General features: G+C 40.4%; 1 protein-coding gene across 1 annotated transcript; it reads right to left on the bottom strand.

Moving 5' to 3' along the window:
• Nucleotides 1–32,295: 32,295 nt before the first annotated feature.
• On the bottom strand, nt 32,296–243,235 carry opcml (opioid binding protein/cell adhesion molecule-like). The gene is made up of 7 exons (XM_069665916.1): nt 242,919–243,235; nt 137,852–138,087; nt 95,070–95,195; nt 40,100–40,237; nt 39,667–39,787; nt 38,143–38,294; nt 32,296–37,055 (listed from the first exon to the last, which is right to left on the bottom strand). The coding sequence occupies exons 1-7, from the start codon at nt 243,074–243,076 to the stop codon at nt 36,955–36,957; spliced, it is 1,032 nt and encodes a 343-aa protein (XP_069522017.1). The 5' UTR covers nt 243,077–243,235; the 3' UTR covers nt 32,296–36,954.
• Between the last annotated feature and the right edge of the window lie 28,409 nt (nt 243,236–271,644).

Raw genomic sequence — 271,644 nt, 5'->3', positions numbered from 1 at the left:
TGGAGTTGTCACTGGCAGTAATGCTTTTGATGGAGCGACTCTTTGCTGTGTTCATACTTGTAGTGTTACACAAATACTGTATTCTACTTCATGTGTGCTGCTTTTATTGCCTTTACTCTTAACGGTGACCAAAAATGTGTTTCCAGTTGGTACCTCACTGCTCTACTTCAGCCTCAACAAATATTTAATTCATGCAAACATCTGCTCCCTGCAGCTGAGACCTGCTCCATACACTACAGACTGACTGCAGTGACACTGTTGGAAAGATAAGTGGCACTTAAATTAAAGGTAACACAGAAGTGCACAAGTTCCTGCCAATACAGGCTGTTGTCACTGTACAATACATACTTTTTTAGCTCTATCACCTGTGTTTGTCACTTAAGATCAATGAAAACTGTTGAAGCACTGAAGGGAAATGAGTGAGCACAAAAAAGAAACAGCATCACAATCTCCATAAAATTTGCAGAGAGTGTTAACAACAAATCCTGCAGCCTAAGACCTGCTTAGTAAAAAGCTAAGTAGTAGAGTAGTGTCACTATAAACTGCAATAAAGAATACACACTCAAGTAAAGTACAAGAGCCCCGGTTTTGTACTTAAATACAGTATTTGAGAAAATGTACTATGACCTGTTGCACTAAGAATTTAAAATTGTATTATTGTATAAAAGTGTATTTATTTGAAACTAGGATGAATTCTAGCACAGCTTTTTCTTTGATAAATACTAACTTCTTTCTTCTACATGAGTGTGGGCAGAGCCTTTGCAGGGGGGATGCGAGGCCCTGTGCCAAGTGTTGACAAGTCTATCCTCGCAGTGACTCATGAAGTTCTTCCTTTTTAAAAATTATTTTCCTTTTCTCAGCACCTGTGTTTACAAAATCTGTCGCACTCTCGTGCGGCCCACTAATCCTAACCCCCTTCTCCTTCCTCCTTGCAGTGAGCAGCGAGTTGGAGCACGCACTGCGTAGCAACGCTATATTAACAATGAAAAGAACGGATTCATTTGTTAGGTTAGATTTTTAAATGTGCATAATGAACTTGACAAACAGGAATTTCATTTCAGAATCATGGTGGGTCAACAACAGTCTTGAAAATATTATATATAGTAAAAAAAAAAAAGGATGTGGAGCCAGGGTTGCCAGGTCCGCTGTTTTCCTGCGGAATTGGGCTACTTTTGAAGTGCTGCCCTGTGCGAGGCCCTTCAGAGGCACAAGGCCCTGTGCGGTTGCACACTTCGCACAGCACATGCGACGGTTCTGAGTGTGGATATTTTGTACTCCACAGTCACCTCTGATCACCAGGAAATCAGTCAAACGTGAGTACACTGGTACACTTGTCCACGTCACCAACTACTCAGCCTTGTTTGTGGTTTGGGGGAATTCTATAGTTCCCATATAAAAGGGGGCTGCAGGAATGGTGTACCAGCAGGTTATGTTAGACAGATTTTGGGGGTTGGGATAGTCTTTTTCTTGGCTGTGACTCATGTAATGATAATACATGAAAGGCAAATGGGATACCCATGTTCTTCATATCTGAAGCCAGTGAGCTCTGCAGGGTTCTAACGACCCAGTTGTCCTTCAGTAAAGAAGCAAGACGTCCGAGCCAGTAAGTCTGTTTTATACCTGCAACCTGCTCAAATGTTACTCAGTTCTGTTTCCTGCAGGCCCCTCAATCATTCATTTGGATGTTGACCCATGGCCACTCTAGTTGTTGAGTGTGAGCACAAGTAAAGGGATCATCTTACCACCTTGAACGGTTCACGGTGAAGTGTGTGTAGCCCAAATTGGAGAGAGCATCCCTATATACCCTCCACTCAGCACTGATGATAAGTGTCCCAGGGTGTGCATGCTTCACCGCACATGGGATCAGATGGTTGCTTGACCTCCTCTTCACCAGCATCAGTGCAGGTCGTCAATGTTTTCCTTCCACTCCAAGTGTAAATACACCATGTCCCATTAACATTTCCCCATTTATAACAGTCTTTATCTGTGCTACAGCTTCATTCTACAAGCTCAGTTTTTCTACCATCTTCAGTGTATCTCACAAATTATGGATTTACTTGTAACAGGGGTAAATGGCCAGGTGCAATAATTCTGGGGTAATTACTTAAATGTAATCAGTCAAAACAAGCAATATAACTCTTTGAAGTTTATTACACTGCATTTAAATGTTGAGTTTAACATACCTTTTAGGGCCCTTTTAAAATACATTTAATTAAAAAATAAAAAGTCAAGTTTTCCATTTAATTCCTATGATTTTTTTGTTTTTGTGTCTCCATTTTAGCACATTTTTGGGAATGAAACTTGATGAAAATTACATTGATGGAAATGGGACATACATTGTCACACTTGCTTTGATCAGTCTGCAGCTGGCAAACCCAGACAATGTAGACATAATTCATTCCCTTATGAGGAAGCTTTCTTTACACAATGACAACAAACTTCCTTTCATCTCCCAGGTGTTCTTCACTCTCTCTTTTGTGTCATTTTACTGCAGACTTTTTCTGCACAGGCTGCAATTTCTGAGAGTGTTTTTGAGCTTTTCTCTGCTCCATCTATCTTTATATTAACCTGCCTCTGTGGCAAGACTTGTGAAAACCTGACAAGGAGGAAAAGAACCTGTTTTTGAATGCTTCCTGCAATCACAGCATCGCCATTACAGAGTTAAGTAAAAAGCAATTTGTTCTGATTTTCAAGTATTGCAAACAATGAATAGAGTTCCAGTGTCCACCTTGTTGCAATAACACCTCAGAACAATAAAGTGAAGTGCTGTTATAACATAAAATGGTATCACTGATCTGAATGAATAATCTGGAGTACCTGTAGAAACATTTCATCCATGAAAACAAACCTTTTCTTTAGTTCCCAGAAACATACAAGTCTGACTGTTTTAACTGTGACCAAAGCAATGTATGTCTATCTCTAAAGACAGTAAGCCCCTCAAAACAAAAGAGCTGTTCAGCAAATACTGTGTATTGATTGAGTATAATGCATATCCAATAACCGTTCATTGAGTTGTATAATTTAGCTCTTTGCATCTTCTTTGCATCATGCCTTATTGCTTTGATTACATTACATTTTTTAATCATGAAAACATATTTAATTCCCCTTAAATTAAAGGTATCGTTAACTTAGTGTTCTTGTCTTCCCAGTGTTGTTTCCTATGAAGGTTCCTGGGTTTTCATGGACCTTTTGTTGCTTTAGATTATTTCTGCTCCCTTTTGGACTTCATCATTAAAAATTGACCTCATGTTGATGCTTTTTTTGCAATAACTGGAGTGACGCCTGCGAGCTACTGCAGGCAGGCAACTCGAGCTGCACTGATTTCACACTTGACATGCGTCATTCTTCACAATCACCTGACAAACACTTCCTTGCAATGTGGCAGTTTATTTAAGCTGCAAGATTTCCGGTCTCTCCCTCTGCTTAGTGATTGCCACCGCTGCCCTGCACCAGTGCTGTGTTCTTACTTTCAGCCACCAATCCAGCATCCACCCGCAGGCTGGATGGGGTTAAGATATTATACATACATGTAAAATAAATAAAGAGTGATGAGGTCGGAGCCACCAGTGTTCTGCTGCTACAATAAATATTTCAAACTATTACAAATGTGAATTTTCTATGAAATTGTAATTTGCACCAGGTTTGGGCCTTCTCAAGGTGTTACTTAATGTGTTTGCAAGTTTGATAATGCATTAAAGCTGCAGGAGGTAAGATGGAGAAGATAGTGGACTTCGCTCCAAATTTGAAAGATTACAACCTCCAGGTCCCTCCTCCTCTCTCTCCTGCGCTCAGTCCTGCCTCCAAAGCCCTCCCCGCAGAGGAGGCTGTCATGCGGGCTCAGACGATAAACCACAGCAACTGAAGGAGCCAGATATACACTATGTAAAAACATGAAATGACAACAACCGCAGCCGTTGTTTTACACCACCAAAACTATCGAAGCAGATACACATCAAACCAGCGGAAATCAGTGTTTTTGCTGTTAATGGTAATCTACAGCTAATTCTATATGGCAAAACCACCAGCATTTAGTCTGCTAACAGAGACTGTGGAAAAAACGGAGCCAACTAAGCAGAAACACACTGAGGTGAACATTTAGCCGTGAGAGCACAGGCACACAGAACTATCAGGAGAAAGTCTGAAACAGGAACACATGGGCACTTCACAAAGATATTTTCAGCCACTCCGCAATGAAACAACGACGAACAGTAGCCACATTGAGAACAAGCTAATGCTAGCCCAACTGCAACACCAGCAAATCACAGCGTCACAGTAACTGCAGACATCTTAGCAATGTGAAACAAACACAGCAGAAATGAAGCTGGGGTAATTAGCAGAACTGTCTAACTCAGCATCACTTTTTAATCCTTTCAGGTCCCGCAGCTCTCGCCACCTCAGAAATGCTGCTCAGATATTTACTCTTGTTTCATTTCTGTCTCGGTCAAACTCTTTCTTTTTAGCTTGCTTTTCCTCATTTCTCTTCTTCGGTTTAACAGTCCTGTAGTAAAAGCCGTAGATGGTAATAGAGGGATGGGCAGTTTTTTCATTCCTGGTGGTTATTTTTAAGCCTTTGTGGACACAAACCAACTGACACTGCACACACTGAAGAAATTGAGCTTGACCGTGTGAGCATGCACACAGAGGAGTGGTGCTGCGCAGCGTGTGATTGACAGCAGCCAGAGAGACTGCTCGGCTCTGATTGGTTGTTTTTACTAATGCCATTAGGAACAGTAGGAGGAGCCAGAGGATCATGCTTTTTCTCTCTCATGTACTACTGCATGTTTAAAGTGACAGTTTGAGCAAATATGACAAAAAAGGTTGTTTTAATAATGTTACCTACTGCAGCTTTCATAAATGTGCCAATACTAATTGCTAATACTTTTTGCTTTTGAAAAGAAACACCACACAAACTTCGGATACAGGAAGTTGATACTATTTCATACCACTGGTAATGTATCATGTTTTGTATATATAGAACATATTTGGTTAGTTGAAGAACAACAAAGTGTGACATCTTTTTACTGTCTTGCTAAATTCTATTCAAAAACCATAGGTCTAACCCTGCGCTCAGTTTCTAAGAGTAGGCACCTTACTTAGTTTGACATGCTGAGATATCTTTTTTAAAACCCACCTGTGAACTTTTCCATCTTATTCTCAGCCTCCAAACGCTGGTTATTTAGTGCTGCAGTTAAAATGAAGTGTGTGAAAGGCTCTGCTGGCTGGTCTTAGGTGGCCTGAGCTTCAAATCTATTTTTCCACCCATGTTTATATTGACTTGTGTTTTTAACTTCACTCCTGATGTTTGGAGTTATGAATGTTTTACAAACCCATAGGACTTTTAAACGCCTCCATACCCCTGCGGCCCAACAGAGAACACACCTGTATTGCATGTGTCTTTGGGAATATAATAACAAATCATAAAGAAATGGAAATCAATACTCGAAACTCATAAAAGTGGCCAAAACATTTTTTCAGAGACCCTACGAAATGTTTATGGTCAATTGCCAGTCTAGTTAATCCACTCATGAATATTTTATTACCTTTACTGAACTCTGTCGTCCCCAGCTGAAGGAGGACTGACCTAATTGATTGGTCTCTGCTCTGTTGGTGGTTGTCCGGACCAAAGCCTGAGGTTGCGGTTCTGAAGTCGAGGCATTCTTTTGAGACATGGAGAAATATGTTTCTGGGCCTCCTCTGTGATAAATATTTCTCTGTGTTTACTTGACTTTGCTGCTGACATAAACATCAAGCTACTATCAAGTTTGCAGATATAAAAGCCGGAATCCTCCCTGCTTTTAAAAACGACGGCAGTGGAACATGTGACAACATATCATCAGCATTTAACCATCCATACGTACACAGGAAGCTCTTAGAGATTTCAAAAAGCCAAAATACCTACCAATATGTTTCCCCACCAGTTTTAGTTTTTAGTAGTTTCAGGCAGCACATCAAGTATTTTGATCAAAACTTTTTATTTCTTAGTTGAAAAGATTGCTCTGAAATTAGTTCAGACATTCGCGCACCCAGGGGACTTTTCATTTACCGTCAGAATCAGGTAAAAACTTCAATTTTATTCCAGGCTTTGATTTTTAACTACGTACCTGCAAATCTAATGACATCAGTTCATCAGCCCCAGCTGTTCTCTGGCTTTAGGGCTGATTGAAAAGTGAATGCATGGTAACAAGCTTAACTAACATAAAGACCCGTCTTAACAAGATGTGCTTAACATGATGGTTAGATTGTCATTATGAATTCAGCATTGTTCAGCATGCAGATATTACCTGCCTCACAGAGCTGCTAGACGGTCACTGTTACTTTTTTCAAGAACAGGATATAATATTCTACGACATCCTAAAGATACTTTCGGTCAAAGAGATGTTTTGCGATAACATCATGGCACTTAGATTTGAATATCTCTTTGCTACAAGTTTGGCTTGCTGGAAATGCTTAAAAATAGGGTTATCTGTCGAGGCCATTCCAATCAGGAGAGACAAGTGAATGAAATAAGGAAGAATATTTATTTTACACTGATGATGTGGTAATGAATCATGGTCAGAAGTCTTTGGTGCTTGGACTCTATGGGGAGATATGGTGACCGAAGGGTGTCGGCCCTGAGCAGCAGCAGGATATATCCCCCCATGGGGGCCAGACACTGGTGGTGGAGGTGTTGGCTGATTAGATGATGAAGCTGTTGATGAAGACTGGGCGCTGATGGGGAGGTGGAGAGTTGCGCACAAGGACGGCATGAATGAAATGCAGAGAAAAGCCATATTTAAAAAGACAGCAACAATATGATCGGTTAACGATGAGGGTGTGCTGCCATGCTATTGGACAGATGTGACCAGGTGATGAGAACAGCTGATGGGTGCAGGACAATGAGAGAGCTGGTTATTTAGGGGAGTGCGAGCAGAGCGCTATGAGATAAGAACGATAGAACCAGCATGCACAATATAGTCTTCCTGACTGATGCTAGAGCTTCATTTATGTACTTGAAGAAGTTCACAGCAGTCATGGCAACCCTGTCACCCAACCTGTATACAACCTGCAGTCTAAGAAATGAAAAGGTGAGTTTCGGGATTTTTTTGAGACTAAATATTGAGGCAAATCTCCAATCTTCTTAATAAATTTGTTTGGTTAGAAGATCATGGCTAGCTATTAAAAAGGCTCGAACAAAAGAGGATGTGTTTTTTTTTTTATCAGTTTTATACTAAAAGCACCAATTCCCTCACCAAGCGATGCCTAAACCTAAAACTGACCTCAGGCATGATGAAGACTGAACAATACTATGACCTCTCATGCAAAAGAAAAGCCTTGGTGAAATAAACACATCCACATTGGAGTGTGTTTAGTTGGGTATGGATGTTCATTAGCGTGCTATGATGCCTGCAGTAAAAGAACAACCAGGCTCACCTTCTCAGCAGATGAACTGGAAATGCTAATTGTCAGACAGTATTTACAGTATTTGTGTTGCAAAGCGCCCACTTATAGGCCCATGACGGACGTCTAAGCACTGGAGAAAAGTCTTGCAGTGTGCAGTCCAACTCCCAGTAGGAGCCATCACGTCTCTCATGCTCTCCGAGCTATATTTCAACTTAATTAATGTCAAAATTGAGTAAAAACAATTAAGGATCCATCTGCAAAAGTTTTTGAGTTCTTTTTCGTTCTCCTCATTTCGTCTCGCATCAAGGCGAGCAGAAACTCTTAATGGCTGGTAAACATCTTTGATTGTCTGATTGTCTCACAGGACTGTGAGTGTACTGTTGCTGAGGCGAGAGCAGGAAAACTGAGGAGGAATAGAGCGGCGCTAAGCAAAACCAAAGAGAATAACATCTGTGCTGAAAGGAAACAGACTGCCGCTTCCTCCATGCAACTTCAGATGAAACACTGTTTCCACATTCCCAATTAGATGTTGTTACATTTCCACTTTTCACGAACTGAGACTGGAGCAGGCAATCCTCATAATTCTGAAAAAACAAACGAGGTAAAAGACTGCATGACTGCCACGCAGACTTCAAAAATATGATCTTTACGTTAGCTGTTTTAGAGAGCTAATTTGCCGTTTTGACTGCACAGCTCAGTAGACTGTACTCACTTTGATATCTAATATTAAAAACCCCAATTTCATTCATTTTTTAATTAAAAGAGTATTTAGCCTGTGCTTTTGCTGTCTGAGGGAATATTAACGACTCGTCTCCTTTGGTCTTTCTTCGGGGGCTGTTCTTTTTGTAAAATCCTCTGCATCTCCACATCTGTGGAAGTTTGATAGTTCTAGTTTCCAACAGAAACTGTGGGCTGCTAATTAAAAAGGCTTAATTAAGTCCCTGATTAGGCTAAACGACACCTCTACAGAAATTGAAATAGCGAGTAAGTGAGATTGGTAGCAGTGTGAAACAAGTTTTTCAGTGGGAACAAGAAGTCATAATGAGGTAACATGATCGTAAGAGAATAACTGCTGCCTGTGAACACTTTCAGCAACAGTAAGATGTATTAAAAGGAAAAATCACATTCTTGCAGAAGCTGTTCAAAACTCTAGTACAAACATGTTCCTCATTAGGGCCAAAGCACTAAAGTGGCTCAAAAGTGGCCTATTCTCTTAGTAGAAATTAAAATCACAATTGTTTCTCTGATACGCAATGACAGAACACATGTTTGAGAACTAAAGGATGTACAAAAACTATGCAACCTTGTACCCTGGTTAAAACAGGTAAGTGCTCGTTTAATATAGCAACTTCTATAGCATGTTTTTGGTGCTGGGGGTGCTTAAAGTCATCAGAAGTGGTAACTCAGTGTCTGATTATGTGTCTTGGGCTCGACTCTGGTAAAGTAGCACTATAGCACCCCATAGAAATATTTTAAAGTATAAGTGTGACTTGATTGTATGAGTTTGGTAAGCAAATGTAACAAATGTAGACGTTTGGAGCCATTCCTCAAGTTCACCAGGAAGTCAAACATCCTACAGTTACTGTGCAGTTTTTTGGTACTTTCATAAACTCCTGTTACAAAATAAACAGAGTTTCCCCAAAGACCTCTAAAGACCTTTGCTATGATGAATTCTGAAGCTTTTCAGTCTTTGGCCAACAGCTTTTCCGTGATGTGCTGGTCAATTTAGCTGAAAACATGGAATGATGAAAATTGTTCTAACTCTAAATCTAACTTATGTTTGACTTTGTGCCTATTTGTGTTTCTCTTATTATTGTCCCTTATTGAAAATACTACTGTAAATCCACAGAGCTTTCCTGACACTGAAATATTGACGACGTGATGACTGATGAGGTGATGGAGTTATCGTATTTTTAAGTTTCAATATAGCCAAACCTCGTAGGGCTGTTCGATATTGAAAAAAAAGTAATGCGATAACTTTTTGTTAACGTATTTTGCCTTTAACAAAACAAAACCTAAAACCCCCTCTTACTTTTATCACTCTTGGGTCAGAGACTCTGACAGCCTTATGAAAGACCAGAGAGAGTTCAGGTTGAGCAACACGTTTCTTTATAAAATAAGTACAAACAGACTTGTGGGCAGTGGACAGTTGGTTATATGTTGTGTCATCTACCATTTCTAACAACAAATGTATGTTTTAGCAGCGTGATCATCTCAGTGACAGTAACTTCTGGAAACGAAAACTCACTGTATCCCACTTCCTGTTGGCCCACACAACCTTACGCCGTGTGTGCGCTGCAGGTGTCACTGCTAAAAGGAAACACACCCAACACGTCCGCTCCGTTACCAGCCCGTATGTAGCCACGAGCACCAGGACGAGGCGACTCTGATAACGGCAATACACACACTGAATAGCCGCCATGCAGTGCAGCCCTTTATGAGATGATCGAGGCAGACGTCATGTGATGTCAGACAAACTTTTGTTGTAGATTAGTTATGGAAAATGAGAAAATGGCGAGTACTCATTTTGCACCAAGCAACAATAAAGTAGCAGCTTGAGGTGTTGCAGTCAGTTTGCCTCACAATCGCACATCCTGCGATGTGACAATTGCACATGCACACAATCGCAACGATTTACCAGCAGCACTAAAACATGGCAAGAAGGTTTCTTGCTAAAGGATCCAACTTCATACTTACATGAAAACCAAAACATTAAAGACTTGACTTATTTAGCAACTTAATTATGCTCATTATTTGCTGAATATAAATATAAATAAATAAAATTAAGAATGAGCATTTTTTTTCTCAAGCAAGATGAACAGTACTTTTCTTTATTTATGTTGTCTTACAAATGACTCCCACTGTCCTTGCTGCACACACAAACATACAACTCATTCTCTCTGTAGCTTTGGTTCGTTCGGTCACAATCGGAAAATGATGCTTAAAACCAAGCATAAACACAGAACTCCAGAACAGCTCCGCCAGTCGACTGTTTCAGTAAAGATTTATTCAAACAAGATGGCTCAAAAAATGTTCATAATTCATGAAATTCATGAAAGATGGCATTTCTTTGTGCAAGTCTACTTCGAATGTGAAGCAAGACAGAAAGAAAAATATGGATGAATATGGATCAGCAGATGGGTGAAAACATTTAGCCATAAAATGTAAAATATTGCTCCAATAATATTAAAACAAGCTTGCTACAGTTTATGGCAGATCCTTTGACAGCAGCCATGTGGAAAATCATATTTCTGAACTGCTCCAACATCCTGACAGGCATCTTGACATCTGAAATAAGTCTCTACAATAAGATTTGTGAGAAAGGGTGTCCAAATATCAGTCAGCACAATATTTCAGTTGCTTAGTCGACCTTTTATGCTTGGAAGTAAAAACCGTCCTACTGTGCCTGAGAAGGGAACAATCTCTCCTCTTTCTTACAAACATTTGAGTTTAGTAAAATAACAGGATGCACATTATTTCACTCAGAAGGTTGTTTAATTGAATTGGTCATGGCATATTTCTGTATTAAGACACAGTTTCTTTCTTCAACACACATATGCAGGAGGGGCTATAACCTGCAATCATAAACTTCTCAGCAGTGAGCTTAGGTATATTTAGTTACCAAGCAGCTAAGCCAAGGTTAGAACATAGTGGATACATGTGACACATCTAAACCTAAAGCTGCAAAATACGTTTAATTACCTTGTAAAATCCCCCCAAGACATCTCCTCCTTCTCCCTCATTAAAAATTCCCCATTCTGTATAGGCCCCGCCCACTATGCAGATTTCCAACCTCCCCCTCCATCAGCTCACCTTCGACTCTGCCCATCAAACTCAGAAAGCTGAATGCTTGTTTTGATTTTTTCTATTTTGCTATGTTAGCTTCTGTATGCTACACAATGGAAAACTGTAATATAGGAGTAATTCAGCCATACATGTTCGAACCGGAAAGCGATTCAGAAGAAGAATAACAACAAATTGGGTCACATACAAGTGGACGTATCAGAATGGTAATGTACTTTATGTACCGCTCTCTAACTTTACAACACTACCGTTAGAAACGCAACAACGAGACTACATTATCAGTCAGCAATGATATGCATAGCGCCACCCTGTCCATTAACAGGATTGGCTCCTTAGGTTTGTGACGTCACAAACCTGCCAGTCTGAAAATGTGTTGTTCAGCCTGTCCTTGGTACACTGCAGTTTAAAAGCAGACAGGCCCAGCCATGGAGATGACTGCTCATGTTGTCCCTGATATGTCTTGTAGCACATGAAGAACACCACATGGAGATGTTTACAAGGTTAAACACTTGATTTTCACTGAAGGGGGGCTTTAAACTGCAGACCTTTGTCCAGCTATTACTCAGCCCAAGTCCAACGAAGGCGCTTCAGATTCCAAAACTGCCACAATCCTACTCCGACTTTCAACACACATATAAAAAAAAATCAATTAGATGTTGTGGTTTGACAAGCAATGAGCCAAAAGTTTAAAGGTAAACATCGATGCTAGCTAATCTGCATATGAACGGATAATCTGTTGGCGAGAGACAACATTTTAGGTGTTGGAGGCGTTCTGCTATCGTTTGGGGTCTGAGTAGCTTTGTTCAGTCGCATTTCAGCGGGCTTTGGATGATTTAGCATCTATTTTCTTTATAAACATAAATGTGAATTAGTGTGCAGATAACAATCCGGCTGTAGCCATTTTCTCCAACTCCATGCTTGCTTCATAAGTTGCTAGTTGGACTGTAAATGAGCAGCAAATTGAAAGGGAAGTCTTGGCCTGGATATATTTCAACGCTAATCCACATAACTGCCTGCAACACTGGAGACCTGAAATTTGGCCATTGCCCCCAGAGGCCATTTCATCGTCAGACAACAGCCAATGGTTACAGATATTGACCTAGCCCGAGTGACTGCACATACTGTAGTCCTGCAGAGGTCCTGACCTGATGAGTGGGAGTCACACATCCTCCAGCAAAACCACGATTCCTAAATGCAGGCTTGTAGAAGATACAACACGAAAAAGGCATAATAGTGGGCTAAAGCCTGAGCATACCAGTTAAATCGATGGAATCGCATTGATCGGGATTCTCTTGGGGTTGAGGTCGTCAGGTTATCATTTCTGAATGTCAAATTGTTACTTCAATATCCCTTTATATAACTCTAATGTAATTACAGTAATTACTCTATGAAAGTAGTCATACAATTGTAAGGTGTTAATCCGTAATGTTCAACACTATACAAACAGTGTAATATGCAAGGGTAGAAATCAATTTTAAACAGCTTTAGCCATAGTTTGGGGGCCAAATAATCCCCCGCCAGCTGAGCAACAGACACACAAAGGAGGCACTTTCATAGTCTCTTTTTTTACCTTGCTTGCCAGAAACCGTGAAGCATCTTCCAGGAGGACTCTCCCCCTGAAAATATGATTAATGAGCTGACAGCCATCAACCTTCACAGTCCGCACTGCTTTCATCCAAGGCCAATAGATGAGCAATGGAGTACGAAGTCTTAGAAACGGTGACACACATCCAAATAGCTGTCTTTTGTGTGCGTGTGTGTTTGTACAATATGAAAGGGAACTACCCTCTGGGCTATAAGCCGGGCACATGTATACAGGAATACACAAATACATATAAAGCTGGTTGTAATTGTATAGGGATGTTTTGACTAGTTGAGAAATATGTATGGCATGAGGCAGAATTATGTAAAGAATGCATGAAGCTGAGATCCCGAGCTGCTTCATAGGTGATTTATTATTCACAGAGCTGTTAAAGACTATTGGATTTTATTTAATCCACTAGAGTTTCGCTTTTAACTATTACTCTCGGAGCTTAGCTGAATCCTGTCCAACTCTTTTAAGTTGTAAAGCAGCGGCTAAATGCTTTAAATGAAGTTCTTTAAATGGTGTGGACCCTGAAGAAATCAGAACAGAAGAAAGTGTTCATTTGACGGACTGACATGGAGTGGCAGAGAACTTTCAGTTTCCCTGCTGATACATATGCAGATTAAGTTCACAACCACACAGGGTGTCTTTTATCTGTCCATAATTTAACACATATCCAGAGAGTAGAGCGTAAACCCAGTCATCTGTGTCATGGCTGACACACACCTGAAAGAAACGCTGTTCTGTGGTGAAGCCACACTGAAATCTCACCAGGACCAAATGTATGCTTCAGAATCCTTATTTCTCACATTTAACACAGTGAGCTGTAGTGCACATAGATACTGTCACAGGCCTGCAATGAATGTGTGTTTCAGATGTGAATTCATAAGTGCATACCTCCATGCTTCTGTTGCACAATATGACATCTAATCAATGTTGCGTAGGAGTAGACAGAGGAGGTGTCATCACCACAGGAATGGAACATGGGGAACACAACACCTCTGCACGGGGAGCATGTTAGCTTCAGCAAACAGGCTGCAGACCTGTGAAAGATCGCAGTATGAATCTATCAAACCCTGTATCACAACCTTCTGCTCAACCTACACACAAACACAGGTTAGGATACTAAAAAACACCTCTGAAGGGATTTCTTAATTAAAGTAAGTTTAAGAGAAATAAAAAATGGTGGGAAAAATGAGAGTATAAATACTTTATTTTACAAGGTTAAAATGTTGTCATTTCTAAATGGCTGAGTGCCATTGAGCCATTTTTTGGTGTTATCTAGCAATGCAGATATTATTGGATTATATTTGTCTAGGTTTTGAGAAGTCTTTCTTCCATCCACTACCCGATACTGCCCATTCTGTCCCCACCCCATAAAGTGGTAATGAGAAGTCATTTGTTTTTCGTGTTTTTAACCATGTTGTTGATGGTGTTGACATTTCCTTAAAGGGTCAGTTTGCAGATTTTCAACCTCAGTCCTATCATGCTATTATGGGCAGGAAAGAAATGCAATTTCACTCTGTGCCTTTGGAGGACACTATCCGCTTCTCCAATGGGGCCGGGGAGCTCGCTAAACTACACTTCCTCAATCTAGGACGTCCGCCTTCGATGTCATGTCTCATTCAAAATCGTCAGGTTTGAAATGTAGAATGAAGTCCCAAAGTTTTTTTGGACGATCCACCGGCATATTCTTGTCATATATTGGGAGCACTCTGACCCATTGCCTGCAACGGAAACGGTAGTATTTCACTCTGTGCCTTCGGTATGCCAGCCGGTATATTCCCAGTATATTCATCATATTTCGGATTCTGTACCGCTCTGAACCATTTCCTGCAATGGAAACAGTAGTATTTCTCTCCAGCGTCTTTTGCTGGGCCATTCCTTTCAGAGGCAGGTGTGCAATGCACGCTGGGTGTTGTAGGAATGTAGAATGGGTGAAACCACAAGCTGTTTTTACAACTTTCTACACAACAATGGCGTCAATTTCAAATATCATTACTTTACTACTATCGATTACAGAGAACACCAGCTTTGACTGACGGTGGCTTTTTCCAGGGTCGAACTGCTCCTTTAACTTCTCACTGTTGTATATTGTGACGGGCCCTGCTTAGGCTAACAGTACTCTTGGTTAAGATATACAGTAGGTACTAATGTGCATATATCTTCTTTGGGGTGTGAGAGGAGCTGATTGGTGTGTCCTCCCCAATCTAGGCACCTGGGCTCATTGCTCCACAGGATATAAAAGCTGTCCTGTTAGACATCTCTCTCGCTCTCTCAACCTGACCAGCGTCTGCACCCGTTTACTTTGATTTGGTCTTTAGTGTTAGTTTACTCCTCAACACCCTCCAGTACATTACTTACACACATGCACACTACTGATAACACTGACTTGACACAATCTCACAATCATTGTTATTGTTCATTTTATTTACTTTAAGATTGTAATAAATTACTTACTTATTACTTATTCTTTTGGCAATCCAAGTCCCCCCCACCGGCTTTGCCTCTGGGCCGAGTTATGACAATATATTTCTACAACAATCATTTTGTTCCACTTTAATGCATGAATTATTAACCACATTTTTTTCATGTTTTTTTTTTTACTTTGCTTTTCTCCTGGAAAAGGGTGGATTGCTCCTTTTGGGTGGGGAGAGAGATACTGCCCCAAGCAAAGGAGTTCAAGTATCCCTCACCTATGGTCATGAGGTATGAGGTCTGGGTATTGACTGAAAGAATGAGATCGCGGACACAAGCGGCCAAAATGAGTTTGCTCCACAGGGTGTCTGGGCTCAGCCATAGAGACAGGGTAAGGAGCTCAGACATCTGGAGGGAGCTCGGAGTACAGACGCTACTCCTTCGCATCAAAAGGAGCCGGTTGAGGTGGTTCGGGCATCTGATTAGGATGCCGCCTGGTGGAGATTTTCCGGGCTGTTCAACTGGGAGAACCACCCCAGGGAAGAGCCAGAGCTCGCCGGAAGGATTATGTATCCCACTTGGCCTAGGATCACCTCTGGATTTCCAAGGAGGAGCTGGAAAATGTTGCTGGGATGTGCTGGGAGCCTGCTGCCACCAGGACCCAACCCCAAAAGATCAGAAGAAAATGGATGGTTGGATGAAATAAGTGGAAAAATCAAGCCAATAAGTTTTTCCACTAAATGGCATTTTTAGTGGGGACTGAATCTGTCCTCTGCAATCCTAATAAAGATAGACTGTAAGCACTCAGATAAATGATGAAATCTGAAGACTAGTAAATATTGCTGTTTAATAAATTTTACCCTTAATGTCCTCATGAGTGGACAGACGTATTTTCAGTAGAAAGTATTTATTCCACAAAAAATAACCTTTCGGCTTTTCTGAGAACTCAAGGATTATTCCTGAGGTACGTCGTGCATCTTCTCTCTGTCTGCCAATTTGAATTTGGGATGTAATCACTCAAAGCAACAAGGAAATACAAAGATAACAAACCAATGGAATTGTGGACAACAATATGCGGGTCCGCTAGCTGCGGGTTGGGACATGGTACCACAACTTAAACGGCCCAAAATGGCTTTCAAATGTCTGTCCACTATTGTGGACAGATGTATGAAATGGTTGAATCAAATATTAGCTTAATAAAAACTCACCTGCTGGAACTGGCTGCATGTAATTTCTCAAAACAACATAGCAACACAAAGATCAAATTCAAAAGAATAATTGACCTTTAATGCTGCACATATGTTGGAATGAGCTGCATACTATTTATTTATTTATTGTATTTTATTTAAAAGGGACCATGTACAGTTTAAAACATAAATGTCACCATTTGATGCACCGTTATAGCTTTAAGCTAATTGGCATCTATAGTCCCTTGCTGCATACTATTTGAAAGCTTTTCAACCTGTCAGTGTCCTCCTCTCTAATATCCATTCCCATTTGACCTCCTGCAGTATGTAATCTGCGCCTCCTGCCTCCTGAATGTGGACTAATTCTATGATATAATTCTCTTGTCTTTCTGACTGCTGTAAAACCATCCTGCCATCAGTGCCCGCTGCCAGGACGACTCCGGCTCCTCAGCAGATCTCTGCTCCAGAGAGAGTCTATTCGCCATAATCTCTCACACCAAGCCTGCATGTCAGCTACCAGCTTGGCTCTTACCCACCCGTCTCCCTCTGCCACACACAGTTCTCCCCTCCTCCTACCCCTTCAGCAGCATACATGAAGGCTCTCCTATGCCTTTATGGCTCTCTCACACCTCCTCCCCTGTCTGTTCTTCACAGCCTGTTTATTCAAGCAGCTCCTTGGCAACACATTAACATCTTCACAGAAGCCTCTCTTCCCAGCCTTCTCTCTTGGACGAGCAGTCCATCCCCGCTGCCCACCTCTGCATGAGACAAGTTTGTTATGCACACAGACTCACCACTTTAACCTCCCATCACTTTCTTTTGCCCCTTTCAGCACCAATCCTTGGCACTTGTCCTTCTGTTTACTACTCATTCAATTTCTATATACTGGCAAACATTATTTACATCTGAATAAAGCTTCAAATGTGGAGTGTAATTGATAAAAGAAGAGAAAACCAGCTGATTCCTCACTTTCATCCTGTAACCAAAGGAGGATCAGATAATGCTGCTTATGAAAATATTTAGGGTATTCAGGACGTGGAGTTGCATTTGCTGCAGGAAGCAACTGCTTCAGCCTGCAGAGAAGCAAATGTCTCAGTGGGCAATTTAACTTTAAAATAATAATTTCAGTTTGAGCTCCTTATGTATGTTTCACATTTTGTATAACAATTTGTTCCTTAGCCGGTATAACTGGACTTCTTACCTCCCGCTGTCTTCAAAGAGAGCCAGGTTACGCAGGCTTGAATCTTCTAGCTGCTCTGGTGTCAAGGTTAATAAATAAAGGTGATTGTATTTTTGCTATACTGGGTCCTATGCAAAGTTAAAAGCTATTCAACTTACCAGGTCGGTTGACAGTGTGTCTGTAATTTTCTAAGCAGTTCCCCAAAGATAAACAGGAGCATTGTGTTCAGAGTAGAGACTCAGTACTTCAGGTCGTAGCAGGTAAGCCTAACTTAACAGATATAATTGAATTTATGTCAAACTTACATTTTGTGGTCTACACATGATGCCATGCAAAACAGGAAATTGAAATAACTCACAATGTTTCAGCCGTACATATTCAAACTTTATATAGTCGTTGAAGGACCCCTCCTGGTTACACCTGAGTGACATTCCTGAGTCATAGTCATAGCGCGACCTACTGGCAACAGGAAGTAAGCCACATGTGACAATCTTTCTCTCTCTATGTACATTGAAGAATTGGCACACAGCGGTGTCCATCTTCTTCAGTGCCACAAAGTGGTCACAGGAAGTGACATATAACTTCTCCATCCAGAGTCTGATATTCAATGAAGATTCAAAGCAGCCAGCCTCCAATACCACCATGGCTGTCTTTAACTCCGGCCCTGTGGAGGATTCCAAGGAGCTGTTCAACACTACTTGCAGCTTGAATTTTCTTTAAGTCTTTTATGACTTAAAAAAAAAAATTTATCAGTAATTAATTATTTAAGATATTCTCTAGTCTTTATCTCCCGTACATTTCTTTTCTATGAACCAGAGCAAACTCTTTATACTATTCCAACTCAAGCCAACGTAGAGACACTAGTTCACGCTTTTGTTACCTGTAGAATTGACTACTTGAACATATCTCAGAACAGCTCCAAAACTCTCCTGCAGAAAGAGAGCACACATCACGCCTGTTTTAAAGTCTCTGCATTGGCTACCTGTATGTTTTAGAATTGATTTTAAGATTCTTTTACTGGTTACAAAGCTCTTAATGGACTTGCTCCTGTTTATCTCATTTGCTTTTATCGTATGAGTCTTCTAGAACCCTCAGGGCTTCAGTTGGTACCCAAAGTGGGAACAAAACCCACAATGAGGCATCCTCTCATTAATATGGCCCACGTCTGTTGAACAGTCTACCTGCAGACCTGAGGGCAGCACAGAATGTCAATATTTTTAAAAGCAAACTCAAGACGTACCTTTTTAGCCTAGTTTTTGATTAAATAAAATTTTTATTTTCGTATTTTATTGATTTTTATATATTTTTTTATTCTATTGTTCTTGTTTATCTGGTGTTTTAATCAAGACCTACCTTTGTAGCCTGGTTTTTAATCAGATTTTATTTTTATCTCATGTAATTTTATTTATTGCCTTATTTATTTTACAGTTAAACAATAACAGTAACTTTATTGATCCCCAAAGGGAAATTCACTTGTCTGGCATCTCATGTACCATTAACTGAAGAATTATAAAGTCTGAAAAGATCTTCTACATCTCTCCGTCCTGCAGCGAAAAGAGAGGAGCCGTCCACCAACGTTGTTTCTGTGGTCCATTAAGTTGATGATCTTTAGGCTGTTTTATCGATTTCTTTATATTGTTTTATTTTATTAATCCTGATTATCTTTTAGTGTTTTATAAGATCATTTCTTCTTTTTAATTAAAGGTATAATAAGTATGATTTTCCTAGAAAAATAAAATATAGACTTTGACAAATATAATATAATATAATATAAATCGTCACTTATGGGCCTCTGTACATGTATGTTGGTGAGTGTGTGTGCAGACCCTTGTGAGACCCTTCCTTCTGCATCTATTCTGTTGTTTTGCTTTGCACAGGACGTTTTCAGGAGGGGCACTGTTGTGATTCCCTGAGCCAATCACAGCGTATAGGTGAGTGTGGGAGTGGTTCAAATTAGCAACTGGACCCCATTAAGACCGGCGAACATGGTGAAAGAGCGATGCAGAGTTGGCCTTCTTTCTGTTGGACAGGTAGGTGCCTCAAGCCTTGAGCCTTAACCGTCAGTTAGCATGCTAGCGCAAAGGTAAGTGGCGGTTAGCATGCTAGCACAACAGTAACCGGCAATTAGTATGGTAGCGCTCGTGCAAAGATAACTGTGATGCTGTCGGTGTTAGCTCGGCAGGTGGGCGTGTTCTCGCACGAGAGAGTGAGAGTGAGCTTCTGGTGACGAAGAGCCCAGGAGGAGGGGCCCAGTTTGAATGTGTTGTTGACAAAATGCAAGAAAAAGCCTACTTATTATACCTTTCATTTAATTTTCTTATTTTGCTTTCTAGACTTTAACACTTATATTCCACCTCCTGTGCTTCCTCATTACAAATACACGATGCATTTCCTCGGTTTGTCAGTTTCCTGTTTTATCGAGTCCATTATTTATTACATTCTTTTTGTGGGGTGGGGGTTATTGATTTTCTGTTTTTGTGAAGCACTTTGTGTCACATTACTGTTATATGAAAAGAAATAAAGTAATAAAGTAAAAAATAAAGTCTGATTGATTGATTGAATTAACAGAGTTACATAATTTTGCAGAATAGCACTGGACATTTATTTCTACCAGTCTGCTATTAAACTGCATAAGGTTTTCAGAGTGTACTAATAGATACTCATGACATATAGAAATATATATAATGACAAGAAAAACACAGACGCTTTATAAAAGAACAAATTGATACATAAATGGAATGGTTAATGGACTGCTTTTCTATTCTTCCAACCACTCAAAGCACTTTAAACTACATGTTGATTTACCCTTTCACACACACATTAATACACTAATCAAGTGTCATTCAAGGCCACTAATCGGCTAATTGTTCACACACACATTTATACACTGATGGTTTGGCCTTTGGGAGCATTTGGGGTTCAGTATCTTGCCCAAGGGAACTTACACATCTAAAGACCGGAGAAGGAAGAGATGGAATTGCAAATACCGATTGAGGCTTGACCAGCTGGCCCAATGATGGAATAAGGCACCTGTGAGCTATGACAAAATATATATATATATGGGGTCTGTGGGCACCCCAGTAAGGGTTTAATTTAAACACACATAAAATATTACCTCAATACAACATAATACACACAATGTGGTTTCTCGACAACTGAAATAAGACAGTATCAAATGTAGCCATTGAGGATGGTGGTGATCTTTGAAGGAAGAAGCTAAGTTATTGACACATTTACAACACATTGACCTGCCCAAAGATCACAAGTCTATGCTTTTGTTTCACTTTTCTTTTTTTGAAGCAACCTGGGTATGCTGCATTTGAGCGACTGATTCTTTTTTAACTTTGGGCACAAATACTCAAATGTGGAAATCCAGCGACATTCATGTTTTCAGCAGGCTTTGCTGTTTTAGTCTCAATTCAAAAAAGAAAATACTTTTTTTTGTCAGGGATCCATAGTTCACATTCTTTTCCCAGAGTTTAATTAAAAATGAAAAGCTCAAAGTGCTCGAGTCATTCAGCCACTCTTCAGTCACACTGCTAATTCTTTTGAGTGTCCTTGAGATAGCTGACTGACTGTATACGTTTCCTTCTTATTCATGTCCTGTCATTTGGATGTGGGAGATTGTGGAGACACTCGCACACATCTGGTTGTGACTGTAAAACAGAGGGCTGACCCTGAGCCAAATTAAAACTGGGAAGACAATCATGTGGAGGTCTTTGGGAGGCCTTGCTCTAAACCCAGACTTCCTCTGGAGAGTTTGCAAAATGAGTCCAACTCGATGGAGCTTAAAACAATCTGTGAGGGGAGAATGGGTGGAAATCCCAAAGCAGGACGTGCCATGTTGTTGCACACGTTTCCAAGAAGCCTTGAAGCTGAACTAGCTGTCAAAGATGAAGGGGAGTCAGAAAAGAGAGATGAATTTTGATTTCAATAAATTAAAAACCTGAAAAAAGAAACATATTCCACTTTAGTATTACCAGAGGGCTGAAACTATGTGAAGGTGCTGTAAATGAACTCTCTGCAGGCGGTGGATACCCACAACTCCATTGGGACAGAGCAACACGGATCCGCCATGACACACAAAGCACGGCGGCATAAATCAATGATCAATCAACAGCAGAGAACAGTGTGACATTGTGGTGTTATTAGTGAATATGCTGGAGGATATTCTGCTTATTGAAAGCATGTTTTCTTTTATTATACAGGAGAAGTGTAGATTTCCATTTCCGAAGATGACGCATCCTGTCAGTACCACAGTCTAAATTTGTATCAATAAATCAGACTTCATATTTATAGGCATTTACTACAGGTTAGTGAAGTTCTAAGCAGTTTGTTTTCTTTCACAGGGGCTCCATCCAGAGTCAGTTAATGAGATGGTCGTTTGTAGACCAATATTGTGTTACGTCAGGTGTTAAATCAACCTTATATCCATAGGATGTGATTGTCCATCCATTTCATCCATCCATTATCTTCCGCTTATCCAGGGCCGGGTCGCGGTGGTAGCTGGCTCAGCAAGGTGACCCAGGCGTCCCTCTCCCCAGCAACATTTTCTAGTTCCTCCTGGGGGACTCCGAGGCGTTCCCAGGCCAGACGGGATATATAATCCCTCCAGCAAACTCTGGGTCTGCCCCGCGGTCTTCTCCCAGTTGGACGTGCCCGGAAAACCTCCAAAGGGAGGCACCCAGGAGGCATCCATGATCTTATTAATATGCTGCAAATTTAAGTGGTTTTTTGTATTTCTCTAATTTTGTACTGTATTTTTTGAGCTATCTGCCACTGTAATAATTTCCTTGGGGATTAATAAAGATCGATCTTATCTTAAATATAAATATATATATATATATACACATTATTTGATTTACTCACGGAAATAGAAAAACCAACATCTGGTACGTGATTATCCATCCAACACATTTAATATTTTATGCAGTTAATCAGAAATCCTTTCAACTGTGATAATGGTAAAATTTAAATGATAAGAAACTGCCTGACTCACTGACAAGACTCAAAAAAGGACCCAAGAGCACGACTCAAAATTCAGAAAATCAAAAAGGTTTATTTTAACAAGGAAGTCCACGAAAATTCAAAAGAAACACAAAGTACAACATAAAATTGCTGCTAAGCAGAAAAACTAAGATTAGGTTTGGAAAAACAAAAAATCACAGCAATGCTGGAAAAAAGGCTTGACCAAAGTACAAACAAAAAATCACAGCTAAGCTGGAACTAAAGACAAGAGCACAGACCACACTAAGACAAATGAAGCTTACTTGGACGAGAGGGATCAGGACGAGACTAGAGACAAGGCGATCTGACACAGGACACAGGTAGACACTGACTAAAAATACATGAGGAAATGGGAAACAGGTGGACACAATCAGGGGTGGAGCAGACAATCACACTGACGAGGAAACACCAGGGCAGGAAGTAAAGTTTCTGAAACGAGAGAGGACAGTTACTACAAAATAAAAGCGGACATGACAAACATGGAGGACAGGACTAAAAACATAAAACTTAACATAACCGACGAGACATGACACTCACACAGTGGACTGATGAAAAGTTAACATGATTGTGCGGAGGTTAGGCTCCATTTCTCACTTGGAGTTGTTCCCGTAGTTTGCTTCAATAGGAGCACTAACTTCTGATGAAGAGGAGAAGCCTCTTGTTATATCTCGTCCTGCTCCTTTGGTCATATGTTGCATTTATATATCATTGTTTTCTGTTTAATTTTGTATTACTCACTTCTCCTCTCATTTCTAACACTCACTTCCTGCCCTTTTGTGTTTTCGCCTGTGTGATTATCTGCCCCGCCTTGATTGGTGTCTCCTGTGCCTGACCTTTGCAGTGTGTTTGGTTTGTGTGTTTCTGTCTCCCTGCGCAAGATTGTCTTTGAACCTTGTGCCAAGTTTTCCAGCCATCCCCAATGTTCAACCCAAGTATTTGTGGATTTTCTGAATGCACCTTGGATTTTTTTTTCCTGCATTAGACTGATTTTCTGGTTCCTACCCTTGAGGGAAGCTCTGCAGTCCAGTCTGCTTTACGGTTCTCTCCTCTGAGTTTCTGTTTCCATGTTTGCACAGTGCATCACAACCAAGCGGCAACCTCCGGTGTTGAAAAATGAAGCCAATGCGGAAGGGCAAAAAACTGCAGTTCCTCGAGTGTCCACTTGAGGCTCCAGAAAACAAGAAATAACACTACAGCGGATTGGAAAATGCTAATTTTTACAGCTGAAATAAACATGTTTACAGCCTGGTACAAAAAAAACGTTTTGTTATAAATAGCTAATTTTATTGTTCAAAATAACTGTACGGGGGTGAATTTTATTATAACACAGCCGTTTTAATTATATTAAGCCTTAAATCATAGGGGCCGGATCATTTGATTGACAGGTGGATCCTGCTGGCTGTCTGCTAGACGTCAATACAGACACACAGTCACTGAACTTAACTTCACCTGTTTGTGTTGTTGGAGACTTTTGGGGATTTTTTCATTCAAAATTTGGACAAATAATCTCTCTGTGGGATTTATGGAACTTTATGGCCGTGCAAGAAGTCTGAGCTCCAGCTTTTTAGTGAGTTAAATGTTAGTGTTACTGTATTGAAATATTTTTAGCACTAAGTAGCAGGTATACTGTGCTCGCTTTAGCTGCTTGTTAGCCTGTGCAGTGTTTATCAAACATTTATTTAATCGTCGGCCAGTAAAAAGAAGACAGGAGTTGTTGGCTTTTCCCCGGAGAGATTACAGCAGACCGTAGTGATGAAGAGACCGGTTATTTTACATTTCCCGTTACGTGTTGGCTCCCCGCGATCTCACCAGGTGAGCGAGCAGCGAGACTGCTACTACTTTACTCTGAAAACTAAACACCTGCAGTCAGTCACCGTCACAAACAGAATCTCCTCTGTGGGAAACAAGAAGTTAAACAAGCTTATTCATTATTTATACAGTCTATAGCTAATGACCGCTAGCTACGCTGACGAGCATATAGCCTAGCTTCATAGCCATAGCTGGCTGATTCGTACGGTCCGTCCATAGTCCTCAGGCATTGGCTTCAGCTCGTTCACGCTCCGCCTCTTTGCCTGCCTCTGGATTAGTGAGCTCTGGAATTTCCAATATGGCGACTGCCAGCGCCAGCACAATTCGGGCTTCAAAACACTTCTTCAGATACCAATGGGTGACGTCTCTGAGACTACGTCCATTATTTGTACAGTCTATGATCACAACACTTAGAAAAAACATTTACACCATCAGATATGAAAGCCAACCGTTTATTTTACTTTTGTTTCTCCAAAATGATTTAGTATTTAAAAACTTAACCTATCATTTTATATTAGTGCACAATGATCAAATGTTATTCAAGCTGAAGCTTCATCATGCAGCTAACCATGGGATATCCTATCCTCTTTTTCTTAGCTATGTTATCCACCTCAGTTAGCAGTGAACATGTAATGAAATTCTATAGACCGGTTTGTGATTTATTAAAATCTAGCATAAAATTATATATAATATATAATTATATAAAGTTATATAAGGGAGAAGTCCCAGTTGTCTCATGTAATGGATAATGTTGTTAGCATTACGTTGCGTATCTTCACAGTATTTTAATGGGTTTTAAAAACAATAGGAGCTTATGACTCCGAGGGGCTCAGGAGAGGACTCTGCATGTGGTTCAGGGAGTTAGATGTCTTCATGGCAATACAGGGAGAAAGTACGCTCCTACTATCTTTTAAGGCAGGATGAGGGAGGTTTAACTGACTGACATCTCGAAGCTGGTCAAATCCTCATATCAGCCACAGCGACATCTGGTTTTATTGAAAAGCTGGTGTGAAAAGAACAGCACATATTGTGTGGGAACCAGTCAAAGCACTTCCTGTTCTGAACGTTTTTGTCCTCAGGCGTGAATTTTGGATGCTATGGTCTGTTGCTCATTCTGGCCTGCGTGACTTCAGCTATAGTCCTGCTCATATGAGTGGAAAGAAATGGCAAAGATCAGAAGCTTGCATAGGTGATGAACAGGATGTATGGTGCTGCAGCTGCGTGTACACTCTCCCTGATAGTGATATTTTGGTTTGTGGAGGCAGGGATTAGCTGCAAGGTTGACTGGGGACCTCAGCTGTTGTTCAGGCCTCTGATTCATCCTCTTCCCTGCAGCTATGGCCTTGACCTGTCTTTGTCTTCACTAGGTTGCGCCAACAAACTCGCTCAATTATGCCTGTAAGTACTTCAGACAGGATCATATTGTTTTGTTCACGAATAAACTCCTACAGTTATTGCCTCGAATTCGGCACACATGGATTCAAAAATGACAAAAATGCATTTATTAGGTTTTACAGGGGTCATTGTCACATACATCAATGCATGTTTTTTTCCCCTTGGAGTAAAGGCCAATGACTGTGCAGTGTTGTATCCAGGTGAGTCTGGCTTAAATGACTATGGGTGCTTTCACACCTAAAGTCAATTTGTTTGGTCCGAAGCAGAGACCAAATTGTTACAATGTTGCGTTTTGCCCAAAGTTTTTCCACTTTAATGTTACAATTTCATTTAGCAGGCCCTTTTGTCCAAAGCGATGTACATCTGAGAGTTAATACAACACAATAAATGATCAAGACAGGAGGGAACGAAGTCAGTAAGTGCCAACAAACAGCTTCAAGTGCGATCGGACACTGGTGCTGACAGAAAGTGTATAGGGCATTTTTTTCTAAAATAATAATAATCATCATCATCAACAAGATCAGTATAGTCATCATCATCATGAAAATCCTAGTCAGCATAAACTTCATCCTCAATGTCATCATCAATAGCATCACCATCATTAAGGTCAGAGGTAGTCATAAAGAGCTGGGTCTTTAGCTTCTTCTTAAAGGTGAAAGGGGCTCTGTGGACCGAGTGGAGTTTGGTAGCTCGTTCCACCACCTAGGGACTACAGAGGAGAAGAGTCTAGTTAGCGACCTAGGGCCCTGTTGTGATGGGAGTAACAGGCGCCTATCATCGGCAGAGCGTAGTGGGCGGGATGGAGTGTAGACCTGGATGAGGGCGTTCAGGTAGGCAGGAGGCTTTTTTGTTGCTGTTTTATAAGCGAGCAACAGGGTTTTAAATTTGATGCGAGCGGCGACTGGGAGCCAGTGGAAGGATATGAGCAGTGGAGTGACATGTTGTTTTGGGTTGATTGAAGACCAGTCGAGCTGCTGCTTTATGGATCATCTGCAGAGGTTTGAATGTGCATGCAGGAAGGCCTGCCAGTAGGGAGTTGCAGTAGTCAATGTGTGATATCACGAGAGCCTGTACCAGCAGTTGTGTTGCATGCTCTGACAGGTAGGGTCTGATCTTCCTGATGTTGTACGGGCCAAATAGACATGACCGAGCAATCGATTGATTCCCATTTTTTTTTAAACAGTTTGAATACCTCCATGTTCTGTGAAACTCTTTGCTTAGCCCATATTTCTATTTCCTCGTCGCTCCCCCATGTCTGTCCTTTACTCATCTTGCTGGCTGCTTGACGTCTCTGCCAGTGTCAGCACCCGTTATCAACCCACAATGCACAGGTTTTTTGGTTTGCTTCCTGTATTTGTCTTACTTTTAGTCCGTTTATGTTCACTCTTGAATCGGTAGATTGGTCCGCACCAGAGTTTGAATGCGTGTTCACACCTGTCCAAAGGACCAGACTTTCAGAGTAAAATCACTATTTTGTTATCCTTAAAGTTCCCATGAAATCAAAATACATTCAAGTACTTGCCAGTACTTGTCCAACAATGATGGCATAAAGTAATCTCAATGATACACAGTCTTTTAAATGAAACATGTACATTTTAGAATCAAACAGCACTTCAGTATCCATTAATGGTTCATGGATTTTGGAGAGAAGAAGAGGAAATGTTAGAGAAGATACTGAGGCTGACTCACTAAAACATGTAGAAAAGCTCAAGGACAAAGGAAGGCAGGGAGGCTGTCAACCAAAACTGCTATTAACAAAAAGAGACGTGGGGCACAATTCAAAGAACAAGATCACTAAAAGATGCTTTGATTTTGTCGGCTCTGACAGAAAGTCAGAAGTCATCAGAGATGGATTTTGTCTTTTGAGAATCTGCCGAGAGAAACAGAATGAAGGCGGATTTCTGAGGTTATTCAATCTAAAACTATTTTGAATCAAGTGTTCGCTCAGTGCTGTGCATTACAGTATGTACAGTACAGTTTAGCTGATATTATGCTTTCATGCTTTTCACTGTAGTGGGAGAACATTGAGTGTTCATATGTGGCAGTTTGTGAAATAATCATCTTATTACAATGTTGTACCCGGACATGATTTTCCCTTTTACCTTATTGTGACTTAACTTCTGTTTTAGTTTAGTTTCCTTAATGACCTGTATTTTGTCTGAACCCACAATATTTTTTTCTAAACATAAACAAGTAGTATTTGTGACAAAAGCAAAAACTGATTGAATAGCTTGAGGAAAAGACGCATGGGATTAGATATTCAATGTTGGCTTCTGGTTTCATAAGGGACACTGTCTTTCTGGCAGAAAGCTCTAAAGGCTGCTGGGGACACAATTCACCAAAGGGTTTCAGCTTTGACTCTTGCTTTCGTCGAGGACTCAAACTTTGGTCCTGTAAGTCCTGTGTTGGGTTTTCCATCCATCACCTTCAACCGCCACATCAGAGGTTTTTCTGGAAATATATCCTACATCAGCTACCTTCCAAAATACTTTCATGTAAGAGACGCAAAATAATCCACTTGAGATACATACTATAAAATTTTGAGGTGACCAATGAAACTGTGAATATGTGTCAATGTACTATTCTATGTCTTCATCATGTATTGTACAGTTGTAGTGAGGCCGGGGATATACTTGCTGCTTGGCCTTGCATTCGCGTACACAACCGGCTGCGTTGTGACCATAATCGTTCACATACTTGTCTCTGCACTATGCGTGTTACTGGAGGATACCACTAGGGGGCACACCTTAGAGCTCAGGCCGTATGCAAATACCTTATGTGTGGTATGTAAACAACAGATATGGCAATACTCGAGGAGATTACTCAAGGTAATTCTGAGATCACAGCAGAAAAAGCAAAAGCTTTTGTGTCACCCCCACTCCATTTCTCCAACATGTTCTTCCGTGCACGGACGCAATGGTCCCGGACTTGTTTATATTTAGTTTTGCAGGTTTCCACGTCAACTTATAAAATGGAACTTATCTGTCTCCAGGCATGTTTGTCGCTGGGCAGTGGCACTGACACATCGTACAGATGTGGATAATTGCAGACTTGATCTATCTGCTCTTCTTCAAAACTTTTCATGCCATTGTTGGTCCTGCTGCTGTGTTGACCCTGTCACATCCCTTCTGCCTCTACACTGCCACAACCAGTCATGTGCATGCTGCATCACACGTACGTGTAGCGTTAATTTTTGAAGATGTGGGGTCCGTTTCACAAAGCAGGTTCAACAAACTCTGAGTCTAACCCTGAACTCTGACTTGATCTACTCTGAGATAGGAAACTCTGAGTTTTCGGTTCCAGAACAGCTGATCAGAGTTAGTTCAATCAACTCTGAGTAGGTTCAGCCAGAGTTAAGTGCGTGCATGCTGACTATAAAAAGCCAGCATTAATGGAGCCCCGACACCACGATTCACCATGGCAACGGTACACAAAAAGAGGTCCTCCTACGTCACACCAGTGGAGCTCGAAACCCTCACGCGAATACGAGCATGTTTTTAGAAAAATAAAGTAACACGGCTGCAGCTGCAAAAGAGAGAGAAGCGGCGTGGGAACAAACTGCTGCTCGAGTAAATGTGCAAGTTTGAACTGGTCTATTTATTTAATACTTAATCACGACAGGAAGCTAAAATTTATATTAATTTAGGAGTAATGCAGCGGGAGAAAAAAACTTACATGGAAGCGCTTCATTCATATTTTAAATATTAAACTAATGAAATATCATTCAGTGGCTGTTTTAATGTGCATTAGCTTTATCCCTAACATGATGCTGACTTCACATACATTATAATTCATGTTGATTAAACTGAATGTGTTAGTTTAAAAAATAATCTTCTTCTTTTAATTCGGTAACCGCTCAAACACACGCGTGAGACGGGCTGAATGAATGAGGAAGTCGAATGAGGGTTTTTTGTATTTTAGAGGGAGGAGACGGAGCGAAACTCTGAGTTTCCTGAAGAAAACCTGCTCGCGACCAGGTTAGGTTCATAGAGTCTGTTACTACGGTAACTGACCGAGAGCTTAAATTACCTCTCTCTGTGAAACAGGCTAGAGTTACCCCTCTTTCTCTGGTTTGAGTTACCTCCCTTTGTGAAACGGAAAACTCAGAGTTTCCCTCATTTCAGGGTTAACAGACTCAGAGTTTTCACTAAACCTGCTTTGTGAAACGGACCCCTGCACAACCAACGGGCCAAACAGACGCAGGGAACGTGTGGCAGCCATCATGCGTACGCATTGTTAAAAGCAAGTATCTCCAGCTTTACAAGGATGCTAATGGATATTGTTTTCACAGTTGTGAGCCCTGAATGCAGATCCACTGTGTTCTCATACTTAACTCTGAAGACTGAAACAAATAGATGTCTTTAGATTGATGCTCTGATAACACTATTTGGTAATTTTGAAATTGATTTGTGAAGCTGTTAATCCAAAACAACTTAAATAGGATTTAGCTTTGTGTACACAGTAGTGAAAAAATGTGACTTTCCTCTGCAAAACATGTCAAAAGAAAGTGATCCATCAGTGTGTGTAGAAGAAGTTCCTGTCTGCAGAGACCAGCGCATATTGACTTTGTTACAGCTGATAGATGTCCACATCTTTGTTCTACAGTCGTCTTGGTGACAAAGCAGAATGGAGATTGTGAGACATGAAACAGCAGCATAATCCAGTAATTTTTAAACTTTTATGAATAAAGTTATGTATTATTGCATGCTGCCAGAAACTAGAGGCCCAATCCTCATGAGAACAAGACTTAGATTGAATACAAAGTCCACTAAAATGAATATTTGTTTTGGTATTCATCCAGTTGTGCTGTATCGATAAAAGCAAAATCACTTTTGATCCTTTGTTCCTTCTGACTTTGTTCTGAGCAAGACACAAGGAAGGACTTTAATTATCTCTTCAGTGAAGAAATAGAGTTACATCCTGTAAAAGGAGTATTGTTGGTGTTCACATCATGCTGTGAGATGAGGTTATCACTCCAGGCTCAACGTGCTGTCATACAATTTATAAAAGCTATCCTGCAAAACACTTTTGTTGAACCTCACCTGGATGGAATGATCAAAAATAGAACAAAATCTCCTCAGTACCTCGGAATCAGCAGTGATGTAGTCACACGAGTGGCTTTCTTTGTGGAAGTGGAACATATTTAAACACCCAAAAGCTTGAGGCAAAAATTTGCATTAATATCTCACAGACCTGACACTGGAGTGCATCTGCCGCCATTCATTTAGAAAACACAAAGAGGTAACAGGCAGCTTGACTGACACCACAGTCACCAGACCTGCCCTGATTTTTTGCTCCTTTCAAAGCTCTGCTCTGATAACAAGGTTACTCTGGCAGGAGCCCGGGATCTAACACATACAGATATTGATGTCATTGTGCTGAGGCTGTATCAGTCCCTATCAGATCTGACAGCAGTGGCTCTGCATATTCCAGTTTATTAAGAAGGGGGCAAAAATAGTTTCCTGTATTTCTACATCTTCTTTTGGTCTGGTTAGGCTAAGGCAGACTGATACAGCTATAAAACACTGCTAATGATTGTAAGTTAATTATTCACACCCATATATGATATGTGTCGATCCTTTAGGGAAGGACCTTTTCTTTAAACTTGCCAAATGATGGGTTTTGGATCTTGTTCAACTTCCTGGCAGCAACATTTCCACTCCCAACCTGTTAAATACAACAGCTTGGTCCGTGGCCCAATGCTTCAAAATACAACGCTGTATCAGTCTGGCATCATTTATGGACGCTGTCCTCAACAGTGTGTTCAACTGTTTTCCAATGAAATTAGCTAGCTCTAGGTCCAAAAGTCGCTAGAAGTCGCCAGATGACGTCCTACGCGAATTTGCATATTGGTCATCACGTACTCATTTGCATAACGTAAAGCATGTCTCTGGACTGTGAGAGGAAGCCAGAGTACTCAGAGAGAACCCATGCATGCTCCACATAGAGAGGCCCCCTACATCCAAACCGTGATTCTGACCAGAAACTTTCTAGCTGTAAGGCAACAGTGCTAACCACTGTGCAGCCATGTCCATATATATGAAATGATTATTTTTTATTAAAATGTCACAGGCTAATAAACTGTAGTTTGCACCTACCTTTTCTGCATTAGGTCAATAGCAAAATGCACGATTCTCGCTCATTTGGAGTCGTGTTCCTGGCCCCGTGAAAAATGAAAGTCCAAAACTCATTCACTTGCAACTTTTGGTCTCCACCAATTTATAAATACATATAAGGCTGTTAGATATTTGCCTTGTGCGTGGACTGGGTTTATCATAGGCTTTCTGATACCAAAGCAGTAAAGTCAGCTGTAAAATCAAAACCAAGCACGGACAGAGTGACAATAACATCACGTCAAAGTCAGAACAAATGATTGGCAACGTGATTTCACACTTAACCAGTTTATGGACATTTTTGCAATCTCTCAATCAAATGATACCGTGACTATATACCACAATAGTATCTACCATATGCTGAACCTCCAGTAAGGTCAAAAAATAGGTCACACAAGCAGCCATCAATCAATACATTGTAAAATCATCCGTTTGAAAAAAAAGACAAGTGAATTGTGAATACATCAGACTTTAAAATGCCCAGAGTTATGCATTAAGGAGGATTTGTAGATATTGTTTAATGCATAAATCTAAAATCCTTAAACCATATAAAATAAAACAAACTAACAAAATAAAAGCCAAAAACAAATGATAGCTTACACTGTTGTTCATGATCATATGCACAAATCAACTTGTTCCTGTTGATGGGGGTTTTAAACAAATTGGTTAAAAATTCTTGACATCAATACTTTTAATGTTCGTTCGTTTGGGATGGAAAGGGTTACAATAACCCCTCACTTTATAGTTTAACAGGCATCTGTATCTCACCTGTTTTGTGTTTTTTACAAACCCCGAAAAAAAGTCACATACTGTGACAGTCTGCAGCCGACTGGTTCACCATCATTACAGCACAAAACTTTACATGTGAGTACATCAAAAGCATTCCCACGTACATCAATCTCATCCCTGTGGTTTTGTCTTCATCACACTTCTTCATAGGTATGCACAGAAGTGACCTGGACAATAGCAGAACATCACATTATCAATCACTTGTGCTTTATATTCTTGTCACTGGAAATTTCTGTACGAGGCAGACTAAAAAAAGATCCTTTGAAAATGCATCCAATGACCACAGAACACAACAATCAGTTCTGCAGTCGTCAGAGCAGTGTCTGCCAGTTATCTTGGGGCAAAGTAGGTTAAAAGCACACATTCAGAACACCTGAAAAAAGCTTCATAGCAGCTGCACGGACCGTTTATTAAGGTGGGCTTTTTTTTATCTTCTGTTGTTCATGAAATATGTCATTTGTGGATTGGATATGGACTGGAGCAGTGTACATGCTTTGAAGTTTAAAATGTCAAAAGAATGCCTGGTGTATTTTTGGTTTGAATCAAGGATCTTAATTCTTCACTATTTCATTTAAAACACTCAGGTACAACCAATAATGGACTGAAGGAGTATGTTTGCATATAACCTTGATCATAAGGTTAATATATATATATATATTAAATGTAAAGAAGTTAAAGGACTGTACCACTGTTTGTAAAAACTATCTGTCATATGAATTTATCCATCTCAAAGATCACTTTGTCTGTATTAACTGTGCATCAGTCTTCAATTTACCACTTTACAAAAGCATAACTTCAACACTTATTTTGAGTGGTTGCATTGTGCGAGAATGGTTAAACTTCACAACAAGATTCAAGTTTACTGTCATGTATTCCCCATACACTTGTCATCTTAAAGCCTAGAGAATGAAATTATCCACGGTTGCTGAGAGTGCATGTGCGCACTGCGTAATTAGAATTATTGTCAGGAGAAGGAGCAGAAGTGTTTTCTGAAGAAAGTCAAAATTGTCACACAGTAATGTTCTGCATAGTGCATATCAAATCTAATGAAACCTAATAGGCTCATTGTCATGCCCTTAATGGCATACTCATTATAGTACCATAGCAAATTTTAATGGAGAAAAAAAAGGGAAAATTCAAATATGGTCAAAAATGTCCCTACTAATTTGAAAGGAAAAATCAAGTCAATTATGACAAGGATCTAACCATGCGCACAACGTAGGTTATTCAGATAAGTAACACTAATGCAGAGGCTTTGTCAAGGCCCCCTTTGGATTCTTTTACAAATGCATGAGTAAGAATCTGTTATGTTTTAAGGTACCCTTCAGCATCTGCTTCCTGGTCCCCTAAATTGCTTTTAAGTTTAAGGTTTCTGCAAAAAAAATCTACTTAATTAAGTGTTACACACACATCAGGTTGTGAGTTAAAATAATTACGCCTTTTTTCATCATGCAAGAACGTCATGGGTGAAAGTCCAACGTTGTGTGACCCATTCATAGCCACTGACCACCAACCCAAGTGGAGTTTTATCAGTCTACTTGTTCACCTGAATCTACACTATCCAGTTGCTCTGAGTGTCTAATATTGGTGAGGAAAGGTTTACATTGGAGTTACCGATACTTTAAAGCCTTTATAGGATCTCGTGCAGACGCAGAAGGAATCCTTCAGCATCTGCATGAGAGCACGAGGGGTGTTAGGATTATCTGGGTTATATACAAATTCTAGTACATTACTTTAGTAGGTATTAACCGATGAATGAGAATGGCATGAACACACAGGCCAATGTGGTAGGCAGTGACTTTAATTAAGGACAGACTTATCACCCTTCGTCAGGTAAGCAAATTCATCTGAGTGATGATGGAACACGGCAGAATAAATAAAACCTGAGCGAAGAAGGCATCCATGTCATAGTTGAGCTTGCCTCTCACTTCAGCCTATAGCTTTCGTCATTGTTTTGACACAAAACAAATTGCCCGCAAAATGCCCAGCTGTTCACCAATCTGTAGAGTATTCTGCTAATTCAGATTCTGAAGCCACCTGTCCATTCAGCATTTTCTGATTCTCTTTCAAGGGATGAGTGTATCTGGAAGTCCTCCATGGGTTTCTCAGGATCCCTTTGATCCGTCTTTTGTCTCTCACCTTCCCCTTTACGTTTCCATCTGCTCTGCTTCTTGTTTCCATCCACATGTGCATTTAATCATTTTCATTCTTTCCTATGGACTATCTGGCTTGTCTTGACTTGTGTCTTGATTTGCTTCACTTTCTTGGCAAGACGACTACAAATAGGATGGCGATGGACACTCAAACTATCTTTCCATTGGTCCATTCTGGCCCCACTTCCAAGTTTTTAAATTTTAGTAATGAACATGCTGAAATAATTAATTGTCAAAAACACAGTTTCAGCAACCAGGCTATATGTCATGACATCACAGGTGATAAAAGTTTATAGGAAACATCAAAACAACAAAATTTGGTGTATAAGATGCACTTTTAATACATTTGTTTTCATCTAAAAATCACCTACGTATATACCGGTGCGACCAATATACTAGTATAAAATGCAGAGAGAGGTACGTTATTGTGTTATGGTATTTTACCCAGACAATGGCGCTGTCTGGTTGTTAGGTGGTGACGTCACACCTCTGCATTAAACTGTTTCTGGGTCCAAGTCGCTACATCTCCTATTTACAACATGCCGCAGTGCTCTTTTGTGTTTTCCTTGCTGTTTTAAGTGAGGAAAACACTTGATTGTTGCTAAAGCTTCGTCACGGACATGCACCATCATGATCGCCATTGCAGCCACCACCCTAACAACAATCAACGTGACCGTAGGCTGAGCTCAGCTATCACACCGCTAGATAGCAGGACAGTCGACATGGCGAAAACAGATGCTAGGCTGTAATTTGTGTGTTTTGAATGTGTTTTAAATGAAAAGAGATTGAAATAGTGTTGAAATAACTTGTATACACGTAACCTTTTTCCCTCTTTGATACCCCCCAAAACAGACTGTGTCTTATATTCCGGTGCGACTTATAGTCCAGATTTTACGGTAAGTGTTTACAGCAAAACTAAATAACTCTTATTGGTGGTGTTTTTAGTGACTGTATGCATTTTCAGAGATAGGTTGCACAAGAAATATATTCAGAGGATTACCATTTATTATTAAAAGCCAGAGCATCTTTTTTCCAATTGAAGATCAAAGGACAAAATAAACCCACAAATTGAAGTTGTTATAAGCTGCAACCTGTGGAAACACCCTAACTGCTTAAATGTTTACTGGTCAACCAAAGAAAATAGCTGCCTGTGAAACTTAGTCTTTTTATAATGGTTAAATTTAATTTTGGGGACAAAATCTCAGCATCAGAGTAAGTCATTTACTAAGTTCCAACACTAAAACATGACTTTAAAAGCTAAAATCTTGACTTTCTGGTTAGTTCACTAGCATGTTGCTAATACGACCAAGGACTAACCTAGCGTTTAAATGAGAGGTACGTTTGTTGGCTAACACTGCAGTTAAATGGGTGAAGATGTTAAACAATCCGTTCAAATTGCCACTGTACAGTATTGAATATGCCGTGAAGCTGCTATGACACTGTGATTGGGTGTTTGAAAATGCAATTGGACAAGAGTATGCATTTTGAAAAACAGTGCAGGAGTTTTTTTGTACACATTTGTTCATTTTCTACACACACTACTTTGGAAATAAAAATTTGGATGCACTATGCTGTAGGACTTTGCCTGAGAAATCATGGTGTACTATCTATTATTCTGATCTGTTTGTGATGAAGGCTCTGTTACTCTGTTTTGCATACAACTGTAAAAATACAGTAAAATTCAACAATCACATTGCATTTTTTGCCTTTTTTGTCATTTACTTAAAAAAGCTTAATGGTATTGTACAGATATTGAACAGGACATGACACAATAATAATCTGAATTTACACTTCAATATTGGGCAATAAACAGTCAACTATCAACAGTTACATGTATTTTTTTTCTTTTTCCCTTTCCACATACAAAAAAAAAAGGTTTGGGGATACGCAAACTCAGTAGTTCTACCGTCATCCAATTAGTGCATGATTCAAATTTTCCCCTTGCTCCAATCGACGCCTCTCACTCTTGGTGAACCGACAGAGAGCAGACTCCGATGCAAAACCAGAAAGAGAAAATAAAGAAAACTAAGAGTGAACCAGGGGGCGCTTTTGGGTTTCCATTCTTCTTATAGGACTAATAGTCTGTTCTTCCTGTTCAATGCTGAGAGGAGCTTGAAGGTTGTTACATTTCACATCAGAACTTCACCAGGTAGAGTAAGGTTACAGTCAGCACAAGACATACGGAGGAACGGTGCAACACGGCTGCCCCGTTCACATCATGCATTGCGCCAGGACCTGCAGGGGAATAAGACAAAGTGCGCCCAATCATCAAGGCGAGCATGTTGAAACACCAGTACTAACAAGTCACTAACTATTGGATTGGACTATTTTTTCTAAATGTGCATATATTTTAATATAACATGGTCAAAACACAACAGCTCTGAGTTGAATTGCCATAACATTCACATCAGCGGCATCTGTTATGTTATTGGCCATCATTAACGAAAAACTTAATTTATGATATAAAACCTAGATTTAGCTTTAAGCTTAAACCGAGGAGGAAATGAAATTGCCCGCCAAAACAAACCAAAGCTTTGTTTAAGGGGAACTACTCCCACTGTGACTTTAACATATTAGTTACTTTCGTTATAATTTTACATCATTTTCTTACTTACCTAAACAAATCAAATATCGCTTTCTGAATCAGTTTGTTTTCAGTGTACCATTTAGTTACTATCAGATCTGAATATTGAATGAATATTGGCATGTATGCCTTTCATTCCTGCCCATAAAGATTTTGAATGTCCATTGAAGTACATATTATTGATATGTTTATAGGTAATTATTTCCTAAAATCTAATTCATCGTTTTTTGATTATTTTACAAAAAGACTAAATCTAATTTGATCTCATAATTTGATGTCTTTGGTTGTTTAGCAAAAAATGTATTTCCACATTCATAGGAATATACATTTTGTGTCCTGATGTTTACACAGATGTTTATTATTACTCATTATTTGGCTATTGTATTACATATCTTTTTATAATTGTAATCCTTTCATTATTGGAATAATATGCAAATAACGTGAAAACAGTCAGATTTACTGCTATTGTAGTGGTTATGTAGTTTAAGCATTTAAAGGGAATCATGTGGTTCACTCGAATTCAATATGGCTTAGCTCCTCAGCTAATTAAGAGCTTTACATATGTGCAGCAATTACCATGGAAACTAATGAAAAGGTTAAGCAATGAATAACCTACAGCTGGTGGCCTTCATATAAGAATTGATTTTTGTGTGTTTTGTATGAATGTGCACAGCAAACGAAAATAACACCTTCATTAACATCAGTATGCTTTTTTCTACTCAGCACTTATGTTCTTACCGTAAAGGATTATGCTGGCGTTAGTTATTCCCATGGTGTTCATGGCAACACAAGTGTAGTTTCCATAGTCTTCTTCCGATACGTTGAAAAAGACGAGCATCGACTGTTTGCCTTGATTCTCTATCTTAACCCCATTTAGTCCGTTGAAGAGCCTGTAAGAGAGAAGGGAGCAGCTTTTCAACACTTCTGCTGCTGAGCAGTCAAGAAAAAAATCTGTTCCTATACTTCATCCTGTGCTGACATTGTGTGTCATCTCTTAGCTCTTAGCTCCATAGGCTATATGAAATAGACATAGCCTTTTGACTTCAAAAGTGAAGCTCCTGTGAACAGTGAAGTTCCTCATATCTGACCTAACTTCTCACTTGCTTTATTACCTCAGAAAACATTTCCCTTATGAATGGTCTCAGTCGCTAGATTCAAGTCTCTCAAATCTCATTCAATACAGCATGATGTTTATGTCGTAAATATGGTCCAATTTAGAGTCACACAGATGAAGGTATGATATAGGGCTTGGTTACCATGTGAGACACTCTCAGTAGTCAACTGTTCATACCATGCTAATTAATTATATATATATATATATAGATATGTATATCTATATATATATATATATATATATATAGATATATATATAGATATGTATATGTATATTTAAAATTGTCCCAACACCTCACTTAACAAGCTAGCATTAGCTGATTTAGTGTTTGCTAATCCCTTGCTCCTCTCCATCTCCACCTCCTCAACCAAATAAGGTCACTCCTGGCTGCAAAAAAACCAACAAGGCAGCGGCCCAAATGCACAGCTTGAGGCTTCAAAACCGTATTCGCCTAACCAATTGGCAGCATCACGACTTTGTTTACTTCTTATAGTACAGACACATTAAGTTTATACCCACATGAAATTCTAATTTATTTCACACGTGTGGGCTTTGATAAGGAAACGTTGTTCATATAACAGCCAAAACATGTTTCAGTGCTCAGCAGCCCTTCTTTTTCACTCATTGCATTTCCTTTTCCTCTGCTACCGCTGTAACAGTGCAAAATGGACCCAGCTTATATCAGCTCTGGGGCTGCTCCTAAACATTTTCCATTCTTCTGCGTTGAGTTGGAAGAACATTTACCATGATATCCTCTAAATCTCAGAGACCCCACCCCACTGACATAAACCAATTACAGTGTAAAAATAGGAATAGCTGCCTTTGGTGTCGTTGCCCCTTTAGCAGATGATTTGACTTTTTCATAAAAAAACTATGCTTATTCATAATGGGATTAAAACCTAATACTTTGCTCATGGAGTGAAGGACATTACATCAAAAGCAAAATATTATTTTAAACAAGGCTATGTGTGCTTTCACACATTTCACTTATCAACAGATATGATGCAGTCTGACTTATTTCAAATAAACCACAATTCTGCTGTAAGTTCACACCCTACAGCAGAATTGTGGGTCTTTGTGCGTTTGTAATGCTGACTTCAAACAATTACATGCCTGTAGATATCACAGAGTTCAGATAAGAAACTTGCCTGCGGTCTTCTTTGTACCACTCAAAATCTGCCCTCGGGACAGCAGAGGCTTCACACTGCAGGACTCCTCTCTGCCCAACTGGAGTTCCCGTGCTCCCCGCCTTAGATATGAAGGGAGGATCTATACAACATAATAAGAAAAGAGTTTTAGAATGGCGTCACACTGTATAGAGGATATAACCAAATTGCCTGGTGTGTCATACTTTCTTTAACTGTACATTTTGAGGAATAACAGTAACATTTTCTTTCTTTGTTTTTTTTGTTGAATCTTCACCCAACCTTGAAAAGCTTTACATCTTCTGAATACAAAAGCTTATCAGAAAAATAAAACAGAAGAAAGTAGTGTAAAATCAGATTCTATTTGATGTTACATGTAAGAAACACTTGTAGGCTTTGTTATGTCCCTGTTAAGTGTGCTTTGTTTTTCCCTTACAGTTGACGGTGATTTGCACTGTCCTGACATCAGGGTTTGAGATGTCATTAGAAGCAATGCATTCATACGATCCCGACTGCTCTTTGGTGATGCCTCTCAGCTCCAGATGTTCCCCCTCCGTCATGAATTTATGAGTGCCTGTAGAGCAGAAAAGCAGCACAGAGGAAGAAGTACATCAGTCAATTAGTCCTATTGGTAAATACATTGCCCTCACGCTGAAGTGGTTATTTTAACCTACAGTATGTATGCTTACATAAATCTGAGGACTGTGCCAGAAGTCTTTCACTCCTGCTCGAAATATGGCTCTACTGTTGTTGATGGATGTACTTGAAATTATTGAATGGGTTGCCATGAAAATGTGTCTATATACAGTGGCTGTCCACAAAGGAGGAAGTCTACTGTCTTTCATAACCCTGTGATTTTTCAACTAGCAGGACAAGCAGGTTTCTCTCCCAGTTATTTGGTTTATGACTAAATACCTGTAAAACTCATGACATTTCCATCAGCCTCTGCTATACTTTGTCTTTAACCCTTATCATACCAACATACTGTGGCTCAGTGGTAGAGTTGGTTGTCTTTCAATGGAAAGGTTGGTGGTTCGATCCCCAGCTCCTTGGGCAAGACACTGCACCCCAAATTTCTCTACGCCATCAGTGTGTGAAAGTGATGACTGATAGACAGTTGGGCACTTTACATAGCAGCCTCTGCCATCAGTGTGTGAATGGGTGAATGTGACATGTAGTGTAAAAGCAGCTTTGATTGGTCCAAAGACTACAAAAGCACTTTATAAGTAGAGTCCATTTACCATTTTTCCGTACAACATATACGGCCCTAAAATAAACCTCTAAATAATAATAATAATAATGGACTCATTTCTTCTCAAAAGATTATTAGTTACAGATTTCATGTCATCTGAAGCAAGAAAAAAACCCTGTATTTTTGTAAAGTTACTGCTTATTTACATATTGTGTAAAATGTGATATTGTATAAAAGCCTAACCCTGATTGTGAGTTTTATGTTATGTGAGAAACAATGTTAAAACATGAAAATAAAAGGCACATACATAATTGTATGCTTTTGAGTGGGGTCCCTTAAGACCCAAGTACACAAAAAAAAAAAAAAGTATTAATAAAGAAGACCAAAAACAAAAATATGTAGTCATTGGGAACAAATTAATTAGAAGTGTGTGAGATATGAAAAAGTATACCTCTGGGGTCTGCAGGGACCTACATTGGCAGGATTAGGGTTGATGGTTATTAGCAAAATAAGATTCATAAGAATATAAATACTGCCTGTAAATCCTTTATCTGTAAAGCATTCCAACTTCTTCATTGTGAGCATTTAGTTTGAAATGTAGAGGACACTGGTTGATCAAATCTACCATTATGATTACACTACTAGTTACATACAAGTTGTTAGATATGATGATGCGTAGACTCTAAAATTAGGAAAACCTCAGAATTATCTCTGTCAAATATTTTAATGTGTGAAGAGTTAAGAAGAAATTCAAACTACAATAGCAGTCTGTCCCCAAAATGTCCGCTCTCTACAGATGTCTTTATAAGGCAATGCCTGCTCAGGGCATGCACTCATTACACAAAGAAAATACACTAATTGCAGCAAAACAAGCCCACTTAAGTCACACCACAAATTACCCCTGACACCAGCAATGTTAAAAGCATGTTCTGGTGACAGAGAGAACTTAAGCTTTGCTGCGTGGGTGGGAAAATGGATCGGAGCACTAATCCCAATCAGTAGAAAAGTCAATCCAGCAACATCTACATCAGCATAATATCATCATGTTTTCTAAATCCTCAGCTGCAGACACTGTTACAGATGGTTGTGGATTCACTGAAAAGGTTGTTGGCTAAGGATAATCAGCTTTTTGCATGTAACCAGGGAACTGCTACTGTAGGTAATAGAACACGTTCATCATAAATAACTTAGTAAGGCTGACAACGGGTGACAAAATCCTGTTGCTCTGGTTCATTGATAACAAAGGGCGGAAGGAAGTTTACTATCAAATTATAACCCAATTACCTCATTGGCTGTGTTATATACTGGATTATTTCTTTCTTGCATATTTGTTAGTATACGATGCCTAGAAACCAAACAATTGAAAGACAAATTCTTCATCCTCTGTAAAAAGTGAAAGGTATACTAACCAATAAATGTCTTTCCAACAGGGATCTGACTTAATTCTTTGTTGATGATAACTGATACAAACTTGGTACTGGGTTTAGTCTGACAATTTTTATTCACACTTTCTCAGTTTAGTGCAGCCCCTTATCCCTCCCAAACTTTCAAATATAGCAGCTTGGACAGTGGCCCAATTCTTTACAATTTTACAATTTCATGGATGTACATCTGAGAGTTAATACCACACAAGCAACAATCAAGACAGGAGGAAACAAAGTCACTAAGTGCCAAAAAACAGCTTCTCCAAGGCATTTTATTTTAATATCATCATCAACAAGGTCAATATAGTCATCATCATCATCATCATCATCATCATCATCATGAGAATCCTAATCAACATCAACAACATCCTCAATGTCATCATTATCAATAACATCAATATCATTAAGTGCAGAGGTGTTCATGAAAGAGGTGATTTGTTACCTTCCTTAAAGGTGGAAAGAAACTCTGCGGATCGAATCGAATGGAGTTTTGTAACTCATTCCACCTCTGGGGGACTACAGAGGAGAAGAGTGTAGTTAGTGACTCAGGGCCCTGGTGTGATGGGAGTACCAGGCGCCTATCATTGCCAGAGCTTAGTGGGCGGGAGGGAGTGTAGACCTGGATGAGGGCGTTCGGGTAGGCAGGAGCCTTTTGTTGCTGTTTTGTAAGCGAGCAACAGGGTTTTGAATATGATGAGAGAGGCAGCTGGGAGCCAGTGGAGGGATATGAACAGTGGAGTGACATGCTGTTTTAGGTTGATTGAAGACCAGTTATGCTGCTGCATTCTGGATCATCTGCAGAGGTTTGAATGTGCATGCAGGTTGGTGAGAATGACAGGAAGAGCTGGGTATCGTCCTCATAGCAATGGTATGAGAAACCATGGGAGCGAATGATTGCACCATGGTATATATTGAAAAGAGAAGGGGACCGAGCACTGATCCTTGAGGCACCCCTGTAGATAAGCTGTGGGGTTGGGACACTTCTCCCTTTCAAGATACTCTAAAAGATCTCCCTGAGAGGTAGGACATGAACCAGTGGAGGGCAGATCCTTAGATACCAAGCTCAGAGAGAGTGGATAGGAGGGTTTGGTGGTTCACTGTGTCAAAGGCATCTGACAGATCTAGCAACAATACAGCTGAGGACTTTCCAGCTGCTCTAGCCCAATTACTGTATATATAGATGGACAACGCGTCTCCATCTGCTCCCATTGTACGTAATTGATGCCAAAATAGCCCCTGCGATAGGCACTGCCATCTTGTGATGGTGACGTCATACGGAGCCAGAGTCTGCGCAGTAGAGATCAACGAGTGAAGCGGCGGTAGCCACTTCCGCTAACCCAAACACACACTTAACTTACCTAAAAAACAGCAAGTATCCCGCATGGCGCTAAGTGATTTAGGGTGTGTTTGACGCACTTTTGCTAGTTAGATGGTGCACAATCTGGGCGCAAACCGAGGCACAAGGCGCAAAGAGGTTGGTTTAAGTCCCTGGATTATTCATCAGAGTGTTTTCGGCATAACCTGAATCAAACCAATCAGTGTCTCAGCTGTCCTTCCCTTTAAGAGCCCGGTGCGCCTGCAGTCAGGCGTGTTACTAATTACACGGCGGATTTCAGTTATTCTTCTTAGATAAACCGGACCCCGACCGGCATATTCAACTTATTTCTTTTCATTGTGTCCTTGAACATGCAGAAAAAACACAGGTTCCTGTACGAACAGAAACGAAAATGAAAAGAGTCTGTGCTGTGTACATTCATGCAAGAGGCACAGCATTAATGATTTAAATCTCCAGGCGGACAGGATCTTATGTTTATTAAAGTTCTGTTTGCTGACCATCAAAGAAAGGTTGGCTTTAAATGTTTATTTACTTATTGTTGCTGCTGGATCACATGGCTGTATTCTTGTGCGTAATGGAGACTGGACAGTGTATTAATATCAGAGGGCACGATTATCGGTGCCACAGGTAGTTATGTTTGAGTATGGTAATTAATTTACCTTTTAGTTGCGTGTGCGAATGTGTCTCAGTTTCTGCTGTATTATAGAGAGCATACATCTGAATGAGCAAGCATTATGGAGAGCTTTGTCAGTCTCAGTAGATTTTGGCCCGTGCGTGGCTCGAGCAGGAATCTCCCTAAGGTGAAGCAGGTGTGTGTGGAGGCAGCAGTGATCTTGTCCACGTCTTCCTGCACTTCTCAGCAGATAGGTGACAAACCAAAAGCAGTATCATGACTTAAGGAGTCGAGGGAAACCAAAGCTTGCAGTCTGTCCCTTAAACAACGTTTTTTCACTGTATCTGCAAACACTGCTTTTTCCTTAGGAGTAGAAGCGCTGCTGTGCGTCCTCGTGTGTGTCAAGCAGACTCGTGTTGTAAACTCGCCGATGTATGTCCATAATGCGCCCTCTAAATAGCAAACACAGATTGTGCCATAGACTTTAGACTGTAGACCAGGTTTTTGTTGGTCTAAGGCGCGGTCGCTTTCTGCGTCCTCAAGATACCAACGCGCCACTTGTTTGCCTGACCACACCTCATATCAAAACTAACACGCCCACGTACGCTAATGGTGGCGCAAGATGACTCGCAATTTACACAACGTGGGCGCTGGGCGTGAAAATGATGACTACGCCAGGTGGAAGATAGCACTGACACTTGCGCTGCTCACTGTGCGCTTTGCGCCGGGTTGATGATAGGGCCCAGACTGATTTGGATCCAACAGATTGTTTTTGGACAGGAAGTCTTCAAAATATGATGCTGAAGGTGACCATCCTTTGTAGACCTTGTCCTCTAGCTTACTCTGGTGATGTGACTTTGAAGTCAGGTGACGTGGTATGAACTGGTGAAAGTCCACTTGGGGTAGCAGTTGTTTTTGGCCTTGAATGGGTCATACAAACTGACATTTATCTGTTCATTGTTGATTTAATTAAGGAGGTTTTCTTTTTCATAAGCTAGGTAAATTAGTTAGTCATGTACACATTTACGTTTTGTAAGTTAATTCATTAAGAGGATTGGCTAAGAAGGGATTGTGAGCGCTGACAGCACCATAAAGTGTGCACAATTTGCCCCAGCTATCTGCTCTGTCTGAAGATCTTATTCATAAAGCATATTGTACTAATGATATTCAAGAGCAGACAAGCCTGTCTGTACCTTCACTCTCTGCTCTCATGCATTTACTGAGCTGCACACTGACACTGAGTTCAACTCCATCCACAGATCGAGGATGAACAGGGAAAGGAGGGGGCAGCTCTTTTAACAGTTTATTGTAGAATCCAGACTCAACAGGTGTTTTAGTTTCACTTTCTGTAAAGCAGCTTCCTTTCTTGAACCAGCCCACAGTAACAGCTCATCTAGATATAATAATCCTTGCCCTGCCCTTGGACAAAGTGTGCCCATGTGTACCAGTGATAATCCTCGTGCATGCCTCGAACCGATTGATCTCCTGAATTATAAAAGTAATTATAATATATTACTTCCAGACAATTACATTTTTTGGTCTAACAAGGTGTAATTGTTTTCTTGACCACTGGAAACTCACAGCCCTTATAATACTGTGTTGCAGTTACCACCAGCTCTGTTGTTTGTGAATTAGGCAGTTTTTGCCATGAGGCTCATTTGCATAGAAAGATGCCAATTCACCCATTTAACCTTTTGCATGTGCTTTGAGAATTAGAGTGATTTGCACAGGTTTAGAGGATGCAAAAGCCGTGCAATCCTTAAATAAGGCCCCTAGTGTTTTAAGTGCCCAAACATAACCAAACAACAGTTACACAAAGTTTACCAGAGGTTTATTTGTCTTACATTTTGAAAACTCATAAAATGTTAAATGTTTCTTTGCAACCTTTTTTACAGTCTTACCAGACTTGGCTTATTTATTATTAATAACCAGACCACTTTATTATGAAAGTCGAACCTGATGTTGCTTATTTAAAATTGATAACCACAGTTATGTACGTGACCAATGCTTGGGTAGCACCTCTCCATTCTCTTCTTTCATGTTATCATACAAAGAGTAATAGACCTGTATGTAAATTGTTCAGAGAAAGCTGTAATTTGATGCAATGTAAATCAAAATTGATAATATTGAAGTGTAGGGCCGCTGTCGGAGCTGCTGTTTTTGATGACTTGGGTTTGAGAGATTTTGGTTGTGAAATCTCGTCCAGTCAAAAACCAACAGATGCATCAAAAAGGATCACGATGACAGGTAATTAAAATGTTAAAAATGTTTTCCTGCCCTTTCAAGATTCAAATGACTGTTTATATTATTAAATAATTGTCTCTTATTTCTTGTTCAGAACTCATTAAGACGGTGCTGACAGCCTAAAGCATTGTTTTTTTCCCTCTCAGAACAAAAGAAGGCATGTGCTGTTATGTGGGTTTTTCTCAACTCTGCTGATTTCCACTCAGCCGACTGCTGGGACTAGGTGTGTACTAAATGTGTAACAATAACATGTCAGGATTCATACAATAGCACAAGAGAGTAGAATACAATCAATATATTATTAACTCATGTTGAGAAACTTGATCATTACACAACCTGTACAGAATACACAGCAGAACAGACAAAATGTGGTTTACAACGATTATAAAATAACAAGCAGACACAGCTACAATCTAAGTGTTATAAGTGTCAATCTAAATTACCCAGATGAATGAAAAAGTCATCATCATATATTACTGTGGATGAATGAATATAAAAACAATCACCATCATCATCAACTCCCACATCAGTGGTCTGCAGCACTGGCCATAATTCCAGCACATCAGTGTCAGTATAGCATGGATGACTAATAGGAGAGCCATTAAAGTACCGGGTGGCAGACGGCACAAATGAGCGTCTAAAAGCACTCAGCGGATCACCTCAGCACCAGCCATTAGCTGAAGGAGCTCTGCTGCAGACACAACTCTGTGCAGCCTTTGTGGAAAGATTACTGCTGTCCAATTACAAGCATTACAATATTACTTTACTTTATTTCAGTTTTATTTATAGGCTATAAAGTGTCACACTTCCATAAAAATTAGGCTTTCTGTTGCCTCTTTTAAATAGCTGCTCAAGAACCTGAACACACACATTCTTTCCTACATGGCCAACAGGGGACAATCAGACTGCACTAACCAAGTGAGGACCTTTTCTTTCTGGTGATTTTGAAGAAAAAAATAGACTGGAAATGATATTTCCCCACTACATTAATGCTAACGTGGTGTCTTGTGTAATGTTTATTGTATTGCCAAGAGAAGACTTGTACTTTTTTGGTACCCATTTTCACCCAATGAGTGTTTGTTTACCACAAAGACTTCCTTTGTTTCTTTATACAAGGGATGTTTAAACTTATAATGTATATGACAATACACAATTTTATAAAATCGGGGCCATAGTAAGATCATGAATGGATCAAATAAAGCATAACCATGGTGTTCACCTGTTGGTGAATGTGTTACACCAACAAGGTCTACTGTTGGATTGGTATGCAATTGTCTATGAAGCACACACTCTTCAACACTAACACACACGCGCAGTATTAAATTGTTTTGTGCTTAGACTTGTCTCCACACCTGTCTTCTACTCCTTAACAATACAGTGCAAGCACACATTTGCAACACAGACAATGACTGTTATGTTAAATTATATGAAATCTACACATCTACAGAGATACTTTATGAATACAAAGACCAACATTTCTTTCCAAAGGGAGTTTTATCCTTAATTAGAAATATTTAATAATTAATAATATATATTAAAAATAAGTTTTCGAGCAATCATTACAGCTAAACTATTAGAACCAGTTAGGTCTCTCACCTCAATACCTACCATTGGGAATGTATTTGTTGTTATAATGGTGGACTATCTTGCATTGTTGATATGTTTAGATACGAACATTAAATTGAGTCTCATCTCATCAACCACTTTAAACCTTATATAAGAGATTTATAAGTTTATAAGAGAAATCACTCTTCCATTAGTGTATTAAAGTTATACAAGGGCTGCTGGACACAATAGTCTCAGCACGTTTTCTGTTTTGTTTTTCTGAGTTTTCTGCATATTCTTAATCAAGAATATTCTGGAATTACTGTCAATAACATCTCAAACTTTCAACATATTATTTTATCTCCAATAAATGCATGTACAATAAAAAGAGATATCTTTGCTTAAATGAAACAAATTGTACCTTCAACATGCCATGTCTGTTTGATAGACAAATCACATGTTTTGGAGGCAGAATGCTTCAAATCTGAAAAACAGCAGCAGAAGCCTTGGTAAATGTTGCCTTGAGCTTTCTGCACAGCTCAGGGCAGTTCAGTAGGCACATTTTGCTGGTACAAGCAGGAAAGAAACAGACCCCAATGGAGAGAAACTGCCTCTGATCTGGGACTGGCATTATATATAATCTTATCTGTCTGTACACTAACCAATTAAACCCATCAAGTGTACATTTACATGTGGGCAAATGCTATCAACTCTATGTAAACTGACCTTCTTCAGTGGGCAATGAACTGGCTGCTGGAGATCATTGTTTGCAGAACCAGGACAGCTGAAGCATTTGTTACTTTTGCTAAATAAAGCTTCCGTCTGAAGTGTGACAAGTTTGTCAGTTTGTTGTTGACATCATTACATAATGTTACATTTATTATAAAGATAGGTAAAAGCAACAGACAAAAGGGGGCAGCTACAGTCTTGCATCAGGAGATTGTTTTTCGCTTAATGCTGTAAAAATCTACCAGAAACAAAAACCATAACAGCTACAGCATAACTTCAGTAACTTGAATAACATTTAAAGAAATAAAAAGGATTTTCCTTGAAATAAATGTCTGTGAAGTCACTTTCTATCCCCAAATGAGGTAACACAATAGTGACTGAGACTATAGCCCACTGATGAAAGCCCTTGCATTTGCAGTATTACAGACTGGGTGTCTGGTGCGACTTTTGCAGAAACGTCAGAACGAACGAAACTGAGATCTTCGAGATTACCTCTTTAAGTTACTTAAATTTGAGGTATATTAAGCATTTACAAACACAAACATGACAGATTTGTGTATTTAATTTATAAAAGAATTGTAAAATGTTATCAATTATTTGATTGAATTATCAATTATTAGCAACATGTTATTAAAACTTTTACATATTCTAGAAATACAATGCATTTAAGTAGTACTCTACATTCAAGAAATGACTTCACAATAAGCAAAGTACCAATGTAGTCACTGACCAACCCCTTGCTATTTCAGAGTTCTAACTTCTGTAAGACATAAGACTGGCTGCTATTTTCAAGTGTGTTAGTGTCTTAAGTTTTAGGGAGATGCACTCAAAGGTGTGCCAATATTGGCTAAATGCAATCCTACGAGTCTGGTTTAAAACTGTTAACCCCCCATAAAACTTTAAGCATCATTCATTTTTCACTGCGAGGTAAATATTCATTTAATGACATATAATAACCTGCCAAAGCTTTAAACGCCATGTGGACTGAATGAGTCACTGCCTAATGTATAGTATGAATGTGAATGAGTCACTCTTAAGTCCATATTATTATCCTAAAGCTTCCATTTATTGTTAATGATGGGGAGGAAGGTAAGCCTGTTTTACTGGTAAAGAAAACGACACCTTCCTGTAGTCCATTTATCACACTATGTAGTTTGGAGCCTCAATATAGATCAACAGCATCATCAAATACAGGAACAGGCAGATTAATCTAACATGCCATTTATACTTTTATATTTTTGTCTTCCTATTTCAGTACAGGAAACAGCATGTAGAATGTTTGGTAGCAGAGCAGGATGGTCTTTTTCAGAGAACAGGACAGGAAGTCACTTGCCCGTATAAAAAAAAGACACTGGAGGACACTTGATGGAAAGCAGTGTGTCTGCAGTGACAGCAGCCAGTAGGTAATTCTAGAGTGTCATGGTTTGTAACCATTTCAGTGCCCTGTGGTCATTCTCTAAGCTGAATCCTGCACACAGCAGACGGTACTTGAAACAGTCTATGGTCCATTTGATGCCTTGACACTCCAGCTGCCCCGTTGAGCACCGTGTCTCTCTCAGGACTGGTTTCCTGCTGACATCGGCTAGTGGCCTTTTCTCTTCTCCCTCACCTTGCTGTCACGTTCCACCAATAACTCTGCCCGAGGCGTCAGTCTGGGTGTTGAAGGGCACACTAAAGTTTAGTTGCATCTGCCATCGTCTTTATCTTTTTTTGATGACCTTCTTGGACCACCTTCACTCTCCTTTCACGGCTTCCCCTGGGAGAGAGAACAGTGCTACAATGCAGGAAACAGTGTGGCCATATCCTCTGGCACAGTCTCAAAGGAGGCGGCGGAGTACAGCCAATCCTCTTACAGCCTCTTTCCTCCTGCACTGGAAGCTCTTGTCCCAGATTACACACTAGTTATATTTTTTTCCTTTCTTGGCAGTGTAAGGAGTATTTCTCAAACCAAGTATAGAGATAAAGCATAAGAATAATACAGTCAAAGATGTGACAGACAGGAAAAAAAGCTTTTCAGAGCTCAAATGTACTTACAAATAAAGAAGTTTCCGGCGCTGAAACTGGAAACTGTTCAAACACGGTCTTTAAAAACAAGTCAAAGACTTTCATTTATGTTATTTTTATCTCAGAGGAGATAAACACCCCTTTTCTTGTTCACTGACAAAGCCACATAAGTGGCAGCATTGATGTACAACAGCAACTTGTGCTGAGGCGGTGGATGTGATCAGTCCAGGAGATGGCCCTGATTTAAAAGGCAAGATTGCTTTAACTGGATGGTTGCTTGAAGCTGCTATGAAGCCTGTATGTTAGCTGGAAGCCCTGTGTTCTCTTGTTTCTGGGTCTCTCCTCTCTCTTTTTCTCCTTTTCTGCATGTAGCCCTGTAACATGACAAATATAGTACTTGGACAACAGGACCACAATATCCCTGCTCATGTCCCTTGAGGCTCTAACATTACCACACTGCTGCAGCGCTGCGGTGATAGCACTCCCCCCATGGGGTTGACTGTTTAACTGCTCCAGCCAGTTTTCTGCTTTTATTTATTTTTTTATGCCAGTATAGCAGGTAAAAAAAATCAATGTCACAAAAGTAAAACTACTTTTCGTGCTGTAATGCTTTACCTGCAGTTTAAGGCTAAAGCTTTTTAAATCTGGGCCCTATTCTGACATATCTGAGGTGTAAATGACCACCGGGAACAAGAAGTTTGGGTTTGCTTCAGTAGATTGAGGAAGCCGAGAGACAGGTTGTAATGTCTGCAACATAATCTTTTCTGCTTGTTTCTACCACTGACAGACAAAGTCCTTTTTTTTAAAAACCAGAAGCAGATGTTACATCGATCTCTTCAAAGCCACCAGACTCCATTAACTGTATAGGACATGGAAGTTGCTGGTCTACCTCTGACTTCACAGGCTTGTTTGTTTGTTTGTGTTGTTGTGTGACTTTGGTAATATAAAGTGTTCACTCGAATCCAACAAAAAACACAATATTAAAACAAAGCAATCGTTCCAGGCAGAAGTGTATCAGTAAATCCAGTGGTCTGACAGCCAAAACGTTTGGTGTTTAGTGTGTGTGTATGTGTGTTTGTGCGCGTGTGTACGCTTGGTTACCTATCTAAATGTGGACTTTGGCGATGTTATACACTCACCAACAGGGGACTTTTTTGAGGTCCCCTCTTAGTCATGCTTTAAATTAAGCTAAAATCATGTCAAAACCACTCTGGTGATTTTTGTGTGTGTGTTATAAGATTTAATATCACTCCTTGGAGTGTTATGACTGAAAAATAAACAACAAACATGGCCTAGAGCTTCAGCTGTACTAAAATAACACACACATATACTGTATATACACAGATATATTATATATCTGTATATATTTGTGTATGTGTATTTGTGTGTGTGTGTGTGTGTGTGTGTGTGTGTGTGTGTGTGTGCACAGTGTTAACTGTCTCCATCCTCTCTCAACTCCAACTATAAAATAACCCGTAAAATGTCACATTAAATTGCAAGTTCTCCATCTCTGCTTATCATGCCACTGCACCCCCATGAAGCACACAGCCATGGTACTGTTGGCAGAATGAGGAAACGTTTCTTGTAATAACCCAGTGAGTTTGGATGTTGTAATTATGTACAAAAAAACGACATCTAAGTATTAATGTATAGTGAGCAGAATGTTATAGCAGGTCTTGTCTCACACTGAAGGGGTTCCTCTATGTACTACCCCAAAAATTACACGGTTGTTTATTTACAAAATCAATAACTTGACACAATATATTGATTTGGAAATGATTTTTACTAATTCAAAAATGACTGTCCTTTTAAAAATAGTTACACTCACAGTGGTGTTAACTCTGTAGCCTTCTTAAACTGAGCTTACCTAGCTGTTATTACTCACAATAAAATGAGTTAACCGAACCGTTTTTATCAACTCTATGAATAATGGATGTAGTCACAGTGATGTCACCCATTGGTTTCTGAAGAAGCGTTTTGAAGCCTGAATTGCGCCGGCGCTGGCGGTTGCCATATCGTAAATGCCAGGGCCGGCCAATCCAGAGACGGGCAAAGAGGCAGAGCACGACCCAACTGAAGCCTACGGCTGAGGACTATGGGCGGGCCGCATGAATCAGCCAGCTATGGCTAAGAAGCTAGGCTATATGCTCCTCAGCGTAGCTAGCAGTTATTAGCCATAGACTGTATAAATAATGAATGTACTAGTTTAACTTTGTGTTTCCCACAGAGGAGATTCTGTTTGTGACGGTGACTGATTGCAGGTGTTTAGTTATCAGAGTAAGTAAAGTGAAGCGGACTCGCCGCTCGCTCGCCCGGTAAGAGAGCGGCGAGTCGACACGTAATGGGAAACTTAAAAAATAACCGATCTTCTCATCACTACGGTCCGCTGTAATCTCTCCAAAGCCAACAACTTCTTACTCCTATTTACTGGCCAACCATTAAATAAATAAATGTTTGATAAACACTGAACAGGCTAACACGAGCACAGTATACCTGCTACTTTGTGCTAAAAATATATCAATACAATAACACTTGCATTTAGCGAAAAGCTGGAGATCAGACTTCTTGAGAGACAGATTATTTGTCCAAACTTTGAATGAAAAAATCCCCAAAAGTCTCCAACAACACAAACAGGTGAAGTTAAGCTCAGTGTCTGTCTGTGTTTGTGTTGACGTCAAGTGATCCGACCCCTATCATTTAAGGCTTAATATAATTATCGGGTGTGTTATACAAAAATTCATCCCCCGTACAGCTATCTCGAACAATAACATTTTGTACCGGGCTGTAAACATGTTTATTTCTGCTGTAAAAATTGGCATTTTCCCACCTGCTGTAATGATATTTCTTGTTTTCTGGAGCCTCAAGTGGCCACTCGAGGAACTGCAGTTTTTTGCACTTCCGCATTGGCTTCACTTTTCAACACCAGAGGTTGCCGCTTTTTACTCAGATTGAAATGGAAACATTTCCTCTGATGATGAAGCAAGACACAGTGAACGGGACCACATGAATCAGTGAAACACCTGATTTAGGTTTTCTGCCTCTTCACTGTCAGAGTCTGTTGACATGTTATTGTCCATTCACGGTCTTCAAACACCGCCGCATCGGGTTCTGCGTTTTGTTTAATGTTTACTTCATGTGCCGTCTTCAGTTTTGTAGATCTCTCTGTCGTAGCCTTCAGTTTTTGCATCGTTTAGCCTCTATTGCTGTCTCCTCACTGTTTTGTCTCTTTTCTTTTTTTCCCTCTTTAACAGACCGACGTCCACTTCTTTTCCGGGATTGATACGATTACAGTCCTCCGGATTGTGTGATTTGAGCCGCATCCATAGCAACTTTCTGTTCTTCACGGTCTGTTATCGATAAATAGCAGACCTTGAAATGCCATAATTAACCAATCAGAATCAAGTATTTATTTAATAGTGGCTGAACAACCGTTTTCTAAAATGTTGTTGGTAGCATTGGGTAATCTTTCAAAAAGAGTTTACAAAAGAAATTGCAATAAATTTTATTATGACGAACATACATAGTTCTTGAGGCAAGAACACTTTAACACAATTAACCTACCCTACCCTACTCTGTTCTCTTAACCCAGCAACCTGGCATTTCAAAACATAACCACAGATGTTTCTGCAGTTAAATGTCTCAGCATGAAGTATGGTTAAATATATAATAGTTATAAAAGCTTTCTAGTTGTCTTAGAAACCAGGAGCAAAAAATGTCCCTTGGACAGGAGGAACACAGTATAATAACAGCTGTCAGACCTTCACAGTGTAATGTTCTCTCATATCACATATACAGGTAGGCAGTTAAACACAGCTGGGATTGTTACACAAGTGGAGCAAATAGTTTTGTTTTGAGGGCAAGGGAGAACAGTTTTGGAACTATGAACTGTGAATACAAAGGTAATACGACAACATTGCACTGTTTATGTCTTTATAGTACATCCTGTGATTTGTGAAAATTAGCTTTTTCCAGTGCTGATGCTTCTTGATAAAATGAAAGATTTTAAAAACATGCCGCTGTTTCAATAAAGTTGTCTGATACGTATGAGCAGATGAGGATTTGTGTTTTATAAAGATTTTATGCTGATTCTTAACAGTCACTTTTGTAACCAAATGTAGTAAGTCATTATATGTCTTAAAAAATAGAAAAAAATTTACAATATTAATTTGTATAAGGAGGATTAGAAGGGGCATCGACGACTGAGAAAGAAGACCGGATGCTGTGAAGGAATCAATTCACCCATTAGACAGTGCTGCTTCCAGTCACATCAGAGTGTATAAGAGAGTTTAACTCTTCAAGGCAAAGGAAATTCTTTATAAATATTCAGTTCATATATACCAATACCAGTGCAGAAATACATCCAGCATAGAGCCCATTTGCCAATAATGTATTTGTCCTGTAGAAAAACATGGAGTTGATCTTTTCTGCTCAACAGTTTTTTCCTATGACAATAAAAATCCTCTAATGAATAAAAATAATGTGCTGTGCTTGTTAATCCACAAAGGAGGACACCAGCCGCTGAAACACGTGCAAACCCGAAAATAAGTTTATCTTGTCCTTGGGGAAAAGTTACATTGAAGACAAGGACAAACGCTTTATAAAACATTCTTATACGGTATTACTGATGTGTGTTTCATGCCCTGACTTCTAGCAGTATGAGCACAATTCTGTTATTTTATACTTTCGATGTATGTCATTTGACTTTTAAAGTCCTGAAGTACGCAACAGCTGTTGTGTGGGTTTATCAAAGTAGGGCAGATATCACAGAAAGTAGTGCAGCGTTTAAGTTTGCTCTTATGTCCTTAATAAATCCTCTACATTACTGAGAACGACCAATAGCAGTGAAACTATTTTATCGAAATAATTGTTGACCTGTCTTTATCAAAACCCTGAAATAAAGCAGCTTTATTGAATTTTAAACCCCAAATCTATTGTTCATTAAGAAAAAAACATTCAACACAAATTTTACAATGTCAAAGTTTCCATATTCAGTATAGAAAGACTGCTATATATCTCTGGATTTATTTTTTATAACAACACTAAGACAGAATTATGTTTTATTAGACAAATTTGCTGTAGCTATGAAGCTCAGCAAAAGTGATTGTTGCTGCTGTAAAAGTGTCCTGCAGTAGAATTAAGGAGGGTTATACTCATGAGCAAAACACACAGAAATATACTTTTCAAAAACATTGTGAGAATAAACAAAAGGACCCACTGACTATATTGTGTTTAACCTCGTCTAAAAAACAACCTTTTATTATGATGTGCTACATTTAACAGCTGCTCTTTTGTTTAGCTGTCTCATAACTGCAGCCATTTCCCATTTCCCATGCCAGCCTTCAATTTACTCTACCAAACCATCTGGGCCAAAGTAAGTGCAAAGAAGGTTCTTATATGGTGAAATAAGACAACAAATCCTCCCTATTTAATCTGCCAATCCAATAGTAACTCAACCGAATCTTCGTGCAGGTACAGTGACGGGTATTTATGAAGCAAGTACCACTAATACAGAAAAGACGACCAAATATCGGCAACCTCCTCAAGGCTATTGGATGCTCCCAAGGAATTGCTCCAACCATGCTTATCGAAATACTACCAGGAGCATTAAACAAACCTGACAGACCTAAGAGGTACCACAGCTATGAATACAAGGAGATTGCGTTACTACTCAAACATCTACGCACCAGCTGACACATATCTGAACTCACCAGAGTCTTGCACAATGGGCTCACTAAGGTGCCAGAGCCTGTTTCAGAAAGCAGCTGTAACAAACTGGGACTTTCCTTTCTCAGGTTAAATCAACCTAATTAAATGTTCAAGTCAGAAGAGCTGATCAGACTGAGTCCAATCAGCTGCATGGTGACTGAAAAAAGCCATCATCAATCAAGCTCTAATATGAACAAGGCATTAACACTAAGGTCATGAACAATGGCAAGGGTTAAATAAAGAGCACAGTCTCCATTTTAACTTACTACTAATGTGTTCTGCTGAAGACCATATATTTGGCTTTAAAAACACAGCAGCTGCAGTGAGAGAGCCTGTATTTGAAGTAAGAAATGGGTCAAGGCGATACATTTAATTTATAGGATATATTTATCATTTACCAGCCTAATGGATGATTAAGTGCTGGCATCTTTCTGTATGTTACATTCAATTATTAAATATATATATTCTGCTGTGACAGGGACAAAGAGCAGGTGGCAGCAAATGAATATAAAAATACTGATCAATCAGAAAAGACTGATGGAGAATGTTTCTAAATAATTTTTAATAATTCTCTATATTTAACATGATTAACATGATCAACATACCTAATATTGTCCTCTGGAAACATCAGCATGAGTTTCATTTGGTCTATTTGATTCTGCAGAGTCTTTGCTTTCACATCTTTTGCTCTGTCATATCCTGAACTCTACATAATATTACTCACTACTATCAGAATATCCCCATCACATTTCACATGTCGCATTTAGTTGGCAGCAGCATAATGTGTGCAAGCTTTATACATATCCAACACGTGTCATTTTAAACAATGTAATCCCTCATGAGATCCATCATAATTACTGAATGGAAATGTGTAACAGCAGGCATTAACTACACTCTGTACCAGCTTGAGAAGCTCCCACTGGGCAAACTAAGAGTCAGTGAGGTTGTCACCTCTCCGTCAGAACAATGTGCATGTAATATATTATGCAAAGGCTGTTTTGTCAGCTAAAAGGTAAGGAAGACATTGGCCTTCTGTTGCCGCTAGCCATTTAATCCCTGTATGACTGGTGCCATATGCCCTTTACAGCTCCAGTGGTTGTTTAGCATGCACCCCAAATATTAACCACTGCGGCTTCACACAATAACCATCTGTCTGTTCAGAGACGGACCAGCTCAGTTTCACCTGACTTTGGAAACAAAAAACTTATGTGATGGATAGCAGAGTGTGCTATTCAAACACCTTTCAATGTCTACAATGTAGATATGGAACCTTTAATGTATGCAATTTTTGACAGAGGGATTACAAGCGTGTATAGGTGTAAATTAGTTCAGGAAAAAAGTAAACTCTATTTTGTTTCCTTTTTCTTTAAAGCAAGCTACTGATTTTTACGTAGTTAATCAAAAATGGAGATACATGCAGAGAAACACTAATGAGCAATAATTACAACACTGAATTCAATAAAAAAATCAAAATGTAATTTATTAATAATTATTCACTATTAGTGGCTTAAAGTAATTGCAAGATTAACATCAGAGTCTGTCTCCCTTTTCTTCCTACCATTTATGACATCGATTGTCATAAGTTTCTTTTCTTGGCGTGGCCACCTTCATTGTATAAATCTATCTAAAAAGGCTAATAGCACTGAACTCCTCACTTTAGCTCACCTAGCAACAGCATAACTGACCCGACCTGTTGATGCAATATTGCTGTGATTGGTTAGGTTCAGACGTTGACAAACTTGCCAGGAGCAACACGGTTTTTTGACAGCTGATAGGCCTATCCTATTATTTTGGATTGGACAGGGCAGGCCACCTGTGTATTTGACTGAATTGAAGGGGGAAGAGGCTTTCAAGGTGCATTTATTGTTGTCGGACCCCTGCCCTAGACCAAGTCTTGAAATTGACTTTCTCTTGAAAAAAGGCACCAACCCATCCATCCATCCATCCATCCATCCATCCATTCATCCAAACCTTACTGTTCTCCGCTGCAGACACAGAAAAAGTTGATTTAAATGCTTCATCAAAACTGATTTTATGCATTTGTTAATTTCCAAAAAATTCAGTTGCAGATATGACTTAAATAAATTCTTGCTACTAAATGAAAATTACATTAATAAGGGTTCATGTTTTCAACTCTTTGGTGTTGATTTAACCTTTATCCATTCAAAAACAGAAATGGCTCCAGTGATAAAGAGCTAGTAGAAGTGCTGACTCTGATTTAAAAGAGCACACAGATACAACTGTGAAGGTATGTAAGAATGATGATTCAACACCATACCTGAGCTGTTGTTGCAGTGCTTTGATGGATTTATATTCCACCGACCCCAACTGGTGGTTAGTTTTAGTCTTTGAACATGCCTCTGGCTGCACTCAGCGAGTAAACTATAGAGGTGAATGTGGCGGCAAATCCAAGGCCCCTGACCACAGGGTGCCCCTCACTCTGAGCTGCTCAGTCAGGTGTGTTTCAGTCTCTCTCCCTCCTGTGTCTCCACCGACTGTGTCCTCCCACTGCAGAGTAAGGTCAGCAAACATATCACTACTTTTCCACTCCAAATGTTCTCCTTTCGCTGTGTAGTCATATTTCCCTGGCTTTTTCCAACCAGTCAAACATACACACATTCAATAAGTAGCATTTACATAACATAACTAATCACTAGAGTAAAGAAATGTTCTCAGTTAATACTATTCAATGTGCAAAACTGATCGTTATTCTACTTGTTTTTATGCTGAGTTGCATGCTGGATTTTAAGTATTCTTGTCAGGTAACGTAAGCATGAGCATTTTCAGAGGGAAGCCAGTGAGCACACGTCAGCCCTCTTGATTTTGTCCCATAACAATCCTAAAATTGTCGGTCTTTAAGGCGGGTGCACTGAGGACAGTTTTGTACTTCCTGTGAGGATGGCTTTAGTGTAATTAACAAGAAAAACAACAAAAACTAGCATGTCTGGGCCTGAATGTGACATCCATCATCACTGTCTCTGCTCTGTTTTTCTCAGACAGCGAGGGTTTTGTCTGTATCCTCTCTCACACACAGCCACAGAGTTTGTTAATTAACGCTGACATGCTACAGGGTAACATTTGAGTAATTATTTAATTCCCAGGTGCAAATGATTTCATGATAAACCACTGACTGCTAACACCCCATAATAGCTTCCCTGGATGAGATGCCCAGAATACACTTTCCTGAGACAAATGACTCCACTGTAAGCAGTCTAATTAAGAGACTGCTGACATTTGATATGAGACTGGCTTTGGTGAAAATAATGGGCGTGTGAGGGCCCTTATGAGCAGCAGCGGAAGTAATCACCTGCATTGGATAAAAGTTAGATTGCAATAATAGTTGTAATAATCCTTGAATTGTGCGAACATCCTCTTCTACAATCTCATCAAGACATGATTAGATAGCATTCAGGATGTAAATATGAAGTGTTTAATTAACACACGTCTATCATTAATAGAGCAGATTAAAGACATGGATAGATTAATCGTTACTACCAAAGATCGTGTGACAAGTGGAGTAAGATTTATTGTAAAGGTAGTCTCCAAAAAATATCATGTTATTTAAGTTGTGAAAGTTCCCTCCGGGTACTCCGGCTTCCTCCCACAGTCCAAAGACATGTTCATTAGGTTCATTGGTGACTCTAAAATTGCCTGTAGGTGTGAGTGTGAGCGTTAAAGGTTGTCTGTCTCTTTTACCACTGGGTGGAATTTGTAGCTGAGATTACAAGTAGTCGCAGAAGTTACCGACAGAGCATAGCACTGGGCCGGAAAGGGGTAGGAAAATAGCATGTCGACCGAGGTTTCGTGTTCCTATCAATGCCAATCGGCGATAATTACCCAGGTCTACTGCAGAGTGATTTGACCCACGTCTGAATGCCTATTGGAACCTTTCCCACTAAGCAATAAAGCCGAACAGTGGTAAAGGGGCTTATGTGTCAGCCCTGTGATTGACTGGCAACTAGTCCAACCATAATCCAGCCTCTCGCCCAGTGGGGATAGGCTCCAGCTCCCCCCCCCCCCCCCCCCCCCCCCCCCCCGTGACCATGAACAGGATTCGTGGTGTAGATAATGAATGAATGCATGGATTTTAATCCAGCACTAGTTCTGAAATAATGCAGGTACTCCTCCCCACAAGCCAACCCCAATCCCTCAATTTTTGTTATTAGATTTCATTATTTTGATTTCACTTGTATAAAATGTACAAAAATGTGCAATGGATTGGAATTAGTACGTAATTAATTATAAGATAAACAGAGAACACTGTAACTGACTGTTAAATATGCATTATTCAAACATTAACATTTTTGCTCTCCAGTAACATAACTACTGTTCCTGCTATATCCATACTTTAAAAAGTTACAATGTATAAATAGGTGATAATGATATCCTTCCACTTTTCCTGTACCTATACACAGTAACCTAGATGTATGTATCAACTGAGAAGTTATCATTTCTTAAACTAAGTTACCATCTTAAAAGAACAATACATATGAGTAATATTGAGTAATTGTAGATGTGACTGTGCGTGTAAAAACACTAACACAGACAAAAAGATCTTTACCGACAAAAAGAGCAATTTGTTCATCGTTATTTGAGAGCATGAGAACATTAGCAGCCCAGCACCAGAAGCACTACACATCAAATGGGACGAGCAATTGATTTTCTTAACAACCAGGGGGCAAGATTCATTACAAGTGCCATCAGTAACATCTCTAAAGAGACTGACTTCATCTGGCCCGTTCAAGCCAGCAGCACAGCCCCGAAAGCCTGTGAGCGGTGATCATGGGACATGCATGTGTGCAGGGCAAACGCTGGTACAGGTTCTGTGTAATCCCATCTGTGGCACTGACAGTATATATCTGTGTGTGTGTTTGTGTGTTTAGTTTTTAGTTTAATGTACATGTTTTCATATTTTTAAGTACATCATTTACACTGTGTTATGTTGTTAATTATACTATTATTATACACTTAATTACAGTGTATACCCTGAGTTGAATTGAAGTATATTCTACACAATTTTAGACGTTAAATATAGCATTTACACTGTGTTAAATTGTAGTATATTGTATATACACACTAACATGGTGTTATATATTATAGTATAATGTACACATTTTTACGTACAGCAAATTCACTCTTATATATTTAAGTATAACTTACACATTGTAACATTTTATTTTTTGTATTTATTATTTGTACTACTATTTTCTATACAAGCTGTCGTTATATATATTGAAGTATAATGCATGTTGTTCGCCTGCCAGAGATCCATAAACTATTTTTGATTCTAAATTAGCACAGATTACAGCAAATAAATTCATAGACACTGCTAACATGTCATGTTAATTTTACCGCTACACAGTATGCAATCAATTGTATTATCATCTCCATCTGAGAAGCATCAATACTGAACAGAAAACCAAGGCGCCATGCAAACAGCAAACTTAACAGATCTCACAAAGCCATTAACACATCTCTCCGTGTTTACTGAGAAGATAACAATATTTCCCATGTTTGTCATTCTAGGAACACACAAGCATTGGAAATTCTCAGTAAACAAGGCTCATATGGGGTCAACCGATTGTGAAGTATAGGACGTGTGGAATTCAATATTATATATGTCTCATTCTGATGATTCAGATTTATTGACCAAGCTTCCCTCATCAGCACTGTCACGCTGCTGTCACTGGTTTAGTTTCCACCAGTTGAGCAGTGTTGTGCGAGTGTCATTGCTATCTTCCACCCGGTGCAGTCCTCATTTTCATGCCCAGCGCCCATGTGTAAAAAGCAAGTGATCTTGCGCCATCATTAGCGCCCATGGGCGTGCTGGTTTTGATATGAGGTGTGGTCAGGCAAACGGGTGGCACGTTGCTATCTAGAGGACGCGGAAAGCGACTGCGCCTTAGACCAACAAAAACCTGGTCTAAAGTCTATGGCGCAATCTGTGTTTGGTATTTAGAGGGCACATTATGGACATACATCGGAGGGTTCACAACACGAGTCTGTGCTTGTCACTCACACAGGGATGCACGCTTCTACTCATAAGGAAAAAGCAGTGTGTTTGCAAATACAGTGAAAAAACATTCTTTAAGGGACAGACTGCAAGCTTTGGTGTTCCTCATCTCCTTAAATCAAGATACTGCTTTCTGTTTGTTACTGATCTGCCGAGAAGTGCAGGAAGACGTGGACACCGCTGCCTCCACACACACCTGCTTCACCTCAGGGAGCCAAAAACTACAGAGACGACACAAAGCTCTCCATACTTCACGCTCATTCAGACGCACACTCTCTATAATACAGCAGAAACTGAGACACACACACGCAACTAGGAGGTAAATTAATTACCATACTCAAACATAACTCCCTGTGGCACCGACAATCGTGCCCACTGATATTAATACACTGTCCAGTTTACTGTCCCATTTAAGTGGAGTGTCCATTAGGCACGGACAGAATACAGCCATGTGATCCAGCAGCAACAATAAATAAATAAACATTTAAAGCCTACCTTTCTTTGTCAGCACACAGAACTTTAATAAACGTAAGACCCTGTCCTTCTCGAGATATAAATCAATAATGCTGTGCCCCCTGCATAAATGTACACAGCGTTCCTCTTTTCATTTTCGTTTCTGTTGGGCATAGGGATCGCTTCAGTGGCTTTAACATCAATCCGTGCTTCGACATGTATCGTACAGTAGCCTGTGTGTGTTCTGCATGTGCAGGGGCACATTGGAAAGAAACAAGTTAAATATGCCGGTCGGGGTCCGGTTTATATAGGAAGAAAGACTCCGCCGTGTAAATAGCAACACACCTGCCTACAGGCCCACCAGGCTCTTAAAGGGAATGAGAGCTGCCACTCTGATTGGTTTGATTCATGTTATGCCGATAACACGCCCATGAATACACGCAGCCATGATGGTGTTCTGGTCTGAGACCATATTGAGAGTAACGAGTACGACTGATGAGGCTTCTGTTGGGTAAAAAACATCAGGTAGCTGGGGGCTTTGATGTTGCGTGTTGCCATAGCGAGGAGTTTGACTGACAGCCAGCCATCCAATCTTGACAATCACATACCAGGGAGCTTTTTGAGTTGTCCAATCATGATTCCCAGTTTGCACTTATAGTTAGACAGAAATTTCTATTGAACAGCTAACATTCAAACTTATGAACACACTCAAAGTCATCCGAGTCATCATGCCTCAAGTCAAGTCAAGTCTCAAGTCATTAACTTGCAAGTCCAAGTTGAGTCTCAAGTCATTTATGTTTTGTCAACTCAAGTCCAAGTCACCAAGTCTCAAGTCCACATCTCTGCAAATAAGGATAACAATAACTTCACAGATATGGGTCAAAGGCATGTACAATAAGTGGTAAAATATCAAATTCAGCACAAACATTCATTCATGTTTTAATTTAAAAATGTTTTTGCATGAGTGGCTGCTCCCAGTTTTTTATCAGCTTTTTATATTTGTGCTCCCTTTTCACTTTCTAATCATAAATTAATAGAAATCAAGGTTAATAATAAATATGTGTCAGCGAGAGGAGAGGAACCACGGCTCTGTTTTTCAACAACAATCGACCTTAGAAGTTGAGCATTTTTACAAACTGTCTACACACATTTCCCAAAGCTGCTCTTAACACTGTGTGTGGGCACATGCTGTTATGAGCCTCCTAATACCTGCTGTCCATGGTGCTGAAGATGATGCTAAATAGTCTTTAAGCTCTAAGCTCTCTAAGCTGTGCTGTTTAATCAATATACATACATCACAAAGCCTAAGGGTTGTAAAAGACACAAAGACATGTCGAAACTGATGTAGGATGACTTTAAGTGAAATGAAGCAGTGGCAGTTCATATGAGTTTGATTAATTTACAGGACATCTATTGTCATTTTTCCGTCATCATTTTTAGTATAAGATCAACTGTATAATGTGGCAAACCATCTGCACATCATAACAAAAAAAAAGAGAAGATACAAAACCTATGCCTTATACCCTCAGTAGAGCAGCATTTCAGCCAGAAGAGATTCAAAAATAAGGTAAAAAGATGGATATTAGTTTTATGTTCTTATTTTCTTACTCAACATTATGTATAAGTCCTATAACCTCAGCCAAACATCAGCCTTCATGATGGAAGTATAAGACTTAAAAAGGAACCTTACTGTGTTCGCAGACTTGGCAGGCCAATACTGATTTGGCTTCTTCACTTAGATTTGTTTCTGCCTTCTGCACCTACTTTGGAGGCTGTCAATAATTTGTGTCTATCAAACCTAAGAGCAAACTCTGTTTGGGAAATATCTTTTAATCTTCCAGTTGTATGACCATACTGGCATAAGGATGCTTTTGGAAACAGGGACCTTGACATTCAACATATAGAATATGTATATATAAAAAGCTGTTAAAAACATTCTCTTCTTTTACTGTATTTTTTTATCCTTTGAAAATCTTTATTTTACCCTTCGTTTAACTTTACTTTAACTTAAGTGTTATTCTACTTCAGTTTTTCATACAGCGGGAGATATCCTGTTATAAGTGATCTAAAATTAACCTCATTCTTTTACAGCTGGAAGCTAGGGTCTCATTCTTTTGTATCAGCATTTTGTATCCATTGATGACGTCACTACAGTCAGTTGAGTATCATAATAATAAGCAAAGATAGCAATATAGGCATGTATTTCGATTGCAATGGATGGATCTATTAACCCTATGTCAGCTTTCCTCATAAAAATGATCACATCTCAAAAACTAAAAGACATGTATATTGTTTAAATAACTTGTATATCATTAAGACATCTAATGTTATATGCATATAAACTGATGAAATAGAAATAAATAAATAAAATACATCTAATGTTCATGTTTTTGATTAATTTGTTTTGTGTGTTTATTTAGCAAAATCTGATGAAAAAAACAACATGTTTTTGTATTTTTATAATGACAGAATTTTAATAAGATAAGATAGACTTTATTGATCCCTATTTGGAAATTCACGTTATAACAGCTCAAAGTAAAGGATGAGGGTAAAACAAGCAACCGATTAAAAAGATAATAACATACAATAATAATAATAATAGTAATAATAATAATAATAATAATAATACATATATACACTATGTACACCTTTCACTTACTGTGGATGGTTACGTTTTTGTACAAAAAGATACAAAGTTAATATGATGTTGATATGGTTGTGGATTAGTACAGTGAAATATTACATAATAAATAACACTTGCACATGCAAGTAATTGCACAGAAATAATTTCATGGTGTGGATGAGGTAATAAACATTTAGAAATATATGTAGCAAAGTATGATATTACTACTTGATACTTGAATACTGATCAATTACTGTGCTTTAAATATATTACATTTTTAAGCTTAGGTTGTTGTGACTCTTGGGAATAAAAACATTTCATCGTCGAAAAAAAGACACAATAAACAGCAATACGAATGTAGCAGTGGTGGACCATTTTCTTTGCAGAGTTACTTTTTTACCTTATTCTGCTCGCTGTGCAACATAGGCCAGACTTAGTGAGTACAAAACACACTTTGAAAAGAGAGTAATTGTCTTGTCAAGGAAAAAGTCTCTTTCCCATTTTAGCTCTTGAAAGCCATGATTCCATGGAAACTGTGAAGTCACTGTGCACTGTAACTGACAAATAACAACTGCAGAGAATGTGAGTACAGGACAAGTCTGCCTCAAGTATTCAACAGTAAACCTGTGTTGCATCCACTGAATGACAGAATCCGAAGAAACTCTGCCAACAAAATTACAAATATTTCTTGAGTGCAGAGCTGACCTGCTATATTTAAATTGGTACCATGTTATTTTGTGACAGAGCTACCGTCTTGGAGCGTCACTCTGTCAAAAATCTGCCCGCCCTTATCACCAGCTCGCACAGAGCGCTAAAAATCTCCAGAAATTAAGTGTGACAGTGGAGTGTGAAATTCCCAAGCCTGTGTTGCATCAGCCTGATAATTCTACCTGATGATAATTAATAACGATCCACCAGCGAGGCATTCATGCACACCATCTCAGTTGCACCCCTGTGGCATTTGACAAAGCCAGCGTGGAGACAGTGGTTACACATGTGAGATGAAAGGAAACATGATGTGAACTGGGAATATGCGTTGCATTCAAGCTTCATCAGGTGTGCGACTGGCTTTATAATACGTAAAAAAAAAAAAGACTGACTGTGCTCAAAAGACTCGATAATGATCTGATGCACAAGCTTTAGTTGAACAGATTTTAGGAAGCTCTGGGGAGATATCACAAGCCATTAGCCGTTGCTTTAGGGACCAAAGAGGCTGAGTCTATTGAACAGTTCATTAATGTTTTTGCTCCTTTGAAACCTACAGGAAGAGTAGCGGAAACATGCCCAGAGGCATTACTATGCAGGTGGGTTGGATTAGAACAAAGGAAATTTAGGGTAAAATCAAGCGAGACGAGTGAAAAAGCAGCAGGATGTAAAGCAAACACACATTACTTTAGATATCTATGTATTTATGCAAGCAGCTGAAGATTGGATGATGAATTGCTCTCAGGACACGACACCATTATGTTCACTCCCAGGCGAAGATTAACCTCTTTGTGGAGGCATTGATGTCACATGGCTTTAATGATGATAGGCAACTCTTGGCTTCACTCGCCACTATTTCAATTATGCTAGGCTGGACATATGTGACAAGCATTATGGCTTCATCAAACATAGCTTCATCAAACAAAAATCTTTAGGATAAAAAGTCAGGCTGATGCTAAGAGGAAGCAGATTGTACTCTGAAGGCCTGTGGAGGAACACTTTAAAGTACAGTGAGGAGTTTTAAACTTGTTATTATACAGTCTCAGTTCAATACTGATGCCTCTATATGACCTACAAAAGCAAACCAGACTGTCAGTGAGAAGATGGACTATTTCTATTTGGTCCAGCCTTTATGCTGTAAACGCTGGTGGCTATGAATTCTGCAAACAGCCAATAAAGAGGGATTATTAAAGCAATTATTTATCTTCCTTTTCCTCACTTCCTAAAAAATGCACATGCAGATCAAGGTCTTTACGACACCGGGAGTTAGCTTTGTTTTCACAGGGCCAGCCAAAATCCACACAAAATTAGATTTCCTCTCAGCTGCTTTAATCACAGTTTAGCCTCAAAGCTGAGCAGAATTAGCCATTTTTTTCATGAAGTGGAGAACCCACTGACCGAGCTCCTGCAAATGATGAGTTTAAAAGGCAAGCAAAGGCCCCTCTGTGGCTGCTAATGGCTCTTAAGACACAATTTATTCATCAAATCAGCCAAATTCTATCACGACGAGTACATTTTCAGTTGCAAAAAAAGTCACAGGCTCTTAATTAATTCATGCACTCCCATCCGACCTCTGAGTCATCAGTGTTGATGTTTTGTAAAGATGTTAAAGTGATATTGGTTTATAACATATAGTAATATCTACAATATGTGTGTAAGCCTGTGACAGAGAACTTGTTTTTATGTTATGAATCTCTTTCAACTGTGAGTTCTGCTTTTCACGCACACTGAAGTCTTACGGAGATGGAAAGCAAAACAGAAAATAACTTTACAAAAAGTGCGGCCTCAAGATCTTTTACAGTGCATGGGACAACATCTGTATTATTTATTATGTTGGTCATATTTTGCAAGTACTTTCCCTTTCACCAAGTAATATGGGTTCCTGAACCATAAACATGTTTATCATGACTGAGTTGCTATGGGTGAATATATATATATCCTCATATATCTTGTATATCCCCTATCATAAATAACACATTAGAACTTGACAGATATGTTCATTACACCCCAGAACTCTGGAATAGAAATACACTACTTGTATTTGCATGATGAAACTACAGTATCTATATTTGTAAAATATAAGTATGTTTTGTAAGTTATGTGCGAACTATTATCTTATGTATTTTTGCGTCTTTTCCCTACATTATAACACTGCACATAACAGAATGTAATTTACTGGTGTTGTCAGGTATCATACATTGCTATGACATGAGAGAGTCTTAACTTTCTGCTGCAAATTGTAAGATCAAGACATTATGGTTTTAAATCAAATCAATTATAAAATGATTACACAAACAACAATGTCCTGCGATCTGCCATTGGAGGTCCATTTTCAAACGCTTAAAAGGGGGGTATTATGCTTATTTCTTCATATTTCACTCTGTGATACCTGTGGAGTAGCTTAGCACAATTTACAGTTACAAAAAACATTGTTCTCACACTGGTGCTCTGTGCAGGCCCTCATACAGCCTCTGCCTGAAACAACTCAGTCAGCTCTGTCCCTTTAAGAAACCCTGCCCCTACAAGCCCACTTCCTTCTGATTGGCCTGCTCTCTGAAGCCTGCATTTACAGCAGACTGAGCTGAGAAGCCTGGGGATTACTCCAACATACTTGTACCGACAGATTTGAAACTTCACCCACGTTTAGTCTGGACATCCAACATTGTTACATTAAATGTATGTCTTAAAATGTGCAGCATAATATCCCCTCGTTAATATCTGCATAGTAAAGATATTACAGAGAGGTCAACAAGCTTAGCCATAATTCCATTGTCATTTATCAAGTGGAATAATTAAAGCATCAGCTTTAATGTGATTCTAATTGAACCCTAATTAATAACAACAATAGATGTGTGTGGTGTGTCTTTCTGCTTTGATTGTCACTTCTTTGAAAACCCTGTTCATACTGTTCTCACAGTTTCCCTCTGAGTTTACACCATGTAAGAGGAGACTAATCAGCTTCATCACAGTGACATTGATCTCCATCACGTGCCTGATGTGGATCTGACATACAGACTTACTCCTCAGGCAGACTGTCGCATTGTTGTTGCTGAGAGACAGATCAACATCCATGTTTCATCACTCTGTATACTATAATTATTGACTGCTAAGAATTCCTCCGACATGTATTAAAGGGGACATATTTTAGCTATGCAATCAATTTTCTATTATTCTAACGTGTTTTTGAGTGACGTTGGTAAAGTTTGTTTCATTTTAAAAACTACATATTTTAATTCAATTATTTCTCGGAGCCTCTCCTTCCTCCTGAAACAAACAAGCCGTTTTGCCATTCAAAGGTCAGACCTTAGCCACGATTGGCTGAGTATTTGGAGTGACCACATAGCCCCTCCGTCACGTGTGCGATCCTACGTGGGGGAGCAGCTGCACTGCAAAGTTATAGAAAACATGGCTGCTCCAGGATCGGTTATTCGGCCTTATATGTACTAGAATTTCCAGGAGGTATCGGAATGGTAAGTTGAAATCTTGACGACGACTTGACTACAAGCTAGTGCAAGAAAGCAGCCTGTGAATGGCGGTGAATGACGATTGGTCGACTTCAGAGAGGGAAAGGTTCTACATAGAAACCTGCAGCTGTTCTGAACGGCCCATTTTAGAGGCAACCTTTTTAAACATGTCATTCTGGAAAAAACACGGAATTATGCAGTTTTCACTTTTTCACTGTGAACAAAAAACACCCAAAAATGTGAAACCCATGCACAATATGAGAATATCCATTCAAAAGATACAGCCCCTTTAAAGAGGGATGGCTTTACTCTACAGTTGGTGTCCTTCAAGGATAGCGTGGCAGCCATTTTTCTAGGAGATTCGTATTGCATATACAGTATACAGGCATCACTCATCAGAGGGCAAAAAACACCAATTAGCTGATTTGATTGTAATGTGTCCAAAAGCCCAACAACAGAACAAATGAGGGGGATTAAACACAGAGTCTCGTATCACCTCGATGCCTGTGATTTAAAGCCATGTGTTTGGGCTCTCACTTGCTGGTGACCCACATTCTCCCCGAGCAAAAGAAAAGAGAAAAAAAAAATCCATTCACAGCCAAGAAAGAACTTCCTCTGTCTTGGCTCAGTTTCTCACATCTTGACAGAATGGGGACAGGCTAATTTGATATATGGCGATAAAAATTTTTGCTTTCTCAGCAGAGCATAACAAATTATATATTGAAAAATGGTTACACTTTGTTTCACAATGCCCTAATTATGGCAAGATGATGGCTTAATTATGAAAAAAATGGCCTCCCTTTGCCAGTATGTAGGCTGTTTAAACATTTGACAAATTATGAACGGATAAAGTTAAGGGGAAGCCGAGACAAAAACACTCCGTAAACACACTTCAAACTAGCAGAGCAACGTGAATAAACTCAGCTATTATTTACCTCCTGGCAGCGCTGAGTGTGGCTCGCTTCTATATTATTGAACACAGGGAAAAATGTACTGCACTCAGCAACCCGCTGTTTGACTGTATAAAATACACAAACAAAAAATAGTTCCCATAGCTTGTATATTAATCTCGACAACAGTGTCAGAAGTTATCATGTTTAGTTTTGTAGTCTTGTCTTTGTGTTGTTTTCATGGTGTTTCATTGTTTAGATCGTTTCCTGTTTTACTTTGTCAAGTTGTCTCCCGTGATCTTCCACTTCCTGCCTTTGTGTGTTTCCCGCTTGTTTGATCATGTGCCCTACCCTTATTGTTTTCACATGCCCCTTGATTGTCTCACCTGTATCTGATTAGCCTCATCTTCCAGGTTTATTCAGTCTTTGTGTTCCCCTGTCTCAGTTGGTCGTGTGTGTTTTGTCCTTGCTCCTAGTGGATCTCTTTGCTCGTGTTGTAAAGTTGTGTTTTTGCTCAGTGGTTCATGAACAACAGAGACGCTCCGCTCTAGCAGCGGCTAACATTACAAGGTCCGATTATTGATAGATTCACTGCCTCGTCTCCCTCTCTCTCTCCCGTCAATAATAGACCTGTTACACTGAGCGCCCCCTACAGGCCTGGAGCACTTCTGTTGTGTTGACTGGATTTGCAACGTTTTTCTTTTGCATGTGTTTTCTCTGTGTTTGTGTGTTTTTGACTCTCAGCGTTTTTGTATTTGCAGCGCATTTGATGTTAATGCATTCGTTTTTGATCTTGCAGCCCGTTTTCTTTTCACCTTTCTAACCGCAGCCTGTTTCTTCAAAAATAAATGGCTTGGGCCGTTGCAGCACGATTGCCCTTGTGGGCCAACGTACAAACGAAATCAGCATACATACAGGTAGTTTTACTAATAGAATAAATTTGTCAAAAAGAAAAAAACAAAACAATGAAATCCATTCTCAATTTCACCCACCACGCACTCTGTCTTCCTCTGGAGTGGCATTACACTTTGACCTTATTTAATAAATACGTGACTGTGTAGAATATGTGGATGTATTAAAAAGCCAGAGCTCTGTCAGATAACAAAGACTGGTTGAGTTTTGAGGCTGATTTACCTGTAAATCAATCTGTGACTGGCATGAGGTATCATTACCATATTTATAGAATGACCACAGCATGTTTCCATATAAAAGACTACGCCATGTTTCCAAAGAGCAGCCATAAAATAAATACCATCATCTGCCTGTTTGTCATTTGAAAGACATGTTGCCGTGCTGTCTCTGGTGTGTAACAACGTAATATCCTTTCAAGGCTATCCATCCAGATTTGACTTTCCTGACACTATCAATAGGTTGCTTGAAACATTAAAAGTCCTCAAGTGTTGATGGAAGCACTAATTACAAATTCTGATATGTAGTGAGGCCTCAGTTGGGCCTCTTTGCGCACCTTTGTGTGAAGGCTTTGTTTGTTCTGTGTGCCCCATGTGTGTGTGCATGCTTTTTTCTATCTATGTTATTAAGCGAGACACAACAGCAGCCCAGACTGATGACGCCCTCCCTCCCCTTGCTCCCACTCCTCTGACAGCAGTCTTTGATGATGGGTCACATTAACTCCCCTGAATGTGCTGTTTATTCCACCTGAAGCCTCCACGGCCCCGCCTCCCGCCGCATCATAATTTAATTGCTGCGCATTCTCCCATTTCCCCCCTCGTTCGCCTCATTCATTTCAAATGCATGACCTTTCCTGAGAACAATGATCAATCAATAGGTGTTTTCCCTCATCAGGCCCTTTCAAATTAAAACCACTGAGTGAATTAAAAAGCCTTTCGGAGCTGAAGTTATGAAGCGGGCGCTGTAAGTCAGACAGGGAAAAGGCCAATCATCAGAGGCCTTCATGGGAGATTATGTGTGCCGAGCATTCAAAGGCTTCTAATAATTCATTAGCACTGATTGCACATTCTGGGTCATAGGTGAGCTGTCGTATGACGTACAAACAACCGCTGGAATTGTTGTGTAGAAGAATATTTCAAAAGAAAGATGTTCAAAGAGTCTATAAGCGTGTTGAAGTACTTTCCATCATTCCCCACAAACTTACACTTACTAGTAACCACGGAGAGACGTCTTCCAGCTGGGCTCAGAGAGGATCCTCGGAGGAGCTGCTGCATTATTGATGAGATCTGTTAAAAACACCTGCTTTCTGCATCTGGGACCAGTTAAAGTTCCTACAAGGTGTGGCTGAAGTCTAAAACTGTTCAACCCTACCTTCTGCAGCCAGGTACGCAAGCTGTTGTCCATTACTGAAACAATATGTGCAAACATGTGTCCTGCCAAATAATCAAGTTTCACAACTTTAAAACTCTTTACTTTCTTTACTGTATATTGTCTTATTCTACATTTAATAACTCTTACTATGCAGAGTCTGCACATGTGTAGGGTTCTTTTGTTGTCAAATGCACGATTAACAATTACAGTGAAGCAGTCATTGGCAGCGAAATTCTTAATTCTGGAGTTTCCTTATACAATGCTGAAACAATAAGAATAGAATCAGCCTGTACTAATATTCTGTTGGTGCTCATACCTACAAAAAGCATGGCGCTTTAATTCATAACCCACATACTCATGAGCAAATCTGCAGGTCTTTTGGAAGTCTTAAGCGCCTGCGTGAGATCCAGGCTCCACACATGAAGCCATCTGCAGCAATATTAGGTGCTAATATTAATTTTAGAGAGTGCTGTAGTAAAATACATACTTTTTCATTTTGATAAACTGCGCACACAATTCAGAGGAACTCAGAAACATTAGAGTTTTTTAATGATGATGTTTCAAGGTGTTTTGATCACCTTCCACCCTGCAACAGTGCATTGTCTCATTTGAAGGTTGAAAACTGTCTGATTCAAAGATTTATGAATGACTTATATCTTGTCACTTCAACAATTTCAAGTTCAAGGTTAAAAGCTGAGTGTCAATCATATTAGCTGATGAAACAATAGGAATCTATCTACTCTAAGAATAATGCTTCTATTCTCTTGCCTGGCGGTTTTCATGTAAACATGAAGGGCCCTATTTACACACCGCACATGTACACAGTCTAAAGCACATGGCGCTAAGTGATTTAGGGCGTGTCTGATGCACTTTTGCCACACAATCTAGGCGCAAACCCAGGCGCAAGGTGCAAAGAGGTTGGCTTAAGTCCCTGGATTATTCATAGGCGTGTTTTCAGCATAACATGAATCAAACCAATAAGAGTGTCAGCTGTCATTCCCTTTAAGAGCCCAGTGTGCATGCAGGCAGGCCTGTTGCTATTTACAGGGAGGATTTCAGTCATTCTTCTTACATAAACCGGACCCCGACCGGCATATTTAACTTGTTTCTTTCCAATGTGCCCCTGCACATGCAGAACACACACAGGCTACTGTACCAAACATGTCGAATCATGGATTGATGTTAAAGCCACTGAAGCGATCCCACTGCCCAACAGAAACGAAAATGAAAAGAGGAACGCTGTGTACATTTACGCACGAGGCACAGCATTAATGATTTTAGTCTCCAGACGGACAGGATCTTATGTGTATTAAAGTTCTGTGTGCTGACCATCAAAGAAAGGTAGGCTTTAAATGTTTATTTATTTATTGTTGCTGCTGGATCACATGGCTGTGTTGTCTCCTGAACGCATAATGGAGACTGGACTGTGTTTTAATATCTGTGGGCACGATTGTCGGTGCCACAGGTAGCTATGTTTGAGGATGGTAATAAATTTACCTTGTAGTTGTGTGTGTGTGTGTGTGTGAATGTGTCTGTTTTTGCATGTATTAGAGAGAGCGTGCATCAGAATGAGAGTGCGAGATAGAGAGCTTGGTGGTTTTTGGCCTGTGCGTGGCTCGACCAGGAATCTCCCTGAGATGAAGCAGGTGTGTGTGGAGGCAGCGGTGAGCTCGTCCACGTCTTCCGGAACGTCTCACTAAAACGCACCAAACCAAAAGCAGTATCATGATTTCAGGAGACGAGGGAAAACAGAAGCTTTCCGTCTCACAGTCCCATAAACGTTATTTCACTGTATCTGCAAACAAAGTGCTTTTTCCTTAGGAGTAGAAGCGCTGCTGTGCTCCCTTCTATCTGTATGTTTACAGATTGTTTTACACTGCATGCGAAACATTACATAACTTAACATAGTCTAGTGTAACATAATAACATTAAGAACAAATTAATAGTTGTTATTTAAGACCTCCTGATCTCCTGTGATGACGGGTATGCTTGCTTGTCGTCACCCTGTGTTAAGCTGCACATTACGAAATATAGTTTTTATTTGAGATCAATATAAACAGGATAATGCAAAAAAAACAGAGGTAAAGTAAAGTAAGGATCAATAGGCAAACTGCAAAGCTGCGTCCCCCGCCTCTGGATGAAACCCCTCTATGATGTAAGTATTTCAACTCATTATTTAGCAATTAATTAGGAACATCATTCCTGACTGTCCCTCATTCACAAGATGAGACAGAGCAAACCCTCCCCTCTGCCACTCTAGAAGAGAGAAACAGGTGTGAGTGCAAATGTCCTCTTACAACGAGGTTATTAATGATTGAGTTTCGAGGGGGGACTACTCACTCTGGTGATTAATGATGGAGGACAGGAGAGCAGGAGCCATTCACTCGGAACAGTCTGCACCTGTCGGAGGATTTCTGATGGCTTCTACCTGCAAAATGCTCCATATTAGTCATCGCTAAGAGCAAATTGGGAGCTCCTTGGTTGCACTAATCTTTTCTTTAGCCCCCTGTGTCCCTCTGCTGCTCCTCTGCAACCTATCGCTGTCTCACTCACAGGCGCGCTGCAGTCAGACCCTCTCTCTTTTTACGAACCTCCTCTCTCCTCTCTCTTTACACTTCTTTCTCACAACCTTTTACGCCTAGTGTGGGTGGTGGGGTGAAACAGAAAGTTTGAGTGAGCCCTCCAGGTGCCCTGCAAAGCACGCACACACTCACTCTTACATCAGCTTGCTGTACTCACACAGCATTCTACTTTTGCCACCTCTAACAGCCAAACGACACCCCACACTCCCACGCTGTGATTTTAGAAGTGCATTTGGCCAATAAATTTGAAAAGAAAGCTTGCTTGGAGACTTCCCAATAGTACACAGGCCACAGAGCAGGTTATTGGGAAATGCTTCCCTCTAATGTTATATGCTTTATTTCCACCAGCCAGCCCTGTGCTTGGGCCTGGCTGGCTAACAATCAGCATCTCAGACGTATTCCCAAAGCTACAGCCTGTCTGATTTATAGTAATTGGCTTACAGTACCAAAGTGATCCCTCTACAGGCGTGACATCCTTCTGTGTCTGCTGATTGCTTATGTTGGTTTAACGGCGGAGACTGAAAATGACTAACAATCAGTTTATAACGTTACCGCCAATTGTTGTAAAATAGGTTTCTAGGGGAAATTCACTTCCACAAGGCAGAAGCTTTGTTTTTTCACTCCTCTTGGCCCGTAAGACATGCTGTACATATTAATGCCTGTGTTTCTGTCTGCCACAGAGCGTCTGCTGTCTAAACTAAAGGCTGAATTTGAAAAAAACCCCAAAAAGAGCGTTCCCTCAGCACTTAAAATGGGTCACAAAGTGGATTGTATTTCTCCTTGGTTTTGAGCATTTAATCCCTGGTGCTGAAAGACGGTTACACACACTGTGATCTCACACAAATAAAAGATTCCACTCTGACCACAAACTTTCTCTCAGGATTAAAGTGTCCATCAAATGTGTTATACATTATGTATTTTCCTCTTTTGCATTTTTTGGTGCTGTTGAGGGAGAGAGAAAAGTATATTTCTTCCTGTTCTTCAAAACCTGTTCCTAATCCTCCTGTTCCAGCTTCACAGAGATACTGCACTGTAGCTGCTGATCCTACGACGTGACCTCAGTGAAGAGTTGCCAAGCAATTGAGAAATTAAATGTTTTTTGGAAGAAGTTGCAGTTTTATTCTACCCGGTGTCTCACAATGGTCTAGCTGAACAGAGGAAAAAGACAGATGCCTCTGCAGAAACTTGAACTGCTCCTCTAATTCTGCAGCTGAGCTCATTATACTTGGAGAATAAATAAATGATCTGATCGGTTTGCACTTTTTGCTTATGCTAATCGCTGACATCGGCAACACAATCGTGTATCCTCGTTTTGCATTTAAGCTTAAACTGAAATTTTATCTGCAACTCAAAGAAAATCTTCCGTTTTACAGTTTTCTCTAACCAAACCACTTCCATAATAACCTATTTGTGTATATGTAATCCAGCAACACCCCACATTTCAAGTTAAGACAAACGCCGTCTGCTCTTCTAACACCAGACAACACAAGGCCTAGAACACCCTCTGTGTAACTCTTTAGGAAGTGCTTTAAACCTGCATTCTTTCTGATATCCAGCAGGGGGCGACTCCCTGTTTTTAAGTTTATGAAAAAAAAATGAGCCTTCTTGATTTACAACCTCAGTAACCGTTTTCCTAATGGACTAAATGCTCTAAATATTGATCACATTCAGCGTTAAATTGAAGATAAAGCTTGATATTGGCTACCTGAGATGGACAGTTTGCTGACGTATTCACCTTTCAGCCTGGATAGAGGTATGGCAATGCATATCTAGAACAATGACTGTATATATAGATGGACGACGCGTTTCCATCTGCTCTCATTGTACTAAATTAATGCCAAAATAGCCCGCGTGATAGGCGCTGCCATCTTGCTAGGTGATGTCATTTGGAGCCAGAGCTGCGTAGTAGAGATCGGCGGTTGACGCCACCGTAGCCACTTCCACTAACCAAAACCGTAAAAAAACCAGCAGAGATCCTGCACATCGGCATATTTAACAGCAGAACAGCTTCTTGCGTTGGTCTGAGGTCAACGTTCACATGTATGGGAACTTTAATGACTGTAGTGATTGTTTTAGTTACGATTCCTCTCGCTGTTCCTCCTCTACTCTGCTAATCCAGAACAGATCGGCTGCAGCAGCCGTATTTGTCAACCGAGGTGTCAATCATTCTTTTGACTGCATCAAATAAGTAATTAGAAATAAACTTAAATAAATAAAACTTCTCAGAAAAATGAACACTTGGATGTAAATCAGCATGATTAGAACTAACTGTAATGACAGAAACCATGTTTAAGAAAATGTATTTGACGTGTATTTAGATTTTATAGTTTGACTCATGTCCCATCTGTTAACATGGAGGAGGCGGGCTTTATGACCTATACTGCAGCCAGTCAGCAGGGGGCGATAGAGAGGGTTTGGCTGCACTTTTAAGAAGCTGTCATGTCGTCTGTCTTTTTATACAGTCTAAGGCTGTGTTCGAAATGCTGTACAATATACTACATACTGAATACTGCGTTTGGCGGTAGTATGTAGCATGGCGGAGCTTTTCAAATTCATTTTGCAGTATGCTAGGCGGAAGTAAACAATAACCGCCGCTTATTTAGCTATAACACCCCCTTCTGCTGGAATGCTGCTGCTGTCTGTCATTTCAACTGCCGCTGTGACATTCCAGCGCCTTGCATTGTGGGATACAGTAGGTAAGCTAGACTGGTCCGATGCATACTGGAGATTTATTTTGAATCAGAACGACATCTGGGCATTTTTGTCATACTGCACATTTTGCTTCTTTTGTTTGCATACTACATACTACACTTTGGCCAAATCAGGATGTACTGCTAGTATAGTATGGCATTTTGAACACAGCATATGATATAGACTCCAAATGTGGTCACTTCTGGTTTCAAACATATCAAGATGGTGATGACTAAAATGCCTAACTTTCGGCTTCAAAATGACAGACTATAAAACTAATTGGTAACATCACAGTGCCTTTATCCTTCTTGTTTCCAATGTACGTTTGAGACATGTATGGGTATTTGAATAGACAGCAGAGAGTTTGGAAAAGCTTAAATAGATTTTTTCCCTTTATTTTCTCGGCTTCAAAAACTGTTTATCAATGGAATCCATGGCAACCAACAAATGGGAGCTGACCACTGCTGTTTAGGTCCATTAAGGACACAGCAGCTATAAAGCCGCTTTTCCAGCCTAACGTGGGAAGTGTTTGATACTATACACACTCAGTTATGAGTGATTTATTCCTTTGAGAAAATCAACCATGTAAGCTAAACCAAGGCCTTAAAGTAATTTGAAACTGTGAGAAGAACCTCAGAGTTTTATTGTGAAGGTCACTTCATTCTGGGGACCGTCCCACATCACATTCTCGATGTCTGAAACACAACATACATGTAGCTTTTAATATATACTGCACACTTTTCTTTCAACTTGCAAGGGAAAAAAACTTTTCAGTTTCAATTTTAAACCTCTTTTCTGTTATTATCATCTTCTCTTTTTCATCTAACAGCACAAAGAATGGTGTCTGTTACATTTATGTGATGTGCAATAAGATGAAAGTTACTTGGAGTGTTCTTGATATCACCTTGTTATCAACATTGCACTTTTAAAATGCTAGGTCTCTTCTTTTAAAGTAAAAAAGGGGTCATGAATATGCATGAGGCGGAGAAATGTTTTAATCATTACAAGATTGATACGGCTCTGTTGTGTGAAGCACAAGTGAGTCCCTGTGCCAGTGAATTCTTTATCGAGCGGCATCAGACAGCAATTAGTTTGACCCAGTTTTATATGAGAGAAGCGAGAGGAGCAGCCTTCTTCACACTTATTTTATTTCACCTCTTTTTTTATTACAGCAACGCATGGTGGTACAAAATGTCACACCGTTAGGAGAGACATGCGAATGTCTTTTCGCCTTTATCTGTGGTGTTATTAAGTCCAACACATTTGTCAAAATTTAGTAGAAATTCACAGAGCTGTAACATAAGTGAAGGAATCCACAAATTCAAACCATATCAGCCAACTAAAGGGAGACAAAGACCTGTCTCTGTCTCAAGCACGGAATGGCCATGAGTCTTCTCACAACCACACACCAGGAAGTGGTGATCTTATTGTGAAGGCCACTAAAACTCAAAAAACATACTGTGCCATTCACAGATTGTTTTTCTTGCATTTCCATTGCTTCCTTGTCTTTCAGTAAGTGCTTTGTTGTTGAGAAACTTGAATTGACTGTAACCCACATACATCGCCACTGCTGGTAATTCAGTTGCCCCCCCCTGTCCACTAAAAAGCTAGACCAAAACCTTCGCCTTGGTACAACCTAGAAACCTGGTCTCTTAAACAAAAATGTGGAACACATATGAACACAAATGGAGAACAACCAAGCATGAATCCTTTCGGCTTGAGTGGTCTAATAGCATGTGTGATTATAAATGTGCTCTTCTTGCTGCTAGAACGGCCCATTTCTCTGGCCTGATCAGAATAATGAAAATAACTCCACATTTATTTTTAATTCACTATCTATTGCCAGATGAGGTAGCACAATGGTGATCGAGCCTATGGCCCACTGATGAAAGCCTTTGCATTTGCAGTATTACAGACTGGCTGTCTGTGACGACTTTTGGTGAAAAAATCCCAACGCAGCGCCCAGTTAGTGACGCGTTTTCCATCAGCCAGCAGTGGTTGGTCTGCCAGAGAGGGTAGGCGGAGCTTTTCCGGTCTCTGTAAGTGTTGCAAGTAAACAGTTATCTAGTATGGCTGAGCAAACAAAGAAAAGATGGATGACTACAGATACAACTTCAAAAAGAAGTGAAAATCCAAAGGAAAAGAAACAAACTCGACGCTCAGATGAAGCAAACAGTCTGAAAAGGAAAGCGACCGTCAGCCAGGAAAATCAAGGGTTACACCCAGAGCCAACCGTGGACGTCTGGTTATCTGGGACGTATGCACCCGCAATTGCCTTTTATCGCCATTAGGTGCCGCCAAATAGAACAAAACTGATAAATTTGAAATGACATCTTTCACACAGAGGTCGTGGTCATTCCACACATTTCTGTGAGATGAGGTTAAATAATGGGTAGAAGGTGTTTTCAGATTCACACAGAATCCCACACAACACCTTCAGGTGGATCTAATCCAGAAACTAACCAATTCTAATGTATAGGATCATCCACTCTCCTCCAGGTTCTATTATCCTGGCAACATAATGTCTCAGTCTGATTGACTCTGTCCACAGCTAGTCTTACTCTTACACTAGAGTGTAAGGTGTGTATATTTTTATACTTTGTTCTCTCCACTTGCATCTCTTAACACTAAAAAACATCTTTAGAGTTCCTGAACAAGTCTTTGGGAAGTGAGGCATCACATGATTTAAAGTGTTCACTCCACATGGAACACACACATGAGGGTTTTACTCCAGCACTCAGGCTGGCATGCCTTAATTTCTGTCCTTTCATCTCTGTTCCCTTATTTTATGATCGCCCTGAAAGGGTACATCAAGTTTTCACAGGCTCTTCTGGATGATGATGATGAGAACTCAAACTCTATTGATTGAGGGACTGCTGCAGCCAAGGAACTCTCTCTGATCATTGATGACATTTCATATGATAGCTAGCATTTGATCGTTGTAGCTGCTGACATCTCCGTAGCTGCATAAGTGCAAGGCAACATACTTAGCTCTTTCCCACAACCACCGAAGCTGTTTCTGTTTCACAACCACTTTGCCCCCTATGAAACCAAAATATAATGACGTTATTTTAGACCCAACCATGTTTCCCCCTAAAGCTGGCCAAGAATTTTGGTACCTAAACATACTTTGATGTCTCCAGCACATTGTGAAATACCAATAGACTGCATTAAAGATGGCCCTACATCTAGGTCTGAAAAGTGAAGCCAATGCTTTCTGATAGCCGAAGGGGGACACTCCAGGGATTGCAAAAACAAGCCTGCTCGTATGTAAGAAGATAAGAAAATGAGCCTACTTCTTAGTTGATTTATTACCTCAGTAAACAGTTTCCTAATGAGCTTATGGTCTTAATAGCTAGTTCAGTCCTCTCCCATACAGCATGATGTTCGTTTTGTAAACAATGGTCCCATTAAGAGTAAAATGATGATAAGGCATGGTTTTCCCAGGGCGTGGCTATATGTTGTAATTGTCAAATGACTACCACTGCAGCCTGCACAATGTCTACAAGTGCAATTTATTTCAAAGCCAGTTTGATGTCTGAATTAGTATCTCAATTAATATCATGGTCACCTTGAGTTACTGTCACATCTGGATCTCCAGTTTAGCTCTGTTGTTAAATTGCGCATCCCATGTACAGGGAATCAGTCCTCAACGCTGTGGCCCTTTGCTGCCTGTCATCCCCACTCTCTCATCCCATATTTCCGACTCTATCCACTGTCAGAAAAGGCCAAAAACATATTCTTAAATAAAGAACAGTCACTTCTTCCGCCATATTCTTTCCTGTTCATGATTTCCTTGGCATACTGAGCACTGTGCAGCCTACACCCGTGTTATCCAACTCTCTACTTCTATGTGATTGGGTCTTGTCGTTGTAATGAACTGTTCAGCGGGTAAACCAAGCAGAGAGATGAGTCTATTTTCTCCCAAAAAACAGCTTCTGCCAGCGCCACTTCTCTTATTAGAAGCTTGTGTTTATGCACTGACATTGGGATATTGAAGCTGTCAGTTTGAAAGAAGAGAAATAACTTCTCCTTCTATTCTGATGAAACTGGAACTCTCAATCAAACAGCCCTATGTCTACTATTCCCCATCTGAAGAGTCAAAAAAATAAGGCTTTCATTCCAGTGTGGGAGGCACCTTGTGAAGTGTCATGAATGCAATTTTTCTTGGGATCATATCTCCTCCATTCTTTTGTGAGCAGCACCTGCACACCTGCTCTTCCTCCTCCAGGTGATAACTGCTTCAGGATTGTCAGCAAGCGATGCCAGAGTATTGTTCTTTTTGGAAGGATGGAGCAGTGTTCACTTCTGCTGTGTGATTCTGTGAATGGCACTCATCAGGAGAGTAATCACAAGTTGACAACGTCTGTCTGTGCTGCGGTGGTTCTGTCAATCAGGCTCAACACTGACAACTTTCCCAACGATTGGCCTTCACATGTCATGTAAGCTTTTTTCCTCACAATTTACTTGTCAGAATTTGAAGTCTGAAACTCTGAAAAAAAAAGTTTCTGTAGAAGAAAGCACTAAGACCATGTATTAAGGTTATTTTAGATTTATAAAAATCCCTCGATCCTACAGGATCCGTGTCCGGCGTGTTGCGTCTGTGTCGCGGTTCTGGTCCATCAGACGGTGTGAGCCCTCGCCCACAGGAAGCGTGTCTGATCCGCAGCGCAACTGGATTCGCAAGATCACAAGATCACGGGAGAACTACATCATTGCGTGAGAATTGCAAAATCACGCGATAACATCAATGTTAGCAGAGCAACACACAAACTACAGTTCAGTTTGCACCTCCGAGGTTGATTATCTGCTCATTTGGATATTATTCAGTGATGTTTTTAGCGTCTACCATGGCTGAGTACACTACTTAATTAAAGTGTTCTTTTTTCAAGATTTCAGTGTGTATTGTTGTTATGAAAACGGAAAAAAAGCGGGAGTCTGTACCGGTCTGTAAATGGTGTTTTACTTTGAGATAACCGGATGCTGTATGCTGTTTTCGTCTGTGACTTCCTGTTTGGAACAATCTGCTCTGTTCAGCCTGACATGGCTTGAAGCGGCCTCCTTCAAAAATAGACCCGGCACCAATCTTTAGCGGAGCAGAGTGGAGACACGCTTCTGGGACGCGCCTGAGACGGACCGCAGCGCGTGCTGTGGAATCACGAGCATTTGAATGGCCGCGATCGTCTCAGGATCCTGAGCCAGAGGCGGATCCTGTGGTATTTGAGGGTAAGTTAGAGTAAGGACATTCTGGGATCTCAGAAATGCTGTGTATTGTATATTACTCCTTTATTTGCTGTCAGTATAAATACACGTATACTCATCATAGACAGTCTACATTTGTGAAACGTGTTTTGTCTGGTTGATACATTAGACATTCAAAGCCGAGTAAATACTGTTAGTTACCTGTTTTTCAATACATAGGTAATGTGATGTCAATCTGACTTGTGTATTGTGCTTTTTTTCAGCAACAGAGGATGACACACTTATTTAGATTTAACAAGCTCAAAAGAACGTAGAAATAAGGAAAGAAGCAGATAAGCAGAATATCATGTGTTACCAGTATTTAGGTTCTTTTGGTGGTTTGCGTCACCTTTAAATGTCTTTTGGGTGTGGTCTTTATATAAGCCATTTACAGGATTCTACCACACACACACGTGCTTTTATGTGTTCTTTATGTACACACACACTTTTACATGAGACTCTAAAAGGAAATAAAAAAAACTATCCCATCAGATTTTTCTGTCCTCTCCAGAACTCATCTCTGGCCTGTGGCCTGAGGAGAGGGACAAGATAACCTGCAGCCTGCAACTCAGCTGACCCCCGAACCTAGAAGCTTTTAAGAGACGCCGGCTTGACACTTGTGTTCCTACACACAAAGTTAGTTCTGTAGATTCTTTAAAACCTCCATCTATCTGAGGACTCCATGAATGTGGTCTATTAATGCAGAAGTCAAGACTGTGACAACTTGTCGCTGCTAATGCTGCCACTTCATCTGTACACCACAGTGTGTATGTTAGTGTGTGATGAGACTCAGATGAGGAGATGTTTGTGTGATCTGTTATTTGAGCTTAGCTTTGGATTATAACTTCAGGAGATCGCTCTTGCAATGGTCCTTTAATTCATTCAGTCATCTTCCAGTCCCTCCAGGATTTCGCGAGCATTTCCTGTGATTGTCGTGGCCAAATATGCCTGATTTCGGGGCTTCTTTTAAAAAAAACATTGCTTATTTTCTGTTAAACACATTCCACACATAACGCATACATCCACTGTGAGTGACTGGGACAAACACTCCAATAAAGCCATCCTCTGGCTGAGCGAGCTGTTTGTCTTCTAACATCACTTCTGGTTGATTTCCATGTCAGCACTCCAAATAAAATGTGTAAAAACTGAATGACACTAAAGTCAATAACCATGAAATGCTCATTTCTCGCTGCACATGCACATCCAATGCTATCCATATGTGCAAAGAACCTACACTTAAGTATATTTACGCTGTTCTAGTCGTTATTTCTGGTGCTTTGGGACATTAATGTCTCACTGTACAATGACTATTTGAAATTGTGGGAAACTGTTTGAAACTTCATAATCAACTTCACCAGTGGTGGATTTAGCAGATTTTTCAATCCTTATATATCAAAGAAAGTCTCCCCCAGGAAATTATTTTCTTTATTCTGGTTTGTTTTTATTCCCCAGTTTATGATGGAAGTGTCTTTTTGTAAATGAAAACAAATTTGTTCAAATAATAAATGTCTGGTACTTCACATGGCATACAAGAGCCATAATTCACATGGCAGTATAATGTTGTCCATGCAGAAAGAGAGTGAGAGCTTTACTTCTTCACTGAGGCTGCGCTCTCTGCCTCATGGCCGAATTATAATGAGTTATAAAGTTGTAACCATAATAGGAATATTCACTTTATATTTAATTTTAGCCATATTTTATCTTATATTTTGCAAGAAAGCAGTTGCAGTTCGACTTTTTGAGTTTTAAAACAGACAATGACTATGATATAAATAATATTTAAAGGCAATGTACATGGAGAGAGAGAGAGAGAGAGAGAGAGAGAGAGAGACACATACAAAAGAACAGAAGTGCGGACAGTGGAAGCAAGTGGAAAACTGGTAATTTGATGATGAAGCTGATGTAGGTCTGTGTAACTCTCAGGTTTACATATAAACATATATGAGTCTGTCCAGTCTTGATTAAAAGCTCTGTTTTCTCTGTCCACTCATTTTAGAGCACGCCGTGTCTACTTTTCCCTTACTCGCTTATTTTCTCCCTCTGTGTCTCTGTAACTCTACTGTTGGCTGGCTTCACCGTGTGCATCTGTATTCTCACACACCCTCTCCAGCTGTGATGTTCATTTGAGTAACAGAATTGATTGGCTGAGTGATGAGTGACGTGTGATGATTTACAACGAATGCATTGGCCACAGGAAAATAGGATGACATCAAATATGCGGAAGAGTTGCGGCAGTTGGCCAAAATTGCAAGAAAAAGTCGAGAAAAAGTTGTGTTAATTGGCGGGAAAATCGCTGATATATCATGACACATTTATTCAGGCATCTATTGATTCATTCTTCCATGTTTGTTTATATCTGCCTTTATTAATCCTCTTATGGTGTTTAGTTAGTAGTTGTATGTCTGCTGCTTATTGGTTGTGTGTGTTTTAAATAAATACTTTAATTTTTCAGAACCTTGTGTCATGGCTATGACAAATGTAATAGTCACATTACACTGAGCTCTGAACTTAATGGGAATTTGTGATGGAGACTTAATTAAATAATTGGCTATCATTTTCCCCTTTGTTAATGGGAGGTGGTGCCCTGAGGTTTATGTAATACAAGCTGAGTTCTGTGCTTTCTTTTCTGATAGCTGGAAGTGCCAGTTAATTTGCTCCTTCCTTTTAAGAAAATAAAGGTATAACTTTATAATTATCTTTAACTTTCATGCCATAAGTGCTGCTACAAGGCTGTCACATAAAAAAGTCTAATGTGACCCGACTTTTAAAAGGAACCAGCTTGGCGACTTTACTGCAGCTGACTGTCAAAATCACAGAGATGTGAGCTGTCACAACACTTTTAAAAGGACAGCACCCATAACAGCCAGCCTTTCATCTGCAGTAGTGTAAAGGGAGAGACATCTGAAAGAGTGTACATTAACAACCTGACCACTGCGGGTCGAAGCGATCCATACTGTATTGTCCACTGAACAAACTGTTTTCCCTCGACAATATATCTTGTAATCCTTTTAGTGGCAGGGAGCCAGAGATCCAGTGGACACTGCTGCATAATTAATGTGGAGTTGAAATAAAGACTGAGTCTGGCAGTAAAGAAAGGGTGAAACTTAAACTGGCTAATGACCAAAGAGGCAATACTTAATGTCATGCATTTATGGGCTCCACACAGCTCTTACTTATGTCAACAGTATTGGCAGCACATTCTCACTCCCAACTCATCAAATACAGCAACTTGGTCAGTTGCCCAGCGCTTCAAAACATGATGCTGGAGGTTCTCTCCAGCTTCATTTATGAACAGCATCCAAAAGTGATACTAGAGGAAAACCTGCAGGTTGATGTGGTAATGATAATGAGGTGACATAGTACAAAGAGGACGGAAGACAGGGGGGCAGTGGGATGTGATGGATGGGTAAATCCAACAAGGAGAGCAGGGATCAATTCAAGTGCCAAACAAATGGTCAAATAGTAGGCTGCAAATGTTTATTTACTTATTGTTGCTGCTGGATCACATGGCTGTATTCTCAAGTGTGTGCGTAATGGACACCGGACAGTGTTTTAATATCTGTAGGCATGATTGTCGGTGCCATAGGTAGATGTTTGAGGATTATAATAAATGTACCTCTTAGTTGTGTGTGTGTGTGTGTGTGTGTGTGTGTGTGTGTGTGAGTCTGTTTCTGCGTGTATTAGAGAGAGCGTGCATCAGAATGAGCATGTGAGATGGAGAGATGGTGGAGTTTTTGGCCCGTGTGTGTCTCAAACAGGAATCTCCCTGAGGTGAAGCAGGTGTGTGTGGAGGCAGCGATGATCTTGTCCACGAATTTCAGCGTCACCAGATCGGCACCAGACCGGAAGCAGTATCATGATTTGAGGAGATGAGGGAAACAAAAGCTTGCTAAGAATAACATTATTTCACTGTAGCTGCAAACACACTGCTTTTTCCTTATGAGTAGAAGCGCTGCTGCGCGTCCCCGTGTGAGTGACAAGTAGAGACTCCTATTGTGAACCCTCTGATGTATGTCCATAATGCGCCCTCTAAATTGCAGAGACAGACTGCGCCATAGACTTTAGATCAGGTTTTTGTTGGTCTATGGCGCAGTCACTTTCTGCTTCCACGAGATTGTAACGCACCACCCGTTTGCCTGACCACACCTCATTTCAAAACCAACATGCCCACGGGCACAAACGTGGACGCAGGATCTCTTGCTATTTATACAACTTGGGCACTGGGCGTAAAAATAACGACTGCATCGGGTGGAAGTTAGACGGGTGTACGATAGGGCCCAAAATGTGAATTTTATTAACCTTTTTAAAAAAATCTTACCGGATCTTTGATTGCTTGTTTGATCACTGATTTTAATCTAACTTAATGTTGTTTGTAAAGTTGACAGAAGAGCTCCTAAAGTGCAAAACTGATGCTAAAGGGGAACCTTATATGTCTTATATTTGACAAGCTGGGAGAGAGAAAGTGTTGGTTTTGGAGGATTCAATGACATGTTGAGCCATCAGCTCCCACTTCATGCAGCAGTACAATGGGAAAATAATTTATATGAAAGAGTGACAGGGAATCTGACAGTAGCTGACAGCAGTGGTTCTCAACTGGTCTAGCCTCAGGACCCACCACCTCCTCCTTAATGACTAATCACAACCCAAATTTCTGAAATGTTTCAACCACTTAAATTTATTTAATGAAAAATGGTGCAGTTTAATATAGTAGAATAAACAGTACAGTAGTATAAACAGTATAATTGTCAAGCAAAATGACCAGCAGTGCATAAGGAAATTATTCCCTCTACAGTGTGTAATAAATGCAACTACTGTCGAGCTCATCAAGTTTAAAGAATGTAAACGTAACTGTAGCTGGGATTACACAATCAGTGGATACATGGAGTGTGAATAAACTACACTACTACTGCACATCATAGGAAACCCATGTCCTATAAAATAAAAGTGCAGCATCGACATTTGGCTACAACTTTTCTTTTTTTTGAGTGCACTTCCGCGACCCATCGAAAACAGCTCCGCGACGCACTTTTGGGTCCCGACCCACCAGTGGAGAACCACTGGCTCATAGTATATGGAGGTATATAAAATATGATATAATTCTATATCAGCATTTATTCAGACTGCAGGCTGATGTTAGGCAGTGCTCCTCTAACTGTGTTTCAGTATTTCGTCCATTTTCAGCAGAGCTACTTTTCTCTTTTCACTTGTCATTTTATTCGCAAAATGTGTGCCGTCTTTCTGCATCATCAGCTGCTACAGTACATTTGCTCGTGTTCCCGACACCATGTGAGTGTGAAGATTTTAAATGATATGCCATGAAAACAACAACTCAAGGTGGCCACATTGCAGATTTGAGACTTTCTAGAAATGTGGTTTAACTGAGGGAGAGGACCGCTGAACTAACAGACACACGCACACCGTCCTTTGAGGGAACAGTCCATTATCGCTGGTGACAAACATGAAAAGCAAACGGTGAGGAGCTGGTCGCAAAAAATACCACACTGCAGGAAAAACATTTAAGATTCTGACTGCCTGCAAGAATTTCTTCAGAGTCTCCCCACAGTCTCTCTTTTCATTAGAGCAACTCCGAGAAATGTCAAGTAAGATAACCCATTATCTTCCCTGTTGACAATAACATACTCACACATGCAAACACACACACACACACACACACACAAACACAGAGCATACCAGGATCCCTGGCTACAGATGCCTGTATATTGCTTTTTCAAGTGTGATTCTATTGCTTCATTTGCCACTCATCCTGCTGCTGTGCATCAGCTCACACTTGGTAGTGACAAGTGACTTCCTGTTCTACTGGTGGGGACATTTCAAACAACACGGTAACCACTGACAGTGTTTCTATGATTTTCATCCTGTGAAAAAAATACAATAAAAGCATTCAGTGTGTACGTGTCTTTTATTTCTAAACTGTCAATCTTCTGGTTTCTGTACTTCTTTTCTTACTGTGTGACTCTGTGAAGAAATGCAGGAGCTTGCGTTGAACAGGAGGAAATAAACATTGAAAGGATATGACAGCTTGCAATCTATTGGCTCTAGTAATCATTACTAAATTGGAACTGTGAATCACATTTTAGGAAAACATAATGTCTAAAGAAATACATTTTCTCTTACCGTGGTGAAGAAATGTATTCAATAACGTACCCGGCAAGTCGCAAAAACGTTGATATCGAATGTATCAGTTAAATTGACTGACAGCGAATTCAATTTATTTTCCAACAATGACAATCTTGCAGTGACTTGAAATATTAGAATTTTTATCAACATCTAACTGAAACCACAATGTGTCTCTCACCTTAACCAAAGTTCGTTGGTTGATTTAACCTACAGACAGAGTGTGGATGAGAACCTGAGACTCTGGTGAGACTGTCCTGCACTTTGTCAGCCGCTGTCCACCCTCACCACCTCGTCGTGAATCCAGCACAGTACATAGATGTCGTGTTTCATTCAGTTTACCAAACGTTATCTCTGAAACTGATCCAGGCTGAGATTACTTGGTAAACACAACCTAATAAGTAATTTAGAATTGTGCAATTGACCCTTTGCTAAGTCTCCCCCCCCCTATTGGTTTCTGTTGCTACGCCTCTCAAGCTTTCGCACCGGCATGTAAATATAACAGTGAGAGATGTTCGGAGGGAAATAATGGCAAATTTCTGGAAAAATAGTTTCCAAATATCAGAGAGAAGTCGACAGAAAGGACAACTTGTATTTGAAAGCTACATTAATTATATTGTTTGTCAGCGGAGTGTTGAGAATGAAGAGGACGTAAACATTGAGGCAAAAGCTCACCGATCCCAATGAAGCGTCAGGGACCCAGCGACAATTCATGTTAAGGACAATCATATATACAGGAACAACAATGTTCCTGCACAGTAGGGTGAGTCAATATATTGTTTTATTTTAGGCTAATGTTTAGTTATGACTCCCTATCACTTTCATTATCTAATATGGCCCATTGCTAACAAAACTAAACTATCTTACTACTAACTTTACTAACTTTTTTTTGTTTAAAGCGCGTCAGGATGTTGCTCGCATATCGTGGGCTTGATCCAAACACTGGATGTTGATTCACTTATAATTAATATTCAACCGTCTTTCTTTGCTAACATGCTAACCCAGCCAAGTTGGTTAGCGTCTTACCTTAGAGCATAAACAAAGGAGTGTTTGTTGATCTAAGCTGCGAGTGAGGTCCTACACAATTTTTAATCCATGTCCAGCATCTCTCCTCTCGAGTTTTTAAACTTTGAGGATAACTGCTGTCGGACTTGCACATTCCATATGCACACTGTTTTCGGCATTTCTCCTTGTTCTGAAGGCTTGACAGGCTTCCCGCCCCTATCTACGGTTATGTACGCTACGCTAACGTAGAACTGGACAGTGGCCGTTCAAGGGAGGGGCTTAGCAAAGGGTCAATTGTAATTTAGGGCAGAGAGGGTTGATGGCAACATACCAACTACAACACTGACAGGTCTCTGACACAACGCGCAGTATCTTGTATTGGACAGAAATATAACACTATTATATTGAGTAATATTAGCTCTACAGTAGTAAACACGTGCCAAGTCCTTTGTACAGTACATCAACTATTAAATTGAACTCAGACCCCAGAGGAAAGATATACAAATAGTGTAAACAGCATCATCTGTCTGGTGGTTTTGTGTCAGTCACAAGTTGTTCCTTTGAATTTGATTGCTATTCACATTCCAAACAAATGGTCATGATATTCAGATTATATGTGTAAATGTGTAAATGAAGGGATGAAATGTTGTGTATGGTTGAGGTGTTGCAGGGCTGCCGGGCTGTGAGAACCAGATTCTGCTGGCTCTACATAATGTGCAGGCAGAGAGGAACAGCTGGGCTGCAAGCATTCATGTCATGTTAGAGGCTGAACATCTGATCCTATAGAGAGGCAACGCATGACTCACACTGCTGAATGCTCAGTGGGAAGTGTGACGCAGACACAATTAGAGCACAGAACACACATGCAGAGCTTGGTTCCTCTCCTCCAGGCTGCGAGGTGCTGTAGGAGTGACCTAAACAGCTGTGGCCTCCAGCCAAATAAGGCTTGATCGGGGTTGGGTCCAGTCAGGCCACAGGTTAGCAGCTTCAACCTCCCCAGTCCATCAAGTTAAAAAGAAAACAAGGCCTTAGTCAATAGTTTAAGGCCTGGCATTTACCATAAATCCTCTTGTGAATATGTTAACAGAAAAGCAACAGATTCATGTCCCACTGGAGGTAAACGGCCTACATGCAGCATAATAATTTGAAGCAAGCGTTGGAGCTGTGTGCTTATGTGGGAAGGTCGACATCAGGCCATGTGCGTGGGAGGGGAGCATCACCTGTACACTGAGGTAATGCTGTTGGAGCTTTCCCTGACACGTTTGTTTAGAGACATTTCTGTATTACATGTGACAGTTCGAGAAGAAACTTTCTCAAAAATCCACAATACAGAGCTGAGGAACAGATTTTATTGATGGATGACATAATAACCCCAAAAGACAATATTAAATCTTCTAAATCTGTGTCTGATTTTGCACATTACCTACTACTCACACACTTCACGTGTCAATTTAGTACATGTTCAGGTCCAAATAGTAACCTAACATTGTTTGCAATGCCCAGTAATCCTGTTTCCTGTGACTCCAGCTTATGCTAATTACCTGCTTGTACAAAACAAAGCACCTCCAGCCAGATGCATAAAACTCTGTGTAGATTCACGTCTAAAACTGTTTGCTGGCACAAGAGAGAAATGTGGGTTTACTGTTTTTTTTTTAGAACTGTAGAGACGAGTGTTGCTTGTTTCTGTTTTTCAACCATCGTGGAGATCGGTGCACATGTATGAGCGTCGTTTTCACTCCCACAGTCCGCCATAAACAGACATAGAAATGTGCTCTTATGTCCTTTTGCATATCTGTAGTTGTTTCCGTTTCACTACCATCACTACCATTCATTACACCTGGGGATGAAAAGAGCTGCAAAGAGGAGGTTTAATTTTACCAATTGTGTAGCACTGGCAAGGCTTGTCCAACATCTGTCATTTCATGCACCTGTTACGCACGGCTGTGGCTATTTATTGAAACAATTCAAATATTTCATCACATCTACCGTTACACCATCATAGCATTGAATTATAAATCACTGCTTTACAATTTAGGATGAAATGAGACAATTATTAACAGGAAATAGTGGTTTGAATGTCAATACAAGGCGTGATAAAATTCTCTACCTCTCTAAACTCCTACCTTAAATTAATTTTGTAAATGGCCTTTGATTGATATTTCACAGCCAGGTGTAAATAAAAAAATACAAACGGTGAAATTAGGAAATAACAGAGTGTTTTCTATCAGCTCATGTCTCGAATCATCTGTCCTGTCCACTTATCACATCACCTGCAGATATCTCAGCTAAAACTGTCTGCACGCCTGGTCTGAAGTATGGTCTCATAGAGCATGATATTGATGTTGGTGATGCTTATTTCTTCAGCCATTCAATCTCGACATTCACCATATAACAGGTTCTGCAAATGTCGTGGCTGATGCTCTGTCACGTGCACTGCCTCCTTAAACGTCTGCAGTACATCATAACTGCTCATCGCTTTCTCTGCCTCCTCTTCCTTTGCTTCTTCTAGGCACCAAAGTTGCTGAGTTGGAGTCGATTGAGTGAGTCGTTGAAGGGACAAAGGGGTTTGTTATTTTAACAGCCTGAGGTTATTGAAATGTTCCTTGTATGGTTTGTGTGGTGTACTTGGCGTGTTTGAGGCCCTCTGGGCTCTCAACTTTATGGGAGGGGTGTGACGGCCTTTCTAATATCATGTCCTGTTTTCCTCCAGCTCACTGCCTTCCTAGAGTGCCAGCAGAGATGGGCCGTCCAAGCTGCTTGGCCTGAAGGTGTGGCTTATAAAAGGGCTGCTGTGCAGGTGTGCTCTCTCTCTCTTTGCCTGTGACTAAGCAGCATGCCTACCACATGGCCTACACCAGGGGTACTCAATTAAACTTGAAAGAGGTCCAGTTAGAGATTTTTTTTCTCAAGCAAAGGTCCTGACCATCATAATGTCTGACCTGTGTTATGATTGAGTACCATACATTTATACATTTTGAACGTCTGTCAAATCAAATAAAGAAAATACAATTAGACTAAATAGTTTTTACAACAATGCTTATAACTTTTACACAGAGCTCTCATAATTTAACAATAATAATAATGAATACTTCAATAATGGTAAGGAAATATAGTGTGTGTTTGTATGTTGGGGGGTCTGGGGGTTCTCCCGCTGGAAATTTTGAGTGTCAAAACCTTCATTTCCTGTGTTTTTGCTTTTTTATTTTATGTCCCAGTTTGTGATGGAAGTGTCTTTATTTGAAAATGAAAACAAATAATATAATGTCTGGTACTACTGGTAGTATAATGTTGTCCATGCAGAAATCAAATGAAAGAGAGAGACAGCTTTACCTCTTCACTTAAGCTGCTATCTCTCTGCCTCCTGACAGAATTATCAAGGTTTGACCATAACAGGGGGATTCACTTTATATTTTATTTCATGTTTGCCAAATTTGATTTTATGTTTTGCCAAAATGCAGTTGCTTCAGACTTTTTCTCATGGTGAGTCATAGTGAGTTTTAAAACAGGCAATGACTATGAAATAAATAACATTTAAACACACTTTACACTGACGGACTGCTGGAGAGAGCGAGAGCCAGGGGGAGAGAGAGAGGGCACATACCGGTACATATACCGGTGTAGCTCTGTGTAACTCTCAGGTTTATCAATAAAGTGTGTGAACTAAACTGCAGCCTGGAGTCTCTGTTAACAGAGACAAGCGGAGTGACAGTGTCAGACGATGTCCGCGTTCAATAATCGCCACAGTCACGGAACATACGAGTCTGTCCAGTCTTAAAAGCTCGGTTTTCTCTACTGCTCTCATTTTAGAACACGCCATGTCTACTTTTCCCTAACTCACTTATTTTCTCCCACTGTGTCTCTGTAACTCTCTTGTCGGCTGGCTCTTCAGTCTGTATCTGTATTCTCACACACCCACTGGGTCAGTCGCAATGTTAATCTGAGTGACATGATGATTTGATTGGCTGAGTAGCGTCACGTGTGATGATTTACACCGAATGCATTGCTCTGCAAGTTTCTTGGACCCCCAAATCACTACCGCAAAGACAAAAAAGCTGCACAGGTTAAAATAGATGCGCTTGTCAAAACTGTAAATAGGTCGGGGTCCGGAGACGACGGCAGTTGGGTCCGGATCTGGACCGCGGTCTGCCGTTTGGGGGCCGCTGGCCAACACCCTGAATTTATTGGTTTTGTATTGATTTTTCTTTTTTGACACACACACACACACACACACACACACACACACACACACACACACACACACACGCCTCACTCACCCACACACTCATACATTACTGATACTCACCATGATTAAACTTCATTATATATATTATATTTATTATCCTTGCAGAAATGTGTGAACTCTCTTTTTGGTTACAATCTTTGAGCCAGGTTTGTAACACTTCCTTTATAAAGAACAGTGTATGTGTAAGAAAAAGGCATACAATGTCTTATTTTGTGTGCACCTGTCAGGCTCCAGTCCTTCCCCTCCACTGAAGACTAAAAAAAGAATAGACAATAAAAAGAAAGTTACCTCTTGGTGAGTGATGCTTCCATATGATGTTGGCCTCAGGTCGACCGACTGCCAGGCACATGAGACTGGCGCTGCTTCCCTCATTCACTGTGATGTCTCTGGATATGTTAGTGATTCTGGCGGGTACTGCGGGGAGAAAGACAATCATGATTGATGTTTTGAGCTTAATTAATGACTCATAAGAAAAGGGCTCGCTATTCCACATGATCAGAGCAGTGATGAGGTTAAAAATAATAACTCAATTAGCATGAAATTAGCTGACAAATCTGACAATTCTCTGGCTTGCTGCGGCGCTATACATGATTGATTTTATTCATCTTTGCCATACTTCTCATTAGACAAGCATCAGACTGATTTGGAGTAAGAATAATTTCATCTCTCTTACTAGACCAGCTTGATCAGTGTGTGTGTGTGTGTGCGTGTGTGAGTGTGTGTGTGTGAGATGACAAATTGTACCCTGTGAGACTGTAGCCTCATATCAAAGGCCGGTAGTGATCCCTTGTGTTACAGAGTGTTACATTTGTAATGTTGCTTTGGGTATTTATCGCTGCATGATAACAAATTAATCATTTACAAGGCCAGCTCAGTGCACAAACATCCTTCCATAATAAAATTACAAATCCTGAAATTGAGCTTAACTTAAATCATCTTTGGGACTTGATTTATTTCTATGAACATTTCAGGGCAGTTGTCAAGGTTCTCTGCAAGACTAAAAAGCGACTCCTCTCTTACTGTCGATTGGTCCCATAGCTATGCAATTAGAGGTTTTGGCTGTTTGTCTGTTTGTTGTCAGGATGGTCTGATTCTCATGAAACTTGGTAGGATGATGTAAAATGGGACAAAAAGAACCCATCAAAACTTGGACAGAGAAGAATTTTCTGGCTGTATCAGAATCCTACTCGCTAACAAGCAATAATATTGACAAAAGAGTTGCAAAGGTTTCTAACTGACAGCTGATCTGAGTCAGGTACAACTCGTGTCCACCTCAGGAACAGAAGCTTCTTCATGTACAGTAGAAACTGTTTTTGATAACAAGCTGCCATGTTAATGATGATGTTCTACTTTAAGCATCTAATATCTATACCTATAACCATGATATTAAAAGTGCTCTCTGCTATTAATAACTGATGCTACGTATGTAAAATATAGCCACTAGAGGTACATTAAAATGCATTGCTAAGATTATGGCGTTTCCTGTACTGTTTTACATCTGCTAAGTTCATTTTAAACATCATGGTAAAACACAGTCCTATATTTTAATTAATACATCCAAAACTAAACCACGGATGATGCATGATGATTGACAATAAAATTTAAACGTGCTTAATAAGAAGAAGTTTATTAATCCCTGAGGGGAAGTTACATTTTTCACTCTGTGCTACACACACAAAGGCCCAAACTACACACATGCACAGACAGAACCCTAAGGACATGCACTAATGGAGAGATGTCAGGACATGCACCCCGAGCAGTGGGTGATTCTGTGCCTTGCTCAAGGACACCGCGATGGAGCAGGAAATGAACTGGCACCTCTCCAGCTACCAGCCCCAATTCCAAACAAAGACAGAGCAACAGTTTACTCTGCATTACTCTTACCAGCATGCGATGCTAAAGCTAGCCCAATTGTTTGATTTAGAACACTGTGTGTGAAGCCTGGTTCTCTCAATGCCTCCCATAAAGTCGCTGTTAACATGGAAACATATCCAAAGTATATTCATAAACAACATGACGAAATTCACTAATAACACTCATTCAATAAACTAAGAAGAGGTCAGTGCTTTAAAGCTGGCTGACTATGTTGCCTGTTTTGGGCCACTGTTCCAAGGTCAGGATAGAATCTGCTGTGCTTCTCCTGTATCCGAGGTTTGACAATATGTATGGGCTTCATTTCCAGCTCCCTGTCCCATGGAGGCTGAGCAGCAGTAGTTTGAGCGTGTTCTCCTGAACTCCATTTCAAAAGTGGAAGCAACCTATATGCTTGGTCGCTTGGTGAGACTTTCCCTGGGTCATGTATTGGCCTGGTTCAGGAGTTCCTCACAGTGCATTTCCATCACTAAACATAACCCCTGTCCGCCGTTTAGAAGTTCTCCTCCTCCGCTGTCAACAACCCTGACTAATGTCTATGTTCCCCTCTTGAGTTGTGGAGCGGTTTACAAGAACTTCCTTCAAGAAAAGTGAATGTCTTTCTCCATTGCCTCTCCAATCTCCTCCAACACGTATTTGCTACCATGACTACCCAACCAGCAGTTGTCCTGGCTTCCTGTCTACTACTTCAGGAGACCCCAGGGCCTATTGTAGTCCACTATTTTATGGCCATGATGGAATCCGCTGTGCTTCTCTTGTATCTGATGTTTGACAATAGGTACATATTTCCCTTCCAATTCCCTCGATCAAACTGACTCCTAGCAGCCGCCTCTACAATGAAGCTTTGAACTTACACTACATGTCCTTAATATACCCAAGGATGCAAAAGCAGATGGTGGTTGATGACCTCATTGATAGGAGCCCCAGCCAGCCATTTCCAGTTCAACCTCACTAGACATATAGTTTCCAGGGACTGTGTGGCACCATCCCCGCCATCAGCTGACACTTGCCTATGTGCAGTTTCATCAAAAGTTTCGGGAAAGGAATAACTGAGCAAGCTTTTATTTCAAATGTAAACGTTTATAGTCCTCCCTATTTTTCCAAACTCCATTTCTACATCAGAAGTGCACAGGAAATTTCCAAGTGCGTACTAAAGGTTTATGTCGGAAAGGTTCAGTGATACTTGACAAAGTGCTTGGCAAATTACACATGATGTGTTACGCAGGGTTTCCGAAATGCTACTCACAAGTGTATATATTTGTGTAGGAAACCTAAAAGCAAACCTTATATAGCAGAAAAAAATTATATAACCTGCTTTTTAAAAATTATTAAGTGAGACTTAAGGCTGACCAAATAAAAATATTCAGAGTAGAAGACAATCTTGGTGATCTCTTTTGATAGTTAAGCTTAAAAAAAACTAGAAAATCAGACAATACTTTGATAAAAATAGCATAATGGGAGACTCATCAAATAAGTTAAATATATATATATATGTATATACATACATATATGTGTGTGTGTGTGTATCATTTTCTTTCTGTGTCACCTGTGTCACTAGTAGAGAGCTACAGTACATCTAAACCTTAGTATTAGTTGAAAGCAATATATGTAAATTCAAGTACAAAATAATTTGTTTTCATAAAGAAAAAATAATTAGTTATTATTCTGTTGAAACTAAAAAGAGTAGCTGAGCACAGGAAGGATTTTAAAGCACCAAACATTTATCTTAGGCATCCAACTGAAGCAGGAGAGCAGTTGATGTCTGTGGTTGGATGATATATTTGTTTACTGAAAGTAGCTAATGTAAAGTTAGGTACTAACAGTTGTTGTGTAGGTCTGAGCCACAGATTCCAACAGCGATGTTATATCACAGAGTATTTTGCCCATATGGTGTTGTGTATCAGCCATCGTCTGCCAGCTACATCGGCCAACAACACTATGGAAGGAAGGCATCTGATTGTTAGTCTGTCACAGGGATGTAAGCCTGCAAAAATATGGACAAATTACACAATGTTGGATTTCTGCCGCAGAGAAAGATGTGGTGAGATATCAGGACACAGGTGACCTTGAAGTTTTCCAAGCCCTCTACATTTTAGAATGGCAGTGTTTCGTTGTAAACAGGAAACCTCTCTAAGTATCTTGCAGCCAAGAAAACAGTTTTTGACTAATTGTGCTCGGATTTACAGTAAAATAGAAGATAAAGCAGGATGCGTTTAAGGATGTGGCTACCTTTTATTGACAAGTGACTACTATAGCTACAGGATAGAGACATAACAATGCATATCCAAGCAGTCGTCCATTTCTGGTCCCTTTTGGTTCCAAAAAAACTAAGGAAAAACAACACAAAATGTAGACCACTAAAATGCCAAATATCGGAAGTGGGGTTCACAAACCAACAGGTGACATCACAGTAGCTATGTATACTTCTTTTGTACAGTCTATGGTACCAAGTCTCTTGGCATAACTACCCAATAGATTTCCTGCCAGATTTTTCATGGAGTAAAAATCCAGTTAGAAGTTTACCCTGCAATTGTCTTCTGTTGACAGCATTGCCACAGAACAAACCTAATACTTCATTTAGGTAAACTGCAACATGTGGTGCCTTTAAGGGGCTCTGAATAGGAAGGGGAGAAGCGTGGCGGTTTTAGGACACAGCAGGCAACACTTCCTCGGCCCCGCTGACCTCCGGCAGAGATGAATGAACAAGCGTCCGTGTGCAGAGCAGCTGACAGGTCCTCCAGCTTGATAATGCCAGTGGCCAGGTGATTAAAAGCACAGCTCCCCTGCCCCCGGGGCTGCTGGGCAATGTGACTGGAGGCCTGGGGACATGTCAATCTTCATGTGGGCACAGCCAAGGGGTTGCAGCCAATAATTAATTAGAAAATGGAATCAAGAGGCTGCCCAAATGGAAAAGGATGCTTTCCCTGGGTGTTTATTTAACATTTGGCTCGACTGATGTGGTTACATTTCTTAGTAATAACATTTTTTGTTTGTAATTTCAACTGTTATTGTGCTGTTGAATATGCTTCATTCACGGAGAGAGGAGCAGACGCAGGGCACAAACGCCACAATGTGTCCTTATTTGCGAGGCAGAGGAACACGATGGTATAGTAAGAATTGTTACGACACCGTACATTGTTGTCTGTCACAATATGAATTGTATGAATTGTACATATTTTGCATTTCACCAGTCAGACAATGCAATGGTGTGATGTACTTGGGATCTTTTGGCTCCTCTTTCCCTCATAAGAATGAGAAAAGATGTCTCGAAACTTTGGTTTGAAGGGTCAGGACGATTCAAAATAGAAAGTTTCCAAAGTATGCTGAGCAGCAACTTCCTGCTTTCCTCCTGGGAGTCCGCCCTATCCAGGTGGTGGAAGAGGTATGCGAAAAAAAGTCCTGTCTTCAAACTTGGGAAGTAGAAGTGAAGCCATAGCTTCTCAAGCATGAACATATGGCAACACTTTACAATAAGGTACACAAAATGTGAGTACTAAGAAACAAGTGACAGCATTAACTCTCTTTGCAGCAGAAAGTTATTGCTTCCATCTGTCGTGGCATCACATTGTACATTTGTTGACGATGTCATTAACTTATGTTACGTGCAGTGTAAAACTTTTGCTATCTGCCTGCAGCAGATTGTTGTTTGCAAAATCCTTTGAAATTGATCTGAAATAAAAACAATAACAGCTAGAGCATATCATACAACACCTACATCACCTTCAGCTGAAACAAAGTTTATCAAAGGAACTTACGAAATGACATCACAACGAGCAGAAAGTCCACTGTAGGGACTGTGTTTGTTTCAATGCAACTATGAAAAAGGCTCTGTCCTCTGCTTATCAAATAACAAGCAAAATATGTTACAACAGTTGAAGTAACTTATGGAGTGATAACAAATGTAGGGATCATGTTTCTACTTTTGAAATTGTTTCGGATCAATACATTTTTGGGATTTTTATTCAGCAAAATGTGAAAAGCTACATGTCAGTTTTCTTGTTTGTTTTCTATACGAAATTGTATAAATGTCATAAATTATTATGAGCTAGGATGGACAGATTTTGAGGAGCATTTGTACTCCGAGAAATTACATAATAACAAGTGCACTACTATTGTACTATCTACTAGGGTTAATATACAACAACTAGTACTGCATTATTGGATTAAATATAGACAAAGCATAGGATAATTTGTATGTAAAATATTTTATTAGCAAAGCAGCTAAAGATATCACATAAATTTAATGAGCGGTATGAAGAGTGTGGTGGTGAAAATCCACCATATGAAGAGCGCAACAGAGTCAGAGATACTGAGTGGGTTTTATGAGCAAACAAGCAAAGAAGTTGGACTAAGGGCAAAATGTTGTGTTTTGCATCCACCGTGTTGTTTTTATTGGACAAACATCTATGTGGTGACTTCCTTGGCGATGCTTCAGTCTGCTGTAGATTTTATTAAAGCTGTTTGATTTGATGTGTGTGTTGCACCGCAGCCGCCCTTTCTTCATTGTAGGTAAATGTTGTTTACCTGTGTCCTTATGTGTTTAACTGTGTGTGTGCTGTATATTCTGATTAAATTGGTATATTTTAACTATTTGGCTTGCATGTATTGTGTGCAAAATGGCTATCTGTGTGAATGAAATAATAAGCTATTGGAATGAGCTAAGAAGGACAATATTTCCCTCTGAATCAAAATGTTAGTCCATAGAAATTCTACTACAGTATCAGATTAAATGCATTTTACTGTATTGTGTATGTATGTTGTATTTTGAGACTGAAACTGGTGCAGTATTTAAACCAGTTTCCAAAAAAAACAAACAGATTGGGACCATTTTCCATTCAGTAAAAAAAAAGCTCTTTTGAGACTTTGATGCTCATTTTAAGGAAAAACCAACCTATTCTAAATATAAAAGGCTGTTGGATAAACAGAAATGTGTAACTGATGATGAAGCTAAATATGGATAACACAAAAATGAACAAAGAACATGAAGGTCAGCATCAAACCACTTTAGAGACATTTTGGAGACATCCAAACCACAAATGTCAACCTGATGGTGTTGGTAGACCGGCTAGAGTTAAGGTCCAGGAGCTCATAAAAGTCTGTAAGATGCATTCTCTTAAGACGATGAATTTCTGTGCAAAATGTCGTGGAAATCTATTTAGTAGTCATTTCAGTGTGGACCAAAGTGGTGGTTTGACGTCTTACAGACATTCCTACAGCCCAACATTGCCATCCTTAGAGGATGCCTGCCCAACATGGCTGACAAACACTGAAGACAAAATGTCACCCTGCGGAGAAGCTGCGGAGGTGGAAGTAGAGTCAGGTCAATTTATCTATAAAGCGCTAAATCACGTCTTACTTTTTATTAGCATATAAAACAAGACTTGACTGTGCTCTTTTTTAATATTATTTACAGAGACCCAACAATTCCCACTATTATATATATGAGATAACACTGGGGGGAAAAAACAGAACAGAACCACGCTTTGGATGGGCAGCCATCTGCCTTGACTGAATCTAAGTCAGCTAAAGTCAGAGGCCATGGTGGTCAGTGGTGGTATGTTGGAACATGGCAGACTGCTTCTTTTGAGCTGTCAGTAAGTCATTTATCTAAGAGAAGCAGCTCAGAACAAAGCCACAACCAGAATTTCAACTCTAGCAGTCAACTCTTCTGAAGAGATAGAAGACACAAATAAATAATAATAAATGGAATTTTTAACATACCTGACATCAACATGTCCCTTTGGTTATCCAATCCAATAAGTGGACAATGCAAAGGTGTGAATGCACTGCCACGCACCATAATATTTCTGCACTCAACCTAGCCGCTGTTAGCATAACGTTATCTTACCTCCCTTTAAAATGACAAATACTGTTTGGTAATTTGCATGAATAAGAATCACATACATTGATCGCAGGAACTGTTTTGATGTCAAACATAAACAAGAAGGGTATCATGGACCTATCATTGTCACTGGGCATTATGATGCAAAAATGACCTAGAATGCCCAAAATGATGTCCTTTGGAGGTCTTAAAAAAGCCTTTTTTTTAAATTCCTGTCAAAGGACCTGACATGAGAGTCGAGCCAGTATCAGAAGCGACTGCACAGAGGAGCCCTGCTGGCAGACTGTCTAGCTAAAATGAGACTTAAGAGTGATTGTGATTATTATTTTGCAGTTTTTGGCAGAACAGTATGCACTCAGTGGCACAGCACCACTGTGGTTATTGCTTTAATGAAACACTGAAAACCCCATATTAAAAAATCAAACAAAATTACGAGTGTTAAAAAAAGACGCTCGGCTCGGTATTGTTTGAGGTTGAGCCTAAACCTTTGACATCTCCCAACATCAAAGCCTCGGCTCCTGTGCCAACATTCACCAGATCTATAATAGATGCTAACTCCTCTTTCATAACAAATTATCATGCATATGAAACATCAAAGGAATCAGCGTCAGTGAGTTTTCTAATCTGCCATCTTCTCTCGAAACAATAGACATCCGTGACAGATATCTGGGTAACATTCAGTGTTCTTGTCAGTGCTTATTGTTAATTCAGAGCCATCTCCAAGAGAAGAAACGAGGAGTATATCCAACGATTCCGGCCTGGGAAGTGTGATAAAACAATTGGGGGGGCTGATCATTCTTTGGTGAGGTGGAAATAAACTAGATCAGTTTTCCCACTGGCTGGTAGAAAGCACACATGGTGACACCTGCCTTCAAACTTCCAAGCTCTCTCAGTTCAAAGGCAGCTTTTCATATGGGAGCCATTCCATCTCAGAATCCAGGATATGATCCAAAGAAGTGACACTCGCACTGAAGTGAAACCAAATGGCAGACTATGATGCACTGGGTAAACATGTTGCCTTGTGATCAGCCTGAGAAAAGATCTACACACAACTGCAGAGGGTCTGCATTCCCACAAATCCTGTGGGAGAAGGACATTGAAACTGCTGCAGGCAGAAGAGGGCAGTTCCAGAGAGTCAGTGATCATAGTGTCTCAGCCCCTCAGTCACTCAACATTCCACGAATGTTTAAGACTCCAATTCAGACTATGCGTTACATTAACACACACTGGACGTTTATATTGTCTGTACACTGCACTATTTTTATTTTTAGCTTTAACTTTATACTGTAAGCTTTTGCACTCACGAATATCCTGCAAATCTGTATAGTTATTAATCACACCTGTTTAATTTGTATCATACATATTGTTTTTGTTTTTTTTAATTATTCTTATTGCCTATTTTTTTTTATCTTATTCTATTGAAGTCTTTAAGGAAAGGTTCCACCAGTGCCTACATTGGCATTTTGTGTATTGTGATCTCATTTTTTGGAGGGTTTTCAAATTCTGTAGATTTCTCGAATCAGTACAACCTAGCTAAACGTTTATGCACATCATTGAACCTTTATAATTAATGGAATTATTGGAATTGAGTTTTGAATAAAAGACTCCAAAAAATGCTTTTTATCCGAAGTAGCTAAAGACCAAATATTTCAAAATTTTACAGAAACAATTTCTTTCCAAATAAGTTATTTAAATAATTGTATTGATTATTGTGATTCATGCAATTAGGTCAAATGCTTTATGTAATCTGTGCAACCCAAAGGTTAAAGGTATAATAAGTAGGATTTTCCTCGAAAACTTTTACAAATATAATATAATATAAATCATCACTTATGGGTCTCTGTACATGTATGTTGGTGAGTGTGTGTGCAGACCCTTGTGAGACCCTTCCCTCTGCATCTATTCTGTTGTTTTGCTTTGCACGGGACGTTTTCAGGAGGGGCGCTGTTGTGGTTCCCTGAGCCAATCACAGCGTATAGGTAAGTGTGGGAGTAGTTCAAATTAGAAACTGGACCCCATTCAGACCGGCGAACATGGTGAAAGAGCGATGCAGAGTTGGCCTTCTTGCTGTTGGAAAGGTAGGTGCCTCAAACCGGGTAGGACAAGCTAACCGGCGGTTAGCATGCTAGAGCAAAGGTAACCAGCGGTTAGCATGCTAGCTCAACGGTAACCGGCAATTAGCATGCTGGCTCAAAAGTAACCGTGATGCTATCGGTGTTAGCTCGGCGGGGTGGGCGTGTTCAAGGAAAAATTCCACTTATATCTTTAAGTAAGGCTGCATTCATACTGCAGCTAAAAGTGTCCCAATGTGACACTGATCTGATTTTTTCAAATCAGTGTGAACAGCAAAAAGTTGCATGATGTCGTATTTTTTAAATTCGGAGCTTGGCTACTTCAATTTGTGGTACTAAATCAGAATCCAAAACATGCAACCTGCATGCGACTTGTATTTGAACACTCAATTCCGAATTGGTCCGCATTGCCTTGGTAATATGCACATTTCAAGGAGTGATTCTAAAGAAGAAGAAGAAGACTTTCTTTTTCTGGTTGACCATGGAGGACAACCATGTGCAGCAGTGAAGAGACAGCGAAATAGCAGATTTAATTGGTATTTTGGGAGATGCCTCGATCAAGATGAGATGTCACTTACTTGTGCAAAAGTTTATGCACATCATAAGTCCCAACGCCCGAGAGCCATCCATGTTTTTACGGAAAATGAATGTCAGCGGATGTGACGTCTTCTGTTATTGTTCACATTGATATCTTACCATGGTCCCAGTCTAAAGTATATATGAACATTGACCCCAAAAAATGTAATATGAGCCCAAAATCGGAATTGAGCATGACGTATGAATGCAGCCTAAGTTATCCATCCGTCCATCTATTATGTTTTTAGTTTCAGATTGTATAAACAGGACGATGCAATAAACAATCTCCAGTAGTCTTATTACATTTGCCCCCCTCTCATAAGTCTTGTTTTCAGCACGTTTTACACAGCAGGTTATGCGAGGTAATGACTCTGACCAGGATGATGCACCCTCCCACACTGATCAAACAACTTCATGATGCAAAAGCCAGAAGTATTAGCTTTCCACTGCAAAAACAATAAAAATAAGGCTGTAACTACTACTTTTATTTAAGATGGTTTTAAAATAATTTAAAAAATATATATATCTCTTGCAGAGGTCCATTTTCAGATGCTCCAGTTCTCTTACTGGGTACACAGTTGATCATTATGACCAAACAGGAAAATCAATTGGCCAAATAATCTATGACAAGTTTAAATGCAGGGGAGGGCAACATGCTTCTGCTATGTTATTACTGTCAGGCATGCATTCTATAGAGGAGACCATTGGGATTGGGATCCCTTGGGTCCCACACAATTCAAAGGAAAACTTGCAGGAGTGGGCAGTTAAAACATTGCTGCAGGCTCGAGCTGGTGTTCTTGAACACACACATTGCAGGAGCGGGTAGTAATGGTCAGAAATCCAGCAGGAGGGATTAGGAAAACAGACCCCTGCAGGGCTCTACCACACACATGCTGGCTCAGAAAGCTGGGTCTTTAATTTCTTGTGTTTACAAGTCCAGACTATCAGCCATGTATTCATTTTATTGATGAGCTGACAAGCGATTAGTAGTTTGGCTGGCCTCTCGTTAATTCCCTGGCCTTTGCAATTCCAACCTGCGAGAATACACCGATCAGCCATAACATTATGACCACTGATAGCTCGAGTGAATAACATTGATTATCTTGTTACAATGTCCCCTCAGTGGGTGGGATATGGTCGGCAGCAAGTGAACATTTTGTACTTGAAGTTGATGTGTTGGAAGCAGGAATAATGGGCAAATGTTAGAATTTGAGGGACTTTGAGCCACATTGTCATAGCTAGACGACTGGGTTAGAGCATCTCCAAAACTGCAGCTCTTGTGTGGTGTCCCTGGTCTGCAGAGGTCGGTACCTACCAAAAGTGGTCCATGGAAGGAAAACCAGTGAACTGGCGACAGGGTCATGGGCTAATTGATGCACATGAGGAATGAAGGCTGGCCTGTGTGGTCCGATCCAACAGAAGAGCTACTGAAGCTCAAATTACTCCAAAAGTTAAAGCTGGTTCTGATAAAAAGGTGTCTAATGAATCACGTTTTCTTTTACATCATGTGGATGGCTGGGTGCGTGTGCGTCTTTTACCTGGGGAATACATGGCACCAGGATGCACTATGGGAAGAAGGCAAGCCGGCAGAGGCAGTGTGATGATTTGGGCAATGTTCTGCTGGGAAACCTTGGGTCCTGCCATTCATGTGGATGTCACTTTGACACGTACCACCTACCTAAACATTGTTGCAGACCAAGTACACCCCTTCATGGAAATGGTATTCCCTAATGGCAGTGGCCTCTTTCAGTATGATGCCACACTGCAAACATGGTTCAGGAATGGTTTGAGGAACACGGCAACAAGTTCAAGGTGTTGACTTAGCCTCTAAATTCACCAGATCTCAATCAAATCGAGCATCTGTGGCCAGTCTGTTTGTGCTGGTGGAATTATTTTGCTGAAAACAGTCTTACAAAGAACAAAATGAACATGAAGTATAACAGATATAACTGTGATAACAATAAAAGAAAGGAATGCCAAAGTAACATTTTAGCCATTTGAATTGTATGGGCCTTCTTGAGATGACACTTTTGTCCTAAACGAAATGATGATAATGAGTATGATGAGTAGCAATGGGCTCTTATTATAAATAGTACAAATTAGCAGCTTAGTAGTATAAAAAATATATACTGTATTTTTTTAGGAATCAGTACTCATACATGTTTTAAACAGAGACATTCCACCCAAACCTTTCCAGGCTGGACTGTGAAGACAGCAACTACATGACAGATAGTGAAGCTAGCAGCTGAAAAGTAGAAGCTAATGCAGATTAGTTGCTCTGAGCATTAAAGTTTGGGGATAATTGGTTTACATTGGAGATAGTTAAAAGCCTGGTGCCACTCATGCATGGACTGATGGATACATTGTACATCTGTATGAGATGCCAAGGGGCATGACAAAGCAGCAGTATTTAATGACTTTGTAGTTAAAGATTGGGCTGGGAGGGCCACAGAGTTCATTGAAGCCAGACCTGGCTCCCAGATTCCTTCATGGTGCTGGATGTGAACCGCTAGCTGCACGGCTAACAGAAGCTACAATTAGCAGCGGTTACTTTAGCAAAGCTATCAGTTGATCAGGAGCCGTGTCTCAACAAAAGTTGTGAATTCTTTGCTCATGTTTTGAAGTTGTCAGTAGTACATGACCAACAGAGACGCTCCGCTCCAGCAGCGTCTAACATTAGAAAGTCTGAGAAGTAATAAATTCACTGTCTTGTCTCACTCTCTCTCCCGTTAATAATAAACCTGTCACACCGAGCGCCCCCTACAGGCCTGGAGCACTTCCGTTGTGAGAGCTGTATTTGCAGCGTTTTTCTTTTGCATGTGTTTGTGTGTTTTTGACTTTGTATCGTTTCTATATTTGCAGCATGTTTGATGTTAATGTATTTGTTTTGGCTTTTTACAGCAGGTTTTTTCATTTGCAGCGCGTTTCCGTCGTTGTATTTGTTTTGGACTTTTGCATGTGTTTTTTGATATACGGTGTTTCTCAATTTGCAGCTCGTTTCTTCTAATCGAAATCGTTTGGGCTGTTGCAGTGCGTTTTTGTTTGTTCGTTTTTTTTAATACTAGTGCTGATGTCTTCATGTTATTTGAGAAAACCTGAAAGCTTTGCACTTCAGTGTTCCTGGATGCACTGACAAAAATGTGGATATTCCCATACGGTGTGTTTGTCAATCTGCAACCTAATGTCATACTGGAAACTGTCATTTAAAAAGAAATATAGTGACAGCTAAAAGTAATATGAGTCTGATTTTACATGGACAAGAGTGCATCATTTGAGCCTTATATTCACAACATGCCCTGCCAGCCTACAAATTAAACGACTATAATAGAAAGTTCACTTTAGAGATGTGAAGCAGCAGAGAAACTATCATTAAGATAGAATGTAGAATCGTGTTTTCACACAACAGAATTTAGGGTCTGTGCTAAATTTAAATGCAAAGTATCCTGCAGTGCTCATAGAGACGGTTCACTTTAAATATATTTTGCAGTTTCTTCTACAACGCGGAAGCATGGTGCAGCATGGTGAGCCCAACAGCAATTCAAACAAAACAAATCAAACCTTATTCTGTATCTTAACCACACAAGACATTTAAATCAGTAGTCTGTACAAAGTATTGAGTTAACACTGTACGAAACTGTAAATGAGCAAGATCATCATTATAGTCTGTGCCACAAACTGAAGTTACAACTGCTCGGTCTCACTCATAGTTTCCTAAAGCTTAACCTTTTTTAGACAGTACCCTTCTGAGGTCACTTTTGCTCGTGCAGGCCTCCACAGCCAAGTAAGCCATAAATATAAAACATTGTCTTTGTCAAGCTTACAAGTATATTTAGACTTTCAAAATAAAGCTTGCTGAGGGCGTTGGTTTGGCTCAGTGGTTAAATCGGTGACCATATACAGAGGCTATAGTCCTCGATGCGGTGGCCCCGGGTTCTGCTCCCGCCCTTGGCCCTTTGCCGTGTGTCGTTCCCACTCTCTCCTCTCCCATTTCCTCCACTGTCCTCTCTTTGAAATAAAGGCATCAAAGTTTGTTTATCCTTACACACTTGAACAGCTTGGTAGGCCTACTGTTTAGGCAAAAGAAAAGATTGCTTGGGTGTAAAAATCATTTACCATTGACGATTTGAAAAAAAATCAAACGTTCATCTGCTGGATGAAAGTCTTGTGTTTGTTTGACCCATCCATTGGCCCGCATCAACAGTCACCAGCAGACCTCGTCTGCATATGCAAATTCGAGGCTTGATGGCACTGTCCAGAAAGGACCTGAGAAGGTCACCTAATGCATCACATTTTCAGCGTTTGACCGTTCACTAAGGATGTTTTCACACCTAAAGTCTGTTTGTTTGATCTGAATCAAAGACCAAATTGTTATGTTGCATTTTGCCTCCAGTTTGGTTTGTGTTCACACGGCAGCTTTTACCAGCGGACCAAAAGCTTTGATGCGCGAGGAAACTGCTCTCTGATCGGTCAGAAATTCTACGTAGGAAAACTACCTGAAGTAAACAAAGAGAGAGAGTGAGAGAGATTGCTCAATCACACTCAACATGATCGCGGACTTTAAGGTTTTGTTGTTGAGTTTTGTTTTTTTACTTTTATCCAACATTGTTCCACAGTTTGATCAGTTCGACTCTCCTTCAGTTTCTCCCTGAACAGTTTGAACACCTCTGTGTTCTTGTACGTTTCCACAAGCATTTGTGAAATTGTTTGGTCAGTCCATATTACTATTTCCTCTTCACTCCCCTACGTCTGTCCTCTACTCATCTTGCTGCCTGGTTGCGTGGCTGTCTCTGCCATTGTCAGCACCTGATAACAACCCACAATGCACAGTGTTTTAGTTTGCTTCCTGTATTAGGTCCTACTTTAAGTCCATTCTCACCCGAACTGCCTTCAAACTGGTGCTGGTTCATTTGGAAACAGGCCGAGTCCTGTCTTTTCTGGCGGACCCAGGTTCGGTTGTTTGGTCCACACCAGAGTTTGAATGCATGATCTCATCCGTCCAAACCAATCAGACCAAAGCTGTCAGGTGTGAAAGCACGCTAAGCTGCTGTATTTGACAAGATTAGAGTGAGACTAGGCTGATGGTTGTATATTTTTGATACATTTTGGTCAGGGTAAGTAAAACATGCTTCCTGGGTATGAGCATGTGTTATTTAACCTTTAATGTACCAGCAATATGTCCTTTGAGACACAAAATCATTTTAACAAGCGACTGCTGATCAAGACAGCAGCGTATAAAAGGTTTCACATGAAGAACAAACAGAATTACAAAATAAAAGAAATCAGATCAAACAATGATTCTGCTGTGTTCAGCATTTTGGCTGCCGCCTGCAGGAGTGCTGAATCTGTAATGAATCATGCCTCCATTTTATATAAGTCAATAATTACAATGCACATCTCTAACATCCAAGGGAAGTAAGGACATCTTACAGCACTGCAGTGGTATATAATAAAAACACTGATGCCTCATTAGGATCCTGTTTTTACAGACTGCTGCAGACCTTTAAAACTCTTCAAACTTTGGCTGGATGCTTTTCTTGTTTCTTAACTATGAAAAGAAAAACTCCAGTGAACCACACAGAGAGGTCCCCTTCCTTTCTAATGCAATTTGAGTGTGCTTGGCCTGCAGCCTTCCTATATCTGGCTCAATGAGCATCCGTTACTTCTGTGTGATCTGCATTTGTTCTCTGCGGCTGCACTGATGGAAGGAAGGACCAGGACCACACCTGCTGCTGGTTGTGCCTCTGTACAAGTCAGTGAAAAATAGAAATACTCTTTAACATGCAATCTGTTCCACACAGTTGCACTTTCAAATAGTGCATGTTTAATATGGCTAGCTTTCTAAAATGAAAAATGTAATAAAAAGTACTAAATTGTATGAATGCTAAATGCATTTGATTACATGTGCATCCCAGGAAGAAAATAGAGCTGCTCTGTAGCACCCACTCTTCTTCACACAGGTAGAACAATGTGGCATCTACTAAAACTTAAAGTGCACTTACAGTTTATAATTAAATGACACAGCTCAGCTGAGTGTCACATTCTTCGGCCGCCATTCATCATTGCATTCTGATGATTTTGCATTGTCTGTGAAATATGAAAAATGTTTGTTTGTGGCCAGAGAAATAATCCACACCTCCTATCAGTTGGCGTAGCGCATACTGAGAGTGGTGTAGTATCAACATCAGGAAAACTTTGACCTCTTACAGTACAGTTACAGTATGGTTATCAACGTTTTGGTGTATAAGTTCAAGCAGGAAGACTGATTCTTACTCATGCGCTCGTGCTTCACAGAAAACAAACCAAAGAACAGCGTCCAGAGACCTCCCCACCATCAGACTCACCTTCACTCAAGGCACTGAGTAAATCTAATGCCTGCTTTACATTCATGCATCTCTTCCTCTTATCTGTGGAGTTTATGACTTGATGAGCAACTTGATGACACACAGTAGTTGGAAAAAAGGCGTTGCCATAGCAACATAAAATATATCAATCTAGACGCGCAAAATGAACAGCACGAAAATGACGGCAATCTATATAAGGGTAAATTTGACCCGCTAGCGTTTATAGGTATAAATGGCCATTCAAATCTGGCTTTATGTTGAGATTTTTTAACAATAGGGGGCGCTACTGAACACACTTTTAGCAAAAGTCAAAGACTGGGGGGGCTTGAATATTTCCTGGGAAAAAAGTTACATACAATCAAAAGACAGCTGCGGGTAAATTTTACCCTTTGGTGGTTCTTGTGTTAAATCATCATTCATTTATGTCATGTTCTCTCTCTCTCTCCTCTCTCTCTCGCCCTTCCTCTGTCCTTCCTGTCTGGTGATCAGCTGATTATGGGCGTCTACTACAGTATTTTAAGTGCTAAACCAACCGAAATTAGCCTTGATGTCTGTCGACCAATCATCCTGCTGCTGTCAGATCTTAAATCTGTTCTCGTCTCTTCGTTTCAGCGTGATCATTGTGACCCTCCTCCCCCCCCTTCACCTCCATTCCATCTCATCAGTGTCCAGCTCCTCAGCTCATCCTGCATCCTTCCTTCACCACCACCACCATTGCTAGACTCCATCGGGGGGGGGTTTCCTATCCTGCTCTCGGCCTCACTACCCCTTCAAGCATATGAAGACATCACAATGGAGTCTAATCGCCACAGACTTTGCACATTTAAATCATCATTTAATCATTCATCATTGAAACCCAGTTACGCAAACTGTCTTGAAAAGGAAAAAGAACCAGTGAAGAACTTGTCAGCTAGCAGCATTGAAGCTATTATAAACACATTCCCCTTGTTGATATTATCAGACAGTAAGGTGATGCTCTTATTTTGTTCACTTCATGTTCATCTCAACCTAGAATCAGAGAGGGCACCAGAAGGATCCACCTTTAATCTCCCACGAGGAGGAAATCACTGACAGGTAACTGAAGAAGAAAGAACAGAGCCTGCATTCATCCTACACATCAGCATGTTCACAAGCATCAGCTTTAATCCACTACAAGGAACAAGTTTATACTCAAATGTGCTTTTCTTGAATCATATAAAGGTCATGTGATCCTTCATGTATTTCAAACAGCTGATATTTAAACTGCACCATCTTTCAGGCTTTAGATGATCTGGACTGCTTGCAGGCGAAGTACAACTGAGGGCGGAGAAATGTTATCTGTGGGATTGTAATAAGATCTGTTTATGCTATGGTATTACATTTACATTCTGAGCTTATCAACAGAAGCTTTAAGTCACTTGTGTACATCCACAGATTTACAGTGAATGTCATTTCTACAATGAATCCAAATCCCAAGAAGCTAAAATAAGAATATCCAAATGTCAGGGCCTTAAAGTTAATCCTCGGACAGATGTAAAGTGTCAGATTCTGGCTTCAGCAGGCAGTCTTCTAAATGGCCGCAGGCAAACTTAAGGCATGAAGCGATGCATCAAAACAGTCTAATGCGGCGCCAAGCTTCAGCTCACAACTCAATTGAATTTAAAAGATCTGATGCTGGAAGCAGACCACAGAAATACTGTTGAGAAAAAGAAGTGGTTCGTGTGGCACCAGTCCTCCTGAGGTGCCACTTGTGTATATAAAGATAAATAACCCGAACTGTGCAGGAAGTGACAAGACTGTGAATTTAGAATATAATAAGCACCAAGAGCATCTTCTCTCTGAGGTTTTAAGCTCGTAGATGTTTTGCAAGATTGACCCAAGAACGTCTCTAATCGCTGCAGAAACCCGACCGAAGATTTTGGTCAACTCTCCAGTTGTGTAAGTTTAAGTATCTGGGATTGCAATTGATTATTCAACTTCACATTCAGCTAGTTGAAAAACTGAGGCTACATTTAGCATTTATTTTAGAATGTTCTGCTTTTCCTTTGAGGCAGAAAAGAGACTTGTTGCTGCTACTTTTAAGTCCTTGCTGGACTATGGCCATGTTTTATACATGCATGGTTATCCACAGAGCCTACAATTCTGTCGACCATCGAGCTGTGAGATTTAAGACCATTTTTAAAGCCCTAACTCACTATTGCTCTTTTTATGCTTGGGTTGGGTGGTCGTCTAATACATAAGGCCATTCTTCTGCTTCCATCTTACCAATTGATCCCAATTCTTCAGAAAAAAAAGTATTAGATGTTTTTGTCTCTGCTTATTGGACTTATTCCTACTAACTGTCCCTAAAGTCAAGACTGAACTGTGCAGCACACTCCTCAAAAGGAGATTAAAGACCATCTGTATTTGCATCTATAAGTCCACATGTACAGCAAGATATTACAATGTTCATTTAGCAGATGCTTTTGTCCAAAGCGATGTACATCTGAGAGTTAATACAACACAAGCAATGATCAAGACAGGAGGGAACAAAGTCAGTAAGGGCTAACAAACAGTTTCAAGTGCGATTGGACACTGGTGCTGACAGGCAGTTCACAGGGTGTTTTTTTTGTTTTTTTTTCTAAATAATATTAATCACCATCAGCAACATCAACAAGATCAGTATAGTCATCATCATCATGAAAATCCTAGTCAGCAGAAACTACATCCTCGATGTCATCATCATCAATAGCATCACCATCATTAAGGTCAGAGGTAGTCATAAAGAGCTGGGTCTTTAGCTTCTTCTTAAAGGTGAAAGGGGCTCTGTGGACCGAGTGGAGTTTGGTAGCTCGTTCCACCACCTGGGGACTACTGAGGAGAAGAGTCTAGTTAGAGACTTAGGGCCCTGTTGTGATGGGAGTACCAGGCGCCTTTCATTGGCAGAGCGTAGTGGGCGGGACGGAGTGTAGACCTGGATGACGGCGTTCAGGTAGGCAGGAGCCGTTTTTTGTTGCTGTTTTTAAACGAGCAACAGGGTTTTGAATTTGATGCGAGCGGCGACTGGGAGCCAGTGGAGGGATATGAGCAGTGGAGTGACATGTTGTTTTGGGTTGATTGAAGACCAGTCGAGCTGCTGCGTTCCGGATCACCTGCAGAGGTTTGAATGTGCATGCAGGAAGGCCTGCCAGTAGGGAGTTGCAGTAGTCAATGCGTGATATCACGAGAGCCTGTACCAGCAGTTGTGTTGCATGCTCTGACAGGTAGGGTCTGATCTTCCTGATGTTGTACAGGGCAAACCGACATGACCGAGCATTCAAGGCCATGTGAACCTTACAGGTAAGGTGGTCGTCAAGTTAGGCCTTTGATACAACATTTGCTTCTCCTAAGGTACATATGTTACCTACAAGGACTGCAGACTGGGGTCCCTGGGACCCCAGTCTGCAGTCTGGGATATTGTAAGAAACAACATAGAAAAATATTCACTCAATTCTTCTTAACCCTTAGATGCATAAGTGGGGTCAAAAATGACCCCATGGGTAGTTATTCTTCAAAATCTTTTATATTTTCATATTGCAGGTATTCCTCATTAAACATGTTTGTGACATGAGGCCATTTGCATTTTTAAAAAATGTTTCATTAATTTTAAGAAATCGCACTTTTTGTATCACTACCCCACTTTTCCATGAGCGGGGTCAAAAATGACCCCAAGCATTTCCTATGGCATCTCCTAGGAACCTTTGATTCTTATCAACTCTGACTGTCAGTATACATTTACTGTCCCACTTACACATCTGATGTCAGCAGTCTCACCACCCAGGAGGTCATTTTACACAGCAACATACAGGCACTAGTTAGTTAGTTTAGTAAGGTAACATTACTGCATTTGTGCTGTAGAGACTGAGACTCTTACTATATTTATAACTTCCTTGTAATCAAAGCTAACCTGTTAGGTAGCCTATTATACGATTATTGATTATTCAATGGTGTGTGTGTGTGTGTGCGCAAAGCTACCAATTGCTGTCGGAAATGCAGTACCCCTGTGTGCAATGGTCACAGCCAGAAGCAAGTAGTTTGTGACAGCTGCACACAGCGAGAAGAGAGAAGATGTTTGTGTGTGTACAGATGCGTGGACAGTGTGATGGTCCCCGGACCTACTGAATGTTCTCTATTCGTCCTCCATAGTCAAACAGACAGACGGACACACAAACAATGGATTTTGACATTTTTTGATACCTGATTCATCGATTGTTTTGTGATAAAATGTGAATAAAAAGTGATAAATGAACATGTCAAAAATGAAATCACTCTTTTGTTGAGCAAAATATAATGAAAATCATCATCTTTAACCAAAATTACAGAAATTTCTTAAGTTTATTACAAAAACGCATTGATTCTTATTGGGGTCATTTTTGACCCCACTCATGGAAGAGTGTAGGTATTGGTAGGTCATGCATCCAAGGGTTAAATGTATTTTATTGATGTTATTTGGGGACCAAAATACAGGATTATTTAGAAGAACATGTCTGTCTCCTTAAAATAAGTTCCCAAACCACCTTGATCATGTGCGACACTGGAAATCAGCACCCATCACAAACATCCTCTTGGATTAAGCTTAGCATCATGAACCTGAACTCCAAAACTAGTGTATATAGGCAGCACTAGTTGAAACAGAATCAGAAAACAATGTCATAAAGTCATTAGGAACAAATTAATTGACAAATTAATTGAAAAAAACACTGGACTATGACTGATGAAAAAGAGCTTCTGGGGTCTGTGGGGATCTCAGTGTATGATTAGTATGAAAGTGTGTGAGGAGTTTCTTTGGGGAGCTGTACGATCTGGCTGGTTGTCCATATGCATCAATATTAACCTATACACTAATGTTACCAGGTTGTAGCTCAGTAAGCTGATTTTTCTCATATAGAAAAGAAAGCTGGTTTTTGCATATAAGGTAGTGGAAAAGGGGCAGTGCTGCTCTCTCTGCTGTGTATCTGGGTAACCAGGTTTCTGATCATGTGATTTACATGTATGCATGTGCATGCTGAAAGACTGCAGACAGGAAAAGAAAACCTGAGCAATGTTTGAAAGAAGGAATCGCTACAGACTGATTTGCCCGTGTTTTAAAATAGCACAAGCCAAAGACGGACTGAAACTGTGACGAACACAAAGTATCCCCTTGAAGTCTGTTTCCGCCGCTGACCATCTGACTATTTGTTAAATATAGACACTTCTGAGCTGTGAGGAAGAGACACACACACAAAAAGAATCAGGGAGCAGCATTTTCTACTGATAAAAGCTACATTTGCCTCCACACGTCACAAGTTATACATCTGTTAACTTCAGACACATTCCTGCTGTGAGGAAAAGCTCTGCTCTGTCTACCCCACACCCTGGATGGATCCTTTTGTATTTTGGGAAGTGATGTGTTCAAGGAATAATTTAAGATATTAGTATATTTTATTAATGGAAAATAATGTGATGTAGCAGATAAAATAGAAAAGCAGACAGGGATGAGTATGACTAGTCCTGCATTGACTGATATTTCAGAAAATGTGTTATTTAAGAACTTCAAGTCTCGACCTTCAGAATGGGTTCATAACTTTAATGCTTTGACTACACTCATTTTACCTCAGTAGTAGAGTCACAAAGTAAAGAGGATATTTTTTAGCACAGAATTGCAGACAGTCAGTAAAAAAATAGTCTGACCTTGTGTCTCTTCAATGCCCAATGTCTGCAGCCTGCTGACATTCTCTTTCTGTACTGATTTGGACAAACACTTCGTAGCAGTCAGTTCAGCAGGGACAATAATTACTACACAAGCCTGTCTGTATAATGGCCAAGAAAAGGGAGGACAGCAAGCACTGCAACAGGCCCGAAGGTTCAAACATTGTATTTTCAGTGTGTTCTAATTCTCCCATGTGATAAAGCTTAAAGCACAGATGGCTGAAGAAACCCAAGAGTAATTCACAAAGTTTACCCTTTTTTGTCTACTAATTACTGGACACAAACTTCAGTGTGGAGATTTACCTTCCTTACTTAAAAGAATTGTTTCATATTTTGGGAAATACAGTTGTATAAGACCTCCCTGATTGTCTGCCATGATCTTTATATCCATTAAAAAATGAGTAATGCCACACTGGAAGATTTTGAAAAGACAAGGCACATTGGAGAGCTCGGGCTGTGTGGGCCTGTGTGACTTGCGGGATGTGTCGCGGATACACTCAGGGAAGGTTGCTATTATGTTGGTTGTCGGCTCTGTCCAGCTCTGTTTCACCTCCGTTTTCCTCGGACTTCTTTCCATTTGTTTGGGCGTCAACTTCTGAAGTGTGGCTTGTCTGTCTCCAGATGTTTGACGGGCTTGTTTGTCGCTGTTTGGTGGCAGTGCAGCCTTGTGCAGATGTGGATGGTTGCAGACTTGATCTGTGGCTTGTCCTCTGGACTTTCTGCCGTTGTTGTCCCTGCTGTGGTTTGGCCTTGTCCCATCCCCTCTGCCTATGCGTTGCCCCTGCCGTTCATGTGTGTGCTGCGTCTCTTGCGTGCACACACGTATGGGCAGTCAAAAGCAGGTACAGATAATGAGTGGATGAACCACTCAACTTTATGCTTTGCCTTAAGAAGGATCTCCTGATTTCTTATGCCTTATCATAATTTGATATTTATTGTTTTGTCTTGTTTCTTGTCTTGAGCTCTGTTAAATGTCTTGTCTACTTGTGCTGTTCATTTCTGTATTTATGGATCCCCTCGAGAACGAGATGATACATCTCAAGGAGTTATTCCAAATAAAGAATTTTGAAAATAGTTTTTTAAGACTACAGTCCGACACCCTTCCCCGTCTAACAACTTCAAAGTCAGAGGCTAAGATTTTAGCTAAGACTGATCATCTCGTAGGGTCGCTATCTACACGTCACAGCTAGATTCCTCTTAAGATTGTTTCTCATCTGGCTTCTGGCTGAAAAAAAGAACAATGGAGGAGAAACAGAAGCAGCGTTTGGCCACAGCTGCACTCGTGTGTGCAGTGGCTTGCTTTATCTGCAGTGATTGAGGCCGTAACGTTAGCTGGGTTATTTAAAGCTAGCAGGCTGCTAGCGAGGAATTTTCTTCTTCCTTACTTCAAAGCTAACCACAGCCACACTCCGAACAGCAAGTTAGGGACAGTGCAATATGTGACATAGGGGCATTGTAATAGGCTACATAGGGACAGTGCAATGTGGCACGAGAACAGTGCAATATGTTATGTTAGGATAATGTAATGTGTAAAATGAGGACAGTGCAACATGTGACATGAGGACAGTTCCATATGTGACATGAGGACAGTGCAACATGTGACATGAGGACAGTGCAACATGTGACATGAGGACAGTGCAACATGTGACATGAGGACAGTGCAACATGTGACATGAGGACAGTGCAACATGTGACATGAGGACAGTTCCATATGTGACATGAGGACAGTGCAATATGTGGGACAGTGCAACATGTGACATGAGGACAGTTCCATATGTGACATGAGGACAGTGCAACATGTGACATGAGGACAGTTCCATATGTGACATGAGGACAGTTCCATATGTGACATGAGGACAGTGCAATATGTGGGACAGTGCAACATGTGACATGAGGACAGTTCCATATGTGACATGAGGACAGTTCCATATGTGACATGAGGACAGTGCAACATGTGACATGAGGACAGTTCCATATGTGACATGAGGACAGTGCAAAAAAGTTAAGGTCTATCTAGGATGTGACATTCAGTGAAGAGACGGTGACAGCAGCCTTTCCCTGAGTCCTCTCCATGTTCACAATCTGCCCGCTTTGCTGCTTCCTGTTTGGTGCTGTAGAAAGCACCCCTGTTGGTTCTTCACAATGTTCGCGTCATTGAATTCACTATTTGCAGAAGCCAAAGCTAAAATCTTCTTACAACATTAAACGTGTTTGATTTTATTGGTGCATCAAGACGAGAAAATGACTTAAGAAAGCTAAGACTGAGTTTAATGACCATCTTACACCAAATGATGCAGAGGACAGGAGCCCGCATCCACTTCAGCAAAACTCATGTTCTTATTTGGATATTAGAAATGTGTCTGCAGCGGTGAAATCACTTGAAAAGTTGTTTGGTGTAAGGCCGACATAAACTGCTTCACGCTTTGAAAACAGGTGATAATCTCCTCAGCAATGGGCTCCATCAGCTCAAAAAGGGCTCTCTTTTAACACTAAACAGAGCGGCTACCCAGCAGATGAGTGCTTCATTGTTCAGTTTTGACACTTATAAAAACATCTCTCTATAATCAGATTGAGTGACTAGGATGCTTAAATATCCCACAAACAGGCCTCAGGTAATATAAACTGCAGGATGGGATGTGAACATGTCTCGGAGCAAATCATTAGCACTACACACAGTGCTGTCGGACAGAAAACATCAAAGAATATATTTGACTGAAAGCCAAGGAAGCTGCTTTAACATCTCTGCATGTGCTCATCATGTGAACACAACCATAGGACAAAACAGAAAAATGAAAACAGTGCAGCCCTGCCAAAATAGCCAGCGAGCTCAGTAGGTGAAACATTTAAGTGCAATCCCCAGCAGCCTCGGGGAAAAGCGAGCAATTTGAAATGCGTTCCACAGGCAAAGCTTATAGGGCTTACTCTCCAATTTCAGTTATCCTAATGTTGTGGAATATTTCAAATGCCTCATTACTTGCATTTTGCAGGAAACGGAGAAGCCTCTCTCTTCTCTATAATGAGCCCTGAAGCTTATTAGACCAGTGTGCATTGAATCGAGAGGACCAGTGCTTTTTCTTTTCTTTTTCTCTTTATGGCAAAGAGAGGCTTGGGCCCTAATCAGAAAAACACAGAGCCACATCATTACACATGACGAAACTAAAGAGGATAATCCTGTCGTACTTTAAGGTTGCTTTATAATAAAATTAAACTGCTCCTGCCTTCTAATGTCTCATGGTGCACGAGCCTTCTGTTCAGGAGATGCAATATGTTGCCAGAGCTTATCTCAAACGGATGCCCTCAAATGGACATATGTATCAAAGGGCTCCCCCACCGGAGCAAATGTGTGAAGCGTCAGCCATGCAGGGACTCCCTGGAAACATGTTGGCTGCACTGCTGAGACGGCTAAACAGATTAACACAGTCTTCATTCACCTCCTCCTTCATCTTAACTTGCAGTGGAAGCCATACACAGCATTAGTTTCATCGGAAAACTCTGGTACCACATGCTCCTGACACCTTCAGAAGAACAACTGTCAAATGTCTGGAAGAATAAAACATATTTCAAGAAAACAAGTCTTCTTAAATCAAAAGTTTGGACAAGTTCCTCAAGCAAGCAGCCTTGTTTCTTTGAGAACTCTATCCAACTTTAACAACAGTTCATCCTGTGAATTCAGAGTAGGATTCAGGGCATTGGGACACAAAACAGGGCATTAAAATGTACAGCCACTGTACTGGATGTGCCATGCATAATATACTGCAAGGCTTGCTCTGGATTCCTACTCCTATAGTGACACAGGTCACTTTTTGGTAGTGAAACTGTATGATAAGGCTGTTGTTAGTCCATTAAATAACTTAGAATAATGATAATAGATGCACACAGTGAATATTCTTGTGTATAAGTCTTTCTGTCTTCAGACGAGGTTGTACACATTGACATTCCTCCTCTTGTCTGGTGCTCCCACTGCCTCAAGTGGGATGCAAGATGACATGTAAGTCTCTAGATTTGTTGTCGACTTTGCACAAAGCAGCTGTACTGCTTGACAATGACAAGCCTTATCTTCATTAGTTACTTTGATACATTTCCATCTTCGGTGTATGATTCGAATGTTTCACTGAAGTGGGGGACAGGGAGAGATGACTAGCAACATATATGAACCAAAGGACAAGGGTCAATGAACATATCCTATTTACATGCTCTAATTAGACTTAGACTTAGACTCAACTTTATTGATCCCTTTGGGATGACTCCCTCTGGGAAATCAGCTCCAGCAGCTTATACAGTACAATACAATAGGAAAGAATCAGCACACAGAGGGTAAAAAATAAAGATCAAAATATATATATCTATCGATATATATATATATATATATATATATAAAAAAGTACAAAATTAGATAACAAAATATATAAAATATACACTCTTAGAAAATGTACAAGTAAACAGTGGGTAATAGTTCATTGACACTTTGCTAAGCCCCACCCTTGAACGGCCACTGTCCTGTGGTTCTCTGTAACTTGACGCGGGAGGCCTGTCAAACTTTCAGAACAAGGACAAATTCCAAAATTGAATTTTTCACTTTTCTGAAGCCAAAAACTCGAGAGGAGAGATGTCGGACATGGATTAAAAATTGTGGAAGACTGCACTCGGAGCTTAATCCATCAAGATCAACAAAAACTATTTTGTTTGCTCCAAGGTAAGACGCTAACTAACTTGCCTAGGTTAGCATGTTAGCAAACAAAGACGGTTGAATATTAATCATAAATGAATCCAGATCCAGTGTATGGATCAAGCAAACAATATGCGAGCAATATCCTGATGCACTTTAAACATGTGTGGCTGACCGCGACTGTTGAGGCCAATGCCAACGTGTTTGAAAGCAGGTACGCGCTGCGGGTGTAGGTGAGGACAGTGGACGAGTAGCGGAGGAGCAGCCCCGCCTACTCCCCGAACAAAGTATCCAGAGCCGTATAGACAGAGAGTCGCGTCAGTAGAGTTCCAATATGCTCCATGATCCACCATTGCGATGTCGCAACTCTCTCTCTCTACGGCTGTGAAAGTACCATCACTCACTCACTCAGTCAGTCAGTCAGTCACATACAGACCCATGTGTAGGGCTGACCCTGGCGGTCCTAAATGTACCTAACTAAGTTGGATTTTTCTAGCAAATATCCAAAAAATACTTGCAGCTGATGTTGACTGTTGTTTTGCAAGTGAAGGAAATAAAGGTGCAATTTAGTTTTCTTTGTTAAACACTACTGTAATATAACAATGGTGAAATAAAGTTTACTTTATTTAGTCGTGTTCATACACCTAGTTTAGCCTATTAAAGAGGGGGTATTATGCTGTTTCAAATTTTAATATCAACATATATATATAATGTTACAATGTTGGATGTCCAGACTAAGCGTGGGTGAAGTTTCAAATCTGCAGGCTGCTGTGAACGCTTGCTTTCAGGCAGACTTCCCCAGACACTTCACTTTGTAATGTCACAAAGTGGAGGCACTCTATATTTGGGCATCTGCCCGAGACATAGCAGAACTGCCTGCCCCTGGCACAGTTCAAGGACACGCCCACCCAGCAAGTCAGTCTGCCTCTTAAATGTTTTTCACTCCATGGCTGACCCCTGGCGGTCAACCAAAAAGTGGGATTATTTAGTTTTGCTAGCAATGTGCTAAAACATATCTGACGCTTGCTTTGGGAGCGGTGAGCTTTTGCCTCGATTTTTATGTCCTCTTCATTCTCAACACTCTGACAGATTATATCATTGATGTAGCTTTCAAATGCGTGTTGCCTTTCTGTTGACTTCTCTCTGATATTTGAGAACTATTTTTCTGCTATTATTCCCCGTGGAACATCTCTCACTGTTATAGTTGAAATATTTACAGGCCAGTGCGAAAGACAGGTGTCGCAACAGTAACCAAAGGGGGCGGGACTTAGTGAAGGGTCACTCGTGTATGTGCTTGTATTGGAGATCTTTTACACTCTCTCTCTGCTGTGTTGCCTGTGTGTGCTGGGCTGCAGGTGCTTGACTGAGTGAATGATTGACTGTGTACGTTCCTCCCCCGATCATGTGGTTTACCCGGCTGTCTCTCCGCAGCTCCTACAAGCTCACTTCCCCAACCAAATGGCCAGCCAATAATTTTCAGCTTAAAATCTAAAATGTCTGCTTATTGATGACAACTGCTCAGGTTTGGCACGGGTCAGTAGCATTTAAGTGCAACACTCTATTCTTCTGATTTTGATAATAAGTAAGTTTCATGACTTTTTCTTATTTGAGTCAGGAAATTTTGATTTTCCCTCATTGATGCCTCCAAGTTTAGAAAGAACAAGGCAAAAAGTGTCCCACTGGATGGCTCCTGTGGAAGATAAAACCTGGTAAAGTTCCCTCTCTAGGGTGCAATAAAACATGGTGATAAAGAGCCACACCCTCTCAGTGGTGAAAACTTGATGCAGTGCCCTGTAGCCCGCCCCTAGTTTTGCATACCAGTTTTTGAGATCCTGTAGTGGAAAACACCTTACGTCGGCTGAGGACAATGCTTGAATTATTATCAATTATCAATTTTACCATAAAAAGAGGTTTTACAAATGATCTCTCCAATTAAAAAAAAGCTGGATGTTCTTTTGATTGAAATAATGAAAAGAAGGATTTAGCTTCTAATCCGTTACTGGTATTTCCCCAAGGGGAATCTCATGAAACTCACAATGCTACAAACTGGCAAATATTCCAAGTATTTAGGCTTTGCAGCGACGGTTGGATGCACAGGTCTATCCGGTGTGTCTCAGTGTGGTACATGCAAAGCTGCCGTCACATGCCCACAGACTGGAGCACTGTTCCACTTCTCACAGATCGACCCATAATGGCATTTCCCATGAAAGTAGCAGTTGACTGTGCTAAGCCCGATGACACACTTTTCCCTACAGCTAAACCACCAAAAGATTCTGAGCCCAACAAAGTATGTGGGTCTACCTTTCAGCAAAGTGATTCTTCCCTGTAAGCTGCTGGAACTCAGACCTCACACACCTCGATCACTGCTACTGTCGGGCTGTGTGCCAACAGTCCTCTCTTCCTTGGAGCCTGTGGTCCATACTGGACACAGGCATGACATTGGACATTGCATATTTATCTCTGTGAATAAGTGACTGTTGTACTTTTTCCTTTGTCCTCAAGCTTGAAGTTTGATGTAATATCTGCCTTTTCCCCCTTTGACATACTGTAAAAATGTGGCATACAAAAGGCTAAAGCAGAAGGACAGGACAGTGATTCCTTCTGTTTTACCTGTACCTTTCCCCAACTGAGCAAGTGAATGCCAATGTAACCAACTTCAGATGTACTGTACTTCACATACAGAACCAGACCCAGGATGGCAGTGCTCCTGAGTGTAAGGCCAGTTTTAGAATATACAATAAAATGAAGATTTCAAAGTGAAAACAATGAGGGGCAGCTACACTGAGAACTTAGACACATGGACAGCACACATGGAAAGAGAAAATGCTAAGCAGGAGGACTTAAAAAGGAGAAAAACCCAACAGGAATGTGCAGCAAATACTGCAAAAGTCAGCTCTGAAGAGAGCACTCCAAATGTTCCTTAAATCAGCATCTCTCTCTACATGTCATGAACAGCCCAATCCAGATCTGAACTCCAAATCATAGGAGGTGCCTTTTATTTCCAGATCTTGAAAAAACCTCCTGAATGTGATCAAGAGGAAGATGGACCATCACAAGCCATCGAACAAGAGTGGCCCAAAGAGCAGCCTAACGTCACCCAACAGCAATGTCTAAGTCTTCCAGGGTGCATGAAGGCTGTAGTTAAAAACCAGGTTATTTCACCAAATATTGATTTGTGAACTCTTCCGGAGTTAAAACATTAGTGTTCTGTTGTTTCAACATAAACATTAACTTGTTTTCTTTGCATTATTCAAACCCCGAAAACATTTTTTGCATCTCTTGGTTATCTTAACCAGTCGTAATTTTCTGCAAATAAAAGACCTCATTGAGAATATTTGATTTGGAAATAGAGAGAAATGTTGTTTACAATAAAACAAACCTTTAAATAGTGGAACCAAAGAAGAACTTTTTTTTGCAGTTATTTTTTTCTGGAGCTGTTAATATCAACGAGCACAGAACATGTTTATATGAACAATGAGTTAAAAAAAACCTACATGCAAAAAAAATCATGCTAGCAGGGCTGACCTCAGCACATCAAAATATCAACACCAATCTTTTGCGAGTCATGTTCGAGCCCAGGGCCCACATCGTGTAGGCAGTACATGTACTCGCAGGAAATATGATCACCAAAATATCATGTTACATATTTCCCAGAGGAACTAATGAATCAGTTCAAATCTTGTTTTCTGAGATAGCAGTCCACAGATATTTCCTCCACATGACCTCTGACCCAAACCGGTCTGAAGAAACCAAAAGGGCCCCTCAATACATTTCCGTATTAAACCAGTCTGTCTGTGTTCCTCGTTTACTGGCTCCATTCTCAACCATGACAAATTTATGGCCAGGAAAGACGCACCAACAACTTCATTACTTGACAATAACCTTCCTTTTATTTCTCAGATATAAATGGAACACATTCTTTTGATAGCGATGAAATAACACTGCCTGAAATATATTATCAGGTTATTACACTGCATTATGTTTAGTTCATTTCATTCACTAACTTGCTGTGCCTATAGCTTGATAGATGCATGCATGCATTGTCACAACAGCAGGTATTTTGTATGATTGCCTTTTATGATGTTTGTATATCGCAGTAAATTATGTTGAGCCTTTATATGTGGGAGCAGTAAACGAGTCGAGACTCCAGATGTCCTGCATCTATGAAGGGGCCAAACAAAATACTAAGTCCTGTACTTGGCTACTTTAAGAGGAAGGACCTGCACCAGTCTGACAACTTATCTTACTTGACCATAGTTATAAAAAGTAGGGCTGCAACCTGCTCAAGACGCCAAACATTGCTTAATGAAATAATAACAGTACAGGTCTGTCCGTTGTGAATCATTTGTGGAGATTGTCCTGATACATTCCCAGTGTTGATTATTTTCCTGCTGAGGTCATCACACAAGCGTGCACATAATCCCAAGACATGAAGTGTTGCATTTTTTCTTGCATACAAAAGTTTGAACAGAACCAACATTTTCCTCACAAACGAATGCAGAGGAGCCACAGAAGATGAGAGGAGAAGAGACAGTGGAGTGTGTCAAATCACATTCAAACGAGCATTTTGTGTGTACACATGCAGCACTTCAATCAACCATACTGTCGGGATGATTTAATTCCTATTACTAAAAGTCATTAGATAAGTATTGCAACTATGAAGTAGATAATTGTGTGAAAAGATGCATTCCATAAATCCCATTTAGTGAGAGCACAATTAAAGACATTCTTGTTTTAATTTGTCAGCATTTAAGTGCTGAGGCGCTTCTGCTGGGGCTGCTCTGGGTTTTTTAAAGTCAGATTGTGGATGTGCTTTTAGAAACAATTAGACAACAATTTAGTCCCGTTTTTCTCCTTAAACATCAGATTGCTGTAGATGCATTAATTACCTTCTCTCCTTTTGCATAGCTGATGGAGGCATTTGTTTATTTGTATGCAAAATACACTATTGGTTTCCATATGCATTGTGGATAGATGCTTGCAAATAAGCAGTGAAATTTCTGGTGTTAATGAGCACTTCACAAATCTCTCTCTCTGTTAAGTTAATGTACACTCGTCAATACAAGCCTCTAAATAAACGCAGCCACAACAGCCTGGCACCTCCTCCTCATGCTGGTCACCAGCTTGGTCAGTATCATGGTGTGGGGCGGCATCTCCATCACTGGCAAAACAAGGCTTGTCACCATTTAAGGCCATCTCAATTCTGTAACATATCGGGACGAGATTCTGCAGCCAGTGGCAAACCCATACCTCCGCAATCTGGGACCTAACCCCATCCTCCAAGATGACAATGCTCGCCCCCACAGAGCCAGTGTTATCACAGACTACCTCCAGAATGTGGGAGCAGAGAGAATGGAGTGGCCTGCCAAGAGCCCAGACCTCAACCCAATTGAACACTTGTGGGATCAGCTCGGGCGTGCTGTACATGCTAGAGTGACCAACACAACCACAGCTAACCTGCAACAAATCCTGGTTGAGGAATGGGATGCCATCCCACAGCCACTTGTGACCAGGCTGGTGACCAGCATGAGGAGGAGGTGCCAGGCTGTTGTGGCTGCATATGGTTCTTCAACCTGCTACTTAAGCTCCTTATTTTGTTCAATAAATAAAACATAAAATTACCAATATGCCTTGTTTGTTTATTGTTACTGATAGAGTTGAATCATCCAATCTCTCAAACAACACAAAACAATAGAGTCAATACCAACAGGAGAATAGTCTGAACTGTGTTCAATTGATATAAAACAAAATAGTGTCCAACCAGTGGGGGTATGGCCTGGACCCCTCTCTCCACAGAAATATGGTTCTGATCTCTAAATCTGTCCACAAGGCATTCTTTGGGTTTAAATAAGTTTTCAGGTAAAAATAACTTTCAATTGTTGAAAGAAAGTAAGATATACATTAACATACACGATTATGTACAATGTAGCCTTTTCAGTCAGAGATCTGTGCTACAGTAGATAAAGTTTGTGCTGCATCAATTACTAAGTTGACTCATTTTAAGAGTGAGCAGCAACACTGTCCATTATGTGCCTGTTTTTATGTGTAGCTGGATCATTTTCCACTTAGTAAACGTGAAAATATGCAAATGACATTTAAGCTGACTTTCTTGTAGTTGTCTGTAGTACAGATTTTTCAGTTAAGTGGACAATTTCAAAGATCGGTATTGTATCCTTCTAAGTGCTGAACTCAGCTGTTCGGTGCTGTGAAGAAGAATAAGTGATTGAAATGGAGCCTTGACTCTGCCCCTCCTGAAGCATCTGCAAGCTAAATTAAAGAACTGATTCAATATGCTCAACACTCTGCTTTCAGGTCTATGAAACCTCAACAACAAATACACACTGAGGCTGAGACTGGGAGCACCGATTGCTACAAGGTGCATTTTGTCTTTGTTTTAAAACAATAACAGTCTGAGGTACACAAATGCTTTCATAGACACCTGGGTAATAACACAGCCTGTGTCCAGGGCCAGGTTGCTTAGAAACTAATTTCAGCTGTCTCCACTGATTGGTATTGACTGAAGGGGCAGGATGAAGATTGGCACGAGCGACAAAGCAGCTAACATGGGAGGGAAAGTTTTCCTTTTGTACACTGTAACCATGCTAAAAGGTGTTGCATCTGAGCTATGTAACGTTTTCATAATATCCCTGCTTATATCGATAATTTGTCTGATAATTGGAGTGATTATATCTGTCATTGGCTTTCATATAAACCTCATCAGCTCAATAGATCACACTAAAACACAGCTTTCATTTTCCAGACGTTTGCAGAAGCTCTGCTTAATGAGCAAAGGACACAAAGGTTAATTAAAGTTCTGCCATGTAGAACAACTAAGGAGCAAAATATGCCATACTGATGGCACCCCAGACTGCCCCTTTTATATTTCACTAAAGCACCCATTATTTTTTAATTATTATTTTTAAACATACCAAAAAGTCCCAGCTTTGTATTGTAGATAGTTTAAGTTGTCAGAAATAACAGGAACCCGAATATATACATTCTAAAACGGATTTGTTTTACTTCCCCACAGTTTTTATAAATATGGCAGCCATAAGTCCTGTTGTTGTTACAGTGTTAGTTCAGGGTGTTTCGCTTGCAGTCACTTCACATGATCAGCGTCAGTAAACAGTAGAACCTACTCTACTGCCACAGCTACTTTTCCACAAATAAATTCAGCTTTGTTGCCACTACCCACAGACTGTATAAAAAGATGGACGACATGACAGCTCCCTTAAAGTGAAGCCAAACCCTCTCCATCACTCCCTACTGACTGGCTGCAGTATCGGTCATAAAGCTCGCCTCCTCCATGTTAACAGATGGGACATGAGTCAAACTATAAAATAAAATACACGTCAAATACATTTTTCTCAAACATGGTTTCTGTCATCATAGTTAGTTCTTATCATGCTGATTTCTGTCCAAGTGTTCATTTTTCTGACATTTTTAATTAGTCATTTGATGCTGTGAAAAGGATGATTGACAGCTCTGTTGACAAATGGGGCTCCTGCAGCCGATCTGTTCCGGAATAGCAGAGTAGAGGAGGAACAGCGAGAGGAAACGTTACAAAAACAATCACTACAGTCATTGAAGTTTCCATACCTGTGAACGTTAACCTCAGACCAACACAAGAAGCTGTTCTGCTGTTAAACACGCCGCCGTGCGGGATCTTTGCTGTTTTTCTCTGTAATTTAAGTGTGTTTTGGTTAGTGGAAGTGGCTACGGCGGCTCCACCCGCAGATGGAGACGCGTCGTCCATCTTTATATACAGTCATTGACACTACCTACCACCACATAATTTTAGTTTGTTCTTAAAACATTACTACTATGACATTTCTCTTTCATTTTGAAAGTTTAGCAAAGATCTGTTATGTTGTTCCACTCTGAATGTTGGAAGCAAACACAGACAAATGTGTTGCATGACATATTTGATATAAAATTTTAAGTTTATAGTTTGGATTCATTGCATTCACACATTTTATATGTTTGGATTAAGGAAATAGCTAATCACAACTGTGTTACTGCTATGTGTTGTTTTTCTGGTGTTTTGATTTAAATGTTTGACTCAAACTGTGTTTGACTGCACACAGAAGGATTCACCAATATATTTTACGATTTATACATATATGACAAATAAATAAGATTCACAAATGTATTTCTGAGGCAAACACAAATATTTCTTGTTTTAAATATGTGTAATTAAAATCCACAAATATATGTATTAAAAAATATTTGCAATTTTTAACAGAAACATTTTTGGACATTTATATACAGTTTATATACAGTTTAACCTGCATTTACGGTGTTTTTGGTTTGTGGACTTCACTGCACGAGCACCGCGGCTCCATTCACAAATGCGTTTATTTCAACAGGGAATCATCGATAACCAATCAGATGTCTGCCTACTTTTCAACCAAACACAAGCGTGCCCATGCCCACATTTGGCAGTGCTGTCTTTTCAGCCAATCAAATGAGGGCATCCCCGCAGTTCTTCTTTTAGCGCTAACTGTTAGTAAGCTAACTTTATGTTCACAGGTTTCCTTTGAAAACACTCACAGTAGTTATAGATGTTAAGGACTATGTGCTAACAGACACCAACTTCAATTGCAGTGGGCTCAGTAACTACTGCACACTGTAAACAACACGGCAACTTAATATACTTAGATTAATATGAGTTATCGCACATCCAGGTCATGGTCCTGATCTCTTTTTTGTCTGTTTGTATTTTTAATTTGGTCAGGGTCAGAGTGTAGCCAAGGTCACCTGCTGTTTTTCGTCACATAGTCAGAACAAACAGCAAAAAGGTTTGAAGGGGTGAAATACGGATCGAAGAAGTGAGGCAATTTATTGTGCTCCCCTCAGCAACCCACACTATCTGATACATGGTATGTCAGAGAAGCTGTGTCAGTCACACCATGCGTGATGAAAATAGCAGCAGACAGCAGAGCGGCTTTACTAATAAGGAAAATATTATTGTTTTTGGTTTTGCGACGAGCTGCAATGACAAAATCTGCTGCTGGATTTTCAATATCTCTGACTGTTAAGTAAAGTTACTGATTCATCTGTAAGGCTTTAAATACTGTTTTTTTCCCCTATTGTCTGGGTTTAGATAAAGTAAAAATAAAAGGCACCTCCTGTGAGTTGTATCTGTTCATTTTTGTTTGCTGTCGACATGGCACCTCTATAGCCTCAATATTAAATACTTTTGTACATTTTGAAGCATGAATGCAGGCGCCACAACGGCCCATCCTTCTCTGGTTAAGCTTGAAAACTGTATTAAAAGACAAAAAAATAATTTCATCATTTCCTCAAAAGCAATATCTCTTCAGGTTTGTCTGTGAGTTGGAGCTTATCCCGGCTTGCACTCAGTTTGCCGTCTGCAGACATCTTTTACAGGTTGTTTCATATTCCTGCAGGAACCCAACACGGACCTTCTTTGGTCTGAGGCAAAACCAAAGTTTGTCTAAATCTACAACACAAGTCAAGATAGTGGTTCCTTCTCCAGTGGCCTGCTCTGTGTTTCATCATGAAAAGCATAAAGCCCCATGGATGAGACACAGCAGAGTGCATGGGGCAAACACAATGTGCACTTGTTGTGCTGAGAGCATGCTGTGAAGGGAAGAACCTCTAACCTCTTCAGATACTAGACGCCAGCTGAGGCACATAATAAATAGTTTGTGTGCTGGCTTAAGTGTTGACCTGTGCTGTTGACTTACTGAAGGACTGTAACAACTTCTTTCTATCTATGACTGGGACTGAGTTTATTTCTGCCCAGGTGTGAAAGCATCAGCAAGCCACAGTCAACTTTAAGCCAGGAATGTGTGCAGTAAATGTTCAAGCTTTAAAATCTCAAGAAAAAGTTATACATGATTCAACATATATTTTTAGACCATCACTATTAGTTGCCACATGTGGAAGTTACAAGATTGTTAACTGTTGAATTATTATTAATTATTAATTATTAATAATTAATAATTAATTAATTAATAATTAATTATTATTAAAACTGTAAATCTTTGGCAGTAGCCACAGTGAGCTTCAGGTCGTACCAGACTGTAACTCCAGATGTCTTGAAGACGATGCTGTTGCTGTGCCTTTGCAGAGTAGCATGTTCTCACTCTCAAGTCGTCAATATTGTCGCCTTTTTCAGAAGTGTGTCAAAACAAGACGCTGTTGGTTCTCTTCTAGGATCATTTCTGGTCCCTGTCCACTAGCTTAATGTATCGATTTGGAGTTGAAGTCAGGTGATGTTGTATAAAGAGCAGAGATGGTGGTAAATGGAATGGAAATAGACTGTATTTATATAGCGCTTTTCTAGTCTTGCAGCCACTCAAAGCGCTTTTACACTACATGTCACATGTCATTACACTACGTAAACCCAACTGTCAATCAGTCATCACATTCACACACCGTTTCCTGTGGCACTGGGAGTTCAGTGTCTTGCCCAAGGACATATAGACTGAAGGAGGTGGAGATCGAACCACATTCATTCCAGTTGAAAGACAATTGACTCTACCACTGAGTCACGTTCACCTGTGGTGATGGATGAGTTAAACAAATATGGGAATATCATTCAAGAGATCTGGGTTTGATTCCTGTGGTTAAACAATTAGTATGTGTTCTTCTTGTATGTGTCTTCCTTTAAGTTACATATTGTATGTTACTTATGTAACCCATGTATGTCACATCATATAAAGTGTGTTAGTTAAATAAACCTTTTATTACCAATTGAATAAGCTCTACAGATTTTACATAGACATGTGGAATCTGTACGCAGAGACATGGATTTTAGGGATGGCAGGTGTTCTGGTTTCCGTTTGTAGTACGCTTGTAGTCCGAGTAATATTGACCAATCATGTATCAGCAGGCTGCGGCGTATGCGGGGAAAAAACAGTCCATGAGGAGAGCAAAAGCAGGCGGAACGTAATTCGCCGTAATGACATCCCGGCTCCCATCAGCGTGATCTGAAGAATTTAGCTTCTCATTGATCTCCATAAACAGACATCTGCATGCTAACAGCTAACAATCTGTTCTAGATCTAAAATTTAACTTGAAATAAATTCACTTGACCTCCGTTCAACATACGAGCATTTTAAAAATAGTTTTATTCTCCTCTTGAGGACAGAACTGACAAACTTCATTTTGACTTTTCACTTATCTGCATCATGATGTTGAAATTTCAGCAAACTTAAGAGCCGTTAATTAAAGTTAATCACAAGAAAAACTGGTTATTTTTCTGTAAACAATGCAGCATGCGATAAAGGAAGTCTTTTATCGCTAACCTCTGGCTACAAGCCCGGCATGGTCACCGCTGTCTGATGGGATCCGAGATTGCCAATTGAATAAAAAACCATGATCTCTTTCTTAACTAAGTAGTTTAGATGCCTTAACCTAAGCAAACTGCGACAAACATTTAACATGTTAATGACTGTGAAGTGTCCAATGTCAAGCTTTAATTTTTAAATGTAACCACCTGTAAGTCTTATAATTTACTTGACTGTTTGAAACTCTAACCCTAAATTGCATCATTTTATAAGTCACTTGACTACAAAGCCCTGCATGTGATAAAGGGACACTGGAGTAGAGTTATTGTCATAATTTGAGCTCAGGGCCACCGACCAAGCTGCGAATGTGACGAGCAAGGAGTGAGGATGTGTTGTTCAGGAACAGTCGATAAGAAGGAAATAGAAAGGCTCTTTGCTTATTAAAGAAGCAGAAGTGAATTCCTCAAAGTTGGGATCAGAGTGTAACTACCACTTGATGTGGAGTCAGAGTCCTTGCCCCTTCTAGTCCTTGGAATACATAAGCTATGCATTACAAAGCACTCTAAGATATTATTCTTTCTTGTGGTGGGGGCTTAACTGCAGTCGGTCCACTCCTTGTGTGCAGTCACCATAGAAGCAGCTGCCCTATATTCCTGAGGGTATCAGCTGACAAGGTCACTGGGCTGATTGATGTTAGCCTCCAGAGTCCTCCTCTGTGTACAGGTTCATCACCAATCTCCATTTCTGAGGTGCGAGAGAGGAGAGCGCCTGTGGGGACAAAAGGCTCAGCTGAAATCCCCCGCGGACCCTCTGATGCCATAAAGGTGGATGTACTGCTCTGTATTCATTCATTTGTAACTCTGGGGTGTGACATAAATCTGGGCTCACACAACTCTCACAAAGTCGAACTAGTGGCAGCAATTTATTAAAACTGTTCTAATTGTGTATTGGCATGTGTTTGATCAGGCTGAAGCAGCATTACAACACTGCTGGGCCTGAAACCAGAGCCAGTATGAGAGGAAGTCTGGGCAATGCTGTTTCACTGCGCGTCTGTCCCTCCACCCAAATAAACAGAGGGATTTCCTACATAAACATCACTGAGTCTACATCCCCACAACTACAGTATCATTCTGCATTACGCTCACAGAGAGAAGCCAGACAAAAGTGCTAAATAAAAGCCTTTTTTAAATAATAAAACGCAGCCTCTCTGCCTTTACCCATCCTTTTCTCTCCTACAAGTGTGTAACAAGAATTCAGTCACAAAGGCTTCACTTGCATTTAAAAAAGCCACTCTTCTATCTCTAAAAATGAAAGCATTCGTGTTTTTTCCTGCTCGAGGACACTCAATCTCAAAGTTCATCTGAAAGAGATTTATAATCCAAAACATGAGAGAGCGGAGAAATGGATTTTACAGCTGGCCTTCCCATTTGTATTGGCTTAAAAAAAAAAACATCACCCAGACCTCCTTTGTATCTTATTCCAACTTATATTAGACATCATATACCAGATGTGTATTATAAATGTATGTTTATTTATATTTTCTCCTTCAATGAGGCCTAACTCTCTTTGTTCTTTGGGATGTCAGTGATTGAATGATTATCTGTCAATGTGCATTAGTAATGTTGTCGATCAAACATATTAATTGACATCTTAGGAGACGAGATGAGGTGGAAACTATCAGCGCTACGCCCATGAATCAAAGAGCTCCCCTCTCCCTCTGCCGTTATCAGATGACAAATAATGACACCTCACTGTGGAAATCCTGACAGCTACAGCCTTAGCGAACTCCCCCAGCTGAGAAACCAGGTGGTGCATTCTGGGACACCTGCAATGTATAGTATCTCACAGATTGCAGTAATAAGACACTGTGTAAAAATCACGGAGAAGTGTTGTTTGCCAGCTGTCTGGTTTATCTGGCTATCCTGAGACTCAGGCTAAGGCCAAACTGACAGCCTTTCAACGAGAACAGGCTAACACTGACTCAGACAGCACAGTGAAAAACACATCACTCAATTTATTTGAGTACAGGATATCTCTTAATATATGAATACAGAAGAAACTGGATCAATTTGCAGAAAATTAAGTAAAAGTCATATATTTGCACCCTGAATGCACTCCAACCACATACAAGGTTGTATGTGGCTGACTGCATCAGGTCAATGTGCCCTTTTGTGGGTAATGTGCTACAAAGACTGTCCTTATGAGGTCGATGACAACATGTTTGAAAACAGGTGCGTGCTGCGGACGTAGGTGAGGACAGCAGAGGAGCAGCCCCGCCTACTCCCTGAACAAAGTATCCAGAGCCGTATAGACAGAGAGTCGCGTCAGTAGAGTTCCTATATGCTCCATGATCCGCCATTGCGATGTCGCAACTCTCTCTCTCTACGGCTGTGAAAGTACCGTCACTCACTCACTCACTCAGTCAGTCAGTCACATACAGACCCATGTGTAGGGCTGACCCTGGCGGTCCTAAATGTACCTAACTAAGTTGGATTTTTCTAGCAAATATCCAAAAAATACTTGCAGCTGATGTTGACTGTTGTTTTGCAAGTGAAGGAAATAAAGGTGCAATTTAGTTTTCTTTGTTAAACACTACTGTAATATAACAATGGTGAAATAAAGTTTACTTTATTTAGTCGTGTTCATACACCTAGTTTAGCCTATTAAAGAGGGGGTATTATGCTGTTTCAAATTTTAATATCAACATATATATATAATGTTACAATGTTGGATGTCCAGACTAAGCGTGGGTGAAGTTTCAAATCTGCAGGCTGCTGTGAACGCTTGCTTTCAGGCAGACTTCCCCAGACACTTCACTTTGTAATGTCACAAAGTGGAGGCACTCTATATTTGGGCATCTGCCCGAGACATAGCAGAACTGCCTGCCCCTGGCACAGTTCAAGGACACGCCCACCCAGCAAGTCAGTCTGCCTCTTAAATGTTTTTCACTCCATGTCGATATGATACTGCAAACACTGTTCATTTGTAAAAAACTTTTTTGTATTGTAACTTTTATTTTGTATTTAACTTTAATTTTGCCTTTAACTCTCTATGCTTTCTCTTTGTCAGAGCAACTGTAACACATGAATTTCCCCCCGGGGAAGAAGTCTCAAGTCATTCGGTCCAAGTCTCAAGCAAGTCTCGAATCATTTTTTCTTGGGCAAGTCAAGTCAAGTCACAGGTTATGTCAAGTCAAGTCAAGTCGAGTCCTTAGTTAAGACAAGTCCCGAGTCAAGTCACTTTTTTTCCACCCATGATCCAGCACTCTTACCTGCAGTATCCGGTCTTTATAAAGAGAAAAGACAAGGTGTTAGCAGCCCGTCTAATAATGATATTATTGGCAAATTTATATAACCTGTTCAAAGAGCATGACAATGAATTGTATCTGTGTTATCTTGGCACAGACGCAGCCATGATGATGGTCTGCTCTGAGACCGTATTGAGTAGTAACGAGTACGACTGATGAGGCTTCTCTATGGGGAAAAAAACATCAGGTAGCTGGGGGCTTTGATGTTGCGTGTTGCCATGGCGAGGAGTTTGACTGACAGCCAGTCATCCAATCATAACAATCACATACCGGGAGCTTTTTGAGTCATCCAATCACGAGTCCGTTTTTGTCTTATTTCTAAGGGAATTGAACCAAATGGCAGCTATAAGAATACATTTTAAAAGTCACTCTAATTGCTGATGGTCGGGTTTGGATTCGGTCATTTACATTTATCAGAATTAAACCGAGATTGCTTTATGACTAGAAAAACTCCTCACTGAAGTTTTAAATACAGCCCACTTCTTGACATTTCCATCCCTGCTTTACTTGTAGAGCTGTGGCAGAGACAGGCCTGTGGTTTGTAGCACTTGCTGCACAGACACCGTTTCTCTCACATGCCCACTTATTGTTGGATCATTGTTTGAGCAGTCTCATCCCTCCTTTTGTACAACAACACAAAGCACCCACCACCAGTTTTTGTTGGTGTATAAAAGCCCAGTGTCGCCTGTTCCATGCGGCTCCTTTTAGCTTCAAGTGTGATCTTGCTCTATCCAGATGGCTTGTGTTATTCAAGGTTGGAAAAAAGGACGAATAAAATCCACAAGAAAGTATAATTGGAGACGTACTAACGTGTCAGTGTGTGCTTGTCTATTGTTTGATTAAAACCATGGCCTGATGCTTCTCGGCATGAATTAAGAGTTAATGAGACATCACCATGAATTATACAGATTGAAAATTATACACTGTGAAAATACTTAATGTCACTTTTGACTTGAGAAAGAAATTATTCTTTAAACTCTCTTAAAATGGTGCAATCTGTGTCCAGCTTTCCTTACTTGATAGAGTACTAGAGTACTCTCTTTGTGATTCTACATGAGGTATCTTGTGCAGATACTTAATTTAAGTTTTAACGATTCATTTGTGCTAATTATTTTAAAAAGTCACACAGGAGGAAAAAGATTCATCAGGAGAAATAACAGAAAGTTTCAGTGCTTAAAGTTGATTTAGGAAAACTTTGCAATGAAACTGAGCCAGGACATTTTTCAATGTACTGTCCCCTAAATCAATATCTATCAGCAAACTTAAATTAAATCGAGATTGAATCCTGCTTCCCTCCCCGGCTCTAACGCTGGCTGTATTCCACACACCATCCTAAGACAGAGGAGGGAAGATTTCTTATTTGATTTTCCTAAAGACTCGTACCGGTCCAATCCTCAAAAGAGTTTACAATTCTCCGTCTGTAAAAAATAAAACACACAAGGTCTTACCTTGAACAATGAGATGCACCTTTGTGGATTTTGGTTTCTTGTTTGTGAGGATGGAGCAGACGTACGGCCCTTCATCGTGGACATCCACATTCTGGATCTTGATGCTATATTCTGTGACTGCTGTGTTCTCCATCAGGATGACGCGAGGGTCGAGGGACCACTTCTCACTTCCTGCGAATAGGATGGTGGTGCGATTGAGCCACGCCACTCGTGACACTTTGCTGTCCACGTTGCATCTGGAAGTAAGAAAAAAAGAAAGAAATACAAACCCATTAAAAAACGGGGATATTTTGACATCCAGCTCTGTCTGATGAGGTGCTATGAGAGGTTATCTTGCTGCACGGTACAGTCATGATTTTGTTTGAGGGCAGTTGAGAAGCTGGCAGCTAACAATGTTAACAGAGACTTTCTCCATGCTGGAGAGAGACATTAAAAGGATTTTTATAAGACAGAACCCCCTGCAAAGCAGCCTTACCAGACTCTGTCTGCTCTTCTACCTTGAAGCACCGTTATGATCAGCTGTCTCCCATGTTCACAGACATCTTCAACACCTCGCAGGAGACATGCCACATGCCAGCCTGATTCAATTCCTTCACCATCAAACAACCAAGGACCACGGGACTTAATGATAACAGACCCCTAGCCCTAATCTCTGTAGAAATGAAGTCTTTTGAGCGCCTTTTGCTGTCACATGAAACTCACCATGAAGCTAGCTCACTGCTGTTTGATTCCACATATGAGTGTGTCCTATAAAAATACAATCATGGAGAGGGACCTGCGTGGATATTGACTGCCATTTACAGCAACCAATAGTGCTGAAGTAGGTTACTACCTCCATCCTCCAAACCTTTGTAAAAAGCACAGAGAGGATCCATACTGGCCTAACTTTACTGCTTGCTAGTTGAAGCCATGATTCTGCTCCTCCACCTCCACAGAACTTTTGGAACGCCGCCAGGCTCGTTAATGACGCTTCTGCCTCACCAACCAATCAAAATCAAGAAGACTTCAAATAACAACTTGATCAACGGAAATGGTAAAGGACAAGCTAATCCTCTCGTTTTTTCGAAGGTAACATTTTCAGATGTTGAGCTGCTGCTAACGCCAGGACCCGATTCCTTTACATTGCTGTATGTTTTATTTGTTTATTTCCGTGAATTAAAGCAAATATTAAGCATACAGAGCTATTTAACGGTCATTACCGAGGGAAGTGGAAGTGCCGCAGGACAACTAACGTAACCTAGCAACAGTAAGCGGCGGTGAGAAGCAACCTAAAATTGAGGTTGTGGGTGCTGCCAATGCAAAAAACGCCATTAGTGGACAAAGGCCCTTACACTCAAACGTTGCTTACTCAAACATGCTGTGAAGTCACACAGTTGGACAGTTATGTGCCCCGCCGTTGTGTGGTCTAGTGTAAAAAAGCAAAGCTAGTATGAAACCTTCCTGCTTTACAGCTTTTATTTGGGTTTCTGCATGAAAAGGTCTTTTTTCAGCAGCCGGAGTGACAGCAAAGAAAAGCTAAAGGGAGCTCGTATGTGAAGGTGGAAGGGAAGGTGAATCAAACAGGACATGTTACAAATCATAGATTAATCACAGTCATTATTTTGTACGATATTATTTTACTAGTTACCAAATAGTGCTGGTAACCAAACAGAAAACACTGTAAGAAGAGAAATAGTTCCATGTTAACTGTGGCTTTAACTGTAATCCTTAAAACGTGACGCTCATTGTTCTGGCTTTATAAAATGTTCACTTTGACCCAAACACTGCAGTATTTAAAGACACAGACATGAAAGAGAAGATAATCCACATCAAATCCAGCAAGTCAAGCAACAGTCTTTGAAGAGTTTCATTATATGTTGAACTCTATCCAACAAATATGGGAGAAAGCACTGAATGCAAAAGGAACAATATGTGTTCCTCCTTAGTGGGAGGAACACTCAGAGAACTTGAAGGGGATTATTTATATTTGCGAATCCTAAAGGAATGTAAACTTTTGGTCAGAGCGCTGAAGACAGTCTGGAGGAGCACTAATGGTCTTCAAGAGGGAAGTATAATTTTTAAAGGTCAGTAATGGCCATTTAGCTGTGGCCTTTAACTGAAGCACTGGAACTATTCTTATGGAATAAATGTAGCCGTATATCAGCCTGTTAAAGTCATGTCTAAAGAGAATCCTTGTTTCTGCATTCTTCTTCTTTTTTGATGTTATTTTACATTTAAAATTGAGTTATTAATGCAAACATGAGTTAGCATCTACCTATCCCTTATATTGAAGCTAATTGTGCATTTCAATCATGTTGTACAATTCGGCCCAGGATCAACATGCCAGTGATGGTCCTGGATCACAACAAACTTGGAGGAAGTGGTTTTGATTGGGTTATGCTCCTGTCCATTCTAATCACACATTACACAGACCAAAGCACAGTTAGAGTCCTTATAGTATTATCTTTACCCTTTGGTCCATGATTACAGTCTGGGATGTTTATCGAGGAACGTGTCCTACTGGGCAAAGTTATGTCTTCAGAGTTGCCAGATCATTAGGTATGATATCCATTCTTTTTCTTCTCATCATTAAAAAGCCACATTTAGTCTTTGCATTCTCCTAAAGGGTTAGTCCTATGTGTAATCTCAGGACAAGATTATTATAATAAATTCTTTGCCTATGAGGTGATAATAAACCAATAAGGAGTATGACAATGATTAACAGAAAGTTTGTGTGTTTTCTGCTAAAATGGGGCTGTTATAAGGATGAATGAAACAGTAAGGAGGGTTAGCTGATGGCAAGGCTTTATTTAATAGAGAGGTAATTTGATAAATAACAGATTTCAGTGCTCTGCTCGAGCAGTGTGAATACCTTCATTTTCAGTGGATCAGTTTGAATAATGCAGGCAGGTATAGTACGAGCAGAAGCAGCTGCTGTGCTCTTAATGTGTGAACTGCAGGCAACAGACTCTTCCAGCAGTCAGCTTGTGAGAAACAGTGCACCTCCAACACATATAGGGAGCAATACTTGTCTGTACTTGTTGTCTGGGTAGATGTTGTTCTTATAGTATAATCACAGTTTCTTATGGCATTGCATCGCCCAAGTGTCAGGGCCCTGTGAAGGACCCATCTGTGATTCACTGAAAGTTCCAGACATGACACAGGTTTCATTTCATTCAGTGCCAAAATTTAAAAAGTCATATCAGATCTGCTTTTGTTTAAATAAACTGCACTTATATTCATACTGTTCATGCAAGATGCTCAAATAATTTGTTTGTTAGTAAAACCATGCAACAAAGAGGTTCTGGCAACATAAGCTTGATCAACCATACATAAGACACAGAAGACACAGGTGGAACTACAGATGTTGCAGGATGCAACACATTGTCTTTATCAATTTAAAAAATACAGCAGCTTGGTCAGAGGCCCTACAGTTCAAAAATATGACAATCCAGGAGCCCTTGGGGTCACTTCTGCACATACAGGGCTATGTGGTCAAGTAAGCAGAATTTGTCGAGTATAAATATGCAACATCCAGTTAGACCTTGGAAATAAAGTGGGTAAGTTGGGGATAATATATTACAAACACAAAATAAAGCTTACTGAAAGAAATGTCACATTTTATAAACATGTGATTTACATTGCAAAATTGTTCCAAATATAAATGGTATAAATAACTATCATATAGATGTAGATACGTTATGCAATCATTGATTAGTACATTAGGTGACTTGTGTGCTGTATTTGAAGTAAATAACGTTTGTTTTGTTACCTGTAAGCGACTCAAAAATGACTCTTGAAACCCTGGTGTCCTGGATGAAAATCACATGCACATTTAACCCCTTCATTGCAGGTTATTTTATTTTATTTTTTAGACAGACTTGTATGTAAATGTTAAATATACTGTTACACTGTTAAACATATATTCCAAAATATCTGTTTAAAGTCTTAAAATGTATGGATTTGATGAAAATCCTGCGTTAAGCAATAAGCAGGACGAATACATACTTAATAAAGCTCATATTTTGCCGAATAATCCCTTTACCTTTCTGATTATGTGTGTGCAAACATATCTGCAGATACAGCAAACGAGGGCAGGTGAACACACCGATGCAGGTACTGGCCGCTCAATAAAGAACATTCCCGGCGATGTTAAAACCAAACCTCTGCCCTTGTACAGGTTATTACTATATTATTTATGTCCATCTCCTCTTTACCTTGGAGAAATATACAGGAAACTATTTGTATTCATTATGCTCTGGTAGCAGGTCCTGGCAATAAACAGATAAAGATATGAAGTCCATAATAAGAGAAGCACAACATACTTTAAAACCTCTCCACACACTGAAACGCTGAAAATAAAAACAGGTCATAAAATGTAAATATAAAAGGTTATCTTCCTCTCCTGCTATCTCTCTGGCAGGTGCTGCGGTGGTAGAGTAGGACTTAGTTAAATACATGCCAAGACTCTGCAGTGGAGAAAGGGCTGCAGGTGAAGGTGCTACAGGAGAAGCTTCTTCATTCATTTTATGAGTCTTCTTCTGTTGTTACTCTGTGAACACGTAGCACATTCTCACTCCCAACTCCTCAAATATGGCACTCTGGAGTGGTCCAATGTTTTAGGTCCAATGCTTAACCATCCCAATCTGCTCTCACCCAGGTGAGCTGAATGATGAATCCCACTTGATCTCAAATTGATTTTTTGTAATTAGCATATGTAACGCCCATATATTTAAACACTATATAAGGGCAGGTGCATGTTGTGCTGCGTGCAAATCAGGCACAAGGAGAAGAAGAAATGCCAACAACAAAAGGTAGTAAGAGTAAAAAGTGGTTTGACATGAAGATGGAAACAAAACAGCGTATTGCTCAAGCCAAGCGCTCCATGACAACAACAGGAGGAGGACAGGAGGAGGTGGTGATCTCGCCAACAGACCAAAGAATCCAGGAAATAATTGGAGGAGGTAGCAGTGACAGGTAATGGATTTTTATTTCATTTATTGATTGTCACGCCACAAATAAAAATCCAAGAGATATCATGTCAAAGTGAAAAACACTTATTTCCAGCATGGTCCACAGGTGCGCAGTCAGATGCTTCACTCGACAGTGATGCTCCGGGTGTGTCAGTTTCTGAAGCCCCCGACAGACGAAGATCCACTGCCGGGCACATCCGGGACTCATTCTACTCATTGTAATTCTCCTAAAAACATATAATAATCTAAATCTGATTATATGATGCATTTACCATATGTTTCCATGCATTGGACAAACAAGTTGTGGACTGTTTTTTTTTCTGATCTTGGAAAGAGTGCTCTCCACCAAATGTAAAATTTTTTCTTACCTAAGAGACAAGCAAAAATAAGCCAACATTGGTGAATCCTGGAAACCAATGGATACAAACAAAATAAGAAAAAAATCGTGGGTAAGATCAAAACTTAGAGAAAATGTGTTCATATATCACTTCTTGCATGAGGCCCAATGTTGTCTAGCTCTTTGTTATGAACGTGTGGTTGCAGTCAGGTGGCACAGACCGTTAAGTATGGAGGTTATTTGAAGGTTATTGAAGGTTGGAGGTGTTGGATGAGTCAAACAAACACAGGACCTTCATACAGGAGTGCGCGTTCACCACGTGAAATCAATAGTCAGTGCTGACTTGTTTTGATTTTATGTAGCGTGTGTTAGTCATGTAACATAACATGTTACATAACTCTTATTGTTGCATTTTCATGCAGAATCTGTAGGTGCAGGAACAGATTTTGGATCCAGAAGGTTCCTGTGCGTCCGATTTGTATTGAGCAATCATGTATCAGCAGGCTTTTGTTGTTTGTGTGAAGGGCCAAAGGGCAAAGTGCAATCCACTGTAATGATATCCTGGCTCCCATCAGCGGTCATCTGACAAAGATTTTACTTTTTATTCATCTGTATGAAGAAACATCTGAAGATATAGCCTCTGGGAGGGTTCTGAGATTGACCACATATCAGTATTTGTTGCCTGTTGAAAACTCTCAGCAGGCTTTATTTTGAAAGTGTTACTAGCTTTTCAGCTTTATTGTGAAATTTTAACAGGATGTGGAGGCCTGCTTTTGCAAAACTGATGCTACATGGTTACCTAGATAGTTGTATTGTGAAGCATACAGTCACTGATCAAAGTTCAGTATTTGACGAGCTGGGAATGGGAATGTGTTGCCATGTGATGAGGGAGATTATTTTTGAGAGAGTCCATTGTCCTGCTTCATACTCATAATGTTGCACTGTCCAAACTTGGAGCTGTTCAGTTCAGTTTAGTCCTCCACTGCTGGCGTCTGAGTCCCTCCTGCGGAGCTACCAGAGGTTAAGTGCTCAAGGTCACCTTGTCTGTACCCACTCTGAAAGGATGAGCAGGAGTGTTCCTTCTGTGGGACTCACACCACTGATCCTCCAGCGTGTGTCTTTGACCTTAATAGGGAAAAATGACCGACTTATCTGCAGGGGTCTCTCTTTATCCAGATAGGTTTAGTGTGATTTGGGGATTTCTGCTGTTAACTTCCACAGTTGAGTTCATTTGTATGTAGCTCACATGCAATAAAAATGCATCTGAAAAGACTGTGAACATCCACAGATTGTAACTTGGTTATGTAACTTACTTTCATTTGTGCAGATTTTCACAGTTTGTGGCAGAAACAAAAAGCAGTTCTCAGCACAGCAAGGTCTGTGAATCACAAATAATAACCGAGTGAAGACTTAAGAGCTCCATTTTATTGGGGGTACAGCAGACATTTCTGTGGCTGACATCTGTAGACCAGAGTTTATTACACTGGGAGTTCAGGGTGGCCCCACAGCACCTTTCACTACTTGCTCTGTTTAGTTTGTGTGTGTCTGTGTGTTTTCTAAAAGCATATAGATTAAATGGATGAAATAAACTAAACAACGGCAGTGTCAGCCCAATACATATACTGCCCTGCTACAAAAGCAGCATTGTTCAACAGGGATACAAAGAGAAATCAATCATAGAGGAAGAAAAGCTCCCAACTTCTCTGATGACATAAGCAGAGCAGAATGTAATGCGGAGACAAAACCTAGGAGAAGAATGTTTCTCCCTCTTTCTATGCATAATTAACTAAAACAGCACATGATCTAAGGTTTTACCAAAGATGATAATTAAATCACACAGTATAGAAAGCCTTCACGATCCTAATCTGAACAAACTGAGGGCCACGTCTGATCATTTCTTACACAGTTGTTGTAAAGACAACCTGCACAGAGCATTATTCTTAACAAGCACCTTCATGTGAGGTATTTAGGTCATACTTTGACAGAGTTTCCTGAACTTAGACACGTCGCTGACAAGATGGCACATTAGGTCTGAAACCCTAACATCAGACAGCAGACAGCTTTCAAATTGGCTGCACTTGTGAGAGCCAGTACTTGGAGAGGAGCCAACAATGGGTGCCACTGTCACAAAGTGTCCCGCCGTAGCACTCAGCTGACAGTCAGTGTACTTTTCTCAATTGCACTTCAAGGCAAAATGGTTTGTGCTCGGTGTCTCTTGTGAGAAACTTTGGTTGGGTTTCAAGCGAAATCCCACGTTAGCCTCAGAGCTCCATCAGCACGGCAAGGTAAAGTCAATGATGATTTTTGTTTTTTCATAGTTGTTCATTTTATTTTTTCTCTTATAAGCCATGCTAGTGGCATGGCTTGGGGGATGGCAGTTTTGATTGGTCCGTCACTATTATCCAGAATTACATACCCCAAAAATTATTCATTGTACAGCCCGGTCTCCAGCCCTATCTTAAGCTCACAAATGGAAATGGACTATACTTAAATTGCGCTTTTCCAGTCTTCTGACCACTCAAAGCGCTTTTACACTACATGTCACATTCACCCGGGGCGACTGTGGCTCAGTGGAAGAGTCGGTCGTCTTTCAATCGGAAGGTCGGAGGTTCGATCCCCAGCTCCCTCAGGCTACATGTTGAAGTGTCCTTGGGCAAGACACTGAACCCCAAATTGCTCCCGGTGGCATAGCCAACGGGTATGAATGTGATATCTGATTGACAGTTGGGCACTTTACGTAGCAGCCTCTGCCATCAGTGTGTGAATGGGTGAATGTGACATGTAGTGTAAAAGCAGCTTTGAGTGGTCGCAAAGACTAGAAAAGCGCTATATAAGTACAGTCCATTTACCATTTACCCTGTCATACTCACATTCACACACTGATAGCAAAGTGCCAATCTCCATTCGGGGTTGAGTATCTTGCCCAAGGACACTTTGACATGTAACTGCAGCAGTCAGGGATCGAACCTACAACCTTCCGATTGAGAGACGACCGACTCTACCACTGAGCAACAGCAATTTCCAGGCCTAGTGCCACCAACTTACATTTTCTATCATCATAATGAAGAAATGTTTTTAGGTAACGTAACTGGAAAGAATGTTGATTCTGAACATATCAAATGTTTACAGACCATGAATGATTATTCTCTTTGCTATAATAGTCAATCTTGCAACACACTTTACTCTCACCGTTACAGGGGGGTTGGGGTTAGTTGAGATATACGATTTTTATTCACATCTTACATTAATAACAATCACTCCCAAACTTAAACCAGATTTCTTGTTTTCGAGTCGAGGTGAATTGAAAAATGTCATTTTAATCCTTTTAGATCACATCCCCGGTAATATTGTGCATCTATTTGACAATATAGGCCAAAAAAAAATACAGAAAATCCATTTCTTCGTATTCTTATATCAAAATCCGATCAATTTCTCTTCCTGTAAAACAAAATTTCACGCGTGCTTACGTAAGTTAGCACCAAACAATTTCAACCAATCAGTCTGCAACATTTAGCCTCAGAGCACCAAGAACGCTCGTCAGTTAGCTAGCTACTGCGCTGTGGAGAACGTCTGTCTACGCCAACTTCTCAACGATCAAATCAAATCCCTCTAATGATATGTCCCGCCTGCACGTCCTGTTTCACTCGGAAATATGTCACGATACGGAAGCTAGATACTCTGGAAATGCCGTTTCATCTCGACTTTAATAATCTGTGGAGTGTGAATGCAGAAGTAGGACTCAGTAATATTCATGGACTCATGGCTGTTACAGTACATGTAGTGTTTCTCTCACTCTAAAAAACATCTGTGAATATAATCCAAGCGGCAACTACATTGTCACCATAAGGCCATTCGGAAAGTGGTTTAGTAATATAAATGGTAAATGGATTGTAATTATTATACTGTGCTTTTCTAGTCTTCAGACCACTCAAAGCTGCTTTTACACTGCATGTCACATTCACCCATTCACACACACATTCACATACGCAAAGGCCTAAGAGCCAATATCCAATCAGATCTATGCCCATTCATACCTGTTGGCTCTGCCTTCGGGAGCAATTTGGGCTTCGGTGTCTTGCCCAAGGACACTTCTAAATGTGAGTGTAGCAGTCAGGGATCGAAACCTAAACCTTCTGATTGAGAGACGACCAACTCTACAACTGAGCCACAGCTGCTTCCAAAATACAAACATAATTTCCAGGAGACAAGGCTGGAATAGATATTCTTGGGACATTCATGTTCCTCAGAGAATATAGAAAGGACTTTGGTGCTCCATCTAGGTTTCCTATACCATGGGGTTGATATTTTACATTTTTAGTTAAATTTCTTCACAGTTATAAAATAAGTTTCCATGAAATGTATTATGTACAGTATACACGGTGTCCAGAGGATGAATCACTATGACTTGTTTGATCTTCTGACTTTTTAAAGTAGTGCTTATCAGTGATTTCTTAACATTTTAGGGCACCGCTACTTCAATGGTGGCTGAGGTAACATGCTCCTTTAATCTATTGACAAAATGGAGCCATTGAGCTCCCAGTTTCCCAGGATCCATCACCCAGAAAGCTAGCTTTCAGCTTCTATTGCTCGATGTCATCAGGTGCTGTAAAACCGCAGCTCTGCTGTTGTTCTTCCTTTTCCTCGCTGGGTCTTCTCTGATGGATTTCTGAGCAGAGGTCCTCTCCAACAATGTGGCCTGCTGAAGGCAGACACATTATCTCCATGGCAGCACCTCAAAGGCCTGCCAGAAAATTGAAGCTTAATCTTTGACACAAAGTCTGACAGCTGCCTTTACAAGCAAACAGGAGCAACAAAGCAAGTTAGCGCCAAGCTGTTCAATGCTTTCGAGAACAAAGGGGCAATCAACGTTTGTGACCTGCAGCCTGGGAAGTACAGCAAAGATTGCTTTCAGCCCCACAATCACGATTCCAGTGGCCTGGCTTCCAGGAAAGATTAATTAACGGACAAAGCTGCACACCAAAGGACTGGTTACTTGAACTTTCACTTGGCATCAAAAAGCGTAATAGTAACAAGACTAAGCATACGACAGCTTGACTTTGTTCAGGTACGTGTGTGGATTCTCATTCACTCAGTCTGTTTACTATCCTGGCACCATTATCCCACACAAACAGACTACAACAATGCATCACTCTGCCAGATCCCAACATTTCAATCTGCAAAATGATTTCTGCTTCAATTACTATTGTTGTCTGCTGTTATTTGCATTTACACTTTGCAGGGATATTAAAGAACAGGTCAAATATCTAATGCAGTGAGCAAAGCTTCAGTTGGTCAAAATATGTGTTCCTTAAATAGAGTTCAGAAATGAGGCAATAATGTCAGTAACTGCTATAACTGCAGTTAAATTGAATTTTACTATGTACTGTGTAAGATTCTATTGTTTTTATTGCACGCCCGAATGTAAGCAGGGCTTTCCCTCAGGTGCACTCACACCCCCTCCTGTTTGCTCCCGTCCTCCTGAAACCTTTGTTTGATGTATTTTATCTTATTCTGTTGCACATTGACACACAATGCCTGTCAAGGTGTCCAAACACGTTTTCTCAAATGTGTTTGCACTCTGACGAATACAACCGTCTGCGTTCACAGGTGAGCTTTCTATCTCACAGCACAAGTTCTTTTTTTCCTGTTTAAAGTAGCAGCAACTGGTACATGCAGGAGTCAAACAGAGGTTTGTATCCACAACAGTCCAACAGGGTAGTGAACAACAACGAGGACCATAGCGCACACAGGAAAATGGAAACGACTGCGGGAAAGTAGGACAAAAATGACAAACATAATAGAATGCACTCACCTCATGTGGTTATGTTTTGAAAAACAGCCAAACTTTAGGAGCATGTTCAGTATTGACTGTGAGCTCTTGATAAATGGCATAAAAACCCAGAATAGCAATCACATGAATACTGTCAACATGCTGCTCAGCCACCTAACAGGCACTGAGCTTTCTATTATTATTTTCCAGACCCAGGCTCTTTTTTGGTATTATTTGATATGCAGCGCACCACTGTTGCATCAATATTTCAGGTGCCAGACACAAAAACAGGAACAAGGAATGTACCCAAGAAGCAGCTGCTTTCTCAGCAGCATTCGATAAAATAATAAAATAATACAATTTTACATTATATGCCCAATGCAGCTTTGAGGGCTATGCACTGAGAAAGACATTGAGAACAGAAACATCTGTGAGTCAGCTCCCCTCTCGCGGGCCCACAGGCAGAGTTTAGCTCAGACTCTGGATAAAAATACTCAATATGGCTGGTATGCTGCTTGGCACTCGTGGCCCTCGCAGACCTAAAAAGTAGCTAAGAGAAAGTAAACTGTATTGTTTTGTGAAATGCTGTGGGTTTGTGAGATATGAGAATATTTTCCTCCACAGTATTCAGAACGATGTTTAACAAGAAGAGAGCAGCCAACAGCTGCCAATCATAAAGTGAATAAACTCTGTTCTGATCATCACGCCACACTGCCCAAAATGTCAGCACCTATGAAAATTTCCATTTCCCACAAATCTGTGGCAAGTTCGAAATTTGCATATCTTTAGCATTCTGTAGCAAACAGTTTGTATAATATCGATGTGTGAAAGGGAAGGTTACAACACGGCGAGCTCTCGCCCTGCAGAGTCCCTGGGACACAACGAGTGACAAAGGATTCATATTAAAGACAGATTATTGTTTTCTCTCCACACAATGCCTAGCCTTCAATCCAATGGACCTCACTGGATGAATAGCATTACTCATACTGTCATTTCCTACTGCCACTGCAGGGTCAGCCATATGGGACTCTAGCTCTATCACAGCGCTCCATCAAAGTCCAGACGTGACTCGGAAAGTGGAGAGAAATACTCCCCACAGGACAAAAGTGACAGACATTTTAAGTATAGAATAAGGTACTCTACTATTGAGCCGGTGCTGGCTTTGTGGTTTTAGTCCAATATTAACAAAACATGGCTTTGACAGTTGAACGCTGTTAAAACAGTTTGGTTCATATATACATAGGCCCTATTGGGCTGTAAACAGGAGATTGTACTTCTAGAATCTGCACCATATTTTGGGGGATATTTTTCTTTGGTCAGAAATGTTCGTACAACTTGAAGACCTTGAAATACTAACAATTAAGAAGGTGATTTGTTCATTCCACCCATTTCTCAGGCTCATATTAAGACAGTCATTGACCTCAAGGTGATGCTGTTGAACATTCTCTCAATTATCAAATAAACTGGAGATAGCTTCTCTGCCAAAAAAAATTCAGTGTTTACATTTTTCCCCCTAAATTATCAAAAAAAATTTTTTTAACATGCTGGCATTAACAACTTTGCTCGCTTTGATTTGAAGTTGTTAAAAAGAAATTTGATATGTCAGTCCAGTAGCACAACATAACTGTGATAGGCCCATAAACACAGACACACACAACCACTCCAAACAATTTTAAAGCAGACACTTTATGTCACCCTGCTGAGACTCACGGCGCAACTCTCATCCACACCAGCCAATGATCAGAACCACGGACAGCAGCCGTAGCGACACATTTATCTGCTCGAATCAAACAGTCTGCCTCAAACCACCAAAGCCTGATTCATTTAAACTGCAAAACATCCGAAATAGCTTTGGACATGCACTGTATGTTGATAAGCATAAAACACACAGCCAAAAGAAAAGCAGAAGCTTTATACTGTGTGACAGCCCCGATACAATTACATGCAGACTTCATCTTCATCATTAACGGCACACCAAATTATATCACAGACTCACAGCAGGTGCGCATTTCACAACAAATATGAGAGGTAACGATCATACTGCTATAAATCTAAATTCCATCCCAATATGAAACAGAGAAACCTGTACTCCCCTATTAGAAGTTCATCCTGCGGGCCTTATGCTCAGCAAAGTCTGTGACTGCCAAATTTCTGGCTCTGCTGTTCTCTATGGACAGTTTTGCCAATCCAATATACCAATTAAAAGGGTGGTACAAATATCTATCACACGCATGATCTAACTGATTGGTGAAGTTAATTTTATATCTTAACACTATATTCCTGCACCACGGTTGGCTGACTTCCTTTCACCCGACATGTTTGATAAAGTGGCAGCAGAGGACGTTCATGTGTAGTGTGTGGGCACCGGTCGCACCGCAAATCCTATGTAGCGGTCAATTTCAATTGTGTAATATATATATATTTGGTATCAAAATACCTACAAATATGTCTTTGGTGACAGTCATTTAGTGATGACCTTGATTAATTATTTGAAAGAAAATCAAATTGCTTCTTGTCAGTAAAAGAAGCAACAATTTTCGGAGCCATGTTATTGCCACTCCAAATTACATGATGGATATGTCAGCTTGTTAAATTATAATAAGTCATACCAGTGGGCTACACCTGATCAGTATTTGAAAAGTTTTAGTTTGAATAAAGGTCAGTGGTAAAAGTTGGTGATTTCGATTAGTTACAGATATCTCCAATGAACATTGCCACCAATAAAACACATTATGAAATTGTAGATATCTTTATTAAAATCTTTACTTGGCCTCAAATTTGAACATGTCAAAAAGCCATTGTTATTACCTCAGATGATTAAGTGTTAAATGGCTGGGTATTCTGTTTCTAATAATTTCACGGCTTAGTTGAATAATTGATTCTGATTGGTCAGTTATGGCAAACAGTCATCTTCTTCTGTGTAGCAGCCAGCTGCAATGAGAGACAGATTATTGGGGACGGAGCTCTGACAGAACCTGATCTCAGGAGCCACTCTGAGCACATAAATCTGCATGAAGAAGACATTTCACTTCAGCTCGTTCACAGTAATATGTCTAAGAGGCAGAGACACAGTGGCCGAAAAGAGAAGAAGAAAACTCTGAAGAGCAGGAAAATGAAGAAGGATATTTCAACTCACTTTGACAGTTATGGGGCAGAGACCCTCAAATAGGTCCTGCGGTAATTCTTGTTCACCTTGTCTGACTTCACAATAAAAGTTCAGCTTAATGTGAAATTATAAGAGCCAAGTGGGCTCATTTATAAAGGCAACTCTTGTCATGGACAAAGTTCTTTCTGTAGAATATAAAAGACTTTAATGTGGGTCAGAGGTAGAGTCGGTCGTCCTCCAATCAGTAGGTCGGTTGCTCGATCCTCAGCTCCTTCAGTCTACATGCAGAAGTAACCTTGGGCAAGATACTGAACCCCGCATTGCTCCCGGGGGCATTGCCTGGGGTGTGTGAATGTGAGTGAATGATGACCTTGAATGACACTGATACGCTAACGTATGAATGTGTATATGACAGGGTGAATGTCACATGTAGTGTAAAGCGTTTTGAGTGGTCAGAAGACTAGAAAAGCGCTATATAAGTGCAGTCCATTTCCCATTTAGCAGAAGAAATATTTTAATAATTATTTTCTTGGCCTTTTATGCCTTTATAGAAAGGACAGTGGATAGTGTCGGGAAGAGAGTGGGGATGACACCCAGCAGGGGGCCAAGGGTGGGAGTCGAACCCAGAGCTGCCTCAATGAGGGCTATGGCCTCTGTATATGGGCTGCTGATTTAACCGCTGAGCTAAACCGGTGCCCATGAAATCATTGTTACATCGTAAAAGTCCTTTCAAAAGCAATATTGTGTCTCCCTGTCCAAGTTCTTTGTGGTTTAACTTCTCTCTTGCTGCACATTTTCACCTTACTTACTGAGGCATCATGCATCTGAAAAACCTTCTTCCTCTGCTGGGCTACAATTGTTGCAACGGTACACAGTATGACAAATGATTTAAATGATTTGAAAAGGCATGTTGTTCATATTTGCATAGATCACAGCGATATAACTGATAAAACTAATCACCACACTAGCAGGATGGTTACATATGGTGGAAACACTTAAAGTGCTAATGCTAATGCTCTACGTCCACACAACGTACAATAATATCACAAATTATTACCATAAATTATTCATAATTACTCATTCAGTATTCATCTATTCAAGGTCATGGGCATTAGCTGCTATATACACCAAATGGATGCTACTGCCTTGTCATAGTTAATCATGAGAAGCAGATAACTGGTGGGCAGCCTCAGAGCTTGTGTCAAGGCTTCTTCATCATTACAATGGTGGGTGTAAATGCAGACAGCTTAAAGTGCATAGTGGCAGTCTGATAATGGCCAGCGCATGCAATTATTACACCATTAGTGTTGTTTCAAATGAAAAACAGCTTGAAGCAACAAATAAACTAATCTGGTGTATAAGTGATGTCAGCTAGAAACAAACACATTTAGTACGTAGAGGGAGGCCCTGAGCGTTGGTGTCATTTGCCTACTTTCCCTAACAAGGACTTTCTATCACTGTGTCTCCAGCCTCACATGCAATATGAGCCAACTCATAAGCAAGCAGCTGAGAACTGTAGGAGTGGTGTCCAATTAAGTGGGAGTGAATGACTGCTTCATTAATCCATTGTAAAACAGATCCGGAGCAGCGAACAGGAACAGGAAGTAATACATAAGAGAGAACACCTCAGACAATGCATTAGATCTGAACAATATATGTTAGTGGCATTAAAAGCCATTCATTTAACCCTGTTATTACTGAGCTATTTAGTCTTAACAGCATGTAACAAACATGCGACAAAGAGCCCATCACAGCATCGGTTGGAACAATGCCTGAATCTGTAGCTCATCTGAAAACAGCATTAATCAAACATGAAGTCAGCAAAGTAATATAACCTTATAACTAGGGCTGTCAAAGTTAACACGTTAATAACGCTCAAAGAAGTCTTTGAAAAAAACCTGCACTTCCCGTGACAGTCGCTTCTCCATCGTCATCCATGGACAGGAGGAGCTCCATCTTTCGCTCTTGGCCAGTATTAGTCTCCTTTTGTTGGAGCCATAATGTAGTTTTTTGTTGGTTCTATGTTTAACACGGTGACTGTGTATTATCATGCTGTTCTGATATCCAACACCAGGTGGAGTACAGGAGTGCATAGAGGTAATCCCCCGGTGATGAGGTGCCGATGTGAACGGTTTGTTACCGTCAGTGTGTCGTGCACGGTCCGTTCAGCTTGCTTTCTGTTTGAAGAATGGAAACATTGCGGCAATATAACGGACATCGAAATCTGCCTTGATGAACTTGTTTGAATGCCGATAAAGAAAGGGGAATAAATTGATCAAAAGATAAACGTGCATGGATGTTGATTTATTTTCATCCCAGAACACGCGTCTGAAACTTGTTCATCCATCCACACTTCCCTGGCTTGTTTAGATTGGTTTGTTTTAAAAGTCACTTCAGATTAACGTTGGGAGGGGTTCAAAAGGGAAAAAAAGATATTAAAATACTGATTTTTGCCGTTGATTACCATGGCAACGATTGAAGCTTCAAAGCATTAGGATCAGCCCTATAGTGAAAAAGTAATGCTGAATATTGTTAACGTGTAATTTTTGACTGAGAATATATAAATATTTTGATTAGACAGTCATTATGAAAGATGGGTGCACATATTATATCTGTATAATATAATGTAATATAATATAATAGTGCAAAAATACTTTATACTGCTGTTGACCCATGCCACCTAATTCAAACAGAGGTTATGGCTACTTATGGCTTAAATTAAAGTCAAGCTTTGTATAATAGTCAAAGAACAGCTGCCACCAGCGTTAGTGGAGCTGGCTCTCCATTAACCTCCTGTAAGAGTGATACAGTGATGATTAACACATCATGTAATGTTTCTTTTTGAAGGTACTGTCATATTGTCAAAGGGGATCAGCTGCTGGTCTCTAATGATCCATTTTTTTTCGTACAGAATAAAAGACAAATTCTGAATTCACTTTTATTATTCATGCTGTTAGATTCTTTTCAGTCCCTGGACAAAAGTGCAGCTGCAGAATGGAAGGTGCACTGAGTGATATTAGGCCATAAATGAAACATGCTTTGCTCACTCTGCAGTCTGCTTGTCGTCTGACATACTGTATGTAAGGGGGCCTTCAAGGACCCCAGACTGCAGAGTGCAATTCAAAGAAGAAAACAAAGTCAGTGATTCAAAGATGATAAAAAAAAAAACAACAACCATATCGGTAATGCTTCTGTTATTCCTCTATTTTTATGTGATGATATTTTCTATACAATATTAAGGTTTTACATCACATCAGTAAATGAGAGAGAAGAGAATCAAGAGAATACATTTCAGTTATCGAAAACAAGAGAGACAAAGTAGGCGGTGATGCTGTTTTTTTATGGAAACTCTTTCACTCTTTGTCCAATCTTTTTCTCCGTCTTTCCATGTAAAACCAGCAAAAACAACAAATATGTATGTTTTAAGATTATAGACAACAAAAGTCACTTTCAGGACAGTGGATAGAGATAACAATAGACATACCATAGACGTCCTGGGGCAAGTCTTTTTTTTCCATTAAAGACAGCTATATGCACTTCCAAAAAATCAATCAATCAATTAGATATTAATATCAATATAGATCAATGCCAAAAATCATTCGGAAGCAACACAGAAACACTGGGAAAAAATAAAATGAATCTTTTGAGCCTCCATCCGTCTTTGTATCTAATTCTTCTCCAACTGTTTTCATCATAAAGAAACTAGAATATAGCTTGAAAATGGGGAGCTACAGATAACACTTGAGCCTGCTGACAATGTTTAAATTTGAATCTATATATTTTTTAACAGAAGCCTCTTAGAGAGGCAATAAAAGGTAGTTATGTCAAGTAGGCTGCTAAAATAATATAGCCACGTATGACTGTCAGGGTCCCTTAGCTTTTTTTATTCATGGTTATTCTTCCTGAAAACTCAGTGGCAACTGTGAGCGTCCGGCCACTGCTCCCTAGAATGGTGCTAGAATGCTCCCTAAGTGCTTCTATTTTCTTGGTTATCATTGTTACAAGTCCTGCCCCATGTAACATCTGATTGGCTGCCTGGAGTGTCAGCAGCAACCCCAACACATTTCAGTGGCCAAACACAACAGAAGCTGGGTGCAGAGGTTTCTCTGTAGATCACCACATGCTGCCTCAGCTCTCTCCTCATCGGGAACTGTTGAAAATAGTCAGTGGCCCTCTGAAAAAATGGACGAGCTAACCACAGCTAATGATAGCGAGCTAACAACAATCCACAGTCATCCAGCAACTCATTACTGTTAGCATATTCACTAACCTGAAACAAGTCCCACAGGTCACAGGCTGCTGAACCACTTTACATTGGTGGCAGTCACTTGAACAACTATGTTCAAAACGTTTGGCATTAGTAAATAAGCTAGCTAGCATACTTTGTCACTGGGGATTGATTGAATGAAAACACGACACATACACGTAACAACAACTCCCCTCTGTATTATTACCCTGCACCTCCGTACACAATGTGACCTAACAGTCCTCTCTTTGTTCCTCATCCCGCAGTTTAAGTTCATTAACAGCACATGCAGCCAGCAGTGTTTGACTTATCAGTTCCTGTTGATAAAGAGTCAGAGGCTGAGCACATTACAGCTTTCCTCAGATCTCTGCACAGGCTTGCAGTGTGTTGTGAGTTTGATGTCGGAGGACCTCTGCTTCTTGTCTTTAAATCACTCAATGGTTCGGGGCAAAAATACATCTCTGATATGCTCTCATAATAAAAACCCTTCTGACCTCTCAGATCAGCTGGGAGTCGTTGATAACTGTACCCGACTTAAAACAAAACAGGGTGAAGCAGGGTTAGTTTTATGCGTCATGTATATGAGACGAAGCTTCCCGAGGATCTGAGACTTGCCCTAGCTTTGACTCCATTTAAATCAGTCTAAAAGCCTTAACTATGTTCCTCCTCCACGTGTTATTAAAATTTCAAACTGCTTAAAATTGCCCTTTGCACTTCTCTGCATTTCTTTATTTTCAGTTCCTAAATGCCTAAAGCCCTTTGAATTAAATGGAGTGTATGAATGTTCAGTGTCTGCCCTGTCTTTACTTCAAGTTAGCTCTGCATTAATTTTGCTACAAAACAGACGTTGGGACCGTGACATTGCTTAACCCTTAAGACTCTGCAAAAGAAAAGATCCACCAGTGACTACATTATTATTTTATTGTTATTTTGGCTTGTTGTGATGTACTTTCTTGGAGTATTTTAAATGTTTCATAGACCCAGAATCTGTACAACTTCACCTAAAAAGATAATGGTTAGGTTACATTTTGTGCTTTCTAAACTTTAAGCTCAGAGAAATGTGTTGAAATACATGTGTATGACGCTGCAGCTGATCCTGAGCTGCATATATTTTGAACCTGCAGTCTCCCATCAGCCCATCATGCCAGAAGGGTCAAAAGAACACAACTTTCAACATCTTTTTATTCTCATTAACAGCTTCCCAGTGCTAAGATTAGATAAGATGAAACTTTAATGATCCCATGAGGGAAATTGATGGGATGGCACTCTACAGTTCTAAGAAAGTCAAAGCGATCCGAACCTCAGGGACTTGATACGAACTGTCAGCAGGTCAGAAATTTGCCTTTCATTTGCAGACTCCAATGTTTAAAAAAAAATCATTATAAGTTCCTTATACTCTGATCCTGTGCGGTATCACTGACTAAGAAATGAAATAATGAATATGCTCCACACTGCAGCTTCAGAGGTTGGATTTAGGATTAGGTTACTCTTGGTTTCAGTGTGAAATGAATCTTAACAGGTGTCCAACCCAAGCATCCAAACTAGTTAGCTCGCTGGAGTCCCATTCGTTTTTGGATTACAGGGACAAATCAATCCACCAATGAAGAACAGCCATGTACCACCCACAGAATCAAGTAAGAGCTTTCAATTAGTCAGTACATTTCATGTCCAGGCGGGCTGAGGTTTGCCATGTTGATTTAAATTAAGCTGCTTTGCACCATACTTCAACCGGAAACTCAAAGACTTCTGCTGCCTGGTGCTGCTCTCCAGCCCTGAGACAGCCTCCAGAAAGCCCCAGCAGCCAAAGCAGCACACCCTGGCCCCAAGCCTCAACCCGAAGCCTCTGATCAGCCTCCAGAAGTCTGAGATAATCTGCTTAATTCAGAAACATAGGAGAGGATGTTTTAAATCACAAAAACTTTTCTCTGAATTATTTTGATAATAATCTTGTTAAGAAAAAAAGCAGCATTTCTTTTCCTCTTCTTACACTTCCATAGATAACTATATATCTTTACATGACCTGATTTTACCTTAGATCTATATGATTTGGACCTAATCCCACTCAGTTCCTGTGTAGTTTTCTGTTCCTGAAAGTCTGTAGAGTCTGTATGACAACCTGATCATAGGCCGGACTCTCTCATCAAACTCGCTGTCTCAATCTCCCTTTCTCTATGTCTGTTGTACATTCATATGAATTATCCTGCCCATTTAAATTCATGTCAAAAACAGGAATTGCGTACCACTTTAAGTGTCATTTCAAACAATCAAGTATTTATTGTTAAATAATGCCCTCAGACTTATTACACCACAGCTCTGCATGGCTTAAGGAGTTCCTGAACATATTTAAGAGCTATGCTTATGTTGTGTAATGAGTAGAAGATGTTTCATGTGTCTCATTTTCCAGACGCTGTCAGGCATTCAGAACATTATTTCGGTATCAGTAATCAGACTGTTTGCTCGGCTGCTTGAATGCAAACAGAAGGAGAATATTAATAGTTCTGTTGAGGTGAATAAACAACAAAGCACTGGTGGGGCATGTAATACCTGGCACGTAAACAGTTTCACTTCAAGGGACACGCATTAATGCTAAAGACGGCTGATTCAGTAATGTGCAATGTTGCAGAGCGCCTTCCTCTCTCATGTTAGCTGTGCTGTGTCTCAGTGTGATCAGCTGCTCTTTTATGTTTCAAATTTGACTTTTATTACATTATAATGGATTTACAAAGGCTGCTGCATGGATCTCTGATATGTGCATCACTTTTTTCCAAACTGCAAGGAGTAATGTCACAGCTGGTTTGCAGAGCCTGTACAACATTTGACAATTATCCTAGCTTACTGATACACCGCTACATTTCAGCAGCATTTAAGTCACCATATCTACATGAAGCATACAAACCCAAAATAAGTGAGGAGAGATGGATTAGACAGAGAACCCATTAATGTCTGTCGGTCTCTCGGGGTTACATGAAATCATATTGTGAGTATAATTGTCCATTCTGGCAATTATTTGACAACCAGTACAGCTACCATTGGTTCTTCTCTGCATGCCGACATTGTAATTTCTTTGTGAGCTGACAGCTTTCCTTGTGGCTGCTGCTGGCTGACAGATCACACTTCATTCACAACATACAGCCAAAAGGTAAGTTATAAACAAAAGTCCTACAAGCAACTGTGCTGCCAGACTTCACAGAGTGATTCAAAAGATGCTGGCAATATCTTCCCAAAAATTCTTATAAAGCTACAGCACAATTTACCAGATTTATATTATTGTGAATGTGAAAAAGGTGTTATTGGAACAGTGTTTAATGTATTAGATGATTTAGTTTGTAGCTGAAGCTGGTGGCTCATTTTACAGCAACAAGAAAGTGCCAAACATAACTCAGGTTAAATAAAAATGTAAAACAGATTAAAAAAGTAAAGTGGTGTTTAAACACTGGTGCCAAGGCTTGAACAGTTCTCAGCTGCAGGGCTCAGATGGTCTTTGCCACTCATAGAAACATCCTGTTTATAGTCTGCTGAAATGATAAAACAATGGCTTTATATAGTTAAATTAAGAATGTCGACTTTATACTTAATAGTTATATTTTTTGTCATTGGTGCTGTCCTAATGCCTTGTGTCCATAACGTGACGCTCAATAAATATACAAATATTCTGACATAAATCAGCCTGTCACCACATTTCATTTAGTAATATCATTCTTATATTGAAAATAGGAGGCCCTAACACCCAGTTGCTTTCCCATTCCAGCATCATTATCCTGTCTGTGTTAAAATGCTAAGCAAGAGTGACAGAGGCATCAATTTGTGTCCATTTAGATCATCATGGTCACTAGAAACTCATTTTAAACTGATTTGGTGATCTTTAAATTGATTGCACCATGCCAGTCTTTCGACATGTTCCCCGAGCCATATGCCACCGCAACCTTTACAAATGTGTGCCAGCAGTGGTTTATTACTCTGCTGAGGAAAAAATATAATAGCTCAGACTGAAAAAAAAGAGCAAATAACTTGGTAATATGTTGTCTGTCAATTTGTGATATGAGATTATAAATTAAATGAGCCGCAACACTCTCTGTTATTAGAGGTAGATTTGCAGTCAGCATCATTTAAGCACAGACTGACATTCCTAAAAAACACACACCTAAAAGAGGGAGCATGGAAAGTAACAAACAACCTTCTGGGTAAGAAGTAAAGTCAGCACTGTCAGTCAAAATTTTAATTTACTTATTAAAGCGACAGTTACTGTACTGCAGTAATACATACACCAGCAAAACAGTGGTAGCTCACAGTATGATAAAGCACTACTTCAGTACCTGCTGGTTTATTTTAAATAATGCATCAACAGGTTTTCACCTCCATGTCAAATACGGCAGCTCAGTCAGATACCAACACTTCAAAATATGAAGCTGTAGGTACCTCATTAGCTTCAGCTTTATTCGTACACGGTCAAACTAGCTATAACACATAACAAGCGTTTTGGTTTAACTAATGCAATAATGCTATTTTATGCACTTTGGATGTGCAACAATTATATACAATCTGTTACAATGTGAAATGGTTGCAGTTTGATTTGGCACCAAAATAACTTCATGGTTATGGTTCAAAAAATTCACAAGTACATATTTACAATGTTTCTTATAATATGAAACCAATGCACATTAAGTTACTTAAAAGAAGTCAACTAGAATAACACCCCAGCTCTGCGATGAATATCAAGTGTGTCCGCTCTGAGTGGACCTTCATGCTAGTCCCACTGTGTCACCAGACCCTTACTACACATTAAACCTGCCTGAGGCCAGTATGCAGATGTCACACAAGAGGGGTCCCAAAAGACTTTGAAGCGTTGACTAAGCTGCTATGGCCTACGAGTTTGGAGTTAGAGCTGGCTGGCTTGGTTTAGACTTTGAAAGGAAACCATAGACAGTCGTGGCTCACAAAACACCAGTGCCTATGTTCAAAGCTAATCACGGGCCAAAACAAAACAAACAAACAAAAAACAACAACTCTGAACTTCTTTTCTGCTTCTGCATAAGAGATTAAAGAAAACACACCCACACAGCAGCCGCTAACCCGAAACCTGCCTCTTCTCAGTGCTGAGTGCAGGCCAGCAGGCAGGTTCAAGTGTGGAGTGGACAGTCAAAACAAGACAGTGAAAGGGGAATCAGACAAACATACTGACTAGGGTCACATTTTCATGCTAAGAACAAGCCCTACTATTAAGTTAAACCCATACACGTGACCAATATCTACAATTTCTGCAGAAGGGAAGAGCAAACTACATCCCCCATAGCAACTGTCCAAGTGAAGTGCCAGACACAACCAAACTCACCTCAGTTCCTTTTCCTCCATGCAAGTGTTGTGGATGGCAATGTCAGTCATTTCGTTCAAAAATACCAAAACAACTATGAGATAAGATGCCCTAAAATTGTTTGATGCAAAACACGTACGCAGATATTAATGTAGGTGTAAATTATAATTAATTTGGTCATCCTCTAAACTTTAATCCAGCACCATCCACAGAATCAGAATCAGCATTATCGGCCAAGCTTGTGTACACATACAAAGAATTTAACTGTGGTCTATGTATCATCTGACCAGATACATTTGAATTTTCTCTTTGGCCTTGTAGTAGGAGTATTGATTAATCAAGTCATGATGATGCAAAACCTGTTTAAAAAATAAGGGAAATTCACAGCTATCATTGGGCTATCCCAGTTGTCATTGGGTGAGAGGTGGGTACACCCTGGACTGATCGCAAGTCAATCACAGGGCTGACAGAGACAGACATTCATATCCTTATATGAAGACCAGAAAAATAAATAACTAATTAAAAAAGCATAGGCCGTAATGAGTAGTTATGATCTCAGGGGTCGTTCCCTCCCTTGAATGAAAATTAAATAAAAACTGTAAATTCTCAAATGACAGCCGGTAGTCAAATTAAAGCTGACTCTCTACAAATAGGCAGGGGCGTCGTCGGCAAGAACAGATAAAGGCTGGTCCCAAACACAGGCCGGGAAAAAAAGAAAAAGAAAAAAGTCAAATCAAGTCATTTATAAATATATTTTTGAAATATTTATGAGTGATGGATTTATCATTCTTTTTATTTCCAAATATGAGCCAATAATCATTCAATCATCTTACTTTTAACAAATCAACGCTTAATTGTTTAGGATTACTCATCTTTGTGTTAGTGTGCTGTTTTAGTCACTGTGGGTGCAATCTAACCGGAGCGGTTATTGATAAACGACTTCCAGTCGAGACTTCCTTTTCCGCATGTGGCATTGTTTACAGAAAAATAATTTTCTTGTGATTGACTTTAATTAACAGGTCTTACCTTCGCCAAGATTTAAACATCATGATGCAGATTTGTAAAAAGTAAAAATGCAAGCTTTGTCAGGTCTGTCCTCAAGAGGAGAAGAAAACTACTTTTAAAATACTTGTTTATTGAACGGAGGTTGGATCGATCTGATGCATTCGAGGAAGTCAGGAAATCTGAACGCTGAACGGCTTTCATGACGCAGCGTCAAGGGAATTTATCTCAAGTTGAATTTTAGATCTAGCTTAGAGCTTTGGCATTGATCCGAAAAGAATCAGGCACTGGAAAAAACAGGCCAAACAGAGCGGATCATAGATCAGTGAGGCTTCATACTAAAATATGACCACATGTACAGAGGGAATTAGAAATAACAGCCTGTCTCTAACATAAGCCTGCTTCATATAAAAGCCTGGTACCCTCTGCAACTGAGGTAAATAAAGGCCCCGCCCACTATTTGAGAATTTAAGGTATAACAGATTCTATAAAAAATACTCTCCAGGCTTTCCTGATGAATCACATGGTTAAGGAATAATGGCCAGAAAAGTGTTTTTCCGGAACATAAAGACGTAAGGTTGTGAAGTTGACCTTTGACCTTTTAGGTTAAAATTGTAATCACTTCATAATTTTATCCCAAAAGATATTTGTATGAAATTTTGTCAAACTTATTGTATAAATTCTTGAGTTAAGGTCAAATAAGAGTGTCTTGGCCTTTGACCTTGACCAGCAAAATCTAATCTGTTCATCATTAGGTCCAAGTTCGTCCTTAATGGTAATTTCCTCTGGACACTCCTGAGATATCGTTTCACAGGAATGTGTTGCCATCAAGGCATAAATGACCTTGACATGACCACATGGCTCATTAGACTGTAGTGACAGTCGTGAACATGGTGCATTTCTTATATGCTTTCAATGCAGTGCCTCATAACACATACAGGTTTTTTCCCCCAATTATGCCTAAAGCTGATGCACAATAATTTGAATAGTTTGAAAGCTGATGATAGCACAGTGAAGGCAGAGTGACAATACCCTTTAAATGACTTTATGGAATCAATTTTCCCTTCAGAACATTGAATATTGGAAAACACTGTAAATGCCTTCCAACACAACACCGAGCTACGCAACCAAAGTGAGGCTTTGTTTTCCATTACCGGCCGGCACACAGGAACATAAAACAATAGTGCACTGTTGCAATATTAAACAGCCACTTTCCTTTAACTGTGCTCTACTCATGCGTTGCAGGGCAGCTGGCCTCTCAAGGTGAGAGTAAACTGGTGTGTCACTTGTTGGAAAACACACACTTTCCACCCGCTAGCACACATTATGGTGTTTATCTTGTCTGATTGGTTTGAATATCCTGCTGATTCCAACCTCACAAAAGTTAAAAACTAACTTATGAATATTTCATGGCATTTAAAGCTGCTGGAAATTTGGCTTCAAGTAGTAAAAATGAATTATGATATTTTAAGAGAGTTTAAGCATCCACTAAAATCTGACGTTCATCGCTATTGCAAATTAGAAATAGACTGTGTGGGCTACATTTTGACCTCCCTGTTTTCACACAAAACAATGGTGCATGTAACAATCAGTGTAGTGCAGCCCTAAACAGTATGTTTGAGACAGCATCAGAGGAGGAACCAGACACCCTGACATCTCAAAAATTACAAAAAAAGTTACAAAATGTTTTGCTATCATATCATCGTTATCAATTAGCATACAAATGCAACTTTGGCTGGGATAGCTCTGTGGTGTTAGCCAGTGCCATATTATTACTGAGCTGAACATCTGCAGCCAACCTTCCGCCATCGTCAATACTTGACCCACGGACAACGCTGATGCTAGATGTAAGCAGCCAAATAGCTGGTGTGGGACTTTTGTAGAATTGTATTGTGGAATTAATTGCATTATACATATCAGAGCTTCACCGGGCCCAAACAAGCCAATATCAGGAACCTTTATAGAAACATAAATGACAATATTTCGAAATTGGATCGAAACTAATTTGTAATATTTGTTAGAAGCTTACTATTATGTACTGTACACTAGACCGTACTGTAGTTACATAATAGAAAGGTGATTGTGGATTCCGGCTTGGTTTATCCGAAATTCGACTTTGTTACTTTGTTCAACATGTATCTATGATTTCATTATTGGATATGATCATTCACACAGAGAATAACATTTACGCTATTACAAATGTTATGTATTTACTTTGAGTTTCACAGCAGGTCTCATGAGAATCACTCCTATATTCTGTCTCTTCCAGCCCTCTCTGCCCTCCTTTCGATCCGCCTCCACCCTCCCAGATCATCGACGAGTATCCTACTACTGTTTGACCTCTCCTGGATGTCAGCCATCATGTCAGAGGTTACAAGCATAGTGTGGACTCGGAGGGCTAAGGTCGAGAGAAGAAGTCCTGGATTCATAAAGGATGCCCAGCTCATCACTGGGCGCATCCTGAGAAGCTCAAAGGGTCTCTCAGAGGCTCTCGTTGAAGTGGGGGCTGTCATGGACCTAGCTGTGTCTCGTCATTCCAATTGTGTCTGCTGTCTTTCCCCTTCCTTGCGTGTCGTTTTGATCCCTGATTGTCTCGCTCTGTCTGAGTGTGTTTGTGCAAACAATCTTCTCACAAAGTTTGTACTGCATTTATACCCAGTGTCTTCACTACAGTCTTTATTGATCGTTGTTCGCCATTGTGGTACAAACGCTACAGCCAAACTTTGAGCTCTTGATCAGACGTGCTGTTGTGTAAGCTTGAAGCCTGTTTTACTGTGTGTTACTGTGCCTCAGGTTCATTACCTTTCTGTGATCTCTGCCGTCCTGCCTCGCTCAGGATCTCATAAGCCAGAATTCTAGCAAACACTTCTGCTCTCTACTAGCCATGGTGCCCACTGACTCTGGACCAGCACCTCTTAAATGTATTCTTTACGCTTATTGGAGAGTATTTACAATGTATTCCAGGGTAGGATTTATTGTCCAAACTTAATCATGTAAATCCAATCAATATAAATACTTTGGTTTGTAACAAAGGTCCAGAATATATCCAAAGAAATGTAAGGTAAACTGCTTGCAAAGTTTCTAAAGTCACTGCTACAGTATACATCATATTATGTGCATGTAAAGTCAATGTAAAACAAAAATTAATGTACAACTTTGCATCTCAAGTGTTAAAGAAACACAAATGTAGAACGGTAAACACACTGGCCAATGATAAGCCGGTTACCAGAGAGGGAATCCCACAGCTTTTGTCTAATTAAGCCGCCCTGTGTTTCCAGGCTTCAGGTGTAGCCAAGGGATATCCAGATAATTGATCATGCATTATCAAAGCCTGCTTTTTCATGATCATTGTTTACAGTTCAATTAGCAACCTGGGGAGCAAGAATGGAGTCAGACAATATCTTAGATTGGAGTGTTGTCTGCATTCAAATGCTGTTATCTGTTTATAGAGCTCATCAGAAGATTTAGCATTTTGAGCAATGCCTCTTTTGCTCTCTGCATGGACTGATTCCAGGTATACAACCAAAGCCAGCTCAAACATGATTGGTCAGTGCTTCTCAGCCATCAGACAGAAACCAGTAACAAAATGCATGTCCTTTCCCAACAGATTCTGTATTCATATGCAGATATCTGTTTATAGAGATAAGCCAGGAACAGCTCCTGTGACTGACACGGACATCTTGGACCCTGCCATCCACCTCCTGTCCAAGGTAGCCCCTCCTGAGTTTTCCATTATTACAGCCTGCTTACAACATGACCCAGCCCTGCATCCTCGGCGTTATGTTAACACTGGATCAGTCTGAACCAGGAGACTCTCAACAAAAAGACAGCAATGCCCCAAAACATCCATTTACCTTGTGAGAGTGCCCTCTGATGGGTGTAGGGATTTTTTTTTTTTTAAAGATTTTTTTTTTGGCCTTTGGCTTTATGTATAGGACAGCTGAAGATAGACAGGAAACGTTGGGAGTAGAGAGTGGGGGATGACATGCACCAAATGATTGGCAGACCGGGAGTCGAGCCTGCGATCAGTGCGACGACGACTAGCCTCTGTACATGGGGCGCATGCTCTACCGACTGAGCTAAACAGCGCCCCAAGGGTGTACGGATTTGAAGGAGGAGGTCAGGAGAAGGTCATGTGAGGATATCACAGAGGAGGTCGGTGTGGATCAATCGATCAAAAAACATTGACCTTTGCCACAAGAATAATGTTCATTATCAATTTCCAACCATGTGTCAACTTTTAATTACTTGAACTTGTTTCCCTTGCCTTAAAGATGTAATATCAAAGTTCTAAGTTTTGTTCTAATTGGCGCCATCTTATGGCTATAAAAGGCAATTGCAGGCGCATATGTTCCAGATTACCAGACGTCCACGGTTGTAACTCTTGATTTTCCTGGCTGACGGTCGCTTTCCTTTTCAGACTGTTTGCTTCATCTGAGCGTCGAGTTTGTTTCTTTTTCTTTGGATTTTCACTTCTTTTTGAAGTTGTATCTGTAGTCATCCATCTTTTCTTTGTTTGTTCAGCCATAGTAGATTACTGTTTACTCGCAACACTTGCAGAGACCTGAAAAGCAGCCGCTTAGCTCCGCCTACCCTCTCTGGCAGACCAACCACTGCTGGCTGTTGGAAAACGCGTCACTAACTGGGCGGCTTGTGATTTTTTCTGTGAATGTCGCCACAGACAGCCAGTCTGTAATAATGCAAATACAAAGGCTTTCATCAGTGGGCTCAGTCACCATTGTGTTACCTCATTCAGCGATATGTAGTGACTTAACAGACATTTATTTAAATGCCAATCTTCGATATTATCACTTTAACCTAACAAAGTAGATATTAGAATTCTGACTCTAACAGAAGAGGATATGCTTCAATCATTTTGAGTGAACATTTAAATTAAATCAATAAAAGCTTCTCAACTGACAGTTCTGCATAATTGGAAAGCTTCCTTGTTAGGTGAAAGCTGTCAGTCAAGCAGCTCGTCAGATGGAGTCAGGCTCAGTACAGTTTGTACTGTATAAACAGCTTTCAGTTATTTACAGTGGTATTTTGTATATGTTTGTCTGAGGTGAAATTGGACATATGTGAAATCCTTCAGGGCATCCTCCATACTTTAAATCAGCATGTTGCAAACATCTTGAATGTGAAATGGCACATCAATGGAATTCATAATACCACGCTTTAGGCATGGCTGGGAGGATTATCAGAGAAACAAAGTTTAAAGGATCAATCCAACAGTATTCATTTTTCATGAGATTTCTTTTTACTTGAATACAGTTTGTCTCAGGAGAACATGTCTTGATGTGTTACTAATTCATGTTTTATGAGGTTACTTAGTGAAGCAGCCCCCTTCATGACCTGCTGATTCCGCTGGTAAAATACCACATTTGAATTTCAGTTCCACTATAAATGTGCACTTTATTCAGTGAATTGAGGACCAGATATAAACTGTATATCGACAGTAGAAAGTAGTTCTGTCTATGTTGGGATAATAACCATAAAATGGTTTAAAGTGTAAGATGATGATGTTCTTTTTTATTGTCATCAAATTCAGGAAAGATGTTGATCTATCTTCCGTTCTGACTCCCCTGCCCTGCCTGTTGTTCTCTGCTTTATTCCCATTGGTTTATACTGAAGAGGAAAAATCTCGCTTTCAGCAAATGTTACACAAACAGAAAGAAATAGAACATTTACTGGGGACTATTTTCAGCGGCAGTGTTTGAGGGATTGACTCAAAATGAACTACAGTGTGTGTGTTTATTTCCCTCAGTGCTACAGTGTGGCTCACTGATGTGTTTTTAATCGTTTCTGGCCAACAACTGAGCTCAGTGGCACAGAGGAGCAACATATATCACACAGCACTGGGTGGTGGAGCTGCAATGAATGTGGATTCATTGATTAGTAGATGGAAAACCTATAAAACATATACCAGCTTTTTAATAAATGATCAAATAGTGATTTATTCCTGTCTTGAATTGACAATAGACATAATGTCTTTGTGTGTTTTAATGTTTTGTAGACAAAAAAGACCAAATGATCTATTCATTCATTCATCAAGAAAAACATCAGCTGATTAACTGATTCAAATATCATTGTTTGCAAATCATTTGCTGGAGCAGTTGTGACTAATGGCCAAACACTTGCACCATGTGCTGTTAATCTAGGTGGCTTTTAATCACAACCTTTGTATTGTCATTTTTTGAAGGGTTGATGGAGGTGCGTTTGGATCTGTTTGCTGCCTTCATGCACCTGAGAAATGTATCTGTGAAGACGTACGATGAACCGATAGAGAAAGTGTCACTGTACCCTGTTTACAAGGCATAAAAATAAATATTGCACCGGTTTAGTGTCACCTTTTGCAGGCTGAGTTCAGTTGCACAACATTTCCAGCCTGTTCTCACTTCCAACTGATGAAAAGACAGCAGCCTGGTCGCTTAAAGCACAGGCCATATAGGCATTTACCTTGGGCACCATGTTCTCTAACTTTAGCCCTTAAATATTATGACTGCGGCCCCGCATATAATGTTAAATGTAAGCCTGCTATAACAGATTGAGGACTTCACTGCTAACCTTTCTCTTTGCTCTGCTCACATTCACCGAACACTCTCTCACACTCTCTTCACACATGCACCTTTTCTTTACAGGAGCTGTGCTACTTTTATTACAGGTTGATCTGATGGTCATGGATATGTCAGCTGTGAGTGAAATGAGCTATAGCAGGGAGAGGACAGGAAAAATGAGAGTAGAGCTTTCAGGCCCAAGCGTGAAAAACAAAAAAAACAAAAACAGTATTGTAACAGTAACAGATTTTTTTTATATACCTCTGTCATAACATTTCAATAATGGTTCAAATTGCCTGATGATTTATAATATGAATTGAATTTAACATTCATCCTGATTTTAGGTTCTGTTTTCAGCTTGTTGGTCATACTCATCCCAGCCCACATTTTGATACGCTCTGACCAACAGACAGCAGCCAATGATGACAAGTTCACGGTATAGGCACAACACTGTGTACATCACATATTTAAAGTTTAGGACATATAGGAAGTTTAGGACTTAGAATGAAAAGAAGGTGGCCAGAATGCAAAACATTGCATCAAAATACAGCTGTCTATCACCCTAACCCTACAAAGGTCAACCCTGTATGAGAGCTTGGTCATCTGCCCAAAGCTCCAGAATATGAAGCTGTAGGTATCCTTCAAGCATCATTTCTGTGCGTTGCCCTCTAGCTCATTGTTTTGATGAGCTGTTGAAGTCAGGTGACATCGAAGAGCACAAAAGTCTGTCTGGGTTGCAGTTAGTAACAAACAAACAAGGGCCTTCAAAGCCTTCATTTAAACCGACAGTCAGGGTTGGCTTCTTATAAGAAGTTGATTTATTTTGAAGCTACATTAGGCACACTGAGTGCTATGTAAAGTTCTCTTTTGCGGCACCTATGGCGTTTACGGTAATTGCAGGAGCACACTTCCCAGATATCCGAATGTTACCTCATTCAGCAAAAGATAGTGACTTAACAGACATTTATTTATACGAACATTTTTTAGATTATTATTTAAGGGAAAGATGATGGTTTGGATTAAGTTAGTTAAGTTTTTTAGTGCGTAAACACAACCAAACTGCACACTTTTTAGGACTTAACCACATGTTAATAATTGTTGGACTTCCAAAGAAAATGTAAAATGTTTCACAACAAGGTTTATACTGAAAGCGAAACCAGGCGTTCCTGATATATTGTTGCTTATCTGACTGCCTTATTTTGAAAGACTAACGAGATATTGCATATTTATCTTCGATATGTGCGTTTGAATCTCCAATGAAATTTGGATATTTGTGAATTAATATCCTCTCATATTTTTCCACACTCACTTTAATCAGCAGCATGAGAGGATCCACCTGCATCTCCTCTCTTTATACGTACAGTTGTAAACACAGATGCTGGAGTCGTACATTTGAAGTGTTAATCAGCTCAAGACCGGGGCTACAATTAAACCCACAGTCGGATAAACACTTGCCTCTCCAGTGGTCCATGAGAATATTTGATTATGCATCTCTATTTACAAATATGGTACCTGCGAGTAAGACTTATTGATGTGTATGCTGGCTTACTGATGTATGGAGCACTGGCACAGAGCTGCGAGTGGGCGGCGTGTTTAATTTGTGTTGTGGGACAGATAAGTTCTGGAGAAGCAGCGGATCAAAAGGACTTGACAGCTCCTGAAACTCATCTGTGGGCTGGCTGAGAGTTTGCGGCTGCCAGATCCGGACCCGGAAACCTCGTGTTTGTCATGCGGCCTGAACCAAAAGCTCCGTCAGATCAAGAGTTCAATTTAGCAGGACATCATTTCGAAAAATTTGTCATCTCTCACGGTTCAATCATTTTGGTCGTCTGTTGTTAGTCCTGCCAGCAATCTCAGCCAAGCTTCCCCGGAGAAGTGCAGAGTTCCAGGCAAGTTTCATAAAAATAGCCCGGGACCGTTCTGTTATCTCTCGGATTTCTGCTGATTTAAGCTGTTCTGCTCCCACTTCACCACGTACGCCGGAGGAGATTACATCTTGTACAAAGTCGACTACCTTTTCCCTGGATGCTTCGCCGCACAAATCGCTCAAAAAGGTCATCGATACGCACTTCAGCTGCCATCAGCACACCGGCCACTTGGGTTTTACCAATTATGAATGTGAGTGAAATCTTCTGGAGGACTGAGTGACTGAAGGGTAGAAGTCTGCTGGAGTGACATTTCTCAAAGGACAAGTGAAATAGTCCACCAAATCAGTTCAGTCCCATCACTCTCAGCAGGAAGTGTCCGGACGTGGACACACTTTTTTTTAAGCATGACATAACGTACAAGCTGCCTTTTTTTGTTCATAAAGTAACATGCTTGATGTTGAACACTGCAAGATCTTCCAACCATGAATCATGCTCCACACACTGCATGAAGTGACCTGTTTTAACACTGTAGCCTCTAAGTTGTGTTTGGAAACAAAAATGATCATTTCAACTGAAGCTTGTGATTTGACGGCAGGGAATTGCTGCGATTTCACATTGTTTTTTATTTCAAATATCCGTGTTCATGAATTTGTGTTATAAAAGAACATTGTCACTCCTGAAATACAGCAGCTTGGTCAGTGGCTCTACATTTCACATGACTAGTGGTGCCCCTCTAGTTCCAGTTCGGCACAAGCACATGCAGGGCTTTGGAGTCAAGTTGGCAGACAATAAATGTGCTAAGCTTGGTTAGACTTAAAAAAAAGAAGAAAAAAAAAGCTGTTTGTAAATCAGTGGTTCCCAATCTTTTTTCCATGGAGCCCCCCCTGCTTGTATCTAAGAAAGGCTTATTAAAGTTAACTTAAGTTATTATAATAAACACCCCTTTTAGTTAAATTAAACTATGTAAAGGTAGGCATTTCTGCATGCATGTATGACAAAAATATACGTGTGTGCATACATGTGTGTATGTATGAATGAATATACAGTTTTTTTAAGAGTTACACATACGTTTCATTATCAAGTGGTTGCTTTTTTAATGATTTTATTTCAAATGTGCAAATCTAATCGTGACATTCTCAGTGCAGACAAAGCCTTGCACACCCCCAGCGATCTTTGGCGCTCCCCTAAGGGTGGCCCAGACCCCAGGTTGGGAACCACTGATGTAAGTAATAATAAATAATCAATGTCAATTTAGATTTTTAAAATATATATGAATCACAAACCTTTAATATTTAACACTAGAACTACCAAGACAGTCATTTTGATTGTTTTTACATTTTGCAATGCAATAACTGGGGAAATCAAATCAATGTAACTATAAGACCCTGACTTTTCCTTTATTATTTTATTAAAATTACACAAAATAGTCCTGAGTATTTCTTCCTTGAATGGCCATAGCAGCCGTGGAGTCGTAGAGTCGGTTGTCTTTCAGTCGGAAGGTCAGAGGTTCGATCCCCAGCTCCCTCAGTTTACATGTCTAAGTGTCCTTGGGCAAGCCGAACCCCAAATTGCTCCCGGTGGCATAGCCAACGGGTATGAATGTGATAACTGGTTGACAGTTGGGCACTTTACGTAGCAGCCTCTGCCATCAGTGTGTGTGAATGTGACATCTAGTGTAAAAGCAGATGAGAGTGGTCGCAAAGACTATAAAAGCGCTATATAAGTACAGTCCATTTATCATTTATATCACTTAGATTGACTGTATGCATTATAGACAGTGTATAATTTCATTGGCATCTCTCAATGGGCTCACTTGAACAAGGCATTGGGTTGTATTGGGGTCAAACACTGCTCATCACTTTCACTGGCACTTGAACAATAAGACTACTCACAGTGACCACAGGTAATCTCCACCTTCCATGTGCAGCTCCCACACACTACCTTGAGAAATGTGTTATAGGTGTTCTTAGTTTTGTTTTACTTGCAGTTTCTCTGCACTTCACACTGCCTTCTCCTCTCCATCTGCTGCTGCTCCTGTATGCGTCCTGGCTCTTGCATCATCAGCATTTGCGCTCATGTGGTCTGAGCAAAGTTCATTGGTTTAGCAAGATTTTGGTCAGCTGACTGGGGCTATGCATTTTTACAGAAGACCATTTCCTGATACAGATTGGAAATCATGCTACTACTGTTATTTCACTGCGTGATATTTTAATTACAATTCTAGAGCATGATAGTTTTGCTCAGTCAAATGAATATAGATTTCTAAATTTGTTCCTATTCCCGCAGTTTAGTGCATTTCATATGATTTTCCTGTGACAGTCAATTTGAATGTTTTAGCCATTTTGGTGTATACTGTATGCGTTTTATACTAAAATGGTCGATAAAGAGTTTTACTATAGTGAGTTAAGTGAAGTTATTGTTTCCTCAGATCAAAGGAAGAATTAATTAATAAATATAATAATTATAAATATAATTAAAGCTGCAAGCAGTGATGAATGGGCCCTTGCACCTGTGTGCACGTTGAGGTGTGTTGCACGTCAGGGTGTGTTGCAGTCACAGAGCAACCTGCAGCCACGGTGTGATGATCAGAGAAAGAACAGTGGAAGCGACTTTCAATTCTCATGTGTACTTGAGACAACAGCAAGTGTTGGCAACACAGTGTAAATTCTATGTTGAGTGGACCAAAATGTGCGACAGTCGCAGTGTGTTTAACAGACACAAAACTGAAAATGGAAAATGGCTCCTAATTGTTATGTGATTTGGACACAACATCAAGTGTAGCCAACACAGTGACAATGCCATTCAAGCAAAAGATGCATGTCGGAATTGGCTGAAAGCCCTAGGAGGAGTTAGTTAAAATATGACCCCTGGAAATGGGGCAAAATACACAAATGGCGGACTTCCTGTGGGCTTTACAATATGAGTCCAAGAGGATTTTTTGTAGGTCTAGGCATGATACATATGTGCAGAGAATTTCATAAATCTAGGTGACACGTGCTGCGGGGGCTGAATTTCTGAAAAGTTGTAGGTGGCGACACTGAGCCGTTTAGCCGCGCCCACTAACACAACCTACAAAAATCTTCCCATGTCCCCACTGGGGGCATGTCTACCCAGTTTCATGGCTGTACAAGTATTTTAAGCCCTTGAAAAAACAACTTCCTGTTTATGGCACACAACGAGTCGCCATGGCAACAGCGTTAGATATAGACTTATAGGTTTCAAAATGAAGCATAGCAAAGGTCTTGGGATCCTGCTGACCAAATCTGAAGGGGCTGCTACCAACCTGATAAGAACTGGACATGTACAAGTACAAAGAGTGACTTCCTGTTGCCAGTAGGTGGCACTGTGCCTCTTGTGCAAATGTTCAACATAAATGTGTTCAGGCCGGGACTCATATCAAGCACATATAATTTGGGGCAGGTATGATGATGTACTGTTATAGCAGTTTGACATTTTTTGGCGAAGGATAGACATTACATCATCTCCTCTGGCCCATGCCTTGATCTTATAAGACACAACAGATATATTCAGGTACCTCAAACTTCAGTGCAACAGTGTGGCTCACTGAAGTGTTTCTAATCGTTTGACAATGGAGCTTTGACAGAGTACTGCTCTCTTTGTAAAGTGTCCTGAGATAACTTTTGTCATGCTTTGGCGCTATATAAATAATAATTGATTGATTGAGACAGAAAGTAACAAGATAAGTCAGGCTTGGATACCTTCAAAACAACCTTTAAAAGCTGCACAGGTGGTTTAATACTTAACACACATTACTGTTACATCTTAGTTTATGTTGCAGTGTAACTATTTTGGTTCAGCGTTTGTTTTTTGGTAGAAGGAAAACAAAACAACTTCCTGAAAGAAAACATTTCCTTGTGATTTTACGCAGGATAGCAACCCCCGGTCTGCTTGATGAAAGTGTTTGTTTGGCCCATCCATCGCCCCGAGTGGACTCTCACACTCTTCATACTCCATCAACCTGACATCAACAACACAACAAAACAGACGAAAGCATCCTGAAGTGATGCTAGAGTGGTTCCTCATGCGTCATGTTTTTAAGCGTTGGGTCACAAGCTGCCGTATTTGATGAGTTGGGAGTGAGAACGCGCTGCACGTGCATCCTGGGCAGCCCGCCCTCCGATGTAAATATGTTTTTGTGCAGGTTTTATTCCTTCATTGCAGCATTTATATCTTCATTGTGTGTGTCAAGAAAGGATGCTTTGCAGATGTGATGTTGAGTCATAGTTTATACTTTAAAGACTGTAATTACTTCTACAGTCGATGTCAAGTGTTGCAACTGTGAAGTTCTGGTTGGAAAACAGCTCTTAAAATATAAAGCTCAGTCTTCATCTGCTCACATTAAAGCTGAAATACCTCTCACCTGCACAAGTGTGTGTGTATAGTCCTTAATAAGATTTTTTCCAGTGCTTCTGCAGGGTCATATTTCTTAATGCCTCTTTAAAGTGAATATTACGATTTGCTTTTACACTTTGGAGCAGCCTGCTTTGCATATTTGCTCCTGATAAATGCCACGCGTTAAGTGATGCCTTGTAATGTGTTTTGTCTGAGCTTTGCCTTGATTGTTTGTTTTTTCTGTAAGCAATTTAAAAAGGGTGCAAGTGCAATATTAACAACACAGTATTTTTATCATGCTGTGCTTTCCACAGTGGATTCTGCTGCTCGGTATGACAGCAACACAAGTGGATGATTGACTCGTGGGCTGGGTGTAGGATGGAGATAAACTAGCACATCTTCCTTTCACTCATGCTGTCAGTGACGAGAAAAAGAAAAGATCTTTATACTGAGAATGTGCGTGTGTCGACACATGATTGTAATGCTTCCTTTGTGAAATGGGATGATTTGCCACATCAGAGAACATCTCGCATTTTGATAGAGACCTCCATCGGATATTTGATTTGTCTGTGCGGCTCACAAATACCTGCCAGTCAAAACAACTCGGAGGGAAATCGCAGGTGGGGAGGATTGAGAAACAGCTGGTCTCTTATTCTGCGGCACATGGAGGTATGAGCTCCGTGTTGGTTTGTGGATGATGATGTGTGTGAAGGAAAAAGAAAATTGTGTCCGTTTCAGCACCACGGCACAGCTGTTTGAAATTAAATATTAAATTATTGGGAAAAGATCGGTGTGTTGGGGAGTACCGGGCATCAAACCATTAAACTTGAAAGGAAACTTTTGCATAATGCATTCAGGAAAAATCATTGTGCATTTGCATATTGCCCTTGTTCTATAAGACCAATTTCTCCCTTTATAAGTCAATATCTGTAAACCACTTTCTGGCATTTCTGTATGCTGTATGTGTGGTGTATTCTGCCGCAGCTCACCACAGAAGTTTTATATTTCCTCTTCAATATATTTTGGAGGTCACTGTCTCTTTCTAAACCGAAGCCTGCAGTGCTCCTCCTGCCATGTTTCCTACTGTTCTCCTCCTGAGAGATCCGACAGAGAACCAATGCAGCACACGTGACTTTGATCCCATTTCACAGAGAAGACAAAAGCCTTTGTTTTCATATTGGCTGATCACTTGTACCGTATGTGTTTCTCAGTGCTGCATACCGTTTAGATATGGTTTTATGTTTTTATCTGGTTTGCTGGTTGGGTGACGCAACACTTAAAGACACCCTCCAGTAAAATCCAGTGTTTAACCTTGTAAACATCTCCATGTGGTGTTTCTCATGTGCTACAAAACATACCAGGGACAACATCAGCAGTCGTCTCCATGGCTGGGCCTGTCTGCTTTTAAACTGCAGTGTACCAAGGACAGGCTGAACAACACGTTTTCAGATTGGCAGGTTTGAAAACCTAAGGAGCCAATCCCGTTAATGGACAGGGTGACGCTATGCATATCATTATGTGTAACCTATGGCAACCACTTAAGCGATGTGCGAGCCAGCTGTAACCGTCATCGTAATTTTTGCAAAATCACTTCTGACTACTAATGTTAACGTTACTACTACTAATGACTACATTACAAGCTAGCTAAGTTTCAACAAGTTGCCACTAAACAATGGCAGAGAAGTGTTTTGTTTTCACAAGGAGGGGGCGGTTGGAAATTTGCATAGTGGGCGGGGACAATGCAGATTCAGGAATTTTTAATATGGGAGAAAGAGGAGATGCCTTAGGAGGATTTTTACCATGTAATTAAACGTATTTTGCTGAAAAAAACTTATCAGACACAATTTATCATTTCAAGCAGAGCATTTTATATGTCTTAAAACATGACTGGAGCTGCTCTTTAAATAATTTAGCAACGCTCGGTATCAGCCAGCCAGGAAAACATTTAAAGCCTGTCTTTTCCAGTCTGCATAGGGATATTATAACCACAGACATGCTTCACAGATTAAAGAGAAAACTGTTGCAGGAAATATAAACAGTTGTGTTAAAACTGCAGTTTTCTTTAATATTTTCAGTATTTTTCAGTAAGCTCCTGTTGAGCAACATAAATGACCACTCAGTTCAGCATTTGTGAAAGATAAAGTTCTATCTGTACTCCATTGAGTATCTCGTAGAGTCCAGCATCATGAGGTGCAAACTGAACTCTCAAACTGCATATTGATTTAGATGTAAAGCATAAATAAATAAAGAGCTCTCCAGCTTGTACCACTTAAGGCCAAACTAAAAACATCTAGCCGCTTCGGGCTCAAAATGTTGGTTTGGGCTGTAAAACAAGCTGCTGATAGTTCGGCCTGTGTGCTACATGCATGATACGAGCAAGCTAATAACACTTTCCCCAGGGTGCTGGTAGCGAAGATGATATGGGAGAGCAGAGATACAACCGCACACCACAGGGCGCTTCACCCAGAACATAATCTGCCACATGCATGCAGCTGCAATCTGAATCACCCCAGAGGCCTCCTTAGGTTTAACTCGGCCTCGAGTTTCACTGAGGTGCCAGGAAAAAGAGGGCAAGTAAGGTCTGACAGCATCTCCGTTCACCATCACAGCTTACTCAAACGGGAGAAAATATTGCAAAAGATTGGAGGAGAGAAATGAAAGATAATAAAGAGAATCTCTACAGCGAGATCGTCGCCACCCCCTTAGACCATGTTGAAGACTGCACGTAATCTTACAAAATGATGCCATCATGAAGGTACAAAATGATGACACAAAAGATGAAAGCCTTAGTATTATGTTGCAGAAAGAATGAATGAATTACTGATTATTGCACACAATGATAGACATTGGCCAGGTTTAAAAGGTTTAGGTTTGGTTTTTAACATCACATAACCAAATGTAACGACATTACATGTGATGGTGGTAATGTGATGGTGTGAAAGACGGACACAAGCGATTTTTGCTGCAAAAGGAATGAAGGCTCTAGCTACTCTAGTTTTTATGCAAGTTCATTCCAAACAGGATCATGCAAACAACAATCTCCTGTGGCAGCCGGCAGGAGGTCTTTTTTTATGGGGCTGAGCCAAATATGAAGCCTGACCGTGCGTGTTTGTGATAACTACCCATTAATAACGCCTCATGCTGTGAATCCACATTTTTCCACCCATGTCCAAAATGCTGTAAATGATCTGTTGCTATGTGATAATGATATTGGGATGATTTACATTTGACTGCACGATAAACACAATTAATAGCTTCGGCCCTGTTGACTGGGCTGTTGGCAGTAAGTGGGACATCCACACGTGTGCCAGCTACTTAGTATTCATGACCCCTTTCAGCCAATGAGCTCAGATTTGCTTGAATGGTCATACTGTACAAGCTCAGGCTCTTGTAAATAACAAGACATTTTGCTAATTTTCTCAGCAACAAAAACACAACGAACCCCGCTGCCTGACACACACTGCTAATAAAGCATGCAGCCAGCCTGTATCACTCACTGCACTCATCGCTGCGTGTTTGCTCTTGGCATGGAAGGGTACCAATCAATATCCACAGCCAGAATGAGCAAGATAAAGGTGCAATTTAGCAAAACCTACATGCTTACATCTGGTGCTGCACTGGTACGGCCACGGTGATGAGTGTGACCTCTAACACAGCCAAACTGAAAAATTGTGAGAGCAGAGTTTGCACTTTAGTCTGTGGTAGTTATGTTGCATCATTCATGCAACACTGATGTCAGTGTTAGTGTCACTGCCACTGGTGTGTGAACAGGTGACTGAGAAGCAAATTGTAAGGGGTTATGGATAAAGTAACTATATAAATGCAGCCATTTAGCATTTTAACAGGTACAGTTATTGTACTTCAATTATATCCAGCTTGGCAATTAAGCTGCAGTTTACACTAACCCACATGTTACGGTTACTGCCTCTTATCGGCTGCACAGAGGTGGATGATTTGAATATGAATAAGGCTTTTAGAAAACATGTAAAGGCTGAATGTATGGTAAAATGCTGTGCAGACTGGGCTTTGTTGCAGCTTTTAATGCATCCTGTATGTCTGCACAGTCTAAATAAAAATATCTGCTTCAGCCTCCCTTTGAGGCTATAAAAAAAGGACAAGATAATTATGCTTGTGCTTGCATAAAGATGATTTTAACTCATCAAACATTCTCTGTAAAATGCTCAGTTCAAAACTATTTATGGCAGATAAAAGCATATTGAGGTCAGAAATGTGGCAGCTTCAAAAAACAGGCCCTGGGAGTAGAAACAAATACTTAGACCCCTAAAAACGCAAAGAATAAAAGTGTAATTATGCACAGCTTGCCTTTGATCCGATCCATCTTGTGTTCATGCAAAATTGTGCTTCAGAACTATTTTGCTGGCATTTCCGTAAAACGAAGCAGACGTCTGTGTTGTTCAGACTTATATCAATTTTGTTATTTGGTCGGGAAATTTTCACTTCATTTCACACATATCTTTGCTTGCGTGGCGGAGCACCGGGAGCTTCAGCTCTCAGTTGACATCTCACTAACATGCGTGTCGGAGGCAGAATAACTACCAGAGTCTGAAATAGAAGTCGCCCCGCGTTCACAATTGTCAATTCGCCTGGGTCGGAGATAGCCAGATTTATCCGTGATACAGCTGTCCATCATCCCATACAATCAGTTTTCCCTATCTTTCATCAATCTGAATTACTACGGACAGCGTCGGATAACTTGCAGCAAATCCCAGCCACAGGGCGTCTGCAACTCTGGCTGCAGCTTGAGCCATAGTTTTCATTTTCACAATCACCGGGTGAAAGTGACGGCAGGTCCTGAATGTTCTGCAGGTTGATCCATCCTCTGCAGGAGAGCCATGATCCATTATGTGAACGCTGGTCTGCTCATCGTGTTGTATCTCGAGCTGCGTACCAGATCCAGCATGCACGCATTTCGCTCTGCAACCCAGACGTTGCTATCTGCATACTGCAGTGGACATGAACATTAATCAGGCTGTGGCCGGTATACCTGCATTTCTCCCCTAAACAGCAGCGAGTGCACGGAGGTGATAATGAAAAAACGCTCCATCACCATATGCCGTGAGTATGAGTAATTAATTTGAAATTAACAGGAGAGGGAGAAGCACAGGCGGGTCTGGGGAGGGGGGATTTGCATCCTATGTTTCCACCGGTTAGATGTTGGCAGCCTCTGCTCAGTTGGATGCTTCCTTGTCTGATTCATCTGCTTTTCTTGTGCAGTTTCAAGTCCAACATTTCACCAGATGCTTGTTTCATAAAGAAACAGCGGCTGCTGCCAATCAGGATCTTAACACCTCAGTAATTTCTCGGCTCTCTCCCACAAACAACATAAAATAGCTTAATCTGACGTGTCAGCTGTCCTTAAAAGAGGAATTAGGAGGACAATGAAAAGGCTTCATAATGATATGATCTGAGATAATAGTAGATCTAATACTTCAAAGCTTAAAAACATATTAAAGTGCGCTTTTTTTAATTCCCAAAGGTGATACTCCAAGATTGGAATGAAGTTAATCTTTTTATTCTATTTTAGGAAGTATTCAAATGCTCAAAGAGTTACATCGACTTTTAAAGGGAGGAAATCCAGCGTGTGTTTTGTAAGGATATCAAGACATTTAGCAAATGATTTCTATGGTAAGTTGGTCACAAGAGATTAAAGATCCAATTTCTGCTACATGGAAGGATTTCCATTTCCTCTCCAGAACATCAAGCAGCTACATTTGTGTTTTGGCGTAACAAGGGGAAAAGAGAAGTAACAAGATATTTCAGACGTGCACATGCAGACACATACACACCAGGGGGATGAGAGGCAGACAGCTAATAACCCATCAAAAGAATAACTGTGGCTGCCAAAGCACAGACCACGGTGTCTGCTCCAGGCCCCAGGCTCTGGGCAGAGACGTCCCGACGCTTCACAACATGACCTCCATTTTACAGACAAATCAATCTATGAACGACGGGCTAATTGCCAGGAAACTCGCAGCGTGACCCATTAGGCTCCCTGTTCCACCCACACCCACACACACACACATAGTGACATGACAAGCCCGCAAATGATGTGGAATGGCTTGAATTTTTCAAAAATGAAATAAATTACTTGTATCTTTAATTGGTGGTGCTTTCATGCTGCTGTTGCACACAGAATAGTAGTTTCACTCTTTGCCAAAGTCTCGTTATCTGAAGCTGAAGTTTGGTGTGTGCAGTTAAAGTTGGTGTGTCCAAATGATCTTGAGTGAACTATCTCAAATTGTCATTTGTTGAAGTCAAAACTCAGTCAGTAAATGTGTTTCCTCTGCTAACACTGAACTGCAATAGTTGATACAGAGTCTTTCAGATTATGACTGTGACAGCAGGAGGAGAAAACAATCTCCTGTTGTTGATCACTAATAAATCTTGAAGAACAATTTTTAAAAAGTTACTTACAATTACTGGCTCAGATTGCTATTCTGAGTGCCCGATGACAGAAAGGATCCCTACAGAGACAGACCTCTGTGTAAAGATAAGATACCGTTTACTTGACACAGCTGTTAGCTACATCTTCAAAGTAATCAAACATCATTTACAAAAACGTTTTACCTTGTAGTACATGTTAGCTGTACCCATGTCACATGCTCTGCAAGTTAAAGTGGTAATCGCGAAGATTTGTTCTCTTTGGCGGCACCTATGGCGGTAAATGGTTATTGCAGGAGCACACTTCCCAGATATCCAGACAGTGCTGCATGTGGGGCTCCGGTTGTTGTAACTCTTGATTTTCCTGGCTGACGGTCACTTTCCTTTTCAGACTGTTTGCTTCATCTGAGCGTCGAGTTTGTTTCTTTTTCTTTGGATTTTCACTTCTTGTTGAAGTTGTATCTGTAGTCATCCATCTTTTCTTTGTTTGTTCAGCCATAGTAGATTACTGTTTACTCGCAACACTTGCAGAGACCGGAAAAGCAGCCGCTTAGCTCCGCCTACCCTCTCTGGCAGACCAACCACTGCTGGCTGATGGAAAACACATCACTAACTGGGTCCACAGACACCCAGTCTGTAATACTGCAAATGCAAAGGCTTTCATCAGTGGGCCATAGGCTCAATCACCATTGTGTTACCTCATTCGGTGATAGATAGTGACTTAACAGACATTTATTTACATGAAAATCTTCCAGATTATATCTTTAAAATTACTACTTTTGCCAAAGGAGTTTAGTAGCTTTGCAGAGAGCTAAGAAAGCATCTTACAGAAAAGAAAACATCCCTGTTGTAATGTTGTCTGATACTAAAATCTGAGCCTTACACTGCAGCCATTACCGGCCCTTTGCCCTCTGAATCAATCTACTGCACCAATCCGAAATTTTTGTCATTTAGACCTCAAAAATATGTAAAGATTGGGCCAATTCTGCTTTAACAGGTAGCTCTTCCTAGTGTGGTTCACTGAATTGAAGCAGGTTGTATAATAGACACACTGTCAACTAAAAAGCCTGAAACTCTTACATAACTACAAACCATGAAGGTTTTGTCTAATAAACTCACAATATAAGAGTCAGTTCATATTAAGTGTTATGTGGAAAAAGGCATTTTCTAAGTCTAGACAATGCGCCAATTTACAGAATAAATTTAATAAGCACAAGACAGCTGCATTCCTCGCATCGCGCAACTCGCTGTCAGAGCTCCCTTCTCATTTTCTCTACTGTGATCTCCCCTTCTTTTACACACATATATACTTGCTTTGTTTACAGCAAAGTGCAAGCAAACCCCGCTCCACATGCAGCGAGACAGTTTCCAAACACTTGCTGAGTACCTATCAAACACTTCCTTGATCAAGGACGTCTGTCTGCAAACCGGGCCTTCCAGCTGCGGATTGGCAGTGTGAATCTACTCAGTGAACACAACAGAGTACACGGATAGCAATCAATAAAGCCTCCTCTTGTTCACTTTAACCCACACTGCCAACACGGAGCTGCTGCACAATGAACTCACTGATACTCAAACACCAAATACTTCTGTACAATGCCCTCCATATGTTTTTAGCCTTCTCATGAGGAGATATGAGGTTGTATGGATGTAGATAGAGGGGACATGATTAAACAAATGCAAGCTCCAGTTCTCTCTTCTTGCTAACAAGGGGAGGTGGCACTCCACGAAGCCAGAGCTCAATTAAGGATGCTATATATAGTTCAAACCACCTATCACATATTCAAGCATGTAGATAACACAGTTGTAGAAAGCAGACCTAAAGTGTTAGAAGTATTCAGGAAGGTTCTCTGCCATTACAGCTATAATCGTGAAGATGTGTTGAAGCTATGTGAAAACAAACCTGTATTACCTGCCTTTCTATGCTATATTCTGTAGCTCACATTGAGGCTGCAACGCTGAGGAAGACCCATTCTTACCAAAGCAGGACTATTGTTATTCCATTCTATTTAACATAATCAAATGCCCAGAAGTAAAAAATACTCCACACAAAATCCAATAAGAAAGCTCGACTCTCCAACAATTTCAGAACTTTTTAGAATCTCACTGCAAACAAAATATATACATTATGCAGAGTTATACATGATTTGGGGGGAAGTATAACAATGCTCCCAGTTACAGCGAGCATGGTGCACACACAAAGAGACTTTGTGTTCAGAGAGATGGCAGGGTTCGCCTTTAGACAAATTCAAGTCATTTCAGAAACATTGCTCCTAAATTCATTCATTAATTTATGCTACCATGTATGATATGCAAAAATACATTACTTGCCATACGAAGGAGTGAATTTGTAAATATAGATGAATATATTTTCTCTAAAGGCTTAATTAATCTAAATAAAATTTTAGTTTGTCTCACATCGTGTCCAAACAGCATACGACGAGGCATCGCATGACAACGGTCGCTCACTGTCAACATGGCATCTGTCAAATATACACTTGCGCTACGTCATGTAAACAAACCTCATTGCTATCAGCTGTGTGCTGAAGCCCAGCTGAAGATGTCCAAGATGGGTGAGTATTTTCCATCTTCCTACGTTTGCAATGAAACAGAAGAACCCATGTTTTCTATTGCAACTGCACTGGTACACGGGTAGTTTTCAAAACGCAAATTTTCTTTATAAATAAATAGCTTTTTCTCTGCATTTTGGTCTTTCGTCCGCGTTTTAGGTCACTGGAAACAGATCTTTTGTAAAACTCCAGCCAGGGTGAAGACTTTTAGAAACTCAGTTACCACGGAGACGTGTAGACGTCAGGCTGTGCGCCGTTATCTCCTTTGAGGCGTCACAAACGAGGCGACATTCCTTGCAAAATGACGGATGTGACAAAACAGTGCTGCTTTATACATATATGTACAGTTGCTCGTCCACTAAATTGACATATCGTCCCCCTTCCTCGATGTGCCATTGCAGCCCACCAGGTAGTCTTCCAGCAATAGATTTTTTCAGGCTTTTGATGTGGCTGTGATTTTCTTTTTCTTCTTTGCATGATCGGGTTATATCGCCGCCTGTTGGTGTGGCATTCTCATGACAGCGTTTCTGTTGTGTTTTTGCATTTTCGTATGGACAGGGATTTTTTTTATAACCATGCTTGAGTGGACGGAGGTTTTTTTGTTATACATTTCCATCTTCTGTCAGCAGGTTAACTTGGTGGAGGATTCAAGGGCCAGGGACAATAACTTTAACGTTGACAACAATACCAAAAGACTACAACTGAAGAAGCCTTTCGGATGAGAGGTGAAACGTTTTCAAGAACTTCAATCAAGTCCAGTTTTCTTTTGGATTAAGCTTAGAATTACCATAACTTGGTTCGCTGAGAACCTTCACAGACAGTATCAAAAGATGTTGACACCTTGTCGGGACTGCCCATGGTGTTAACACAAGTCAATGCACAACATTTTAATCACAGATATGGTTATTATTAATGCACCACTATCTCCACTGTGTAAAACAAGAGGTAAAATGAGGAAGTATAATACAAGTAACTTCTAATCTGAACTTCATGAATTAACCCCTCCTCGTCCATGTCTACGTGAGCAACAGGAATGTAAATAGAAACAACATGTCGGGGTCAAAACGGTGCGCCGCGTCTCTTCGTGCTGCGTCCCTCATAGCCAGTTCGGACACTCCAATAGGAAACAAAAGAATCAAACCATTTTTGTCACTGACGCTCTCTCACGTTGCATGGTGTTAGGGGATTCACACAACAAGACAACAGGATTTGCATTGCCCTTTAGTCAACTACACATATTGAATCGACATCAGACGACGATTTTGCTACATTTAACGTTGTTCCTCATTTTGTCACTGCTGTTCTGTGGTTTCACCTTGTTCATCTGTTTTGTCTCCATTATATGCATGTGGAAATGAATCCCAGTCAGAGTGGCATTAAAATAGTTGGCGAGTTTGTTTTGTTTATCTGATGGCAATATTCCTGTAAAACAACAAATATATTCCCGCTCATACAGATGCAGAGAGTTCATGCATGCAAGTGTCCAGCAGACTATCGACCGAATGTCTTTGTAATGCATAAACGTGTGACTCCTAACAGAAGACGTGAGGCCTCACAGCTGTCGTTTTCTGCCTGCGCAGGTTCTTTGAAGCCAGTGCGGTGTGTCAGGGCTCTAAAGGGCAGAGCAGTGAGTAAACCAAATGACATTAAGGGAGGATGTGAAACACCCAGCACGCTGATGACTGAGAGTTGACCTTTTAAACGTGATGCAATGCAACATTAGTCAACGCAGCATGAACAGTCGAGATGAGTATTACAAATGCTCCACTGCCATGATACTGCTATAAAGCATTTATATTGTGTCACTTGTTTGCCTTCAATCAGTGAGCCAGCAGTAATTCAACACTGTTACTGAGGCTTTAACTATGTGATGGACTGAACTGGCACAAGGGCTCTTTTTCTAAATAACATTCGGACTTTAGCAGCCATCATATGCAAGATGGAGTTAATTTCACATTTGGTTTGGAGCAAATGTGAAATGATTTTATTGTCTCTGATTTTCAGGCAGCTGGAAAACAAAAGGCTTGTTTTGTACAGAAAGTCCCCTCTTCCCTTTTGTTTCCACCATTCTTGTTTATATAACAGGGACGTTTGGCGTGTTTGATTCTGACAACTCGCAGCTCCAGGGCCATCAACCAAGGCTAAAATGTTCAATTCTGCCGTCTGTGAAGAAATGTTGTGAAAAGATATGCACAATGGAGAATGTTTTCCTAATGTGTTTTTGTGAGCGGCTGTCTGCACGTCATGTCTATTTGTGATGCTTCCCAGCACTGCAGAAAAAAGCCTTTTCTCCATTTGGCTATTGGAGTAAAACTGGCAGATTCTCTGCACACTGAAAGCGCACACACTGGCTTTCTAGTAGAATTTTCTCCAAAGCAGAACGACTTTGTAATTGTCAGCAATATGGAGCCAAAAACATAATCAAGTTTTGAATACAGCCTGGCACAGGCTCGCTCTCCCAGCACACAATGGTTCCCTCCCCATAGACTGGAACATGTGCACACACAGAACCCTTTTAAAGCACATGAATAAACACATTACACACACATTCGCCAATCTCCCCTTTGCTCTGTTAAATACACACACAATCACACACACACACTCACAGGCACACACTCAGACACCAACCGCACCTGCAAAAGTGCATTTAGGAGGATTTCAGCCAGGCTGAGTCTGCAAACCAGCATCCCGTTATCCTTTAATTACAAGCCAGGCCATAATAGGGGGATGGTGCAATATTTGCCCCTGGGCAATCTAGGGGGCTACAAATTGAAGATGATTCCTACACATGGCCTAGATTCCGCCTGCAGCCATATTCCCCTCTGCCCTGTGTAACAGCTTATCATTGTGCAATAACAATGTCAGAGAAAATAGTGCACCTGACGCTCACCCCATTCTCCCCTCACATTCTTGTTATCCATCATCATGTTGTCTCTCTCAGAGCAGATGAAAAACACCTGGATCACAGCGGTATGATTGAACAACTCCAACCCCCTTATTAGCCAAAAAGTGTTACTCACAGACTGAAATTCTGCTCTGACATGTACAATAGCTGTTTGATAAAAGGATATACTTAACTCGTCTCTAAACTGAATAATAAGAAATCTGCAGCAGCCGTTCGCTTCCCAGCAAACTCTATTCAGCTCCACTGTGGGATTTGGGGAGCGGCCCCTCCTCTGGGCTCGCTTAAGGTGTGGATTAGAGGCTGCTGCTGAGTTCACCATGTGTGAGCCTCAGTCTGTTGAGCAGCTGGCTGGAGACGTGTCTGTCGCTTTAATTTTTAAACCCATTTCACATTGTTGAGGGGAAAAAAGGAAAACATTCATTTTCTTTCCGTAAATGTACAGATTACCCGGACGCGTCGGGGTCAAGATGTTTATGGTATTCAATTAACAATTAACACAGTTTCACCTGTTTAACTTATTTGTAAATGTCGAGGAAACGTATCATTAAGTTTCCTCATATAGAAACAATAATTGTCTCAATTGGTTTATTGTTATTAAACTTGCTCCATGTAAGATTGAAGCCCAGTCTGTTCTTAACCCTCCCAACCACCCTGACTTTGTTGCTACTTCCTTTGCCGTAAGCTTACATTTTCTACTTCATCTTCCTCGTTATTACAAAAAACGATGGACATAAACGCGTCTATTTTGACAATATGAATACTTTGATGACTAGGAAGCAGCTGAAGAGGAAAAACATTGGTTATTTACAACACTGACTGTAGTCCTTTATTTCCTCCTCTTCTTAACTAAACAGGATGGTGATGATAGCATACAAGCTGCAGGAAGTACACTGCCCCTCTGAACTTACTGACCCCAGGGATCCCAGAAGTGATCACTCCACACCCCTCCTGTTTGCCATTCACATATACGTCGAGCAGTGGCCTACACTTTTTAAAAATCTTGATGTACTGTGGATGTGGGGACAATGTCATGGTAAGCTAACATATGGCCACTATAATTGACTTTGATCTTGCTAGCATGTTGTTAGCTTTCCTGCTAATAGCTGATCTGAAGCAGTTTGTGAGCTGACTGTTGATCTTCTGTTGCCAGGTAGCAGCTAAACATCTGTTCTATTTTCTGGAGTGTCGAACAACATCTAAATTTAAATCCATTTGAACCGTATAATACTTTTTCAATAATAGGTAACCATGAACTGGATAATGCCCTTTGAGGAGGTAACTGCACGTCAGACAGTTCTGGCCTCCACACTGTTCCTTAATTCCTGATAATGCACACCTTATTGGGTATTATGCCTCACAAGATGTGATAAATGGGGATATGTCCACCAGCAAATCATGTAAAGTATCTTCTTTATGCAATGTATTGCAATGAATTGTGGGTAATTAAATCAGTCTGGTGCTGTTGTTTCCTGTCTTGCTGCAAGTATTTACTTAAAAAATAGGTTACACCAAAAATATCTATTACAAGTTTAGTTCTTATGAGCAAAGTAAGAATTTTCAGTTCAATTTTCTTATCTTTTTTTTTGTGAGGGAAAAGAGCGATATGTTGAGTGTGATAAATTATCACTCCTCTATAAGAGCCTCTTATGTATTGAAAGAAAAATCATCAGGCTGCTGATGAACTGCTGACACTTGATCTCTGAAGGAGACTCCAGAGGGAATAAAGCAGCTCTTAGCCACACAGAGTTGTAATCTGTCAACACGTCTGAAGCAAAACAGCAGCACAGAGAGGTGACAGGAGGAGAGAGAAATTGCAAAAATCAGGTGAGGCGGTGAAGCTGAAGGCAAATGGCCATCACTGCCCTTGCCTGCGTATCCTCTGCCACCTGCCTGACCTCTGGTCAATCAAAAACCCATCCAACCCCGGACTATAAGTTAATACTAGGCACGGCACTGCAGCTCCCTGCAATCACACAGGTAAGACTGAGACTTGTTTGAAAACGCTGTTTATTTTGTCACCGAGTGGACATCATGCCTGCTGTTCCATTTAAGCTGTCAGGCATCACAGGCTCAAAACGGGCGCAGCTGGCTCCCTGTGAGCCTTCAGCAGTAAGATTGATGAGGGGAGGCCTGGCAGAGGGAGGGCGATACAGGCGAGCCTTTGTGTCCTCCTGTATGTACACATCATTTTCTCTCATTCCACCAGAGGCTCGGCAACAGCAGATTAAATGACAGAATGAATTTCCATCAGCCCAGACCCATTTGTTCTACTGAATTTGTGTAAGCATTCAGAGGAACCTGGAATTAATTATGCACGCGTTTATCCCACTGTTGTAATGCAATCGTGCTATTGTACTTTCAAACATATTTGTTATCTTCATGCATTAAAATCATGTTTTATCACAATGCAAGATAGCATCTGATGTTTTCTATTGTCATTGTGAATGTACTGCAGATAAGATCTGATAATGAATAAAATGTATATGAGCACTGAGCTTTATTTACCACATGTAATGATAGTGTAGAGTTACAGTAATCAGGTCCAATAACCTCACCATTCCCAATATTCACTGAAGCCATTTCCTTTGATGTCACACTCATGATGGGAGGCTCAAATTGTGTTATCAAATGAAAATATTCAATGTCTGTTAGCTAGCAGCATTAACGTGGTATAACATATTAGCACTGCCTCAGAGGAAAAACAGGACATTTTCCATTTTATGTCCTGTTTTCAAACTGCAAACCTCTAACTGTCGCAGAAAGAAATATTCTAACTGCTGTCTAAGACACGATATTAAACTGTCATTTCCTATTTTAGCAAACCTAACTCCTCTCAGTCTAATTTGATTTCCGTCAATTGAGTGTTTGTCTGATTACAGCATCCTGCAGACACGCTTATCACTGGCACCAGGGAAGTAATATTAGATAAACTGATGTTTTGAAGTGAGTCATGAATCTATTTGCCATCATGCTGAACACCAGGATACAAACCCATGTTAAAGGCACCAAGCCAGGGGAGGAGGCTTGTATTCCTAACTGAGAACTTCCTTGATTAAAGTTGTACATTGTTTACTGTTTGTCAAATGGTTTAAAAAGAAAAAAACTAACTGTATTCAAAGATGGACGACATGACAGCTCCCTAAAAGTGAAGCTAAACCCTCTCTAGCGCCCCCTGCTGACTGGCTGCAGTATAGGTCATAAAGCCTGCCTCCCCCATGTTAACAGATGGGACATGAGTCAAACTATAAAATCAAAATAGGCCTACACGTCAAATATATTTTTCCCAAAAATGGTTTCTGTTATTATAGTTAGTTATTATCATGCTGATTTATGTCCAAGTTTACTTTTAATTAGTTATTTGATGCTATAAAAAGGGGATGTAACCTCATGATTGACAGCTCTGTTGACAAATGGGGCTCCTGCAGCGTTCTGTTCCCGAGTAGCAAAGTATAGGAGGAATGACGAGAGGAGATGTAACTAACACTACAGTCATTGAACTTTCCATAAGTGTGAATATCTGCTTCAGACCAATACAAGAAGCTGTTCTGCTGCAGACTGAGCCTACCTGAGGGCTCCAACGTGTTTTGTCCATGAGTTGTTTTGTGTAGAGGGAGGGGCGGGACGTCAATACTGCAGCTCCACCAGCCAATCTCTACTGCACACACTCCGGATACAAATGACTCAAGTGGCTGGCCTCATCTTTAGTGAAGCTGTTTGACTTTAACACAGTGGACAGGCTCTTGTACCATGTGGTGTTCCTGTACTGTAGGAAACTCATAATCACAGATCAAGTAAAAAACAAAACATGCGGCCCAAAAGATGTCAGTCATTGAAGGACATAAATTCTTTGTTTTGTCTTTTTGCAGACAAATTCAATGTGGTCTTTCCAGGACAACAAACAGTCGATCACTGTGTTTGTTATGAATAACAACGGGAGCTTCATGAGAGTCTGATGGTGAACTAAATACAATTTCCTTTGTATTTACTACAAGAGCATTAGTATTATTCCACTTGACCACTTTGTTCACGGCATGTTGGTGCAGCCAAATGTTGATTATGTGTATTTGAGCCACTGAAAGCACTGCTGAGCTCACACAACCCTGGGTCTGGTGATATTTTGTTTTGCTTCAGACACGCAAGACATAGTGCGAAACTTAACCTTTTCAGTCACTGACAGGAGTCAGAACAATAACCGTTTCTTTGGATCTTTTACATTCATCATTAGGCAAGTAATAATCCCTGAATTATCTTATATATCTGTGCATTGAAATGAGAAAAGAAAGATCTTAGAAACAACAACCTTAATATAACTGATGAAAATACTTAAAAACATACAACAAACACAGGGCATATTTCAGCTGTATTTAACACCTCTTTTTTTTGTTTTTTGTTTTTTTTATTTTTTTTTTGGCCTTTTGGCTTTATTTTTTTATAGGACAGCTGAAGATAGACAGGAAATGTTGGGAGTAGAGAGTGGGGGATGACATGCACAAATGATCGGCAGACCGGGAGTCGAACCTGCGATAGGTGCGACGAGGACTGTAGCCTCTGTACATGGGGCGCCTGCTCTACCGACTGAGCTAAACAGCGCCCCGTATTTAACACCTCTCATTCACCCGTTGATGCCATTGTTTTATGCCCGGGCCCGTGGCTGCAACCAAAGGATTTCATAGGGATGGGAAAAGTAAAGCACTTAATAAATACATTTTGTTTTTCACCATTTGATTTCTAAAAGGGAAAAGTAAGATAAATAACTTCAGGTCAAATTTAATCTGTATCCAAGATAAGTTACATTTCCTTTTTAACATCCTCCCAGTACGTCTGCAGATTTAAAGGGGCATGTATTATGTGTAAATGGTTCCTCCAACATACTCCTGACCTTCCAGACAAATTTCTTCCAATTTGTGCTGTTTGACATATAAGTTTCAACACATTCATAATTACAGTGTTCAGTTCCAGTTTCCATCTTTTTTTATATTATTTTATCTTAAAATTGTGTTGCAGTTACATCTGCGCTTTGTTTGGAAACAGGATAAGAACAACGGTTTAATGAGGATGAACATGATTGATAGCCACCATAACTGAGCAGAAAGAGCAGCTAAAGAGACTCATACCTCATTACCCGAAGATCAAGTGAAATCTCATTATGTTTGACTGACAGGTGACTTCTGGGAGCAGCAGAACAAATTCACCAGAATCACAATGAGAATCGGGAATGCCGAGCAGATATGCAGGGTTTTTTTTACCAACAGGGAATTTACCTTTGTATTTTGGTGCACGATAACCACAGTTAGGATAAAAAATCGAGTACTGAAAGTCAAGAATCATAGACCTAAAATTCAATATTAAAACCTGTAAAATAAATCTGTTAAAAAATAAGAATGTGAGAAGATCGAGGGGTGTCCAGCCATCGGTGACATCAGGCTCTCACTAGCTGTTGTGATCTCGCTCAGAAATTAACAACGTAATCATCCAGATTTGAATATCGAACATGATTGATACTATCCAGGTGACCGAGTCTGTGGCAACAGTTTGGCAGGTTTAAGACTGGATCTGTGAACCCCTCACATTAACAAATCATTTGGGCCAACAATGCAGTGTTGTGACGTTGGCGAACGACCCGATTCTTTTGAACTGAGTCGTAGATGAGAGCTGTTCTTTTTATAAATTTCACTGCCTGCCCTAGATCCACTCCTCTTTATACCAAATTACCACAGGCAGGTTTTATCAACTGCAGCTCCGCTATACTAGGTCACTTGCAGTGAAATCATATAACCACAACATAGTGCCGATGGTGAGCAATTAGCATCATAACACTCCGATAAGTTTGTTGTTTTTTTGTTGACATCCCTGTAGTCATATAGAGTTGTCATACATTATTGGCATAAATTGGCAAAAATAAAAAGAACGATGAGCTGGCTCTGGGAAAGGAACAGAGCCATAAGATCCGGCTCCCTTCAAAGAGCTACCAACACTACAACATCGATACTGACCAAACCAGACTCATCTCTGATTGTTGCGAATCACAAATCACACATACATCGGCCCAAAACTCCTGCAGTCTGAGCCCGGCTTTAAAATACAAATCTGAGTGGCGAAAACAAGTAACTTTGAGGTGCTAGTTTAGCTCAGAGGCTAAATCATTTGCCCCACGTACAGAGGATCAGTCCTCAAAGTGGCTGCCCCAGGGATCGACTCCCACCCTCTGCCATTTGCTGCATGTCTTCCCCACTCTCTCTTCCCACGTTTCTGACTCTATCCACCGTCTCCTCTCAATAAAGGCATAAAGGCAAAAAAAAAAAAAAACCTCTCCTACTCGACCTACTTTGATTGGGAGCGTTTGAGCAAAAGGATTGATATGGCTGAAGAAATGTACTGGGGCGATTCCCAAACAGTTTTTTTATTTATATATTTGGGACTGTCATTATCGCAATCTATTCTTCCTATTCTTCCATACTACAGAAAACAAGACAAAACATTTGAGATTACACAATAGACAATCTTCAGCATCAGAGAAGGAAAAACAAAAGAAATAGTAAAACAAAAGAAAACCACATGTTCACATTGTTCCATGAGGCCCGAGTTGTTTCGGCCCTGTTCTCTCTCCCCCTGTCTCTCAGGTCCCCCTCGTCCTTCTGCCTGCTGTGCACCCTTTTGTGTAAGGGAGGCCATAACACACGTTCATAGTGTCACCACAACAGTAGATGGTTATTTTAGCTTTATTGTTCGTGTAAGTTTGTGTAAATTAGTCCTTCAAATATTATCCACATTCATGTCTCTTAATTTAGAGCCCCAAAATGCACGTTTAAGATGTTTTAAATTGAACATAAAGATTCAGACACACCAGTGCAACAGATGGACGCATGAAGACTTCCTGATGTTATTATAAGTGCTTACAAACATTACTCAGATGCCCCTCTGTGGTGAGAATAATAATGAAGGCAGTGACGTATGCAGTACAGTGGTCTGATGGAGATTTGTTGTTTGCAGTTCAGCTCAGGTCCTCATGCGGGGAAACATTTGATTTAAAAGTACATAACCAATCGTTTATGATTACAAGAAGCATGAAAACTCAATTTACAGAAGCTTTTAAATTTTCATTATCTTTCCCCCGTCTTTTACCTCCTAATCCCTTGTTTCTTCCAATAAACTGCCCGATGTGTCTGAGGACTAAAGATGTGTGTGCAGTTTATCATCTAGTTTTGCCAAGTTGTTTGTCCTTTACTCTTTTTTTTCTTCAATGATCTCTCTGACAGTTTGATGTTGCTCAATGCAAACATAAAGTCATTTCCACAGCGTTTAACACACGCACACACATACACGTCTTCATTACCAAGAAGGGACTATCATGATGCACTGACTAAGAGGGGACTCCTATTTGTGCTGATTTTAGAAACACAGAAATTAAATAGAACATTTGCTTTTTAATGTCTTTTACCAGAGTATTACTTCAAATGTGTATTTTAATTTTTTTTAAAGAAGCTGCCAAGAGGGGGCTTGAGTGTTGTTTGCCTATCTAAGAGGGGACCTCCATTTTCTTCTTTCGTTTAATAATGGATAATTTCACTAAAATGTCATCAATATTTAAACATGTCTGTGAACCATAAATAAGGGGGGGAAATCACAGACAATTTAATAGAGAACAGATCAAGTTTAACTCAGAAGTTACTTGTCTGCTTGTAGTTACATCAAGTATTAGCAGTGTTAGCAACAAGATTTACCTCATCCAGGCTTTAATTGTATGAAGTATATTCTAAAAGGCACATTTTAATGATTGATTACACCAGGTTATAATGTTACATTTCTCCTTGGGGACTTTACATTCTTCAGTGTTATTTTTGGTCATTTCTATGTGTGGAACAGTAAAGTAAGTATTTTAGGGTGCTTTCACACCCAAAGTCCGTTTGTTTGATCTGAATCAAACACAAAATTGTTACAATGTTGCATTTTGCCTTGAATTTGGTTTGTGTTTACACGGCAGCTTTTACCCGCGGACCAAAAGTTTTGACGCACATGGAAACTGCTCTCTGATTGGTCAGAATGTCCATGTAGGAAAACTCCTTGAAGTAAACACAGAGAGAGAGCAAACTCCTTGATCACCTCAACACGATCGCAGACTTTAATGTCTCGTCAGAGTTTTTTTTTAACTTTTACCCAATATTGTTCCACAGCTCGATCAGTTCCACTCTCCTTTAGTTTTTCACAGAACAGTTTGAATACCTCCGTATTCTTGTGCGTTTCCACAGGCGTTTGTGAAATTGTTTGGTTAGCCCATATTTCTATTTCCTCTTCGCTCCCCCACATCTGTCCTCTTCTCATCTTGCTGCCTGGCTGCCTGTTTGTCTCTGCAAGTGTCAGCACTCGATAACAACCCACAATGCACATGCAGTGTTTTTGGTTTGCTTCCTATATTAGGTCCTACCTTCAGTCCATTTATGTTCCCACCTGGATTCAAACCCGACCATGGTTTGTTTGGGAACAGACCGAGACCCGTCTTTTCTAGCGGACCATGGTCCGGTTGTTAGGTCCGCACCAGAGTTCGATTCCGGCGTTCATCCAAACAAACCGCACCAAGGGGACAAACGCTCCAGGGTTCGGTTCAATCGGACTAAACTAGGCTGGTGTGCCCTTAAAAAAAGCTCCCCTCATCCTGAGTTAGATCTGATTTTACATACAAAAAAAACAGTAAAAAGTCAGTCAGTAGTTTCATCTGCAGAGACAAAGCAGGAAACAAAAACAACATAGTACATTTTCGGACACTTAGAAGTTCATTTTTGTCAAACTTGAATCATAACCACATCTGACCTAATGGATTCATCCATAAAGGGGAACAGGGGACCTCTGTCAATGTGTTCAAGCAAAAAGGGGACTCCAGACATTCTTTAAAACCCCAGGCCTACATCCTGTTATTTTAGGGACGCACGCACACACACACACACACACACACACACAATGATGGCAGCACTGTTTCAGACACGGCACCGACGAAACCCCTGGGAGTAATTTGCGGTTATTTGTTTTGCTTAAGAACACTTCAACATGCAGACAAGAGGAGCCGGGATAAAACCTCTGACCCTGGAAATACTTGATAATCACTGAACAGTTGTGTCACGTTAATATAAAGATCACATTTTAGGGCACTTTCTGAAACATACGATGCTTTACTTTTGGACAGTATTGTGCTTTGATACGTTGTTATGTGCGGACATTGTCTTCTAGCAATGTTAGGCCAACTGCAGTTATCTCACTTTTTCCCCTCCCCTCTTCATGCTAACTTGTCTACATCTAAGTTAAACAAACTAAAGTAGTGGTTTGTCTCCACAGCCCACACATTTATAACCAGGGGGCACTCACAGGCAAGAAAAAAGCCCCCCCTCTTCCATTAACCTGTTAAAAAAACATATCGGCACATACATAAAAGCTCCTCTTCCTGTTCCTACATATTTCACCTTCCTGTAGGTGGTTCTCTGTTTGCTTACCAATAAAAGCCTTTGATACTGCTGGAAGATGCAGGAGACACACTATGCTGCAGTATTTATGGAGCTGGGTCCTCACTTGAAAGTTGGCTCTCTAACAAAAGGTAGTTGTGTAATGCAGAGAGCTGGAGTCTAAATTAAGACAGCCCACTTTTTGTGAGTAAAGGAGCCACTTAGTAGTCCATAAGACAGACTTTTAACACGATGAGTGTCATCACCTTAGAAAGTGTTTGGGTTAATTTGAGTTTTACATTTTTAAAATTCTGCAGCCAATCTCGTGTCTTCATGTCCTCAATCATCCGTTAATTCAGATCTCTCTGCTTGATGCCCTGTTGCATCACTCTGTGTATCTCTGTTCAATGCCACTTTGTTGCCAGACCTGCTGAAGCCAAATTGGCCGGCTATACTCTGGGGCTTCCTTAATGAGGAGATCTCTAACTGGAAGCCGACAGCCTCCCAGTAAGTGGCTCCTTAAATTATTCTGGAGGTTGTTAATCAAGAGGACGTACTGACGGTGGAAAGAAGAGCTCTCAGAAATCCACTTTCTCCAACCAGTGTCATATACAGTATAAACACACGACATCTCTGCTGGAGTGAACAATCTTGAAGACAAAGAAACACAATGCATGGCTCATAAATGCAGATATTGTGATATAGTGTTGGGAAGTTCAACTCATTTTACTAACTCGAGTCTGTATGAGTCACTCACTAAAGAGAGTCGGGTTTTTGAGTCACTTGAGTCAGTTAGACCAGACCAGAGCTTGAATCCCCCACCGGCCCAAGCGCCCATAGAGTGTGTGCACAAGAGACTTCTGTCGGGCTAACATCACAGGTTTGTGGTGCTCGTTTTCCCGTGATTGAGTGCTTGAAAAGTGCTTTTGGTGCCCTGCCGTGTTGGGAGAGCGGGTACTGAGTGAGTGAGTGATTCAGTGTCTGACCTCGAGTCTGACCTTCAGTGCAGGGCAGGGAGCGAGCTCCGGGCGCCGGACTGTGGGAGCGAGTACAGAGTTGAACCAAAGTGGTTGTTCTTCTCAGGGCTCAGCTTACGGTGGTCTCACCTCAAGTTTGCAGTTTGCAGTGGCTAGTAGCAGGTAGGAGGGGTGAGTCAGTGAACGACTCAGTGAACATTTTTGTGCAGTCACAACAGCTGGATTTGTATTTATATTTATGAGAGTCCCGGTTGCATCCAACAGCAAATCACTACTTTTTCTCAAATCTGAGAGAAGGAATTAATATTTGCCTGTATGACATAAAAAAAGAAAAAACTTTATATGTAATATTTTGATAATAATTTCATGAATGCAGCTGTTAATAAAGTTAATGATGGAGCCTTTTTCGTCTTTGTTTAAGTATGACATGAAATCGACATACGGTTCAAGAAAGCTTGTCAAATAAAAAACTGCAACATTTACATGTATCCCAAAGTTGTGGCATGTGAAAAAGGAATTATTTTCCATTTCCTTGCGGAGCCTGTGATCTCTCCTGTTCTCCTTCATGCTTAACTTGGATAACCCCCCTTGAAAGTGCTTGTTTCTAAGAGCTGATCATGACATTTTAAGGTGCTCCACTATATGTATGCGATCAGAGGATAATAAAATGAAAAGGGTTTTTAGTTTTAACGCCCTGAACAAGATTAAAAGACCCCTCAGGCCGCCTGACAGGGGAGGTCTTTTGATCCCTTGTGAAAGGAAGAAAGCTGCTTTAAGGATTTTACATCTACAGCGTCCTGCTGAGTGATCCGAGCCTCAGTGTGCCCGACATTAGACATCATTGTTTTAATACATCAGCTTAGCTGTGCAGTCTTATAACATGTTCAATGTTTAAGTGTTTAATTTGCACATCAGCAAACATGCCTCTTATCTATTAACCAAGAAACCCAAGCTCTCTGACGAGATTATTCTTTTGGCAATGAGACCAATCCTTAATATTGAAAATCCCAGCTGGAAATGTTTTGTTCTGAGAACGTTCTGAGAATGTTAAATGCGATGTTCTCGTAATGTTTTGAGCGTCAAGTTTTTATTTGGTTCCCAGAATGTTCCTTTTACTAGCAGGAGAACGTTCTCTGAAAACATCTTCAGAAAGTTGCAGTGAGAATGTTCAAATCACATTTCAGGAATCACGTTCTGATAGTTCAGGCCGTACTAACATCCTGAGAAGTTCCTCAGAATGTTGCAGTGAGCATGTTCTACCTTTGTTTTTAAGTCACATTGAGCAAATGTTTTATAAAAGGCGTTCTGACATCCCAGGCCTCAATAACATCCTGAAAATATCTTCACAATGTTGCAGTTAAAATGCTTTGTCTTAGTTTAACTTTTAACATTACAAGAACTTTATTTGAAATGATAAACATCCTTAAAACGTTCTTTGAATTTTAGATTAAAACGTTTTCTTTCAAACTTGTAGATAATGCGAGCCAATGTTATGGGAACATTCCCTGCTAGCTGGGATGTTTCCTTTTGACAAGCCTTTAGAGATCAATGAGATGTTATACAATCACAACTTCATGTTAGGACACATTGATAGTAATCCAAAGTTGTTTTAAAAAGTTGCAGACTGTATCACCATTTGATATCTGAGTAACAGAAAAGTGTTTTGGATGATGTTAAAACTAGCAGGTGCACATGATTGCTTTAAACAGCATGAACTCACTGCACAGTAGGCCAAACTAGCGTAAGCACTGATACATGTGCTATATTGGACCATTGAGTCCCAATTGATTAGAGGGCTATGAACCATCTGCCTCCCTTTGAAGGCCGTACAGAGAGATTGATGATGTTTATCATGTTTTCTATAAAACTCCAGAGGTGCCTTCAGAGCCAGCTCATAACTGGCCTGTAAATCGATATCTGTAGGACGGACAAGGCGTAGCTGATGGAGGCATGATTTCAGTCCAACTTGTGCATCTCTGTGAGCGTGTGTGTGTGTATTTGTGTGTACTTCTGCTATGGTCTGAAATTGAGGCATCTGCTACCAAACAGACCCATTCCAAGGGTGGATATGTGAAAAACAAACCAATAAGTTGGCTGAAAATAAACTGCCCCAACTGCAGGACCATTCGAAATAAATAAATAAGGAGAAATTCACATTAGGTTTCCACATCCAGCAGCTAGATTGTCACAGAAGGCATCAGAAATATGTACAATGGCAAACACTTTAGGGAATACATCTACATGGTGAAGAACGGGACACACACTGACTGTCTCTCAAGTACTTTCATGCTGAATTACTTGAATTCATTGTAATCACTTACTGAACTGTTCTCCCCTCATCAGCACCCTATTTATCCCCATTAAATATGCACCATTTCATGCAGATAAAGCCCTTTAATTTCACTTGCAGTGAATAATTGGTGATTACTTTAAAACTCTGCCTTCCTGAGATAAGAAGCACACTTTCCATCTCTAAACACACATACTATAAATCTTCTCCTTATCTGTTCCTCTTATCTGTCTTGTTTATCAAACCTTTAACTATCTTTATCTCCCTTATCCTTCCCTTTTATAAACTTCATCTAATGTACAAATTAATTAAATTATCTCGAGAGCTAATAGTGTGCAAGGAGTGCTCGAAACTGACTACAGACAAAGCTCAAACCAAGGCGATCCGGGCCGCACCAGCCTGGCTGCCCATGTTATCTTCTAACATCGTTATGGATGCTCTGATTGTAAATTGTCTTGCACACGTCGCAAATTGTTTAATTAAAAGATTGGATGATACCAGGACGATATCAATTTGGATTGTAATTGTTGGTGTATACATGGAAAATAACCTTGTACCTCTGCTGAAAATTAGACATTGAGAACAAAGGTTCAGAATGCATCCCGACTTTTAAGTTGTAAATTAGCAAGAAAGACAGAGGGGACTTGTTTGACTTTGGAAAATCTAAAATGCTGCGATGTTACTTGATCTAGGCAGATACCTTTCATTCCTCCTGTTATTATAACATAACTTTAACTAGGAGTTCTATCCATGCATCCATTGTCTATACTGCTTATAATGTTCAGTGTCGCAGAGGGCTGGAGCCAATCCCAGGGTTACACCTGGACTGATCGGCAGTCAATCACAGGGCTGACACACAGAGACAGACAACCTTTCACGCTCACACTCACACCAACATGCAATTTAGAGTCACCAATGAACTTAACGAGCTTGTCTTTGGACTGTGGGAGGAAGCTGGAGTACCAGGATGGAAACCCACGCATGCACGGGGAGAACATTCAAACTCAACCATGAAGCCCTAACGAGAACTCAGACTGAATATTAGAAGTGGATTTAAACCTTTATTCTTTCTTATGTCCAGCAGGGGGTGACTCCATTGGTTGAACAGAAGAGTCCAATTTTATGTTAGTCAGCCACAAAATGAGTCAACTCCTGGTTTGTTTTACTATCTTAGCAAATATTCATTTTATTAGTTACAGTCTTATTTAGAGTCCAATACACAATAAAACAGCATATGTTTAAGGGTGCCTCTACCAGTGATTGACAAGTCACTCCCATTGTGACATGTCAATCACCTGTATCAATAGAAATCCACCCTCTAATCCAAATATGGCCATTCCTGGTTGGAAAAAAGCGAGTTAGCTACGGCCAGAATGGCAAATCTGAGGCTTTAAAACGGTCGTCCACAAATCCATGTGTGATGTCCCGTTGGCTACGTCCACTCGCACACAGTCTGAGGTATGAGTGGAGTGGTCATTTGTGTTGCAGTTGGATTACAGCTGACAGCCTCAGAGCACTGCATATTTTGATAACAACACAGTGCACCTTTAGTATGTTTGAAATGTTGTATGCAAGTAATTGGATCTAATCCTACCTCTGACGGCTGCACCTCGAGGTATCCGAAACCAATCTAAGGCTTAAGGTTTATGAAACTGACCCCTCCCCTGATGGACCAAATCCATTCTTGAGTAGAGAGATTAAGTCTAAGGCATCCTATTTTCTGCCTCTCAAAGACAAAGTAATCTCTTGTAGCTTTCACTCCAATCCCTCTTACACTGAATATCTCTGTACACCAATCAATCACAGCGTGCTCAGTGATTTGGATATGCATCAGTCTCTAAGAAATGCTGAGGCCTCGCACTTTACAAGCTGCTGACCTTTCTGTAATCTGCAAACACAGTCTGAAGTTAACCATACATTAAAGGAATGTCACAGTGAACATAATAAGTTGGCTTCCTTCCGCTATGCAACATTTATCAGTTCTGATTGCCTCTTTTGTTGAACAAAAGGCCTCTATTTTAATCAATACGCCTGTCATTTTTCAAAGACATACGATCATCTTCTGTCACCCTGTAAATGTAAGTCTTTTTCTAAAACAGCGTCAGCAGTGATCAAATGGATCATGACGTCCAGTGTATAGCAACACACAACTCGCTCTACTTCTGGTGTTCACATCAAAGTTGTGAAGTTCTGCCAACTTTTTGAAGTAGTGTGTGGCAGTTCTGTAGCTCCGGGCCGATGGCGCCGCACGGAACCGAAGTGACACGGCTCATTTCACTCAAGACAAGCGTATGGATTTAGAGCAAGTCTCTGAGTGTCCCGAAAAGTTTGAGAGTGCACCTGAAAGACAGAGCGCCATCAAGGTGGCACTGCCCTTGTCCCGGAGCTAATTTTATCAGATGTACTGCCGCGGTCAGGAAGCATTCTTTCTTATTTGGCGGGTAAGTGTGCCACCCGTTAGGCAGACAAATGAGAGCAATGCACTTTGTGGAGAACAACATCATTGACCCTGTGCTCCCTCACAGCTATAGATTTTCCTCCAATGCAAGCTCCATATCCACGAGGGCACAAACAAGGCCCAGCCAAAGATTAATTGAAGCCCTTTTGTACCCGTTTAGGTATTAATCTATTGGGGCACCTTGCCAGAGTATTTCTTATGTCAGAAAATTACCACACTGTTTCAGCCCCCTTCCAAAATATAGACATCTATTATTTATAACATCCAACTGTGTTCTTCCTGTGTGCTTACCGTGTGAGATAAAAATATCTGTGAGCAAAGTCTGCTTTCTCCCCGTTTTCTTGCAATGTGTCTCTGAGATGGATTTCTGCGAGACAGGAACACCATCAGGTGAAGAAATAAAACTCAGAGCTACACTGTGTAATATAAAGGCTGCACACAGAGGGGCTGGCTCCTGTAATGGTTCATGCTGACACACACAAGCAGGGGATGGTCACTTAAAAGTTCAGCCCTGTGGCACTTTACAACAAATGATGTCGGCCTGCTTGGTTATGAAGTTGTTCATTTCCGCTCTCTGGTCCAATAAAAGTCAAACCACTGGAGAGAAATAAGAGATTTTTGCCCCACATCCGTGCAGGCTAAGTATGTGTAGTACAAGGCTTATTACTGATGTCTAGAGTAACCATTCAGAATATATGAGGACGTGCCATGCTATGGTAATTGTTACATCATATGATGCAATATGATATTATAGCTGATATGATTAAACCTTCAGAACTCTCCAATAGAAATGGTCCGCCAGTGGTACATTAATCATGTACTGCACTATTTTCAAGCTACATATCCCTGGACTCTCCAAAAACTAAGCTTAAAGATTAGGTAACTCAATGAACCTTAATAATTGATGAAAGTTCGGTAATAAATACAAATATAACATGTTTTTTCAAAGGTGTGACAGTTTTGTCTGCAATAAAAATACGATGCCTATATTTTTTACTTCTATGATGTCATGTCTTTGAGTGTCTTTAATTGCTTCCTATCCTTAAAGGCGGGGTATAATGCTAATTTCAAGCTTCATATTTCACTCTGCGATACCTGTGGTGTAGCTTAGCATAATTTACAGCTCATTTTTCTCACCCTGGTGCTCTGTGCAGGCCCTCATACAGCCTCTGCCTGAAGCGACTCAGTCAGCTCTGTCCCTTTAAGAAACCTCGCCCCCACAAGCCAGCTTTCTTCTGATTGGCCAGCTCTCTGAAGCCTGCCAAGGTGCAGAACTGGTGTTTGAGGCACACCTCCTACCCTGTGGCCATGTTACAGAGTTGTCAGTAAAGAGTAAACTTCACTTGTTCGATGTGAAATAAAGGTCTGGAGCTCTCGTCCTTTGGAAAAGTAAACACTGATGTCTTTCCTTCACAGACAAACAAACACTTTCTCCAAGACATTCTTAACCAACTTGACAAGCAGAGCCGTCGAGCAGAGTGGTGGAATGAAAAAAATGTCTGAGGCAGACTGAGCTGCTGGGTGGGCGTGTCCTTGAACTTTGCCAGTGGCAGGAAGTCTGCTGTGTCTCGATCAGATGCCCAAATACAGAGTTCCTCCACTTTGTGACATCACAAAGTGAAGCATCTGGAGAAGTCTGAGTTCACGGCAGCCTGCCGACTGAGACTTTTATAGCAGGGGATTACTCGAACATACATTTACCTACAGATTTGAAACTTCACCCACGTTCAGTCTGGACATCCAACATTGTAACATTATATATGTGTTGATATTAAAATGTGAAACAGTATAATACCCCCTCTTTAAAATCTGTTCAACCAAAAGGTTAGTTCTGTAAAATACACTCGTGCTCTTTTTTATTTTTTATTTCAGATCAATTTAAACAGATTTATGCAAACAATGTTTTCTTATTATTTCCTGCAGTCAAATTTCATCCACCTCCACTGCCTGTGCTTTTTCACACCTTTTACACTGAACATAACATAACGTAATGTTATCTACAACTGTACAACATTATGATGCAAACATAGCAGCCTTATTTTGCAGCATCCCACTGCAAAAAGAATGGAGGCTCTAAATATAATTGTTTTTTATTCTAAGTTAGACTTAAACAAGATTATGCAAACAATGATCTCCCAGTGCTGTTTGCAGGAGGTCATATTTCATACTTCATGCTTGTTTTCACACTCTTACGCACATGCTGTTTCAAAGGGTGTAGAAACGTCTTAAAGAGGGGGTATTATACTGTTTCACATATTAAGACATATATATAATGTCACACTGTTGGATGTCCAGACTAAACCTGGGTGAAGTTTCAAATCTGTAGGTAAAAGTATGTTGGAGTAATCCCCAGGCTTCTCAGCTCAGTCTGCAGGCTGCTGTGAACGCCAGGTTTCAGACTGTTTTTTCTACACGCTGCACTTTGACGTCACAAAGTGCAGCCTCAGCAGGCTTCGGAGAGCTGGCCAATCAGAAGAATGTAGGCTTTTAGGGGCGGGGTTTCTCAAAGGGACAAAGCTGACTGTGTTGTTTCAGGCAGAGGCTTGCACAGAGCACCAGTGTGAGAAAAATGAGGAGTTTGGCTCAGCTACTCCACAGGTATCACAGAGTGAAATATGAAGCTTGAAATAAGCATAATACCCCCCCCCAAACTAATGAAGCACATTATATTCAAACCTCATAGTAACCCTTTTGTGGCCCCATATTACACGCTCTCTTATAAACCCCAACATGTAGCCATGAACCTCTCAATGATTCTTTCCCTGACACTTGCTCATGGTGTTTTGCTGCCTTATCAAACCTTATCTTCTGTGCTGCTTCACACAATTGCTGATTATTCCTAAATACTTTGGTAACTGATAATAAATGCATACATATGCGCATAATTATACTACGAGCAAATTAATCTGGAATAATGAATTGTAGAAAAATGTTTTGAACGAGGAGATGGAACCCACTGGTCCTGCAAAATGTTTTAAATTATAATTTTAGGCACAACAATGTTTTTTTTTCTTATTGTGGCTTTTTTTAATGCATCTCGTGTGGTAAAACCTCAGACTTAATACCATGAGAGGCCTTTTTCTTGGCAGCATTCATTCTGGCTGGTGACAGGATTTAGCTGTTGGAAGGCAGGTAAGCTAAAAAAAAAAAGTCACAGCTTTGCAGTTTTATACCTCTGTAAACCAGTCAAATTGCCTTTTACATCCATCAGTGATTCCAACAGAATGACAGTGTAATTGTGGGATAGAGGGGATATATTTGTACATTGAAAATAACTGACAGAATATGTTACCCTAGAAACAAACAATGCTATAAGTAGGTCTGTTTCAAACAGGAGATGATGCAGCACAATCATTTACAGGAGGGACATCATACCAGAGAATGTCTCTCTTTCACTCTCTGTGTTTCTCTGCAAAGCAGTAGACCCTCCTCAATACAGCAAAGCAAACTGATACACGGGGTCGAGCGAGGGGAGATTGTCTGTTAATCAATCGTGGATGGCGTCTTCTTGGCGGGTGAAACAACTAAAATAGACCTGATGTATAAAATTCCCTCCAGGTTATGTTAAGATAACATGTTAACGAAAATGAGACGGACATGAGGTCACAGTGACCCTGACCTTTCACCTCTGACCATTAAAATCTTATGAGTTCATCAGTGAGTCCAAATGGAAATTTGTACCAAATTGGAAGGAGTTCCCTTAAGGCATTCCTTCGACATCACATTCACAAAAATGTGACAGGATTTATAGCCAGAGATGTGTTTTTAATTGACATAATGATGTCACAGTTCACCTTTGACCTTTTTGTTAAAAATGTCATCTCTTCATCATTTAATCCTATTAAACATTTGTGTGAAATTGTGTCATAATTAGCGTATGAGGCCTTGAATTAAGGCCAGAAACGTTTGCCTCAGCGCTGGTGACATATAAAAGTCAGGTCCTTCAGGATTTACAGGTAAATTACAGGGAAATAGGAGCTTGTTAAACTCGAATGTAAATGGCCAGTATCTGTAAATGAAGCTTCCCTGCACTGTATTGCATAACAGCATGTACTGCAAATGTACATGACCATTACCCATGTATGACAATGCATGATTGCACTCACCAGTTCCCGGCGCTGTAATTAAAGCTTTATGGCCATGATAGCTTCGACCCCTGCACAAGCCAAGAGGGCCGTCTCCACTTGACAGCTATAAATTTAGTGCAGAGTCAAAGGGGTCACTGTCAACAGTCTGCTTCTCATGGTTCTCATTATTTTCAATGCCAAGTCAGGGACAATGGACAGCCAGTCGAAGGTCAAATGTCTATAACCTTAATATTTATGCACAGCCTGGACATGGAGATTGGGCTCATCCTGCACGCGCCATGCTGCTTTATTATAGCAAGATGGAGGCGATTACCATTCAACTGCTGTTACAGAGAATGTTGCAGTTTAACACATCTGAGATAAGTGGGCCGTGTGTCATAAATATCCTCTCCCAGTTAGTTTATTATTAGAGACTAACGCATTGTTTTTCTCTATTGATAGGAAGAAATAATGACGCAGAAATTATATTAAACTTCAATACTTCATTCTAATTTTGGCCGTCCAAAAGTCTGGCTGGACCTGTCTCAGATAAAAGCTGTCAAAAGCAGGCCTTGCTTAGTGTTTCTTAAACATTTGTATCATAGCCAATATGTTTGTTTGATTCCTTCTCGCCTCTTTAAACATGTACAGAAGGGCTGTTTCCTCAGGTGACGTGACAGATGGAAATCGCTAATCACTGAGCTTTCATCTCTGAATCTCTTCTGCTGGGCTTCAAAAACCAACATAAGCTGCGCGCAAAAATCCTCACACGCAAATACCTTATGCTCGTACAGTGCTCTTAAATTTAAGAACTTTACTGCGTAATCAAAACGATTTAAATATCACAGCAAAAATTGGTAATGTTTCTGTTTCTGTCTGGTTTCACAAAGCTCAGGGACACTTCTCACAGCTTTTGAAGGGCAAGTCTGTCTCCATGTCCTGGTTTAAAAAGCAGAGCACTGAAGAACAAATAAACAAAGAAAGTATTCGCAGGGTTATTAGACCTTTTATGCCCCTGTGTGTAGCCAGGATCTGACAGGATCACATTGGCAGTGAGCAGTATTGATTGGCCAATTACCAGCATTGGCAGCACGGTGGCTCTGGAGTTACCATGGATACCTAATAGAGAGCAGATATTGGGTTTGGATCTAACAAACTAGCAAAGATGTTTTTTCAAAGAAAACCATAGGTTTTGTAGACTGATTGCTGGAGGCGTGTTCAAGGGTAGACAAGAAAAATGAGTCCAAGAGTTTTGGAACGAGCCCATGAACTATTTTACCAGAAAACCAAAATAAAAGACCACATGCGGCTCACTGTGAGGAGCCAGACATGTTTTTGGAGGAAGTTTGTTATTTATACTTCTCTGAAATGACTGATGGCTTAAAGCTGGGTCCTGTTTCAACATATTTTGGCATTGGAATGGAGGTTTTGAAACTGCAGACAGCCATGAGCTGGACTGTAATATCTGCAACGTCGCCTTTCAGCACAAATGCTCCTACTCTCACATATTGTAAGTGTCAACATTACAGAAAGGATCCCTAATGAGATAGATCTTTTTATTAAAGGGAAAAGACATCACTCTCTTCACAGCGACCAGACTCCATTGACAAGAACAGTCATTTTACTCTGCAGAACCAAGAAGTTGCTGGTCTACTGCTGCTTCAACTGTAGTTTTATTTTAACTTTGGTGCTTTAGAAGCCGAACTCTGCTGCAAAACAACATTATCCAAACAAACGTACTGGTCCAGGCAGTACAAGAACAACTCATTTTTTCAGTCTTTTGAAGGGGTTTTGTAAGAGAGCGATGTAGTTAACAGCAGTTTCTATCTATCAACAGGTAACAAAAGTGCATATTTCTGTGGTTTGTTTCCTTAATGTTGACTGACAGTTTTTAAAACAATCTGACCCTGTCACTGGAAAAAAACAAGCCCTTGAAATGTCACACCTACAAAGTCTGGTGCATGATAACACCACTTTACTTTTCTCTCTCTTTTCTTGGTGAACTTTCGCAAGCTCCTCCATCTGCCTTCTCAGCCTCATGCTGACAGGTGCTGATTAAATACAGACAATTAATGTAACACATAGACACGCACTGGTTACAAATAGATCTACATGCAGACAGATGCACTCTGATGAATGATCCCTCGCTGTGGAAAGACATGGAGCAATATGTAGGCTGGAAAGTGATTACCTGCACTTGGCCTCAAAATTTATTAGACCCATGTAAACGTCAGCATGACCCCTTTGAGTTGGCACAAACTGGGTTTAAATCAAATTTGGATGCCGAGTAAAACTGTGCCTAGAAATAAAATGACATCAGCGCAATCCCCTCGCTGTTCAACAAGCCTGCGGACAAGTCGAGACGTGTAAAAATACAGAATCTGTGTTGCCAGAGAAAACAAGAATTTCTAGAATTAGATTGAAGATTGGAGGTAAACTAATTATACTGGAGGCTAGCTGCTAATTTCTGGTCCGGAGCCACCTGACAGCAGTTAATCACTTCAGGAGCCGCCCATAATTGTCTGGCTAGAGTGATATACTTTCTCATATCCAATATTATTTGCCCTACTTCCACAGCTGTCAATTACAATTTGAAAGAAGCTTTCCTCCAAATTGTGCTCGGGTTTAGTCACTGAGTATCATCTGTCATCTGCCACACCTATTCAGATTCTCTTCTTCTCATTTATTACGTGAATGAAAAACCCATTTGGAATGAACTGAAACATTGGCATGGCTCAGTTGGTGCATTTAAAGGGTTTAAAATAGTCCTAATAGAAGTATTTTTCCTCTTCACACATAAAAACCCACACACAGAGGTATGCACTGCAAAAAGTGAAGACTTCAGAAAACATATTTCAAATTCAGGTCTCACAAGATATTTTTCGAAGTGTTTACGTTCTAGCATTTCACCTGCTTTATTTTCTGATTTTAAGCGTCTTATTTCTGTCATCTCTTCACATATTAAGAACAGACAGTTTTATTATCTACACACCACAGCACATCAATCATGTTTTCCTATACTTTTCATATCAGGGGAATTACTATGAGTCTTTTGAACTGTCTTGGGGATGAACTGAATGAACAGAGTTGTGACACATTTGTAAGTTTGACAGAGACAAGGGGCATAGAATTGTGTAGGGACACGTACCTACCAATATGTAGAAGTTACTGAATCCCTACCAATAATTTTGTCCGATAATTAATGTATGATATAGCCTACCTGTGTAGGACTCATGCGTATGAGAACTCCATCGCTCTGTGTATCACTGTAAAGAAGGACTCCAGTTTATAGTTCAGTTCATACACTTCACTAAACTGAAATTTATATAGTGGAACAACTTGTCTCATGCTCAAATGACCACTTTTTGCACCGTGTCCGCGCTGTCCATATGCATATGCTCTCTCTCTCCCTCCCTGGGCGAGTGCAGTTCTTTTAAATATTATAGAAATTAATATTTAATAATAACGTTGCTCAAATGTGTTAGGGTTACAGCGGGACAGTTGACAGGAAAACACCTCATCATTTAATAGTGTCATATCAAAAGTGACTACCTACCCCGAGACGAGTCACTTTTCAGTACCCGTCATAGACGGAACATATTTAGTGGATAAAAACAAAGATAAAACCTTTTTACTGCTACAAATACCAGTCACTGAGGTGTTGAAGCAGATACATAGTTCTGTCCATCACATTATAAGTCTTGCTAGGATTGATTTAATAATAATGAAAACATTTGAATAAATAAGTTGTCGTCTCCACCAGTGTTACAATGAAAACTACGCCCTTGGACAGAAATGTATTTGCCAGAGAAGATTTCTTTAGGAAAACCAATAACAGTTTGGTACAAGGTTAACTTGATAGGAATACTTACAATAGCATCAGATGCTAAATGTAAGCATATTTTCGTATATAATAATCTTTTTAATACCAAAGAAACTTAGTTTACCTCGTCCCTTCCAAAATGCAAATGTTACCTTAGTTAGTCTTTGTAATTTGTCTGCTCAGAACACGCTGGTATGGCTTGATAATTGACAAGTTGGGGCTGATTTATGCTTTTTCTCTGTGTAGAAACTTATTACAGGGTGATAACTCCTCAACACAGAGGACCCTATCATACACCCAGCGCAAAGCGCATAGCGCACAGCGCAAGTGTCATTGCTTTTTCAACCGCGCAGTCATCATTTTCATGCCCAGCCCAGAAAGCGACTGTGCCTTAGACCAACAAAAATCTGTGCATCGACATGTATCGTATGTGTGTGTTCTGCGTGTGCAGGGCCACAGTGGAAGGAAAGAAGTTAAATATTCCGGCCCAAGACTGGTTTATTTAAGTAGAATGACTGAAATCCGCTGTGTAAATAGCAACACGCCTGCCTGCGGGCACACTTTCTTAAAGGGAATGAGTACTGACACACTGATTGGTTTGATTCATGTTATACCAAAAACACGCCTGAATAACCCAGGGACTTAATCCAACCTCTTAGCGCCTTGCGCCCAAATTGTGTGCCATGTAGCTAGCAAAAGTGCGTCGGACACGCCCTAAATCACTTAGCGCCTTGCGCTTTAGACTGCTGTAAGTTTGCTTGACTTACCTTTACATTTAGAAAATATCTTTTTAAATCTTCTGCATTGGTATATGTGTGGGTTTTTCAGGCTTCTTATTTTTACTTGATATATAACATTTTTGGAAATGACATTTTCCTGTCCTGTTGGCAGATTTTGCTTATTTTAACTCCTATCCCCCCATTTTATCGCTTTTTACTTCATAGATTGATGGAGCCAACTTTTTGGGGTGTGCTGACCTTGTTTGGCTTCTTCTTTTCCTCTGCCAGGGTTTGGTCAGTGATCCCGACATGTGGATGATGATGTGGATTTTATATTAAGTTTGTACCTCTCTGCCCTCTTCACTTCACTGAGTTGAAGGTTCGCTTCCTGTGCTTGTGAGTTCACTGAGGCCACTTGGTGGGACTGTGATGTTACTACTATACTTCTATTTTCTCTTTCTGCTATTTTTAAGCCCCCCTCCATGTGTCTCTCAGATATTTCTTCCGGGCGAGGTCGTCAGTGACCTTCAGCCGGTTGTGAGGGAGCATCTGGTATCTTTTTTTTCATGCGTCTGGTTTTGAGGGAGTGAGGACTTTTTGTCACTAACCATCAGTATCAGAGAGAGGCTGCCGCTCGGGGGGGAAGTAGCCTGAAAGAACCTCCGAAAGCAGACGCTGGGAGTGTTTACAGGCTGTGTTTAAGAACCCTGCTGGGGAGGTGAAAAGGACAACCCAAGTAAAGTTACAAGACTTCAGAATCCAGGTGTTTCATTGCTGCCTGAAATAAGTGATTAAACTCTTCATTGTGTCTGTCAGGAGAGGAAGGATTCCCTCCTGAGTGACCTTAGACCACCACCACACGGAGCTGATTTTCTGCCAGTCCTGAGTAGAGTTGGGAAGTAACAAAGTACAAATTTTAACAAATATCTGTACTTTAAGTTCTTACATTTCCAAAATAGGTTCCTTACTTCAGCTTTAATCCTTTTGAGGAGAATTATCAGTTATTTTAATCTTAAATCATCCATGCTGCCTTCCCAACACAAAGACCGATTTTGATCTAAATGGATAAGACAATACGACAAGGAAGAGAGGACAGCTCTGTGTCTCTATCAGTGCATATTACACATGACAGGTGTAACATGAGGGAAACTACATAAAGAGAAAGATAAAACACAGAGGGGGAAACTCAACAGGGGAGAAGAGGCTTCTGGTGAATGTGATGTTTCAGGGAGAAACCACATGGATGAAAGTGACGCAAACATTTAGAGTAGCAAGACATTCCCCACCCAACAGCTTTACTCACTGGAGCAAAGTTAGTGTTAATTATTTTCAGTGTTTTATTTTATTCTTTTTGAAGTCGGATTGATTTAAGTTCAATAGTCCTCCAAATAGGGTGGAATGGTGGTGCAGTGGTTAGCGCTGTCACCTCACACTAGAAGGTTCCTAGTTCGAACCATGGTTTGGATGAAGTGAGCCTTTCTGTGTGGAGTTTGCATGTTCTCCCTGTGCACTCCGGTTCATTGGTGACTCTAAATTGTCCGTAGCGTGAAAGGTTGTCTCTCTGTGTGTCAGCCCTGTGATTGACTGGTGACGTGTCCAGGATGTACCCGGCCTCTCACCCAATGACAGCAAGGATAGGCTCCACCCTGACCCTGAAATGGATAAGTGGTTTAGATGATGGGTGGATGGAGTCCTCCAAATACGGCGTGAAGATCAGTCAGCTTTGCACAGAAATGGACGGTAGTCATTCTTTACTGTGAGTACATTTCAGAGCTTGAAAGTTGAATCAGTACTTCCACTTTTACAGATTTTTTTTTTTTACACATCTGTATCTGCACTTCTATGTGAGTGAAGAATGTGTGTACTTCTGTCAACTCTGGTCCTGAGTTGACAACATTTAAGAGCCAATGTGAGACCCTCAACAACCTGGAACTGAATCTATTGATTCTCATGGAGGTCATAAAATGTGAAAGCTTTCTTTCAAAGAAAATAAAATCTTTGTAAAGACAGAACACATTGCAGGAACCACCAAGCGGTGTGAGTCATTTCATTAAAAAGATCAGACTTTAAACTTGTCCCCTGGAATCCTCAGGAAGACGCTGATAAACTGGAAGGCACACACACACACACACACACACACACACACCAGAGAGGCGTTTGGCTTCCTGATTTCATGTTCAACAACATGCTTCTTATACTTGAGGGTATTTTACTGTAGCTGTATGCTCAGTGGCTTTTGTAAACATGGACCAGATGTGTGAAGGCAGAACTAATACAAGCCTGTACAAACTAAAGGTATATATCGAGAACATGAATGCTTTTCATCCTTCACTTTCTGTGTGGGAACACTGCTCAAAAAACACAACTCTTGCCAAGTGTATTTTATGGTCTATTTTATTTATAAGCTACATAAATCAGTAAGAGCCATATGCTGTTCTTGAGCTGAAAAGGCATGAAAGCTAAAATAACATGCGACTATAATCTTCTAATAGGCTTATCAATGTTTCAGATGTGTATAAAACCTTTCAGTCCTCACATTTCTTTTACATTTTATTCTTTTCAAGGTTCTAGACATTAAATAGCTTCTTAATGAAACCCTTTATCAATGTAACCTTTCTGCTTTTTATCACATCAGTGTGAGTGGTGTGCTTTTTATAGCTCTAACTTCATACTTTCCAATACTTTTTAGTGAGGGATCATTACGGTCTATACCTTCCTCACGGCTCACTGCACCTCAAGCTAACCATTAGGCTTTGGTCTGACTGCAGAGACCGTGAGAGTGTGAGGTTATAAAGTAACCTACAGTGAGAAATTAATTAGATCCTGTCAGGATTATGGGCTTATTATTTAGACCAGGTCCTCCTCGCACACGCTGGAAACCTACAAAAGGTGAATCACATTGAGATGAATCAGGACGTGTTGGTAGCAACCAGAGGAATCAGCAAACAGCAGGGAAAGTTGCTGAATTTAAAGTCTGTCACTGTCACACTGACAGATAACATTGCTAACATTTGTAGTTAGGATATAATATCCAGGGCTGTATCAGTGCTCGTGAAATCAGACATGGCTGTCCTATACATATTCGTTCTTCTGTTTCCAGTTGAGCCTAACACCGAACTCTTAAATCAGCGTGTGTTTCATGTTTCACCTGCATGCACATCTTTCTACTACTACTTTCTCAGTGTTTCAAGAAACATTGCCGCAATTTTTTACTTATCATTTAGCCGGATGACGGATTTTATTCAACAAGATCTCAGCGTCATTCTTTTTGCCGGCACCTGTGGTGATAAACAGTAATGACTGGAGCACACTTCCCAGATATCCAGACAGTGTTGCATGTGTGACGGTTGGCTCCGGTTCTCTTGATTTTCCTCGCTGACGGTCGCTTTACTGTTTACTCGCAGAGACCAGAAAAGCAGCCGCCTCCTACATTCTCTGGCAGACCAGCCTCTGCTGGCTGATCTAAAACGCGTCACTAACTGGGCGCCGCTTGTGATTTTTTCCGCCAAAGTCGCCACAGACACCCAGTCTGTAATACTGCAAATGCAAAGGCTTTCATCAGTGGGCCATAGACTCAATCACCATTGTGTTACCTCATTCGGCGATAGATAGAGACTGAACAGACATTTATTTACATCTTAGAGATTATTTAAATTTTTGATTTCAACCTTTTTTTTGTCAGTGTTTTTAACAGTTTCATTTCCTCGTCTGTTTGATTTGGAGAGGAGATCTGCTGCCATTATAATATCCCTTATCATTTAATTTAATTTAATTTAATCATCTATATGTTAAACACAGTTCAAATGCTGTCAAACATATGATTTCTAAAAGCCTCAAACTTTCATCTCACTTTACAGAAACTGCTTTAGTATTTGGTATGACAACAACGAGTGACAAGACTGAAAGTAAAACAAGCCTTACAAACACAACAGAGGTATCTTCATCCTTAAAAATGTGTTTCATGGTAATAGCTCCACCAGCCCATCCATCCTGCTTCTTATGAATAAAAAGTTATAATAATATCAGATATATTCATGTAAATGAATCATGTAACTTTTTATGGCAGGTGATGAAACAGCTTATTACCAACCCGTGCTGTTGTAGTGGATCACTTAGCTCCATTAAATGTATTCAGTGAAGTCAAGTTCTCCGTGATTTGCCCTCTACAAAGGAATCCAAAGACAGGAGTCAAAATATGTGGGTCAAACTGAGCGCTGACCTCCTCAATTATACACGATCTCGTCTCCTCAGTACTGTGGAGCTGGTACTTCAGTTTCCCTCTCACTGAATAAAGTGAATATGTAGGAGTGCTGTTAAGTGTAATGGAAGCTCACTGTAGTTTGACACATCGGTTTGTAACTGCCCTGCAGGCAATGTAAGAACTTCTGTCCTGCTCTTATGAATAATGTAGTACTCAGTGCAGTTCTGCATGATAACTGGTGGTCACTTATTTAAGAGCGATTTAGGCTGTTAACACATTTAAACACATTAGAATACACTGTCCGGAGAGATGAAGGTGAAAAAAATCTATTAAATATATGCTGGGGCATTGTTTGTTCATTCATGATATTTGCATCGTTGTCAGAGAATATGTGAGACGATAAATGACAAGAAACTGATGCACAGAGACCAAAATCTTTGGAATGTTGCAACACTATGTTGACTTTTTTTTGTAATCCTCCTAGAGTAATGGAAAAGGTGTGAACCTCCTAGGCAAACATGGTAGGTTATAACCTAGCATGTGCAAACTGGCAAATGTTATTTGCTGCTACATATAAAGCAAATGAGGTAACTCCTTATACTACACACATAGCTACTTAGATTTTCCAAGAAAGATCCCAGCATCAAAATTTGTTAGGGACTGGGAAAAAAAAGGCTCCCTCAAGTCAGAAAAGCAACCAGAAAAGTCGGAGAAAATTTTGGTAGCCGACTTGCTTTTGATCACATAATTAAGCTCATATTCTGCAGAAACATGTCTGACCAAAGTAACAGTTGGTTGATATTTCACACATTACAAATGACCTTTTTGGCTCATTGGTCTACTCTAATATTGTCTATGGTTGTATTTGCTATCCATGTAGAGCTTCCAAGTTTTGTTCTGACAAGTAAACATGCATCTTCTGTTTATTGCCACCATGTGTTTTCCATGTTATGACTTCTAGCTTGTGAACACACTGAAGTAGAAAACGACTTCCCACCTCGGTAGCAGGGACCATCGAGAAGCGCTTGACTGCAGGATACGACTTTGTGTCGGTCTCTCATGACATCTATTATTCTAATCAAGACTGCTTAATGAAGAGGAGTTATTGTATGAGGATCAATCAGTAATCAGAAGATAATTGTAATGTCAACTTGTCGCTGCATAACTTGGATGTTAAATTGGGGACACAAAAGATATAACAATCATGGAAGAATTACTACACACATATAATGCTAACATGAGACTGAACAAGAGCTGTTACTGTACAGCACAAATTCACCCTACAGCAAGCCCTGTCCCAACATTTAGCCCGCTAGCTGGGCTGCCTGCCAGTATAAAAATAATTAGCCTAAAATGTGTAAAAATGTGACAGTGCAAACCTGACATTACAATTCCTATGTAGTAAGTTAAAAAGCCAAGGAATGTGTCAATATATCAGTTATGCAGTCAATATGTTAAATATGATACTGGTAACATATTGTTAACACAGACCGTCTAAAAAGACGGACGACATGACAGCTCCCTAAAAGTGAAGCCAAACCCTCTCTATCGTCCCCTGTTTACTGGCAGCAGTATAAGCTCATAAAGCCCGCCTCCTCCATGTTAACAGATGGGACATGAGTCAAACTATAAAATAAAAAATACACGTCAAATATATTTTTGTCCAACATGGTTTCTGTCATTATAGGTAGTTCTTAACATGCTGATTTTTGTCCAAGTGTTCATTTTTCTTACTTTTAATTAGTTATTTGATGCTGTAAAAAGGGGGTGTGACCTCATGATTGACAGCTCTGTTGACAAATCGGGCTCCTGCAGCGTTCTTTTCCCGAGTAGAAGAGTAAAGGAGGAACGGCGAGAGGAGACGTAACTAACACTGGACGTTTGCATAACCGTGAATCTTTTCTTCAGACCCACACAGAAGCTGCTCTGCTGTGAATACGCCGAGGGATCTTTACAGTTTTTTTTGGTAAGTTAATGTATGTGTTGGGTATAGCAGAAGGGCCGGGATGTCAATACTGCGGCTCCACCAGCTGATCTCTACTGCACAGACTCCAAATGGGCAAGATGGCGGGGGTATTTTGACTTCACTTTTGTACAATGGGAAGAGATATATAGAGGGGGTCTATATAAACAGTCATTGATTGTTACGATCACAGAAGGCAAAGCACTTGCAACATGACCGCCTGGATTGTGTATCACTCTGGCAATGACAGCTTTTCTCTCACTGAACGAATTGGGCTGTTGCTGATTCATCGAAAATGGTGTCCAGGGATCACACCACTCAGATCAGTGTGAGCATAAAGGACTAAACCCTACAGCTGATTGAAATTAAATTGGATTTGAATGCACATTCAATATATCAAATTAGTAGAGGGGAAATTTTCAGGTAATAGGGAAAGTAGTCCCTACAGTAATAATGCCCATGTACTGGTAAATAGTCTGGTCTTGGGTATCTCAATAGTTAGTCCGAAAGTGTGATTGGTAGTATTGCATTAAATTGTAATATATCGCAGAATAACACAGCTTTAGTTATTACATCAATAACAATATTATATTATCAGTCAAAATGTTTCACAACTAACTGCCTGTTTTGTAGCGTACCACTTCTTTTGACTCTCTACAGCATTACACCAACAATTACATAGTGAACCCGTTGAAAAGACATTTCATTAGAGTCATTGCACTATACAGCAGTTATAAATTATATTAGCTGCTTCATGGTTTATGGTGCCTCTGACAAAACAGCCGGAGCTGTTGATGGTTGTGCAGTATGAACAGTTAGAGTTGTGTTCAACTGAGACAACTTCCCAGAGTGCCAATAAAAGGAAGTTGTTTATTTGGACACAGATGATAGCGAGTACTCAGGAGAAAGGTCATAGCTTTTACTATTATGGGAAAACATTGTTCCAAAGAGAGATACAGAGAGAGAGAGAGAGCGAAAGGCTGTGCTAAGCTGGAGCATCTCTGATAAGCAAGAGGAGCATTCTGTTAAATTGGCTTTATTGATTTTCCAAAGTTAAATTGTGTATGTCAGAAATGTTTTACAATAGTTTCTTGTTTTTTTTTCTCCTGTCCAACCTGCATGTTTTGTCTAAGCCATACCTCCACAGATATCTCTGAGTGACAGGGTTTTACAGGGAATTACACGGGTTAGCAAAGTGGCTTCACGACGAGACAGTCACACAGCGAGTTGAATAACAGTCGGGCAGTGTTTACATGGATCATTCAGCAGCTGTCGCTTTAACAGACAGTTTACTTTGAATGGCTGTAGACGTGTCTCTCTTTTGTAGCCGTCTGCACAACTTTAACAGGCTGATTTAGTCTGAGGCCTGTCAACAACAACTTGCACGCTGCCAGAAAAGTAACTAGTTGAAACTTTTCTGAGGGTCTGCTTTGTGGTGTTTTCTTTGCCCTGCATTCCTTCACTTCATGCATCGTTTCTTAAAGGACTGGTTATAGGTCTCCATAGGTTAAATACATGAATTGATGCATCACAAAAGCACATCCAGCACTTCTCTCCCCCAACAATACCTGTCAATATGCCCTTGACCGGAGAATTGAACTCCCGACTGCTCCACCGCGGCTGCTCAGCAGCAGACAGTAGGAGATCTTGGCTTCACAGGGCAGAGTGAGTGTGTGTCTGTGTGAATGTGAAACAGGGTGTTAAAGAATGTTGTTCTGCAGGAAAGTGAAAATATTCCCAGATTCGAAAAAGATAAAAACACATCAGAGCAAAATCCTGCTCCTTTTGTATCTAACTTTTTAAAACTCATCATATCATAAGGATAGATTCAACTGCCCAGGAATCACCATAAATACTGTCACTGCATCAAAACGTTAATCAGCGCACTCCGTGCTGTAAATACTGTCAACCTATCTACCTCATGTACATGAAACAACCATTAGCATCGTTTGCACTCCTAATCATTGCACTGTTGTCTCACTGTCGGAAAATGTTCGTGTTGTTTTCATCGTAGTAATCATGAGGTGAAGCCATTAGTCGACTAGCTGTCGGGCCTTTATGATATGATACATCCTGTGTTAACTGGGACATCAGAATGTGAACAAGTAGTAGCGCTGTAACACTATAAGTAACATTAACATTACAGAGACGTATAAATAGTTAATAATGAGCTTCTAAAGTATACATTAGGTGTGCACAAAGAGAGCCATCTGTTAATGACAATGCTAAAGGCATATAACAATATTGAAGGAGAACATTTTGGTAATTTTTTTTTTAACACAGTACAATATTGTCCCTGCTTTCACCTCCTCAGCTTCACACCTTGAATCTGTGGTTGTGAGGCATCTGGTCAGTTAGCTTTGGCCTGGCTAGTAGCTAACTAACTAAATACTGAAGAATGGTGGTGACTTTTGGTATTGCTGCATAAAACAGGTGCTTTAATAATTCGAACCCTCAGCAGACGGCCCATATTTACAAACGCTCTACTTGAACCTGAGCTTACTACACTTTCTCACAGTATCCAAAGTACCACAAAATCCGAAATATAAATCGCACCGGAATATGAGATGCAGTCTGTTTTTGGGGTAATCCCAGGGTAAAAAAGGTTTCTATTGCTATCTATGCATAACGTGTGTTAAAAGTTATTTCAACACAATTGCAATTTATTTTTATTTAAAACACACAAATTACATTTGACCATATGTTTTACCATGTCCAGTTTTCAATCCTGCTAGCTACCGGTGCATTAGTTGAGCTCAGCCTACGGTTACGTTGATTGTTGTGAGGGTGGCGGCTGCACTTGTGATCATGACGGTGCACATCCGTGACGAAGCTTTAGCTAGATTATAGCACCGTCATCTGGGTAAAATACCACAACACAATAACTCTCCCTCTCTCTACATTTTATGCTGGTATAATGGTCGCAGCCCACTTCCACACATGGTGTATTCACACATGGAAAACATGCGCTTTAATGTGGCTGTTGTACATCTATGTACTATTCTTTACACACACAGCGCAGCACAGACACACATCATGTACATTTGTTTCCTAAAATGCCACCTTCCTTATTGGGAAAGGCCTTGGCCCGTAACACTACAAATGGTTCTAACAGACGCACAAACAACAGGCAAGCAGCAACCTGGATGGTTGCAGAACCTTTTTTAAAGTCTTCTTCCATAATAAGACTCAAAGAGATACATTTGGTCTACAGTTGGTAGCCATAGAGATACATTGTAATTTACATTAAGCAAACTAATAAATATTATTTGTGGCCTAAATTAAACATCAAACAAAGAGTTTGAATGATGCAATTTAAACATGGAATTGAGCCTCATTCACTTAGAATATTTTGTATCGTATAATTGCACAAATTCAGAACATGAACGTGATTCCCAAATGTGATTAACAGTGGAGAAAGGGGGGGATCAATGTGAAGCAAATCAATTCATTACAGCCAGTGGTTTCAGCCACTTATTTGTCTAATGTGGTATGACATTCCTCCCAGATGACTCCTAGTCAGTTTTATTCATATTAATGAGCACCATCAGCTGGCAGACTGAGACAAATTCTCCCCTCTCCTCCTCGTCCTCACATGCTGAAGCCTGGTTTGTAATAATAAATCAAGGTCACTTATTGATGCCTAAACCAGCCGCACCGAACCTGTGCATTAAAATGTGACATGAGTCAGAGAGACGGGGAGTGTGGGGCAATGATACAGCAGGATCATGCATTTCCCAAGATGCCTTTCATTTTAAAATGTCATGTATTTATTTTAAATGATTTTTCTGGGCTTAAACACATGAAAGACATCTGACTGACAGTTTCCTGACAGTGTTTAATCCCCTAGACCCCAAAGCGCCCTGGAAAGCCCATTCTATGTTTCGATAAAACGCCTGGGAGCGCCGTCCTTTCTAATAACTTCCCAGTGTATTAAAACAAAGATAAAACAGTCAAAGCTTTATCATTTAGATACTCTAAATTGTTCTTAATATCTGAAGTGTAAAAATACATTGAAAGTTTCTCTGGTTTCCATTGTAAATCAGCTTGGCTCGCTGGCTGAGCGTCCCTTCCTTTATTCATGTAATGATGACAATGGTTGTAATGAGGGCTGTCAATCGATTAAAATATTTAATCGCGATTTATCACGTGGTTGTCTATAGTTAACTTGTGATTAATCCCAAATTAATCAAGCATTTTTTACCTGTTGTAAATTAAAGAGGTATTTTTCAAAGTTTTTAAGCCTCTTATCAACATGGGAATGGACAAATATGCTTTCTTTATGCAAATGTATGTTTATTATTACTGCAACATTCCAAAACAATGACAAATACACAGCATAGTCGTTTAATTACACAGAAATTTGAAGCAGCAGCAGCGGCGCAGCAAAATGTATGTAGCGGAAACACTGCCGGTGGTAACTCCGTTCACATCAACAGTAAATACAAAGAACTTTTGTCTTGTCCAGAGAACCATCTAGCAGGGCTTTGAGGCTGAATTTGCCATTTAAAAGTTTGTTTCTGCATGCTATCCACAACATTGCGGCTGCATCGCTTCCTTATTTCTCAAACTACGGGGCGGGCAGAGGGTCATAATAATAGAACGTGCGTGCGTTAATCGCGTGCTAAGATAATTAGTGGCGTTAAAGGGAATGTGCGTTAATGTGTTATTAACACGTTTACTTTGACAGCCCTAGTTGTAATGCTATTTGATTTATATACTAAAGACTAAAACTTTGTGGATAAAGCTCCAAGTGCCACATATTTAGAATCAAATTTAAGATTAAGTTGCGCTTTTTAAAATGAAGACAACTTGTTACAGACTTTTTCTTCCTGTTTGTGAGATCGAGCTTTGTTTGAATTATGAATTTAAGAATTCTGCTGGGGTCTGGTGGGTTAACCAGTGGTGTAGTCTACATGATACGCAGGTATACATCGTATACCCACTAGGAAAGCTCCCAGAGGTCTGTATAACCACTTAAAAATGTGCAAGTACGTAACAACATGCTTTCATTCATAAAATTCACTGTGCGCTCTGTCTGTGTTACGAAGCGCAGACTCTTGGACATGATGTCACCTTACGTTACCAAGGAAACAACACAGTTGCTTGGTGGTAATTTCTCTGGCTCGTCAGTAGCTATGTAGCGTTTCATGTTTCAAATGAGCTGACCTTAATGTGTAGAAGAACCACAAGGATGGGAAACGAAAGCAAACTCGCCAAAACTGGCTAAATTTAGTATGTAGTATGCAAACAAAAGCAAAGTGTGCAGTATGCCAAAAATACCCCGATGTCGTTCTGATTTGGAGAAAATTTCAATGTATACATCGGAGCAGTCAACCTCACCTACTATATCCCACATCAGTGTTGCCAGATCAGACTGACAGCTTCCAGCCCATTTTTTAGGCATTGATTCATCGATAAAATGGGACTTAAATTATATTTCTTCTTATATTTATATTTCTGATTTCAGAAACGTAAAAAGAAAATTTATGTCACATTGTCAATGATAATGATGTCAAAGTAAATAGGTCCTCCCCTTATTCCTAGGATTGAATACAACTCATGTCAATCATATGGGTAAACAATGAGTGAGTGGAAACAACAAAATATTTGTTTTTGACCACAAAATGACAGCTTGTTTAGTGTTCAAAAACCCACCAAACGTTGACAGAAGCAGACCAACGCTATTTTCCCCAGCCCAAGGTAATCAAGGAAGCCCCATTGGGCAGAAACCAGCCCGATCTGGCAACACTGCCCTCAATGCAAAGTGCTGGAATGTCACAGCGGCAGTTGAAATGACGGACAGCAACAGCACTCCAGCCGAAGGGGGCGCTATAGCTAAAGAAGTGGCGGTTATTGTTTACTTCCGCCTGGCGTAGCATACTGCAAAATGAATTTGAAAAGCTCCTCCATGCTGCATACTACTGCTGAATGCAATATGCAGTATGTAGTATATAGTGTATAGTATGTATTATGTAGCATATAGTACATAGTATATAGTGCATAGTATATAGTATGTAGTATATAGTACGTATATAGTATAAGGTATGTAGTATATAGTACGTAGTATATAGTATGTAGTGTATTGTATGTCGTATATAGTATGTAGTATAGAGTACGTAGTATATAGTATGTAGTATATAGTACGTATATAGTATGTAGTGTAGAGTACGTAGTATATAGTATGTATATGTAGTATATAGTATGGCAATTCGAACACAGCGTCAGTGTTTTCGTAAGCCTGCTGGCCCTGAAGTTACTGTCGCTTTGGGTGAACCTAATGTTATGGAAAGTACAGAAAGGGAGCCTGATACCTGTTGTGTGGCAGATGCTACTGCAACATTATGTGACAGTGATGCTATCGTCGCACCTGGTGAGTGGCGGTCGCATACAAGTTATATTACCGTTACTGTTACAGGAGGGGATTGTTTGATATATTGAGTTGCACCAGGCTGTGTACGAGGCTGGGCAGGGGAAAATCAGAGTTTACCCACTACAATAAACTAGATTACACCTCTGGGGGTAACATATGAGTGACATCTGACTTACAGTCTCCTGTCAGTATTTGAAGGCTCATCAAAATGTATGATACAAGTTGCATAGCAATTAGGGGGACTCATCCTGTCCACTTTCCAGTATGCCTGTCAATAAGTCTTCAGAAGTCAGTTCCATCCAGTTTGCATGGGTCTCTGATTAATCATAGAGGCGGATGGGGATAACACAAATGGTCTCATTAGATCCATAAACAAGTTGCTAATCTTAAAATAATGACTGTAATGCACTGTTCGGTACATGATAGACATGTTCAGAGGAGGGTTTTCACATTGTGATCAGCACTGAGCTTAGGCTGGCAGCCAAGTCCCATTTAACAGCCATATTTACTGCATTCTGCTACCAACAGACGACTGTAGCTGCTTGCTTTATGTTGAAATTGCCCCATCAGGATTAGTTAATCACTGTGCTGCCCATACAGAGCATTCTGAACACAATAAAAGAGCAGAAATATCACGAAAACCCCATCCTTAATTCGGAGTATGGCTCAGCTGTGCTATCCTTGAGGCAGCATTAGCCAGGGAACAGAATCAATGAGAGGCACTTTTCTCTGCCATATTCCTTCATTAGGGGGATCTGTTTCGTTAGAGGACCGACGGCTGGGATCCAGGACCCAAAGGAGAGGCAGGGGAATTAGGAATGATTTGTCTGGTCATGGGAGGCCGGTGCTTTGCGCTGACAGATGGTCGGAGACGTCTCATTTCTGAAATGAGGGAGATTTCGAGTGCAACGGACGAAGAGCGCAGCACACGAGATCTCAAGAGCTGCTTCAATGCCCACCAACAGTGCATCAACTCATATGGAAGTACTTAAATGTGAAAGCCTTGGCAGTGATAAAAGTGTAATACGCCTCACTGCCAAAGCTCCGCAACACATAGTAAAATGAAAGAAAAACAGCAATACTCTAGTGGCTCCAGTAAATTGTTTTTTTTTCTCAGTATTTTGGATCAGTCGCCACTCTGATGTGCCCCTGATTCAGGTTTCTAGCCGTGCCTGATTGTTGAAACGTAAAGCTGATGCCCCATCATGGCAGCCAGCAAAGAGAGCGTACAACCTTTCCGGGAGACTTATTGACCTGTGGAGAGCATAACCTACTTTTCAGCTTCTGATTCTTGAGACAGAAACAATCTTGTCAGTAGTGGTCAAAATACCAGCCATTACAACAACAAACAAGCTTTCATGAGTTCCCTATAATTACCATGATATATTTAATAAAACCATTTATGCTTGGGAGGTCAGTAATACATCTAAGTTAGTCATTAATTAACAGATCTAAATCATATTTATCTTCACAGAACACATGGGAAATATGAGAATTAACTTCCAGTCTCATCGCCTGAAGGCAGTGAAAACAAATATAGCAAATCATTCTTGCACTCATTATTTAACAGTGCTACATCTGACCAAATCTTCTATTGTTTTCCTGGATTCAGGATTGGAAGGATCTAATTCATCATGGCGCTTATGCTAGTATTTGTAAAATTGATTTAATCTCTACAATGTGTCAAAAGGCCAGGCTGGATGAGGGTTATGGGATAAATGGATGTCTGTGATATGACTGACGTGCGTTGGAAACTACAGTAAAAAACCCTGAGTGAGATACATATTCTGAATATACGTGTTCAAATAATTCTTCTATAACCTGAATAATATCTGCTTATCATGTATAAATTAAAAAATAGGACCTAATTTCAGTCTATCTACAAATGCTATGCTTTATTGCTGCTCATATCATGTTGTGCTTCCTGTAACTGACATGCTTTGTCATGGTAATTGGATTAAAGGGTGGTTATTATGCTAATTCTAGCTTCATATTTCACTCTGTGATACCTGTGCAGTAGCTTAGCATAATTTACAGTTTGTAAGTGGCCACCAGAGCCGGTTAATTTGTTATGTGTCATTCGTTTCAAGGTTTAAAGCTGTGTGCCCCGGAACATGTATAAATTCAACAGCCCGGCTACACGCCAGGGCTTCACTCGCCTAGCAGGTATCGCCATTAGCACGGTACGTTTCATTGTTTAACTGTTTCTCATACTAATTAAATTGTTTATTAATGACGTCGTTTATACGGACTGCTTGTGAACATGTTGTTTAGGTGTAACGTGAAGCAAGCAGTTTGATTCAGCTTAAGATTCAGCATACCGCAGTTAACGATACACATTCTAAATGTTTGCACCTGTGGTCAGCGGAGCAAGGTACGTGACTCTCGTTTTTTCTTCCATACTTTAATACAGTGAGTTTGTTTTAAAGTAACAGTGAATGCAATATGTATGTATTTTTGAGTGTTAATGTTGAACTGTAAAGCTTATTGTAGCTTTGTTTATGTTTATCTTTATAGCTTCATGGTGCTGGAGAAACAGAGAAATAAATTATACGGACCCGTCAGAAGTCATGTTTTTATTGATGCAAAAAACTCTCATCTCTCAATTTTTCTCACCCTGGTGCTCTGTGCAGGCCCTCATACAGCCTCTGCCTGAAACAACTCAGTCAGCTCTGTCCCTTCAAGAAACCCCGCCCCTACTAGTCTGCTTTCTTCTGACTGGCCAGCTCTCCAAGTGCAGCGTGTAGAAAAAACTGTGTGAAACCTGGCGTTCACAGCAGCCTGCAGACTGAGCTGAGAAGCCTGGGGATTACGCCAACATACTTTTACCTACAGATCTGAAACGTTTAGTCTGGACATCCAACATTGTAACATTATATATTTGTGTGTTAAAATGTGAAACAGCATAATACCTCCTCTTTAAAGTCTTTTTTTTAACCCCTGTAAACTAGCCTTCTGGGTAATTTTGGCTTTTTTTTTTACAGTAATTTATATCATATGCACTGCAATAGCCTAAATACTTAATTATGTCATCAGCTCAACAATATAAATTTGTTGTCTGTACTTCTAACTTTAGGACTCCTTTTTGTTCATTAGAGGGCTTAAAGTTTAGACATAGATGAATAAGGAGAATAAAGTGCACTATACAGAGTCAGGAGAAAAGTAGGAGAGTGAAAGTAGTAGAGCGTAAATTGCCTGGCAGAATTTGGTATGACTGTAAGAAGTTCCTGATGAGTATAAATGATATCAGAAAAAGTGCAACTAAACATGCACACAGAGAGGGGACAGCAGAGACGGGCTGTAATGGATGTGGCTGGCTCTCTGGAGTGCAGGATCTGGTTGGACTGCAGCACAGCGCATAGGTTCCTGGATATTAAAAATTAATGACTATCTCAGTGATTTACGACAACACAAAGATGCTGAAACCAAACCTGTGTAAGATGGATTTCTTGGGAACACTAAAAAAAAAGACTGATGCAACCCTGGTGGACTACTGAAGAGGGGACACGGGAACCCGACCCCTATCCTTCAGCTTAATATGGCGGCTCTATACCTGATGGAGAGAGCTACATTACTGCTGCAGTGACACTGAGATTCACAAGTGATTTGAATATATTTTGATTGTAACACTGAAGGACTCTTCACAAACATTACATTCCCCTCATTTCAGTCCAATATCACATTCAAGCACGGCTCTGGTGGTAAAAGGGGATAGAAAGAGGCCTTCCACTTGCACTCCACTTTGCTGAACACACGGGTGAGTTATAATTCTGTGCACAGTCTGAATCTTATAAAGCCTAGAAAGTGGTGGCAACGACACGGTTGTTTTTTCAATTACAATCTAGGTTATAAAAAAGAAAATGTGTTTGTTGTCCTGAGAAGTAAACATTTTCAGTGATGAGGCAGAGGACAAGATTTTCAGTGCAACTAGTTCTCAGAACAAACAGATCAAACCCAATAAACAGTCTTTGCACTGGATGAAAAAAATAAAGAGTTGAGGCAACAATAAATTGATAATAGAAATTATTCTGAGCAAGGTTTTTATGTGGTGTGTTTACTTTCAAGAAAACTTTCAAGGTTCTTTCATTTAGAGCCTGACTGATATATTGGTAGGCCGATATTATCTGCTGATATGGGCCTATTACATTTATATCTGTATCAGTGTCTATTTGATATTGGTAAACATCTTTTTAAAGAGCATATAAACAGAAAACAATGTTCCGGGTGTTTTAGAAATCTGTCATCACAGTTTGCATAGCTAGTTAGCATAGTTAGCATACTCTCTGACAACAATATTACAAAACTCCTAATTTAGACAATGTCAATTATCTTAAAGTTGTAATCTTGAAGATCTCGAACTTCCTGATTTGTGATCTGATTAGTTAATTGATTCTTAAAGTTATAATCTTGAAGATCTCAGTTTTGTTCTCTGGTGATAAACGGTAATTGCGGGAGCACACTTCCCAGGTATCCAGACAGTGCTGCATGTGTGACGTCCACGGTTGGCTCCGGTTGTAACTCTTGATTTTCCTGGCTGACGGTCGCTTTCCTTTTTAGACTGTTTGCTTCATCTGAGCGTCGAGTTTGTTTCTTTTTCTTTGGATTTACACTTATTGTTGAAGTTGTATCTGTAGTCATCAATCTTTTCTTTGTTTGTTCAGCCATAGTAGATTATTGTTTACTCGCAACACTTGCAGAGACCGGAAAAGCAGCCGCTTAGCTCCGCCTACCCTCTCTGGCAGACCAACCACTGCTGGCTGATGGAAAATGCGTCACTAACTGGGCACCGTGCTCGTGATTTTTCCCGCAAATGTCACCACAGACACCCAGTCTGTAATACTGCAAAAGCAAAGGCTTTCATCAGTGGGCCATAGGCTCAATCACCATTGTGTTACCTCATTCAGCGATAGATAGAGACTTAACAGACATTTATTTACATGAAAATCTTCAAGATTATCACTTTAAGTAAGTTATCTGTTTAAGACAGCAGCCTTCAGGGTAACATTATGGTTAATCAGTCCACACAGAAAAAGTCTATTTTCATTTCACCTTAAAATGTCATTAAATCTGCCACAATATCAGTTTCCCAATAAAATCTCTATTGGTATCAGTATCAAAAGACCGATATCTGCCTTGCTCTACTTTCACCTTTCATTAGAAATGTTCAAAGCCAACCATAGGATCAATATTTGTGCTGATCCAGGCTTATCTGATATGGATGACTTTCAGCTCAAATAAACCTCGTAAATTATGTTCGTCTTTTCTCAGCCTAAGCCTGTTGAGCCGTCAAGCGCTAAAGTGCAGCATTTCAGTGCTAAAGAGCAGGACACAGGGTTAAAAACCTTGATTGGGAAAAATACGCTGTTCATTTTAAGTAAATTATTTCATGAGAACTCAGAAGAACGAAGATTTTAGAGAAATATTAGATTGAAATAGAAGTGGTAATGTGTGGGTGTAAACTGTTTTAGACATGCATCTAATAAAATGAGTCCCATGAAGAGAGAAGTTTATTTTTGTCATTCCCTGAGTTCACTTCCTTCATTATTTATAATGAGTGTTTGGAAAAACATAACGATGGATTTTCAAAGATTCAAACGATGTTTTTTTAGTTTATTATGCTTAAAAACTGCCTTAGGCTAAGAGGGCTTGTTTTGTCATTACTTGATGGATTTCTGAAAAGCATTGTTTTAAATTATCCATTTAAATTATGAAGAAACTTTGCTCACTCCATCCATTCCCATTATTCTCTCTTTGGGCTTCTTTTTGCACCATGCCCTCGTTTGCCTACGATCCTGATATACTTTTAAAGTTATAACTAACTGCCTGTTATTGTAGTCGGGGTGCATTGAAGTGTTTCAGGTCAATGTCTGAAATGGAGCTAATTAGCGGCACAAAAGGAAACATATGCAAAAGAAATGCAGAATACCGTTGAATCCTTTACATAATGACTGCAGAGAAAAGAGATTGACCCAATTCTGCACAATTTAGCTGAAGTTTTAGAGTATCTATTCACTGATGTAGAGAAGTCCTTCCTGTTTGAAGCATACCACTCCAAACTCTGAAATTCTCCCGTGTCAATACACCGACCTGTGGAAGCCTCCTTCAGTAGCTTCCTTTGTCACTGAATTATTTAATGCGACTCATATGCTCTACAACCTTCATGTTTTCAACTAAAAGACCCTGGTGTACTGTGGGAGTGCTGATCAGAGAGAACGAGGAGGCATGAGGGAAAGAACATGTATGTATCTTATGTGCACATATTTCTTGCCTCAGACGGACAGTTTGTGTGTTAAAGGCAAAAAAACATATCCTGGTTTGTTATTGGCATCAGTGAGAGCCTCACAGATTCACATTCTCTACTTAATTTTTGGTTCGACACAGCTTTCTGAAAGGCTACATTAATGGTGGGCCGTGGTTTCATTTATTAGCATTTGAAACCAGACATTAAACAATCCGCACATCCTGCACACGCACACTTGTGTGGGAAAATGAGTGTGAAGCCAAATTCAGATCAGATTAATTCTTAACTGTCATCTATTAGGCCATGTGTCCACAAAGCACCTTTCTCTGGCCGAAAAGTGCTGGCAGGGCGCTGGGATGAAGCGCTTGTGCAGTAAAAGTTTAACTTACTAGACAGCTAACAACAAGCTTAAAACACGTATAAAAGCTGATTCTTCATAAGCAGTTATTTAACATGTTTATACCAATGACTGTATATATAGATGGATGACGCGTCTCCATCTGCTTTCATTTCACAGAATTGATGGCAAAATAGCCCCACTGATAGGTGCTGCCATCTTGCAATGCTGACGTCATTTGGAGCCAGTCTAAGCAGTAGAGATCAGCGGGTGGAGTGTCCACAGCCACTTCGGCTAACCAAAAAGCAAACTTAAATTACAGAAAAAACAGCAAAGATCCCGCGGTTAACTTTCACAGGTATGGAAACTTCAATGACTGTAATGATTGTTTTTGTTATGTCTCCTCTCACCCTTCCTCCTCTAACTCTGGTAATCTGGAACTGTTTGGCTGCAGGAGCCCCATTTGTCCTTTTTACAGCATCAAATAACTAATTAAAAATGTCAGAAAAATGAACACTTTAAATCAGCATGATAAGAACTAAATATAATGACAGACACCATGTTTGAGAAAAATGTATTCGACGTGTATTTTGATTTTATAGTTTGACTCATGTCCCATCTGTTAACATGGAGGAGGCGGGCTTTATGACCTGTACTGCAGCCAGTCAGCAGGGGGCGATAGAGAGGGTTTGGCTTCATTTTGAAGGAGCTGTCATGTCGGCCGGCTTTTTATAGTCTACGGTTTATACTGATGAATAATAAAATAAAAACAAGTATTTGACTAATTGTTTAAATATTAAAGGCCCTTTGAGACCGTACTTTTCTTCCATTAGAGAACATTAAAATTTGACCTTCTGAGGCCTAATAACCCAAATTGATTTTTCTAGGCCTGCAAAGGATGATTATTTCTATCATCGTTTAATCTGTCAATTATTTTTATGAAATAAATATAAAGTAGAAAAGAGCAAAAACTGTTGATCACAGTTAACCAAAAACTCAAACTTGCCCAACCTATAGTCCTAAAGCCAAAACTATCCAGTTTATCATGACATCAATCAGAGACAAGTAGCAAATCCCTATTTGGAGAGGAACCAAAAATAAAATAAAAATCACTGTTTAAAAAAATGATTTGCTCATTAATTTTCTGTCAATCAATCAAAGAAACAAACCCTAAAACTGAGTCCTGTTGGCGAGGAGAAGAGGTCTCATCTGTAAATGAGTTGGAATCAAATAGCTGTTCTCACAAGTGTACCCAATAACTGTCATTGCCCCTTTAACGCTGGTATGGAGCATCCTCCCCCCTTACATGTCCACTGGCCACTTAGTGTGAAGCCGACAATAAAAGAAGGTGCTGACCCTGAATTTGCTGCATCAGCGTGTCCTCGAAACACGCTCGCTCACTCAACACAGAGCAGGAAGACCACGTGATGGGAGAAGAGAGCTACACCTGCCTCACACTTACACCGTCACATTACCTGCAGCAAGAACATTTCTACAGGCAGAGAAAGCAATTCAATCCACACCCTACCTTTAAAAAAAGCAGATTCAATACTTCTGCTCAGACATGCCCACCATCAGTTTGCACTCGGCTCTACACACTCGCTTACAAGGCTGAGACAGCACCAAGGGTCAGACGCACATCACCTCAGCCTGCTCTGGTGCTAAACTGTCCACCTGGGAGCCAAATCACATGAGCCTGTCAGCGATTTAACAGCAGAACCAGTGGCACGGAGGGAAAGCCTCAGATGACATTTAGACTGGCCCTCAAACACATCAGCAGCAGAACAGCAGTGACACAGCCTGGTGTAACATTTCATTTTAAAAGGTTTGTTTTCAGGCAAAAAGAATCTCCAGCAATTAAACACACGCCTGTAACAGCATGTCACATGACCATTCACCCGCATTGGGTGTGCACTTTCTTTTTTCTTTTTTAAGATTTTTTTTTTGGCCTTTTGTGCCTTTATTTAGAGGACAGTGGATAGTGTTGGAAATGGGGAAAGAGAGTGGGGATGACACGTGGCAAAGGGCCGAGGGCGGGAGTGGAACCCGGGGCCGCCGCATCGAGGACTATAGCCTCTGTATATGGCTGCCAATTTAACCGCTGAGCCAAACCGGCGCCATATGTGCTATTTTCTGAAATAGCTATATTTCATGCAGGTTTTAAGGGCTCTAAAACAGCTGAATAGTGTGGATGTCAGGTGTAACATAGCAAAAGTCTTGGGGGGAATTCTCTAAGAATCAATTACGGCCGCTGATAGCACCATAAATTGCGCATCCTTTGCACCTGCTATCTGCCCCGTCTCAAATTGCACTACAGATATTCAAGCGCAAACACGGCCATAAAGTTTCGCAGATCCGTGCAGTTTGCGTCTGATTGTGGAGAGAAGCTGTCTGCACCTCCACTCTCTGCTGGGTGGTGCTGCGCTCTCAGGCATCAGTTGAGCTCCACACTGACAGACCTCAACTCCATGCACAGATCGATGATAAGCAGGGAGAGGAGTGGGCAGCTCTTTAACAGTTTATTGTTAAGTCCAGACTCGACAGGTGTTTACTAGTTTCACTGTCTTTAACGCAGCTTCATTTTTTTAAATGAGCGTGCAGCAGCAGCTCGTCCAGATAATAATCCCTGTCATGCGTAACGGCTCCGAACCGTCTCCACACATTTGTACAAAGTGTGCCCGTGTCGGGGTTGGTCTCCTGATTATTATAATAACGACAATATATTATTAACACATTATATTCACAGAGAAATATATTTTTTGACCACATAAAAGGTAGAATTGTCTTTATGAGCTCTGAAAACTCAGAGCGTGACAGGCCTTATAATACTGTGCCGCAGTTACCAACAGCTCTCTGCAGACACTTTGTTTTCACTCTAACTGTGCGGTACTGTTAGCGCTGATGTTTCTGAATTAGGTGGTTTTGCTACGAGGCTCATTTACATAGAAAGGGACTAAATTAGCCTCAAATGTCTACATAATGATTCATGTGCGTGTATTTAAAATACACGCACCAGAGCACAGAGACGCTGTTTGCTCTGCAGCGCACTTTGAGTCCTGTTGTGTCACTTGCACAGGTTTAGCTGCACAATCCTTTAGTTAATTCCCCCCATAGTGTAGTCGTCAAAGATAGTGTTGATGTAACCTTAGTTTGTCGCTGCCCTTTACCATCCTCCTGGAAGCTAGCATTGGTTTGCTCAACACAGAAGAACAAAGGCACTGCTGCAGTCCTATGAAATCCATTCATGCCATCCACTGTCACTGCAGACGGGGTGTGATTTTTTTTTGGTCAGATACTGCGTCCCCTCACCAGGTACAGTTACAGGTCAACACAAAATGACATTGTCACATGGCCCAGAGACACTTCACACCTTCAGAGCTCCAAAAAAGCCTGACCAGCTATGATCACAGGTTTGAGGCCAGTGTGGGTTGTTGTCCTTGTCATGGCACATGTGACCCTGGTTGGTTGGGGCACCTGCAGGGTGGGTGGGTGGGGGGGCCTGGAGGCGGATAATGTGAACCGCACGTGTGTTTATGTTTCCAGTGAAACTCATCACTTCAGGTGTCACAGAGGTGTTTGTCTGTAGCCCTTCACAGGTCAGACCAAGAGTGGCAATGAGAAGGACTGCAGGGTGAAACCATGAAACTGGGCATTTTAAGTTGGAGAAAAAGGGGCAAAAACAAATAATAATGCCCTGGCAAATATCGTCATTTTACAGCATGATTTTTTTTACAACCAAATGTATGATTTTTCACAGCCTTAGCATTCATTTCTCAGTGTCTGCTTTGCATGTTGTCATATATTCACCTCATGATTTTGAATAAAACAGAAACTCATTTCCTCATTTAAAATACTAATCTCAAGCCCTGAGAATGTTTTATAGAAGTTGATCAAAACTGGTGTGCTTTCTTCTTTTAAAATTCCATTCACAGAATAATTGAGAAGGTGTTAATAAAAACTCTCTATTTAGCAATGAATTCACATTCTGGGATACAGAGCCTTCATGAGCTCAAGCCAAGGCAGGAAACAACATGCAAGCCTGCAGTAACATGTTTGTTTAGCTGCTTCCAAACGTCAGGAATTAAAGACTCAAACAAGCCATGTTGTGTACAAGTGTGCTTATTAATTTAATTAAACAAAAAGATTAATCATCTAGACCCCATAACGCTACAGAGTGATCATTGTGTATTTTACTATAGTGCCTCAGAATGAGTCATTTTTAAGTCCTTACAGCGTTCACACCCGACAGCTTTGATTTGGACTTACTCGTAAAGTTCGGTTCGTTTGTACAGGTGTGAACACGCATTCGAACTCTGGTGCCAACCAAACCACAGGACCATGGTCAGCCAGAAAAGATCCGGTCCGTTTCCAAATGAACCACGGTCCACTTCGATTAAGGTGAGAACATAAACAGACTTAAAGTAGGACCAAATACAGGAAGCAAATCAAAACACTGCATGGTGGGCTGTTAACAGGTGCTGACACTTGCAGAGACAGACACGCAGCCAGGCAGCAAGATGAATAGAGGACAGACGAGGGGGAGCGACGAGGAAATAGAAATCTGGGCTGACCAAACAATTTCACAAATGCTTGAAATGCACAAGAACACGGAGGTATTCAAACTGTTCAGGGAGTAACTAAAGGAGAGTGGAACTGATCGAGCTGTGGAACAATGTCGGTTAAAAGTAAAAAAACTCAAAACATTGAAACATCTTGTTCTCTCTCTCTGTGTTTACTTCAAGGAGTTTTCCCACATGGAAATTCTGACCAATCAGAGAGCAGTTTCCTTGTGCATCAAAACTTGGTCCGCTAGTAAAAGCTGCCGTCTGAACACAAACCAAAGTTGAGGCAAAATGTGACATTGTAACAATCTGGTCTTTGATTCGGATCAAACAAACAGACTTTAGGTGTGAAAGCACCCTTTGTAATGTTGGATCATTTCTGCAGATTTTTCAGTTGGTTTCGACTGAAAATCTAGAAATGCTTTCACCCACTAACTTAGCTTCAGCGTCTTCATTATTTGGAAGCAGTATGATTGTGGTGTGAGAGAGATCCTGTCCAACCAAGGAAGGTTGAAAACTTCAAAGGCCTCGTTAAACACGTTTTTTCTTCACCTTCAGTAAACAGTGAGACCCACCCAGCTGTCACTGCTGCAGACCGACACTGTTTTTCTGGGAAGCAGTGCGATGGAGGCACCACAGGGAGAACTGACCAGGTGGCAGAGATTTTTCCACTAAGCCTGTACATTTTGTGATTATTTCTTATATAAGTTGCTAACGACACTTCCCACTACCACATAGCTGTTGTTCCTTTAAATAAAATGTATATGTGGGCTGAAATTTGGGGCATTCCTCTTATATTTTGAAGGCTTTGTGTTACCGGGCAAAGGATCTGTGAGGTTGTCGGACTCTGAATCGAGTATCAAATTAAACAGGAAGTTGTAAGTTTTTTTTCTTGAGTTCTGCTGGGGTCTCAAGGTTTAGGTCTTGCTCTCTGCTCTGCCCACAAAGCCAATATCAGTGGAGTATTCTCCATCCATCCATCCTTATCTATACTGCTTATCCTTTTCAGGGTCGCGGGGGTACTGGAGCCTATCCCAGCTGTAATAGGACGAGAGGTGGGGTTACATCTGGACTGATCGCCAGTCAATCACAGGGATCGAGTCAACCTTTACGCCCGAACCGGGATTTGAAATAGGAACCTTCTAACTGTGAGAGCGACAGCGCTAACCACTGCACCATCGTGCAGCCCTGCAGTGGAGTATTCTATTGATCGACAACTAAAGCCAACGCCCTCTGGCTCCACAGCTGCTAAAAACGATAATGAGAACGATAATGTTGCTTTCTGACACATTATCTCACTCACACAACATCATGTGGCAGCACCACTTGACTCCCAGCTCAAAAGTCACTATTTACCGTTCACTGAATCAATTTGATGAACTTTGTCACCATCGCTTGTAACCCAACCACTGCTAATTAGAATCTGATATTTATGCCACACTGACTCACATTCTGGCAACATTCCTGCCAATTAGAGTCAATTATTCCCAAAAGAGTGTGCATGGACAGGATACCAAAGCGTACCTGTAAATTCCACTCCAAAGAGAAATTGGCACTGATTTTCTGCTTCCCTGATGTTCTCCATTTCTTAACAATAAAATGTAATATTGCTACTAAGCTGTGTTGAAAGATGCTGATTATTCTGCCTCACACATCTGCTTAAGTTCCTGTTGGCAGCGGCTTTCTTTATGCGAGAATGATGCTGCTATGTGTTGCCCTTGACTGTCTTAATAATACAACCCTGTGGAAATAAAATAACACCCTAGGTAGGAATTGTGCCAGCCACAGGAAATCACTCAGATACAGCAATGTTTCATTTAAAACATATTGCCGGGACCTGAAAGCATTTAACCCTCGACAGGCTTCTGTGAATTGGCTCACAGAAACATTTTTGGACTCCAGATCTGAGCTTGAAAAGCCGGCTGTGCCAGACTGGAATGAAGGCTGTGTATCACTGTTTCAATCTCTCTTGACAACCACTCAATAATGGTGGCATAAAGACATTTTGCCTTCAGAGTAAGGTCAGAACCATGGCAATATGAAATACTGAATTCCTAATATCATCAATGGCAGTGTTACACATATTAAAGCTTGGACTGCCTCCTAATAGTCGATTCAAATCTTAAAAACCTGATTTGACTCGTTTAAAGTCGTTCTAATCTCTGCCTCTATTTTTGTATCTACGTTATTCTACACAGAGCAATGCAGCTTCAAAAGCTTGACTGTTACTTTACAAAACAAGTCTTAAAATGACCGTGAGTCATTCAATGATGATTAGGTTTATACCGGCTCAATTATCCATAGAGATCTCCTCGTCCTCAAAGCAAACGATAACAGTGATGAGAACCAGTAAAAGCACTGAATAACCTGGATTCACGACAAAACCCATTGTTTCTCAGACACTCTTACTGGGAATCCACACTGACACTGTAGCGTTAGACGAATGTGCGTGACACATAAGTGTCATGGCAGCATCTATTTTGCGATGTGCGTCTGCAGCAAAGATGAGTCTCAAAGTTAGCCAATGGTAATTGCGATTCCTGGCCATAAGTAGGGATGTGAGTGACGCCAAAAAGTGTGCAGTCTGCCGGAAACAGTAGAAAAAGACAACTTTGCACCCGACTTGTAGACTTATTTCTTTATTATGTATGAGTTCTATATTTATGTAGGATGTAGAAGTCAAATGAGAATGAATGAATAGGATTGGTTTACCCAATCTTTCAAATTAATCTTCCCTGCTCATCTAGTCTATCAATAACTTTGATAGGAGACTGAAATTGAAGTTGGCCAAGAGATCACATCGTTTAACACTAACCCTTTTTACACAACGGTTCCACCTCAGCGCCATAACGAGGCTCCACCGTCATGCTGCTTTTGTCATTTTACATTGGACCACTGGACGTTTACACAGTTTCGCCGGCTCAGAGGTGGAATGATTTCGTCCCACCATTCCGCCTCTGTGCGTTTTACATAGAAGACAGAACGAAACAGAGGCGTAATAATTCCGCCTTGAACTGGCAGTGTAAAAGGGGCTATGGATCCCTTGGTTGTGGGCATGTAATTACATAGCAGTCAATGGCTTTCTGTGCTTCACTGATGTGCAGCAGCAAGGAAAAAAAGACTTGACTTGTAAAACGAACGGAGCACCAGAAAATTACTCGTGTATTACACCCACCTCCCGCGCAGCATACGTGGCAGGTGGAGATTGCAGAAGTTGCCTGTGAGCTGAACTGCTTCTAGCATGTGTGTAGGTGCTCATCTTGTTTGCAGGTTAGGATTTCTTCAGTTTAATATAAACAAGGTTTTTACTGTAGTAGTAAAGTAATGCTTTTTAGCTGGGCTTCAGCCAACCTTATCTCACAGATACTACAATCCTTCACCCTGTTTAATGATTCAGTTAAAACGATGATGACATGACTTGAAGCACTAAGAAAGAAGCTACAAATTCTTAAATGTCCAGCCACCAGCCAGCACCACAGAAAACACAGGTACAGGTAAAACATGAGTCATGTGGGCTGATATGAGAGTTTGATGTGGCACTGAACTAAAAAGAAAGAACAGCAAGTCAACGCTTTGTTTAAAAAAAAGCATCAGGGCGGCCCTTTATATCTGGAAAAATACAGGTTTCAAAGCCTGTAATTCTTTGGAAACATAAGAGTGTGCCGGTCGTAACTAGTTGAATCCAAATTGCACTTTCATACATAAAATGCTCAAATGAAAACAGCCTGCCTGTCCACTTCCCTGTTGATCACCACACCAGTCCTCCTCTCCTGCTGCTGCCACCTCTCTGAGTCCCACCTGACCCGCCAGCTGCTCTTCCAAGCCTCTGTATTACTGCCACTCGGGCGCTGAGGGAGTCCGAGCGTCTCCTCACAAGCATCAGGCAGTGGGTCCTCACGTCTTCATCCTCAGGGTGCTCCAGGCATGTTCCAGTTAGCTGTCAAACATGCAGACAATGCTATCATACAGCAGCTCCACCATCCTGATTCCCACCCGCTGAAGCTGGATGAGAAAGATGTGCTTTGATTTCTCCGTCGCTTTCAACACCATCCAGCCCCTCCCGCTTCGGGGAGAAGCTGACAGCGATGCAGGTGGATAGCATGGTGTCCTGGATTATGGACTGACGCTCTCTGACAGACAGCAGCTCATCTTCCTGCAGGGCAGTATCGGATGAACCATGGAGCCACACAGGGACGCCGGGGGTGACTGTATTGTTCCCTCTCTACACCTCTGCTTTTAAGATTCAACTCAGGGTCATGGCAGCTCCACAGAGTTAGTGGATGACTCCTCTATTGTGGGGAGCATAGGTTAGGGCAAGAATGGAGAAGATGGAGGAGATGAAGTGTGCCAAAAGAGTCCAGTGTGCTGCTACAGGGATGAACATTTGCAGCTCAGTGGAACAGATGAGCAAGAGGCTGATTTCAGCCTGTCACCCGGGGTGGCAAAAGTACTCTAATTCTCTTTTGTTAAAGTAAAAGTACTGATTCAACTTCTATACTGATGTAAAACTGAGAAGTACAGGCTTTTAAAACCGGCTGTTTGTGTGCAAAGCTAACTGAACCTTATCTAATATTTTGGAGACTTAAATCTTTCTTACGACACAAACATAAAAGCAGTGAAAATAACCAACTTAAGCACATGTACTTTGCTCCAATCAGTGTTATTTTGTTAGCCAAAATAATGACGCAAAGTGTTTGTCAACGAGCTAAAAATAGATCGTTGATAATAAAAACTGTGATGACACATGTTTTGTTTCGTTTACGAGACGAGACGGGACTAAAATGTTAGTGGTGGGCTGTCGGACAATCAAAATGCATATTTGCCCACACTGTGCGTTTAATCTGTCTGTCAAAATATTATCAGTGCTGTCAAGATTAACGCTTTAATTTTTGCGATTATGAAAATATTGAACACTTTAAATATTTAATGCGTTAAAAAAAAAAAAAAAAAAAAAAAGACCTCTCTTGGCGACTGTTTTCTAAAAAGCGACTAGCGACAAATTTAGCAACTTTTTCAGACCAGTGAGATGTATCATATTGTAATTTATTCCCATGTATGCTGTTCAGAGTAATCGCAGTTTGCCTCTCCTCTGCCAACAGCTCCAAGTTGCTCTCTCTCCTCTCGTCCCGTGCGCAGCAGCACTGGGCAGGTGCATCAGGGGCGGACGGGGCAGGCCTGGGGCAGCGGGCAGGAAGAGGACAGCGGCCAATCAGGCAGCTTGCTCGCTGCAGCAGTGCTGTGACAACCGCCTCACCACCATCCTGGCTAAAGATGGATAAGGACAATGATGGTTTTGAATTCAACTGGCACTCATAGGCCAGGGTTTTGTTATTATGTCTTTTGGTACATCAGAAATGTGCCTTTCAAGCTGACAGTCAATGTTGATGGCCTTGAGGGTTCTACTGGAAATATGTGGTTCACAGGAGAGAATCTGTGTATAAAGTTAAAAGTCTTTTGTGTTGATTACATTAATTTCCTGATTTTACATTTAAATATCCATTATTACAAGCTTCAGTCTTCAGAAAAAAGTGATTAATCGCGATTAATCGCAGCAAATTGTGCGATTAATTACTTTTTTTTAATCGATCGACAGCCCTACATATAAGTAATTAATTCCTGTAGGTGGGTAACCCATTTGGAGATAATGGGTATCACAAAGGTGGTTATGAACTTTCTCTTTTAACCCAGGCTTTCTGCTTCAGGCTCTGTGCGTGCTCACAGAGAAAGGGGAGTTTTACGTGCCATTTGACACTTCTTCTGCACAAAAAGGAGCGATCAACGGTTGTCTGCTTCAGTCAGACTGTTTCAACGAGACGTGATGATGGAAAGTAATCTTTAGATGCAGTGTCTTTACTGTTTGGATGATCTACTGAAATTTAAAGTCTTAATTTTACCTGAAGCAAACAGGTAAATAAGCGAAGAGACTGGGATGTCTTGCTGCTTTGAATGTGCTCTGTCCTTTCTTCACTTTTACATCCTCATTGTCATGATAGGTGTGTCTCAGGTGATATGCACTGAAGGATAAGCCAATAGATCTTTCATCGTGTGTTATTGTTCCATGTCTTTATCTTGAACAAAGAGTTGGAGTTGGAAAGCGACGGGCACAATGATCCAAAATAAACACCTACAATGTCTTAAAGCTAAATTAACTAGTCAGTATAGAAAATGTAAGGAGTGAAAGCATAGATACGTGGGTGAAAATATAGTTAAAGTAAAATATCAAAAATAAACAAAACCATAAAACTCAACTTAAGTAGAGTATTTGTACTCGACCTCAGTCTGTCACTGTGCAGGCTGAGCAGAGTGAAATTGCTGCTTTCAGTGGATCCAACAGACTTCTTAACAAAGCTAATCAGCGGAGGCCAGCACACATTTGTAATGGCTGAGAACGAAGGCAGGATTAACAAACTGTGAGAAAGACTCTCTGTTCTCCGAGGCTGCACGGAGCGAGACGAGGACTGAACTGAACCCTGTGTTAGACTACACCTCCCGCCCCCTCCGTGCTCAGCCGCTGCTGCAGTGCACGTTCACCTTCCACCTCATCTACCCAGAGTGCATCGGCAAGACGTTTAAACAGTCATCACACTGTACAATAATTCTTGTCCAAATACCTCATATCTCAGGCAGCGAGGAGCTGAACTGTACTGCCCTGCTCTGACAGTGTGAGGAACTGAATGCACAGTCTGTTATAGGAATGCTAATGTGAATACATTACCAAGTAGACACAGTGGTACTGCAAGTGCTCTCAGAGGACACTGTTTCAAAGTCTTCATTGTAAAATGAACACAGCGGTCAGGTCTGTAACTGTTTAGTGTATGTTGAACATCACAGCGTCATGTTTGTTTCACCTCACAGTTGTTTCATTTCCTCTCAGCTGTCTGTGATGCTCACCTTTCATGTCAGGTATAATTTCTTTTTCACTTTAAATGACTGAATTTAATCTTTTTTATCTTTGCTGCTGTTCAGTACAGTTTATATCTTATTTGTTTTTTTATTTAACCAACATATTTACAGTAAAAGGACCACATGGATAAACTGTGATAAACAACCATCAGAACAAAATGTTCACTTGTTTTTTCTCCAAACATTATTATTTATGTAATTAATGTAATGTAATCTGGAGAAGAAAAAATAATAATAATTACATTTTTCGGTTACATATCAGTTAATTTGCTTAATGCATAAACTAGATGGTGTAAAAACTTGAGACGTGGTCTGTCTCCTTCACAATGGGAGCCCCTCCCCGCCTTAGTCCTTGGGGCTGTTGGTAGGATTAGGGTTAAATAATGAAAGAGCGTTATGTTGTGGCCCTGTGATTGATGGTGACCTGTCTAGAGTGCACCCCGCCCCCATGACCCTGAAGGATGAGGTATAGGTCGCTATAGATACAGCGAAAGGATGGATGCGTCATTTTGAAATATATTCAAAATCTTTTGCAGTTAATTGATATGGTACTTGTGTGTGTATAAGTAAATACAGTACGTGTTAAAGAGTCTGTGTGTCTTTGGTGTTTATATGTTTGTGTGTTGGTTAATGGAGTGGGGCCCAAATTTCTAATACAGATTATAGGCACCAATACATAGAAATATATATGAGGAGACAGAAGATGAGGAAGTCTCATGCGATGAGATAAAAACACAGGAGAGCCCTGCAGCAGGAACAAAACAGCAGATGAGCATAAGTGTGATAAGGTCACAGCAGAAACAGGACCAGTCCTCCAAAGACATTCATCGAAATATGAAAGTGATTTCACACAAAGGGTTAACTGATGAAAATGAAAAGCCGGAATTAGACTCTCTCTCTCTCCAGTCTTCTAAAACATTTGACGAAGTGTAACGAAAACAACACGGCCTTGAAAATTAAAGTCATAATTGCATTTGTAGCACACGCTCCAATCAATACGTACACAACCCCTCCCAATGCTGAATGTGAGTATCTCAGCTCTGTGCATCCTCAACAAGACATTAACCAACCGAATCAATAACATTCAAGGGCAATGAGCACGAGAGGCTGCGCACCGAGTTTACACCAGCACAACTTACAAAGGCATGCACGGAGCGGGAATCACTACTTGTTATTCACATACTGAAAACAACAATTTGTGTGTTTTCTTTATGTTGTGATGACCTTTAGTAACTCCCGGTCCGCTGCACTTGATCAGCTGCACGGTGGCTCAGACACACGCTGTAAGACAGGACTCGCACAGCACATATCATTGGTGATGTTTTAATGAAACACAGTTACAGACTTACTTTAACACGGCGCTGTCCCCCTGTCTGACGGTGATGTTGTCCTTTAATACAGAATCCCCGCTCCTGGCTGGAACTCCTGCAGGTACAAGGAATAACAATTTAAGTCCGAGGACGACAAGGCATTTCCCAGGCACCGCCAGATAACCACTAATTCCCATGTTTCCTTTTTTTTCTGTCACTGCGCAACTTCCAGGAAAACTTGATATTCCTTTTTGCGCCTTAAGCTGCGGATCGCAAATTCCAGTCACAAATAAGATGCAGAACCGCGTTCTGGAGCTGCGGACGACCTGGTTTTAGTCCAAGTAAACAGGCTTGTTATGAAATACTGTCCGTGTCGACAGAAAAAAAGTGTCTTTGCGCACCAGCAGCCGCTCTAGGAAACTGACTCCGGAGGAGAGAAAAGCGCAGCGTTAGTCGGAGAATTGTGCACCGTCTCCTCCGCTTCAAACTGTAATCGCCGTGAAATGGATGCTCTCACTGAGATGCATCAGCTAAGACTCCTTCTGTGTGTGTTTTCTCTCCCTCCGTGTTCTCTCTTCTTTCTGTCGTCTGGGTGAGACTGTGTAAAGCTGTGTACCCAAAGCAAAACGCTGAATTTGCTTCAGTATCTTTTTCTCGCTAAGTAGGCTACAGCTCCTCAAGTACTTCTCTCTCTCTCCCTCTCTCTCTCTCCCTCTCTCCCTGTCTCTCTCTCTCTCTGTGTGTGTGTGTGTGTGTGTGTGTGTGTGTGCGTGCGTGCGTTTCTCCCTCTCTCTCTCTGTCTCTCTTTGTCTCTCTCTCTCTCCCCCTCTCTTAATCGCCAGGTAGCATCACTTGCCTGTACCATCAGGACCATATGGTGCGCAGCCTGCAGTGTTCTCATGTGTGGCTCCCAAACTGGGGTCCATGGACCTCCAGTGTGTCCTTAATCCTCATCCTACCATCATATTTAACACAGAAGGACCACAGACTAGCAACAGAACATAGACAAATGTTTACTTATATTTCTCCAAACATGATTGTTATACATGCCATCTGGAGGAAAAATTATTTTAGGGACTTACAGTTTTTTTTTATGTTTAAAAATCATAGGGAAATCTGGTTCTTCTGCTTTCTTACAAACTGATAGATCATGCCCTATAAAACACTGATATGAAGTCATAAAAAAACTAATTGATCTGGTTATGAAAAATCTGAATGATAAAATAAAGCATGTGTGACATACGGCAGGAAGCAGACCTCTGGGGTCTCTGTCTCTGGTCTGTAGGTAAAGGTTATAGCGTTACTGGCTAAGGAGACTCGTAGCATAAAAATATCACAATAAACCTCTAAATATATATAACTGCTTAGAGACATACTTGATATGACTTTTTTCATAGCAAGCCAACAGGTCGGGCACGGAGCATGTATGTAGATTTAGAAGTCTGAACTGAACAGTCAGAGTATTCACTGAGATCACTTTCAGAGCAGCAGGAGCACCCAGCAGCCCGGAGGTGACAACAGAAAATGAGGAGCCGTTAAATGTCACAATAATTTAATTGAATGAATCAGCTGTAATAACAGGTTTCACACTCACTACTCTTATGTCAGTACATGCTGCAGCAGCAGTCTTTCTTGATGTGCTGTGTGTGGACTAAATATCTCTGAATCAGAGTCCAATGACTCTTTGTTTTGCGACCATAAACAAGTCAAGGAGCCCTCATTGTATGGAATAAAATATTTATGATCCTTCTTGAGAATTTTACCCTTTTTATGACACAGACCTCTGGTGGGCCGCATGTAAGAAAATGTTTTTCACTGCAGGTCTCTGGCCTCTGTGTGTCTATTAAAGCTCCCTGTACATCAGCCCCGATGTCATGCACCACCTTCATTATTCTACATCTGTGCTGCCTGTTGCATATTACTAATAAATGTGTTTGACAAACACAGCAAACCTAATGTCAGCTTGTATTCCAGCATCAGAGAAGTGGACACATTGCATATTTCTAAGGAGAGCGGCGGGTTAGGAGCTCATTTGTGCCCCAGCACCCCAAGCATTCAGCTACAGCTCTGTCACCCTCACATCACCGCTCCTTACTCTTTGACCATGAAGTCAGAAATCAAAGGGACAACTTGTACATGATGAAAAGGCCCATTTTACCCAGTGATGTGCACACAAATAATCAGCCTGTATATCAGTGTATCCATCATCTTTATTTTTCCTCTGAGGTATCATGCAGAGGACGGGGGGGAAAAAATCCAACCAAAGTGAAAAAAACTTTGATAATGTACTGGTCCTGGAATCAGTCTGGATCCACAAAAGGTGTTGTACCAGACTTATTCCAGGACCAGGATTCAATTTCATATGGCTTTTTGTTCAACATGATAAACAGACGTTTGGCAGGACATGATTTAGTAGTTACCTCTTGCATTGGTACACAGCATCAACTACCATCGAGTTTGTTTAATAACGACACCATTCCGCATGTTCCACACCAGCAGCAGCCATCTTGGTTGTTCACAAAAATGGCCCAGAGGTGCTCCTCTGTGCACTCCATCATCATATCAACCCCCTTCATAAAACATAAATGGCTGTTATTGGCCTGACCTGACCCTCAGATTGAAATCTGTCTGAACAAAGCGGCAACCTCCGGTGTTGAAAAATGAAGCCAGGGCAGAAGTGCAAAAAACTGCAGTTCCTCGAGTGGCCACCTGAGCCTCCAGAAAACAAGAAATAACATTACAGCAGATTGGAAAATGCCAATTTTTACAGCTGAAATAAACATGTTTACAGCCTGGATCAAGAAACGGTTTTGTTATAAATAGCTAATTTTACTGTTCAACATAACTGTACGGGGAATTTTTTTGTAACACACCTGTTTTAATTATATTAAGCATCATAGGGGCCAGGTCACCTGAGTGACAGGTGGATACTGCTGGCTGTCTGCTAGACGTCAACACAGACACACAGTCCCTGAGCTAAACTTCACCTCTTTGTGTAGTTGGAGCCTTTTGGGGATTTTCCTTTTCATTCAAAATTTGGACAAATAATTTGTCTCTCAGTGGGATTTAGGGAACTTTATGGCCGTGCAAAAGGTGTGCACTGTTTATTAAACAATTATTTAATCGTCAGCCAGTAAATTGGAGTCAGAAATCAGAAGCGGACCATAGTGACGAGAAGATCGGTATTTTTAAGTTTCCTGTTAGGTGTTGACTTGCCGCTATCTCATCTTTAGTCTGATAAATAAACACCTGCAGTCAGTCACCGACACAAACAGAGTCTCCTCCTGGGAAAGTTAAAGTAGCTCATTCACAAGCTAATGGATCAGCCACAGACACAAACTGTTAAGCTTTGATAACTATTTCAACCACTTGCTTTTCTGCAGCGCCACCGTCTCATCCAAATTTGGTCACTTCAGGCTCCAGTAAACCAACATGGCGGCGGCTTCATTTATGCATTCGAGATACCAATGGGTGATGTCACGGTGGCTACGTCCATTATTTATACATCATACGGTCTGAACCCAGCGCTAACCTCCTGGGCTGAGAGGCCACTGCAGAAGAGCCAAAAAACGCAGTTTCTCAAGTGGCCACTTGAGGCTCGCTCAAAAAATTAAAGCCACCTCAGCTGATTCAGTCAATGAAATTAACCACCTGCTCAGGTTTGTGTTGGTGGTTCCTTTTGGGGACACTTTCCTAGAATAGTTGGACAAATGACACGGCTTACAGAACTTTTTTATGCTAACAGTATTTGTAAGAATTCTGTGCTTTTATTTTCTCGTTGAGTGAAGATAAATGTAGGTAATTAGCAGGTATCTGTGTCTGCACTCACCTTGGCTTGTTAGTCATACATTGATTTATTTGTGGCGCTGAGGACTTAGGAGTCAGGATTGTTGTTGGCTTTTCCCCAAGACAGCTTGCCTTACTGATTTGAAGCTGAGTCTTTTTTAAGTTACCCGGTTCATTTTGGTCAACTGCCCCTCGTTCTCCCACCTGAGAAGTGTGCCAGCAAGCGACAAGTTTGTGACTTCCCACATGCTCTCTGAGCTCCATAGTCTCTAGTTATATACCACCAAAAGTAGAATTTAATTCTTTGGGAAACAATGGTTGGCTTATTGGCTCATTCCTTAACTAGTCAATTAACTATGAGCATTGACTGTACAACTTTGTTAATATATGCTAATGTGAACCCTTTGCTCCTCTCCAGATTCATGCTCTTCTCCAAATAGGGTCACCACCAGCTCCTAAAAAACAAGATGCCAAACTCGAGGCTTCAAAATGGCAGTCGACATACAGGTGCATCTAAAAAAATGTGAATATCGTGGAAAAGTTTAATTTATTTCAGTAATTCAAATCAAAAAGTGAAACTCATATATTATATAGATTCATTACACACAGAATATTTCAAGCCTTTATTTCTTTTAATATTGATGATCATGCCTTACAGCTAATGAAAACCCAAAATTCAGTATCTCAGAAAATTAGAATATTACATAAGACCAATTTTAAAAAAGGATTTTTAATACAGAAATGTCAGCCTTCTGAAAAGTATGTTCATGTATGCACTCAGTACTTGGTCAGGGTCCTTTTGTATGAATGAATGCATCAATGCGGCGTGGCATAGAGGCGATCAGTCTGTGGCACTGCTGAGGTGTTATGGAAGCCCAGGTTGCTTTGGTATCGGCCTTCAGCTCCTCTACATCGTTGGGGCTGGTGTCTCTCATCTTCCTCTTGACAATACCCCACAGACTCTCTATGGGGTTCAGGTCAGGGGAGTTTGCTGGCCAGTCAAGCACAGTAATACCATGGTCATTAAACCAGGTATTGGTACTTTTGGCAGTGTGGGCAGGTGCCAAGTCCTGCTGGAAAATGAAATCAACATCTCCATAAAGCTTGTCAGCAGAAGGAAGAATGAAGTGCTCTAAACTGTCCTGGTAGATGGCTGCATTGACTTTGCTCTCTGAAGCAACTTGGATTCTGTGCCTCTCCACTCTTCTTCCAGACTCCGGGACCTTGATTTCCAAATTCCAATTATCAAAATTTACTATTATCTGAAAATAAGACAACCAGCAGCAGTCCAGGGGTCCGTTTCACAAAGCAGGTTTATTGAAAACTCTGAGTCTGTTAACCCTGAAATGAGGGAAACTCTGAGTTTTCCGTTTCACAAAGGGAGGTAACTCAAACCAGAGAAAGAGGGGTAACTCTAGCCTGTTTCACAGAGAGAGGTAACTTAAGCTCTCGGTCAGTTACCGTAGTAACAGACTCTATGAACCTAACCTGGTCGGGGGCAGGTTTTCTTCAGGAAACTCAGAGTTTCGCTCCGTCTCCTCCCTCTAGAATATAAAACCCTCATTCGACTTCCTCATTCATTCAGCCCGTCTCACGCGTGTGTTTGAGCGGTTACTGAATTAAAAGAAGAAACGTTGCGTCTCTGTGCTGCTCTGACCGCTTTGCAAAAGTCTTTCATATTTATGATAAAAAAAATCAAAAGACAAATCTGTGTCAAAGTCATCATTTTTAGATTTTCCACCACCACTGCCGAGAGCACTCAAATAAGACACCGTAAGTTATTGGATTTTTTTTTTTAAACTAACACATTCAGTTTAATCAACATGAATTATAATGTATGTGAAGTCAGCATCATGTTAGGGATAAAGCTAATGCACATTAAAACAGCCACTGAATGATATTTCATCTGTTTAATATTGAAAATATGATTGAAGTGCTTCCATTTACGTTTTTCTCCCGCTGGATTGCTCCTAAATTAATATAAATTTTAGCTTCCGGTCGTGATCAAGTATTAAATAAATAGACCAGTTCAAACTTGCGCATTAACTCGAGCAGCAGTTTCTTCCCACGCCGCTTCTCTCTCTTTTGCAGCTGCAGCCGTGTTACTTTATTTTTCTAAAAACATGCTCGTATTCGCTGAAAGTCCGCATGAGGATTTCGAGCTCCACTGGTGTGACGTAGGAGGACCTCTTTTTGTGTACCGTTGCCATGGTGAATCGTGGTGTCGGGGCTCCATTAATGCTGGCTTTTTACAGTCAGCGTGCACGCACTTAACTCCGGGTGAACCTACTCAGAGTTGATTGAACTAACTCTGATCAGCTGTTCTGGAACCGAAAACTCAGAGTTTCCTATCTCAGAGTAGATCAACTCAGAGTCCAGGGTTAGACTCAGAGTTTGTTGAACCTTCTTTGTGAAACGGACCCCAGTTCTTTTTCTCCATAGCCCAGGTAAGAAGCTTCTGATGTTGTCTCTGGTTCAGGAGTGGCTTGACACGAGGAATGCAACAGTTGTAGCCCGTGTCCTGGATACATCTGTGCGTGGTGACTCTTGATGCACTGACTCCAGCCTCAGTCCACTCCTTGAGAATCTCCCCCAAATTCTTGGATGGGCTTTGCTTGACAATCCTCTCAAGGCTGCGGTTATCCTTGTTGCTTGTGCACCTTTTCCTACCACACTTTTTCCTTCAACTCAACTTTCTATGAATATGCTTGGATACAGCACTCTGTGAACAGCCAGCTTCTTAAGCAATGAGCTTTTGTGCCCCTCAGTGTGGAGGGTGTCAATGACTGTCTTCTGGACAACTGTCAAGTCAGCAGTCTTCCCCATGATTGTGTAGCCTACTGAACCAGACCGAGAGAACGTTTTAAGGCTCAGGAAACCTTTGCAGGTGTTTTGAGTTAATTAGCTGATTAGAGTGTGACACCGTGAGTCTACAATATTTAACTTTTTCACAATATTCTAATTTTCTGAGATACAGAATTTTGGGTTTTCATCAGCTGTAAGCCATAATCATCAAAGTCAAAACAAATACGAGCTTGAAATATTTCACTTTGTGTGTAATGATGTAACGATGTGTAATCTATATAATATACGAGTTTCACTTTTTTTTTGTATTAATATTTTTTTGGCTTTTGCCTTTATTAGATAGGACAGATGAAGTGAGACAGGAAATGTGGGGAGTAGAGAGTGGGGGTTAACATGCACCAAATGGATCGGCAGGCCAGGAGTCGAATCAGCGATGAGTGCGTCGGGGACTTTAGCCTCTGCATATGGGGCACCTGCTCTACCAACTGAGCTAAACAAGCGCCCCATGAGTTTCACTTTTTGAATTGAATTACTGAAATGAATTACATTTTTGACATGCACCTGTACAAGTCAGTAGCTGTGTCCAAATCCAGGGGCTGCATCCTTCGAAGTAGGTGGTCAACAGAGGATGCGCCGTTCATAGCCTGTGTAGACCGTTAAAGCCGTACTGAAATGAGACGGTCTGGTCTACGAAGGATTTCCTGTTCGCATCACCAGCTGTTCCCACCCTTACTCTTTCTCACCAAACGCCGCTACTGTCGCTTGGCAGCAGGTAGCTAGCGGGCTAACTAGCTAGCATAACTAACGTCACATATTATTTTAAAGATCATTTGTTTCAATTGAAGTTAAAACCAAAAACGTATACATTTTAAAGTGTACTCCTCTGCTGCGTGAGAGTCCGCCATTTTCTGTGAATTGGCGTGCAATGAATCACGGGATACGTTGGGCCGGGAAGGATGCACCTGTGGATTGATCGATCGATCGATCGATTCGACTGCAGCCCCTGGATTGGGAAATGGCTAATGGGTGACATAACGGAGGCTATGTCTATTATTTGTACTGTCTGTGGTCTGGTCCTTTGGTTCCCTGGCAATGATTAATTTTCTGACCTTCACCTGGAAACATCTGTAACATGTTTAATTAAAACCTTCTTGTAGAACTAAAAAGAGGAAACCTTGAAACCTTTGATCATTATGATTCTCTCATTATAGGTTTCTGGGGGAGCTCAGGCCTTGGTTTTGTAAGGTGTCACTTTATAGAAAGTTAACAGGTGGATGATGGGTAATTTAATGTGAAATATTGGTTCATATCTGCGTTTGAAAGTTACGATAAGAGGAGAGTTACTTGTAGGGGGAAAAAAATAAAGTTAATGAAAACCTAAACTCACCAGACCACATTGACTTTGTTTACTCTGATCCTGCAGCTTCTCTCTCCTCACATCTGTATGCACGGAGCGGGCGCTGGCCACGAGGGATGAGAGTGGCACTTGGCTGCACGTCTAACAGCAGCTCTCAGAATTAATATGACAGCTTTTGAATCTCATGAGACGACTGAACAAGATAATTTCTTTACCTTAGCATCAATTTGGCATGCTGTTAGGATATTGGATGTGAGGCGACAAATGACAATGCACCGACAGCTTCTGACGCCATCGCTGGCAGAGATTGGTGATAAGTGACACGCGGCATTGTTCCTGTCTGGTGTCAGAAGTTTGTGCGAGTGTGAAAGCACTGACGGCTTGTATTTGCAGGCGGCAGTTTGTCTTCTGTTGTGTGTTCATCAATCTTTTCTCACATGCAAGAGACTTCACAACAAAAGCCTTTCTCTTAACCATAAACACAGTAAGTGCACCACATGACGCGCTGCAGAAAGTGAGATGGAAAATGTTTAAGGTTTTATACGCTTTCTGTTAAGACAAGATGTTTCTTCTTACCAGACCAGAAATCATTTCATAAACCCTGTAATCTGATAAGAATGTTGTTTTTTCCCATGTTATGGCGTTTTCTTTTTGCAGTGTGCTAAGTCTTTAATCAGCTGTGAAGCTTTCTCAAGATTTGTTTGCCACTCTGTGGTTGTTTCAACAGTATAGGACAAAACATCCGCTCAATAAAGTGGACTCTGGGGCGTCATTGGCAATAAAATATATTATCCACACTCTCCTGTGTTTACTTCCCTTCTTACATTTTAAAGCTGCAGCTAAACACCAAAACTTCCCTGATTAGAACCTGAGAAAACGTAGAAGGCATCACCAAAGCCTGGGGTGCATGATTTATACCACAGGAGCAGCTCATTGTGTCCAGCAAACTGTTGTTCACTGTGTGTTCAGAGGTTGTTATTGAGGAATTATGATGATGTCTTTTGCCGGAGAAATTGGGCAAAGATAAGACTTAATTAAAATGATATCTGCCTGGGATGCAACACAAGTCCTGACTGTGTGCACGTCTTAATGGTTTTTAAATTAAAACCCCTCCCTGACCTCAGCAAAATCTAAGATATGTGGTCTTAATTAGAGTCAGGGCTGCAGGGAGGGGCGGGCTGAGGCATCGCTCACAGACACCCCCTCAGTCGATTAAGGACATTTGTGGCCAGGTGATGTCTTTCTAACACCTCTGTGGTCTCTGGGAATTCAGTCGAGGATGAAGCCTGTTACTACTACTGGAATTTTATAAGTACTACAGTGGGCATGGCTCATATGTCTTTGAATACAATAATCAGTATCAAATCTAAGAATGAATTGATCTGTAATATTACAGAAGGTAATACCACAGCCTCTGAAAGAGTAATAATAAACTTAAGGACACAGAATGTATATTCTAATGAGTGCAGAAGTGTATTATTTAATCAACAACCAGAGAAACTGCAGATATGATATCCAATTAGATCATATTAATTATGATCTCTCTAAAATAAAATAATAGATATGATCTAATTGGATATTGTATATCATTTATTCGATATAATTCAATCTTCCGTGGCTCTCAAGGTACAATAATAATAAAAAAAACATCACCATTATTTAAATTCTACAGAAGCAGCAAAGCAGACATGCATCCATACATTTTATTTATTCCTGTGATGACGATTTATTTCCGGTTGTTTTCTCGAGATCTCGAGTTATTTATCTCCTTTTCTTGGTATAACAGGATCATTTTCTGGGGATCTAGAAAACAAAACTGGTCACTGTGATATTACAGAGCAGGACATGCCATGCTGCCATTGTCCACACTAATGAGGTAAGTTCAGCCTGTTTCTATGTTTGTTTTGTCCTGTTGCAGCTCTGGGGATACGAGTTATGATCATCCGACGTCACGGTGGTGCAGCTTTGTTATCTCAAGATAACAAGATAAAAAGGTTGAGATCTCGAGAAAACGATTGAGAAATTAAGGAGAAATGACTCGTTATCACAGGAAAACAGAGTAAATAAAATGTATGGATGCTTGTCCACTTAGGGCATCGGTACAATTCATAGTTAAAAAAGAAAAATAATGGACATGTGAAGAGCTAACCCAAAACAGTCAATCTAATGATGACAGGAAAATAATGTGAACATTTGCTGCAGGAAAAACAAACTTATTTATAGAGCAATGTTTGTTTTAGCAAGCAAAGACATGCTGGAAATTTATAACGACAGAATGCTTCAAGGTAAAGTCAAAATACTGAAAATATATTCCTCTCGTGGGCTTTCATGAACGAGGCATCCGGTTGTTTTTGGGGTTGTTTTTAGTTGAAGCTCAAAGCTAAAACAAGGTACTCACATGTTTAAACTCTGTCTATAACAGCATAAAACACAACTGGAAAAAAAATGGTTTCTTGGTACAATAAAATCAAGAGTGGTAAAGGGTAAAATGGGCTAAACACATTTACACATTAACATTAAAATGATATACTGTCTGTGGTGGAAGCAGATAATATGAGTGATGGCCATTCAAGGCAGAAACACTCAGAACTCGTTTGTGTTTTTAACTTTACTAAATAAATGTATAAAATAAACATATTTGGGAAAAATCTGGATCCTATAATTACATTATATAGTTTTTTTTTGCAACAAGGTTGTTACAATGCAAAATTCAAAAGCTGTTAAAATGACGGACTTGGCAGTTCTAACGTCGATACACTAGAGAAGAATTGGGAGGGTCTGAGGTTTGGGCAGTAATCAGACCGTGTTTGGTGTTCAGAGGATAAAATAAAAAAGACTGCAATCCATTTCAATCAATGTCACATGCACTATGTTTATGACCTCGCTGTTTTGCCGTACTGCGGGTCAGCTGCATCCGATGACCTCGCCAAAGCTCTGTCACGGGCGAGGGTGCCAGGCATGCAGACATGACAAATTAGACTGGCATTGCTTGCTGTGTAGACTTCATGAATCACTCCTGATGTATCACAAAAACCAAACAAGGTGGAGAGAAGTAGAAAAAGTATGTTGCCTATATCGCTCTATAATAGGAGGTGGATATATTGATTTTAACGCTCAAATGAACAAAGCCATTTCACTTTAAATCAACATATTTGTGATTGGTTGCAGCCAAACACAGTCCGGCTCTTCCTGGCAGATTGTGTTTCTCATTTATTTCACTTATACATGCAGTGACATTCACATAATTTCCTGCTGCGATGCATTAGCGCCAGACCCTGGGTGGTTTATTCAAACAATCCCTGCTATTCTTCATTCATATCATGCAAGGATGGGCAGAGCTTGCAGACAATGAACCGGCCTCTGACCAAAGCAGGCTAATACCCGAGCAAAAACATGCGCAGACTGAATAAAGAGCGCTCACTCAGTGGAGTCAGTCATAAACAGAAGATCTGGCACACAAACAGCCATGTTACGCAACGTATTCATGAGGGGCTGACATTCTCAGGTCCAGCAGAGTTTTGGGAGATAGTTTGAAACGAGAGTGAACTTCTCTGCACATGATGTTCCTTTGTGTTAGTTTAATGCACAGTAATCAAATAAATATGCTTCTCCGAAGGTAGGTTTGGGGTTACATGTGTGTAAGTTTGATTATTTGTTACAGAAAGGGAATGCAAACGCAAGTTAGTACAAAATGTCCTTTTTACTATTACATGGTGTCATTGGTTACTGACTAAGGCTAAAACAGTAAAGTGCACAACTTAAGAGTTAAAGCACAGAAACAGCCTCTTCAGTGCCTCTTGGTTTCTTTTAATGACGGCCTTAAATGTTAAACTGAACTTTGATGCCAAAGCTGAGACAGTATACCTCAACAAAAAGAGAACAAAGTGAAATATAAAATAAATAGAATCACTATTAATAAAGTTATTTCAATCCACATCCGTAAAATATTGTAACCTACCACATAAATCTTTCCAATAATATATGTAATCTTACAAAATGAATTGTTAATGCCACATAGCTCTCATTCTGACACCGACAACAACTGCATCAAACACTAGTTTAACACTATATTACTCTTTTTGTCCCTGTATAATATCAAGGCTGTGTCACTACTCACTATTCACTACACTTACATAGAGTCCAAATGTTTACTGAAAATTAAAATACCATAGATAGTTGACTAAATGTCCCAGAAATGCATCATGATAAGTGAAGTTTGTTTGCTGGCTGTATTTGTCTCCATGTCCACACTGGACATAAATGGACGGTTATCAGGGAACACAATCATCAGATCGGAGATAAGAACCCAAAGTGCAGCTGAAGAAAATACGAGGTTTATCAGGCACCACATGGTCGAGGTCAGGAAAGATGATGTTCTTGCTTATGTATTGAAAAAGTTAACTTTTACTTGAGGCCACAGACACAGAAAGATTGTAGAAGTTTACAACTCTTCAACAAAATGTTCTGTAAAAACAGCAGCGTGGTTGGTGGCCCTGCAGGGCTCTGTGGTCTGTTGGCAAGAATAAAATATAACGTCTGATTACATTTTCAAATTAAAGGGATCCTTTTATAGATAATGAATAAGCAATGTCTGGTTGAACTTTTTAAAATAAAGTGTCTTAAGAAACATTTCACATTTTATGAATTTTGGTTTCAGTTAGGAATTATACAACAGATAGTTCTGACCAAGTGATCTGATTGGCCAAGACACATTCCATGAGTGCTGATATAGAGAACAACATCACTGGGACTTTTCATTCTGTGTATCACTCCGCCTCAGCCAGGTGTTCTGAATACTCTGAAAGAACATCACAGTAGAGCGTGTATGTCTACATTGATCAAGCTGGTACCTCTGAATCACACAGAAGACTCTTATTTCACTGGCTGATGATCAATTAAAACAAACAGATAAATGTACATGTTAAAAACAGCTGATCTGTGGTAACCTGGAGACACAGAGAGCAGGAGGATGTTTGTGTTGCTCGGCAACAAAAGTTCAGTTTCAGTGAAGTTGTGAAGTAGTTGAGTTGTTGGAGCAAAAAATAATGTGTTGTTGATAATTACTTTTTACTACTACTTTTTGACGCTTATGTAACTGTTGTATAAAACTAATATCACACTCGAGGTTGTGATGTTGTACTGAATATCATCACGGCTGTGATTCGGTCGTAGGCACGAGGCTGCAGGCCATGTACTTTTATCTGTTTGTTTTAATTGATCATCAGCCAGTGAAATAAGAGTCTTCTGTGTGATTCAGAGGTACCAGCTTGGTCAATGTAGACATACATGCTCTGCTGTGATGGTCATTCACAGTATTCATAACACCTGGCTGAGTTATATAAAGAGTGAAAGGTCCCAGTGATGTTATTCTCTCAGCAATCATGGAAGGCCTCTTGTCCAATCAGATTACTTTGTCGAAACAAAACTTTTGTATAACAATAAATAATGTGATTAACGTTGTGAAATGGTCACAGTTTGGTTATGTTTAGGAATCGAAGCGACTTGGTTAGGTTTTGGGCAAGATCATTTTCTGCTAACCAGTGTACAAGAACTACATTACCTATAGTCTGATGACAACATAGCCTCTGGGGAAAACGGTGAACATGGCGGGCGTCGAGCCAGCGGTTAGCGATAAACAACTTACAGTTAAGGTCTTACCTTTGCTGAAATTTCAACATCATGATGCAGATTAGAGAAAAGTAAAAATGAAGCTTTGTCAGGTCTGTCCTCAAGAGGAGAAGAAAACTACTTTAAAATGCTTGTTTGTTGAACGGAGGTCGGAGCGGTCATTTGTGATGCATTCGAGAAAGTCGGGAAATCTAAACGCTGGACGGCTTTCGTGACACAGCGTAAAGAGGATTTATCTCAAGTTGAATTTTAGATCTAGAACAAATTGTTAGTTGAACTTACTGCAGATGTTTGTTTATAGTGATTAAAAAGAAGCTACACTGTCATCAGATGACGCTGATGGAGTTGGGATGTCATCACGGTGGATTACATTCCGCCTGCTTTTGCTCTCCACACAGATTTTCCTGCATACATCGCAGCCTGCTGATACGTGATTGGACAATACTACTTGGACTACAAACGTAGTACATACAGAAACCAGAACACTTACCGTCCCTAAAATTCTACATTTCTTTGTAGAATCTGTAAATAGAGATTACATTACTTATAACTAACCAAACTAACGCAACTAACCTTACTAACATACTGAACATTACTTAAAGGGAACTCAACTCCTTAGAAGAAGTCAACATTGACTATTGGTTTCACACAGGAGTTGAACACCGGTCTACTGGATGAAAGTCTGTTTTATTATTCCATCAATCGCCCCCGACCACCACCCTAAGCAGACTTTTATACTCTTCATGCATCACCTGACTACAGTGACACATCAAAACAATTGACAACAGGACAGCGCCAGAAATGAATCTAGAGGGGTCACTACAGCGTCATGGTTGGAGACCACTAACCAATCTGCTGTATTTAATCAAATTAAAACAGGCCATAAATAAGCATACATTTGTCACTGTAAATTCAAGAGGATGGGGTTGATGCATGCACATAAGGCTGGAAATGACAATAATCAATCACAGTAAAATGTGTAAACTCTGACCATTTAATGAAGCTATATTTCTTCTTTATTCTGCTAATGACTAAATGACTAATGCCAATAACATTTAATTTTTAACAATGAAAATATTCATCAAATTGGGATAATTAGCTGTTAATTTCAGAAAACAGGGAGACTGGAGTGTTTGTTGTTTGTCAGTGAGCAGTCCTTTTAAAGTCCCTCACGTCTTCCAACAATAACGTCTGTAAACTTTTCTGGTTGTGATTGTACGACGTCACAGTAACTTGGGGACCAGGACACCAATCAATTAAACAAATAAATGCTTTGTTATTGAACTGTCTGAAGTGCAGGCCTGGCTGGCTTTTCTCTGAGAGAACAGACTGTTTGCGTCGGTTGTCTGTTTCTTTTTTTAATCAAATAGCAACTTGATCTGCTTTATACTGTGTAGGAGCTTAAGTGCTCCTGGCATGGAGAGCTGCACATGATTCCAACTTTGATCTCAGATAACTACATCTGCCTCGGTCTCCACTTATCAGACAGCTTTAATCAGACGCCTTCGCTGCAGTCACAGCATGTGGAACAAAAGCCTGTTTATGTCTCCAGCCTTTAAAATGTAAGGACGGTCTTCCTCTGCTCACGTGGAGACTCTGTCACATCGGCTCTAATCCCAACCCTCCCCACATCTCCCCCTGCTAATGCTGCACAATGTGTCGCAAAGTCACTCAATGTATGCACGGCGCGAGGACATGAATTATTAAAGAAGCTGGTACCTTTAAATGATTTCAACGTTCAGACTTCCTGTGTTATCAATAGGTGTAATATTCTCTGTGCTCCCAGCAGGCATGTGTTCAGCAGATATGCTGATACACCATCAGAGACTCCTCCGCTGACCTCTGCACGACTTTCTTGTGGAATTAAAAGTGTGCGAAAGTGTGAGAGTCTAAGATCCGTGTTCAAGTTAGAAAATGTATTTTTTGTCCAATCTGTCAATATATCATCCATTTTTAGTGAAACTATTGACTACAAGTAATGGACATAAAAGCAGCTTGAAGGTCAGAGCTAAATCCTCCTGCAGTTAGGCTTTTATATGAGCTGAGGAATATGAAAGACATCAACAAAGACTCAATGTGTGTGTGTGTGTGTGTGTGTGTGTGTGTGTGTGTGTGTGTGTTTTAAAGCCACACTAACATTTATATACTCTGAAATCAAAGGAGAAAACATTTCATCCCTTGAACATTTATGTGATGGCTGTTTTTATAAATATCATCACTGACAAGCCCACGCACCCTGCATATACTGTATAAACTATCATATTCACCTACCTCTTGTGTATAAAGCACAAAACATATTACATAATCAGATTTATTTCAGCACCTTTTCCACTGACAATCCTGTACGTGGTAGTTTTGTATTTATGTCGCCCTGTCAAGCTTGTCCTTGTGTTTAAAGTTGTAATCTCAAAGATCTCAGTTTCTTTCTCTTTGCCGGCACGATAAACGGTAATTGCAGGAGCACACTTCCCAGATATCCAGACAGTGCTGCATGTGTGACGTCCACGGTCGGCTCAGGTTGTAACTCTTGATTTTCCTGGCTGACGGTCGCTTTCCTTTTTAGACTATTTGCTTCATCTGAGCGTCGAGTTTGTTTCTTTTTTTTGGATTTTCAGTTATTCTTGAAGTTGCATCTGTAGTCATCCATCTTTTCTTTGTTTGTTCAGCCAAAGTAGATTACTGTTTACTCGCAACACTTGCAGAAACCGGAAAAGCAGGCGCTTAGCTCCGCCTACCCTCTCTGGCAGACCAACCACTGGCAGACCAACCACATCATCAGCGGGCAATAGGCTCAATCACCATTGTGTTACCTCATTCAGTGATAGATGGAGACTTAACAGATATTTATTTACCTGAAAATCTCCATGCATGTTTTTTTATGTTTGTTCACTGAGAGCAATGTTACACAAATCCCTTGTATGTTCAGTGATAATAGCAGATTGCTTTATTTTGTGGTTAGAAACTATCAATTGTTGGCAATTCAGGTATTGCAAGGATATGGTGATTTTATTCAGCTCCCAGCTTGAGGGTAAGACTGCTAACAGGTTCATTTGTAACCTCAATTTATTTTCCAAGTGCAACAAACCATCTTATTATTAACCATGCCCTGAACTATGTCTTTATTCTGAAAACACAAAACACAGTGGTTTGCCTCTGCATGGCACCAAAGGGCAAGAAAATAGACATTTCTACCTGACAATTTTGTGTGGTCAAATTAAAAAGCAATCACTAACATTTGTAACACTTGAATATTGATATTAATTCTCTGTTGGACTGCTGGTATGCAGTTTATTTCGAATTAAAATTGTGCCCTGTAAGTGTTGAAATATCAGGCCAATAAAGCCAATTCTGCTCTTCAGAATTACTTTTACACTTTGTTTATAGAAGAAAGAAAGGCATTGTATTTTAATGAAGCACACATCCGTCTGGGTTAAATCAAATCTAGGATTTCAGCCCTGTAAATGAATTGGATAATGGTTGTTGTTGGATGGCATTTCAACAGATACCTTAGGGGGAAAGCCTGAGAAGTTTTTGGAGCGTTAAAGACAAAGAGATAAGACTAATGAACAGCGAAATGTTTCTGGCAGTATTTAGTTCTGTTTACAACAAAAACACTTCCACAGAAGCTTCTTCATTAAACAATTACTGCTTCTTTCCCTCACAGACACTACTAACTTCTTCTAAATCCAATATTATGGATCATTTACACCAACGTTCATTAGTTAGAAGACACTTTGGTAACTGTATCCATCAACACAGTGTTATTACAATCCTCAGAGATAGAGACTGTGTTTATCTGGAGCCAACATGGCCGTCATTCCAGCCCTAATGTCAGTTTCATCAACATTAAATTGTTCATTTGTATGTATGCAAATAAAGCTGTCTTTAACCCCGAGGTTATAAACAATTTAGATGGTGACAATAACAGCGTCCGATCTGAAGTCGCCCCAGAGATGGATTCTGCTCACTTTCAAGGTGAATGCATCTGAGCAATTTCTATTCAAATATTAGTCAAATGGAACTAATACCTCGGGATAGAATGAATCAAACACCGCAATTATATTTGACGCTGACATATTGATGGCGGTTTGGGAAAGTTGGGAAAAATACCAACACGGTGAGGGAATATTCAGAGAGGGTACGCACAATTTCAAATAGGCAATCATCCAATTTCTGCATCAGCAGGAGTCAATCAGAAGGTGATATCAATGGTGAATCATTTTTCACTGCCACTCCTGTTGCCCTACAGGTGGAAATGTGCCAGCAGAGTACATCTGTTATGCTGTATTCTTCCATGAGGATTTGTTAAGTTTGTAAAAAGTCACTGTAAGAATTTAAAGGCGTTTAAAACTAAGATGAGAACACGCATTCAACCTCTGGTGCGGACCAAACCATCGGACCATGATCCGCCAGAAAAGACGGGTCCGTTTTCAAGTGAACTACGGTCCGGTCTGATCCAGGTGAGAACATAATCAGACTTAAAGTAGGACCTAATGCAGGAAGCAAACCAAAACACTGTGCATTGTGGGTTGTTAACAGATGCTGACACTTGCAGAGACAGCCACACAGCCAGGCAGCAAGATGAGTAGAGGACGGACAAGGGGGAGCAATGAGGAAATAGAAATATGGGCTGACCAAACAATTTCACAAATGCTTGAAACGCACAAGAATACAGATGTGTTCAAACTGTTAAGTGAAAACCAACTGGAGAGTGGAACTGATCGAACTGTGAAACAATGTTGGTTAAAAGTAAACACACTCAAAAATACATTAAAGTCCACGATACTGGGGGAAAGTGGTTGCTCAGCGGAGTCCTGCTCTCTCTCTCTCTCTCTTTGTTCTGACCAATCAGAAAGCAATTTTTCCTCGTGCGTCAAAACTTTTGGTCCTCTGGTGAAAGCTGCCGTGTGAACACAAACCAAGCCCGAGGCAAAATGCAACATTGTAACAACTTGGTCTTTGATTCGGATCGAACAACAACTTCAGGTGTGAAAACACATATTAGGCATATTTTGGGGTCTAAATGAATAATATGTACAACCAGTTTTGGTATTGCTCAAGCAGATTGCATCAGCCAACAGCAGTGAGAAATACTGTAATGGTTGCTGATGAATATTTCAGGGTTATTTGGAGGCATCCATCCTAACCATTTAAAACATCAAAGTCAGGGCGCTCGTTTAGCTCAGTTGGTAGAGCAAATACAGAGGCTACAGTCCTGAACGCACTGATCGCAGACTCAACTCCCGGTCTGTGATCATTTGGTGCATGTCTTCCCCCACTCTCTCTTCCCCACATGTCCTGTCTCTCTTCAGCTTTTCTATCTAATAAAGGCAAAAAAAAATAAAATAAATGAAAGTCACATTAAAAAAATTCTATTCTATTCTATTCTACTATTTTTGATGGAAGCGGGGGGGGGGCAAGTTTTAGCTATTCTTACCGATCCTTGGGAATCAGCTCAGCTCGTTGACATGCATGCGCATAAATTACGGTCACACGCACGGAAACACAGACAGATAGTGTCTGTATGTATTCAGTGAGAAGACTGCATCTAAGTTTTTAACACAGGACGAGCTGTCGAGAGGGACGGCGCGGGTCAGAGACAAGTGATCCATAGTGTGATCCTAGCAGTTTATCTGAATTTATAATGTGATCCAGCAGTGAGCAGATTATAATCATGCAGCGCAGTGACTGTGTGTTTCTCATGCTCTGCCCCTGACTTAATAGCGTTGCGATCAGTCCCGTATTTCCGTGAAAACCTTTTATAAACATTAAATACGTCTTCACACGCTGTGATTGAGATGAGGCAGAGGTGATCCACGCGTAGTTTATCAGAGTTATCATGCCGCGCGGGAAGGAGACAGACGTTAGGAGAGGAGCAGATATGACGCAGACCTGTGTGTGTTTTGATGCTCATACCTGAATTAATAATGTTGCGATCCGTCTGTATTTTACGCGCACAGTTAAAGTATAAACTTTGTCTCCACAGGCTGTCATATGACCATGTGCTGTAGTTCACATATTTCACTGATAAACACAGAGCTTTAGAGGGGCACCAGGCTTCCTGATAAAAGTTTCATGGGATGTGAAGCCAGGGTTGCCAGGTCTGCCCTTTTTCCAGCTGAATTGGGCGACTTTTGAATTGTCTTTACAGGCGCAAGGCCCTGTGCGGTTGCACACTTCACACCGCCCATGTGACGGTTCTGACTCTGTGTCTGTTTGGAATGTCACAGACATTGGTTGGGAACCCCTGTGCTAAGAGGCAAAACTGCTGTTTTTGTCAATAGAGTCTGTTGGCTTTCAATAGAGTTATTAAAGGGTTGTTTCATGTTTCACAAAAGTTTAGTTCTAAACAACCATGGTAGAATATGTATGACGTCCCATTTTACCATGCATAAATGCTTGAGACAGATTATTCTCAAAGTACTGCATGTGATGGAGTTGTTTTGAAGCCATTTTACAGATTTGCCTGGAATTTACTGTGTTGCAGTTTTTGTTTGTTATTTTGTTTGCTGTTGTGATAATTACGATGTTCTGATGTCTGTGTGACGTGATCTGCAGGCGTGGTGTGCCCTTGATTTAGGACAGATGGTATTCACAGGAGTGAAAAGGCAAACAACAGCACAACTACAAATCCTTCGTTTCAAATTGAATTGATTTTCTTTATTCTGTTTGTCCTTCAATAAAAGGCGAATCATGACATTGAGAACATGAGAATGCTCGTTGATTTATTGATCACTCCTAACAAGCAATACGGTCTGCTTAGAGTAGCGGATTGGAACGACGGATGGATGGATCGGATGCAATACACAATGAATGGGGCGAATTTTCAGCCGCATGAGTTTGCGATTAGTGGGTTTACCCGCAGCTGTCTCTTGATTGTATGTAACTTTTTTTCCAGGAAATATTCAAGCCCCCCCAGTCTTTGACTTTTGCTAAAAGTGTGTTCAGTTGCGCCCCCTATTGTTAAAAAATGTCAACATGAAGCCAGATTTAAAAAATTGCCATTTATACCTATAACCGCAAGCGGGTCAAATTTACCCAGATATAAAATGTCATTTTCGCGCTATTCATTCCGCTAGTCTAGATTGATTCATTGTATGTTGCTGTGGTAACGCCTTTTTTTTCTACTACTGTGTGTCATCAAGTTGCTCATGAAGTCATTAATTCCAATTCAACATGGATAAGAGGAAGAGATGCATGAATGTAAAGCAGGCATTAGATTTACTCAGTGCCTGGAGTGAAGGTGAGTCTGATGGTGGGGAGGTCTCTGGACGCTGTTCTTTGGTTTGTTTTCTGTAAGCACCTTGTTCACAAAGTGCTTTGCAAATAAAATGTATTGTTACATATGTATGTCATTGTCCTGTTGTCATTTTGTAAGCTGCATAAAGACACCACATCTAACATTTCATGATACAACTTTGTGTTGTAAAATGATAAATAAATGAACCTTGTGCTTTGAAAATCAATCCATTCTAATAGAGAGTACGTTTAACCCGTTGGCGGTTTTAGATATACTGTGACCCCTGGCGGTTCTAGTGTTAAGGGAAACTTGAAGCACTTTAAAGAGCCGTGATAATCTGTAAAATGTGTCCAGTCCTTATATATTTGCACGTTGGCCAAGTGACCAATTTTGTTTGGCTTAAAGCAGAATCACCTTCTGTGAGTAAAATCAGTCAGCCTGCAAGTAAAAGTTAATTTAACCATGTTTTTATTTAAAGATAAATGAGACTTGTCAAACACAATACACTCAAGTTTGCTTTTGTATAGCACAACAAAGCAAGCTGTTGGGTGGGTCATCGACTACCTTAACTGTGTTGGAAAATGCAACAACATTAAAATGGACACAAAAAGAAAACTTGCGTCTTGCTTTGGACTTAACTATAACAATATATTAGAACTCGGATGCTATGTATTTGAAAGCCAAGAATCAAAATTGTGCCTCATTCATCGCTTTTATGCCTCCAGGGTTAAGGTCGTCCTCTCTTTAAGTCTTTATGCAGCAGCTCAGCCGTGTAAAGCTTGATTTGGAGGCTGCGGAAAGAAGAACACTGAAAGGAAGAGTTTTGAAGTTTAAATAATGTCGACTGTCTCTGTGACTGTTTGGGTGAGTGAAACTTTCAAAAGCTGAAAGTAATTAAAAACTTTCTACACACATCAATGGCTCAGGACAGAATATATGGACTTCTGTCCACTTGAGAAACCACACTCAGTATTTGGACTACACAAATCTTCTTCTTGAGTTTGCTGCCATGAATGAATAGAAAGTGACCTTCATTTAGTTCATCCGGAGTAAGGTGTCCATCGCATTATTTGTTACATTTCAGCCTTTTCAGGGAGCCTTTAAAAGCACCAGTGAATGAGCCGCTGAGTGTTTATGATGCTGCTGTCGGTAAGTTTAATGCTCTTCTGGAGGCCATATATATATATTTAGCAGGTTTCAAGTTGAGAAAATATAAACAAATGCCCTGGAACATATTTTCATGCATATTTACCTTCTTTTTTTCTCCATGTGTTCACAGTGTGAAGAATTCCAAACTGCATTTGTGCTCAAGTGTGCCTTCCCATTAAGCTTGACCTTAAACTACAAATAGCTTTGTTCACAGATGCAGTCCAATGGTCAGGACCTTGGCTCAACACTATAAAAGCTCTGTTTGCCTGCCATGTGTGTGTGTGTGTGTGTGTGTCTGTGTGTGCTTGTGCGTGTGTCTGTAATGACAAAAACATTGGCTTTGATGAACGGTTTGGAGGAGGTGCACTGTCACCAGACCCTTCACTGTATAATAAAATCAATGTGAGGAATGGTTTTTTGTCCATAATAACTATTCTGCCCTCAAAGCCTGACTGGAGTAACGAAGCAGAGGATAAACCATAGAACAGTGGCTTTAAAGTGTTTGAACTGGTTAGCCAAATAGAACAGGTGTCCACGTGATATTGCTCTAATTTGATTTGTATTCATGAGGTCATTTTTATGCCCAAAAACAATGAAGGCTGATTTGACCTTTGACCCCAAAAAGTAGACACTCTCTGCATTTGCATTTCTGATAGCAAACAAAAGCATCTGTATGTACAACATTAGTATCTACAATGTTGTTTACTCTCATCTGTTCTTTTGTTTTGGTTTTTATATTTTGGACAATGATTTAGTTGTAATAGGGCATAGCCACTGGGTATGAATGTGATAACTGATTTGGGCACTTTACGTAGCAGCCTCTGCCATCAGTGTATGGCTGAGTGTATGAATGGGTGAATGTGATATGTAGTGTAAAAGCAGCTTTGAGTGGTCGCAAAGTCTAGAAAAGCGCTATATAAGTACAGTCCATTTACCATAACATTCAAACTCCACACAGAAAGGCCTCCTACAGCTAAACTGGGTTTCGATTCAGGAACCTTCTAGCTGTGAGGCAACCGTGCCAACCAGTACACCACAGTGCAGCCCCGTAAACACAAACAATTTGATTATTGCTTGAGTATGTGCTGTTAGTCCACCATTTCTCAACTTGTTCACCCTGACTGGAGTTTAGTTGGGGAGTGATGCTGCTGCCGATGGACTGACTGCCCCTTTTAGTCACAGACACACATTTTACCAAAGGCAGCAGACGGCAGACATGATTCATATCTCGTGATCATGATTGCTCTCTCTGTCTCCCAGCCGCACAAATTATTATACAACAAAAACATTTGTTTCCTGCATGGATTATTGTGTTTTTTAAATTGGACAAATTACAGCAATTACATAATTTGACTTATTGCATTGAAATTGAGATTCCCTCCAAGAACTGCTATCATATCCCCGCTTTTTTTTTTTTGGCCTCGATTTCCATATTTAATTAACTTAACTCAATAAAAGGTGATTGCTTTCCTGCTTGTGTCACAACAAGAGCCCGCAAACGGCTCATTGGGGGCATTTTGATTCCGCCAGAGCTGTTTGCTTTGGCCGACCAATTTCTGCGCTCACTGTACAGAAGTCTGGAGGGCACAATTACAACCGGCAATGGAAGGGAAAAATGTTGGCATTGAGAAGAAAAATGAGGAGTAATCTCCCTCATTTTTCTTATCTGTGGAAGTCCAAGAAGCCTGAGAGGGTACAGTATTTCCCCAGATAAAAGCCTAAATGATATTCCACTCACACAAACAGCAACACACATTATCATTCACTATCTCTGCTTGGTATTCCTACTGGTTTGTTTCTAACTTGAAGGAGGCCAGAGGATTTTCTTGTCTCTGATTCAGCTGGACTAAAATTCTACGTCTTCATTGTGATTATTTCCGTGATTATGTCATCACCTTCATTGCTCTACTCGCAGCAGTAAAAGTACTCACAGATAAGACGGAGCACGCAGGTGATTGAATACATCTGCAATGGCATGACTCGATTAATTCCACACACTAGATCTTAATTAACTGAACGTAACCACACAGAAGATTTGTGCGCCGATGGGATTCGGTCAGTGGGGATGATTGCATGAAGTAGATATGCTCATTCAATATTCATTATATCCCTGTCCCATTTTCTCCCGGGGCAGACCAGGTCCTTCCAGGGATCAAGATATCTTCCTTCTTCCTTCCACAGCATAAAGAGTAAGATTGAAGGCTTCATGTTAAATTAATTTTATAAATAGGCTTTCTGAAAATTAATCAGTGGTGAAATATCTTCTCCCCAGTTGATTTAGCCACATTAAAATAGTTTTGACCTTCCCTGTGAATCAAACATGAACAAACACATTCATCCGATTTTTTTGCCCTGTGCACACTGCTTTTGAACACTCATATTCATTCCTTCTCACATGTCTGATTTCAGGGCCACTGTGTTTGCTCTGAATGGCAGCACAGAGCTGAGGATGCAGAGGAAGCCTTCTGTTTCCTGTGTGTCTGCAATAAAGATGTGGAGGACGGTCCAGAGGATGCATATATAATCCTTATTAAAAGCCAAAGAGAAGACAAGTATAACCCTCAAATTCCACAGGATCCGTCTCCGGCGCATTCCGTGTGCGCCACGACCTCTGGAGTCGATCGCGCCCATTCAAGTCAATGCTCGTAATTCCATAGCACACGCCGTGGTCCATCTCCGGCGCGTCCCAGAAGCGTCTCTCCGCTCTGCTCCACTAAAGATATGCGCCGAGTCTATTTTTGACAGAGGTCGCTTCAAGTACGTGTCAAGCTGAACAGAGCAGATCGTTCCAAACAGGAAGTCACACACGAAAACAGCATACAGCATCCGGTTATTTCAAAGTAAAACACCATGTACAGACCGGTACAGACTCCCGTTTTGTCTGTTTTCATAAAACAACACACTGAAATCTTGAAAAAAGAACACTTTAATTAAGTAGTGTACTCAGCCATGAAGTATAAGCACAAAAATCACTGAATGATCTCCAAATGAGCAGATAATCAACCTCGGAGCTGCAAAGTGAACTGTTGTTTGTGTGTTGCTCTGTTTAACATTGATGTCATTGCGTGATTTCGCAATTCTCACGCGATCTAGTGAATCCAGCCGCTTGGATCAGACATGATTCCTGTGGATGAGGGCTCACACCATCTGAAGGCCCAGAACCGGGGCGCAGAAGGAACGCGCCGGACAGGGATCCTGTGGGGTCCAGGCGTAAACCAATATCGCACGGATGATAGCCGATGGGTTCCGTGATTGCCTATGAATTAATCTGGTGACACTCTTTCTTCACTGTTCTAAATGAATGTACTGGCTACGAATAAGCTTATGTCTAAAATATGTAACCATAGCAACAGGGACACAATCAAACTTTTGATTACAATTCATGCAGCTAATTTAAAAGCATCTAATTTAAACAATGAGGGAACATTTCTTTTAGCCCTCTGAAAAATATCACAACTTTGTTGACTCGGACAAAACTGAAGAAAGAGAAACTGAGAAACTTCAGGACCTCTGTACAAGCTGCAAGAAGTACACTGCCCCTCTGAACTGAACATCCCATTCAATATTAAAGTCTCTGCTTCAGGCTGCGGCTGACAGGAAACATGGCTGATAATTTGTTCGTGAAAACTAGATGTAGATTTGGGAACAGTGTCTGGTTAACTCGCTAGTCGTGTTGTTTATCATATTGTTTGATTAAATATTTACTTTATGTCAAACTTACGCAATTGCATTGACTTTTAACCTTGCTAGCGTACCATTAGCTTCCTGACTTTTAGCTGAGCTGAAGCACTCTGTGAGCTGCGCCGTGGCATGGAGATATTTCTGGTTGCTAAGTTGAAGCTGAGATACGTCTGTTTACTGAAGTAGTGGACATGGTTTCCGTTTCACTGGAACCTTGTTGGATGGGAATTACTTTTTCAGGTATTAGTCTGACGCTCATGTGTCAGGGAAATGGAGTTACTACTAATAACTTACAACTTGTACATGAAATCATGAGGTTACTGGTCTTATTTTTCTTCTTTGGAAGTGACCATGGTAAAGGATAATCCTTTTCGAGGTGTCCACAGTCAGGTTTTTATGTACTCTGCTATGCACCGGATGGTTCTGGCCTCCATGTTGTCGATAAAGACCTGATAATAGACCCCTCATTGAACATTATCCCTCACTTCTTCGACCCTCTGCCCCTCAGCACCAAGCCTGTGGGAGTGGCATAAGAACAGCTAAAATGTGGTGTTTAAAAGTGTGCAGAAACCCATAAAAATATGATCAGGAGCACAGCACAATAGGCTCTTCTGCAAACCATTATATTGTTTCCATCAGATGTGCACTGATTAAATCTTTGTGGTGGAACACAGTGGCCCTGAACACCGTTACCTCCTCCTATCTGCTCTCTGTGCACAAAAAGAACCGTGTCTCTGTATTTCGCTTTAGTTCTACTTGTTTGCAGGGTTGAATGGTTATAAAGTGGGTATTCAGATCTGGGATCAACGTGAAAATAGAAGATCCTTTGAGCTCATAAATACACTTAGCCTTCAGCTGCTATGAGTTTGAGGTTCTTCAAAATTACAAAGAGAAATTAATCACAGAGGTTATTCTTGTATGGTAACACTTGAAAGTGCTCTTCTTGACCCTTTTGTCTCGACACTGCAAGTTTAAAAGCTGATATTATGCTGAAGGATCTGTAGAAAACTGTGCAGTGGTGAAAGAGCTGGATGATGACTGAGGATATTAGTATTTCAATAAATGTACAAATGTACCATATAAATGATAGATTAAGATTGTTTCTGAACCCTCATTTAGAAAATATATTTTAAGTATTATTTTAGTTTAAACCTAGGCTCCATTTTTACATGTCTGCGGTCTAAATGACTTTTGGAATTGTAATTGCTGCAACCTAATCCTTAACAGCATTTTGCCAAATCAAGCATGTTCACTGTGTGTAGGATTTGGCCGCTAAGCTAAATTTCCAACAGTATGACAGAAATGATCATATATATGCATATATATAATAACTAAAAATGAATTTTACCTTGCAGAGCCCAGGAGGTGATTGTCTACAACTTACTGCCTCAACTTGTGTCAGTGGCACAAAAAGCACCTTTACTCTACCTGGATACATTTGCCTGCAGGGATTAAAATTCGAAAACTTTCTACCTTTTTGTCATTTTGATGCCAAAATATGTGAAAATAGGGCCCTACTTCAAAATTACTGGTATTCTCCATCAAAAGGTGATTTGATTGATTAATAATAGTAACACAAATCTCATGTTGTCTTTAAAAACTGTTCAACAAACAACCTAAAGTGAACTTTGAACTAGTGTTGGTGAACTTGCAGAAAAACAAGCAGATCAGTACTATTTATGGCTGAAGGTATGCTAATACAGCTGCATGGTGTGGCAGTGGTTAGCACTGTTGCCTCACAGCTTGAAAGGTTCACATGTTCTCCCCGTGCATGGTTGTTTTCCTCTGGGTACTCCAGCTTCAGTCCAAACACATGCTCGTTAGGTTCATTGGTGACTCTAAAATTTCCCATAGATGTGAATGTGAGTGTGAAAGGTTGTCTGGCTTTTTTACCCCTTTCCCATCAAAATGAATGCAAATGTTTTAGACCCGTTAACAAAAGTCTCTGTTCCCATTGCCAGTGTAGTATACTCCTGTCGGTCTCTTTTCTGCTGCATCACCGTCTGACGTCACAAATGCGCCCGAAACAGTTGAAGATGTTACGTTTGTAAGGTCTTTATTGTATCTATTACTCATTCAGTCTGTGGATCAAACTCTGCGGTGACAAATATGGAACGATGTTCGAGCGCTGCTTGGACGGAGACGGGCGGAATTTGTAGCTGAGATGACAAGGAGAACCTTTCCCACAAAACCAAAAAGCCGGGTGTTAGCGGGTCTTTTGACCAGTGGGAAAGCAGCTTATGCGTCAGCTGACTGGTGATTAGTCCAGGGTGTAACCCCACCTCTCGCCAAATAATGGATGGATGGATATGCTAACTTACAAGACCATGAATATATAGCTGGTGAACCACGAACAACAGTACCACAGACATTATAGGAATTTTTGGAATTGTGTAATGTGTCATGTGGTTTTTACAGAGATACACCTTGAGCAGTGTCAGGTCGAGCAGGGTTTCCTGTCGCACTGTATCTTAGTTACATATTTTTCAGGATGAGTTGTGTGTCAGAGAACGGGCTGAGCTGCATCGCTCTCTCCTCTGATCAATGACCATTCGTAACACTTTGTTACCTGCATGTCAGTAAAATATTGAGGCAGTTTGAGATAAACTGATTGTAAAGGCTGTGCGAACCCATTCAGGCCTGTGTGAAAGGGTTAGATCGCTTTACAAATCCAGCGTGATGGATGAGCACACGGCTGGCTGGCGTGCTTTAACAGACACTGTTCAGTGATTTGAGGTTATAACACGGACTACAGATGTTATTATGGGGTCGCCTGCTGATACTTGATATGATATTGTAACGTCTACAGTTCTGTGGTTAAAAATATGTTCAGACCACTTTAAGAAACACATCCCGTTAATTTAAGTTTAAAGTAAAGACAGCTCTTCATCATCACACCCATAATTACAGGTCTATAAAGTCTCCATCTGGGAGGAGGCTCACACTAACACGGACTAGGACCTTAAAAATTCTCCCATAATATGATCAGAAATGTGTGATACTTTTAATCATTCCCTGGTGGATTCTGACACATGATGTGTGAAATACATAAGGAAACTTTTCAAAGGAATATCTCAGCAAAGCCAGGTAGGCTGAGGACGAGGTCTCACACACTCCAT

This window comes from Semicossyphus pulcher, unplaced genomic scaffold (genome assembly GCF_022749685.1).
Source record: "Semicossyphus pulcher isolate SPU_LCO1_2020_fin unplaced genomic scaffold, fSemPul1.0.p SCAF_10, whole genome shotgun sequence".
NCBI lineage: Eukaryota > Metazoa > Chordata > Actinopteri > Labriformes > Labridae > Semicossyphus > Semicossyphus pulcher.
The sequence above is the reverse complement of the archived record's forward strand: the minus strand, read 5'-3'. Positions and strand labels throughout refer to the sequence as shown.

What these genes read in the sequence shown, in the direction of transcription:
- opcml (XM_069665916.1), bottom strand. Translation starts at nt 243,076, where the DNA reads ATGGGAATTAGTGGTTATCTGGCGGTGCCTGGGAAATGCCTTGTCGTC. An exon ending in GGTGCATCTCATTGTTCAAG is followed by an intron (nt 95,196 to 137,851) that starts GTAAGACCTTGT and finishes TTCTCCCCGCAG; the next exon opens with TACCCGCCAGAATCACTAAC. An exon ending in CGCCAGCATAATCCTTTACG is followed by an intron (nt 37,056 to 38,142) that starts GTAAGAACATAA and finishes ATTCCCCTGCAG; the next exon opens with GTCCTGGCGCAATGCATGAT.